We start from the raw sequence: 288,358 nt of genomic DNA on the forward strand, positions 1-288,358 counted from the left end.
TACCATCTAAAGAAAAGGTGTTATCACTTGTAAATGTGCTCCCAGAGTTGGAAAAATTACTTAGGTTATTGCTTACCCCTATTGAGGATAGAATTGCCAAGCTTGCAGATAGGCTAAATCACTTTGAGCAGGCAACACTAGATAATTTCTATTCCACAAAATCTCTGATCAAAGCGAATACTAGGGTGGATGCAAGCACAAAATCTCAGGATCTCACTAACCCTGTTACCCAGGATAAAGGGAGAAGGTCCCAAAATAACTCTCCTTTACCTTCCAAGCAAAGCAACCCTACCGCCAAAACAACTGTAAAAACTGCAGATAGATCTGACAGAGCGCACGTAAGTTCTGTTCTATCCCAGCCGACTACTACACACCCTTCACAGTCTACAATTCCCCAGATACAAAATCCATCAACTGTTATGAGTGCAGAGGCTCCAGCTTGCCCCCAAGTGGGCAAAGTAACAACAACTGCAAAAGGAACCAACAACAAGCAGATAGCCTCAAACACTCCTGTGGGGGGGAACAGGGCTAATGTATGCCCTCTGGTAGACAAAACTTTAGTATTGGCCCAACCAAATAATAAACAGCATATGTCGATACCCGCCCCCCAACCCGTCCCACAAGTTCTTAAAACAATCCCACCGCCCTTGACAAAGCTACCTCACCGAAAACCCCCGGTGAATCTCACTCCAGATTCCTTCCCCTATGTAGCAGTTCTTATAAATGTACCACCATTACCCTCAGGACAGAGAGAAACTTTCCAGATGCTTAAAAATAAGATCATGCACTGGTTAAGGGAAAATCGTCCTCTGCCTGGTGATATCGACGGGTTAATCATAGGGGTAAGGAGAATAGACTGGATGGGTTATACACCGAAAACCTTGGGTGGGGACTGTATCGTGGTTAATTTCCAAGATCCAAGGGTGGCAGGATGGATAACTAGGCAGGGATGGGGAACAAACAAGGGCGGTGTTGGAATTGTAGACCTTACCTTTTTTTACCCCCGACCAACCAGTGTTACAACTAGCTTGCTCAACGAACCCCTAATCACCCCTACTGTATCATGGCCAGCCAATTCCTTACCAGTTCCTCCAGTTGGACATAACCATACAACATACATAAATTATAACTCTCATGTAGGATGGCAGGGCCCGGGATGGGGATATTGACAAACCAACATAGATAGGAACAGCAGGACGGGAGGGAAAATTCACGAGTCAATAGGGGTTTGTGATGCTTATGTCGACACCATTGTTACATGTCCAACGGTTGGTACTATTGAGACGGGGAGTTTTGTTGAAGAAGGTGGTAATAGACCGGGAACTATAAATACTAATGCTGTGACATTACCCTCAACAATAGCTAACATGATTGTAGATCCCATTGATGATCAGGAAAAGCAGATTAATCCTACTGAAAACCCGATGATCGCCCAAGTATTTCCAAACTTTAACATTCACGATGGGACTGAGGCTAGCATTGGTATGCTTTTATCCTGGAATGTTGCTGGGTTGGGCAGTAAGTTGGATTCCCAATCCTGGGTGGATTTTATTAGTGGGTATGATATCTGTTGCTTCCAAGAGACCTGGGCTTGTGACCCCCTTTTTTGTTTTGGTTATTTAAACTATTGTATACCAGCATCAAAAGGTGGAAGGGGGCGGCCTAAGGGAGGCCTCACTGTTTGGGTAAAACAGGACTTGCACAAAAGTATTCTATTGATTCCTTCAAATTAACAAATGTTTGATTACAAATGTATATGTTTTTTGTGTTGTCTGTCCTGTTATAATATATTTGTGGTATCATGTGCAATCGTTTTTATGACCAGGTTTTAATCTGTTTTTAATTAGATGAACGTTATGAAATTGTGCATATTGATATTTATGGTTTGATATTAAAAATTGGCGATCAAGAATTGCCTTGTGGGTCCTTTTAGAGATGGGTTTAGAGGTACGTATGATATGGAGAAAGTGAAGTAAGCAAGTAGTGAATGTATTGAGTTCTCCAAGAGAACTTACTGGTGACAACCAGCTGTATTCAACATAGACCTCAATGCCCTAGGGAAGATGCTCTTCGATCCCACCCAGGATGTACCCAAGTTGGGGAATGGTCAAATTGCAATCCTTGTGTTTGCTGATGATGTGGTCATCCCAGCACTCACAGAACTGTCTGTGCACTGCCTACTGGAAGGTTTTGAACTTTTCTGTAAAGCTAGGAAACGAACAATTAATGTGCAGAAAACAAAGTTCATGGTAATGAAATCAAGGGCCAAATTGAAATCAACCAGCAGGATCAATGGTAACTAAATAGAGCAGTTTAAACATTTGACTACTTGGGTATCCGGATTGATGATAAGCTTCACTGGGGCAGCCAAGCAACCAAGTCTGAAGGGGTCCTCTCCCGACAATCCAGAACAGCACGGAGATTGGGAGCAAGAGTAATAACCGACAGATAAAGCCAACTTTGACTGGCTATAAAACGAAAGCAATAGGCACAAGCAACTATGGCACTGAAATTTGGGGACATGCAAAAGTGCAAGCCCTACAAAAAGTGGAAACCGCCTTCCTGAGGTGACTGCTACAGCTAGGCCCTGGGACACTAATGGTGGTGCTCACAGACGAATTGGGAATAACTTCTAATGACTTCTGGGGCAGATGACATCGCTTTCCACCCAGTAAATTACTGGATTTGTCTCTGGACTACACCGGCTCTTGCAGAGTAACAAAAAACCTTGATAGACATTCTGAGATGACAGAATTGCAAATACGTACTGTGGTTCAGAAAATATAAATAAAGATACTCTACCATTGGCGAATAGGAAATGCTGGGATTTCATATGGCAAAAGCATGAAGATACAAACAGTGCATTTCTAACCAGATAGCTGAACATAAAAGCCGAACCTGGCTGGGAACCTTACCTTGACTCATGTTTGCTACCCAAGAAAAGGACCCTTTTTCTCAAGTTCAGGCTAGGCATGCTATAGGTTAATTCCTATCCCCAATCCCGGCCAAAGGGTTACGGACGGAGAGATGGGACGTGTGACTATTCTCTTGGTGGCCAAGAAACTTTGAAGCATTTTATGTTACTCTGTGTCAAGTCTTTAGCCCCTCGAAGGTGCTACCTCAGCCCCTGTTATTAAAATACTGTATGAGGAGCTGTAAGGATACCCTTCCATTGTGGTATAGAACTGATCAGTCAGTGATCTATCAGGCGGTAGCTTCTTATATATATATATATATATATATACAAATTTTCTGGAAAGGAAGATGATTGGTTACACCACAGGAAAGGAGAGCAGCAATCCTTAGGATAGAGATCCTTGGAGCTCATTGTTACATGTTATTTATGTCCGGAGCACTAGTTTGATGTTTGGTGCTAAATTGCTGTTATCTGTCGCTATTGACCCAAACTGCTCTCTCATAAGTGAGCAGCAGGAGAGGTCTCATTGCGGCCCTATAAGGCGGCTTAAGGTGGTAAAGGTTTTTTCTGGTGTTGATAGACTTTCTTCTCTAAAAGGATCTGCCTTGTATTGATGCATCTTAGTTGTCCTGCATAAACACTTTTTACACTCTAGAATTGGCCATATCAGAAAATAACTACACCTAGTATAAACATTTGGGGCATGAACAGTATAATGATTACATAGGTCGGTTTTTTGTCCTGTGAATTTTATGGTTTTATAATTTTTATTTATTTATTTTGAAGGTTTTATATAGCGCGGACAAGACCCTTGTGGGTATCAGAGCGCTTTACAACAAATAAAGGAAAAGAGGGCCATTTGTCTCCCGCTCAACAAGCGCAGAGGGTATGTGACAGGGTTGGGAAGCGCCAGAATGGTTTACGCCGGGAACCCCGGGATCGTTGTATTGAAGAAAAACATTTCTCAAAGGGCGTAAGGGGGCACTCTGCAAAGGGTTATATAGACAGTTGCATCACCCAGTGTTGTATTTATAAGCACTGGATGCGGTCTTCCTCCACTAGCCCATAATCCATGAAATGGGATTATCCCCTGGGTGTCTAACAAACAACCTATGCGCTTACAGCCTCCCTCCCGCCATCGCCAAAACTTCTTCTAGTGCATCCCTGGCATAGAGTCGGGGTTAGCCAACATAGGAGTCATAGGAGAGTGAAAGGAGGTCAGCACAGCCCGGATCACCACAGTGTCTCAAACCCTGAAGGTGGAGCCGGTCACTGGAGATAACTAGAGACCCCACGCTCTGTCTGTGGAACCGGTCACGGCCTTTAGAAATATATTTTAAAAGGTGATTGCACGATCTACTAGAACCTTGTGTAAATTGCAGGATTATTCTGGAAGTTGATACAAATATTTTTCAGTGATCCGCCCACTGGGTACACTTTCTTCAAAGAACAGTGGATCATACAGTGATTCACACCCTACGGTAGCACGTGTTTTCCGGAACAGTACTTAATTCAAGCCACTTTTATTGATCCACACACTATCCTAATCGTTTCATTCCACCTTTCTGTGTCTTCATCTGATTACTGTGGAGCACACGGCAAGGAAGATAAGTCACACACTATAGATCTAGTGACTCAAGAGTGGACACCTTGATTAGGAACTGTAAAGTACTTACAAATGTGCTTATTGTCACCTGTAACAACCTGGGGGCATTTGTATCAAGCCCTTTTCCTGTTCGCAAACGGGCCGATTCTCAGAATTGGCCCGTTTGCGAACGGGAAAAGGCCTTTTGGGATGTATCATCCCAAAAGGCCATCGCAAATTAGTGAATCGCAAAATGTGCGATTCTCTATTTTGCAATTGCATTTAAGGAATCGCAAATTGCCATTCCTTAAATGAAATGTTTGAAGCACAGAAAAAGTGCAATAAGGCCTTAAGAAATCGCAAATTACCACCAACTTCTAGTTGGTGGTAATTTGCGATTTCTTTGAAAAATGCACTTTTTTGCATTTTTCAAAGTACCATGTGGCGCACATACATACCCTTAGGGCATGCATGTGCGCCACATGTGTACACATGCATATTTCATGGGTGCAAGAGGGTGTCCTTTTGACACAATGGCACCCTTGAAATTGCATTCTAAATTTGCGATTCTCTAATTGCAAACTGCAAATTGAGAATGTCTTCCTATTTATTCTTATGGGCCTCCTAGCCCATAGGAATGAATGGGAAGGTATTCCTTAATTGCGATTCTCAATTTGCTAATTGCAATTAAGGAATATTAAGGAATCGCAATTATTATTGCAATTCCTACATACATAGCATTTTGCGATTCCTTAATAGCAATTCGCTAAAAATGGCTATTAAGGAATCGCAAAAGGTCTGGTTCATACATAGGCCCCCTAATGTACGAACCCATACATTTCTTCCTGTGGCTCTTTACTTGTTTATCATTATTCACAATGCAAAACATCACACCACCTCCATTCTATATCAGCATTCCAGGCAAACCCCCAATATTATGGAGTAAATGGAAAACTGTGTTTGAACATTATCTCAGTGTATCTCATTATCTCAGTGAGTGGTCCAAATGTGAATATTGACAGGAATATAGCATTATTGGCACGCTGCCTTGGAGCGGAGGGGCAGGAGGTTCTAGGAATACCTATCAGATCTGCGCATGAGGCAGAAGTTTAATACTTTTTTGTTCAATTGTAACATAGCTAGTATACACCAAGAATTACGGCTCAAGGATGACCCCCCCCCCCCGCCTTTAATGGGGTGTTGTTTCAAAGCAAGTAGAATACATGTTGTCCAGTGTAAAAGCAAAAGTTGAGAACAGAAGCAGTTCACTTGAAAATAAGAGGGAGGTAACTGTTGTGAAAGAGAAGAAGGAAATAAATAAAACAAATGACCAGAGCCTCAAAGGGCAGTGCTTCAGGTGTGGTATAACAGGCCATTTGGCTAACTGGAGAGAATGCCCAGAATGGAAGGCTGTGACTAAGGGTTGTGGCAGGAAGGGGCATTTTGTTCCATGTTGAAGGTACCAGAAAAATGAGAAAAGGTATAAAAGCCCCAAAGTATCTGAAATATGTGATGAAATAGTCTTGCAAATGAATGAGTCAGGTGAAGGTAGTCCCAAGGATATTGTAGATTCAATGTTTGATTCTTGCTCCAGACTAACCATTATTTCTGACCAGTATGCAGATACAAGTCCAAAGATAGAGCCCAGTTGAATAACATGGACATACAACCTAGTGGGTGTGGGGGCCAACACATCATGAAAGGCTACTGTTTGGGGAATATTCAGGACTGTGGAAAGAAAACCCTAAGCAAAGTGTACTTGTCTGAGAAAGGTGACAACATTTTAGGATGGCCAGTCCAGAAAATCTTAGGTGTAGTTCTTGACCCTAATTCCTCACTACAAATCCAAGTACAAGCGATCAAGGAAAACTGTTTTGTACACATGTCCAGAAGTATTTAGCAGAAAATTAGGATGCCTCAAATATACATCCACAAAAGTAAGTTAAAACCTAATGCAACCCCTGTTGTATACAAGGTCTGTAGACTACCAGTGAACATAAAATGATGTGGTGAGACCCGAATTGGAGAGATTATGTGAACAGAATGTCATTGAGCCAGTCGAAGCCACAGAGTGGTTAGCTCCCATTGTGGGAGCACGAAAGCTGACAGCAAGGTGAGATTGTGTGTACATTTAAGAGCACTGAGCAAGGAAGTAGTGTTTGAAAGATTTCCCCTACCCACAATTTATGAAATGTTCACAGCCTTAATGGGAGCAAACATTTTTTCAACGCTCAATTTGTCATCCGCCTATTACCAAATAAGGTTGCACCCTGAGTCACAAGACCTTGTAGTGTAGTTCCTATTTTCCCAATAGGCCCTGCGCATTGGAATAACATAAACAGTAGTATCGACGTAGAAGTGCGGATCTTCCAGGTCTCTACTGACTATGCTAAACTTAATTGGGTTTGTTACCAACTAGCTCAGAGGTCACTGGAAACTTTTTTGACTGAATAGGAAGTGATCAGCTTCCCTGGTACCTGACCTAAGCCTAATACTTGGGAGGGAGTAAATAAGTAGCAGTTTTAGTAATGTTGGTTTTTCCAAGGTTTGCTTCAAGAATTCTCTCTAAGGGTTTAGTCAACACCATACCTCTGGAATAGAATGTTGGAGGTCTTGTATCTCCTTCCAGGACTCGATATCCCAGTCACTCGCAAGAGTAGGCTGGAAACGTCGGAGCTGGATTTTCTCGGCAGGAGAAAAGACAGCGTCTCTCTCAGCGCGTCGAGGAGGAGGAGGGGCAGCGTCCGTGGGCAGCTTGTATCTGCTGGGCTCTGTAAGGGACAGCTGTTCTGCTCCTGTGTTCACCACACCATCGCTATCATCAATGTCGTTGAGGCAGCGTTTGCTTAAGGCAACGTTGGTAATATTTATACCTGGAAGGTGCCTTGTTTGACGTACGTTTTTGGACATAAGACGTCAATAAAGATGTCACTAGGAAGTGATCGTCTCTCAGTGCTTATTGGAGTTCTATTACTAACCAAAACATAGCAAGCGGGGTTTTCCCAGGTTGCTGAGTTTTATCTTGTTGAAGAACTCGGAGTGTAATCTAGGAATCTTAGATAGTGGCTTCTGCTGTGTCATTTGCTCTAATGAGCTGCAGAGGAAGAGATTCTGAAATGTGGCTCTGATCGTGTTAGGCCAGAGACGAGTTTCTGAAATATCACTCTTGATCGTTTATGCCATTATAGGGGTATAAATGGATTATAGCCGTATAGGGGCATAAGGTCACAATATTGATCGGGGTCCTAGATTAGAACGCGACACCCACTCCACAAATTTATGTCCATCAAATTACTAAAAACTATAGCAATAAGATGCATGTGTAACATTACCCACCCCAAAATACATATTCGCATTTGAAATGACGTATTTGAAATACATGGTAATATTAGTACTGTACGTCTTTAAGCATAGAAATCATTCAAAAATATAGCATATGTAATCAGTGAACGATTTTGCGAAAAAATTACACAGGAAATATCTCTTAATACAGAAAAGAAGTGCGAGATAATTTCATCTCATATAAATGCATTTGCTGTAACATGTGTTAGAGGCTGATGTAGAGTTATTATGTCTCTAGAAGTACCTAAAAATAGAAGTTTCTGTTCTTTATGAATAGGTCTACTTTAAGCAAAGAATTTCGTGCCAGAAAAAGGTAAATATTTTGAAAAAGTGTTCAATTCAAAAAAAAAATTGGGTGAACGGGGCAATAGAGTTCCAACGTTTTTCAGCAGTTTTTGTTAATCAAAACTGAAGGCCGAATTCAGAGTTCATGGGAACGCTGTGTGTCGGAATGTTTTTCAAAAGTTATTGTTTCTGTTCAGGGAAGAACATCATATCAGACAGGCTCTCAAAAAATTGGTCTACAAAATCAGGTGACAGTTCGACCAAGTTCGATAACGCTGTAACTTGGCAGGTGTGAGAATGATTGCTATCATCAAAGTCTGGATCAGCAATGCTCACAGAAGGTCGTACCTGGGTGATGTTGCTTTTATTTCTCGCTTCACTGTTACCACCTAGTCGTAGCACAGGAGTCTCAACGAATGCCGTCATCAGGATTGGTAGCCGCTGGGGACAACACAATGCGTGAGCCGTTACAGGACTTAGCAAAGTATTGATATCCATTGGTACTGCTGATGGAAGTGCAAGACAGATGTTCAACACGCACTCATCTCCGCATAGCATACATCGAAGCACAGGTAAGATGCAGGTCTGCCATATAGGTCTGAATGAAAGAAACCAGGTCATGTTCAGATCTCTCAGCCTGGCCAATTCAAGGACTCTAGTTATTCGGTCCCGGTAGCGTATTGCTAGGATCGTTTCTTCCATCCCTGCCGGAGTCATGTCTGTATTTTGGCTTGCCATATCGGAGCAGGAGGGTCAAAAATAAAATGCCTGCTACAAGTCCCAAAAGTAGGGGTATGCCGCCAAAGACTGAATGGACAAAATTGGGAATGATTCCCAGAATTGCTTTGAATGGTGTTAACAGTCCCGAAAAAATGGTCTTAAATACGCCTGGGATGCCTATGGCACTTGACATATTCAGAATTTCGCTAAGCATTTCTGTGAAATGCACGGGCAATTTGTTGATAAAAGGTCATGTATCTCTGAAGCCGTCCTTGCAACTTGGAGATCATACGTCTCTTTTGATGACGTGATGGGCACTGTTGTCTGCAAAAGCACAGACTTCATTCTGCTTAAAGTATCAATTCGTATAGAAGAGAAATTCAAACAAGGCCATATGGGAGTCTCAGTGGCTCCAGGGCCGTTTGGAAACAATGCTTGCATACAGCATTTGACCATGGAAGTTACGCTTACGAGATATGATTTCCCTGGCAAAAGGCCACAACAGCTGTGATCCGTTATTAGAATGTAACTCCCATTCGAGAGCTGCTTGAAGAAGGGTTCTATCTGCGTTGCAGGTGTGACATGTTGGTGGCATGAAAGGTTGTTAGAATTTCCTTCACTGGCTCCGTGTAAATTAATACCTTGGCACAAAAGTATACCGCTTAGTGAATGTTTGCAGTTTTCACCACTAAGAAATACATTTTTGTTGCTGTCACTATAGCATGTGTGTGTGTATGGTAATTTCCATGCTGACTCAATGTATCCTTTACCCAATCGTTCACACTGGCCAGTAGGTATGTATTCAAGGCAATTTTTAAATCGGAAAGTTGTTATCGGAATTGTGATAATCCCGTGTATTATCCATTCAATGACAGGACTTTCTGACATTGTCAAAGGTAATCTCTCAAGTTTTTCGATGCTCAGGATTGTATAGTCTGCTCCTTTCTGTGCCAAGCTGATTTGTTTATCAGTAAGGTTAAAGATGGAAAACAATGACGTTGTGTTGATTAAACCCCAAGGCACATAGCCTGAATGAAGATTTTGCAGCGTCCAGCCTAACTGTACAATAGAACGCTATTGTGACTAGCCATGCTGTAACATTAGCAAGTCTTTGTCTATTATATCTATGGCAGATGATACAATATTGTCCAGCGAATATATTCTAGAGGACAGAGTCATTGACCCATTGTCCCCTACAGAAAGTGATTTTTCCAAATTAATACGATCAATTTCTCGTATTTTTTCAGCTGTTTCAATTTGTGTGACTTTCCAAGCCTCGTTGTAAGCCGCATATATACTGGTCGCTATGAAACGTTTTTGACGCTGTTTGCGTGGTCCCAGAATGAAATCGCGCAAATCAGCACCATCTTTAAGTAAAGGTAAGTGTTGCTTAATTTCAGCCAGTGTGGATGATTCTAGCCGTTCAAGGCACAGCTTCCCTACACTGTATGTTGTTACTATCCCTGGATGTTGTCTCTGGGAGTATCTAGGGTCTGGTCTGGTCATTGCTAACCCCTGTGTTTTATTCAGGAATCTATCTTGACAGTTGTTTGTGTCAGTAGGCCAGATTAACCACTTTTTCCAATCAGGATGTTTTCTGTTTAGATGTAAAATTTTTGATACGTCTATTTCAATATCTGTAGTTGTATTATCAGGTATTGGCTTTGGAATAGATGGTTTGTTAAGTTCTTTAATCTTAGCTAGGCCAAGACAGGCTGTTTGGTGAATTGTGTCATTTAAAAACAGCATATGTTCTGGGATCATGCAGGCTCGAAATAATGCTTCTAGGCCTTGTACCTGCCAATCTTTTTTACCCCAGATTGTTTTTGTTTCAATGTTATTTTTCCAATAATCAAAACCAAATGTCATCATTTTTTCATAAAATGCTTCTGAATATATCAATTTAGTATTTGTCAGCATTGTTTTCAACCCTGTTTTATCTAACAGTTTATAATAAAACGTTTCTGCATCACTGGTGTTAAACCCTGAGAAGTACTGAAATTTCTCATAGAATGTTTTAGAACTGCTTTTAGGTGGAGTAGCACAATGTTCCCATTGGTTATACTTTAAAACATTTCTAGGTTGTGCAGATTTATGTAAGTAATGATCACCATAATGTGAGAAGCAGTACATTTGTTCATAACTAGACGAACCTTGTAAATAATCATGATCTGTAAATCTTGCTGGCAACACTAAATCAGACATCATATTGTTAATACTTTCAAAATCCCAATCATCAGAGAATGTACTTTTTTGTCCCATACTACCCCGCCGGGTATTGGAATGGCTGTGACATTTACTGTTGACAGTTCTCTTTTCTTCACGTGGGATGATCTGTGTGGTTTGAGGACTAAGTTGATGTTCTGACTTGCTGTGTCCATTGTATTGTAATAAACTTTCCTAAAATTAAAACTAAAATTAGGCATAGTAGGAGTGTAAATACCCCTGAAATGATCCAATGCTCAATAAATGGTGCATCCAGATATACTTCTTTGATTTGATGAAAGAGTTCTGTTGCTTTTTCTTTGAAAGTCTTTTTTGTTTCTGGCATCACTTCGGGGTCGTTTTGATCTTCAGAAAAGTTATCGAAATTGATGAAGTAGCCAAAGGCAGTTCTGTCAATTGCTGGGATTGTTCTCTCAATTTGTCTTTCGGTAGCACATTCTGATGCCACATCATTGTAGACTGGTGTTTCTTGACGAACTGTTTCAATCTGTGTTTCAAGAGGCACGAGTTCCATGGCATTATTGCATAGTCCCTCTCTGTGCACTGCAGGTTTATCAAATGTGATTAGTCTTTCAGTTTGAACCTCTTGGATTGTTGCAAGTTTGGGTATTCTGTTGTTTCTCGGGAGTCCACTGGGCCTACTGTTGATTATAGGCCACATGCTTGTGGTTTTACCAGGTCGATTGATACAACTCTGTTCTCCTTTTTACCAGCAAGGGGCGGTAGTACTACTGATCTTGTTCCGTTGATTGCTAAGACAGGTACTGCTTTTCTGTAAGAAGTCCCAAATTCCTTCTTCACAGCTATTTTTTCTCTGACTAGATCCTCAATCTTTGGAATCCAGACAGGCCTTGCTGGGGCTGGTGGTGCCTCGTCAGTGGTAGCTGGCTGTTGTTTTAACTTTATGTTGCTTAAGGATTTTCTTGTTTCATTCAAGTCCTATAAAACAGCCAAACGGTCTTTGATGTCAAAGTCTGTATTCTTATCTTCTACCACTGATACCTGACTATCTAAGTCCTGAATGTGCATTCTAGTTCCGAACAGTAGTTCGTATGGGCTGAAACTTTTAGAGAATTTCTTGGCAAATTGTTAAGACTTAACTGGACACTTATTAAATGTTTGACCCCGCCATCACCCGAACCTAATACCTTCGCTGTTATAGATTGCTTTATGTCCCGGTTATTTCTTTCTACCACACTGTTCCCTTCGGGGTGTGACGGACAAGAATACCGCAAGCCAACGCCCATGCTGGCCATGGCCTCCTTATAAGCTCAAGAGCTGAAAGCAGGACCCTGGTCAGAATGGAACATGGCAATTGCGTATGTGCCGATAAAGACTCGCAGATCTTTTATAACCGTTCTGGCGTCAGCCGAGCGCTGGGGCCACATTTTTTAAGTGGATTTTGTCTTAATGATATACAATGGGACGCATTTCTCTTGTTTGATTGCGCGGATAGATCGCCTTATGCTTTCTGTTAGGGTTCCTGACACTACACTGGCCGGTTCTCCACTGCGATCTCTGTTGCAGTGTTCACAATTTTTTGCAAAATCATGAATACCTACACTCATTTCCGGCCACCAGTACTCTGATTGCAATTCTCTCAGAGAGTCCGTGATTGTTTGGTGTCTCTGACCCAACCTCATATGTGCTTTCTGTAATAGGAATCTTCTCCTGTTCATGTTTGGAATTACCCTATCCCCCACTCCAGGGATTCGAGCAAAAGGAACGGAGTTTGCATCGATTACGTATGCATAATTGAGTGGATAGTTCACGGGTAGTGCTGCACAGTCGCCTTTTACGGACGTTTTTACTGCCAGCATGGTTTCCCCGTCTATCTATTTTTCTGAACGCTTTTTTGTGGCTACGGAAGCCGGTTTAGTTGCTTCCGCTGTGGCTGTATTAGCCAATGAATTGCCTGCAACGTGAACGCCATCACGTTGATGACTCAGAGTGTGTATCACGTGAGTCTTTTGTAGTTCTTTCTGTAAAAGAGCTACCTGTTTCCAAAGCATTTTATGCTTTATTGTGGCACCTGTGTCTTCTTTGTAATCATTTTCAATCCAGCTCTGCAACTTATTATTGTAAGAGTTGACGCAAAAATGCGAATCGCACACGATTAGTGTCGGGAATTCACGTTCTGCATTTTCAAGCGCCATCTTTAAAGATCTGATTTCAGCTCTCTGAGCCGAACAGTTTCTTACTGATTCAGTTTTTGTTATTTTCGGTCTGAATTTACCGCACAGCCAGCGACCTTTAACAATCGCACAGTTTTGGACTCACAGTTAAAGCAGCCAAGTGCAAATTTGCATGTGAATAAATAACTCATGTGGGGCACAGGATCTCCAGGAAAGGCACTGAACCAAAGGATGATCTGGATGAACTCTAGTATAAACCTAGCCGGTCGAACCAACAAAGATAAACTACGGTCATTCCGTGGCATGGTAGAGTTTTACAATAAATTCCTAAGAAATTTCACAAACAGAACATTCCAAATGAGGTAGCTAATTAAATCAAATCACCTTGCCCAACAATTACCAAATCCGCCCTGTCTCTCATGTTTACAGTATTTATTATGGATTTCAGTGGCGTTTCTCATGGTTTTCCAAAACTATGTTTTTCCAGAATTTACAAAACATGTTTTTGTAGTGATTGCTATAAAGTACCTATTTCATTTAAAGGAGAAATAATGCAGGGTATGTAGAGTCTTTCCATTTTGCAGTGTATTCAATGGATCTATGTAAGACCCTTAAGGATAGAAAGTCTGTGTATTGCGCGGTTACTCACAGGCACATCTCATTACCTTCTCACATCTCATTACCTCTCACACTCACTCAGGGCCTAATTACGATCTTGGCAGATGGGTTACTCCGTCACAAATGTTAAGGATATCCGTGCACCAAGATACAATTCTATTATATCCCATGGAATTGTAATTTGGTGGACTGGATATTTGTCACGTTTGTGACGGAGTAACCTTGTCTGCCAAGATAGTAATAAGGCCCTCAGTCTGGTTTATAGGACTGGTTAAGGATTAAGAAAGAAAGAGTGCTATATTCAAATGTTTTGATAAACAACATCATGGACACAGTTAGGGGGACACTCATCTACTCCTTACTCATATGACACTTCAGAAGTGGAACAACGTTGGCACAGAACTGCACGGTACCACCCACAGGCACACAGGGGTACTGCTGAAGATTTTCCACATCTTCTCTGATGCTGGGGAATATTCAAAAGGTTAGAAACCTGCAGCTAAAAGTGCCAGAATTTCAACCTTTGAGGGTTCACTAATAGATTCTCAGAAATTACAACCTTCAGGAATTGCTCCCACAATGGCTCAATTAGGCCATGGATCCACAGCTTTTGAGGGTTCACCCATGTCTTCTCAAAACGAACAGCATTCTATTCAAGAAGGGAGCTATAGTTCATCAGTTTCTTATGTAGTTCATTCATTAATTCACCTAAATACCTTTTTGTTCCGAAATACAACTTGATTCATGAAGGTCCAATAATGAGTGCAGGTGAACATTAACTCAAAGACAAGAAAAGTTTTTGTTCAACGCACATCTTGATCTCATATTTCAAGATGCTCTCATATATTATATTAAAGGAAAAGAAGGCAAGGTGAAATAGAAGAATGGCGGAGGATCACACGATTTTGTCAAGTGGGGTAGCTGGTAATGAACCCAAGTTTTCTCGTTTGACATTGTGCTAATCAGCCACTAAATGGGTGTCTATTTCTCTCTTATTTTACGTCGAACATTTCTTTGTCTTTAATTTTTAGTGAACAAGGTGTGACTCTAGGTGGCAGGCAGAAGACATACAAAAGCTTGGCTTGTTTTGTGCTCAAGGATACAAGAAAATCTTATGCTGAGCCAGAGCCAGGCATGCAATTCAAGCCTTCTGTGGCTTGTCCACCTCTATCACATTTAGGCAATTAAATGGACAAAAACATAGAAAGCACATGGTTTGACCATGATCAAGCTATGTAGTGAAGTAGGAGTCCTAACTCCACAGCACAAGTCTCCTTGTTTCTCAGTCAATAATATTCTCAATACATCATCTTTCAGTGAGTGCACTCTGAGACGGGATGTCCCTTCCCCATGTGTAAAATTAATTGGAGTGTTGGGTTACAGTCCTGTGTTTCCATCACATACTTACTTAAAGTGTTTAGTTTGATTTGGTATTCCAAATACTGTTAAACAAAGACGAGATAGATCTTGAGAAAACAATTTGCCACAAGGGGAGGCTGGGAATTATGAAAAACAAGTCTCCTGGTTTAATATATTCCATCTTGTTTGTTTCATACCTTATCACATCTGGTAGAATGAACAGACTTCTCTTCTGGAAAAACCTGGTATGAGAAGGTTTTAAATAGGATTATCAACTTTCCATTATTTTTAATGCATTTTCTTAGTACATAGAGTATTTCCCTACATCACAATATTATCAGCAGTGTGCTGTGCTTAAACTACAATGATGGGGTAAGAGTTTAGGGGCCAGATGTTTGTGCCTAGAATCTTGCGATTCTAAAATAGCGATTTTTACAGAACCACTATTTTGGAATCGCATAATATTTAGCGATTCCTTATTATTACCTAATAGCGATTCGGTAAATAACAAATCGCTATTAGGTAGTATGACTTCATTCATTCGAATGTGCCTACAGGCCCATAGGAATTAATAGTATTACATTTTCTAATTTGCAATTACCAATTGCAAATTAGCGAATAAAAATCCAAGGGTGCCCGGTGGCCTAAGGCCCCCCTGAAGCAGCCCCAAAATGTAAATAGTGCACATCTAAAGGGGACACACAGTTGCATTTTGAAAAATGCATTTATTTTGCATTTTTCAACATTCGCACATGGTTCCATCAACTAGAAGTTGATGTAAATTAGCGTTTCTTAAATCCACAGTTCACATTTAGGAAAGGCTTCTTACATGTGCAACAGGGATTCGCAAATTTCGATTCCCGATTTGCATTCGCAATTTGGGTAATCACAAAAATAGTGATCCGTATTTTCCGGCGTATAAGACGACTTTTTAACCCCTTAAAATTTTCTGGAAAGTCGGGGGTCGTCTTATACGCCGGGTACAAAATTTTATGGTATGTTTTCATGCGCTTTTTCATAGCGAGGACCTCACTCGAAGGTGTCAGACCGCTTCACAATAGGAAATAACAAGAAACAACACACCTTATGTTAAAAAATACAGCCACCGGCCCTGGCAACGTCCACACCCAGGCCCCGCGCCATGAATTGTGCAAGTATCGAAAGCGAGCGTTTTTTTGTCATAGCGAGGACTTCACTCGAAGCTGTCAGACCGCTTCACAATAGGAAATAACAAGAGACAACACACCTTATGTTAAAAAATACAGCCACCGGCCCTGGCAACGTCCACACCCAGGCCCCGCGCCATGAATTGTGCAAGTATCGAAAGCGAGCGTTTTTTTGTCATAGCGAGGACTTCACTCGAAGGTGTCAGACCGCTTCACAATAGGAAATAACAAGAAACAACACACCTTATGGTAAAAAATACAGCCACCGGCCCTGGCAACGTCCACACCCAGGCCCCGCGCCATGAAGTATCGAAAGCGAGCGTTTTTTTCATAGCAAGGACTTCACTCGAAGGTGTCAAACCGCTTCACAAGCGAGAAAATGGCGCCATGAGTCTTACCTCGACTGCCGCTGCCGCTGTACACGCGCCTCCAACCGCTTGCACATCCCCAGGCAGACGAGGCAGCAGGACGTCCGAAACACGGTATATGGTAATGGGCAGCCAGCGCCGAAGATGGCAGCGCCCGGTGTGTTGACACGTTTGGCACGTTTGGCACGTTTTGGCACGCGCACCTCTCCTCTTGACATGGGCGTGGGCATAGAAAGGGGACTGTAGAATGTTCCCGAATGTTACCGAAGGCAGTAGAGCACTTGCCGTGATTGGCCGGTTGTTGCGAAGAGGAAAGGCAGTCTGGTGAGCAGATACCGTATTTGCCGTACCGTACGTGTGGTGTTGAAGACAGTCTCTGCACCTGTTCATACTGTACAGCACCAGTACATCCAGTGCAAATGGCTGACAGTCAAGAACCCGGCAAGGCTCCAGCAGCACATTCCGTGCAAATGGCAGACAGTGAAGAACCCAGCAAGGCTCCAGCAGCACATTCCGTGCAAATGGCAGACAGTGAAGAACCCGGCAAGGCTCCAGCAGCGCATCCAGTGCAAATGGCTGGCAGTCAAGAACTCAGCAAGGCTCCAGCAGTGGCAAGAAGAAGGAAATATGAAGCCAGTTACAAACTTAAAGTTGTGGATTTTGCCACGGGACATAATAACTGTGCTGCTGCTAGACAATATGGAGTGACAGAAAAGATGGTTCGGGCCTGGAGAGCAAATGAGAAAGCATTACGGAGTATGCCAAGGGGCAAGTGTGCACTAAGAAGAGGCACCCCACATTGGCCAGAACTCGAAAAGCATGTAGCAGACATGGTGGCCGAGCATCGGCAAAGCGGTTATGTCGTGACCCGAAATAAAATCCGATTGGTTGCACTTCAGTGGGCCAAATCTAATCCAGATCTCAGCCACAGATTTAATGCCACTGTATCCTGGTGTACCAGATTCTTGGGAAGGCATAATCTGGTATTGCGGCAAAAGACAAAAATTGCCCAGAAATTACCTGCGGATCTTGATGCCAAAATGCATAGCTTCCATCGCTACGTTATTAGGCTGCGCAATGAACATGGCTATGCGCTAAGTAGCATCGGAAATATGGATGAAACTCCAATGAATTTCGATATGATTGCCAACCAAACTGTCCATCAAAAAGGCGAAAAGACAATTTTAATAAAAACAACAGGACATGAGAAGTCCAGTTTCACAGTGGTACTTGCATGCACAGCTGATGGTGGCAAACTGAGACCAATGGTTATTTTTAAAAGAAAAACAATGCCGAAACTCAAGTTTCCTGTTGGTTGTTTTGTGCATGTGAATGAGAAAGGATGGATGGATGAAGAAGGGGTAAAGCTATGGCTTGATAATGTATGGAGCAGGCGACCAGGTGGACTTCTACAAAGACGTAGTCTACTGGTGTGGGATATGTTCAGGGCTCATTTAACTCCCAGCACCAAGCAAAGGCTGGCAAGACTAAAAACAGATGCTGCAGTTATACCTGGAGGATTGACATCATTGGTGCAGCCACTGGATCTGTGCCTAAACAAGCCATTTAAAGATCGCATCCGAGAACAGTGGAATGAGTGGATGGTTAGCGGTGAAAAAACATTCACAAAAGGAGGAAACATGCGTGCTCCACAGTTGGATGTTTTGTGCACCTTTGTTATAAAGGCCTGGAACGACATTGATGCAGAAACTGTAATAAAGTCTTTCAAGAAGTGTGGCATATCAAATTCATTAGATGGTATGGAGGACGACTATTTGTGGGAAGGTGAAGAGGATGCCGAAGAAGAGACCACATCATCTGATACGGAATTGGTACAAGATCCATACGATGACTGCCTTACAGATGTACCACAAGATCTCATTGACATACTTATGAGATCAGATGACGAAGAGGAGGATTTTGAAGGCTTTTAAAGGGAACGTTGTAAATCCTGTAGAAATCGCTTGGATTTATGGAAAGTTATGGAAAGTTTAATCCACTTGCACTGTTTCATGCACTAATTTATGTTTACCATACCGTACCGGTATATTCAGAAGTGACAGTTTTTGATATGGTTCTAAATAAAAATATTCCGAGTAAAGCAAGATTGTTTATACAACCAATTTGTTTGAGTTCAGTCTTTGAGTTTGTAAAATAAACGCTTAGGTACCCACTGTCCACTGATAAAGCCTTACTGCTCACCCACGGGGAGGAGGACTAGACTAATACGGTAAGTTCAAAATACCGGTACATTCTCGGAATGGCTATGCAGGACTGCGTTGGACTGCGCTGGAAGTGGGGGGTCGTCTTATACGGCGAGTATAGCACAAAACCTAAATTTTTTCAGACAAAGTAGGGGGTCGTCTTATACGCCGGGTCGTCTTATACGCCGGAAAATACGGTACCTAAATTGCGAATGCCTAAGCCTTTCATTCATAGGAAAAGGGCTTTTACTGTTCGCTAATAGGCTAATTCTGCAAATCGGCCTGTTGGCGAGTACAAAAAGGCTTCATACATCTGGCCCTATATCCTTAGCCACATGCCATTCACAGTTCAGCTGTACAGATGCCCGTTTAAATTGGTCGCTCAACATGCTAAGTGTCACCTGAAAGTGTCCATGTGATAACAAATGATTATGTATTGAGCTTACCTTAAATCTCGTACACAGTCAAATAAAAAGTAGCATAATCTCAAGAGTGTGAATTTTGCGACCACAAATAATGCTTTTCGAGGATTTCCATCTCACAAAAAGGTGTCAGTAATTCGTTGCACAGTGCAATTCGGAGGGTGACCGAAGGAGCACCGCCTGCTTAACTGCGAGCTGCGAAGACACATCAAAGATATTTGACCACAATGGCGATTGCAAACAATTTATCATTCCGAATACAAGAGCTGAGGTGGTATCTGTTCAGCAAATCTCTTGATCTGGGCAGTTTCCTCTTTGGGAACCATGGTTGATGTCCTTAGAGAAAGGAGAGGATAGACAGTTGGTTCGGTTGGCCAATGCAAAGTTTTGTGATGTCTTCCAAAACTGAAAACTTTTTTTCTGTCTTTTTAATGGATATGGGGTGCCTCTAAAATAAACAATATATTAATTTGGCAAAGTGAATGCAGAGATGCCGTAGTACTGTCCCTAGTATGCCACCAATACTCCTTCTCATGTATGGGAACACCGTGACAGAACCACAACCCCGTCCCTGAAGATACTCCAGCTGAATGTCAGATCCCTCCCCAAACACCACCTAGAGGTAAACACACTCTTACTAGATGAAAATCCTGACATCCTTTTCCTTTGCGAAACGTGGCTACGAGATGGAGCTAATACCATCCCTAACCTTGCGCTCCCAGATGAGTATCACCTAGCCACCATAAACCGCGAAACCCGAGGTGGCGGCATAGCAGTCATTTCTAAAAAACATCTTACATGCTCTTTTATTAAGGAAACCCTCCCTGACTGCAAATGCGCCCAATTTAAAATTAGTATTAACCCTCAGTTTACGATGTCGGGTTTATACATCTACCGCCCGCCAGGCCCTGCCTCCAGGTTCATCGACGCCCTTCTCGAAACGGCCACGGCGCTCATCACTAAAACCGCCAACTTCACGATCCTGGGTGATCTTAACCTGCACCTTGATCTTTCCAACGATCACACCATTACAAATCTCCTCACAGACCTCTCGGCTCTGCAGCTTAACTCCCTCATCCATGGTCCTACCCACATAGCTGGCCATACCCTAGACCCGGTTTTCTCTAACATTCAAGAGGCGGTAACTGAAACCCCAACCCCGATGGGTTGGACGGACCACTACCTCATCAAACTTAGGGTCCCAGCCCCAGGACGACAATGCACTACTGAAACTAACCTCCGCCTAAAAAGACCTTGGCACAAACTCTCCATCCCCACTCTTCACGAAACATTAGGAGGCCAATCAGGACATAGACACGGTCTACACCTCTTTCACCTCCTGGATTACAGACGGTCTGGACACTCTCATCCCAGCTAAACTAACTAAGGGACGTCGTACACCCTCCAACCCCTGGTATGATGAAACACTGAAAGCCATGCGGAAGGAATGTAAGAGAACTGAGCGTCAATGGAGAAAAAACTTTGACAATCAGGATAGGGCTAACTACCTCTCCAAGCTTAAAATGTATCACAAAGCCATCAACACTACCCGTGCAGCTTTCTATGCCGAGAAAATTGGCTCCAACCCAAATCCATCCAAAGTAGTCTTTAAACTCGTTAAAGAGTTACAAAGCTCTAGGTCACCCTCCCCCAAAATCTCATCCAACGAACAATGTGAGCAGCTGGCCACATACTTCGTGGAGAAAGTCCAAAAAATATATGCAACTTTTTTGCAGAACTCTCCACATTCTGAGGAATGCAATACCCCAGCCTCCACTCACGTCCCCCTCACGCAAATCCCTGCCATCACGTCGACGGAGCTTATTAAACTTTGTAAGAAGGTTAAATCCGGTTCTCCGGGAGACCCTATGAGCCCCTCTCACTTACTGGACTCAATTGAATTTTTTCTGCCCCCCATGCTGGACATTCTCAATCTCTCCTTCGCCTCCGCCTCTGTACCCATAGCCTGGAAACAAGCGTGGGTATCCCCCATAATCAAAAAACCCACTCTGGATCCATCCAAGCCAGAAAGCTTTCGGCCAATATCCCTCCTTCCCTGGATATCGAAGATAGCAGAGGCCCATGTTAACGGCATTCTCTCTAAACATATTGACCGAAACGGAATCTTAGATCCATCCCAAAATGGCTTTAGAGCGGGTCATAGCACCGAATCCACCCTACTGGCCACGACTGAGCATCTCCGGACGATTTTAGACTCCGGCCAAAGTGCTGCGCTGGTCCTTTTAGACCTCAGCGCAGCCTTTGACACGGTATCTCATGACATCCTTCTAAAACGTCTGGAGATGGCTGGAGTGTCTGGTCTCGCGCTTGCCTGGTTCCACTCCTTTCTTAAGGACAGATCCTTTATGGTATCAGCTCCCCCTTTCCTTTCAAACTCCCATCCGATAGCACAAGGAGTCCCCCAGGGTTCAGCGTTGAGCCCCTCCCTTTTCAACCTGTACGTCCAGCCGCTTGCGGAGGTGGCCAATAGGTGGGGGCTCACGCTGGTGTCGTACGCTGACGACACCCAGCTGATCGTCACCCTCACAGAAAGCCCGTCCATCGCGGCCTCCAAGTTCAGAGAGGGTATGGCAGCAGTGGCACAATGGATGACGGATAACCACCTCCAGCTCAACGCCGGAAAAACCGAGGTGCTCCTCCTTGGCAGAAACACCAGCCTATGGAACGAGCACTGGTGGCCATCATCCCTTGGCAATATCCCACTCCCCAAAGACTGTGTAAAAAACGTGGGAGTCTGGATGGATGCCGGCCTCAGCTTTCAATCACACACCAAAAAGGTGGCCGCCACCTGTATAGGTCTCCTAAGAAACGTTAGGCCTATACTTGGATTCTTTGATCCTAAGACCCGACAGTTAATTGTCCAGGCAACCATCCTTTCACGCCTCGATTATGCGAATGTCCTCCTTCTGGGAGCAAACAAAGCAGAAACGGCTAGGTTCCAGCGAATCCAGAACGCGGCCGCAAGAATGCTGGTAGGACTCCCACGGAGATGTTCAGCCAGAACCACCATCCGTAAACTCCACTGGCTGCCTGTGGAACATCGAATCAAATTTAAAGCTCTCATTACGATCTTTAAAATTACCAAACAGGGGAACCCCCCGCTGTTGCGTAATGTGGCATGCCCCTATGTCCCTGGCCGAGAACTTCGTTCCTCCAACCAACTTCTCTTGAAAGTACCGAGAACCAAGCGCTGCCGCACTGGAGGAAGGTCCTTCAGTGTTCTTGGTCCCAAACTTTGAAACGATCTCCCTCTCAGCGTACGTTCCATAGACTCTCTCTCGGTCTTCCGTAAAGCAATCAAGACCCTCCTCTTCCCTGCCCCATAGACTACCTCTCAGCCTGTCCAGGAAGAAGTGCTTCTGTCTCTCAGCGCCGAAACGCCCCTTTGCTGGGGTAGCTGTTGCGCTTCACCAAACCTAGAATAGAATAGAATAGAATATTCAGCAAATCTTAGATAGTCACAAAAAGCAACCTACCCACCCACCATTTAGCAGGTGGTTTTGCAACCTCCTGAAATATGAGCCCTCAGATTAGGTCTCACTGAAAAGTGCTAACCTGTATGCAATTCAGTCAGTGTGCAACTTGCACATGTTGGTTTGCAAATGATTATTAATACATTAGGCCCCTATTGGCTCTATGTTTATTGGTTTTATAAAGGGTATCTATCAGCCCACTAGGCATAATGGCATCAAAATAGAACATAAACCAATTTGTAAGGCTGCTATTCAATTTCCAAATTAAATACGAGGAAAGAGCCAGGTCAAAAGCCGCCCCCTGAACCTCATTAGATCAGATTAATTGTGAGTGGGTCTGGGAGCATATTCCAGTTTTGGGCAGCTATGACTGAGAATTATTACCAATTGTCTAGCATGCAAATTTAGGGAATACATGTTTCAAGCAAAAAGCTGATCTCAAAGTATGGGTAGGGTAAGACAACTTGAAAAAGAAGTCTGAGAGGGGAATGTTACCGAACCACTTTATGTACCAAGTACAATGATTTAAACAAAATTCTCTCCTTAAATGGCAGCCAGCGCAATATGGACAAAACTGGGGAAATGGGAAAACAACTTTGAATACCAGTTGCTCGCCTTACAGCAGGCGTTTGGACGCGCTGCAGTTTGTTGATAAGTAGCACTGGTAATCCTCAGTAAATGAAATTACAATAATCCAGATGTGAAGATATGAAGGTATTTAAGACTGTAACTTTTTCGAATGGTGTAATTAGATAGCATGCTCGCTGAAGGGAATGTAGTTGAAAGAGACATTGTAGATAGACCATCTGCCCAGACATGGTATTCAAGTCTTGTACTGAAGGATCTTGTCTTCTAACATAGGCACTGATGACTGCATACTGTTTAACGTGCTCATCTTTTCATAATTTTGAGATCTGTACTTTAAAATGACCTTCCATCAAACTTAATTTCCCTACTTGTCTGTGGTCAATGCTAAGAATTTCTTGGAGTTACTATGGACAACACTGCGACCAGACATGGGGCCACCGCCAGTGCTGGGCAGAACATGTTCTGCTAAGTGGGTTCTTGCATGTGGATTAAACTGTTTAAATCTAAATATGCTATGGAATTTAGAGTCCTGAATGCATAAAAACTCTATTAAACAAAGCCCAATGGGAATCAAAAGTCATCAAATGGAGGTGAGCAAAGACAGTTTGAAAATAGCATGGTCAGTTGCAAAGAAAGAAAACCCTGAACCCCTTTCAAGCAAAGATGCACACATGGAGTTTAAAAACATACAGGAAGGGCGAGGTCCTTTACAGTACGAGGGCACTCTTGTTTGGCCCCTCTAGGCAAGTTTGAGTTGTCCTGTGTGGGGGTGGTGCTGTCACTTGACTGGTGTGCACGTATATTTTCTGTTATTTGACATAGTCCAAAGAAGGGGAAAAAAGCTTTTTAATTGTTGCACAAAAACATTAGAAAATTTAGGGAAACTGCGATTTCAAAATGCACTAATGTTTGCTCTAAAGAACTTGCAATTAAAGAAAAAAAACATGAAAACTCTTTGAAACGAAATGCAATGGAAAATGAAAGTCCTCAAATGGAGTTGAGCAAACACGGTGTAAAAACAGCACGTTCAGTTGCACAAAAAAAAGAAAACTTTAAATGTTTCCATGTGGAGTTGCACACATGGAGTTAAAATACATTTTTTATTTGGTTTTATTTAGCACTTCAAAATACATGTCCAAACCAAACTCATACTATTTGTTCAACAGAGTTTCACAATTGCATACAGTTGTCTAGAAATATCTAGCAAAACTGTACTATCCTTTGTCCGTTAATATGTTTCTTTCTTTTATCACAAGGTCACAATACAGAATTCCTTCAATTTGAGCTTACCAAACTATTTTTCAAACAAAGATAAAAGTGCCAGATATCAATATTTTTGAAAAACAAAGCAAAACGCTAAAAGAAATTAAGTTGTTTCTTATTGGTGGCAAGTTGTTTATTATATAAACCCCAGTACGTTGACTTTAGAAAGTGACATTAATCGTTCATTTTTTATTTTAGCTGGCAAATGACTGAAACAGTTATACTACCTGAGGTGCACCTGAGCACACTGTGGCAACTAGACCACAAAATGAATAGCATCAATTCTCTGTCTCAGCTGAGTTATTAACTCAATTAAAAACTCAAATATGCTTACAATGGATGTAAACAGGTGTTATTGTGTATATTATGCATTATGGAAACTCATGAGATTTCTGGAAGCATCAGTAAAAACAGTGCACACAGCATATGAAAGGTACATAATGTTTAAAAAGCAGTGTAAAATGAGAACATTAAAAAAGCTGCAAGAACTTTTGCTTGAAATACAAATATTTGCTTGCACAGAGCGCAACTGCAGGCCGTGTCCATTTACGCTTGAACATGAGAAGTTGACGGAAGTACATTTTTATTTTTATTGCTGGGGTACAATCTCTTTTTACAACCTCTTACCGCACTCCAAGAGCTTCCCACGGAGATTACAACAGAGGACACCATGACATTCACACAATATGAGGGCCACCACAACAACCAGCAGCGCACTTCTTTCAAAATGCAAATTTGCTCGTCCCCTCCTGTAGTCAAAACCGTGTATATTAGGAAGACAAGTGTAATGAGCAACTACATTCTTAGTTATTTCTGTATCTCATTTCCCAAAAAAGTGCTGCTTTTTCTTAAAATAATATTTGCCATTGATTGGACGTTAATGATTTTTTTAACACTGCGGTGAAGCCAGAAATGACCATTTTCATTCTGTAAAACATGAGACACAAAACTTTCTCCCCCATGATGTATTATATCAAACTTAACATTTTTGTGATATAGCTGATGTACTAAAATAAAATTCCAAAGATGAACTGGTATAAGGTTTTACATTCCTTTATATTGCCCAGTAGCTGGCAGGCCCAGGAGCTGTTTTAAAAATCTATGCACCACCAATTTACACAATTTTTTCATAGCAGCCAGAAAATGAAGGTTAATTGTCGAGTTAAAATACATACAGGACGGCAGACTTCCACTGCAGTTAGATGCACACATGTTTTTTGATCCCTCAAAGCAAGTTTGAGTAGTCTGTGGGCGCAGAGGGGTAAGGGATGTATGAGGGTGTCACTGGACTATCTAGTAAATATATTCTTACTTCGCATACTCAAAGAAAGAATGCAATCAGAAAAAAACGACAACATAAAGAAATGTATGACAAAACCTATTTCAAAAAAAGCAACCAGGTCTGCTCTGAAATTAATGAAATCACAGTGGAAACTTTACATTTTTTCAAATGAATGTTGCATGAACGCTTAGAAAGGGAAAAAGGGCAAGATCAACCACCTACCAAGAAAGGGAAACCCACATCCTTTTGAAGCAAATTAGGACAAGCCAAGCTTAAATACATTAGCAAACAAGTCCGTTGATAGTCAGGGAAAAAAACTGAATTAGATCAGGTGACAATGCCTCAGGGGAAGATGAATTTCAAATACAAAGTCCGGTAACTCAACGTGATTAGAAAAATATCAGAGTAGAAGTGTCTAAAGAACTCTGACTTCATACCAAAATTATCCTCAACAAAAACAGGAAATAAATACTGAAACAAGCACTATGCAACTCTGGTGGCGCCAAAGAATGGAACACATAGAACAGTTTGCAACAGATCCACAAATGCAGGGTTAAAACAGCTCAATGGAGAAGGGAAACCTCGTCAATTCAGGTTCTTGAAAAAGGTTTTTAAAAACACCAAAAAAAAGGATACAGTTTAAACAGGAATGCCGTGTGTGCATAACAACTCAAGATGTAAAAAGGATGAAGCATGAATGCAAGGGCCCAAAATCACAATCAACACTCCCCCGCCTTCAAAAAACATTATTATTTGGAATGGCTTTTGGAATACTGTTATAAATTGTACTCACTTAAATATCCCCAAAATTAAATATTTGGAAACACAATAAAACACAGAACTCCAATGCAAATTGGCAAGTTTCTGCTGGGCTACTACTGGAAAGGAGACCCATTTTTATACTTTGAAGTATTTTTTAAGATAGATAGGACAGACATATGACTGCAGCCCACAAGGTTCTGAGTTTTACCATATGCACTATCTCCCCAGAAGTGTACAGAAGTGACCGGAGCCTTGCAGCAGCATGTGTGTATTGTAGTTACCAGACAGCCAAGGAGCTCCTGAACCACCAGATTCTACCCTCCAACACTCTACAAAAAGGGGTGTGCGGGAGCCACCAAAGGGCCTCATGCCAGTGACTCAACCTGGCTTTTTTGAGGGGTGGTGGGAGCACCGAAACTTTGGGTAGGCCCAACCTTCAGTAAAATTTCGCCCCTCTGGGCCAGCCTCGTTCCCCATGAGCAGTTGGCTCATTAAAAAAATTATTAGCCCCCTGTGCCTGCCGTGAGCTCGTCGGAGGTACGCCCTGCATTAATGTACTGCCCTATGGGCACAATTTTTTTTTTTTACCACCATAGGCCAGGTGGGCCCGATTTTTATCATATTTGCCCCCCTTGATTAGGCCCATGCTCCCTTCTATATGCTCCCTTCTATTTTCACACCCAGGTCACCTAAGGCCCCGGACGAGGAAATAGAAGCACAGACAACTTGGACAACTTGTCAGCATGCCTCCAGGACATCTTTCAATGGATGTGCGAATCGCGCCTGAAACTAAACGGGGAGAAATCCGAGATCCTTCTTCTAGGAAACACACGCAGACTCCCCCCATCCCTTTCCTGGCCACCCTGCATGGGATCACCCCCCACCCCCAAGTCCAAAGTTAAAAGCCTAGGTATCTGGTTGGACCAAGACCTCAATTTTAAAGTCCAGGCCAGAAAAACCGCCGGCACATGCTTCGGCCTTATTAAGACAGCGCGAAAAATCCTTCACTTGATCCCCTTTCAATCCAAGAAACTGCTCATGCAGGGGCTCGTTAATTCCAGACTGGACTACGGAAATGCTCTTTATCTAGGGGCACCCGCATCGGTCATCAACAGACTGCAATGCGCCCAAAACGCCGCCACGAGACTCCTGACCGGGACCAAATCTATATACTCTGCCAAACCAGCCCTCAGATCCCTACACTGGCTCCCGATTAGGGAAAGGATCACATTTAAGACCCTCTGCATCTCACACAAAATACTACAAGGCAGAGGCCCGCCTATTCTGAGATCTCTCGTCAAACCTCATCACTCGAACAGACAACTCAGATCAGACTCCCTCTCTCTGGCCAGCGTCCCCAGAATAAGAAAGGCCCGCTCTGGGGGGCGACTGTTTTCTTACAATGCTCCAAAGCTGTGGAACTCCCTCCCACTCTCCATCCGAAGTGAACACAACTTACTAGCCTTTCGCAGGCAACTAAAAACATGGCTCTTCCCATGGAGAAGTGTGGCTCAGGATGGAGAAGTGTGGCTCAGGGGTTGGAGGCAGCAGACCCGGACGCTGAGATCGGTCCTGGACCAGGGTTCAATTCCCCGCCTCGGCGGGTCTTGGGCTAAAAATTCCATGGACTCGATAATTCTCGCTCCGGTGCCTTCTCGACTCACGGGTTCACACTCTGCGACTCTGGGCAATAGCTTGCTTAATCTCCACAACGGCCCCTCGCGGCGGGATGCCTGACTTTCACCTTGTGGATACCCGCTGGGGCTATCACACAGGGGAATATCAGGACGGGTTCCCTAAGCAAGCGCCGGGAAACCTGTGGTAAATTTAAATTACCTATACTTAATTTATGCGGTAAAGTTCAATAAGAATAACTCAGAAAAAATAAGAGGCAGAATCCGTGGTATTTGAGGTTTTAAAAGGGGTTTTATTCCTTAAAAAGGAATTGGTTCGAACCAGGCAGATCGCAATCCGTCACCACGAAGGTTCGGGAAGGGATAGACAATACTTTATTGACAGGTTAACATATATATAGTCAATGAATTTTCGTGGTGATGGATTCAGAAGGCGTAACAGCTGAGAGGAGAGATAAGAACACACATACGTAATGAAAAAGGCATAACAGTAGGCGTGCACAAGGCGTATACTAGAAACGTCACATAATGGTGTCACAAGTAGGCGGATCCATAAGAGAATCCTGCAGTGTCAGCAGAAATATATGGCAGAGATGCGCGCGCAGCAGCATGACGTGTGATTGACGTGGAACTAGAGGGTGCAGGGGACTTGACATTTAGCCTCACATGAGGAGACAGAAGTCTGGGATGTCAGAACAACCTAATCCCAAATCGTATCTAATATCTTATGTTTGAGGAACTGTACTATCCGGAAGGAAAGGTCTCTCGGGCAGAGGCTATTCTATACTGACTGTTAGTGCGTGTATAAGCGTCTACGTGTCTACATGAGATGCGAGGGGGCATGGGCCTACCATGGTAACAGGAGCTATGAATTACTTGCACAGAGACAGTGAGGCCGGGCCCTTTGCTCTGCAGCTGGAAGGATGTTTACCTAAAATTACTAGACAAGAATGTATTTTCGAGGAGCGGAGCAGATAACTTGAAGGCTGAATACAGTTTTTGGCAGGCAAACAGGCCGAGCCAGGCACCGTTAGCCGCGCAGGGAGTAAGACAAAGTTCAGGGTTATGGATGCAGGTCCAGGCTGTAGCATCCAGAGGCAGAAGGCAGGAAAAGGCTCGATGGCAGAAATCAGGGCCTAGTATGCCAGGGCTGAAAAACGTGAAAAGTGCATCACATAAAGACGGTGGCAAGGCATACTTAGGAACGGAATATTCGACCCATTCATGGTGGATCTGAAAGAGGACATGTTAACGTTGGACGCAAATGTATTTGCGTCCTCATAGCTAGAAGTGGAGGGAACATACATGTACTTGTAGCACGTACATGGAGCCGTTGGGGTCTACGATAGGGGACACAATTGACTATAAAAATTCATATTTCCTCAAACCCACTGCGGGTAGCTGTGCGCTATATAAGCTCAACTACATTTACATTTACATTTACATAACTCCTCTCTATTACTTCCCCCTCTGAAAAGCTTCAGGTTGATTGTCAGCGCTGGGACGCCCCAGGGTAGCTATGCGCTTTACAAATCTGCATTCAAATTCAAAATTCAAGACAAGTTGCAGGATACAGATGCGCACTGCTGCATCAGGCTGGGAAAACCTAAGTAAACATCTTTTCGGTGCCCCGGTTTCAAACGTGCAGTGTTATCTCCCCTCCAGCTACAGAAGAGTCCAGGGTGCAGCCAGGAAGGTCCATCAGTCCAGCGGCAGGTGGTGGTGACTGCGGCCCTCCAAAAGAATACAAAACAGCAGGCAGGTGAGGAGTAAGTAAACACAGAACACCTCACCTGCCTGCTGCTGAGACCTCTCCTTTTTTAATTGGCCCAGTGTTGAGCGCTTGACCAATACAAGCAGGAGGTTGCATTCACAGGGATTTTTGTGGAAAGCGCAGGCTTGTTAAAAAACTGGTAATTTAGAGATTTTTTTAAGTACATCACCGTATCCTAGAGGGTCTGAATGACTATGCTTCCCAATATAATCATGCCCTGTGGCCTACATTGGCCCAAACTCTGCCAGTGACACTAATAAAAGCAATTCAAGATGGATGTGTTGCTGCAAAGTTTGTAATTCGTTGTGGCTTGGACATGGTTGACTGCTTGGGTAAGGCGATAGACACGAGTGTGGCACTTCAGTGCATTAACTGATATAGGTATATAGGATTCTCTGAAGACATCTAAGCATCTTTAATGGACCTGCCGTTCAATGGCTGTGTCTTTTAAACAAGAAAGAGGACTAAGCCCTAGACAGATATAAAGAAAGCAGAGCCACAGAACATTTCTTGGACCTGTTTGCCTCCACCAAGCAATTTCATCAAAAATGTTCTCCCCTCAGTGGATACAGTAGGGTTTGTCAACTCTGCTAATGCCAGACCCCACTGCAAACCCAACAGGTATGCTAGTTCTTTCATGGACATGGCGCACAAAGACAATGTCCACGACATTAGGGAAAACACTCCACTGAGTAACCTGCTGCTACAGCGGGCGCAGCCGCAAAACCTCTTTATTGTGTCCTTCCTGACACAGAGACACCCTGTTGTATTAAGAATCTAACATTTTGTCCAGCAACTGAGATTGTGCCAGCGACAGACTCCTCTCCTTACTCCACCCAGATTTAACAGTGGTGGCAGATGCATCACTTCTGGGTTGAGAAGGCCATACAGGAGAGGTGCAGATTAGAAGACCCTCGTCACAGGAAGAAGCCTGACTCCACATCAATCTGTTGGGAGTTGCAAACATTTCGCTTTGTGCTCATGGCATTCCTGCACACCATCAGAGGAGGACTGGTGCAGCTTCTCCCGGACAACATAGCCAATTACGAGGATCTCATCAGGACGGATCAGACTCAAACTAGTTTGAAAGCAAGCAGAAGATTCAATGGCTTCTGGTGTTTGGCCAAGCGAATGGGGCGCTGGAACTGCTTCGTTGAATTTGACATCATCCTGGGATGCTGGCCTGTGATACAGAAAATCCCGTACTGACGAGTATTGAATACTGTGTGAGCAGTATACGTGAGAGATGGCAAGCTAATGTACTGATGAGACCATGATAATTAACTGATTAACTAGAATGGTTGAAACATCGACTATACAGGGACTGTTTCACATGAACTATGTCTTCTAAGAATCAGCTATGCTTAACTTGTATTGTAAAAAGTAATGTTCAGCCCTGTTTCTGTGTATATGTGGATCAGATTGATCTATCATATCACTTTCACCTTGAACACCACACCTGCATCACTCACAAATGTATATATACACTACCTGCTGAGAATACAATTTGAGTTATTAGAAAGGAAAAGGCCTCGTCAACTCATGATACAAATGGTGAATTAACATCTGCCTAGGGCCTGCATATGTGATACTGGCCAGTGAGATAATGAAACCCTCGGACCCCAGGGCTTATTCTCATGGGTACTGCTTATATGCGGCTCCGATCGTCACTTCTGGAGCAGAATGATGTTGACACTGAACTGCACAAAGTCATCTACGAAGGTGCAGCAATACTGCTCTCAACTTTCAGGATTCAGTCTGGCTCCTGGGGAATATTCACCAGGTGAGGAATCTGCAGGTAAAGGAGTATCCACCAGAAAGAGGGTTATCAAACGTAATTTGTTTGTTACGTTTTACTGCTGTTGTATCTTATGATGAAAATTCTATCTATACTACTATAATAAAGGAGAAAGTTTCAGGCTTTGAGGCGGGTAAACTCCGGAACAACTGCGCCAATCTACACACCCGATACACCGTAGAAATCGTCAGGGTGTGTAGATGGTTATAGGCTATATAAAGTTTAAAAATAAACCTTATTTAAAAAATAATATTTAAAAAAAAGTAGTCCCCCCCAAAGTAGCACCGGCCGCGACGCGCGTGCTCACGTCGAGGAGCGGTGTCAGAGCGGCGTCAGAGAAGCTCCGGCCATGGCGCGAGGGAGGAGCGGTCACGTGAAGAGCAGCACGAAGAGGCGGACATGGTACGGGGGAGGAGCGGCGGCGGACAAGCGGTGAGGAGCAGAGCAGCGAGGAGCTGTGAATTCAGGAGCGCCGGAAAAGGTAAGCAGGCGGGTGTCGGGCCAGGCGGGGAACGGCCAAAAGGCAATGTCGGGGCAGGCGGGGGTCGGGGAAGGCGGGGGGACGGGAATTGACTCAGGCCACACGAGGGTCGGGGCAGGCGGAGGACGGGCCTGGCGGGGGCACGGGCTGCTGGGCAATGTCGGGGCAGGCGGGGGTAGGGGGAAGCCTGAAAGCTCCCGGACAAGGTCGGGACGGGCTGCTAGTATTTAATAATGTTAACAAGTGTACAAAACATATGTTAACAAACAATGGTGAGTGGAAACCTTTGGGGTTGAAAACATTTAATACATTCATATTGTGAATTGTGTGGCAATTTGTTGATTTTTTTCAAGCACTAACATTTCTGAGTCAAGTAGAGACCTTGAGAGTATTGTAACTTTCCGATACATAAATTACAGATTTTGTGGCAATAGTTGATTCTTTCAAACCCTGATATTTCTCCAGAGGTTGCATGTGGGCAGCATAAGTTATCTTGCAAGATTTTTTTGATTAAGCCTATTGCAACTACAATTTTCGCTCTTTATGTAAAGTGAGGTTGCATTCGTGTTATGTACCCTTATAGGACCCTAATGTAATTTTCCCAATTCATGCCCTTATATAGGTATAAATCACCATATCCTTATATAGGCATAGAAATCATAACCATATTAAGACATAGCCTGTGCAGTCCAAATACGGCATGGCTACTTCCACTAGTTCCGAATATCCACAACGATTTCTTTGAAAACTCAGCTTCAGCAGTTAGGGACTTCCCCTTGCTTGAATATTGATTTGTCCAAGAACTCATGGAGGTTTCAAAGAACTGAGACTCTTTGATGATGTTATTATGTCCAACCTTACGTCAAACTCAGCACCTTCAAGGTATAAATATGCCCACACTTGCCTTAGCAAACACACAGTGGTTTGGAGCAGTTAGACTATCTACTTGCCCGACGCAGCTCGCTACAGCAAGTGCCGAAGGAAGCTGACCCTCCAGCAGACGCACTGAGAGAGACGCTGTCTTTTCTCAAGCCGAGAAATCCAGATCCAGTGTTTTCAAGCTCTCCTTACGGGGTGTTGGGAAATCAAGTCCCGGGACAGAGAGATACCAGACCTCCTTCATTCTAAAACAAGGTACGGAGCTGATTAGACCGTAAGAGAAATCTTGGATAGATTCTTGGCAAAGAATACTAAACCTATGATACACCACACTTTCCTCGTACTTAACTTAGATTAGGTACATCGGGGTAGGCGTATTTTAGAAGCACCAGTTGAGTACTTTCAGTATTTATTTATTTATGTATGTATTTTTGGGCTTAGAAACCATACCATGCTTTTACAGTATTATTTTATAACTCTTCTTACTGTACGCATTGTACTTTGCAACCAGTATTACGATTGCAGCAGTTAATTTCTTCTGCATGAGAAAGAAGACTGTTCAATAAATAATTTTATTGAAAACGCCCGTTTCTCTATTTCTCTGCACCTCTGGTGAAACTAAGCATGCACGATTGACTAAGTGAAATATCTATCTATTGTTTCTGCGACTCTGGAGATACATTTCTTATTCTTGGAAAACAAAGTTGTTATGTTTATGCGGTTGTCAGAAACTAATACATTCTTGATTATTCGAGAAAGTTTCTAGTGACCTCTGAGCTAGCTGGCACTCACTATTAAGTTTAATATATTCGATAGAGACCTAGTCGACCTAAGTCCTATGTCACATCTATAGGATATATTATTCCAATACGCAGAGCCTAATAGGAATATAGGAACTACACTACATTAGAAGATGTTCTGCAACTCAGGATCCGGGTTCCTATTCACCGGGTGTGGATGCATTTTTAGTGAGACTGACTTTCTGACTGAAACTTTTCTGGCATTCAGAGCATGTATAAGACTTTAGTCAGGAGTAAATTCTCTCACGTGAAATGAGACTGTATTCGAGACTAAACCTTATGTAACATTCAGAACATCCATCAGGCTTTTTCCCTGTGTGAATTTGTTCATGTGAAGTGAGAAGAAATTTGTAACCACAAGTTTACTTGCATTTTGAGGACTTATAAGGATTATCTCCAGTGTGGATTCTCTCATGTTACATAAGAATGGCTTTCAGATAGAAGCTTTTCTGGCATTCGGAGCAATGAAAACGTTTTTCGCCACTGTGGAGTCTCTGATAAAGAATGAGATACCTTTTCTGAATGAATCTTTTCTGGCAGTCCCCAGTGTGGAGTCTCTCATGGTTAGAAAGGTATTTCTGTCATTCACTTTTCCCTGTGTCTGTTTGCTCATGTAGAGTGAGATTGTATTTAAAATTGAAGCTTTTCTGGCATTCAGAGCACTGATGATAATTTCGGATCGTGTGTGTTATGCTTATGGTGCTTGTAACAATTTCAACTCTCAATCTTGTCTGTCTTTCAGAGCAATGATAAGGTTTTTCCCCAGTGTAGAGTCTCACATGTTCAGTAAGAGATTTATGGCTGAAACATTTTTGGCATTAAGAGCACTGATAAGGTTTCTCCCCAGTGTGGGTTCTTGTATGTTTAGCGAGACCGCTTTGGTCATTGAAATATTTCTGGCATTCAGACCACTCATATGGTTTTTCCCCAGTGTTGGATCTTGTATGCTGAGTGAGACTGATTTTGTCATTGAAACATTTATGGCATTCAGAGCACTGATAAGGTTTTTTTCCCCAGTGTGGGGTCCTGTAGGCTGAGTGAGACTTCTTTGGACACGGAAACATTTCTGGCATTCAGAGCACTGATAGGGCTTTTTAACCAGTGTGGGTTATTGTATGTTGAGTGAAACTTTTTTTTCCATTGAAAAATTTCTGGCATTCAGAGCATTGATAAGGTTTTTTCCGAGCGTGGGTTCTTGTGTGCTGACCGAGACTGCTTTGGGGACTGAAATATTTTTGGCATTCAGAGCACTGATAAGGTTTTTCACCAGTGTGGGTTCTTATATGCTGAATAAGAGTGCCTTTTTCACTGAACATTTTTGGCATTCAGAGCACTGTTAAGGTTTCCCCCCGGTATGGATTCTTGTATGTTTAGTAAGTCTGGGTTTTTCCCCAGTGTTCACATGTTCAGTAAGAGATCTATGGCTGAAATGTTTTTGGCATTAAGAGCACTGATAAGGTTTCTCCCCAGTGTGGGTTCTTGTATGTTTAGTGAGACCGCTTTGGTCATTGAAATATTTCTGGCATTCAGACCACTCATATGGTTTTTTCCCAGTGTTGGATCTTTGAGGCTGAGTGAGACTTCTTTGGACACTGAAACATTTCTGGCATTCAGAGCACTGAGAGGGCTTTTTAGCCAGTGTGGGTTATTGTATGTTGAGCGAAACGTTTTTTTTCCACTGAAACATTTCTAGCCTTTAGAGCACTGAAAAGGTTTTTCCCTAGTGTGGGTACTTGTATGCTGAGTGAGGCCAATTTGGTCACGGAAAACCCTCTGGCATTCAGAGCAATGATAAGTTTTTTCCCCAGTGTGGGTTCTTGAATGCAGGGGGAGACTTCTTTTTTCACTAACACATTTCTGGCATTCAGAGCATTTATTTATGGATTTTGAGGGTTCACCCATGTATTCCTAAAACTAACAGTGTTCTATTCAAGAAGATGGATGTAGTTCATCAGTTTCTTATGTAGTTCATTCATTAATTCACCTAAATACCTTGTTTGTTCCGAAATACAACTTGATTCATGTAGGTCCAATAATGAGTGAAAGTGAACATTAACTCAAAGACAAGAACAGTTTTTGTTCAAAGCACATCTTGATCTCATATTTCAAGATGCTCTCATATATTATATTAAAGGAAAAGAAGGCAAGGTGAAATAGAAGAATGGCGGAGGATCACATGATTTTGTCAAGTGGGGTAGCTAGTAATGAACTCAAGTTGTCTCGTTTGACATTGTGCTAATCAGCCACTAAATGGGTATCTATTTCTCTCTTATTTTACATCAAACATTTCTTTGTCTTTAATTCTTAGTGACCGAGGTGTGACTCTAGGTGGCAGGCAGAAGACATACAAAAGCTTGGCTTGTTTTGTGCTCAAGGACACAAAAAACCTTATGCTGAGCCAGAGCCACGCATACAATTCAAGCCTTCTGTGGCTTGTCCACCTCTATCACATTTAGGCAATTCAATGGACAAAAACATAAAAAGCACATGGTTTGACCATGATCAAGCAATGTGGTGAAGTAGGAGTCCTAACTCCACAGCACAAGTCTCCTTGTTTCTCAGTCAATAATAATCTCACTACATCATATTTCAGTGAGTGCACTCTGAGACGTGTAAAATTAATTGGACTGTTGGGTTACAGTCCTGTTTTTCCATCATACACTTACTTAAAGTGTTTAGTTTTTTTTTTTAGTTTTTTTATGGCTCTTTTATCGCGCATGACTCACCCAGGGGCATCTCAGCGCTCACCAGAGAGGGGGGAAATCCAGAGATTAGAAAGTTCAGAACAACCAGGTTTTTAGTTGCTTCCTGAAGATCAGGTAGGTTGGGGATTTTCGCAGTGACACTGGAAGCGAGTTCCAGTACTTTGGTGCTATAAATGAAAAAGCTCTGCCGCCTGTGCGAGTGCGCCGGATTCGAGGTATATTCAGGAGAGCAAGGGTATTTGATCTTCGGTTGCACTCGCTTGTGTGCTTGACAAGTTTGTCCCTAAAATATGCTGGGCCTTCCCCTCTTAGGGCCTTAAAAGACAGACAACAGATCTTGAACATGGCGCGCTTTTGGTTTGGCAACCAGTGCAGTTGTTTGATCAATGGAAGGGAGGGGGTTCCGGGGGGGGGGCAGTTCAAGACCATTCTGGCCGCGGTGTTCTGTATTACTTGCAGCTTAGATAGAGTAGAAGTTCCTACCTCTGCTAGTAAGGCATTGCCATAATCCAGCCTACTTCCTATCATTGCCTGCACTACTGTTCTGCGGTGCTCCAGGGGAAGATAGGGGATAGTTCTGCGTAGTTGGCGTAGATTATAATAGCATGAGCCTGCAATGTTTTTCACATTTTCTTTCATGTCTAGTTTGGCATCCAATTGGATTCCCAGGTTTTTTACTGAGGTAGAGGGTGTTGGTGCTAGTCCCAGTTGGGGGGGGGAGGGGCACCAATCTGCTGTCCACAGGCCTGCAGAATTCCCCAACAGCATTAACTCAGTTTTCTCCGGGTTAAGTTGGAGACATTGCTCCCTCATCCAATTTGCTATCGCCAGCATACCACCCGTAAAACGTTGTTTCTCTTCAGTGATGTTTTTACCGATTGGGAATAGTAGCTGCGTGTCGTCGGCGTAAGAGACAATCTCAAAGCCGAACGACTGGATCACCTTGGCCAGGGGAGCTAAATAGACATTAAATAGGGTGGGGCTGAGACACAAGCCCTGTGGTACCCCCTTATCCTGTAGGAACTTTTGTTTGGAAACATAGGGGCCAAGCATGATGGTTTGCCATCTATCCTGTAGGAAGTTTCTCAGCCACTCTAGGGCAGAGCCTCCGATACCACACTCACTTAGTCTCTCTGCTAGCCTCCGATGAGATATCGTATCGAAGGCCGCAGAGAGATCTAAAAGGATCAAGATAGAAGAGCCCCCAGCATCAGGGTGCGTCTTAGTGAGTCGGTGATTGCCAGCGTAGCTGTTTCAGTACTGAAACCCCGTCGAAACCCTGATTGAGATGGGTCGAGTATGTTATTTGTTTCCAGATATTGACTGAGTTGAGTATTTATATTTGCTTCCAATAATTTCCCTAATAAGGGTAGCAAAGATATCGGCCTGTAATTACACAGTTCCAGAGGATCTGCAGATGGCTTTTTCAGGATTGGCCGTACGACAGCTTCTTTCCAAGTCTCCGGGATGAGACCAGTCTCAATTGAGGCATTGAAAATGCATTGAAATATTGGGGCACAAAGTGGGGAGATCAGGGCCATCGTACCAGCTGGACATAGATCCTGAGGGGACCCAGATTTGGCAGCTGATAATAGTTTACTTGTCTCTACCAGTGAGACCTGATTGAATTGATTGAGCATGGCACAATTTGTTAAGAGGGGGTTTCCGAATTATTGTTTAGTTGGATGTTGTTTATGTCTACAGCTGGGAAATTTGCGTAGATTTTAGCGATTTTTTCCTGAAAAAAGTCGGCGATGGAGTCACATAATTCCTGGGATTCTAATGGCAATTGCTTGCATGCATGTTTGATTTAAGTTATTCCAAATACTGTTAAAAAAAGAAGAGATAGATCTTGAGAAAACAATTTGTCACAAGGTGAGGCTGGGAATTATGAAAAACAACTCTCCTGGTTTAATATATTCCATCTTATTTGTTTCATGCCTTATCACATCTGGTGGAATGAACAGACTTCTCTTTTGGAAAAACCTGGTATGATAAGGTTTTAAATAGGATTATCAACTTTCCATTATTGTTAATGCATTTTCTTAGTACATAGAGTGTTTCCCTACATCACAATATTATAAGCAGTGTGCTGTGCTTAAACTACAATGATGGGGTAAGAATTTAGGGCCCAGATGTATGTGCCTAGAATCTTGCGATTCGGGGAGGAGCTACGCTAGCAACCAAGATGGCAGCTTAGGCTCCCGGTCCACCGACCTCCGTATCCTGCCAGATGATCCTGTCGATAATCCTGAGTTAACGCCCGACCTCTGTGTGGATGAACCGATGCTCACTCCGATGGTGCAATTCTGAAAACTTAATTTGCTTGGGTGACGGAGCTGCGTCGAGTTGAAGTTTGCGGCCTACTCCAGCAGGAGAGCCGAGGCCTCGAGTTTTTGATCTGGCCGTGTCGTAGTTGAACAACATCGGCCGTGAGATCCGTTCAGGGTCCGGTCTACCGCAGTGGAGGTTTTTTCTTTGCCCGATCTTGACGGCGCTCATCTTGCCTGATCAACACCGAGGGAGGAGTGACGTGGCACAACAGTGTCCGTGGGTGGAGGTCCCTGGTCCGCGGACCCGGTGGAGTCCGGCCGGGGTTCGGTGGGTCAGGGTCTTTGCTCACAGAAGCGAGATACATATGGTTGTCGCAGAAACCGATCAGTCGCCCTCCGACGCTGTCCGCTCCGCTCCTGCCTGTCCCCCCCCGGGGAAACCGGGCTCCCCGGGGGAAGTGAACGTGATCGTGTTGAGCGTTGGAGAAATGGACCGGATGGAGCGTGAGCCGTCGCTGAAGACGGTATTGGCAGCCATCGGGGCACTCCATTCACATGTGGATGCCTTGATTAACAAAATAATGACGGGCTTATTGGAGATGGAGGGCGTGGAACCGGACCCTGTTACAACTCAGGTATTGTCGCAAGCTATGATTTCAATGACAAATATCTTGATTCTGAATGAGGACCCTGTGCGACAAGCTGAGCTGCATCCCTAAGATGGTCTCCTGGAAAATCCTGAACCCAGCGTTTTGAACAAATTGACATATCTACCATTATCACTGACTTTGGGAGAATCGATTTGCGTACCCCTCCCGGAGAATCCTGTGGGTGATTATTCTTGGACTTCTGTCCCATCCTTTCCCTCCTCAGTGGCTGTACGATCTTGGAGGAAAATACGTTGGAACTATCCGTCCATGAATGAGTGTTCCTGTGCTGCTGAAGTCCTTGAGAACTTGCTGACTTTGAATTGTTTTGTACTGCATTTACTCAGACTCTTTTTTTCACTTTGCTTCTCCTATCGAAGTAATGGTCCCACCGGGAGGGGTTCACATAATGGTTCGGAAAGGCCAGGGCTGAGAGTGATTGACTGTACTTGGTATTACGGCCCTACTGGATGTAAAAGTAGTGGCTGTTGGTCCCACCGGAGGTTGGGCGGTGCATTACGGCTCCCCCTAATTTATTCTTTGTGATTTTAGATATTATTGAATTTTCATCTTAGGGGGTGCTAGTCTCTGGCGGGGAGGAAGGGGACCGGGAGCTCATATGGAAATGCCCTCCCCCACTTTTTCTCTTTTCCACTTTTGGAACCTAGTTAGTTGGGGCGACAGGCACACTGCTACTGGGGGTTAGGCGATAGCCGTTTGCAGGGGTGCAGGGTGGGGGGATGGGTTTATTGTTTTCTTTCTGTTATCGCTCATATGGTTTTTCTTTTTTTCAATTTCTTTTTAGTTTTTCCTTTACTATCAATATTGTTGAAATATCCTGATTTTGTTCCTTAAATTCTAGTGTCTGGTTGCCATGATTCTCCTGCTGTTTTGATTTTAAGGGTGGGAGGGTCTTGAGAGTCCGCATTTAAACGTTTATCGATCGTACTGTTGCAAATCTTATTCTGTACTCAATAGCGCGGGCCTCTCAGGGATTCTTCTGTTGCTCCACGTTTATCCTGCTATCGTACCAGTTCACCCTATTATCAATGTATGTATGTATGGCACCGGATATGTCTATTCCTTTTTCCATGTTTAAAATAATAAAAAGATTTATAAAAAAAAATAGAATCTTGCGATTCTAAAATAGCGATTTTTACCGAATCACTATTTTGGAATCGCATATTATATTGCGATTCTTATTATTACCTAATAGTGATTCGGTAAATAACAAATATCGATTAGGTAGTATGACTCCATTCATTCCAATGTGCCTACAGGCCCATAGGAATGAATGGTATTGCATTTTCTAACTTGCAATTACCAAATTGGTAACTGCAAATTAGCGAATGAAAATCCAAGGGTGCCCGGTGGTCTAATGCCCCCCTGAAGCAATGTAAATAGTGCACATCTAAAGGGGACACATGCCTTACGGGCATGTGTGCACAACATTGCACTTTGACAAAATGCATTTATTTCGTATTGTTCAACATTCGCACATGGTTCCATCAACTAGAAGTTGATGGTAATTAGCGTTTCCTAAATGCACAGTTCGCATTTAGGAAAGGCTTCTTACATGCGCAATAGGGATTCGCAAATTGCGATTCCCGGTTTGCATTCGCAATTTGGGTAATCACAAAAAATAATGATTACCTAAATTGTGAATGCCTAGGCATTTAATTCATAGGAAAAGTGCTTTTTCTGTTCGCAAACTGGCTGATTCTGCAAATCGGCCTGTTTGTGAGTACAAAAAGGCTTGATACATCTGGCCCCTATATCTTTAACCACATGCCATTCACAGTTCAGCTGTACAGATGCCCGTTTAAATTGGTAGCTCAACATGCGAAGTGCCACCTGAAAGTGTCCATGTGATAACAAATGATTATGTATTGAGCTTACCTTAAACCTTGTACAGTCAAATTAAAAGTAGCATAATCTCAAGAGTGTGAATTTTGCGACTACAAATAATGCTTTTCGAGGATTTCTAACTCACAAAAAGGTGCCAGTAATTTGTTGCACACATGCAATTAGGAGGGTGACCAAAGGAGCACCGCCTGCTTAACTGCGAAGACACATCAAAGGTATTTGGCCACAATGGCGATTGCAAACTATTGATCATATCCGGATACAAGATTTGAGGTGGTGACTGTTCAGTAAATCTCTTTATGTGGGCAGTTTACTCTTTGGGAACCATGCTTGATGGCCTTAGGGAAAGGAGAGGACAGACAGTTGGTTCGGTTGGCCAATGCAAAGTTCTGTGATGTCTTCCAAAATTGATAACTTTTTTTCTGTCTTTTTAATGAATATGGGGTGCCTCTAAAATAAAAAATATATTAATTTGGCAAAGTGAATACAGAGAAGCTGTAGTACTGTCGCTAGTAAGCCACCTTCTCTGTATTTTCAGCAAATCTTAGATAGTCACAAAACGCAACCTACCTACCCACCATTTAGCAGGTGGTTTTGCAACCTCCTGAAATATGAGCTCTTTGTATATAGTTCTCATTGAAAATTGCTAACCTGTATGCAATCCAGTCAGTATGCAAATTCCACATGCTGGTTTGCAAATGATTATTAATACATCAGACCCCTATTGGCTGCTGTTTCAATATTAATGTATGCTTATTTGTTTTATAAAGGGTATCTATCATGCCACTAGTCACTAAGGCACTAAAATATAACATAAACCAATTTGTAAGGCTGCTATTCAATTTCCAAATTAAATACAAGGAGAGGGCCAGGTCTAAAGTCACCCCCTGAACCTCATTAGATTAGATTAATTGTAAGTGGATCTGGGAGCATATTCCAGTTGTGGGCAGCTATGACTGAGAAGGCCCTATTACCAATTGTCTAGCATGCAAATTTAAGGATTACATGTTTTAGGCAAAAAGCTCTCCTCAAAGTATGGGTAGGGTAAGACAACTTGAAAAGAGGCCTGACAGGGGAATTTTAGTGAACCAATTTATGTACCAAGTACAATGATTTAAACAAAATTCTCTCCTTCAATGGCAGCCAGCGCAATCTGGACAAAACTGGGGAAATGGGAAAACTACATTGAATACCAGTTGCTAGCCTTGCAGCAGGAGTTTGGACGCGATGCAGTTTGTTGATAAGTAGCACTGGTAATCCAATGTAAATGAAAGTACAATAATCCAGATGTGAAGATATGAAGGCATTTAAGACTGTAATTTTTTCGAATGGTGTAATTAGATAGCATGCTCGCTGAAGGGAGTGTAGTTGAAAGAGACATTGTGGATAGACAATCTGCCCAGACATGGTATTAGTCTTGTACTGAAGGATCTTATCTTCTGATATAGGCACTGATGACTGCATACTGTTTTAACCGCTTGAACAAGTATGTGCTCGTCTTTTCATAATTTTGAGATGTGTACTTTAAAATGACCTTCCATCAAACTTAATTTCCCTACTTGTCTGTGGTCATTGCTAAGAATTTCTTGGAGTTACTATGGAGACCACTTCCACTGGACACGGGGCCACCGCCAGTGCTGGGAACAACTTGTTCTGTTAAGTGGGATCTCTCCCGTGGAGTCATCTCTGTTTAAATCTAAATCTTCTATGGAATTTAGAGTTCTGAACGCATAAGAACTCTATGAAACAAAGCCCCAATGGGAATCAAAAGTCTTCAAATAGAGTTGAGCAAAGACAGTTTGAAAACAGCATGGCCAGTTGCAAAGAAAGAAAAATCTGAAACCTTCTCAAGCAAAGTTACATGGAGTTTAAAAACATACAGGAAGGTAGAAGTCCTTTACAGTACGAGGGCACACTTGTTTGGCCCCTCTAGGCAAGTTTGAGTTGTCCTGTGTGGGGTGTGGTGCAGTCACTGGACTGGTATGCAAATATATTTTCTGTTATTTGACATGGTCCAAAGAAGGGAAAAAAGCATTGCAATTGTTGCACAAAAACATTAACGGAAATGGCGATTTCAAAATGCATTAATGTTTGCTCTAAAGAACTTGCAATTAAAGAAAATAACATGAAAATTCTTTGAAACAAAATGCAATGGAAACTGAAAGTCCTCAAATTGAGTTGAGCAAAGACGATGTAAAAACAGCACGTTAAGTTGCAAAAAGAAAACTTGAAATTTTTCCATGTGGAGTTGCACACATGGAGTTAAAATACATTTTTTATTTGGCTTTATTTAGCTCTTTAACATACATGTCCAAATCAAACTCATACTATTTGCTCAACAGAGTTTCACAATTGCATACAGTTGTCTAAAAATATCTAGCAAAACTGTACTATCCTTTGTCCGATAATATGTTTCTTTCTTTTATCACAACGTCACCATACAGAATTCTTTAAATTTGAGCTTACCAAACAATTTTTTAAACAAAGATAAAAGTGTCAGATATCAATATTTTTGAAAAACAAAACAAAAAGCTAAAAGAAATTAAGTTATTTCTTATTGGTGGCAAGTTGTTTATTATATAAACCCCAGTACGTTGAGTTTAGAAAGTGACATTAATCGTTCATTTTTTATTTTAGCTGGCAAATGACTGAAACAGTTATACTACCTGAGGTGCACCTGAGCACACTGTGGCAACTAGACCACAAAATGAATAGCATCAATTCTCTGTCTCAGCTGAGTTATTAACTCAATTAAAAACTCAAATTTGCTTACAATGGATGTAAACAGGTGTTATTGTGTAAATTATGTATTACGGAAACTCATGAGATTTCTGGAAGCATCAGTAAACACAGTGCACACAGTATATGCAAGGTACATAATGTTTAACAAGCAATGTAAAATGAGAACATTAAAAAAGCTGCAAGAACTTTTGCTTGAAATACAAATATTTGCTTGCACAGAGCACAACTGCAGGCCATGTCCATTTACGCTTGAACATGAGAAGTTGACGGAAGTACATTTTTATTTTTATTGCTGGGGTACAACCACTTTTTACAACCTCGTACCGCACTCCAAGAGCTTCCCACAGAGATTACAACAGAGGACACCATGACATTCACACAATATGAGGGCCACCACAACAACCAGCAGCGCACTGATTTGAAAAATGCAAATTTGCTCGTCCCCTCCTGTAGTCAAAAACGTGTATATTAGGAAGACAAGTGAAATGAGCAACTACATTCTTAGTTATTTCTGTATCTCATTTCCCAAAAAAGTGCAGCTTTTGCTTAAAATAATATTTGCCATTGATCGGACGTTAATGATATTTTTAACTCTGCGGTAAAGCCAGAAATGACCATTTTCATTCTGTAAAATATGGGACACAAAACTCTCTCCCCCATGATGTATTATATAAAACTTAACATTTTTGTGATATAGCTTATGTACTAAAATAAAATGTCAAAGATGAACTAATGTAGGGCTTTACATTCATTTATATTGCCCAGTAGCTGGCAGGCCCAAGAGCTGTTTTTAAAATCTAAGCACCGCCAATTTATACAAGTTTTTCACAGCAGCCAGAAAATGAAGGTTAATTGTCAAGTTAAAATACATACAGGACGGCAGACTTCCACTGCAGTTAGATGCACACACGTTTTTTGATCCCCGAAGGCAAGTTTGCATAGTCTGTGGACGCAGAGGGGTAAGGGATGTATGAGGGTGTCACTGGACTATCTAGTAAATATATTCTTACTTCGCATACTCAAAGAAAGAAAGAATGCAATCAGAAAAAAACAACAACATAAAGAAATGTATGACAAAACTTATTTCAAAAAAAGCAACCAGGTCTGCTCTAAATTATGTGCAACTAAAAAAAACGTAATAAGCAACAGAAATGAAATCACAATGGAAACTTTACATTTTTTCAAATGAATGTTGCATGAACGCTTAGAAAGGGAAAAAGGGCAAGATCAACCACCTACAAAGAAAGGGAAACCCAAAACCTTTTGAAGCAAATTAGGACAAGCCAAGCTTAAATACATTAGCATACAAGTCTGTTGATAGTCAGGGAAAAAAACTGAATCAGACCAGGTGACAATGCCCTAGGGGAAAATGAATTTCAAATACATACAAAGTCTGTTGTACGGTAACTCATGAGGTTCTGTGGTTTTCAACTTTGCTCCGTATCTAGCCGCCATTTTGTGATAGTCGCCATTTTGTGTTGTCTTTACTCAGGCTGCACGGCGAACATAGTGTTTTTGCATTTCCAGCTGCTATGCGTCTCCTCTGTTAAAAGGTAACCCTTTGTCCTTGTTTACGAAACCGATGTCAGGGTCTGGCCGAGTTCGTTAATCCATGTCTAGACTGATTGATCCTTGTCTTAGTCGACTGTTTGGGTCCCACCATTCTTTCTTACTTTATCTTATTTGACTGGCCTTCGCTATTCTCTTCGTGTATTCTCTTATTACACAACTATCCTTTGAAACACGTAAATATGTTCTGCCACCTGCAAATTGAATTACATGCGCTAGTATTGATTAACTTGAGGGGAGGGGAGAACACGGGGTCTAAAAGAAGGGCGTATTCAAGATACTTGATAGCTTGTTTTCAAACTCTTCCTATTTGTCAATTTTGTATGTTTTGGGAGTAGGCATTGTAAATATGTATACTATAAAAGATTGTGCGCCACGGAATTAAGTGGCAGTCTCCTGAGAACTTACCGTTGGTGTACTTCTAGGACCACTGTGCTTAGCTGCAGCTAATAAACCTGATTTTCTACACCTAACAGAGTGTCTCGTGTCTCTGTCTGACAAGGCAGGTGAACCCGGAGATTTTAGGCGTGCCCTGCGCCGCTCGGTCCATAAGGCCAAGTTCTCCAATTGGCGTCCCAACGTGTGGGCGGCTTCAGTGGTAGAGGTTCAGCCCAAGGATCGTGAGGAGCTTCGCAAGAAAATTCTGGAGGAATCGCAAACCACGTCAAGCGACCCCTGTATGTCGAAGTGGACCGAAGGTCTTTTTGCAGCGCGGCTACTCCTTTCCGACGGCTGCTGACGACTGCTGCCCTGACTGCCCTGCCTTGGCGCTCTGGTGATGATTGGTATCGCAAGACGTTAGGCGGACACCTGTTGGCGTGCGAAAACATTTAGTTTAGTATTCGTGGGTAGCGCCCACTCTTTTCTCTTGTTTTTGTTATTCGACAAATGCATTAGTCGAAGCCAAGGGGTAAGTACGTTTGTACTGTGACCATTGCTTTTAACCCCCTTGAAGTTTGAGAATAGTCCAGTTCGTTACGAAATCCCTGGGCTTAGTAAGTTTAGGAAATTCTGCTGTTTTGACTGTACTAGGGATTCCCAGCTAGAGGATTCTTGTCCGATTCCTCCGGTTGGAACTTCAACTTATGAGCTCTATTTGAAACATGGTCTTGGTCCCATTATTTTTAAAGCAACATGGATTCGATATACAAAGAAAGATGGTGTTCTGCAGTGGCCACAAAATGGTAGCTTTGAGCCTGATATCTTAGATAACTTAGAATCAATTTTGTTTAAGAGAAAAACCCGGCCGCAATGTTTGACTCTTTCCGCCTATGGCGTAAGGAAGCCAAACAGAAAGAAATTAAACAGGCAAAAAGAGATAAGAAAACCCAAGATATGACGATTTTACAGGCTGCTCAACAGTTTAAGAATAATGAGACTGATCAGATGATTGAAGTCTCAGAAAGACAGCATCGTATGGCAATAGATAGATGTTATCCTGTGTTGACTACTTCCCCACATGCTAAAGATCTGGATGAAGATCCCTTAATGTCGCATTTGTTGAGATTACCCCCACCTTATGTATTAGGTGCTAATGCACCCCCATTGCAACCTATTGTTCAGCTACCTGCTGCTCAGCCGGTTGCTCCGAATCTTCCACAATTGCCTTTTCCAGTAATTCCAGCTCCACCTCCTTTGCCGCCGACTTCTGTACCTCAGTCTCCTTTACCGTCAGTTTCTCTTCTAACTACTAGCCCTTCTCCTGCCGCGCCTAATATATTGTCTCCTGTTTTATTGTCAGATTCTCCTACAGCTCGTAAACGACTAGTCGATACTGTTTCTGGTCTTTTATCACCTTTCTTTGGGTCTCTCAATTTTACTCCTGCTTTGTCCCGAAGACAATCTCGTAGTCAAATTCCAGATTCCGACGAACGAGTTAGGTTAGACTCTCTCGCTCACAATTGGATCATGAGTGGTCCACAGTACAGTGTGCGCGATATCTTGGACACTTTTCTTCAGTGGAATACGACTACGCAGAGATATGCTTTTAATGTTATGTGTAATACGCTTCTTAAAGGATGGGAAGATATGGATTTGGATTCACCTCCTCAGGGTTTGTTTGACATACAGGATAAATTTGATAAAGGACTTATTGTGGGTCCCGATGTTGAGGATGCCGTACAGACACTTGCCAATCTTAGGTCTTCCTTTTTCTCTCAAGCTTCTCTTGAACCTGATCCTGCGGTTCGGCGTAAAATGAAACACTATCCTGTGCGAGAAGTTCCTCCGATATGGAGAGATGCGGTCCCACAGGCCGGTGCTATTCAGGGTGTGCCAGCTCATTTTCAGCGTATATGGGTACATGTCCCTTGGAAAAGATCGGAAGTTTTGGCGCTTAAACACTCTTTACCTGACCCTCGTAAGAATCCTGCTGGGTATTATAAACAGCTGTCCCAGACTGTTGATGCAGGTATCATGAATTTGGCAGATATTGATATGTTGATGGGAAATGTAGTCCCTCAAGCATTATGGGCTCGGATTCGCAGGGAAGATCACGATCAGGCTTTAGGTGGTAATTGGGCTGCTATTACTGCCGCGGATACAGCACAAGTAGGTGGTGCTAAACCTGATGCTTTGATTACAGAATTGTCTGGTAGAATCATCACTTTAATGAAAACGATGATGCCTGCCTTACGCGTTAATTGGGATAAGTTAGCTGCGTGTAAACAGAAGAAAGATGAGAGTGTCTCCGATTTCTTTACCCGTTTCAAGGAGACGTTCATCGACCACAGTGGTCAAGATATGAGTACTGAAGGTGGACAGCGATTATTTGTGGATACATTTGTGTTTAATTTACTTCCAGAATTATCGCATAAATTGAAAGATTCTGAGAGTGCGTGGGCCGTTTCTTCATCCGCCCAGATATTAGCTACTGCTCAGAACTACGAGAATAGGGATAAGGAAGAAAAGGATAGAGCGGAGAAAAAGACTAAAGAACTGAAAACGAAGGTTCTTTTGCAACAAGCTTATCCCCCTCGTTCTGCTCAGCGCCAATCGCAACAGCCTCCACAGTTTCAAAGATTGTTGCAGAAATCTACACCTTTTGTTCCGCGACCTTTGCTGGGTCCTAATCAATGTGCCTATTGTAAAGAGGAAGGTCATTTCAATAGTAGTTGTCCGATTTTATTGCAGCGTAATGGTGGACTCCCAGGGCCACGAGGCCGTGGTGGTTTTCAGTCAGCACCTAGGGATAGAGGGTGAGGTGCGTTGTCTCAGGATCAGCGTTCCTTTCCCCCCTCAAAATACTATGAATTATTTCGATCAGCAAAATTCTCAGTCTGCATAATATTATAACGACGATTATTATACAGAAAGTGAAAATCCTGATTTTGATACTAGCTAGGACAGCCATGGACAAAGCACAGGAGTGGTATCAGTTCCAGTTGATCAGAATGGGCCTTATGTTAACGTTGTTGCATTGGGTGTTTCAGAGCCATTTCTTTTGGATACTGGTGCAATGAGGAGTTCTATTATTCACTCCAAACTTCCTGGGGCACCTTTGTCTGGCTTAACAAATGTTTCTGTAGGATTCTCTGGCGCCCCAGTTCGCAACCCGGTTTCTTGCCCTCTGCCTCTTTCCATTGGTCCTTATGATTTGGAAGCCCCGCTCATTTTAACGACTGGTTGCGGTGAGAATTTGTTGGGTTTGGATTTATTGAAACGTCTACATGCCACATTGTATTGTTCCCCCTCTGGTGTACATCTTACTTTGGGTGCTAAATTGGTTTCTCCTATGTATTTGTCTAAGGATCAACTGCCGTTTGAATTGCGTTCACTTCCTGCTTCACTTTGGGCCACAGGTCCGAATGATGTTGGTTTGCTCAAAATTCCACCTTAGTAGCTTGGGACCATCCATGCCGTTACTGTGAGGCGATCGAGGAAACTTTTGCAGTTTCACAATTTTGGAACGAACAAACGACTGTGGGAGAAGGAAGCGACACGACTTCCCTTACCAGAATTTTAAAGCACCGGAGCGTGAGACGCCGCTAACAGGGGATTCCACACTACCCTTTTCGTGAGATTTGTTGAAGACCTTCGAACCATCCTAAATGAAAATCAAAACCACGGAACCAACAAGACAATTAGGAAACTTAACCTTCAGGAGTAAGAAATAAAAACTCTCTTTAAGAATTTGGAGGATCCGGGCGTGCGCCACCGGTGTAAACTTTAGTCGCCCTGAAGAAACTCCCTGGTAGGGAGTGAAACGCGTTGGCTGATTTTGTTGTAAATTGCACGGTGACTGCTTTTTAAAAGAATGAATAATAATAAATAAAGAACTTTTCTATATACACAGTGACAACGTTTCTGGACTTCTTTCTTGTGCGCCCCCATAGAAAACCAAACAAAATGCCACATTGTATTGTTCCCCCTCTGGTGTACATCTTACTTTGGGTGCTAAATTGGTTTCTCCTATGCATTTGTCTAAGGATCAACTGCCGCATGAATTGCGTTTACTTCCTGCTACACTTAGGGCCACAGGTCCGAATGATGTTGGTTTGCTCAAAATTCCACCTTACGTGATCACTGTCAAGCCTGATGTTAAATTGCCTCGCATTCCTCAATATAAGATTTCTAACGACGGCGAAAGAGCTTTATTGGCTATCGTTCATGATTTAGTCCAGAAGGGTGTGGTTGAAGAAACAAGAGGAAATGTTTGCAATAGTCCTGTTTTGCCCGTTCTTAATCGTACTGATCATTCTAAGCCTCCTGTATACCGTTTTGTGATTGATCTTCGCGAGGTCAACAAAATTGTTGTCCCTCAGTTTCCTGTTGTCCCAGATATTACTGCCTTGCTTACAATGATCCCTGCTTCGGCTGTTTGGTTCCCAGTTATTGATCTCAAAAATGCTTTCTTTAGCATTCCTATTGCTGAGGAGAGTAGAGATCTCTTTGGTTTCTCTCTCGGAGGCCGAAGTTTTCGAATCAAGCGTGCACCTCAAGGTTATTGTGAGAGCCCCTCCATTTATAGTCAGGATTTAAAATCCCAGCCTGACGCTTTCTCTTTGCCTCCTTGTGCTACTTTTATTCAGTATGTAGATGATCTGTTAGTGGCTGCCGATTCAGAGGATATTTGTATAAATGCGACTGTTTCGCTTTTGTACCATTTGTCTGATTTACATCATAAGGTGTCACCTTCTAAATTACAATATTGCCGCCAAAACGTTACCTATTTAGGTCCTCTCTTGCCGAAGGAGGGAAGGCGATTGACCCCAGAACGTATTCATGCAATTGCATGAATGTCTGTACCATCCACACAGAGGGAGGTACGTGCCTTTTTGGGCATTACCTCTTATTGTAGACAGTGGATTCCGAATTTTTCTTTGTTGGCTAAACCCTCGTTGGCACTTACTCTGAAAGACACACCCCAACCTCTTCCCTGGACTGATGAATGTCAGAAGAGTTTTTCAGATTTACGTACTGCTTTGTGTTCTGCTCCTGTGTTGGGTACTCCTGATTATAGTAAGCCTTTCACACTCTACGTTCATGAAAGAGAAGGTTGCTCGTTGTCAGTCTTGACACAGCAATTTGGAGACAAACAAAGGCCATGTGCCTATTTTTCAGCTACATTGGAACCTGTAGCCAAGGCATTGCCTAGTTGTCTCAGAGCAACAGCAGCAGCAGCGATCTCCATTCGCCAATCTGCTGGATTGGTATTGGATCACACTCTTGTTGTTATGGTACCACATTCAGGGGATACTCTCTTGAACAGAACGAAAACGCAACATCTCACGAGTGCTCGCTTGTCTATGTATGAGTTGACGCTTTTGGCTAGTCTCATACATATCAAGCGATGTCATGTTTTAAATCCAGCAACATTGTTACCTATTCCAGAAGAGAAAGATACACAAGAACAGCACGATTGTTTTCTTCGTACAGAGGAGGAAACTAAAGGCAGAATAGATTTGAAGATACACCACTCGTGGACCCGGATGGGATCCTATGGGTGGATGGGTCTTGTTTCAAACTTCCTAATGGTGAGACGACTGCAGCTTATGCTGTTACTACTTTGTATACAGTAGTAGAAACTGCACGCATTACACAGAATTCAGCACAAGCAGCTGAGTTGAGTGCACTGACGAGAGCGTGTGTGTTGGCTAAAGGAAAGAGAGTGACTGTTTACACCGATAGCCAGTGGCTCATAGTTTTGGTCGTTTGTGGAATAAAAGAGGATTCTTTACTTCCCATGTTACCCAAAATACAGCATGGTCAGTTGGTGACTGACCTTCTCGAAGCACTTGCCTTGCCTATTCAAATAGCGATTGTAAAGTGCAGTGCACATAAAAGGATCACTGATGATGTGGGTGGTGGGAATGCTTTTGCAGACGAGGTAGCGAAAGAAACAGCAAAAGATGTCAAGAGTTGTATGTATGTTGCAGGTCCTGCAAGATGGGTCAGAGAAGTAGGTATGTGTGAGGACACAATAGAAAGTGTGAAAATCCAAGAAGAAGCAACAGAGAAGGAATTGAGTAAGTGGAGAGAGAGAGTAGGGGAATGTTGGATGCGACGGGATGTTGGACGGAGTTGTCAGAACACCAACATTGGTTGTTACCAGATGCCTATGTACTACTTGTAGTTACTATGTCTCATGGCCCAGCTCATATCAGTGCGAAAGGGATATGTAAACTTTTGGCTCCAGTATTGCAGAATGAGGGTATCCCCAAATGTGCGGAGAACGTGGTAAAGCACTGCATTGTTTGTTTGATGCATAATCCAGGAAAGGAAACCCCAACTCCGGCAGGTCATTTTGCTCCCCATACGTATCATTTTGAGGTATTACAAATTGATTACATTCATATGGAACGTTCCAACAACCTCGAGTATGTCCTGGTGGTGGTTTGTGCCTTTTCCAGATGGATAGAGGTCTACCCCCTAAAGGATAATACTGCTTTGTCCACTGCCAAAGTCCTTTTGAAGGAATTCTTCCAGAGGTTTTGTTTGCCGCGCACTGTCTGGAGTGACAATGGAAGTGAATTTGTTGGTCAAATTATGCAGGTGTGTGCGGGTCTTGGTATTAGGCAGAAATTCCATGCGGCAAACCATCCTCAGTCAGCGGGTTTGGTAGAGTTTTATAATGGCACTCTCAAGCTCAAATTAGCAAAGATTCAGACCAGCACGGGCCTCGCTTGGCCCGATGCCTTACCTTTGGCACTTCTCTCTACAAGAACAACTGTACATTCTCGTTTAGGACTTAGCCCTTATGAGGTCGTCTTTGGGCGTCCAGCCAATGTCTGGGGAGTCCCTCGACCTAAAAAGTATTCCAATATTCCATACCCATTGTTGATTGAATATTAACATGACCTCACCACTAAATTACGTGTTATTCATCAACAGGTCCAAAACACTTTGCCGGAGGCTTCCTCAGATCCAGGTCATTCCATCCAACCTGGCGACTACGTCTGTTTAAGGAACTTCCAGAGGAAGAAGAATCGGGAACCTCGTTGGGGGCCGCTGCGACAAGTGCTTTTGGTTACGTGTACAGCAGTGAAGGTCGACAGGAAGAAAAACTGGGTCCACGGCGTGCACTGTAAGAGGGTACCTTTGCCTTTACCTTACGACCAGTGGGTCCAAGAAAGCATAGCTTACTGTGAAAGTGAAAAAGTACCCCGGTTTGTACCTTTCAGTAGTGCACGCCTGGACTGGACAAGTTCTGAGAAAGAAGACGACGACATGTTGCAAGAGGCTGTACCATCACATAAGGGACTGAACACAACGAATCCAGAAACTTTGTTTCGAGACCAAACGATACCTGGCAAGACACGGTACAACCTAAGACCTAGGTTGTTAAAGGACAACTGAACTTTTTGTGTTTTCCTTTTTCCTTTTGATTACTCTTGTTGAAAGACATTTCCTTTTCCACTATCCATCAAGTTGCAGGGTCACGGTATGAGTCTTAGGCTGTGACCTGAGTAGTGACCTAGGTCAGCAGGACTTGCAGTGTCATAGGACGGCTAATACCCACAACTTAGTGATCCAGGAAGATTACCGTGAGCAACGCCTTTAGAGAATGGATAATAAAGTGGAAGGGAATGATATCAAGATTGTAAAGAGAAATAAGTAGAAGAAATTATTGTTTAATCGATGTAACGTAGCATTGTGTATTCTAGTATGTTTATGTATTTTATTAGCCTGTGTGGGTTGGGTTGCCCACACTATGCAGCAAACACCTGCTCTAACTTCTGTTTCCTTGTCTTTTCCTACTACTACCTCCCCGCATAAGTTCTATACACTCCCAGATCATGAGCAAATTAGGGGAACAGAATCCTTCAACAATTCATTCATCCAGTTAATACATCAGCATCAACTGGTAGTCAACACTACTGACTGTTGGGTTTGTGGGCTCATGCCCCATAATGCTGAGAAAGGGATGCCATATTTAGTCCTTCCATTTTCCTATGAAGGTTCTGCTTGGGCTTATTTGGCTATGTTTTCCAATGCATACCAGAATCAACTTCGATATCCTCCTGATGGTCCATATAATGGTGGAGAGGATTTTAGTCATAGTCCTTTGATAAAGGGAATAGTGACTATGGCTAAAATTGCCGACATTGGTAAGATTCCCGTAGATGAGAAGCGAGCATATGATGGTTGGAATGTGACTCGTTACGTTACTAGCCTTACTGATAAGTCTAGACAAAGAAGATCTTTGCCAATTTGGACCGTACCTCATAAAGGTAACTTATGTCTGCAGATAAACGGTCAGAATAATAAGAACAAACAGGAAAGGAGTGTTTGTTCCCATAAATACATCTATTCACCCTTGGTTTCTTCACCGCTAGTACCATCTCAAGGTATATATTTTGTTTGTCATGATAGAGCCTATACATGGCTTCCCGCCTATTTTTCAGGAACATGTTACGTGGCTTTCCTCCTTCCTCCGACATATACTGCTCCTTCAAGTCATCACAGAAAGAGATATGGCAGAGGGGTTATTGATTCTGGAGACACAGCTGGACAAGAGGGAGGAGATTTTATTAAAGGGTTTCTTCCCTTTTGGGGCCCAATGGCCAATAGCAGGAACATTAGACAGCTAGTTCGTGTTGTTGAGGCTACGATAAATGTAACTTCCGGAACCTTGAGTAATTTGACAGCCGAACTTCAGGCGCCTTATGACTTTGCAAAACCGAATGGTTTTAGACATTGTCCTTGCAGATAGAGGAGGAGTCTGTAAATTGTTTGGCTCTAGTTGCTGCATTTACATTCCTGATAACGCCCCTACAGTATACCAAGCCATTTCTAAGTTACACGTGATTTCCGAGTCATCAGGACACAGGAGATTGGTCTGTGATGGGTTGGTTTTGGGGACTACTGTCCACATGGGGATGGAAAGTGTTCTGTGGTTTTCGGCTTCGCTCCGTATCTAGCCGCCATTTTGTGATAGTCGCCATTTTGTGTTGCCTTTATTCAGGCTGCATGGCGAACATAGTGTTTTTGCATTTCCAGCTGCTATGCGTCTCCTCTGTTAGAAGGTAACCCTTTGTCCTTGTTTACGAAACCGATGTCAGGGTCTGGCCGAGTTCGTTAATCCATGTCGAGACTGATTGATCCTTGTCTTAGTCGACTGTTTGGGTCCCACCATTCTTTCTTACTTTATCTTATTTGACTGGCCTTCGCTATTCTCTTCGTGTATTCTCTTATTACACAACTATCCTTTGAAACACGCAAATACGTCCTGCCACCTGCAAATTGAATTACATGCACTAGCATTGATTAACTTGAGGGGAGGGGAGAACATGGGGTCTAAAAGAAGGGCGTATTCAAGATACTTGATAGCTTGTTTTCAAACTCTTCCTATTTGTCAATTTTGTATGTTTTGGGAGTAGGCATTGTAAATATGTATACTATAAAAGATTGTGCGCCACAGAATTAAGTGGCAGTCTCCTGAGAACTTACCGTTGGTGTACTTCTAGGACCACTGTGCTTAGCTGCAGCTAATAAACCTGATTTTCTACGCCTAACAGAGAGTCTCGTGTCTCTGGCAAGGCAGGTGAACCCGGAGATTTTAGGCGTGTCCTGCGCCGCTCGGCCCATAAGGCCAAGTTCTCCACTCAACGTGATTAGACAAATGTCAGAGTAGAAGTGTCTAAAGAACTCTGACTTCGTACCAAAATTAACCTCAACAAAAACGGGAAATAAATACTGAAGCAAGCACTATGCAACTCTGGTGGCGCCAAAGAATGGAAAATATGGAACAGGTTGCAACAGGTCCACAAATGCAGGGTTAAAACAGCTCAATGGAGAAGGGAAACCTCGTCAATTCTGGTTCTTGAAAAAGGGTTTTAAAAACACCAAAAAAAGGATACAGTTTAAACAGGAATGCCATGTGTGCATTAGAACTCAAGATGTAAAAAGGATGAAGCATGAATGCAAGGGCTCAAAATCACAATCAACTCCCCCCCGCCTTCAAAAAAACATTATTATTTGGATAGCTTTTGCAAAACTGTTATAAATTGTACTCACTTAAATACCCACAAAATTATATATTTGGAAACACAATAAAATACAGAACTCCAATGCAAATTGGCAAGTTTCTGCTGGGCTACTACTGGAAAGGAGACCCATTTCTATACTTTGAAGAATTGTTTAAGATAGATAGGACAGACATGATACCAACTGTGGGGTGGGGGGAGGCAACCCACATTACTTCCTCCCTTCTCAAGTCGGACTTCAAAAATAGGACTGCAGCCCACAAGGTTCTGATTTTTAACATAAGCACTATCTCCCCAGAAGTGTACAGAAGTGACCGGAGCCTTGCAGCAGCATGTGTGTATTGTAGTTACCAGACAGCCAAGGAGCTCTTCAACCACCAGATTCTACCCTCCAACACTCTACAAAAAGGGGTGTGCGGGAGCCACCAAAGGGCCTCATGCCAGTGACTCAACCTGGCCTTTTGAGGGGTGGTGGGAGCACTGAAACTTTGGGTAGGCCCAACCTTCAGTAAAATATCGCCCCTAAGGGCCAGCCTCGTACCCCATGAGCAGTTGACTCATTAAAAAAATTATTAGCCCCCTGTGCCTGCTGTGTGCTCGTCGGAGGCAGGCCCCTGCATTAATTTACTGGCCCCGAGAGCTGCCCTCTGGGCACAATAGTTTTTTTTACCACCATAGGCCAGGTGGGCCCGATTTTGATTATATTTGCCCCCGCCCCCCTTGATTAGGCCCATGCTCCCTTCTATTTTCACACCCAGGTCACCTAAGGCCCCGGACGAGGAAATGGAAGCACAGACATGTTGCAGGATACAGATGCGCATTGCTGCATCAGGCCGGGAAAACCTAAGTGATCATCTTTTCGCTGCCCCGGTTTCAGACGTGCAGTCTTTTCTCCCCTCCAGCTACAGAAGAGTCCAGGGTGCAGCCAGGAAGGTCCACCAGTCCGGCGGCAGGTGGTGGTGTCTGCGGCCCTCCAAAAGAATACAAAACAGCAGCAGGCAGGTGAGGAGTAAGTAAACAAAGAACACCTCACCTACCTGCTGCTGAGACCCCTGCTTTTATTGGCCCAGTGTTGAGCGCTTGACCAATACAAGGAGGAGGTTGCATTCACAGGCAGTTTTGTAGAAAGTGCAGGCTTGCTAAAAAACTGGTAATTTAGAGATTTTTTAAGTACATCACCAAATCCTAGAGGGTCTGAATGACTATGCTTCCTAATATAATCATGCCCTGTGGGCCACATTGGCCCAAACTCTGCAGGTGATCCTAATAAAAGCTATTCGAGATGGACGTGTTGCTGCAAAGTTTGTAATTCGTTGTAGCTTGGACATGGTTGACTGCTTGGGTAAGGAGATAGGCACGAGTGTGGCACTTCAGTGCATCAACTGGATTAGGTATATAGGATTCTCTGAAGACATCTAAGCATCTTTAATGGACCTGCCGTTCAATGGCTGTGTCTTTTAAACAAGAAAGAGGACTAAGCCCTAGACAGATTTAAAGAAAGCAGAGCCACAGCACATTTCTTGGACCTGTTTGCCCCCACCAAGCAATTTCATCAAAAATGTTCTCCCCTCAGTGGATACAGTAGGGTTTGTCAACTCTGCTAATGCCAGACCCCACTGCAAACCCAACAGGTATGCTAGTTCTTTCATGGACATGGCGCACAAAGACAATGTCCACGACATGAGGGACAACACGCCACTGAGTCACTTGCTGCTACAGCGGGCGCAGCCGCAAAACCTCTTTATTGTGTCCTTCCTGACACAGAGTCACCCTGTTGGATTCAGAATCTAACATTTTGTCCAGCAACTGAGATTGTGCCAGCGACAGACTCCTCTCCCTACTCCACCCAGATTTAACAGTGGTGGCAAATGCATCACTTCTGGGTTGGGAAGGCTTGCAGGAGAGGCGCAGATTAGAAGACCCTCGTCACAGGCAGAAGCCTCACTCCACATCAATCTGTTGGGAGTTGCAAACATTTTGCTCGGTGCTCATGGCATTCCTGCCCACCATCAGAGGAGGGCTGGTGCAGCTTCTCCCGGACAACATAGTCAATTACAAGGATCTCATCAGGACGTATCAGACTCAAACTTGTTTGACAGCAAGCAGAAGATTCAATGGCTTCAGGTGTTTGGTCAAGCGAACGGGGCACTGGAACTGCTTCGTTGAATTTGACTTCCTCCTGGCAATGCTGGCCTGTGATACAGAAAATCCCATACTGAGGAGTAATGAATACAGTTTGAGAGGTATACGGGAGAGGTGGCAATCTACTGTACTGATGAGACCATGATAAATAACTGATTAACGAATGGTTGAAACATCAACTATACAGGGACTGTTTTACATGAACTAGGTCTTCTAAGAATAAGCTTTGCTTAACTTGTATTGTACAAAAGTAATGTTCGGCCCTGTTTCTGTGTATATGTGGATCAGATTGTTCTATCATATCACTTTCACCTTGAGCACCACACCGTCATCACTCACAAATGTGTATATATACACTTGCTGCTGAGAATACAATTTGAGTTATTAGAAAGGAAAAGGCCTCGTCTGAATTCTACTCATGATACAAATGGTGAATTAACATCTGCCCAGGGCCTGCATATGTGATATAGGCCAGTGATATAATCAAACCCTCGGACCCCAGTGTTTATTCTCATGTGTAGTGCTTAGATGCGGCTCCGATCGTCACTTCTGGAGCAGAAGGGCATAGACACTGAGCTGCACAAAGTCATCTACGAAGGTGCAGCAATTCTCCTTTCAGCTTTCAGGATTCAGTCTGGCTCCTGGGGAATATTCACCAGGTGAGGAATCTGCAGGTAAAGGAGTATCCACCAGAAAGAGCGTTATCAAGTGTAATTTGTTTGAATCGCCATCGTCTACAGAAGAACCCTCAGAGTCTCGACCTGCAGGACAGACAGCTCCAGCGCCTTTGAACACCTACACTTTCAGATCCACACCGACCCCAACACCACCCTCAGAGGAACACTCGTCTACAGACCCCCGGCCACAGTTCATCGACACCATCTCCGACATAGTCAGCACGCACGCCCTCGCGTCCGAAGACTACATCCTCTTCGGTGACCTGAACTTCCACCTCGAGAATGCCAATGACAGCAACTCCTCCGCTCTGCTTGAGAACCTCGCCAACCTTGGACTCAAACAGCTCGTCACGATCCCTACCCACACCGTCGGTCACACCCTCGACCCCATCCTCTCAGCCAGCAACCACACACCTTCAGCCACACCACCGAACTCCACTGGACTGACCGCCGCTGCATCCACTACACCTTCAAGAAACCCGCCTTGCACCACCACCAGCCAAGGATCCCCTACCGCAGCTGGAACAAGGTCACAGAAGACCAGCTCATCACCAACCTCGCTCGGGACCCATCGACAAACACCACGGACACAGATACAGTCGCCAGCAACCTCAGGAAATGGATCAACGACTGCGCCAACACTCTCACCCTGATCAAAAAACCCTCCAACAGATGCACAGCCAAAAGGCCAGCTGGTTCACCACCGACCTCCAGAAAACTAAGCGGACTTGCCGAAGACTCGAGAAAAGATGGGACCACGAAAAGACAGTGGAAAACCACACAGCCCTTAAGAACGCAATCCGCAAGCACCACCAACTCATCCGAGCCACCAAAAAGACCACCTTCAAGGAACGCATTGACAACAAGGCACACAACAGCAAAGAGCTCTTCAACATCGTGAAGGAGCTCTCCAACCCCAGCTCCAACTCCAACAACATCCCGCCATCGCAAGACCTCTGCGACTCCCTAGCCATTTTCTTTCACCGCAAGATCGCAGACATCCACGACAGCTTCAATAGTCAGACCTTCCCAACAGCCGCCAAAACTGCAGAATGAACGCCCCCCAGCCTCACCAACCACCTGCTCTCCTGGACCCACGTCAACGACAAGGATACCATCAAGATCATGAACACCATCCACTCCGGCTCACCTACCGACCCCTGCCCTCTCCACATCTTCAAAAAAGCAGGCCGCATCATCGCCCCCCAACTTCGGAATATCATCAACAGCTCCTTCGAGACCGCCACCTTCCCCAAAAGCGGGAAGCACGCCAAGATCAACGCCCTACTCAAGAAACCCACAGTGGACCCTTAGGACCTCAAGAACTTCCGGCTCATCTCCCTCCTCCCGTTCCCGGCGAAAGTCATCAAAAGATCGTCAACAAGCAACTGACCCATTTCTTCGAGGAAAAAAAACATCCTGGACCAGCCCCAATCCGGCTTCCGCAGCAACAACATCACCAAAACCGCCCTTATCGCTGCCACAGATGACATCAGGACCATACTGGACAACAGCGTAACCGCAGCCCTCATCCTCCTGGACCTCTCAGCCACCTTCGACACCGTCTGCCACCACACCCTTAGTGACGCCGGACTACGCAACAAAACCCTGGACTGGATGACCTTCCTCACCAACAGAACCCGAGGGTCCGCCTCCCGCCCTTCTGCTCCGAAGCAACCAATATCATCTGCGGCGTACCCCAAGGATCATCCCTCAGCCTCACCCTCTTCAACGTCTACATGGCTCCACTTGCCAACATCGTCCGCTCGCACCTCAACATTGTCTCCTACGCCGACGACACTCAACTGATCCTCTCTCTCACCAATAACCCTGCCACCGCCAAAACCAACCTCCACGAAGGAATGAAGGCAGTCGTCACCTAGAAGCAGGCCAACCGCCTGAAACTTAACTCGGACAAGACAGAAGTCCTCATTCTTGGATCCACCCCCTCTGCCTGGGACGACTCTTGGTGGCCAGCCGCACTGGGAACCGCACCCACACCCAAACCCACCGACCGCGCACGCAAGCTGGGAGTCAACCAAGACTTATCGCTCTCAATGTCCCTGCAAATCAACGCCGTCTCCTCCTCCTGCTTCAACACTTTTCGCATGCTCCGCAAGATCTACAGATGGATCCCCACCGAAACTAGGAGGGTGGTCCCCCAGGCCCTGGTCAGCAGCAGACTGGACTACGGCAATGCCCTCTACGCGGGAACCACAGCCAAACTCCAGAAGAGACTCCAACACATACAGAACACCTCCGCACAATTCATCCTCAACATACCCCGCCACAACCACATCACTGCCCACCTGAGAGACCTGGTGGGCTCCCCCGTCAACAAGAGGATCACCTTCAAGCTCCTCACTCAAGCTCACAAAGTACTCCACAACACCGGACCAGCATACCTCACCAGGCGTCTCAACTTCTACACACCGAATCGCCAGCTGTGCTCCGGCGACCTCGCCATGGCTGACGTTCCACGCATTCACAGGTCCTCCACTGGTGGCAGATCCTTCTCCTACCTCACGGCCAAGTCGTGGAAAACCCTCCCCATACAGGTGTGACAGACCCAGGACCTGCTGACCTTTAAGAGACTCCTCAAGACCTGGATGTTCGAGCAGTAGCTGCAAACCCCCCCCCACCCCTCAGTACCTTGAGACCCGCACTGGTGATTAGCACTCTCCACAAATATTTGATTGATTGATTGACTGCTGTTGTATTTTATGATGACAATTTTATATTCAATAATGTTAACAAGTGTACAAAACACTGCACCCAAAATATATATTTTAGTCATGTTAACAAACAAGGGTGAGTAGAAACCATTGGGGTTAAAAACATTTAATACATTCATATTTTGAATTTTGTGGCAATTTGTTGATTTTTTTCAAGCACTAACATTTCTGAGTCGAGTAGAGACCTTGAGAGTATTGTAACTTTCCGATACTTAAATTACGGATTTTGTGGCACTTAGTTGATTTTTTCAAACCCTGATATATCTCCAGAGGTTGCATGTGGACAGCCTAAGTTATCCTGCAAGATTTTTTGGATGAATCCTATTGCAATTACAATTTTCGCTCTTTATGTAAAGTGAGGTTGCGTTGAAAGCTGTTCTGCAACTCAGGATCCGGGTTCCTATTCACCTGGTGTGGATGCATTTGTAGTGAGACTGACTTTCTGACTGAAACTTTTCTGGCATTCAGAGTATGAATAAGGCTTTAGTCCAGAGTAAATTCTCTCACGTGGAATGAGACTGCATTCGAAACTAAACCTTATCTGACATTCAGAACATCCATCAGGCTTTTTCACTGTGTGAGTTTGTTCATGTCAAGTGGGAAGTAATTTGTAACTACAAGTTTACTTGTATTTCGAGGACTCATAAGGATTATCCCCAGTGTGGATTCTCTCATGTTACATAAAAATGGCTTTCAGATAGAAGCTTTTCTGGCATTCGGCGCAATGAAAACTTTTCCCCCCACTGTGGAGTCTCTGATGAAGAATGAGATACCTTTTCTGAATGAATCTTTTCTGGCAGTCCCCAAAATGGAGTCTCCCATGGTTAGAGAGGAATTTCTGTCGTTCACTTTTCCCTGTGTGCGTCTGCTCATGTAGAGTGAGATTGTGTTTAAAATTGAAGTTTTTCTGGCATTCAGAGCACTGATGATCATTTCGGATCGTGTGTGTTTGCTTATGGTGCTTGTAACAATCTCAACTCTCAATCTTGTCTGTCTTTCAGAGCAGTGATAAGGTTTTTTCACAGTGTGGATTCTCACATGTTCAGTTAGAGATTCATGGTAAAAAAAAGTTTTTGGCATTAAAAGCACTGATAAGGTTCCCCCAGTGTGGGTTCTTGTATGTTTAGTGAGACCGCTTTGGTCATTGAAATATTTCTGGCATTCAGACCACTCATATGGTTTTTCCTCAGGGTCAGATCTTGTATGCTGAGTGAGACTGCTTTTGTCACTGAAACATTTATGAGAGCACTGATAAGGTTTTTTACCCAGTGTGGGGTCCTGTAGGCTGAGTGAGACTTCTTTGGACTCTGAAACATTCCTGGCATTCAGAGCACTTATGGCTTTTTAGCCAGCGTGGGTTTTTGTATGTTGAGTGAAACTTTTTTTTCCACTGAAGCATTTCTGGGATTCAGAGCATTGATAAGGTTTTTTCCGAGCGTGGTTTCTTGTGTGCTCACCGAGACCGCTTTGGGTACTGAAATATTTTTGGCATTCAGAGCACTGATAAGGTTTTTCCCCAGTGTGGGTTCTTGTATGCTGAATAAGAGTGCCTTTTTCACTGAAACATTTCTGACATTCGGAGCACTGGTAAGGTTTTTCCCCGGTGTGGATTCTTGTATGTTTAGTGAGTCTGCTTTTGCCACTAAAACATTTCTGGCATTCAGAGCACTGAAAAGGTTTTTCCCCAGTGTGGGTCCTTGTATGCTGAGTGAGACCACTTTGGTCACGGAAATATTTCTGGCATTCAGAGCACTGAAAAGGTTTTTCCCCAGTGTGGGTTCTTGTATGCAGGATGAGACTTCTTTTTTCACTAAAACATTTCTGGCATTCAGAGCACTGATAAGGTTTTTCCCCAGTGTGGGATACTGCATGTCGAGAAAGACTCTGTTTAGTACGAAACCTTTGCTGGCATTCAGAGCACTGATAAGGTTTTTCCCCAGTATGGATTCTCAGATGTGCAGTTAGAAGAAAATTATGTTTGAAATTCTTTTGGCATTCAGAGCACTGATAAGGTTTTTCCCTAGAGTGGATTATTGCATGTCGGAAAAGACTCTGTTTGATATAAAACCTTTTCTGGCATTCAGAGCACTGATAAGGTTTTTCCCCAGTGTGGATTCTCAAATGCTCAGTGAGATAAGATTTACGGCTGAAACTTTTTGGGCATTCAGAGCACTGAGAGAGTTTTTCCCTAGTGTGCATTCTCACATGTTCAGTGAGGTGAGATTTTCATCTGAATATTTTTTGGCACTGATCTCTTTTTTCCCTAGTTTGGGTTACTGTGCGATGAGCGAAGCTGGTGTAAACACTGATTTAGTTCTTGCAGTCCATGTTTTTATAATATTAATTTGTAGAGTTAATGCTCCAAGTTTGGTTTTCTCTTGCTTTTATGCCATGGTAAGAGTGAACCAGATTCTAGAGCCAGGGCTTGTTTAAATAATGTTCAGCATTAATCTCTAAAAGAAATTGTATGTAATCTTCGTAACACTTGAATTGAGCAAAATATATCTGGAAGCAGACCTATAATGTTTTTCGCAGATATTGGGCTTTAGGTTATGGCCTGTCCGGCAGAAAATTATTTTGTAACTGAAGTTTTTCTCACATTCATTTGTTAGGTTCTTAGCAAAGCAGTGATAAGGTTTTAATCAGATATTTACTGATTACATGTTAAGTACCTTTTTGCACTCACATAATGGTGGTAACTAAGGACGTTAGAACATGCACAGTAGTATTGTGGATCATCAGTTGCAGAACATCATTCCTGTTAACCTTCCTATACATTGAGCAAAGTTTCTAGTTTAGATGATGGAGATCTATTTACATTAGATATGACACCACAGTGTTCACTTAATTTGTTTTTATATTTAACAGTTTTACACATCACTCCTGCACAACAGATAATGTTGAGGCAATTTACATAGAATTACAGAACAGTACACATTAAAAAGGAAATATATATTTGAGATGGTCAAGAAGAAAATAAAGTGGTGAATTTTTAAGGGTTTCGTTAAAGTGAGGAGTTTTAGTCCAGGTGTTATATCCAGAGGCAGAAAGTCTCAAAGTTGCGTCACTAGATAAAACTGGTTTTTGAGCAAGGGTGATTTTGAATCTCTGTGCTTTCAGCTTCAGAGTCTTCTTTCAGTGTCTTTTCTTTGATGGTCTGCAGAAGAAACCTTTTGTTATAACTTTCTTTTATCCAGCGTGTGCTTCCTCTCAGGAATTGGATGAGTCTTTAGATGAACATTATTGTGTCATGCTGAGGCAATTTGTCTTTCTGGTACTATTTCAGAGGAGGATGCTGAAGAGACTGGTCTTTCTACATTATTTCTGATGCTGTGTGCTCTGATATGGTTCTGCTCTGGGTTAATGAAACGCCAAGTTGGAAAACTCACTTACAGGAACAGTACTTTTATCAGCTAAAAGTTCCTTACCACACCTAGATTTTGGAAACTGTTTCAAACTCAGAACGCTGGATGTCCTTAATTTTATTTAAACAATCCTTCTTATGGTATTGACATTCAGTTGCCTGGTGCTAAATCTTGCTTTCTTCGTTTATAATTTCCATCACCTGTAGTATTAAAATAACATAGTTAATACATGTAGATTTGCAAAAATATAATTCACAAGCCAAATCAATGTAGAATTTTGAAAAATTTGAGCTAGTTTTCCAACACTATTTACAACAAGGAGTGGTGAGGGACAGAGTCTCTGAATTAAGCAGAAAGCTCTCACCCAGTCAAGAGATCAGGGCTAGATCCAACACCGTTTTTTAGCTCACTGCACCATCCCAGTTTCAGAACCTGGCTGTATGCAAATTAGTCTGTTCCTGTCCCAGTGCATGATGGGAACAGGGCAAACCAAACTACAAAAGCCAATTCTTACACTGGGAAGGAAACAAGCTCCAGGGGACCGGTTTCTGGCATTACAACCGTCTTCGGCCCGGTTTGCTTGAATCCTGATGGTGCAATGAGCAAGGGTCTCACATCTGAGAATACCCTTCCACGCTTAGGGTGGACAAAAATATTTACAACAAGGAGTGGTGAGGGACAGAGTCTCTGAATTAAGCAGAAAGCTCTCACCCAGTCAAGAGATCAGGGCTAGATCCAACACCGTTTTTTAGCTCACTGCACCATCCTAGTTTCAGAACCTGGCTGTATGCAAATTAGTCTGTTCCTGTCCCAGTGCATGATGGGAACAGGGCAAACCAAACTACAAAAGCCAATTCTTACACTGGGAAGGAAACAAGCTCCCGGGGACCGGTTTCTGGCATTACAGCCGTCTTCGGCCCGGTTTGCTTGAATCCTGATGGTGCAATGAGCAAGGGTCTCACATCTGAGAATACCCTTCCACGCTTAGGGTGGACAAAAATATTTACAACAAGGAGTGGTGAGGGACAGAGTCTCTGAATTAAGCAGAAAGCTCTCACCCAGTCAAGAGATCAGGGCTAGATCCAACACCGTTTTTTAGCTCACTGCACCATCCCAGTTTCAGAACCTGGCTGTATGCAAATTAGTCTGTTCCTGTCCCAGTGCATGATGGGAACAGGGCAAACCAAACTACAAAAGCCAAGTCTTACACTGGGAAGGAAACAAGCTCCCGGGGACCGGTTTCTGGCATTACAGCCGTCTTCGGCCCGGTTTGCTTGAATCCTGATGGTGCAATGAGCAAGGGTCTCACATCTGAGAATACCCTTCCACGCTTAGGGTGGACAAAAATATTTACAACAAGGAGTGGTGAGGGACAGAGTCTCTGAATTAAGCAGAAAGCTCTCACCCAGTCAAGAGATCAGGGCTAGATCCAACACCGTTTTTTAGCTCACTGCACCATCCCAGTTTCAGAACCTGGCTGTATGCAAATTAGTCTGTTCCTGTCCCAGTGCATGATGGGAACAGGGCAAACCAAACTACAAAAGCCAATTCTTACACTGGGAAGGAAACAAGCTCCCGGGGACCGGTTTCTGGCATTACAGCCGTCTTCGGCCCAGTTTGCTTGAATCCTGATGGTGCAATGAGCAAGGGTCTCACATCTGAGAATACCTTTCCACGCTTATGGTGGAAGGGTAGCTTGTCTCCTTTCTGGTGAAGAATTGGCTTGGTAGTTTAGTCTGCCCTGTTCCCATGATGCACTGGGCCAGGGACAGACTGATTTGCATATAACCAGATTCTGAGCTGGGATGGTGCAGTGAGATAAATAACGGTGATGGATCAAGCCCTGATCTTTGGACTGGGTAAGAGTGGTCTGTTTAACTCAGACACTCTGTTCATCACCACCCCCTTTTCTAAATTGTTTTTGGCCACTATAGGTGTGGCAGGGTATACTCAGACATGAGTCCCTTTCTCACTGCTCCATCAGGATTCAAGCAAGCCGGGCCGAAGAAGGCTGAAATGCCAGAAACCGGTCCCCGGTAGCTTGTCTCCTTTCTGGTGAAGAATTGGCTTGGTAGTTTAGTCTGCCCTGTTCCCATGATGCACTGGGACAGGGACAGACTGATTCGCATATAGCCAGGTTCTGAGCTGGGATGGGGCAGTGAGATAAATAACGGTGATGGATCAAGCCCTGATCTTTGGACTGGGTAAGAGTGGTCTGTTTAACTCAGACACTCTGTTCATCACCACCCCCTTTTCTAAATAGTTTTCCAACACAGCAAAGAGTAGAATGGTAACCGGAGAGGATTTTTAAAATTTTCACAATTTTAGTAAGTTTACAAAGGTTACATGTACCCTGTGAAGTTTTATGTTATAAATCTTGTATTAAGTTTTCAATAGGAACAAGATACAAGGACCGCGAACGGTCGTTCAGGCAATACAAAGTAGGCTTCAGTGCAATACAGGCAATCAGTTGGGAGCAGAATCTAGCCAACCATCCATAGGGGTTCCCTGTATCACCCCAAAACAGAACACACCCACCCTCCCCCCCTGTGAAGTTTTAAAGTCATATGGGCTGGCACAAAACAGATACATAGAAATACTATTAATTAATTTGTAATGTAGATTTCTGGGACGGGAATGTCCCCTCCATGGACAACAGTTGTTTTCCCCTGCCCTGAGTTACCCACTACTTGTCTCTGGTATCTGGGATTTCGATTGATAGCCCCAGCTTCACGCTGATCCAATGTGTGTTCCGAGGCCTATGCCTAGACTTATCCCTCAACCATGGCCCTGATTACAAATCAAGCGCAATGAAATTAAGGCTTACTTTCATGTGTTCATTTAATTCCACCTGATTATCAGTTGTGAGGTTATTCTGCACCTGGATTTACCGGTAGACTGAAAAGCTGTACAAGACTTTGGCTGCAGCAGAAGCAGCCAAGACTTATGCTGTTTTTTTTACTAACTGGGGGAAAACACAATGCTTCACCCTGTTAGAACTTCCCAAGTGTCGAAAACCCTGCCTGAGGTTACACCTGTGGTCCAGCCGGCCACAGGGTGGGCTCAATTGCTGCTGTGGGGAGGGTGCTGAGGGGCTGCTCTTACCGACAGGCCAGGTGTGACCGCGATACCTTGGGACTGCTGATCTTTAGGCAACTGCAATGAAAAGGATGAGTGGGTACCCTACTAAATGCAGCCATGCACCCAGGACGAAAGAGTTCAACAAAAGCTTGTCGGTAGGCCACTGCTCTCTCGAGTGTGCCGGCATGTCCGTTGAGTGCTGGGCAGATGGAAAGGGACCTTGACAGGGCTGACTCATCCTGTGAAGGGGATAAACACTTAGGACTGAGAGCACATACGCATTGGGGTGAATGAACCGCACCTGTACTGTATTCATGCCACTCCTAAAATCCACTATAGGAGAAGAGGGGATAAGAACAGGGAGAAGGAACCTGATAATAGGGGGAGATGGATATACATGAATAAGCGCAGCACCTGCCAACTTCACAGGCCAGAGACATTGACTTGTTTCTTATTAATTTAGTATTGGGTGCAACTGTGTGAGTAAAGTACATTTTCTTAGCAAGATAAGCAGTGTACTGGACATTCATTCTATTGAGCCTGTTGGTTTATTGTTCAGCTCTGAGTTCAAGCAGCTTACATTACCAAGCTGAGAATTCTGAGACTGCTCGCCCTCACTAACTTGAGAGTCAAGTGCAAAAAGGGCTTGCACAGTGTAGCAGGGAGGGGGGTGTTTGTCAGGACTCACTTTGTGGGCTTTGTGGGCTTTGTGGACTACGAAGCAGCGTCACTAGAGGACAAAAACGTGTACTGGCCCTTTAACTCGGAGCAGCACGATGAGTGGGCGGAGCCTGATCCCGACGGAGTGCCGTCAAATGCGGAAGTCACTCACAGTGGCGTGTGCTTGTTCACCCGGAGGGAGTTTGGCGTGGGAGTTGCGGAGTCAAGAGGAGAACAGAGTGTGGAGATCGAGGAGTCATCGGAGGAAGAAGAGCGGAGGACGTGGAGAGAGGAGCGGTCAGAGGAGCGGAGGTCGAGGAAGGAGGAGCGGTCAGAGGCGCGGAGGTCGTGGGGAGGAAGCGGAACAACGGAGGTGACTGGAGATACTGCCCAGCTGTTGCAGGAGAAGCCAGGAGGCCAACGTCCCCACGCGTCGCCCAGCCACTCACCCAGGGGAGGTGTGTGGCTAAGCCAGGTACGAGGGAGGATTGCGGGCTGGTGGGGGAGGAGGAGCTGTCCGACTACCTTCCCCGGGTCTCCCCTCCCATAATCGGTGTTCCCCTTTGTTTTGAATCCCTGTGCACTACCCCTCACATTCCGACTGAAGTGCTGCACCGGGTCTTTTGTTTCCCTCACACCCTTCCCTGAAGATATTACTAGGGATAGTGCCTCACCAGTTATTCTTTCCTTTTCGGGGCGGTGCTGCAGAGCGGTTACACCACGGAGGAAGAGGGAGTGGCCCGGACCAGACGAAGCCCGGAAGGTCTTCGCAGGAAGGAGAAACCCAAAGAGAAGAAGAAGAAACACAGTAGAAGCAGATCCCCCAGGCGCCTTCACATTACTTGCACTGATTATCTGTATTCCACCATCCAATCTGAAATAAAACCCCCAGTTAGAAGTGGAGAAGTGTGGCTCAATGGTTAGAGCGGCAGACCCTGATGCAGAGGTCTAGCCCGGGACCAGGGTTCAATTCTAATCATAGAGTCCCACTCTGCAACTCTGGGCAATAGCTTGCTTAATCTCCACAACGGCCCCCACAACGCTAAGGATGCCTGGCCTTCACCCTGGGGGTGCCCAGGAGTGGACGCCTCACAGGGAAAGCCAGGACGGGTTCCACAGCGGTATTTGTACAAGCGCCTTGAGACCCTTGCGGGTGAGTAGTGCGCTATACGAGTATCAATTTACAGTTACTCGCACCCGCTTGTTGCCAATTCTTCCCGCCCGTGTTACACACAGCCACTCTAGGACAGGTCTCGGGACATCAAAGGAAAATTATCTCAACCCAGTAGCTCCTGCCTACACTGTGGTCCCTGAACTGGAATGAACTGGATTGAACACAAACCCTAGCAAGGTACTTTTATTACAATCTGTCAGGCTAAGGCGTTTGGTCCTTGCATGTTTCTAGACAACAGGATGTTTATTTTAACCTCAATTTTTTGTCCTGTATGACATGAGTTAACATAACCAGTAACTTGTTTGGCTGAATTTGGAGAAACAAACAAATGCAGCATACATAGCAATTTTCCTATAAATAGTCAGTGTTAAGGTAAGGGGCACATCAGCTTCTTGTCATATACAATAAATCACATACAGGCAGCAATCTAATGACCTTTTTCTCTTTTCTCCACACCTCTACTTATCAATTATCCAGACTCTGGGTCTGATCTTAAGTCCAAAGGGCCGCCAGCCTTGTTTAAAGATTTCCGCTGGCTCTGCGGTGCTCTGTACCTTCAGCAGAGCCACAGCCCTTGTGCCTCCTCCTCTGAAGGCACCATAAGATTGGTTAGTGGCTGCCATGTTTAAGGCGGCAATTAACCAACTTTTGCTTTTTTTTCAAAAACAAGCTCCCAAAGCAGGAGATTGTTTTTATAAACAAATAACTAATCACCCTCACACCCTGGGAGTTTTAACCTGGATTCATTTTCTTCCAGGGAGAGGGGTTCATTTTTTCTGTTCAGCACTAACGGGGTGTCCCTGGTGGTCCCAAATGAGAGAAAAATCCATCAGATTGCCTGATCTAAAGAGGCTCAGCAGTCCGATGTATTTACACTTACGGCACCACAGTCAAGCTGGACGCACAACAATCCAGCTGACTTGCATTAGGTCAGGCAGACCATCAGTTTGTCGGACAGGGTACTCCACTACGTTTGCGAAGGAGTACCCAGTTCACCAAACACTAAATCAAGACCTATCTTGTCTGTGTTATGCATGTATCTCTAGGTCTGCTTCATTTTGTCCATCATTCTTTGTATGATCTACCTGTTACTGAGGATTGTGTGTTGAGTACAGGTTTAATCTCTGGGTGTTTGTGTAGGTGTATTCAAACCCTGCATTTGAATCTACACTTGTTGTTCATTCAGTGTGTTCACGCCCTTGTAATTATAAAAAGTGTGTTACGCACGGCCAGATGTCTCCTTGTCATGAGTAATGTTGCATAGTTAACAGCAGCATCATTGCAAAGTATTAAGAGCCTGATTTAGAGTTCGGTGGTTGGGTTTCTCCATCACAAAAGTGACAGATATCCTGGCCACCGTATTACAAGCGCCATTGAATATAATATACCGCAGCCATTTTACGATCGTTCGTCTATCTATTTCTCTTATTTAGTTATCTTTATTTTACTCTTTGCTCTTTTCTTATTGTTTTTTCTGTTTCTCTCTATTCCTTTCTTCTTACCTTTCTTTGATTCCTTACTTAAGAGTGCTCAGCCTCGTAAAGCATTTCATCCATTCATTTGTGTTTCATCTTTTCTGTCATCGGGATGACTGCAGCGATATCTTTCCTTTTAGAATGGTAAAAATTCTATGTCAGAAACAGAGACGAGGATTCAGTTCATCTTTTTTTCCACTTTAATTGATACAGCAGCCTTTAACACACAACTACCTTCCCTAGAAAACCATTAGGGAATGAGAAAACATTGTAACCAATCATTAAACACTCCATAAAATATAGTCCATCATCTCTGTTTATCAGTTAAGTGCGTTTCATTGTCTCCTCACTTAAATTCATAGTTAAATGCTTGGTGATTTTGCTGGTGTCTACATAGTGATTTTTAAGTTTTTGCTGTGCGCGCTCTAACGCTGCCTTTATTTTCATAGGCAGCTGCTGGAGCTGTAGTGTAGTTCCTAGTTTCCCACTAGGCCCTGCGCATTGGAATAACATAAACAGTAGTATCGACGTGGAACTGCTTATATTCCAGGCCTCCACTGACTATGCTAAACTTAATTGGGTTGTGTTACCAACTAGCTCAGAGGTCACTGGAAACTTTCTTCTCTGCATAGGAAGTGATCAGCTTCCTTGGCACAGACAAGAAGGGATTCAGCTTTCCAACAACCGTGCAACATGACAACTTTGCTCCTCAGATCAAGAGTCGATCTCTAGGGTCGTGTGAAACAATAGACATAGATTTCACTCAGTCAGTCTAGTGCAGTTTACTTTCACAGTATGTAGAGAATAGAGAGATGGGCGTTTATCAATAAAGGGTTAACATTTATTGAACAGTCTTTCTTCTCGTACAAGAGAAATGTATTGCCACAATTGCAATAACTGTTATTATAAAAAGTACGTACAGTAAGATAAGTATTGCGAAATAGAACTGTAAAAGCATTGATATGGTTTCTTAGCCATACAATGGTTTAAAAGTAATAAAACATATATACAGTCATATATACATTAGGCTAACATACTCAACTGGTGCTTCTAACTAAGCCTACCCCAGTGTGCCTGACCTAAGCCTAACACGTGAGAAGGGGGAGTAAGTAAGTAGCTTAAGTTAAGTTGGTTTTGCCAAGGTTTGTTTCAAGAATTCTCGTCTAAGGGTTTAGTCAACACCATACCTCTGAATAGAATGATGGAGGATTGGTATCTCCTTCAGGGGTCTCTCTCGATATCCCAGTCACCCGCGAGGGTAAACTGGAAGCGCCGGGACTGGATTTCTCTGCACGAGAAAGGCAGCGGCTTCTCTCAGCGCGTCGAGGAAGGAGGGGTGACAGCGTCCGCGGGCAGCTGGGCTGGATGTCTTCGCAGAGGACGGCTGCACGGCTCCTCAAGCGTACTGCACCATAGGTCGCGCTGTAGCGGCGATAATGGTAATCAGTAGCTTCACCACCACAGGATAGCAGGCTGCAGCGACAGAGTGCTAGTTTTTACCAACACAGGGTCATGCAGGCAGCCAGCATCAGCAACAGTAGCTTGCAGCTCACAGCTCTCTCATTGCTTAAGGCAACGTTGGTAATATTTATACCTGACAGGTGCCGGGTTTGACGCAAGTTTGCTGGACATAAGACGTCAATTAAAGATGTCACTAGGAAGTGACAGTTATCAGTTGCTCATTAGAGTTCCATTACTAATCAAAACATAGCAAGCGGGGATTTCCAGGTTTGCTGAGTTTTTATCTTGTTGAAGAACTCAGAGTGTTATCTAGGAATATCAGATAGTGACTACTGCTCTGTCATTGCACTAATTGGTCGCAAAGGAAGTAGCAGAGAGTCATGCTGGAATGTGGCTCTGTTCGTGTGAGGCCAGAGATGACTTTTCAGAAAATCGCACTTGAACGGTTATGCCAATATAGGGACTAAATGGATTTATAGCCGAATAGGGGCATAAGGTCACAGTATCGATCAGGAACCTAGATAAGCACGCAACAGAGCGCGAATCACCGTGACAGGGCTTCATGTGTGTGGTGCTGTGCACAGGCCACTAAAGGGCACTCATAGGGGACCGAGACACGTCTCAGTGCTCCTCACGCGGCTTTCAAACTTTGAAGGGGCTGCATGGGTGTGATGCTGCACACCGGTCACTAGAGGGTGGTCTTAGGGGCCCGAGGGTCATTTTAGCACTCCTTTCAAACCTTGACGGGGATGCATTGTGTGTGGTGCTGCACAGCGGCCACTAGAGGGCGATCATAGGGGACCGAGGCACGTCTCAGCACTCCTCACACATCTATCAAACTTTGAAGGGGCTGTATGTGTGCGGTACTGTGCTCCGGCCACGAGAGGACGCTCGTAGGGGACAGAGGCACGTCTCAGGCTCTGAGAGCGTCACATTGCTGTGCCCCTTATACAGCCTGGAAGTCTCTACACCCTATCTGGGGTCAGTAATACACAGTGCAGTGACCGAAATGGTTCGATACAGCACGCTGTATCCTTGGCACCCCTAGGAAGAAAGATTGTAAAGCTCGAAGAGAGACACCACAGTAAGCGCCCTGCAGACTGGGGGGGGGGGGGCAGGGGTTTGATATAGACGCTTTTGAACGCCTCAGAAAGGCCATCCTACTGGCCCCCTTTGTTCTGCCTCCCCCCCCCCCCCCCCCCCCCCCCCCCCCCCCAGCTCCTTAGGAGCCAACCATTACCAGGGGATTCCTGCGGGCGAAGTGTCCTCTTCCGTCCCTGGAGGGCAAAGTGGTCCTCACTGGAGTGCAAGGTGGTCCTCACTCCTGAGCTAGACAAGCACACAGTTACTTGCTTGACAAAATATATCTTAGGAACCCAAAGAAAAGCATAGCTTGCTTGTGGTGGTCATGTCAAGACAAGTTATTGGATCTTATGGGAACGATTACACACATCTTAGATACGGCTAAAGAAGCCAATCAGTCAGGGGACCTTATATCTCCAATGTCTCTGTCTGGATGGGCCCAGAGAGCTGTAATCCTGTTGGGCAACGTAAAGTGTGCACACTCAGTGGGTGAGACAGCGTTCTCTCTTAATTAAAGTGGATCCAAAGCTTGGGGTTTCAGAAGCAGGCTACTGCGCAAAGGGTGTTGGGACTCTTTTATAAAGGAACTTAGCAAATTTGCTGCCACATTCAACTCTTTGGATAAAGTGCAGCCATCTATTAACATACTTTTTACCTCAAGATTTTTGTCAAAGCCGGACGTGGCAGGGGGCGCTCGTTTGGCCGCTTTAGCTCCAATGTCTCCAAAAAAGCACAAGGCTCCTGGCAAGGGCAATACCAGGACTCTGCGAGGTTTGGTAATTTTCATCCCTTCTGATCGCTCCAGCGCTCCAGAGGGGGCAGAGGTGTTAGTCGGGGTAGTGGAGGTGGTTGACTCAGATGGAGGATTGGAATAGGAGAACCATCTTCAGTTCCTGTCTGGACATTGTAATTTAATCTGATGCCAGCAAAACCGGGTAGGGGGTCAGTTGTGGCAGTGTGTCCACAGGAGGAAAGTGATCGTCCAAAGAACAAATATAGAACATCAACTGCCTGGAATTATTGGCAGGCACCTTTGAGGTCCAGTGTTAGACGCAGGACAAACTGAGTTGCTCGGTGCTGCTGAAGATGGACAGCATCTCTGCAGTGAGGTACATCAACTGCTTGGGGTGCCCGTGATCCAAGATGCAAGAGGAGCTGCCAAAAGGATTGTGGCATTACTGCCTGAAACTAAACATCTTGCTGACTATGGAATAGCTTCCTGGAAAATCCAACAAAGTTGCCGACCGGAATTCCTGTCACCTTCAGGATCTCAGTACATGGCAATTACATCCGGAGGTGTGCCAGATGCTTCAGAGAATATGGAGGCTTTTCTTGGTGGAGCTCTTTTCCTTTCATCTCAACTAGTTAAGTCCTTCAGTTGGATGCCCGATCCGCAAGCGGAGGCGACGGAGGCCTTCCAACAGGGCTGCAGTGCGAAAGATGATACGCTCTTCCCCCATTCATGATGTTGATGGGAGTGGCCATGCAAAACCAGCGGCAGAAGTCCAACCAGGTGGTGATTTGGAGAGCGCAAGTCTGGTTTTCAGTGATGATGGAACTTTCTTGGGAATTTCTAATCCATCTGCCAGAGAGACAACACATTCTGAGGGACCCGTAGGTGGATCACCATCTAGTCCTGGAGGAGTAACACCTCCTCATGGCATAGAAGGTTACAGTTCTAGGGCAAAAGTCAGAGGAATTTCAAAATCTCGTCAAAGTATTTGGTCCGAGGTTTGGGCGGATGGCACCAACAAGAGATACAGATCCCCTTTCCAAATGTACGATCTCTACGTCTTGGTCCTTATCCTCCATCTCTCCCCCATGATTCGAGTTCTTACACAATTTCACAGATCATCAATCTGGGAACCATGAAACTCATCTTGCCCAACAATCACAAAATCCATCAGGTCATTCATGTGATTGGCTGTCCTGTTTACAGTGTTTATTTATGGTGGATGCCAGTGGTGTTTTACAAACCTTTTGAATTCAGTGCTTATCAGTGTTTCTCAGCTGCCTGTCCCCCATAATAGACAAAACCTATGTTTTTCCAGTGTTTACAAAACATGTTTTTTGTAGTGATTGTTATAAAGCACATATGTAATTTAAAGGAGAAGTAATGCAGGGTATGTAGCGTCTTTCCATTGGCAGTGCACTCAATGGGTCTATGTAAGACTCTTAAGGATAGAAAGTCTGTGTATTGAACGGTTACTCACAGGCACATCTCATTACCTTTTCACATCTTATTACCCCTCCCACTCACTCAGGGCCTGAATAGGATCTAGACAGACAGGATTACTCTGTGAAAAACTTGACGGATATCCAGTCTGCCAAATTACAGTCCCATTATATTCTATAGAATTGTAATTTGGCGAAAGGGATATCCCTCACGTTTGTGAGAGAGTAACCCTGCCTGCCACAATCTTTATCAGGCCCTCAGTCTGGTTTACCGGACTACAAATGCATTAAGAATTTAAGAGTAATATATTCAAATGTTTTATTAAATAAATTCCTGGACACAGTTACTCCTTACTATTATGACCCCTCGGGAGTGGAACAACATTGGTGCAGAGCTGCATGGTGCCACCTACAGGCACGCAGAGGTACTGCTGAAGATTTTCAAGATCAAGTCTGATGTTGAGGAATATTCTAAAGGTGAGAAATCTGCCGTTGGATGTATCTATCGGTATTGCAGCTTTTGAGGGTTCACCAACAGATTATCAGAATTTACAACCTTCAGGAAATGCTCCTAAAACAGCTAAATTAGGACTGGATCCTCAGCGTTTGAGGGTTCACCCATGCACTCTCAAAATGAACAATGTTCTATTCAAGAAGGTGGATGTAGTCCATCAGTTCTTGTGTAATTCATTCCTTAATTCACCAAACGTAGCACTAGCAGGCAGAGAAGGCTTACTTCAGGGTCCAGTACAGGGATAGCAACTGAGATGCAGCACAACAGAGCACTGTCAAACCTATGTTTCTTCTAAACAGTAGGGGATTACTTTAGAGGGCAGTATGGTATGCCCTCAAAACCTCCATTGGTCACAGTCCACACAATGTACATGCTTTGTTCCCCCTACTTCCAACCTTATGTATACTTCAAATGCCCTGCCCGACTCTCCCTGCTGATGCCAATGTGGCCCTCCGTCCCCCCGCAGACCATATTTTTGGCCCCTGGGAAAATGTTTGAGAACACCCATACAATACAAAAATGCTGCAGTTGTAAATAGATATCACTTTTCATTTTGTACGTTTCAATTTTTATTTAATAATAAAACCTAATAAACATAAGCTAATTAATAAATCATAACTAAACATGAGCTGCCATACATATTATAAACAAACGTGGTACATAAAATTCAACATATTGTAACATAGCATTCTGTAACACAGCATAGTTATGAAGAGCAAAATTCTTAATATCAGGCAACCTGAAAAGTTTAACAATGGAAATGTTTATGAAAAGAAAGAAGGTGGGATACAGGGATTTCATTTATGTAATGCTTCTTACATATAGAAAAACAAATGATAATAATTTATCTTACGTAATATAGCACAAAAATTAAAATACTAAGAAATATCGTAAGCAATAAACATTTTATGTTGTAATTAAAATTCAATTAGAATATTCAAGGAAGCTTTTTGACTTCATCAGCGTTATTTGACTTTTGATTACTGTCATTAAACTTTCTGGAGAGGAAATGCCTCATAGGGTTCAACATCATATCTTTTTCAAAACCAGTAATTAAGTTATAAACTTGGATTCAATTCACTTTGTGATTAGACACTTCCCTTTTCAACAAGCATCACAGGAACACTTATTGGTATTTTCCCAAACAGTGATAATGTTTCGGATGGCAACAACAAAAAATATGTTTAAAATGTTACCTCCGAAAGGGAAAACAAGCCATTTCTGAATCATACGGCACAATAAAACATAAGGACACAGAAGGGCATATTTAGGTGTTGCATTTATTAAGGTTTGACCAGACTTGAAACCAGAGTTTCTTATCTTTTGGGAATGTAAATATCCTATTGAAAATATTTCTAACAGACCCAGCACAAGAGTGAATTAGGAGATGAGTTAATTGAAATCAAAGAATATGTGCTGATAAATAATCTATTGATGTAAAATACAGTGGTCAGGCAATGCTTGTGGATCTAAGGTATTCAGACCGTAACTCCATATTTCGTTCCATAAACTGACTGAGCATAATACTTGAAGGTCCATCTATCAAATCAGTTCTATTACAGTTTTATTTCTGATAATAATAATTGAGATCAATGATAAATAGCTTTTAGAAGGCATGGGTGGAATTGATTCTTGGTGTAAATCTAGATTATTGTCTGCAATAGAAACCAGAACTGACAGATAAAATCTAAAAGGATTGAGTATGTTTATTATACTGGTTTCGAAAAATCAGATAATGTATCTAAAACATATGATTACATCCTATTTTATGCCTAAGGTCCAGAGACAGATTATCTACTTTTCTGTATAGAGAGACAACATTTGGAATTATATTTAACAAAACATTAAAGCTTGATGTAAGAAATCCTGTATTTAAAGAAGTATTGTGTCAGAGTTATGTGAGATGGTTTTCAATTGAACTGAAGCAAAATTAACATTAAATAGATAGGTGCACAGGTTACGCTCAACTTAGTAATTCACATGGTTTGTAAATGCTAAAACCCCTTTTGAAATATAGTTAGCCAATTTAACGATTCAGAATTTCGAAGGGGATATTAATTGTGCCACTTCTGAATACTTTTATACATACTGATGATATGTATTAAGTTTTGTGCCCCTTTTCAAACTATTAATAGGAGGCGGTAATCCATTTGCAAATGGGAAGGAGCCCCAAGGGGACCTTTGTGAATGTGAAAGAGAAATGGGTTGCATTTAAAAAAATGAAAGATTCCCTTATCTAAAAGCTATCACAGAAAGGGTAGTCTGCTGACCCCAAAATCAACCACTTTGACCAAATGGATTAATAGTGATGGAGGTTTAATATATTTTATATTTCTGAGATTTAGGGCCTGATTTAGGTCTGGGCGGATGGTTTACTCCATCACACTGGTGACGGATATCCCATCTGCAGGAATAATATTCTCATAGGACAAAAGGAATTTATATTTCGGCTGACGGGACACAGTTACCTGTCTGCGGAGATCCAAATCAGGCCCTTAGTCTCCAATAGTTTTGTCTTGTGATGTAAATATTTATTCCTGTTATTTTATTTCCCATTTTAATATTATCATGAAATATAACTATTCTTTTTGTCAAACATATTGAAATATCTTAATCACAATTTTTGGGGAATTCTACAAAAGTGTTTTCACTCTCTAGCTTGAAGCTCCCTAAGGAAAATACTGACACGCAGTTCCCGATTTCTCCTAGATCATTTAGCTTTCTCACTATAACAAGCACAATTTTGATATGAGAGAGGTGGTTATTGTAGAGAAATAAATTGGGGTTAATGTACAAAAAACTTATTATAGCGCTTCTATAATCTTTAAAAAAGTTCTAATTATATCGAACATTTTCATTTCTCTCATATAAGTAATACATGCAACATTTTATATCCAATAATTTCAGGTATTTTACTGACAAAGGTATCTGGTAAAGATACATACATGTCTTATTCCTTGTGGTATAGTACATTTGATAGAATTAACAGAGTTCTCTTCTGGAAAAAAACTGGTATGAGAAGGTATTAAAGAGGATCATCAACTTTCCGTTGTTTTTAAACATTTTCTTAGCACACAGTGTTTTCCCTTAAATTGATCCCGATATTTCAAGGACTGTTTTGTGCTTAAATGCTTAAATGTACAATGAAAGGGTAAGTATTTATATCCTAAGCCACTTTTCATTCACAGTTCTGCTGTACAGATGCCCGTTTGAACTTCTAGCTCATCATGCGAAGTGTCACCTGACAGGGCCCATGTGATTACAGATGACCATGTATTGAGCTTAGCTTAAACCTTGTACACAGTAAAATAAAAAGTAACATCAGCTCAAGAGAGGGAATTTTGCAACCACAAATAAGTGTTTTTCAAGGTTTTACAAACTCACAAAATGGTGTCAGGGATTCACTGCAAAGTGTAATCAGGATGATGAGTGAAAGGAGCCTCGCCTACCTAACTGCGAGTTGCAAAGACACAAAGGAATTTGACCACAAATGTGGTTGAAAACAATTGATCATATCCAGATAAACGAGTTGGGTGGGGTCTGTTTTGGGAGTCGCTACATTTTTTTTACCTGAGGATGAAAGGGATTTAACAGTGTTGAACAACTCCTTACTTGAGTTTTCAGCTGCTCTGCTTTTATCTGTAGTTTTAGTCAACAGAACTATAGTTTTATAATCTATTATTATAGTTTTGATTAATTTTTTTCCTCTAGGCTATAACTCTTCCTCCAAGGTTGTTTTTGGTGCCTACATTTCCTTTTATATTCTGAGCTCACAGGACTACCATCATAGCCGCGGCAGAGGAGACGCGTAGCGGCTGCACGCGGCGTTCTACAGATTAACTCTGAAGATAATCAAGAGCCAGGAAACATCCTGTTCCCGGTTTTAAATCATCGTCTCTGCATAACTGCCAAGCATTCGAAGACCTTGTTCGGATATCATCTCCGTTGCTGTGCTACAGGCGCAAACATCTGCCCTGCCTCATCTACTATTGCCAGCCCCTCCTGCTTTCCTTACACTGAGTACCCGGCTGGGTCCAGTTTGAGTATCCTTACCTTCATTCTTCTGCACTTGACCGGTGTTTTCACTCCATTCACATACAATTTATCTTTTGTTCCAGATGTCCCTATATGTTATTTGTTATGTTATATTATTTATATTTTTATAGCGCACAGATGCCCCAGCCAAGGGGCGTCCTGGCGCTAGACAGGTACTATAACATAACACACAAAGAGAAAAGAAGAAAATGGCGACTACTCGGAAGCGGGAAACAGAAAAGTTTTGATTGCACGTCTGAAGGTGGACAGATCATTCAGGGCTCGAATGTGTACCGGGAGCGAGTTCCACAAACCCGCCGCAAGCACGCGGTAAGAGCGGCCACCCATTCTGCTAAGTTTAAAACGGGGGCAGACTGCTAGGTGAAGAGCCTCAGATCTTAATGATCTCGGAGGGATGTAGGGAGTGAGCAGGTTGGACAGTGCCGGTGGTGAGGAAAATTTCATGATTTTAAAGGCCAGACAGAGCGCCTTAAACTTGATCCGCTGTCTGACCGGAAGCCAATGTAGGGCCGAGATGGTACCTGACACAGAACAATGTCTGGGAAGACCCACGATGGCTCGCGCCGCGGCATTTTGAACCCTTTGTAGCTTGGATGCCTCAGCCTGGTTTACCCCTATCAACAGGATCCAGCCAAATACCTAGGTTTTTCACTCCAGAAGCTGGGATAGGGATAATGCCCAGCTCTGGAGGCCACCACTGGTTTCCCCAAAGCTCGACATGTTTCCCTAGGACCAGCACCTCGGTTTTGGTGGCATTTAGCTGCAGACAATTGGTACGAAGCCAACTCGCTACTGCCACAAGTCCAGCTCGGAATTTGGGGGCCTCCACTTCAGGGTCTCCACTAAGTGTCACCGCCAGCTGCGTATCGTCTGCATATGAGGTCATCGTCAGACCCCACTGTTTGACGACTGCAGCTAGCGGTTTCACATAGAGATTGAACAATGTGGGGCTTAATGAAGAACCCTGTGGGACCCCCAGGTCCAAGGGATAGATGGTGGATTGGCAGGGTGGAATTGCCACTTTAAAGGTTCGATCTGAGAGAAAGGATCGAAACCACTGGAGGGGGTGCCTGCTACTCCAGCTTCCTCTAGGCGTTGAATCAGTATCTGGTGGGACACAGTATCGAAAGCAGCGCTCAGATCTAATAGCAGGAGCGCTGCTGTACGTCCGGAGTCAAGCACCAGGCGTAAATGCTCGATAATAAAGAGCAAAGCAGTCTCGGTACTGTGTTCTGGCCGGAAGCCATTCTGGCTGGAATCCAGTATCTGATTACAGGCCAGATGTTCGGACAAGATCGAGTTTACATGGGCTTCGGTAACTTTAGCCACCCAAGGCAATAAAGATATGGGGCGGTAGTTTTCTGGCAAAAGAGGATCAGAATTTGCCTTTTTTAGAATAGGAGTGACTACCGCCTGCTTCCATGAAGAAGGAACAGTTCCAGTTGACAATGACATGTTGATAAGATTAAGTATGGGAGCTTGGCACAGCGGAGAAAGAGTACTAATAAGAGCTGGCTTCAGCGGGTCCAGAGGAGAGCCTGATTTAACGCTGAGGCTAAGTTTGTCAAAAGCCTCAGTGGACAAATCCGGTAGAGAGGTCAGCGTCTCATACCCCAGAAGATTAGGGTCAAGTAGCTCTGGATCCGGCCGACAAGTATCGAAACCTCGGTATATTTTCTGCACTTTCTCCAAGAAGAAAGTTGCCAAATTCTCGCAATGGGAGTCAGTGCAGATCTCAGCCGAGGTAGCTCTTTTCTTCATGAGGTCTTTCAAAACCTTGAATATTAGTTTAGATGGATTGGTGCTGGCTAGAAATTCCTGCGCATAGAATGCGGCTCGTGTTTTGCAGATTACCCTATGATAGAGCTTAAGTTTGGCGAAATACAGGGTTTTCAGGGCAGGATCATAAGATCGTCTCCAATCCCTCTCTGCCTTCCGGCAAGTTTTTTTTAGCTCGGCAAGGGACTCATTATACCATGGGCTGGGTACCTTCAGATGACCTTTCGACCAGCGCATGGGTATAAGAGAGTCAAGAGCATCTGAAATCCATGAGCAAAACAGCTGGTAACCATGATCCACATCCAAAAAAGCGCCTAGGGGTTTCTGCTCCAGCAGCCTATAGAACTCTTCAAGTTTGAGTTTGTGCCAGTGCCTTATAAAAATAGGCCTATCCACAGGTTTAAATGGTTTATCGTGGATCGGGCAAAAGGCTTCCACCAGCAAATGGTCCGTCCATCCCATCAACAACGGTTCAGACACTTTCACCCTCACAAGAGTGGAAAAAAAGGGGTCAAGAATATGGCCTCCAGTGTGAGTGGGAAGGGTAACAAGCTGGACAAGTTGAAGAGCTTCCAGATCCGCGAGCAAGGTGTTAACGGCTGTGGACGATCTATTATCAAAATGGGTATTAAGATCACCCATGATGTTGAAATTCGCACAGCCGAGCGCTAAGGAGCTTACCATATCGGCAAGAGCGGACTTGAAGACAGAATCATTGCCAGGTGGGCGATAGATGAGCATACCGCTAAACGTAAAGTGGTGACTAAAAGCAATTTTGAAAAGGGCGCTTTCACATGCGGGCAGCCCGAGAGCTTTCCATTCCGCAGGAAAGCAGGATTTGACTGCCATGGCAATGCCACCTCCTCTCGTAGTCCGATTTAACGTGAACACCGTATAATTCGGAGGGAAAGCAAAATTTAGGATAGCGGCATCTGAGTCCTGAAGCCAGGTTTCAGTAAGTAAAAAGAGATCAGGATTGTCTTTTGCAATAAGGTCATGAATAAACTGGTGATGTTTGACCAGTGACCTCACATTCAAACTCCAGATCCGGAGGCCCTGGTCTGCATTGATATTATGTTGAATCTGGTTGACACCCTCCAGAGAATGGATCATGGACGGGCTTGCTAAAGACCAGGCCTTACAGGCACAGACATATGGGCCAGATAAGGGGCCCACAGGATGACATGAGCATACCCCAGCCCTGTCCCCAATAGATATCAACTCTGCCCGGGAGTAATGAGGCATTAATAAGGCGTGCCAGATGGAAGTGACAGCAAAGAAGAGCCGAGCCCTACCACGTCTCGCGCTTCCTCGTCGCTGACGGGCGCAGACGGGCAGGACTCTGGCACGACTCAGGCTAAGCGAGGGCGTCCCACCTGCGCGTCCCGCTGCGCGGAAGAGGAGAGCTTTAAATAGGCCAACCAATCCCAGCGCGAGCGCGAGGACGCTCCAAGATGGCGCCCGTAGCTGGAAAGCTGAGCCCAACTGAAAATGGCACCCACACAGGACCACCCTCGGAACCCGGACCCGCCAAAACGGCGGTGCAGCAACCTTTTAAATGCGGTAAGAGGGAGGGGGGGCCACAACCAGCCAAATCCCGCTAAAAGCAGGGGAAAAGTGACAAAATGAGCAATCAAATCAAATACAAAACGAGGGTATTTTAAAATAGAGAAGCGCCAGCAGCAGCGCGTGCGCAGCAGTGCTAGTACCTGTCAGGGAAGCTGGAAGGGTAGATCCGCCTTAAATAGGCCAACCAATCCCAGCGCGAGCGCGAGGACGCTCCAAGATGGCGCCCGTAGCTGGAAAGCTGAGCCCAACTCAAAATGGCACCCACACAGGACCACCCTCGGAACCCGTACCCGCCAAAACGGCGGTGCAGCAACCTTTTAAATGCGGTAAGAGGGAGGGGGCCACACCCAGCCAAATCCCGCTAAAAGCAGGGGAAAAGTGAAAAAATGAGCAATCAAATCAAATACAAAACGAGGGTATTTTAAAATAGAGAAGCGCCAGCAGCAGCGCGTGCGCAGCAGTGCTAGTACCGGTCAGGGAAGCTGGAAGGGTAGATCCGCCTTAAATAGGCCAACCAATCCCAGCGCGAGCGCGAGGACGCTCCAAGATGGCGCCCGTAGCTGGAAAGCTGAGCCCAACTCAAAATGGCACCCACACAGGACCACCCTCGGAACCCGGACCCGCCAAAACGGCGGTGCAGCAACCTTTTAAATGCGGTAAGAGGGAGGGGGAGCCACACCCAGACAAATCCCGCTAAAAGCAGGGGAAAAGTGACAAAATGAGCAATCAAATCAAATACAAAACGAGGGTATTTTAAAATAGAGAAGCGCCAGCAGCAGCGCGTGCGCAGCAGTGCTAGTACCTGTCAGGGAAGCTGGAAGGGTAGATCCGCCTTAAATAGGCCAACTAATCCCAGCGCGAGCTCGAGGACGCTCCAAGATGGCGCCCGTAGCTGGAAAGCTGAGCCCAACTCAAAATGGCACCCACACAGGACCACCCTCGGAACCCGGACACGCCAAAACGGCGGTTCATCAACCTTTTAAATGCGGTAAATCAAATCAAATCAAATATTTCTTTATTCGGCACTTAAAAAGATACCATAAAAGTGCATAAAACCTGTTAAAAACACCTTAAAAAGCCATTCATTTTGGGGCGTGGCTTCGAGGGCGAAGATGGCGGACGCGGCTCTGTAGAGCTCCTGCCAGCCCGTTCCTTATCCGCTGATTTATCCTGGCCCTACCTCCTCCTTCCCCGTCTCAGCTAGTGTGGGAGTTTGCTGGAGTCCAGAGGATCCCGGTGGTGTGCTTCTTGGAGCTCCAGGTGCCCTCTGGCGCGACCACCGAGGGCCGTCCATCCTGGGCCTACTTGCCGTGTGGCGAGCCGGGGCCTCGATTTTCCATTCGCCCGCTGGTGGCCGACGGGGCCTCAGCCATCTCAGCGTGGCCTATTGGGGCGGAGTCACCGGAGCCGGACTCAGGGGCTCGTGACCGTGCCCTGTAAGGAGAAGGTTCCAGCGCGCCTGTGGAGGGGACCCACGACGTATCCTGATTGCCCTGTCTAGCGGGGCCGAGGCTGCCCGGCACGAAGGTTCCGGTGTGGGGCCCGGGCTTGGTGGACCTGGCGCCGCGGAGGCGGGGAGAGACTTTCATCACTCCGGGGTCTGCATTCCTTCCCGGCGACGCGGGACGACCCACGTCCGAGTCCGTCCCTCCGGCTGCCTGCCTCGGCGAGGTGCCCCGCGGCGGAGCCCCTCCTCCGGCCCATCTCATCGGCGGCCATGACGCGGGGCCGCGGCGGCCCCACCGTGGCCACGAAGGGGCCCATCGACAAATTCACTGGCCCGGGGAACGGTGCTGGAGCGTCCGGGGGGAGCCAACCGGCAGGCCCGGACAATGCTACATTGCTCACGGCCATCACTCAATCCAGAGACATGTTGGACGCGAAGATCGGAGCGGTGGGCGCCGACGTAATGTTGCTGCGCCAGGATCTCCGCAACGCGGTGGCCCGCATCACGGAGACCGAAACCCGGGTCACGACGGTGGAGGGTGATGTCGATGCCCTAAAGAAGAGGGTCGCCGACTTGGAACAGACGCAACGGGGCCTGGCGCTCCGGGTGGAGGACGCAGAAGGACGGGCGCGGCGCAATAACCTCCGCTTTGTGGGCTTTCCGGAGGACTGCGAGAAGGGGCCCATGGACGTTTTCCTCTCCCGGTGGCTGGAGAGCTGGTTGCCTCCGGACGTTTTATCTAACTGTTTTGTGGTGGAACGTGCCCATCGGGCCCTGATTCAGAAGCCCCCGACTGGAGAGAGGCCTCGCCCGATCATAGCCCGGATCCTGAACTATCATGACAGAGATGTCATCCTTCGGGAGGCGAGGCTCAAGGACACTCTACTGTTCGACAACTGCAAAATCTTGATTTTCCCTGACTATACTAAGTTGGTCCAACAGCAGCGGCATTCCTTTCTAGCGGCCAAGGCCCGGCTCCGGGGTCTGAAGCTACAGTACTCCCTGTTGTATCCGGCCCGCCTTCGGGTCATCTTCAACTCGAAGACTCACTTCTTCGATACCCCGGAGGCCGTCTTTGCCTGGACCGATGAGGCGGTCCGGCTTCGCCCACATGTTCAGCCGGGGCTCCACTCCGGTGCCTCCCGTAGCTCTTCCCAGGAGCGGGACGACCAGCGTGCCAAAGGGAAGCGGCAACGTAAGTCCCGGGCGAGGCGGCGATCCTTGTCTCGAGACCCTCTCCTGGGTGATACTCAGCCTGAGACGGATCCATCCGGCGGGGGGTCGTGACTCCCCATGGCTGACCCTTGCCTTCTGTCTCTCGATTGGGACCACCTGCTGTGACGGCGGATTGCAGCTCAACGGCCCGGGCTGGGTCTGGTGCAGTATTGATTGACCTTTACGGGCCTCACTAGGACTCTGGTGGACTATTGCACTATATTTGTACTGCTATTGCTGATGCTCATTTTGGGGGTGGGGGGGGGGGTATGTTCCGTGGGCTGCCTCCTGCTGTTGGGGTTGGGGAGGCTCTTGTTTTGGGGTGTGTACTAGGTTAGTCCTTAAGGGTTGAGTGGGATCCATTGGCATACCTACCTTTTGGTGCTCCGTTTGGCGCCTAAACTACCGTATGCCGCGACAGGTACTTCATCGTTTTTTGAGGTATTGGGGTGGGGGTGGGGGGTCCGGGTTTGTTTCTTGGGGTGTTGGGGGGGTGGTTGGTGTGGGGGGCGTGGGTAGTGGGGAACTGTTTCTTGGGGTGCACGTGATCTGTCTACATACTGCTGCTACGTGGGTTGGGCCCAGGGCCCCGGGCTGAGGTGTGTGGGGCTCGTTGTGTCGTGATGATGGCTGACGCAATTCGTTTGGTGCCTCATAGCACCACTATGCATGTTCTTAGCTGGAATGTCCGGGGGCTCTTGGATAAGATCAAGCGGGGGGCGGTCCTGCGATGGGCCAAGAGGGATCTTGTGGATGTGCTCATGCTCCAGGAAACACACATGCTTGGCACGAAGGCCCTCAGTCTCCAGCGTTTTGGTTTTCACCAAGTATTCCATGCTGGGTTTGCCAGGGGCTCCAGAGGGGTGGCTATCCTTGTTCATAGGCGCCTGGCGTATACGCACGAGCGCCAGTGGCTTGACCCCCAGGGGCGCTTTGTATTCATCCAAGGGAGAGTGGGTGTGGAACCGGTGGTGTTTGGGTGTGTGTATGCCCCCCCCCCTGCAATGGGCATTGGCTGAACGTATACTCGCTCCATGGGCTGACCTCCCTGATTCCTTGGCGGTGATCGGCGGCGATTGGAATGATGTTGTGAATGTGGCTATGGACCGGCAGCGAAGGCAAGGGGTGGCGCCTGCCCCCCAGCCTACGCGGTTGGGCACTCTGTTGGATGCGCTGGGCTGGACTGATGTGTGGAGGCATTTGCATGCGGAGCGCCGCGAGTACACGTACGTCTCGGCAGTTCATGGCTCCCTTTCGCGCCTAGACTACATCTTCATCCCACGGGCCTATCTTGCCAGGGTGAGGGGGGCGGTTATACGGCCCCGTGGGCTCTCCGACCATTCCCCGGTCGCAGTCCGGTTAGACCTGCATCAACCGCGCCAACCCTTCCGCTGGCGGATGTCCACGTGGCATCTGCAGCGGCCTGACTACTCCCAGCATATTCGCGGCGCTATCGCCCAGTACTGGCAGGATAACTTGGGGGTGGGGGTGGATGCGGTGACGGTCTGGGAGGCCATGAAACCCACCATGCGAGGAGTCGATCTGGCCTGGTGCGCTTCGGCTCGGCGGGCACGGTTGGAAGGTATTGCCGCAGCGGCGGAGCGGGTGGAGGATTTGGAGGCCCGCCACAGAACTCTGGCGGATGACCTCACACTGAGGCAACTCCTGCAGGCGCAACAGACACACTCCTCGGTCCTCTTAAATGAGGCTCGACAAGCATGGCTGGCCACCCGTAGCCGGGTTTATCAGTGGGGCGACAAGTCTTGTACCATGCTTCACCGGCTATGTCAGCAGACCCTGCAGCCCCTTACGCTCCCAGGCCTGGTGGACGATGCGGGTGTTGCCATCACAGACCCGGCTACGCTGGCTGCCAGCTTTGCGCATTACTATAGGAGTCAATACGCCTCCCGGGAGGCGGTTGCTCCCGCTGCCATCGCCGAATATCTTGCCTCGGTCCCCCCGGCTACGGTGTCTGATGAGGTGCGTGATGCTCTTGACCTTCCCCTGACGGCAGAGGAGCTTGGAGACGCGCTGGGTCAATTAAATGTGGGCAAAGCCCCTGGGCCGAGCGGCTTCCCCAGTGAGTTCTATAGAAAGTTCCACCTGCAGCTCGGGCCGCATTACTTGCGTGCGTTGGAGATGGCGCGTGGGCAGGGCCGCCTCCCGCCGGACTGGCGACATGCCGAGATCGTTGTGTTCCAGAAGCCGGGGAGGCCTCCGGACCGGCACGACTCTTACCGCCCCATTTCTCTTATTAATTTTGAGGCCAAGCTCTTGGCCAAAGCACTTGCTAACCGCTTGCTTCCCCACATCACCGCCCTTGTCCACCCTGATCAGGCCGGCTTTATGCCGCACCGGGCGACACGGCACAACATACGGCGGGCGCAGGCGGCAATTGACGCTATTGGGGCGTCGGAGGACCAGGCTGCACTATTGCTGGCTGACATTGACAGTGCTTTCGACTCAGTCAGCTGGACCTTCCTGTTCACGCTTCTACCACTGCTGAACTTAGGCCCGGTCTTTGTCTCCTACGTCCGCCTGTTATACACGGAGGTTACTGCCTCGGTGCGGATCTCGGGGGCGATCTCGGCGCGCTTCCCGGTTACTCGGGGCACGCGGCAGGGATGTCCACTTTCTCCCTACTTGTTCGCGCTGGCCATGGAACCGCTGGCGGCCAGGGTCCGCGCGGATGCGCTGTATCAAGGCTTCATCTGGAGTGCGACCCACACTGACCGCATCGCTCTGTACGCGGATGACGTGCTGTTCTTTATGACCGACCTTCGGGTCACGGGCCCCCGGGTCCTGGAGCTAATGCAGGGCTTCGGCCGGGTGTCGGGCCTCTACCTTAACCCCCGCAAGTCGACTCTTTGGGTGTTGGGCGGTGGTGCAGTGGACCTTCCATGGGCAGCGTCCCTTCGGATGGCAGTAACAGGTGTGAAATACCTGGGAGTCTTCCTTTCCGCCTCACCTACCGAGGCGTGGAGCCGTAATATCCAGCCAGTCTGGGATTGGGTCCAGCTGGACATCAAAACATGGACTCGCATGCCCCTTAACATCCATGGCCGATCGGCCATTTTCAAAATGGTGGCTCTGCCCCGTCTTCTCTACCAGCTACAGAACCACCCCTATCCGATCGACCCGCAGTGGTTCCGCAGTGTCGATTCGGTGCTGGGAAGGTTCCTGTGGGCGGGAGGTGCCTCTCGGGTGGCGCTCCGGACGTGCTTCCTCTCTACCTACTGCGGTGGCCTGGCTACCGCGGACATGCTATCCTACTATCAGGCCTCCCATCTCCTGGTGCTTAATGAGTGGTGGTATGGGGACCGTGGTGATCCGGCCTACGCCCTGGAACACCTTTTGATGGGTGACGCCTCTGTCCACACTCTGCTCTACTCGGCCAGGAAGAGGCGGGCGCTCCCGCGTGTTACCCAGCTAGTGTTTGCCGTTTGGCGGAGGGCCCTTCACCGTACGGGGTGGTGGGGTAGACTGACGGCGGAGACACCGCTGTGGCGCAATGGCCTACTGCCGACGCTGGCGTCGCTACAGGGCTTTGATGGGTGGGATGCAATCGGGGTTTCGTCCTTAGGGCATGTCCTCTCCGGCACCACTCTTAAATCCTTTCAGGAGCTTAGCACCGAATTCAGCATGCCCAGGTCCCAGTTCTTCCGCTACCTCCAATTCCGCCATGCCCTTGCTCCTAGCCTGGTGGGGCTGGAGCAGCTCCCGGACTTTAGTCCCATAGAGGCGAAGTTGTTTATGGGCGACTTGGGTGCCAAAAAAGTCTCCCAGATCTACCGCTCCCTGGTCACGCACTGCTCCCCCTCGCTCTTGGCGCTGAAGGCCCAGTGGGAGGCCGATGTCGGCCCCTTGGACGAAGATGACTGGCGCGAAGCCCTGGAATCCCCTAGGGGGACTGCCATTGCCGTACGCCTCCGCTTTATTCAATTCAAATATCTGCATCGCGCGTACTTTACGAGGGAGCGACTGTGGCGGGCCTGATTGCAAACCCTGAATGCCTGCGGTGTGGTTCGGAGAGGGGCACCCTTTTCCATACTGTGTGGTCCTGTGGGCGGCTGACTCGGTTTTGGGCCGGGGTTTGGGATTGCTTGTCTGAGGTGCTGGGATGGGACCTGCCTCGTACACCCCGGTTGGGCCTTCTGCATGTGCTTGAAAATGTTGGGGGCAATGTCTACAAGCGCCACCTGCTGTTGCTGGGACTGGTAGTGGCAAAGAGGGACTTGGCGCAGGCCTGGAAAAGTGAGCGCGCCCCTCCTCTGGGGGCCTGGAAGGCGGGCCTGGATTTCGCTATGGGATTGGAGCAGCCTGTCTTCGAAGCTCGGGGATGCCCCCGTAAACATTTTAAAATTTGGAAAAGGTGGGCACACTATAGGGGCCTCCCCCTCGATCCCCCTATGGACATGGATGATGCATTACCCCACGACGTGGACTCTGCGCATTAGGCCGGTGGCCGGCCCTATCTATGTACATCTTTTGTCCTGGATGTTTAGTGATCACGTGCACAGGGTTAGGGAGGGATAAGGGGTGGGTTGTAGTTGGGAGTTGGGAGTCGTTTTGGGGGGTGGTGGGTGGCTGTGTGTTCTCTTCTTATTAGATACAAAATTCTTCATAGGAGAGGTTTGATGCTATGCTCTACTTTTGCTTTTGTCATGATTATTAATGACAGTCCCCTCCTGACTGTGGAGGGCTGTGCCTGCATTTGCTTGAACCTCTAATAAAACTGGTTTTGAAAAAAAAAAAAGCCATTCATTTCATAACATTTCATTTCATTTTGTCAAGAGTCTCTCTGTTAAAGAGCATTGCAATTAACTCATCTCTCTTGAATTCCTTATCCTCACCGCCATCTTAATAAAACTCGTGATACAGGACAGGGTATATGCGTCATTGGCCTTTTGCAAGAACAATAAAGCTACCTTCGCGTGTTTAAACTTAGCTCTTTTCAAGATTCCCACAAGGAACTTGCACCTAGGTAATGTATAAAATGAGCATAACAAAACAAAATGAAGGGTATCCTGCGGAGACCTATTGTTGCAGCCGCAGGTACCCTTCTGCTCAACCGTTAAGGCAAAACCAGGGGGACCGGACAATAAGTGATGCAAAAGGTTAAACCTAAAACGGGTCATATAAAATCTGTCCTGTGCATTATGGGTCAGTGAGAGATAGGGTTCCCTTCCACTCTCCATTGTCAGTAATCTGTAAGCAACAACTGTGGGTTTGCGCTCTTCAGTGGCCGCCCTGCTTACAGTTGTCCATTCCCGATACATTTTCTTGACTCTCGTTTTATCCTGAGGAGTAACGGCTTCAGGCTTAGTGATGAGGTTCTTACAGCCAATGTCCTCTAGAGTACACTTTACATATTTTAGCCAGGGGATAGAGCTCCCATTGTCTCTATTCAGACAATCTGTGATAATTTGTCTACTAAGGCCTGCCTCGGGGTTGGACCAGATCTTCACCCAGGCCAAAAGCGGCCTGACCTTGATTTGATCTTCGATGTAGGCTTCTCCCAGTTCTTCATGTGTAATATAGGCAGATGTACTATGTGGGACTTTCAGTATCCTTCTAAAGAATTTATTTTCCTCTGCCTGAACCTGATGTATGTTCACAAATCCCCAAACTTCAGCCCCGTAGGCTGCCTTGGCGCAACATATTGATCTATACAAATTCATCACTTTCTCGGGGGACCATCTTCCCAGCCTTCGCCCATAACTCATTATTGCACCAGTTGAGGCCACCAGTTTAGAGCAGTGTTTATCCACAAGGAGTCTAAACTTTAAAAGCCCGTCAAATAATACACCCAAATAGGAGAAGGACTGAACCAGACCAATTTTATAGGTACCTATCCTATAAGAAAATTTCTTATCTGGTCTGGCCCCCGCAAGCATGACATAGGATTTGTCCAGATTTGCTGATAAATCAAGTGTGGACATAAAGCTTACAAATCCGTCAATCAGCCTCTGTAACCCCCACGGTGTCCAGGCTAGCAACACCGCGTCGTCCGCGTAGAGCAGGACGGGGACTGGACGAGTGCCTACTTGAGGGGAGTCTACTCCAAGTTTGCTTAGTTCACTATCTAGGTTATTAATATAAAGTGAAAACAGAAAAGGAGCTAAAATGCAGCCCTGCCGCACGCCGCTGGTGCATGGGAATTATGAGGTCCTACTTCCGTCTTGGTTACAATGGACAGACGCAGTGGTATTCCAGTACAAGGCTTTAAGGATGTTAACTAAGTCCTGGTCCGCCCCTAGGCCTATCATCAGGGCCCATAGCTTCTCCCTGTTCACATGATAAAAAGCCGCAGAGAGATCCATGAACCCCAAGTAGACCGCCTCCTTGCTGGCTATGGTGTACTTGGTGACCAGCAGGTAAAGGTTCATGCATTGGTCCGTAGTTGACCTTCCCTCCCTGAACCCATATTGTGTGTCCGTTATTAGCTGGTGGGTATCTGCCCATTCAGTCAGGCGATTTAGGACAACACGGCCCAGTACCTTCGCCGTGACATCAATCAAGGATATCGGGCGATAGCATTGGGGGTTATCCCGGTTTCCTTTTTTAAATATCAAACTATTGTTGCAGATGACCAAGAGCGCGGCAGACCCGCCTCCACTGTCGCGTTCAGGACCCTCGTGAAAATGGGAGCCCACAGCTCCACTTTACTACGGTATAGGTCGGGAGGTATGCCATCAGGGCCAGGCGCCTTATTTTTAGTTAGTTCCAGGATGGCCCCTTCTACTTCTGCCAGGGTGATCTCTGGCCTTGCAATCAATTTTAGCTTCTGCCCTTCATCATTATTAATTTCACCCGTATGATTATATAGGTTTTTAAAGTGGGAATACCACTGCTCTGGCAAAATAGTATTTAAAACCTGTGGGGCATTTGAGTCCTGGAAACACGGTTTATTTATAATTTTCCAGAACTCACTCAAGTCTCTTCTGTCCGCCGCCTCCCTTAGGTCCTCCCAGGCTTGCGTTTGGAGGCTAGTTATAAGGGTTTTAAGTACCTTCGTATATCAGCCTGCATTGGGCGATATATAACTTATCACTAGGAAGCAATTTTTGGCTGGATTTAAGCTCTTTATGTGCCTTTGAACATTCTTTGTCAAACCATCTAGGGGTGGTAGTTACTATCCTAGTCTTAGTGGTCTTTAATAGTCCTTCAATGAGGTGCGCCATCTCTTCAAATGCAGTTACTACCGCAGCCCCCTCAATATTGGGGTCGAGGCATACATTAAGTGCGTCTGCCCCTGTGGTTATTAAGGTTTTATAGAAACTATCCCCATCTATTTTAGACCATCTAAGTCTCCTCCCCATGTCTGATATCTTCTCTACAGAATCTGCCCCTCATGATACATTTTTAATAATTGGGCCTTTTAGCTCTAACACCAGGGGGTTATGGTCGCTAAATATGCTCCATTCTATATCTGCCCTGTTGACCCAAGCTTTAAGTATAGACGAGACCATGATATAATCAATATAAGATCGACAACCTCTGCCCTTAAAGGTGGGATTAAGCTCCCCGCCGCTACCCAGTCCTACCAGGTCCATAGTGTGGACCAAATTGTGGCCTTTCAGCACCCTATCTAAGTCTGCCCCTTCAGGTGAATGCAAGAAGTGTGGCCCTTTCTCCACTGTGCAACGCGACCAATCCTTATTAAGTGGTCTTAGGTTTGCGCACAGGTGACAATTGAAATCACCTACAAGAACTACAGACGGTGCTGCTACCAACTTCGCATTTGCTCCCACCGCATTGTACCAGTTGATCAGGGTGATGTTCACACCTTTTGAGCGGAAGCCCAAAGCCTGCATATTGTGTGATGACCAGTTGAGGTTGGACCAAACCCCTTCTATGAGAAGATCCACGTATATGATCAACCCTCCTATGGCTCTCCCTGAAGCTGACTTTTGGGCAGGGACTGAGAAGCACTTAAACCCCTCCAGGGAGAAATGGTTACAATCAATCATCCAGGTTTCCTGAAGACATATTATGTGAAACCCGGTAATGTCTTGCCTCCATTCCTGCTCCTCATATTTGGCCGCGAGTCCTGCTACATTCCAGGATATTATTTTTAATCCGTCCAGCCTATCGGGTCTTCTTGCCCTGGCCATGAGGGGGAGAGTCGTTGCATTCCCTCAATTACCGGAGTTTCATTTGGGTCGGCTAAGTTATATGATTTTGTTAATTGTGTGCCTAGAGCACTGCTATCAGGCCCAGTTATCTCAATCTCAATTGCGGTACTTGATTGTGAGCTCTCTGCAATAGTTACCCACTTATCGTCCCCTCTCTTCAATAACTCGCGCCGCAGTGTTTGAGTCAGGGGTGCCTTATCCTGTTCAGGACTCTTATCCCTGTCTTGGTTATACCGGGGGTTTGTGTCTATCCCTAGTCAGTCCAATTCTTCTAGGGTCGACAAAGGGTCAAATCTATTCTGGAGGTCAATCCCTCCCTGGGTCCTCGTTGCTACATAGTGAGATCTACGACTATGCCCGACGAGGTTCCACTCCCTACATCTCTGACAATCCATGGCACGCCCCCAGTTGTATGCCCCCCTGGGATAGAAGAAGCTCAGGGGCATAGACCTGATATTACTCGAATCTGTGGTTGGGCCCCACCTTAGTATCTGGTCAACAACCTGCGTATTTCGAAAGTTCACCACCACACAATACCCGTTGTTATCCTTGCGCCTGGTTCCCACCCAATTCACCCGTCGTACCATTAGTATTTCCCCCTGTTCCTTGCCTACTAAGGGCCTACACTTATTTAACCAGAAAATGGTTTTATTTTTGAGCTCGCCATAGGGCTCCAACTGATCTGATCTCAGCACCGGAACTCCTGTGAGGCTAATTACGTAGGGGGCTGAGTCAGGAGGTTGGTTAAGGGTTACTGACGTGTTGGGATGCCCCTTAGTGGCGGAATTCTCTAATTGACACTGACTCACAGGGGGGGTGAAGCTTGTCTGTGGACCATAGCTCGGTGTATGCCTTTTGGCGCTCCCTGGGGAACTTCCCTACTGATAGCGGGCAAACTCGGGGGGGCCTGTGTCAAGCCTGCTGATTGTGTGTTCGAGGGGATCAAGGGGTGTATGATAGTGTTACTTTGTTCGTTTTGGGGCCTGTTTATAGATAGTATATCTGAGCTGATGCTGGTACCCTCCCCAAATGGGGTATTACCCAAGGGGGGGGGGGATTGCTGCCACCGACCGACCCCTTTGTTTTAACCAGGGTTGTTACTTTATCCAACCTACTGAGGATCAGTTTGGTTTGGTTGGTGACTAGTTGCTCTAGGTGGTTCTGTAGGTTAGATATTATTTGGGCTACCCACATTGGGGGCACTTGTGTGTTTAATTCAATACCTCCAGGAGGCCTTGCTTCTGTGGTGGAGGTGTCTATTGGGACCTTATTCAAAGTGACCCTCTTACGCCTGGTTATTTTCCTGTTAGTTTTCCTAGTCTTGCTTGTTTGTAGTGTTTCCCCCTTGATGATGTCTCCTGTACCAGTGAGGTCCCTTCTTGAGCACAAGGGATATCGAATATCCCGAGGTCAGGGGAAGCCAATGATGGAAATGATTGGGCTTCCTGATCCTGCTGCGGAGTTGGTAAAACAAGCTGGGGGGTTAATGAGAGGCGCCTCTCATGCGCTCAATCTCAGTTGCTACTTCCCCTAATGCTTTACGCAACATTCTATCGATAGCAGTTGGTTTATCCCGGATCGATGTCGGGATTCCTTTAAGTTTACTACTTTTTGGTGGATCCGGGGAGGTACATTTAGGGAGCTTTGAAGACCTGGTTTGAACCGCACTTGCCATGTTAGTGTGCTAATCAGATTTAGTGAGTCGGGCAACAGGAGGTTACCCAGGTTCCAAAACACTATACACAGCTAAATGTCCAGCAATTACAGCCGCCCACTACCACTCCCAAGCGTCTCTAGTCCCAGTGGTGACTCACAGAATCACCCGTTACTTCAATATACAAGATTGCTCCTTGTACTAACCAGATGTTTGTCCAGTGATGTTCACAGTTACTTCCAGATCCGCAGTTGTTAAGGACAGGGCCCGTCCCATCCTCCTCCTTCCCATGACGGCCACAGACGGCCCACCCTTAGCCCGGCGAAGTCCGCGTGCGTTCTGCAGGACGAGAGGCGTTCCGATGTTTAGTAGCGACTCCGGGCGCAACCAGTGACGTCCCAGGTGTGCCGTTCGACCCTGGGGCACCTGGGGAATGCAGTCCCTCACTGCTAGGGGGAGAGCTGTGCTGCAGTTCCTGCCATTGCCCTCACGGGGCTCTGGTGTCAGGTAGGTGGTTTGCTCTGCCGCTCTGCACCGGCGTTGCCCTCACGGCGTGTATGCCACCAAGCGATGTAGCCCCCTATATCATTAGGTCCTGAAGAGACCCAGGATTTATGAACGGGTCGAAACGCCGTCGACAGTAAAAGAAACAAATCACTATCCCAACATTGACTATTGTTTACAGTGTTGTATAAAAATTGTTGAGAGTTTAAAATCGTCGTTTCTTCAAAGTAATGGAAACCATATTATAATTGTCACTAGATGTCACTTATTATCCCTTTATTTCATTCCAATTTCTCACTGGGGACACAAAGCACCATTTGTTATGTATATCTGAAACTTGTCTTAATATTTATTATAAACTACAAATACGCAATTACGGTGTACTCAGCTACTTTTTGTCTGATATCCACTTGACCCTTGTACATTGCCATTGTGCATTTTTATTACATGTATCAAAGACTATTGTTTCCACAAGAATCACTGTTTCTTGCTATATAACACAGGAGTACCATGGCGTGGACCGATGGTTAGTCTTTAATATAAAAGGCGCTACTTGAGAGACAGCTGCAACAACCCAGGCCTCACTCCTGGCAGCAGCTCCACATCATTATTAATTGAGAGCTAAGAGCCACATAGAAGATGATTTAGTTTGTTATTATCAATTTTCTTCCATGCACAATATTTTAATACTGTTGGTGTCTTGGAGGAAACGGATTGCACAGCTGGACCACGCAATTTAAACAAAATTGCCCTGTAATCAGTCCTCACCAAAGACAGAACTTTTCCGACCGCTAAATTGATGTTATTGGTGAATATACCATTTATGGTGTGATGAGCACTGATCAGTCAGATTTATGACCCAGGCTGCGAACCCGAGGTGAACCACTGAAGCATTGAGGTATTTAACTCTTAAATAAAAAAACCTTGACAACTCAATATTGGAGCTGTGAACAAAATGATGTTTACTGCATGCTTTTAAATGGGAGAAAATTAAAATGAAGATACCTCAATGATTACGTTAACTCTTCATTTTAATTTTCTACCATTTAAAAGGTTCGCATGTACATACAGCAGGCCCCTTACTCCCAGTGGCCAGTAGACATTGTATAAGTATAACTGAAATATACAGCCATTTTTTAAAACGAGACAAATTTAAAGTGCAGAAAAATGTTCCATATTATTAAATTATTTGAAGAACATTTGTTTGCACTTTAAATTTCTCCCATTTAAAAAAAAGATTGTATGATAGAGTTCTACATGTAACAGTGTGAAATATGACGAAAGGTATGTCCTGTGCAGCAAGTACATACAACGCAGGCTCTCAGTCACCCTTATAAATACATCCCATTCATACATACACATGCTCATGCATCCCCAATGGCCGCACTCTAACTGACACACATGGTAGCCCTGCCATAGGGCCCTTAGTCAAAGTATTTGGCTCAAGCCACAGTATAGCTCTATGGACATTAGGCCTCAAGCAACAAAGCTGGGCTTGGGGGTGGTAACAATGTGTTTAGCCTCCAGCAGCTTACAATTTTCACTGATCAGAAGTAGCCCTCACTAAAGAAAAGAATGGAGACCACTGATGTAAACACTTAAATGTACACAAAATTAAATAATTTGAAAAACACAAAAAAATACAGAACTCAAACGCAGAACGAAATGTTTCCGTTGTGCTGCTCCTGTGAAAGGGGGTCCGTTCTTAGGTCGAGCCTAGCGCTGCTCTAGGAGATGACCTTTAGACATTGGTCAGCTCTTTTCCACACACTCGTGCACCTTGCGGGAGCGAGCAGCGGCGCGCAGGGGCCTTCTGTTTGTAATTAGCATGGCTTGTTTACATTTGCCTGCTCGCGGTCGTCTAGATATGCATTTAAATCATGAGTCATTGTAATAGTGAGGCCACATTCCCAGGAGATGCTGTGATTTTAATGAGACAAATATCTAAGCACTCTGTGAGTCCAGACTCTCCTGAGAAAGCGAATCTTGTGCTATATTCAGTACATTTAACATGAGCCCAGGTGATGAGGGTGAAATCTGAAATGGTGCCGACAGCTCGGGCCTCTTTTATCCTGCACCTTGGACGTCACTGGAAGAAGCGAACGCAGATGATGCTTAGATGGAGTGTCGGGGTGACCGATGGCTTCACGAGAGACTGAGACTTCCCAGCTCTCAGGGTCACATGAGACGCTGCACAGGGAGAAACCGATGGACTGGCCACAATCGATAATGAGCACACAAGAGCAGGTGACGGCGTATTTGTCATGTGAACAGGACACCGGTTCCCCGAACATGCCAGTGTCTGTTCCGAGCATCCGCGTGGCAGTATCGAGCCTAGGGCAGTCAGTGTTTGCTAGGGTTCCTGTGTTTACAATTAATAGCTCAGAGCCAATGGTACTTTGTACTCCAAGAGGGAAATTGAGTTAATTCCTTTAGGCACATGACTCTGTCTAGGTAGCAAGGACGAGCACTGAACTCTCACTCTGTGAAGCAGGAGATACCACATGACCTGGCAAAACCCTCACACTCAAAGTCCAGCCAGCGCTATACCTTCAAAGATGACGGGAAGCTTTAATCAAACATTAGAAGAGCTGTTATAAGTTACACACACACACACACACACACACAAACACACACACAAACCAGAAGGTCCTAGCACTCTCAGGTACCGAAATATGACCCCAAAAGCTTTTATGGCACCTGGACTCTAGGCGCTAGACTCTTTATGGCTGGCATTACCACTAATGTTATCTTGGGGACAAGAGCTCGGGTCACCTTGGGGAGTGCTCTCATTGGCTCATTAGCTACAGTGTTTACACGGGCCCTTTCATGGTCCTGTCAATGGATCAGACATGCCAATCAAAACTGATATAATGTGTCAATCCTGCTGTGGTGTGTCTGGCCTTCGGCTTCAGTGATTCTGGCTTTGGGTGCGAGCAACAAAGCAGGTTGAAGCCCCCATGCTGACTTTTTTTTGCACATAATTCGAAAATTTGTCGCTTTGACTTTCTTCAGCGCGGAATTCGCATAGAGCAGTAATTAGAAGGACGTTCCCTCATTTTGCAGCCCTTTCTCTCCTTCCTCCTTTTCTCTGCCACTGACCTCCCTCCCTCGTGATCGTTCCTTCCCCCATCGCCCCTCAGTAGCTCCCGGAGTCCAGATCCCAACTTACTGCCCTGCCCGGGGCTTCCCGAGAGCACTTAACACCTCCCCACTTTCATGGAGAAGACAAAAAGAGGAGTCGAAGAGCGAAAGGAGAAAGAGAGAGCCGATTGGGCCTTATACTCTACATGGAGCCCAGTCACGCTTCTTAAATTGATGGCACTTTGCATGGAACAACAGGTTTTTGTGCTATTCCATCTTCATTTGGCTCCTAGCCTTGAGGAATTTGCTGTTTGGCACCACGTGATGTAAAGACCATCAGGCTGCCCTCATATTACCCTGTGGTGGGTAGAGTGGCACTGGAGGAAGGTGAGTTAGTATTGTATGCCCAGACACCAGCTCTGCCTGCCAACGTTTCCTAGCACTATGTTTTGTAATTCCATAATCCTCGCACCAGATAAAGAGCTTAGTTAACCAAAGGGCCCTCTAAAGTGGGCCTAAATCTTTCCACCCGGCCATTAGAGTAATTTCCCAGCGAGTAACACCTTAGTATTTCGTGAACTTTGCAAATTCTTCACCATTGATTGGAGAGCTGTTATCTGTTTTGGGTAAATTAGGACTACCCTAGGCTACTGGGCTCTGGGCTTGGTAATAATGCGTCAGCAGTAGATGACACCTAACCCACCAGTGGGAGCCGGAAATACTCGTCAATGAACATTACCAGAGACACATGTATTTAAGTGGTGTCTCTGCACCTTTTTTCATAAAACGCAGAGAAATCTGGACCAGTATATCACAGGACTTTATTTAAACCCGATCTACTTCAGAATATATGCAAACATTTCACCTTTGATATCAAGTAAGTAGTGCGACAACTATAGATAAACAAAGAGTAAACAATGTAAAAACAGTAGAATATTACATTATGTTGATTACTTTCTTGTTCCGGCTAATAGTAATATTTAGCACTGATTAGGCTGCCATTGCGAGAGATGCAGTGCTTCTAGCCACAGCATGGCCAGTCACCAGTGACACGTGAAGTAACATGAGATGGTATAGCACCCAAGATAATATGCTGCATGGCTAAATACTTAAAAGGTCCCAAAGGCGAGACCTATTGGCTATGCCAATGCTTGTTACTCTTGCAAGGACTGCCTTAGATAGATAGGATAGGCATGATGCAAACTGGGAGGGGCACCATGTTACCTCCACTCTTTGCAAGTGGGACTTCAAATATATGGATCCAGCCCAAAAGGTTCTGAGTTTTATCATATGTACTATCTCCTCAGAAGTGTACTGAGCCCCAGACTGACCGGTGCCTTAAAGCATCAAGCATATACTGTAGTTACCAGACAGTTCAAGAGCTCTAGAACCAGCGGAATCTACCCTCCAAGACTCTACACAAGAACAAAAAGAAGTTAGAACAGACGAGCCCTTTTCCATGCCACCCTAACCTGGAGCACTGCCACCTACCCCACCCACCACACCAACCCTAAAAACCATAGCACCTTTCCCCAAAACACTGCTGTCCTAAGTTCCCACAAAACACTGGCCCTTTCCACTTGCCCTAAAACTACTCCCACATTGCTACCTACCCTCAAAACAATGCACAGCTACCCTGTCTGCTTCTGCCATAACACTGCCCTCTATCCTGCTACACACCCCCAACAAACTGACCCCCACGTTATCACTGTCCCTAGTGCCAAACACCAACCTCTACCCTCACTACTGTATCTTGACCCCCAAACCACTGGTGAGGAGCAGCTGCATGAAAAGGGGAGAGTGGGAGCCACCAAAGGGCCTGGTGCCAGCGGGCTCAACCTGTGTTTTTTAAGCAGTGGACGGGGCACTGGTGTTTTTTTGTGGGCCCGACCTAAAGTAAAATATTTTACAGACCTGAGGTAAAATATTGCCCCTCTGGGACCGCCACGTGCCCTGTGGCCCCCTTGGGCCTGCCCATGGACAGCGTGTGCCCGCATTAAAATCTTGCCTTGCTCCTGGTCCCTCTGTGGGAGGCGGACCCCTGCATTAATATACTGGCCCTCCAGGGGCCACCATATACCCTGTGGGCCCAATGTAACCATTTTATGCCACCCTAGGCGAGGTACTGGTAGCACAGGCAAGCTGTAGGACCGATGCACAATGCAGCAACAGGCCAGGATAACCGACCTGATCTTTCAGTGCCTTGGTTTTTGATGTGCAGTCGGTTCTCTCCTCTGGCTGTAGAAGAGTCTGTGCTGCAGCCAGGAAGGTGAGGAGTAAATATACAAAGAACCCCTCACCTGCCTGCTGCGCAGACCCCTCCTTTTAGTTGCGAGCGCTGAACCAATACAACAAGGAGATCACATTCACTGGCATTTTTGTAAAAAGCGCAGGCTTCTAACAAAACTGGTGATTTAATGATGTATTTTTCCATATCAGTAAACCCTAGAGGATCTGAATGGTATGCTCTCCAATATAATCATGCCCTGTGGGATACAGTGGCCTAAACTCTGCCGGTGTATGTAACAAAAGCTATTCAGGATGGATGTGTTGCTGCAAAGTTTGGGATTCGTTGTGGCTCGACACTGTAGACTGCTTGGGTCAGTCGATAGGCACAACTGTGGCACTTCGGTGCAGCGCCTGGATTAAGTCTATGGACTTCTCTACAGATATCCAAGCAGTGTTAATGGACATGCCATGGGATGGCTCTCCCCTCATTAGCAATCAAAAAAGACTCGACCCAGACAGAAAGCAGAGCCATAGCACATTCCTTCGGTCCGTCCGCTTCTACTAGACAACTTCATAACAAATGTTGTCCCCCTCTCTGGATAGGGAAGGATTTTTCAATACTGCCAACGCCAGACCCCGCTGCAAACCCAAGATGTCTTCCAGTTCTTTCATGGCCATGGCACACAAAGACACTGGGGACAACATGCCACTGAGTCACCTTCTGCTACAGCTGACGCAGCTGCAATGCATCTTTCTTGTGTACATTCTGACACCAAGTAACCCTGTTGTGGCCAGGATCCAACATTTCCTACAGCAACAGAGATTGTGTCAGTGGCAGACCCCTCTCCTTAATCTACCCAGACTTAACAGTGGAGACAAATGTATCCCTTCTGGGTTGGGGAGGCCATATGGGAGAGAAGGATATTATGGAACCCTCGTCACAGTCAGAGGCGAGACTCTATATCTATCTGTTGGAGTTACAAGCATTTTGACTGGTGCTGAAGGCCTTCTTGCCAACCAACAGAGGAGGGCTGGTGCAGCTTCTCACGGACAACACAGTCAATTATGAGGGCCTCATCAGGACTTGAACTTGTTTGACAGCGAGCAGAGCATTCACTGGCTGCAGGTGTTTGGTCAGGCGAACGGGCGCTGGAACTGCCTAGTTGAATTTGACTTCCTACTGAGTACGCTGGCCTGTGAAACAGAAGATTCCTTGCTAAGGTGCACAGGATACAGTGTGATAAGTATACGGGCGAGGCAGCGATGTACTGTCCTGATTAGACCATTTAATTAACTAAAACAGCCAAAACATCGACTATTCAGGGACTGTTTCACATGAACTATGTCTCCTGAGAATCAGCTTTGCTTAACTTGTATTGTACAAAATTAATTCACAGTCCTGTTTCTGTGTATAATATGTGGATCTGATTGGTTCATCATCCTAACACTTTCAGCTTGAGCACTGTGCTGACATCACTCAGAAATGTATATATACATTTGTTGGTGAGAATACAATTTGAATTTTTAGAAATGGAAAAGGACTCATCTGAATTTCTATTCATTTAAAAAAGGCAAATTAACCTCTATACAAGGCCTGCATATGTGATACATTCCTGAGAGATAATGAACCCACAAACCCCTGAGTTTGTTCACAATAAGAATGGTTAGAGCTCATATGCAGCTCTGCTCCTCACTCTGGAGCAGAAAGACGTTGACACTGATCTGCGCGATGTCTACTACCGGCGTGCAGCAATACTGCTTTAAAGTTTCAGGATCCAGTCTGGAGCCTGGGGAATATTCCCTAGGTGAGGAACCAGCAGATAAAGGAGTATCCACCAGAAACTGTGTTACCAAAGGTAAGTAACTTGTTTATTACGTTTTACTGCAGCTGTATCTTATCAAGAAAATTCTGTATTCAATAATGTTCACAAAGTGTACAAAACACTGCACCCAAAATATATATTTCAGTCACATGCTAACAAGGGTGAGAAGAAACCTTTCAGGTCTAGTACATTTTAGACATTCATATTGTGAATTTTGTGGCAATTAGTTGATTTTCACTGAGTCGAGTAGTGACCTTGAGAGTTTTGTAACTTTCAGATACTAAAACTGCTGATTTTTGCCAATTTGTTGACTATTTTCAATCCCACAAATTTCTTTGGAGGTCAGCAGCCTAAGTTATACTGCAAGATTTTATTGATAAATCCTATTGCAACTCCAATTTTTGCTCTTTCATGTAAAGTCAGGTTGCATTAGAAGGGTTTCTGCATCTCACGCCCTAAGGCTTTTCCCCCGTGTGAGTACACTCATGTCGAATGAAAAGCACTTTGTAACCAAAGATTTGCTTGCATTACAAGCACTCATAAAGTGTTTCCCCAGTATTGGATCTCTCATGACATGTAACATTGTCTTTCAGATAAAAGCTTTTCTGGCATAAGGAGTTTCTCCAGTGTGGAGTTTCTCATGTCGAGTGAGAAAGAGTTTTTCTCTGAAGGTTTTCTGGCATTCAGAGCACTCATATGGTTTTTTTCCCAGTGTGGAGTCTCTCATGGTTAGCGAGGCTATGCCTATCAAAGAGACATTTCTGGCATTCAGTGCACTGGTAAAGTTTTTTTCCTGTGTGTGTTTGCTCATGTAGTGTGAGACTCCGTTTGAAATTGAATCTTTTATGGCATTTAGAGCACTGAAAATTATTTTGGACGGTATGCGTTTGCTTATGGCGCATGTAACACTCTCTACCTCTGAAACGTTTCTGGCATACAGAGCACTGATAAGGTTTTACCCCAGTGTGGATTCTTAAATGTTCAGTGAGATAAGATTTACGGCTGAAACTTTTTGGGCATTCAGAGCACTGATAACGGTTTTCCCCAGTGTGGGTTCTTGTATGTATAGTAAGTCTTCTTTTGTCACTGAAACATTTCTGGCATTCAGAGCACAGATAAGGTTTTGCTACAGAGTGGATTGTTGCATGTCGAGAAAGACTCTGACTATTAGAAAATCTTTTTTGGCATTCAGGGCACTGATAAGGTTTTTCCCCAGTGTGTGCTCTTGTATGCTGAGCGAGAGTGCCTTTGTCTCTGAAATATTTCTGACATTCAGAGCACTGAAAAGGTTTTTCCACAGAGTGGATAATTGTATGATGGGAAAGATTATTTTGTTAGAAAACCTTTGCTGGCATTCAGAGCACTCAAAGGGTTTTTCCCCACTGTGGATTGTTAAATGCTGAGTGAGACTGCTTTTTTCACTGAAACATTTCTGGCATTCAGAGCACTGATAAGGTTTTTCCCCAGTGTGGATTCTTAAATGCAGAGTGAGACTGCTTTTAACATTGAAACATTTCTGGCATTCAGAGCACTGATTAGGTTTTTCCAAAAAGTGGGTTATTGCATGTAGAGAAAGACTTGGTTTGTTACGAAAAGTTTGCTGGCATTCAGAGCACTGATAAGGTTTTTCCCCAGTGTGGAATCTCACATGTTCAGGTAGAACTGCTTTACGGTTGAAACTTTTTGGGCATTCAGAGCACTGATAAGGTTTTTCCCCAGTGTGGGTTCTTGTATGTTCAGTGAGTCTGCTTTTGTAACCAAAACATTTCTGGCATTCAGAGCACTGAAAAGTTTTTCTCCAGTGTGGGTTCTTGTATGCCGAGTTAGACTGTTTTTGTCAATGAAACCTTTCTGGCATTCCGTGCACTGATAAGGTTTTTCCCCAGTGTGGGTTCTTGTATGCCTAGTGAGAGTGCTTTGGCCACTGAAATATTTCTGGCATTCAGAGCACTGATAACGTTTTTTCTTAGAGTGGGTTCTTGTATGCTGAGTGAGACTGCTTTTGTCTATGAAATATTTCTGGTATTCAGAGCACTCATAAGGTTTTTCCACAGAGTGGGTTATTGCATGTCGAGAAAGACTTGATTTGTTACAAAATCTTTGCTGGCATTCAGAACACTGATAAGGTTTTTCCCCGGTGTGGATTCTCACATGTTCAGTGAGATGTGATTTACGGCAGAAACTTTTTTGGCATTCAGAACACTGATAGAGTTTATCCCCAGTGTGCAATCTCACATGTTCAGTGACATGAGATTTATGGCTGAATCTTTTTTCCCCAGCTTGGGTTATTTTGCATTGAGTAAGGCTGGTTTGAACACTGAATTTGTTCTCATAGTCCGTGTTTTTATAAGATTTATTTCTAGAGCTAATGTCACCAAGTTTGTTTTTCTTTTGCTTATATGCCATATTAAGAGTGAAGACAATTCTACAGTCTGACTTGTTTAGATAATGGTCAGCATTAATCTCTAAAAGAAATCATGAGCAATCTTCTTAAAACTTGAATTGAGCAAAATATATCTGGAAGCTGCCCTCTAACACCTGTTGAAAGGTTTCTCGCAGATAATGGTCTTCACGTTATGGCCTCTCCGGCAGCAACTTATTTTGTTACTGAAATTTTTCTCATATTCATTTATATAGGTTCTTAGCAAAGCAGTGATAAGGTGTTAGTTGGATATTTAAATATTAAATGTTAAGTTCCGTTTTGCACTGACGTAATGGGAGTAACTAAAGACGTTAGTACGTGCACAGTACTATTGTGGATCACCAGTTGCAGAACATCAGTTCCTTTTAAACTTCTTATACATGGAGCAAAGTTTGTAGTTTTGATGACAGGGATTCACCTTAGATATAGTGCCCCGGTGTTCCATTAATCCGTTTTTATATTTAACAGTTTTACATATACAGCTGCTTAACAGATAATGTTGGGGTGAATTACGCAGAATGCATCAGAGAACAGTAAACAATAAAAAGGAAACATTTATTTGAGATGGCCATGGACATAACGAAGTGGTGTATCTTTAAGGGTATTGCAAAAGTGAAGCGAGTGGTTTGAGGTGTTGTACCCAGAGGCAGATAGTCTCGAAGTTGTCACTGGTTAAAAACGGTTGTTGAGCAAGAGTGATTTTTAATCTCGGGGACTTTGGCTGTCGGATGTGTCGGCTTCAAAGTCTTCTTTCAATGTCTTTTCTTTGATGGTATGGAGAAGAAACCTTTTGCAATAACTTTCTTTTATGCAGTGTGTGCTTCCTCTTTGGAATTAGATGAGGTTTTAGATTAACGTTTATTCTGTCATGCTGAGGCAATTTGTCTTTCAGATAATATTTCAGATGAGGATGATGAAGTGACTAGTCTTTATGACATTATTTCTGATGCTGTGTGCACAGATATGGCTTTGCTCTGGGTTAATGAAATGCAAAATTAGAGACTTAACTTACAGGTATAGTGCTTTCCTCAGCTCCCACGTCAACACCACGCCTAGATTTTGGAAATTGTTTAAACTTAGAATGCTGGATGTCCGTCAGTTTTTCAAAATAACACTCCTTTTGGCACTGACATTTGGTTGCGTATCGCTAAACCTTGCTCTCTTAGTTTCAATCACCTGTAGATTTAAAATTCAACAGTTAATAGATGTAAATTTCCAAAAATATGATTTACCAGTCAAATCAATGCAGAATTTTGAAAATGTTGAGATGTATTTCTGACTCAGCAGAATGAAAGAACTGTAACCTGAGAGCTCTCGGATGAAAGAGGGAGAATTTGTAGAATTTTCAAAATTTTAATAGGCTCACATAACTAACATGTACCCTATCGAGTTGTAATGAGAATCCCAGAGGCAGATATTTAAGTCATATCGGCTGGCACAAAACTGATCTATTTAAAAAAAATAACTATTCATTCATTTGTAATGTAGACTTCTGGGATGAAAATGTCCCCTCCATTGACAACAGGCATTTTCCCCTGCAGAGTTGCCAACTGCATTTATCTGGTATCCTACATTTTTGGCCTCTGCTTCATGCTAATCTCTTGTGTGTTGCGAGCCCGATGCCTTGACCTATCCCTCAACTAAGTCAAGTGCAAAGAAATGAAAGGGTACTTTCATGTATTAATTTCATTCCAGCTGATTATCAGTTGTTAGGTTTTTCTGCACCTGGATTTTACCAGGTGTAGAAAACCATGACACTATTTTTCCAGATGGAAATATTTGAAGGAAAAGCTGCATAAGACTTTGTCTGCAACAGTAGCTGCCAAGACTTATGCTGGTTTTTTACTAACTGGGAGAACACACAATGCTTTGCCCTGTTAGAAAATGTTTCCCCTTCCCTCCCCTACATCTGCTGCCACCGCCCTCCAACCAAACACATTTCTATATCTGCCACCTGATGAACCAGGTGGTTAATAATAGCAGGGGAAAACCCCATGAAATGGCGAATTGCATGTGGTTTGACGACCAGAAAAATCTGCTCCTCGCGGCAGTTCCCCATTCCATGCCATCAACCTTGCAACTGTACGTTACTGGGCAAATCTATCACGAAGTAACAGAAAATAATTACATGCGATTTTTCTGCCACCCCAGTACTGTGCAACTTGTAACAAGGGACTATCAATCAATCAATACTTGTAAAGCACGTTACTTACCCGTGAGGGTCTCAAGGCGCTGGGGGTGGGGGGGTGTCGCTACTGCTCGAAGAGCCAGGTCTTGAGGAGTTTTCTGAAGGAGAGTAGGTCTTGGGTCTGCCGTAGGTGGGTAGGGAGGGTGTTCCAGGTCTTGGCGGAGAGGTAGGAGAAGGATCTGCCACCGGAGGTCGTTCGTTGGATGCGGGGGACAGCGGCGAGGGCGAGGCTGGCGGAGCAGAGCTGACGGGTGGGGGTGTGCAAGCTGAGTCTGTTGTTCAGGTAGGCTGGTCCGGTGTTGTGGAGTGCTTTGTGTACGTGGGTGAGGAGCTTGAAGGTGATCCTCTTGTCGAGGGGGAGCCAGTGTAGGGCTGTTAGGTGGGGGTGATATGGTTGCGGCGGGGGGCGTTTTGGATGCGATCTAGTCATCGAAGGTGTTTGGCTGGGATTCCTGCGTAGAGTGCATTGCCGTAGTCCAGTCTGCTGCTGAGGAGGGCCTGTGTCACCGTTCTTCTTGTTTCATTCGGGATACACTTTTAGATCCTGCGAAGCATGCGGAGGGTGTTGTAGCAGGAGGAGGAGACGGCGTTGACCTGTTTAGACATGGAAAGGGAGGATTCGAGGATGAATCCTAGGTTGCGTGCATGGTGGGTGGGTGTTGGTGCTGTCCCCAGTGTGGTCAGCCACCAGGAGTCGTCACAGGCTGAGGGGGTGGGTCAGAGGACGAGTACCTCAATCTTGTCCGAGTTTAGCTTCAGACGGCTGTTCCTCATCCAGTCGGCGATGGCCTTCATTCCCTCGTGGAGGTTGGTTTTGGCGGTGTGCGGGTCCTTGGTGAGCGAGAGGATGAGCTGGGTGTCATCGGCATATGAGATGATGTTGAGGTCGTGTTGGCGGGCCACTTGTGCAAGGGGGGCCATGCAGACGTTGAACAGCGTCAGGCTGAGGGATGAGCCCTGGGGGATGCCGCAGATGATGTCGGTGGCTTCGGATCAGAAGGGCGGGAGGCGTACGCTCTGGGTTCTGCCGGAGAGGAAGGACGTGGTCCAGTCAAGGGCCTTCTCTTGGATTCCAGCTTCTAGGAGGCATGTCTTTAGAGTGCGATGGCAGACCATGTCGAAGGCGGCTGACAGGACCAGGAGGATGAGGGCTGATGTTTCGCCGTTGTCGAGTTGGCGCCTGATGTCGTCAGTGGCGGCGATGAGGGCTGTCTCGGTGCTGGGGTTTCGTCTGAACCCGGACTGGGACGGGTCCAAGATGTTGTTGTCTTCCAGGTGGCGGGCCAGTTGCATGTTGACGATTTTCTCGATGACCTTCGCCGGGAACGGGAGCAGGGAGATGGGCTGGAAGTTCTTGAGGTCCTTGGGGTCCGCCTTGGGCTTCTTGAGGAGGGCGTTGATTTCCGCGTGCTTCCAGCTTTCCGGGAATGTCGCTGTTTCCAAGGAGATGTTGATGATCTTCTGTAGTTGGGGTGCGTTGGTAGTATCTGCTTTGTTGAATACATGGTGTGGGCACGGGTCTGACGGAGATCCTGAGTGGATGGAGTTCATGATCTTGCGTGTCTCGTTGTCGTTGACATTGGACCAGGAGGTCAGGCGGTTGGCGCAGGTGGTGTTCACCTTTGAGGTGGGGTCTGGTGTAGTTGGGGCGGTCGTGGTGTTGAAGCTGTCATGGATGTCAGCGATCTTGCGGTGGAAGAAGATAGCTAGTGAGCCACACAGTTCTTGTGAGGGCGGTATGTCGTTGGCACTGGTGTTGGAGAGTTCCTTTACGATGCTGAAGAGCTCTTTGCTGTTGTGTGCGTTGTTATCCAGGCGGTCTTTGAAGGAGGATCTCTTTGCGTGCGGAGCGGGTGTTGAGGAGTATGCAGCGGAGGTGGTTGGGTCCAATCCTTGGAGGTTTGGTGGCTCTGTCGCAGGTGAAGCTGCAGGTGTGGCAGGAGAAAGGTCAGTGAGTCAGTTTCGGGGTGGCCTGGAAGCAGGTGTGGTTTTGGCCGGCGTTGAGTGCATGAAGGGTGCTGGCGTCGTAGTGGAGTCTGGTGTTGTGGCGTTCATGGGGTCCAGGGGTTCTGGCGCTGGGCGCGGTCCAGGCATGGACGGGCGCAGACGTGCTTGCCTTCGGCGTGTCAGCGGTGCGCCCGCTGCACACACCCGCTGCAGGACCCGCTGCGCGGCCTCCATAAAAGGGGGAGAGGGAGGGAGGAGCAGCTGGGAGGTAGGAGCGGGGTGGCCAATGGGGAGGCAGGGAGGCGGGGCCACAGGGACACAGCGGTGGGAGGAGGAACTGCGGGAAAACGGCGAGATAGGGCAGCAGAATCAGGGAAAACGTCGAGAGAAGGCAGGCAGCAGAATCAGGCAATGGAACAGCTGGCAGCCGTGTAGTGGCATGGGGAGCAACCTGCCTGCGAGCAGGGACAGAGGTCGCTCCTTCACCACCGCGTGGCCTCCATAAGAGGTCTTGGACAAGTTCTGTGACCTGGAGGGTCACACCAAGTGTGCCTGTATCTAAGACAGAGAACTGGCATGGGTTTAACAGATAGAGCGGTGGTGGCAATGCACCCTGTTGTAAGGATCAATAGTCTGATGAGATCATTTCATCAAGATAATTGGATGGTGTCATACTGACCCACTCATGTAAAGCTCTGTTTCTATGTCCCTGTCCAGGCTTTGCGCTAACATCTCAAGTGCGTGTTAAGCAGGTTGGTGTGTGTAGCCTGTGTGGTGCATACACAGAATGTGAGAGTGTGCCAGAGTAAACTACCTCTCCTGTCTGCCAGTTGTGTATACAAGTGGAACCATCGATCCCTCTTTTATGCCCCAGTTAAAAGTCCTCTGTTACCAAGGAATAAAGTGTTCTGCAAAGCACTCATGTGCTTGCTTGCCACCAGGGCTGGTGCCTGCTTGACAGTCTATCCATGTTGAAGTGACATCACCTGCAGGCTGAATTAATTGCCGGTACCGGCCCTGAAGAGCCTAGAAGCCTGCCTGCCTGCCTGCCTGTCAGGTAAGAGAAGAGATTTTGACTATCCAACAGGAGGTCGAGGCTGTCCTGGATGAAGCAAGGTCTTGCGCATGCATAGCAGCTGTAGGGGGCCAGAGGAAGCCAACTCCTGGAAATCTATCCAGCAGGACTGTCACGTGGCCGGTGGGGACATTATCAACATCACTAAGTTAGCATGAGCCCTTCAGCCATGATTCAGCTTTGCACACGTTACTAGATGCTTTTATTTTGCAACAACTCTGTCCGTGCCTTTCACTTTGGGAACTGTTCGCTGTTTTTGTTCTCAGACTGTTCCTGGAGTTTAGTTCGAACATTGTGAGCACGGTCGATAAACAATGCCCCTTTATGTTCTGTGTTGGTCAGGCCCTAGCACTTAGACACAGCATACCAATGCAGCTGGTGGGAGACTAGAATTTTGATATTACGGGAAGCACACATGGGAAACACAAACTTGGAGAGGGACCTTTCCAGGGAGAAGAGCAATGCTGTTCCTATGATGTAGATCTACCATCTAGGCACTAAGGTATGGGGTCTACTAACAAAGGCCAGAGATCTTCTGTTATATAATAATACCAATTCCTAGCAAGGGGAGGGAGGTTAGTCTGAACTGTCTTCTCTCTATTGTCTTTTCATTATGACATCTCCATTCATGATATATGGCCTTGATGCTATGCTGATAATATTTGTATTATGCATTTTTCTGCTTGTTGTGGTACATATACTGCATTATAGAGCACAATAGTTAAAATCAATATTCTAAATTATTTCGTGTCTCTGTCAGACTTTATTATGGACAAAAACAAGATTGCGAGGGAAAGGGTTTTGTCTCGTTACCACTATTCCTGAGAGTCAAGTGTGTTGTTTCCTGGGGTGTCTAATCATTTGCTTCTCTGTGACTGTGTAGGAGAGCAAGTGAGACACTATAGCTAGTCGGTCCTGGGCCCGTGGGCACTAAGGTGGTGAGAGGGCTTAACCCCCACACACAGAGGTCCCATAATCCTGCGCATAGTTCTGTGTATGTGCAGAATCCCATCAAAATGGCACCTCCAACGTTTGGTCTGGTTCTTATTCACAAGGCACCTGAATAGCGCTTGTGCTTGTCCATAAAACCCTCTCACCGTTTACGAAGACGTCCGTGGTGTGCGGGTTTCACCTCCTATAATAGGTTTTTCAAGCTTGAAGTTTAAAAGGTTTTGTCGTCCTCATCGGAACCCAGTTCTGCGCTACCGTTTATCTGGTTGCTTCTATACTGTTTTAGTAATGGCAGTAGCTATTGCAGAACATAACCAGGTGCCGGTCACAGCACATTTGACTCAGCATGGAGTCCCTACTCCAGGGGAGTCCCTACTGCAGGGGATTTTATATTTGTTGCTGAGGCGAATGCGGCATCCCGTTTTGAAGTTTTTTACTCTTGGGTGACATTCCGGCAGTAGAAGATGATAATTTATTTATTACATGAATATACGCGAGCTGCGATTCCGCAATAGTACCGCCCTTATCACTTACTTGTAGTTCCACTGTCAGCTTGGGAGCATACCATATGGTTTAATGGCACCCTTCCTCACCCTGTTACTGTGGTCGGTTTAGGCCCTTTATCGGTAGACAGGGCCGCTTTGCCCGTTTGGTGGGCTTTACACTACATCCAAATCACCTTGGTGTTACACATGCAGAGCTCAGGCAATTACACTTATCTCTGATTCATATACACAGATGTGTTATACAATATATGTCTCGTGATTTATAAGTGGCCCCGGCAGGAGCTGCTCCAGAACCACCAGGGCATGGTGGTATTATAGTCATTAGCCCGTCATGGTTAATTCTGTGATTGGCAAGTGTCCTCAGACTAGGGATGATTTACTGTTTTGGTTAGCGGAAACAATTTGAGCAACTTGAGGCTGTTTTTCCACACACTACCCCTGTTGAGAAACACAGGATCTTGACTATAAGTTTACTGAAAGGTATAGCTCCAGATTTAATGGATTGCACCACCTGGGGGACAATGTTTGCTGCAGTTTATTCGCTGTACTTTGGCACCCCCTCCACGACAGTTTTACCGACCGTTCTAAAGAAGGTTCAAGATGAGCATGGACTGGGTCAGCCCTGGAATTAGGGATGAGATTAGGGGGTATGTTCCCTGTAGTCTCTGATATGATTCTTGCCAAATTCAAAAGTGAGGCAGTTAGCTTACAAGTACGTCAACGCCTGTCGGCTATGGCTAACGTAAACAAGCAACAGAAGTTGGCGCCTATTATTGTGGATGTGTATAAATTATTGGCCCACAATAGTTTGGGAGTTCGACCTTATACACAGCCTCTTCAAAATAAGCCTCCTCTGAGAAGGAGGGCCGTCCGGTCTTTCTCAAAAAGGCTTGGAATAAAAATCAGTGGCAACATACAACAGAAGCAAGGATCACGTGTTGGTTCACGTCACGTGTGGGTTCCTAGCTGCCTACAACTTCTGAGCGCGGATATGATTTGCGTGACCGCTCTACTATTAAACCACCTGAGAGGTTTCAGGTTTCTGATCCTGGTTCTCCTCGTTCCTTTCAGGAAACATCGGATCCACAATTTGGTGGCGGAGAGCGACAAGATCACAGACAAGGCTACACCATGCCACAGCAACGTGATCCGCAGTGCCACTTTGACATACAAACCAAACAAGAGGGACAACTTCCGTATCGAGCCCCATTGTCTCAGACGGTGAGAATCCTGCTTCTCGATTGGGCATGGGTGGTAACACTCCTAGACAGAGCGGCGGAAGTTACCATGGTGGGGGAGGCACTCCACCAACGTCTGGAGGTGAAAGCAACTGGCACGTGAGTAACAGTGGAAACGGCAGACACACGAGTTTCACCCCCTGATAGGCTTTATGAGATAGGCCTTGTGGTACTGTAATTCCGGAACCTGCTACCCCCCCGGTACCGAGATCCCATACTCGTGTCATAAAATGTCCTCGTACCATGACGAATTTGGTATCGGCGAACCGGTAATGATTAGGACATCATTCCTATGCATTTGCGCCACGATCAAGTGATGCTGACACCCTTAAATTATGGTTTCCGTCCGAACCCTCGGACGCCATTTTGTGAGCGGCATCCATCTTAGGGCTTGCCCTCATATAAGTCAATTGATTAAAGACGTGCTTGATCCGAAAGGACACGTCCACCTTAGCTGACTTCCCCGTGACCTGGCCAAAGCTGACTCCACTGCCTCCAGCCAGACTTGTTGGGGCAGCTCCTCACCTAGTGGCCGAGTAAGATAGCATCAAGGCACAACATGTCATAAACCATTCACCACCTACAGAACATGTTTTCCGTACACATACACCTGTCCACGTTTCTTGTTTATAGCCAGTTTTATGACTAGGAGGTGCCCGACTTTATTGGTGTTTCATCGATATCTGATGGGAGTTCTGAGCCCGACTGGGTAATCCATCACAAACTGGACATCTAAAAATATGCGCTGACCAGCATGACTTCGCTCTTTGTATTGTTTAGAAAATATGTGTATGACCATACCATAAACTAAGGTATTCTTGCCTAAAGCTGTAAATTGTGTATATAAGGAGAAGGCTGGTTCTGTAAAAACGAACAGTCTCCTGAGAACTTACGGCCCGTGCTGTCGTACTTCTAGGACTCATGTTACTTGGTTGCAACCATTAAACCTTGATCTTTGACTTCAACTAGAAGACTCTGTGTTTCTGTAGTCCAGAACAGGGAGAACCTAGAGGTCTTCGGGTGTTGTACCCCCTGGCACCACCGGGTCCTAAAAACCCGGCACCTCAGTTGGCGCCCAACTCGAGGCGATATCAAGCGGCGACGGTCAAGCCAGATGTTCGTGAGGAGCTTCGTGTGAAAATTCCGGAGGACGGCCAGCCACTTCAGCGACCCCTGCATGTCGACGTGGTTCCGAAGGTCTTTGCTGCGAGGTTCCCCGCGTCCCGACGGCTACGAAGGACTGCTGCCCTGACTATCGCCCTGTTTTGGACCCAGTGATCCTTGGTAGAGCGAAACGATAGACGAGTCTTCTAGTGACGTCACCGATCTTCAATACTCAGTTAAGTATAAGTGGAGCGTCTCCCAGTCCTTAGTTTTGTTCTTAGTTTTTGGTATCCTTGAGATACGCCTTGATTTGGTACTTGCAAGCCCCAAAGCCGAAGGACTCGTGTATTCACGAGAAATATCGTATTCGATAATCCTTTGAAGCTAGACTAGTGAGCAAAAATGCCTGGTCTTAGCAGACTTGGAAACTTGTTTTGTCTTAGTTGTAGTAAGGACTCCCGATTAGAGGATTCGTGTCCGGTTCCTCCGATTGGAACTCCAACATATGAGTTATATATAAAGCACGGAGTAGGTCCTATCACGTATAATGAAGTATGGATAAAATACACCCGCAAGGATGGTGTTTTAAAATGGCCCCAATATGGTAGTTTTGACTCAGAAATATTAGACAACCTCGAGGTCAAATTGTTCAAGAAGAAAGCCCGGCCGGCGATGTTTGACTCTTTTTGCTTATGGCGCAAAGAAGCCAACAGAAAGAAATAAAATTAGCAAAGAAAAATAAAAAAGGTATATCAATGATACAAGCCGCAATTGCATACAGGGATAATGAGATAGAGCAAGAGAGTGAACAAATGTTTAGGAGCAAGAAACTAGCAGTAGATAAATGCTACCCGATGTTACCACATGAGGGACAAGGTCCAAAGGGAACATCCGATAAAGATCCATTAATGTCCCATTTATTGAACTCACCACCCCCCCCATATACATCAAGTATTGTTGGCCCGCCGAGGCCCTTTGTTATACCACGCCCTGGTGCACGCAATACAGCTCCCGCACAAACGCCAGCTCCTCTTCAGCTGGTTCCTACTTCTCCGGCGCAGCCTTCTCAAGGACCGCCGCCTTTGCTACATACTCCATCTACTTCTATGACTTTGCCTACTGCTCCAACTGTTCACTATGATACTACGTCTGCTACTGCATCAACTTCCTCTGCTATTGCCTCGACTTCTTCTTTACATTAGCCTGTCTTTTCTGGCGCATCTGCCTCTCCACAAGCTTCTCCTTCCGTTCGACAGAGAGTGACAAGTACTGTCACTGGTCTGTTTTCACCTTTCTTTGGGTCGCCTAAAACGACCCCTAAAACAGAACGTAGACAGTTGCGTAGTCAACTGCCCGATTACGAGGAAAGAGTAAGGCTGAATGAGTTAGCACGCAAATGGATTACTGACACTGTTAAATATGATACTCAGTCCGTTATGGACGTTTTCAGTCAATGGGATGCACCGACTCAAAGATATGTATTTGAAGAAATGTGTGTATACCTTTGCGAAGATTTAGAGACAAACGATCCCAAACGCAAAATGAATGAGTTGTTCCGAATGCGTAATAGGTTTTATAAGGGTATGATTGTAGGTTCCGATGTTGAAAAAGCCATAGATCTATTGTTATCCTATAGGAGTAAGGGAAACGTCTCTGGATCATTGTACGAAGAAGATGTGGCAGATAGGAAAAGGGTACGACAATACCCAATGAGAGAGGTTCCTCCGGTATGGAGGGAAGGTGATGCGAATGCACAACCACCCGTTCCGCCGCATTTCCAGCGTGTATGGGTACATGTCCCCTGGAAAAGATCTGAGGTGTTAGCACTAAAACAGACACTACCTGATCCACGTAAAAATCCACCCGGATATTACAAGGAATTATCACAGACTGCCAGCTCATGTATAATGAATTTGGCCGATATAGACATGTTATTTGGGAACGTTGTTCCGCATCCTTTATGGAGTAAAATTCGTCATGTAGATCACGACCAAGAACTAGGTGACTCTTGGGCTAATATTACTGCTACAGATGCTAGACAAGTTGGTGGTGCTAAACCCGAACCTATAATAGCAGAACTTTCCAGTAGGACGTACATGAAGACGTTAATGCCTGAATTGCGCGTAAATTGGGACAAACTGTCCGCATGCAAGCAGAAGAAAGACGAGAATGTGTCTGACTTCTTCTCAAGATTCGAGGAGACTTTCACCGACCATAGTGGTCAAGACATGGCTACCGAAGGTGGTCAAAGGTTGTTCGTAGATAAATTTGTACATAACTTGCTTCCTGAACTGTGCAATAAACTGAAAAATTCAGAGAGTGCTTGGGCTGTTTCCACGTCAGCACAGATTCTAGCCACAGCCCAGTACTTTGAAAATAGGCGCAAGGACGAGCTAGACAAAGCAGACAAAAAGACTAAAGACTTAAAGACTAAAGCCCTTCTCCAGCAAGCGTATCCGCCTCGCACTGCTAGTCAGCCCGATTATCAACAGCCACAGCAGTATTCGAGGAATTCGCAAGGGAATGAGTTTTCCCATCAGCGTTCTCCGTATGGCCCGAATCAATGTGCCTATTGCAAAGAGGAGGGTCATTTCAAAAGCACTTGTGCAGCTCTTGCGCGACGCTTAAATGGTGTTTCCGGCACGAGAGGTAGAGGTGTTCAACAGGCTCCTAGAGGTAGGGGCCGTGGAAATTTCTCCCAGAACACCACTTCTTTCCCGCCTCAAAACTCCATGAACAGCTTCGACCAACAGAATAACGCGTGTTCACGATCAGCCCAGTACTATGCAGATGACTATTACGCCGAAAACGAGAATGAGGGTAGTAATCGCTAGGACGGCCATGGACAGAGAGAGGGAGTTGTTTCAGTTCCAGTAGATCAGAATGGACCTTATGTCGAGGTGATCACATCAGGAGTGTCAGAGCCATTTCTGCTGGATACTGGTGCTACGAAAAGTTCGAATATGCACTCAAAACTTCCTGGCGCACCTCTGTCTGGCGAAATGAACGTCTCAGTAGGTTTCTCTGGCGCCCCTGTTAGAAACCCGATCTCCAATCCTATGCCCCTTTCTGTTGGCACATGCGAATTAGAAGCCCCCCTCATTCTTACAACAGGTTGTGGCGAAAATTTGTTAGGCTTAGATTTGCTGAAGAGACTATATGCAACTTTGTACTGTTCTCCTTCGGGAGTACAACTTACGCTTGGTAAGAGAGTGATTTCACGAATGTATTTATCCAAAGACAGAATGCCGACTGAGTTTTCATCCCTTCCTGATGAACTTTGGGCGAATGGTTCAAACGATGTGGGTCATTTAGAGATAGCACCATATGTCATAACATTGAAAGCTAATGTTAGGTTACCACGCATTCCCCAATATAAAATATCTAGCGAATGTGAAAAGGCTTTGTTAGCGATCATCCATGATCTGATTGCGAAAGATGTCATTGAAGAAACAACAGGCAACATTTGTAACAGTCCTGTTTTGCCTGTCTTAAAGCGTACTGATCCTTCACAGCCCCCTGTGTACCGATTTGTGATCGATCTAAGGGAAGTGAATAAGATCGTTGTACCGCAGTTTGCTGTCGTCCCCGACATTACTGCCTTATTGACAATGATTCCAGCTTCAGCCAATTGGTTTTCGGTGATTGATCTGAAGAACGCTTTCTTCAGCATCCCGATTGCCGAGGAGAGCAGGGATATCTTCGGCTTCAATTTAGGAGGACGAAGCTTCAGCTTTAAACGCGCTCCTCAGGGCTACTGCGAGAGTCCATCAATATTCAGGCAGGCTCTGAAAATACAACTCGATACGATTATTCTACCTGGTGGCGCGACCCTGATCCAGTATGTAGACGATCTACTGATCGCTGCAGATACTGAAGAGATTTGCAGGAAAGCCACATTGTCACTGTTACGTCATTTATGTGACATGAAGCACAAAGTCTCGCTTTCCAAATTACAATTCTGTCGACAAGAAGTAACCTACTTAGGTCACATCTTATCGAAGGAGGGAAGGAGACTGACCCCAGAAAGAATACAGGCAATTGCAGAACTGAGTGTCCCAAGGACACAAAGAGAAGTGCGTGCCTTCTTGGGCATCACATCGTACTGTAGACAATGGATACCGAACTTCTCACTGTTGGCCAAACCTCTGCTGGCATTAATGCGTAAAGACACACCCAATCCTTTGCCTTAATCTGAAGATTGTCAGACGAGTTTCCATGAGTTGCGTGAGGCATTATGTTCGGCTCCTGTGTTGGGCAATCCCGACTACAGCAAGCCTTTTACATTAAATGTCCACGAGAAAGAAGGTTGTGCATTATCAGTCCTGACACAATACTTTGGGGACAAACAACGCCCATGTGCGTATTTCTCTGCGACTCTAGATCCTGTAGCCAAGGCATTACCAAGTTGCTTGAGGGCCACCGCTGCAGCAGCCGTCTGTATTTGACAGTCTGCTGGGTTAGTTATGAACAATACCCTAACCGTTATGGTCCCACACGCAGTAGATATTTTACTAAACAGAACGAAAACACAACACCTAACTAGTGCTCGACTGTCCAGCTATGAATTGACACTGTTAGCGAGTCACATTCACATAAAGAGGTGTGATACACTCAACCCCGCTACATTATTACCCATTCCAGCAGAGACAAATGAGGTTGAAAAACATGATTGCTGCTTCAGGACAGAGGAAGAGACTAAAGGGAGAGTAGATTTGCAGGACACTCCCCTCCCTGAATGTAATGATAATCTATGGGTCGATGGTTCATGTTTCAAGTTGCCAAATGGTGATACGACTGCAGCATATGCCGTGACAACACTACACACGATTGTAGAGACAGCTCGCATCCCCCACAAGTCTGCGCAAGCAGCAGAGTTAGTTGCACTCACAAGAGCGTGCGTGTTGGCGAAAGGAAAATGAGTGAATGTGTACACTGATAGTCAGTACGCCTTTGGCGTAGCCCACAGTTTTGGAAGATTGTGGCGTGAACGTGGGTTCCTGACGTCACATGGTGCAAAGATCCAACATGGCCAACTAGTACACGACCTTCTCGAGTCACTGACCTTGCCCCTACAAGTTGCGATCGTGAAATGCAGTGCACACAGAAAGATTCAAGATGATGTTGGTCGAGGGAATGCATTTGCAGACGAGATCGCGAAAGAGACTGCAAGGAACACAATGAGTCGGATGTATGTTGTAGGTCCTGCTAGATGGACCCCCGATGTGGGTATGTGTGAGGACACTATCGAAAGTGTGAAATGTATACAAGCTGACGCGACCGAGAAAGAGGTGAATGAATGGAGAGAAAGCAAGGGTAGGTTGGATACGAATGGTTGTTGGGTCGAACTGTCAGAACATCAGCGATGGTTGTTACCTGACGCTTATGTGCTCGCAGTAGTGACGATGGCCCATGGAATGGCACACGTCAGTGTGAAAGGAATATGCAAGTTATTGGCCCCAGTATGGCAGAATAGTGGTATCCCAAAATGTGCCGAGAATTTGGTCAGAAATTGTATGGTGTGTTTGAAGCACAATCCCGGTAGGGGAACCCCAACTCCAGCTGGTCATTTTGCACCTCCAACGTACCCGTTCGAGGTCCTACAGCTTGACTTCATCCACATGGAGAGGTGCAATAACCTGAAGTATGTCCTTGTTGTTGTTTGCGCTTTCTCCCGATGGGTAGAAGCGTACCCCCTTAAGGACAACACTGCATTGTCAACTGCCAAAGTCCTTGTCAAAGAATTCTTCCCTAGATTTGGCATGCCTAGGATTGTCTGGAGTGATAACGGAAGTGAATTCCTGGGACATGTGATGAAGAGAGTGTGCGAGTGTCTAGGCATCCACCAGAAGTTCCACGCTGCAAACCACCCCCAATCGGCAGGCTTGGTAGAGTGCTATAATGGCACGTTAAAATTGAAACTCGCCAAAATCCAAGCTAGCACAGGTCTCAAGTGGCCAGACGCTCTGCCTTTAGCACTCCTGTCTACCAGGATGATTGTCCATTCTAGACTGGGACTCAGCCCACACGAGATCGTGTTCGGGCGCCCAGCAAATATATGGGGAGTACCGAGGCAGAGAAAACTCAGTGAGATCGAATACCCTGTATTGTTTGACTATTTGCACGAATTGACACCTAAACTGCATACTTTACATCAACAGGTCCACAGCTCCTCTCCACCGGCATCTGATGATCCAGGCCACCCCATCGAACCTGGCTCGTGGATCTTAATTCGTAACTTCCGGAGAACCAAGAATGAGGAGCCTCGCTGGACCGGACCTTTCCAGGTCTTACTATCGACCCGCTCTGCAGTACGTGTCCACGGAAAGAAGCACTGGGTGCACGGCGCCCATTGTAAACGGGTCCCGTTGCCCCTTCCATATGACCGGTGGGTCCAAAAAGGAATTGCTGACTCTGAAACTGAAATCATACCCCGCTTCATTCCCTTCAGCGATGCACGTTTGAAAGGAACTTGTACCGACAAAGAGAGCGATCGCCTTTTACAAGGATCTGTGCCACCGGCTATGCAGTTGGACACTGCTGAGCCTGAGACATTGTTCAAAGATCACACCGTGCCTGAGAAAGAACGTTATAACCTGAGGCCAAGACCAAGGAACTGGCATACCCGAATTAGTGTGATCTTCCCTTTTCCAATAAACTATTTTTAATTTCACAGCTCTCTCTCCCAGGGAACTAGCTCATTTTTGATTTTCGAACCGCCATCCGGTTCCGCTGCTAAGGCCGCGGTTGAAGTCTGAGTAGTGCAGCCGGGACGCCTAGGTCCACGGTTCTGGTCAGTCCGAGGGAGCTACCCCTGGCTGGACAGAGCGCACACCTTGGCAGAAGCAACCAACCACCGCGGGCAGCAACCAGAGGATGGAGTTTCCGAGGGTGGAGAGACCTGCTAGACCCATGAACTTTGAAAAGAAAATATGCACTGTAATGGCGAGGAGACGATTTCTAGTATTAAGCATCTCAATGTTGTGTAGTATAATAATGTTTTTAACTGGCTATGCTCTGTCCATTTTTCGAGTCCCATTCATGCCCAACACCCAGCTCACACCTCCTCCTACTGTTTCTTCACACTCCTTTCACCCTCTTCCTGAACACGAGTCTGCTAGAAGACTAGAATTTGTAAATAACTCTTTCATCCAGCTCCTACACCAGCACCAGTCTATAATAAACACTTCGAACTGTTGGATATGTGGACTCATGCCACACACAACAGATAAGGGCATTCCATACTTCATCCTGCCATTCAGTTATTATGGTTCTCTGTGGGCTTTCCAGACCATGTTCCTGTTCTCCCTTGAACCATACGTTCGAGGGGAAAACTCAAATAACAAGGCACTAGTGGCAGGAATCAAAAATATGAGTAGAGATATTAACACGATCAGAGCGACTCCCAAGGATGAGTTTACCCCATACAGTAGGTGGAACATCACCAAGTATGGGATTTCCTTAAGCGAGAGCCAGAAATCGAAGAAATCCTCCCCAGTCTGGATAGTACCCCATTGAGGTCACCTCTGTCTGCAAGGTATTGGTAGGGACCCCGAAGCACAGTTAGGGAAGAGCGTATGCACAGAAACATACCTGTTCGCTTCCCGAACTTCCCCTCCATTCTTGGCAGCAAAAGGCACCTATTTCGTCTGCCATGACAAAGCCTATACATGGTTGCCCCCTGATTTCTCAGGCACATGCTTCATCTCGTTTCTGCTGCCACCCACCTACACAGCCAGGGCAGACTACCATCGGACAAGGTCAGTTAGGGGTGTCGTGAGTCAAGACGACACCGCAGGTCAAGAGTTTGGAGACTTCGCGATGGGTTTTCTGCCCTTTTGGGGGCCTATGGTGAACAGCAGGAACATCCGACAATTAACGAGAATAGTTGAGTCAGCCGTGATTGAAACGGCCGGTGCCCTTGGCAACTTGACAGCTGAACTTCAGTCAGATCGACTTATGACACTTCAAAATAGGGTTGCCCTAGACGTCATACTTGCCGACCGTGGTGGCGTGTGTAGGGTGATCCAGTCTAGTTGCTGCATTTTCATCCCTGATAATGCACCGACAGTGTACCAGGCCATCTCTAAACTGCAAAAAATCTCTGATTCCCTTCACGTGGAGAAAGGGGATTGGTCTCTGCTAGGGTGGTTCTGGGAACTGATCTCTGCCTGGGGATGGAACACTCTGATCTTCATTGGGATGATCCTAGCCATTCTGTTTATGTTCTGCCTGTTTGTGCAGTGTGCTCCTGCAATATGTAGCCTTTGTGCTACTTCATGTGTAAGGAAGCCTGTATCAAGGGACGAACTGAGCAACAGGATGATGCTACAGCAACATCTCCATGAATTCATCAATACGGATCTGGACTCAGATTAGCACGAGTTATTGCCTAATATGAGGGCAAAAGGAGGGTCTGTGGTACTGTAATTCCGGAACCTGCTACCCCCCGTTACCGAGATCCCATACTCGTGTCATAAAATGTCCTCGTACCATGACGAATTTGGTATCGGCGAACCAGTAATGATTAGGACATCATTCCTATGCATTTGCGTCACGATCAAGTGATGCTGACACCCTTAAATTATGGTTTCCGTCCGAACCCTCGGACGCCATTTTGTGAGCGGCATCCATCTTAGGGTTTGCCCTCATATAAGTCAATTGATTAAAGACGTGTTTAATCTGGAAGGACACGTCCACCTTAGCTGACTTCCCCGTGACCTGGCCAAAGCTGACTCCACTGCCTCCAGCCAGACCTGTTGGGGCAGCTCCTCACCCAGTGGCCGAGTAAGATAGCATCAAGGCACAACATGTCATAAAGCATTCACCACCTACAGAACATGTTTTCCGTACACATACACCTGTCCACGTTTCTTGTTTATAGCCAGTTTTATGACTAGGAGGTGCCCGACTTTATTGGTGTTTCATCGATATCTGATGGGAGTTCTGAGCCCGACTGGGTAATCCATCACAAACTGGACATCTAAAAATATGCGCTGACCAGCATGACTTCGCTCTTTGTATTGTTTAGAAAATATGTGTATGACCATACCATAAACTAAGGTATTCTTGCCTAAAGCTGTAAATTGTGTATATAAGGAGAAGGCTGGTTCTGTAAAAACGAACAGTCTCCTGAGAACTTACGGCCCGTGCTGTCGTACTTCTAGGACTCATGTTACTTGGTTGCAACCAATAAACCTTGATCTTTGACTTCAACTAGAAGACTCTGTGTTTCTGTAGTCCAGAACAGGGAGAACCTAGAGGTCTTCGGGTGTTGTACCCCCTGGCACCACCGGGTCCTAAAAACCCGGCACCTCTGCCTCCAACTTGGAAGCGATATAAAATGCAAGATTAAGGCAATCTTTTGGGACAACCATACATCTTCTTATGATATTTTGGTGGTGGAGGCTGATTGGCCTCCACCATTTGTCTTAGCTTCTTCTCGAGGTGAGGATATAATACTCCCCAGTTTTTCATGTTATGTCTCGGACGGGGATAAACAAACTTATGCAGCGGAATAGGCGTTAGCCCTTGTGCCAGCTGTGTATCGTAATCAAGTGGGCTGGGATAAGGATTCACCAGAACATGAAATCCATTTACAATCTATGCCACAGCCCCAACAATACCGGATCAAGCGTGACACGAAAGCATCCGGAAGTGAAATATTTACCCAATTGGAATATCTGGGTGTCATTGAACCCTGTGTTTCATCCATGAATAATCCTTTTTTTCTGATTTCGAAACCGGATGGTTCATATCATACAGTTTTGGATTATTGACATTTAAACAGGAACACTCGTATGTTTGAAGGCCAGAACACACAAAGCTCTGCGTTAGTGAATAACATAGTTCGCAAACAATACAAAACAACACTGGATATTTTCAATGGATTTCATAGTCACAATTTGACTCCTGAAAGCTGTAACTGGACAGCATTCACTGCACTCGGCAATCAAAAAAGATTTACGCCGGGGCGTGGCCTGCAGCCAGGAAGATGGCCGCATACTAGGAAAGCTGCGCTGGTATATCGCAGCGAAACACCAGCAATCCGATATTATCCGACATAGAAAGGACAAATACCGGCTCGTGTGGCGGAGGAGAGTTGTCGGACACCAGTTGGAGACGTCAGGAGCCAAGCACAAGTGTTTTCCAACCGTGGTGGCCCAGGCTGAACATCCTGAAGTAAGAAAACAGCGCCCGCTGCCTCAGAGCGCCGCTGCTAAAGGACCGTGACTGGTGGCGGGCCTGGGGAGCTGCTGGCGGGAAGTTGTGGCGCGGAGGTACTGCTGCTGAGGAGTGCTGAGGACATCTACTAGCTTGCGTTGCTGATGAATATTGGCGGACAGCGGTTGGGGAAGACAGGAGCCGAGCGCAAGTGTTTTCCTGCCGTTGAGCGTGGCTCGGGTTGTACATCCTGAAGTGAGAAAATGGTGCCCGCTGCCGCAGAGTGCTGCTGCTAAAAGACCGCGACTGACATCAAGGCCTGGGGAGTTGATGGTGGGCGACTGTGGCGCGGAGCCACTGCCGCTGAGGAGTGCTGCGGGAGGGGAGGGGGGTGTTGGCTACCGCTGTCCCAGAGAAAAGCCCCGTATCCTGGGGGCTTAAGTCACCCTGTCAGTTACGGCTCACTGTGTAACTTGGGGCTCTGCAGCGGGCCTGCGGCGAAGTGAGACCGAGATGAGCCGGGCACAGCAGATGCATGAGCGCCGCGGCAGGCCTAGTGGGCGGAGCTGAGGTCCAACTGTAGGTGGTGTCAGTTGGCGCCGCAGAGAGACTGGGGGAAAAAACGGCAGCGGCTACATTGTAAGGCCTTCGGCCTCGGGTCCTAAAGTGACAGCATTAGCTGAGGTCGTTGCACACACGGACCCAGCGAGTTGAAGGCCTGGTGTTGGTGCCCCCCAGCCAGGAGTAAGTGGTGTACGGGCAGCGCTGCTGCAGAGGCTTGAGGACATCGCGATCGGCAGGGAAGTCTGGGAGGCCCGCAAGAGAGGGGATTCCTTGCTGGGGGACCAGTGGACGGATTAGACTACTGAGGCACAGCTTAAGTCATGGGACGCAACAGGCTGACAGCACAAGGCCAAATAAACCACATTGACAAATACACTGTCGCCATGGGCAAGGAGGAGGGCCTCCAAGGTGGGAGCCAGCAAAGCGGGGCAGAGGATGATGGGCCTGACCCCTCGCTCAGAGACATTATGATGGCCATAAAGGAGATGCGCAGCACTATGGAACCCAAGTTGGACTCGGTCACTGAGGAAGTCAACCTACTCCGCGCAGACTTTAGGAAAATGTTAGACAAGGTAGCGGAGGTGCAAAGCGGCATTAGGAGCCTACAGTCCAAAATGAAGAGACTCGAGGAGCAGGCCGCCAAACTTACCAAAAATCAAATGGACATTGTGGCTCGCCTGGTAGATCAAGAAGGTCGGCACGACATAACAATATCTGCATCATGGGGGTCCCGGAGGGAAGGGAGGACCCGTCCACAGACTGCTTCGTGGAGGACCTGATCCTTAAGCATCTTCAGCCGAAGTGCCTATCTAACTTCTTTTCGGTGAAGAGAGCTCACCGCGCGTTGGGGGGAGGCCCAAGCCTGGGCCCCTCCACGCACTATTATCGCCCGGATCCTGAACTATAGGGATCGGGATGCCATCCTGCAGGCATCGCGAGTGTCCGGAGATTTGCAGTTGGAAAATGCCAAAATTCGCTTCTTCCTGGACTTCACACTAAATGTCCAACGACTGCGCAGATCTTTCGAAGGGGTCAAGAGAGCCCTCAGAGACCAAGGAGTGAAGTATATGATGTTGTACCCGGCGCGACTTAAGATTCTAGACGGTGAAAAGGCATATTTCTTTGACTCACTGGCTGAGGCGAACAACTGGATGGAGGGCTGGCAGACCATGGGCCGCCAGAGTGGTCTGCAACGATCAACCCATAACCGCACTGGCCAGGAGGCTCAGACTAAACACACGCCACCACGAGAGACCCGAGAGAGCGAGCAGGCTTCAATTAAGTAACTATAGCAGCAAGGGTCGCAATGGGCGATTCATCCACGAGAGGATGGGGGCCGCATGTTTCCTGGGTCCTGGAATTTCCTTGGGAGCTGGGCAAGATGCTCCGGGACTGTGGTTCGCTCCAAGGTTGCAAGGTCGGGCCTCATAGTTACTAACTGTGAATATATAAGGTTTTCAGCACTAGTTATTGGGGCTGGGGGGGGGGTTGGCCTGGGGTGGGCAGATGGGGTCCTTTAATATGTTCCCTCCATGGTGTGTGCACTCCGGCAATCAGGTATGTCTCTTTCTGCAGATTGCAGGCTCGGTTTCCTCGTTCGGTTGACATGGGGATGATGGGGCGACAGGCACTCTGCAAGTTTAAAGGGTGGGTGGTTGGGGGTCCACTTAGCAGGGAGGCAGAGAGGGGGGTTTGGGCTGGTTTGAGGGGCAGTTTATGTTTGGCTCATGGGGATTTAAATTCAAATCACAGGCCCCTGTACAGGAATAGGTGAACAGGCACAAATAAAGATATGGACGTGGAACATCAATGGTTTGGGCAAGAAGGTTAAGAGGACACTAGTTCTGCAGCACATGAAGCGCCACTCCCCAGACGTAGTGCTCCTACAGGAGACACATCTTTTTGGGAACAGATGCAAGGCCGATGCTTAGACCGATTTAGCTATAAGATGGTGGCCCACTCGGGGTTCACATCTGGCTCCAGGGGAGTGGGATTCTAGTCCGCAATACCCTGCCTACGGTAATCACAGGCACATGGACGGAGGTCTCTGGGGGTTTGGCGTTCGTGGAAGCCGGATGGAAGGGGAGAACAATAGTTCTTAGCTCGTGTTACATCCCACTCGGCCTGCATGCCCCGACATTAAAAAAATTAGGAACCCACTTGACAAACCTTCCCTAGGGAACGCTTGTAATGGGGGAGACACCAATGCGGTTATGGATGCCGAATTAGATCGCTCGGGGGAGAGGCCGGGCAACAGGGGGGAAATGGGCCTACGGGACTTTGCTACAGCAATGGGTCTTAGTGACATATGGCGCACACACTACCCCTCCCAAAGGCACTACACTTTCTACTCCGCTAGACATGGGTCCTTCTCTAGATTAGATCACATTTTCACATGGGGAGCCCAACTGGGGGACTTTGCGGAACCCTGCATTATGGCCCAGGGAATATCTGACCACTCCCCAGTGGGCGTGGTCCTCAAAGGGGCGACAACTGCCAGGGCAGCCTTCCCTGGGATAGATCCATGGCGCCTTAGAGACGACTCCCTAACCAACAAGTTAGGAGACTGCTCCCAACAATACTTCGCTGAGAACCAGGGCTCGGTCGATTCCCAGCTAACCCTGTGGGAAGCTGATAGAACGGTGCTGAGAGGCCAGGCCCAAGCGCTGATTGGAGCCCAGAAAAAGGAGGAATCACTAAAGATTCGGCAGTTGGAAAGGGAAATTGAGTATTTGGAGCGACAGGCCAGCGAGACACCCTCGCTGGATCATTGTCACGATCTCGTCCTCAAGCAAAAGGAACTTCGGTCGCTGGCGGAGGGTGAGGCCCTTGCCTACTCCCTCGCCACGCAACATCGGAGATACGACGAGTGGGACACGTGCATGAAACTACTGGTGTGGCTCAAACGCCGGGATAGGGATCCTGGGTGAAGGAGGTGAGGGATGAGTCGGGGTCCTTGGTATCTACCGGCATTGACATAGCGGAGGCCTTTGCGTCGTACTATGAGAGAGTCTACTCACCGGTATGCACCAGGACGGAGCAGGATTGCGAGGAGTTCCTACGAGACTTCGCATTGCCTACACTGTCTCAGGAACAAACAGACCATCTAGAAGCTGACCTCACGGGGTTGGAACTAGGAGAAACCCTTAACTCCCTTCAGGCTGGGAAAGCGTAGGGACCCAATGGGCTCCCAGTGGAAATATATAGGAGACAGGCTAACGTTGTCGTTGATCCTCTACGACAGATGTTCATTGAAGCACGGGAAATGGGGAAGCACCCACCTGATCAGCGAGAAGCTACGATTGTTGTCATCCATAAGGCTGGGACATTGTCCTCTACATGGGCAGACCCTACCACTCGATGGCGCAGGCGCTCCATCTCCTCAAAGTGTTTGGTAGCTATTCTGGCTATATGATCAATTGGGCCAAATCCCTCATTCATCCCCTCTCGGGCCCTCCCCCGAGGATCCTGTGGAGCTGCTCAGCCTCGATAGCAGTAGATGGATTCAAATACCTGGGGGTGTATGTCACCAGGGACAGGCCGGAGTTTTTCACCAAAAAGCTTGAGCCCCACGTGGCGCGGCTGGCATCGGACGTGACCCACTGCAGGTCCTTGCCTCTCTCCCTAATGGGATGTGCCGCGCTATATAAGATGTTGGCATTGCCGCGAATCCTATATATCCTACAAAATGCGCCATATCCGGTTCCAGGTGGGGTGTTCCGGCATATATCACTGGCCGTGTGAACGCTGCTACGGGAGGGGGGAACCAGAAGATAGCGATGTGAAAGCTCACAAGAGGGGTGTACGATGGGAGGTTGCCCTCCCGGACGTCCAATTTTACTACTGGGCTTCCCAGCTGCAAGTGGTCAACGATTGGGTTTACGCGCCAGATTCTGACCCAGCTTACAGAATCAATAGATATGTTATGCCATGAGGAAACTGCGAGCCGCTTCTATACTCTCAAAGGTTGCGCGGGGTTCTACCCTCACACACGGGGTCGTGTTCCAATGCTGGCGGGAGGCCAATACATTTCTGGGGTGGGCAGGCATCTTAACAGGCAGGACCCCACTATGGCTCGGAGATCAGCTAACGGGAATGCCCCTTGATCCTTTGATTACCTCAAACAAGAATACCAACTACACGACTCCCAACATCTGCGCCTCACACACGCCCTGCGCTCTCATATACACTCGGACACTTCGATCCCAGAATACTCTCCCATGGAAGACAGGCTCCTCCTTGATCCCATTCTCGAAAACTATCCACTATCTACTGTAAGCTCATAAATAACATGCCTAACCCATTGGTGTCTCTGTGTGAGAGATGAGAGGGGGACACTTTAGACCTGGAGGAAGAGGATTGGCAGGATGCCTTGCAAAGCCCCCGTGAAATTGAAATCCGGACCAGGTTCCCCCTCGTACAATAACATTTTTTGCATCGGGTGTATTACCCGCGAACACACCTGTCCCCGCTGTGTGTGAGGGGATATCAGGGAGAGGGGACATTCTACCATATTCTCTGGGAATGCCCGAACATTGTGCCCTTCTGGACTAAGGTTGCACATACAATGGCAACAGTGGTGGGATCTCCGGTCCTGGGGGAGCCTGGGTGACTTTTACTTATGATTAAAGGACCCACAGACTGGTCCAGGTATAATGAGATTTGGTTGGCCATGGCAGCCGGGGTGGCGAAATTTAATATTGCCAGTTGCTGGGGGTCGCAGGCGCCCCCGCAATGGGACAAATGGCTACGAGATCTGGACTGGTGTCAGAGGGCAGAGGAAACGATATACAAGTGCAGGGCTGCGTAAAGAAATGGAAGAAGATATGGGGGCCTTGGTGGAGGTATCGAGCCACACAGGGTGGGAAGCGGGATGGAGTTTATAACTATTGTACTGTCAAGTTTGCCTGTGATTGTACAATGTAATGTTGTTATCCTTCATGCCTTTTGAACACAGCTGTATAATGAATGAGAACACGGGCAATGTTAACCTCTTCCATGCTCATGACAGCTCCCGGCCGTCATGAGCCACGGTGGGCGTGTGCTGATGACGGCCGGGAGCGTCATACCCACGCCCACGATAGGAATGTTCAGCACTGTGGCGGAATTCGCGCTGCAGTGATGAGGTTAATAAAAAGATTTCCCCCCCCAAAAAAAGATTAACACGTTTGCCTATGGGCTATAAGAATAGTCCTGGTGCTTTTGCAGCATGTGTCCCTTTTGCATGATATTGATCGTAATGCATTCGGTTACATCAATATTTGTAAATAGACATCTAGGAAATGAATGAAAGAGTGGACCTATACTATACAATAACAACATGTGACCAGAAGAATTTTTATTATTCCAAAATGTATTCTTTTATTGATCATATATATATATATATATATATATTCACTGAAAAAACCATAGGTTTCACACCAGTTATAGTTAGGAATTAGCATTTAAAAAAACCTATTAAATTCACAGAAAAAACCATAGGTTTCACACCAGTTATAGTTACCTGGGAATTTTACTGACATAAAACCATTGAAATTCCCACGTTATAGTTAGTTGGACTCACTATAACTTGCGCGTGTAATGCACTGCTGATGACATCACATATTACATCACTCATGACATGGTCAGTGACATCACTCATGACATCACTGATGACACCATCCAGTGAATGTGTGCGTTTCTGAAAAATAAATATGTTTTATATATGTATATGTAAAGGTCAATGGAAGAATAAATGTTTAAATAAGTGCCTAAATGGATGTTTTTTTTTAAAAAAATGATTGGTTAACTAGCTTATTAAGTGTATCTTAGTGAATACATATATTAGCGAGTAATGTTTAAATATTTAAATATATGTATCAGTGTTTCACTTTGTGTATAAGTGGCTGCACGGGTTGGTGAGTAGCTACATGTGTGTGTATATGGGTTATTGGATGTTTTTTTTAGTATCTTTATAATTGTCTGTTTGATTTGGTGGGGGTGTTACTTAGCACATAGATGCATCAATGACTGACTCAATGTTTGTAAGTGTTTTGAAGACAGCATGTGTGCCGGACTGTATGGGTGAATGAGTGTGTATATGTATGTGTTAGTAAGTGAATGACTGTCTCATTACTGTCTTTATCAGTAACTACATATGTTTTAATCTAGTATATGTGAGTATTGATGTAGATAAGTGAGTATATGTGAGAGTGAGAGATTGAAAGAGTTCTTGTTTTAATAAGTATGTGTTTCTATAAGTGATTGTTTAAGAGAGTAAGTATGTGTAAGTTTCCTTAGAAGTAAGGTGGTAGTGTGTGTATAGCTGTATATGCAAAAAAATGGATGTTCAATAGTTTATTTGCATGTGTGAGTAACTTTTGGAAGACTGTCGGTGTGTTAACGGATGTAAAGGTGTCTCACTACATATGATAAGTGAGTATATGTATGAATGACTATATAGAACTGTTGGTGAATGAGTGGATGTGTATATAAATGGTGGAATTACTGAATTGGTTGTTGTAACTGGTATAGGTATCTCCAATTTTTTGTAAATGTTAGTTTCTATTTTTGAATATGTGTTTCAAGGGTTACTTTACAGTAAAAGGAGGTCAGTTACTCTGTCACAGGATGGTGTCATCAGTGATGTCATGAGTGATGCCACTGACCATGTCATGAGTGATGTAATATGTGATGTCATCAGCAGTGCATTGCAGGCGCGCAAGTTATAGTGAGTCCAACTAACTATAATGTGGGAATTTCAATGGTTTTATGTCAGTAAAATTTCCAGGTAACTATAACTGGTGTGAAACCTATGGTTTTTTCAGTGAATTTAATAGGTTTTTTAAATGCTAATTCCTAACTCTAACTGGTGTGAAACCTATGGTTTTTTCAGTGAATTTCATAGGTTTGTTAAATGCTAATTCCTAACTATAACTGGTGTGAAACCTATGGTTTTTTCAGTGAATTTCATAGGTTTTTTTAAATGCTAATTCCTAACTATAAGTCTCACTTTATAAGTAAGACTGTTAACGCTCTAGTTGTTTTTTAGAACACTCTGGTACATTCTATCATTGGGCTATAGTTGGGCTATATATGGCTTTTAACATTTGGGCTACATTTGTTGTTTTTGTCTCGGGTGGCCATCTTTGGGCTACATTGGGCTACATTGGGCTACATTTGGGCTACATTTGGGCTCTAACATATATATAGCCCAATGTAGCACAATATATATTTTTTTCAAAGTAAATTTTCGTAAAAACCACTTGAGTATAGCAAAGGCACATCGGGTTACCAGTCCCTACAATTTTTCCCATTTTTATTTATTTATTTATTCATTTATTTTTTTGCCTCGGAGCGCTCCCGGTGCGCGCCCCGGTGAGCGCCCCGGAGAGCGTACTCGTTTGAAGCGCCTCGGTGCGCGAACCGGGAAGCGTCCCGTTAGCGCCAATGTCGCGAACCAAAACATGATCGTGACGTATCGCGTAGCCGCGTCCGCATGATACGCACGGCGTAAATGCACCCGGAAGCATTCGACGCGCTTACGCGACGCGCCCCGGGGCGCGTCGCGTAAGCACGTCGGGTCATGTGACCTGAAAATAACACTTTTGATTTGTTCACAACAGTTTTGTTTTCCAAATGATGAAAGACCCCACCTTTTTTCCTCATTTTCACTTTGTTGTTTGAGTGAAGAAGACCTGCATTCTGTGAGAAATGGCTTCAGTAGTAGCAGCTGCAGGTGCATCTACACCACCTCCACCTCCACCACCACCACAAGGACCACCACAAGACTACATTGGAGGTCATGAAGAAGAGGAGGACGAAGAGGAGCAGGAGGAGAGGCGATTTCTGCCTGAGGACAATCCCCCATACAGACCAAAGGAACATTTTATTTGGGAGTTTTTCAAGATGCCAAGGGGTGCCAAAAAAGTAAATGCAGCAAAGGTGACTTGCCTCATCTGTGACCAAGAACTGTCAAGAGGGAACCCAAACAAGAAATATTCATTTGGGAACCACACTATGATAAGGCATATGCAGAGGAAGCACCCAAACAATTATTCAAGAGCAGAAGTCAGGGAACTGACCAAGAACCCACCCCATCCTTCTACTTCAAGCACCTCCAACCAACCCCCTCCATCGGGTGCAGAGGCTAGGGAGATGGTCCCTAATGTCCAAACCAAGTTTTCAAAATTTAAATTTGTTTGCATATATTGCAACAAAACAATATCATATGGTGAGCAGAGCATCACTTTACTTAATCGAGCTGCAGACAACCATCACTGCAGCAAGCAACTTTAATTTTTTCTATTTTTTGCTCCAGTTGAGCTGTTTGCAATTCCCTGTCTTTTGTTTCACCCCAGAAAAACTACAAAAAAATATAAAATTGTTCTGAAAATCCAAAAAAAAAAGTTCCAAAAAACAAAAAAAAATATAAAACAACAAAAAGAACTACCTCCAATTTATATGAAAATGCTACATTTTTTAAAAACTGTCTTTCTTTTTTCCCCCATGGTACGCTCCCCAGTCCGCTCCCCGGTGCGCGTACCGGGAGCTCCCCCCGCGAAAATCGAAAAAAAATTAATAATTTTATGCCCCGTGGGGCCCGTTTATGACCCCCACATCAAACCTAGGGGGTCAGGGGGGTCTACCCCTGCCCCCTTATGGTAATTTCCCCCTTTGTTTTTGCCACCTCTTGTGTCTCGATCCTACCGAGACACAAGATGGCGGGCGCTTCGGACTATTTGGAATGTTTACAGACACCCGAGAGCCAATCAGCTTTCTGTGCGCAAGTCGCGTGGCGCGCCCGGAGCGCTCCCCGGAGCGTGTACCGGGGCGCTGCCATAGATATATATATTTTTTTGAACCTAAATTACTCAGAATCCACTGGAGCACATATCTTGAGACATAGCAAAGGCACATCGGGCTACCAGTCCCTACAATTTTGCCAAGTTTGGTGGAAATCCATTCAGCCGTTCGGGCTAAAAGTGAGGTTGACCGCCCTATGGAAATTAACATGGGGAAAACACGTTTTGGGACCCCCCTTTTATCTCGGCCCCCGCTTCACGAATCCCCCCCACCTTTTCAGGGAAGGAGCGGAGCGCCGCGAGGCCATTTTGAGGAAATTTTCAAGCAGATTCGTCAACCGGCACCAAAGTTATTCCAAATAACATTGATATATATATATATATATATATATATATATATATATATATATATATATATATATATATATATATATATATATATATATATATTACCTACTGGCGGTCGCCAGTAGGTAGTTATAGTTAGGATTTTTTTCAATGTTAAATCTCAAAATTCTATTTGGAATAACTTGGCGCCGGTTGACGAATCTGCCTGAAAATTTCCTCAAAATGGCCTCGCGGCGCCCCGGTCCAAAAAACGGAAAAAATTACTTTTTTTTGGGGCACTTGTGATTGTCACCTGCAAGGACGATGAGCTTTACGCTATTTTCACCATAGGCGATAAGCTTGCCACATTCAGTACTAGTGATTTTAAAATCAGCAAATCGTTGCTGAATACAAGGCATCATCTCTGATGTTTCTGGTCCTGATGAAGTGGGTTCGTTTCTTTGGGAGGTGGTCCTTGAAGACTGGGGGAGGTTACTGGCCAGTTCCCTGAGCTCTGCACGAGAATAGTTGTTAGGGTGCTTACGGATCATATGTCGAATCATGGTATTGTTACCAAAGGAATACTTTTTGTTTGGGTTGCCCCTTGAGAGTTGTTCGTTACAGATTAGGCAATTTACCTTGGCCGCATTCACTTTTTTCTTCCCCTCTGGGAGTGAAAAAAACTCCCATACAATGTGTGACTTGGGCTTGTATGGGGTATTTTGTTCAGGCAGCCATCTTCTCCCATCCTCCTCTTCCTCTTCCTCCTCCTCCTCTTCTTGACCATCAAGGTACTGTTGTGGTGGTCCTCTTGGTGGTTGTGGTGGTGGTGGTGGTGCAGATGCTCCAGCTGTTGCAGCTACAGTAGCCATTATAAAGTACAAAATAGTTCTCTCCCTATTAGTGAAACAGGTCTTCCTCAGTCAAAGGACAAAGTCAGAATAAGGAAAAAAGGTGGGGTCTTTCATCATTTGGAAAAACAAAACTGTCCTGAACCAATGAGAAGTGTTATTTTCAGGTCATATGACCCGGGCTTAACTCATTTGGAAACCAAAACTGTTCTGCACCAATAGAAAGTGTTAGTTTCAGGTCACATGACCCGACGTGCTTACGCTACGCGCCCCGGGGCGCGGCGTAAGCGCGTCGAGATGTTGCGCGATCGTATGCGCACACGTGCTTCCGGGTGCGCTTACGCTGTGCGTCATATGATGCATCACGCATCTACGCGAAACGTCACGATGTTGTTTTCGTTCGCGAGAATAGCGCTAACGGGACGCTCCCCGGTACGCGCCACAGGGCGCGGCGCAATATTGCGCTTATCCGTACGTTCACCGGTCTGCGCCCCGGGAGCGCCCCGGGGTTAAAAAAAATAATTAAAAATGACATAATTATAAAATATAAAATTCGCTTTAAAATGTATTATTTTTTATACCTAAAAAGATTTGCTATTAAAAAACCATTGAAATTCACTGAAAAAACCATAGGTTTCACACCAGTTATAGTTAGGAATTAGCATTTAAAAAACCGATTAAATTCACTGACAAAACCATAGGTTTCACACCAGTTATAGTTAGCTGGAAGTTTTACTCGCATAAAACCATTGAAATTCCCACATTATAGTTAGTTGGACTCACTATAACTTGCGCGTGCAATGCACTGCTGATGACGTCACATATTACATCACTCATGACATGGTCAGTGACATCATTCATGACATCACTGATGACACCATCCTTGTGACAGAGTGACAGACCTCCTTTCACTGTAATGTAACCCTTGAAACACATATTCAAAAATAGAAACTAAAATGTTCAAAAAAATGGAGATACCCATACCAGTTACAACAAACAATTCAATAATTCCACCATCTATATACACATCCACTCATTCACCAACAGTTCTATATAGTCACTTATACATATACTCACTCATCATATGTAGTGATACATCTATATATCCTGTTACACAACAAGTCATCCAAAAGTTACTCACACACATACACATACATGCAAATAAACTATTGAACCTCCATTTCTTTGCATATACAGCTATACACACCCTACCACCTTACTTCTAAGGAAACTTACACATATTTACTCTCTTAAACAATCACTTATAGAAACACATACTTATTTAAACAGGAACTCTTACAATCTCACATATACTCACTTATATACATCAATATTCACATATATTAGATTAAAACATATGTAGTTACTGATAAAGACTACTAGTGAGACAGTCATTCACTCACTAACACACACATATACACACTCATCCGCCCATATAGTCCTGCACATATGCTGTCTTAAAAACACATACAAACAGTGAGTCAGTCATTGATGCATCTATGTGCTAAGTAATACCCCCACCAAACCATACAGACACTCATACTTATACTAAAAAAACATCTAATAAGCCAATTAACCAATCAATTTTTTTTTAAACATTCATTAAAACATGTATTTAAACATTTATTCTTCCATCGACCTTTACCTATAAATATATAAAACGTATTTATTTTTCAGAAAGACACACATTCACTGGATGGTGTCATGAGTGATGTCACTGACCATGTCATGAGTGATGTAATATGTGACGTCATCAGCAGTGCATTGCACACGCAAGTTATAGTGAGTCCAACTAACTATAACGTGGGAATTTCAATGCTTTTATGCGAGTAAAACTTCCAGCTAACACTATAACTGGTGTGAAACCTATGGGTTTTTCAGTGAATATATATATTACCTACTGGCTATCGCCAGTAGGTATATATAGTTAGGATTTTTTCCCTATGGGATTTTTGAAAATTCTATGTCTAATAACTTTGGCGTTTGTGGACGGAATCGGCTGAAATGTTCAGGAAAATGGCACATTTTGTTTCTGAGCAGACCTTAAAAATTTGGGGGGGTTTCATCAAGGGGGGGCCGAGAAAAAAGGGGGGTCCCAAAACGCGTTTTCCCCATGTTAATTTCCATAGGGCGGTTGGACTCACTTTTAGCTCGAACGGCTGAATGGATTTGCACGAAACTTGGCAAAATTGTAGGGACTGTTAGCCCGATGTGCCTTTGCTAGGTCTCAATATATGTGCTCCAGTAGTTTTTGAGAAATTAACGTTCAAAACAAGATATATATCTGTAACAGCGCTCCGGGCAGCGATCCGGTCCGCTTACTTTTCGCGAAACGGAACTTTGCGCGCAGAAAGCTGATTGGCTCTCCGGTGTCTGTCAACATTCTAAACAGTCCGGAGCGGCCGCCATCTTATCTCTCGGTAGGATCGAGAGAGAAGAAGAGGTGAAAAACGAAGGGGGAATTTATTGAAAGGGGGCAAGGTATACCCCTCTTGACCCCCTAGGAATGTTGTTGGGGTTATTAAAGGGTCCCGTGGGGAAAATAAAAAAAAAAAGATTTTTCACGGTAGAAGCGCTTCACGGGCCGCGAACTGGGCCGCAAACTAGTAGCGAAACGGGAATTCGCCATTTTGTGCTTCGTTTTAATTGTTTAGAGACAAAAATTATCGCCGCACATCGGCCACAATGCATGAATATCGCTGAAAAGTCAGCGATATTCATGCATTATCCAGCAAATGCTCTTAGCCATGTTATCCACCTTCCATTGGATAACATGGCTAAAAACTGTTCTGTGCGTGAGCTTTTTTTTTTTTTTTTGCTGCGTGACGTTTGTTAACGTTCGATTCGATGGAAATCAGGAAGTGTTGACCACCATTTTGTCACTGCGAGTAAATATTTTGTTATAAATGAATCCTTATTGATAAACATTGTCTGCGCCATCTTGCGTTTTTGTCCAATGCCACAATTTTGTCGTGCACGGCAGCCATTTTAGATGCCTTGACCAGGGCCACTCTCTGCACGCCGCCGATCCTCAGCATGGCTCCCCACCCTCGCAAGCATCTCCCCCGCGCACTGGTCACCCCCGCTCTTTCTCTCATGCATGGGCCATATACTTCCCCCCATCTGCGCTGCTCTTCTCTAAGAATCACACCCTGTGCCCGCCCGACACCTCCCTTTCACCCTATTCACTACCGCACCCTCTGACACTCCTCTTCCTCTGTGTCCGATTGTCCAGGCCGGACCTAGGCTATCACCTAGCCCTGCGGATGTAGTTTATGGCCCCAGCTGTAGAGTATCCAGACATGCCAACCCTCCCGATTCAGGCGTGAGACTACTGATTTCAGTGCTAGTCTCCCGCCTCCCGATTCCTGCAAGCAAAAACCCGGGGGCATATTACCAACAACTAGCGATAATTTTTGTCTCTAACTTGTTTAGAGACAAAAATTATCGCCGCACATCGGCGAATTTTATCGCACATAAACCTTGCTATTAGCAAGGTTTATCGCAAATGCGATAAAAAACGGCCGCAATGCATGAATATCGGTGAAAAGTCAGCGATATTCATGCATTATCCAGCAAATGCTCTTAGCCATGTTATCCACTTCCCATTGGATAACATGGCTAAAACTGCTCAGGGCAGGTGTTAGGTTTTGGAGATATTCGCGCTTAGCGCGAATATCTCCAAAAGTTGGTAATAGGAGATAGCGATGGTTAGGGACTGTTTCCAGTCGCTAAAATCTTGGCACGCCCACTTTGCATGTCATTAGTGATAAATATCACTGATATGCAAAGCGGGGCCCAAGATGGTCGCTATCTCCTTTTAGCTGTCACTAACTGGTGTTAGCGACAGCTTGGTAATAGGGAGATAATTTTATCTCTTTTTTTTTGGCTTTTAAAGCCAAAAAAGCGGAAATAAACCCCCTTGATAATATGCCCCATGATTTCTCGGGGGTTTCAGCTGACAGGGCTTGGTATTGTGTTACGTGCTAATTCTTCCAGGAAACGTCAGAGGGTCGATGCAGGGGTTCTAGAAGGGGTGATAAACCATTTAAGCCTCATGAACAAGCGCATGGTCTTTTAAAGATCTGTGAAGTACTCGGGGCGGCGGTGTGTGTGTGCCCTCTTTCAGGAGCGGGCGGGGGGGGGGGCACTGCCAGCAACTTGCCAGGCCAGGCAGTGTTCAACACGTGCATCACCCTTTCTCTGCCTGCTATTGCGGTCCATGCTTCGGAAAGGTAAGAAAAAGAACGTGCATTTGAGTTTGAAATGTCCGATCTTGTAGCAGTACACTTGCAAAGCCCACACATGACAATAACCCGATTCAAGGCCCCATTCACCCGATTTTTTAAACATATATAGCACTCCAACAAAGTTAGATTTTAAAACTTTATTAACTTTTAACTATAATGAACGGAACAAAAACTGTAAAAACATTTAAACATTTTTCACCCAAAAAAGCAACAATGGTCAGAAGCTGTTTTTTGTGCGAATAGTCCCAAGGCAGCACAACGTGCAGAGTTCTGGACGGCACCCAGGTGATGTCGCCTGGGTGCCGCACTGGTTTTGGGATCCTACAATGCTGCTCCGAAAATTGGCGTGGGGCGTCCCGGGTGGGGCGGGGGGAGGCCTCGTCAGTAGCGGTCGGTTGTGCGAATAGTCCCAAGGCAGCAGAACGCGCTGAGATGTTGATGGCACCCAGGTGATGTCCAGTAAACTGCCGCACTGGTTTTGGTATCCTACAATGCTGCTCCGAAAATTTGCGTGCGGCGGCCCGGGGAGGGGGGGCGTGGGGGAGGCGGCGTGAACGGGCCTCCCCAGGTGGCGGCCATCCAGCTGAGTTGCGCCCGCTCTTGCGGCTACAGCGTCTCGCTCACCATGTTGTTGAGTTGCTCCCACTCTTGCAGTGCAGCGATAGGCGCCTGCCACATGACAGCATGAGAGCACTACCATCTCGTGGCTCCGTCGTGGTCATTCCGCGAGCAATCATGGCAGCCGCTCCCCACCGGAAGCCTGCGGGAGTCGGGGGCCCCCAAGACTTTTGTAGAATCTTCACGGCTGAGGGGACGCTTTTCGAGAATGGGACCCAAGCCCTATCAGGGAAGCGTCCGAGTTCCAAGGTGTCCCATGGCCATTTTAGTGGACCAGGCCCAAAACCGAAGAGCCGGCCGCCATTTTGAGAGTCCTGTGGCAGCCACCTATCGCTGCACCGCAAGAGCGGGAGCAACTCAACTACATGATGAGCGAGACGCTGTAGTCGCAAGAGCGGGCGGTAAACAGCTGAATGGCGGAAGAGGCACAGTGTAGCAAAAGCGGGCGGAATGGCAACTGAAACGGTAAAGGGGCGCCCCACTACAGCGTGTCTTCAGGTCAAACGGATTGTGGGACAAGGTCCAGAATTGAAGAGTCATCAAAAGGCAAAAAGTTCCGCCGGACCCCGGGAGCCGGCCGCCTATGTCGGGGGCGATCTCAGGCTACACCAGTGCTATAAGACTTGGGGAGGGTGTCGGAGCCAAGCGTCTTCTCCGAGTCCATGGCCATCACACCGCCCCTCAGGGGCCTCCGTCAAGCTGTTTAGGAAGGTAACATATCACATTGTTTTCTAATGCAGTCAGGTCCACAAACGACACTCACTTACTTTGAGAATAGTGAAGCTGCAGTAGGTGGAAATAAGCTTCAGACAGTGTTACAAGCACTGCTCAGAACTCTTAACTATGGCACCCAACATCCAGAACTTATGCCATTTGAGAATGGCAGTGACATTGAAGCAACTCAGGGACCAAAACCATTAACGTACTTTCACGTATGAAAATCTTACTTGGGGAGGGGGCAGGAGCGAAGCGCCCCCTCCCAGTCCGCGCCACCACACCGTATGTTGAAAATCTGAAGCCATCGTTCTACAAAGTCAACCAACCTTGGATTGAAAAATCTAGAAAAATGTACAAACTGAAAACCAGTTTTGGTCTGCATAGCATCAGTAGCAACGCTTGCTATCAGAGTGCATGAGTTTCATGCTCGATCGATTGAGCTAGCCGGATCGGGCAATAAAAAGTATAAAATAGTTATGTAAATAGTTATTTAATAAAATGTTTTACCCTGTTTCTTTGCTGGTGTGTTGTCTATATTTTTAATATTTGCATAGGGTTTGTCGTTATTTTGGGCGGGGTGGGTGACGGAGTCGAGCTGTCTTGCAGCCCTCATGGTGTGGAGCTCAGTTCATCTCACTATTTTCGTATTTCTCATGAAGGGTTGTTCCTAATATTTCTATTTTAGCGAGGTCAAAAAGAGATCCAATTAGTGGCCTACTGATTTTGCTCGATTACTTTTATTTTTTTACACGATTTTTCACTATCTGCAAAGACTAAACAGAGTATTGCGACTTTGTGCTTGTTTGTAAATAGAGAATGATCCAAAGAGAACCAATTCTAAAACAGTAAATGCTTGGATAACAATCAATCAAATGGAGAGACAAGCAGGCACGACGGATTACAACGGGGGCAAAGGCCTGCATTAACAGAGAGAGTACTACTAAGAGAAAAGAGGGGAGGGGGGGGGGTGCAGCGTTCAAAGCACATCAGCGTGCATAAATACGAAAATGTTTTTATCTATCACGTACTTGACATTTTAAAGCTTTTAATATTTGCTATTAAAAAACCAATGAAATTCACAGAAAAAACCATAGGTTATAGTGGATATATAGTTAGGAATTTGCATTTACAAAACCTTGAAAATTCAATGAAAAAACCATTGGTTTTAGGCCATATATAGTTAGGGATTTGCATTTACAAAACCTTTTTTTACATCAGTGATGTCATTTGAGATGTCATCAGTGATGTCATCAGTGATGTCACTAACCATGTCATGAATGATGTAATATGTGACATCATCAGCAGTGGATTGCGGGTGCGCGATATATAGTTAGCGCTTATAACTATATATGGAATTTCAATGGTTTTATGCGAGTAAAAAAAGGTTTTGTAAATGCAAATCCCTAACTATATATGGCCTAAAACCAATGGTTTTTTCATTGAATTTTCAAGGTTTTGTAAATGCAAATTCCTAACTATATATATATATATATATATATATATATATATATACATATATATATATATATATATATATATTGCTGCTCCAGATTTGCACCGAGTCCTTGCACTCTCGGGCGGGTGCTCCCCAGCGGATGGTGCTCTCCGCAATATTTTTGCTCCAAAGTTCCCGCGGTATCTCCCTCACGGTGTCCAGACGCGTTTCGGCATTCGCCTTCGTCGGTGGTCGGCGAAGGCGAATGCCGAAACGCGTCTGGACACCGTGAGCTCTGAAAATAAATCTTTGAGCTCGCCACCCTGAGTGCTTGTCTTCTTTGCGGGGGATACCGCGGGAACTTTGGAGCAAAAATATATATATATATATATATTCACTGAAAAAACCATAGGTTATAGACCATATATAGTTAGGAATTAGCATTTACAAAACCTTATTTTACTCACACAAAACCATTGAAATTCGCATATATAGTTAGTTGCACTAACTATATATCGCGCACCCGCAATCCACTGCTGATCATGTCACATATTACATCATTCATGACATGGTCAGTGACATCACTGATGACATCACTGATGACATCTCAAATGACATCACTGATGACATCACTGATGACATCTAAAATGACATCACTGATGACATCACTGATGACATCTCATTTGACATTACTGATCACATCACTGATGACATCATTCATGTGATAATACGATGAACATCTTCAGACTGTAATATAACCTTAGATACACTCAGTGTAAACAGACACTCACAGACTGTCACTCATCCATGAAGTTACTCACACACCTAGTCAGTCATGCAAAGAATCAATCACACCTCCATTTCCTCAACTATACAGTTATACACACCTTACTTATTCAAACATATACTAACACATATTTACTCTCTTATACAATCCCTGATACAAGTTCACAATGATCCATACAGCCACTCACACATTCACTGGCTCTTATGCACAGTTATTATATATGTCAACTCTCACATGTACTGTGTTTTACATATGTACTTACTTTGACATGTAGCACTGAGATATCCATTCACTCACCAATACACTCATGCACACAGTCAACCACCCATACAGCTGTTTCCACATGCACTTTTGAACCCATACATCTAGTGAATCAACTGCTCACACATCTATGCACAGAGTCGTACACCTCCCAGCCACCCACACACACACTCAGTCTCCCATACAAATACTTGGGCAACCAATCAATAACCCATATAGTTACTCATATAGCTACTGATCAACACATGCAGCAGTTTACAAAACAACAGACATAATGATGCACAAATTAAGACAGTTTAGTCACTAACCCATGCACTCAGTGAGACACATTTAATCACTCACTCATACAGTCAGTCATGCACCTACTAAATCCTTCATCCAGACACTTATACAACCACTCATTCTTCAATATGTAAGACATATTTTAACTTTACAGAAACATACAGTCACTGGATGTTGTCATCAGTGATGTCATCAGTGAGGTCATTTGAGATGTCATCAGTGATGTCATCAGTGATGTCACTGACCATGTCATGAATGATGTAATATGTGACATGATCAGCAGTGGATTGCGGGTGCGCGATATATAGTTAGTGCAACTAACTATATATGCGAATTTCAATGGTTTTGTGTGAGTAAAATAAGGTTTTGTAAATGCTAATTCCTAACTATATATGGTCTATAACCTATGGTTTTTTCAGTGAATTTTCAAGGTTTTGTAAATGCTAATTCCTAACTATATATGGTCTATAACCTATGGTTTTTTCAGTGAATTTCAATGGTTTTTTAATAGCAAATATCAAAAGCTGTAAAATGTATTCTTCTTTTAAAGGAAAAATATATTTTATATGTATTTAATATAATTTTTTTATGTATATAAATTTTGTAAGGGAACGAATTTATCAACTATCATGCTGAAGAAGAGTGTGGGGAAAAAAAACAAAGAGGAGGACTAAGAGGAAAGAACAATCAGTTCAAAAATACAATTGCTTTAAAGCATGAAGTGCTTTTCCACACATTTACATTTAAATAACCCATATTAGAACATACAAATATCTACAGAGGAGACGGTGTACATTGAATTTTAGACTCTTCATTGGTACCTACATGTTGGTACTTACATCACCCACACAACACAACAGCTCTATTCAGAGCTACCCTACCTCAAAGCACTCTAAAATATTATTTTACTATTTCCCTTGGTTTTCCCCCTGTTACGCTTTCCTGAACGCTACCCGGTGCGCGGACCGGGCGCTAACCGTGCGAAAATTTGAAAAAAAGGGTGTTTTTTTTTACATATATGGGCCTCTTCAGCCACCCTCAGAAAACCTAGGGGGTCAGGATATGTCTCCCGTGCCCCCTTATACCCATTCCCAACATTGTTTATCTTCCATCTTGTGACTAAATTCGTCCGAAACACAAGATGGCGGACTCCCGTTACGCTACCGGTGAGCTACCCGGTTCGCGTACCGGGTAGCGCTTCCACCGCGAAAAATCGAAAAAAAATGTATTTTATTTTTTTGCCCCGCGGGGCCCTTTAATAGCCCCCACATCAATCCTAGGGGGTCAGGAGGGGTCTACCTTGCCCCTTTCATTCATTTCCCCCTTCGTTTATTTCCACCTCTTGTCTCTCGATCCTACCGAGAGACAAGATGGCGGCCGCTCCGGACTGTTTAGAATGTTGAGAGTCACCGGAGAGCCAATCCGCTTCTCCTCGCGAAGTTCCGTTACGCGTCTGGTACGCGAACCGGGGCGCTAACCGGGACGCTGTCACAGATATATATATTTTTTTGAACGTCAATTTCTTTGCTGCATGGAAAACAACTTTTCAAAATAGAACAAAAAGGATGGCCTCTTGCGCTGCCGCCTTTTAAGCCACTGTGTTTGGGCTAATGCCTCCTGAGAAGAAAAAGTGAAAGCGTGCCGAGCCCGCAAAGCAAACATGAGGAGACAAAGAGGAGTCCAGGCGCGTGCACATGCCATGTCCGGGCGCTTGCAGGCACGGCAAAGAGGAGACGGCAAAGAGGAGTGCGTGAGCAGAATCTCCAGTCAGGGTGGGCAGGGCCTAAAGGAGACAGGGTGGACACAAACCCAGCTTCCAAAGAACACAGACAGAAAAACAACAACTATAGCTCTCGCCAAGGCGAGCAGCGCATGCACGACCTAAAGAGTAAGGTCATGCATCGAGGATTGACTTTTTCCTAATAGATAAAATCTTAAATAATAATGTTAAAAAGGTTGAACATATACCCTTACATTTATCTGACCACTCCCTGGTCTACATGGCAATAAAAACAGGGAAATCCCAGGTAACATCCAGATGGACCGTAGATGCACCCTTTTTCTAGATCAGCAGATCATAGTCAAGCTGAAATCAATAACCGAAGAATACTTTAAAATCAATATTAACAGCCACACCCCTAAACAAAAGTCTGGGATGCCTATAAAGCAGTGATTAGGGAGGCTTTAATTGGTTTGGCTGCTTTAAGGAATAAGATGGTTAGACACAAAATTTGCCAACTAAAAGCCAGAATTCTAGAACAACAAAGAAAACTTGAGGTAGCGCTGTCTATACAAGATCAGGAAAAAATAGAAGATTTACATGAGGAAAAAAAATGATTTGACTAATATACTAGATGAAACAATCAGCAAACAATGGTAAGCTATTGACCTACGAATATGCGGAAGGCCGTGGGAAACTCCTAGCATGGAAAATACAAAGAGATAATCTGGGTAAACAGGAAGTAGATGACTCAGGGATCGAGAAGGTGTGCACTGATTTTTTTCTATCTCTATATAATGAGATTCTGCAGGAGTCTAACAAACAAGTTGACTCCTACCTGAGCAAGTCGGGTGTCCCTACTTTAGAAGCAGAAGATAGGGAAACACTCAACTCAAAAATAACCACAGAAGAAGGGTTTGAGGTGTTGAAAAAACTAAAAAGATGGAAGGCAGCGGGCCCAGATCCACTACCAAACGAGTTACATATGGTCTAAACCCCTTCCCTGCTTATGATGGAACCACACCATCATGAGGCACGGGCGGCGTGTGCTCATGACGGCGTGGTTCTTCCATGCTGCGGCCGCTTCGCCCACGTGTCACTGAATCCCCACCTGTATGGGTGAATTAGTAAGGGGGTGGAGTCGTGATGGAACCACGCCGTCATGAGCACAGCTCGCCCGTGACTCATGGCGGCCTGGTTCCGTCACGAGCATGGCGTCGTGCTCTCACCCTCCAACCCTCCAGCACCGCCGTGGAATTAGCGCCGCGCGCCAAGGGGTTAAAAGAAATACTGGGCCCCATATTGGTTATTCTGATAAACAAGATCTTTCTCAAAGGGTTTACTCTTTCAAATTCCTGGAATGATGCCACTATTACTCTAATCCCAAAGCCAGGAAAAGACCCTTTGAAGACCCTTTGAAGTGTGAATCAAACAGACCTATATCCCTCATAAACAAGGATTATAAAATTTGCACGCAGATCTTGGCAACAATATTAGGTCATACTACAAGCAATTTGAGCCATGGAGACCAGAAAGGATTCATTAAGGGGAGACAGCTGCATGGCAATACACACAAATTGATTGACACTATTGACATTGCCACTCAAGAGAATATTCCTCTCACAATTCTTACTTTTGACGCCGTGAAGGCCTTTGCCCGAGTAAACTGGATGTTTCTTTGCAAAGTAATAACACAATTTGGCTTAGGAGAGAATTTTTTTAAAGCAGTAATAAACATATACACATCCCCAGTGGCAAAAATTCTGATAAATGGCAGCCTTACTAAAGAAATAAAAATCAGAAGAGGCACTAACCAAGGTTGTCCACTTTCGCCTTTTTTAATCAACCTATATATTGAGCCCTTGGCTAACGCCATAAGATCTTCACAAGGAATAACCCTGTTTAACTTTCAAGGATGGGAAAAGAAAGTGGCATTATGTGAAGATGACTTAATGGTGTTTACTTGTGACCTGAAGGTATCCTTACCTAATATTACAAAACTGCAAAATGAATTTGGAGAGGTTTCGGGGTACCAAGTCTACCACCAAAAAACGGAAATCATGGACTACCATCTCCCTTAGTAAAGAATAGAATTACGTATCTGGGAATAGAGATACTAAAAAACATTGACAAAATTGCGCAAGTAAACTTCGAGATTAAAGTGAAAGAGACAAGTAAGCTGCTAAGAACCTGGAGTGGTTTACCATTGTTTTTCATGGGTAGATCCAACGCAATTAAGATGGCTATCCTACCCAAATTCTCTTTTATTTTTAATACTATTCCTCTGGAATTTAAACTGCAGTGGATCAAAAAGATACAAGGTGAACTAAACGTTTCATATGAGCCTAGAAAAGAGTAAGAATCTCCTGAAAAAACTACGTAGGAGAGAAGATCAAGGAGGTATCGCTAGCCTGACCTTCTATATTACTACAGGGTTTTCCAGTTCAAGAATATCAGGGTACCACTCAAGGAACATTCTCTCTATGCCCCGTATTACAAAGTGATAGTGGAAGGGGACTTCTGTCTATACAAATTTGGCCACCCAAAGTACTTAAAAAATAATCAAGCTGGAAGTTTTAGGTGCAGCCTTTAACTCTGGTACCAGGTTAAGCAAGTACTAAAAATTCCATACTATAGTACCTTTGCACCTATCTGGGAATCCCCAGGTACCCCAGAATGTCTGAAAGACGTTCTGGCAGTCCCCATAAAGAACGCAGGTTTAGCAAAGTGGGGACAGCTAATACAAGCAGGAGCTTTGACAAGCTGGGAGTCTCTACTAACGAGTACGGGTGGGAACTTCAAAGATTCAAGTATTACCAACTGACAAGCTGGGCAAAAGGAATGGCGAAATATCAGGATGAGAATATGGAGCTCGAGGAAGAACTACAAAGTGATCCAGTGCGAAAGGAAGTATCAAAATGGTATCGACTTATGATCCAAGCAGGAGATCTTACTCTACCACTAGAGTTATGGACGAAAGACCTGCCATCACAGGACTTACAACATCTAGGCAAGTATCCTTTTCTACATTATGGCGTGTAATAAAATCTGCACCTCTTAGGAAAAAACATATTTTTACACTACAAAGGGCATACTGGTCGCCAGAAAGGCTGACAAACATGAACAAGTAAGTGGTGAAAAGATGTCCAAAGTGTGGAGAAATAAATGCAAAAGACATCCATATGCTTCGGCAGTGCCCTCCACTCCATCTATTCTGGTCCAACGTGGGTAATGTTATAAGTGAAGTCTTGGGACAAGACATTGAGGTAAGCACAGATATAACTATTTTTGGAACTATGAGTGAAATCGGGCTGTACCTTGTTTAAACGAAAAGCAAAATAAACTATTGTTTGTACTAATTCTTCTCGCCAGACGGGAGATATGTATAAAGTAGATACTTGCAACCCCCACCCCCCTCGACATTACAGGACTGGCTGACCTCAGTGTGTAAGATTAAGAAATAGTACTTTAGCAGAGAAGGAAGTAACCGAATGAAATTCTGGGAGATATGGGAACAAACTCCAAGACGGAGAGTAGAGGTAGGGTAGGAAGGGATGTCCAAGGATTACACATAATGCAATAAACAAATTTTGGGATTGATACCATGGTGGACTTTACCGGTGAATTTGTAGATTGTAAGACACAAACTTACCTCAAGATGAGAAGCTCTTCCATCTACCAGATGAGGCGAGAAAATTCCCTAGCTGGTAAAGTTCCGAAAAGAGGGATAGCTGTCTTCCTCCATCTCACCTTTTGCACCGAGGACAAAATAAAAAAGAAAAAAATGTGATCAGGATAATTTATGCAAATTTCTTGATGTGTTTGATTATAGCATTAACACTTTGTCTTCTTGGATTTATACACTGGATAAAATTGTTTCATCTGTGATTGACATCGTTCAAAATGATGTATCTGTGCTATACCATGGTCAAAATCAATTACAGTCTGTAATGCAGTTTGGTTGGGCATTGCAAATGTTGAAGAATGGGAAAGTTCCATGGGAATATTTGAATGATTCTGCCTTATTTTTTACCATTTAATCTGACAGATAAACAGAAACTTGTGTCTATTAAAAACGCAACATACACTATGCTACACATTGAAAAGTTGGATCAGTTACCTTTCACTATAGCTGAGACCGAATCTTCGGTCTGGTTAATACAAGGGGTTATATCATTACCTTACAGGGGAGGACTGTGATTCTACCGTAGGAAATTCCTAAGTATGTAAACAAGTTAAATTGCATGGCGCTTGCAACGTGTCAGCTCCTAATTTGGCATGTTTTTTAGAAGGGACTCCAGTCCCTACGATAATTCCCACGCTAACTTTACTTTCTAATGGTAGTTATCTTATCCTGAATAACCATAATTGTTGCGGCTTACGGGCAGCCATCCTATATATAGTAACCATTTCCCAATGTGTTACATGTTGCAGCAATGTTCTCTTTCCACCTACACAGGGAAGTTTTTGATACCTCGCTGTGGCCCTCAATTCCAACTTTGAAGACAGACTTCAACAAGTTAAGCAGACTCAAAGCACAATTGTTTCAACAAGAAGTCGCTAGAGACCTTCAAATTGCAGGTGGCTAGAAACTAGAACTTCAAGTGAGATTAAGTCACTGCTGAATACAAATCTCCTGCTCCATTTTGGGGAGTTAATACACCAAATATTTAATGCGTCTGACACCGAAGGACTGGCTCATTTTTTCAAACTTGTGGGAACCGGCCTGGTGTCATCATTTAAGACTACATTTGGTGTTATACCTGCTTTTATTCATTCTATTTTTTCCAGTGACTTTGGTGGGTTTTCCCATGTGCTCTTGCTCGTTGGTGGTACATTGCTTCTTTTCTGCCTGCTACTTAACCCCTTGGATGCTCATGACGGAATGGTTCCGTCATGAGCATCGGTGTCCCTGTGCTCATGACGGAACCATTTCGTCATGAGGCTAGGGGCACAAAATCCCTCTGCTGCAGACAGCAGAGGGATTTCTATTATTCCCCTGTGAGCTTGGGAGCTGGGGTAGAGCTTCCCCAGCTCCTGAGGCCCCCTCCCTGGTTTCTGTGCTATGACGATCAGCATGCATGTTGTGCTGTCGTTATTGCACAGAAACTGAAACTGAAATGAGCCTTTAGGCTCATTTCAGTTTCACTTTCTATTGGCTCAGGGGGCTATCTCAGCCCCCTGGGCACGTAGAAAGACGGGAAATGTATCATTGGAAAGGGATCCACCCACTAGACACCAGGGAGGGGCCCCTTGGGCAAGGGCTTTTGCTCCCCCCAAATTTTTCGGGTGTCATTTAGTCTTTTTACCCCCCCTGGGGGGGCAAAAAGCCCACAAGACGCCAGGGATTTTTTTAGGGCAAATTTGAATTAGGGTGAGGGCTTCCAAAACGGGCATGCCCATGCCCCCACTCCCTCCCCCGCAAAAAATACAGTCTTTCTGACCCCCCCAGGGGGGGCAGATGGTGCAGTAGCCCCCAATCTGCCCCCCCGGGGGCAAAAAGCCCAGTAGACGCCAGGGATTTTTTGGGCAAATTTTAATTAAGGTGGGGGCATTGGCAAACCCAGTAGGAAGGCTCTGAAGCGCATGGGTGCGACCAGCACACGGGCTGACCCAGGCTCAGCAACCTTAGGCTCACTATACAGGAAACCTTTCTCCCAGTAGATCCAATGTGATCCAGACTGATAACCTGCTGCCTGGTATGCAGCCTGTTGCTGCAAACCCGCAAGAGAAGGGCACTTTTTCTGCTCCTCACAGAACTCTTCCCTGGAGGGTCCCCCTTCCTGCTGCCAATGGGTCAGCTCAAGCAGCTCCCCTGACACCAGCCGACAACTGACAGCTGTCACACTGGCTCCGGTGTCTCCAAGAGCCTCCACTCTATGGCCATTGATGGTCACCCACTGCCTGAACATTTTAGTGTTATAAGGCAACTGGGTCCTGGGGAGCACCTCACAGTCTCCTAAAGAGACTGTGGACATCTCCACGGCACCCCACCCACCTTGGGCTCCCATCTCCTCACCCAGGGCTACACTAGCCATCTGCAGGGGCGGTGCACCAGTGGGCGCTGTCTTACATCTCTGTGGGCACTGGGGATCATAGAAACGGTGGCCCTCTTCAACACACAAAAAACATTTCAGGGGTCCCCTATGAACATGTTTACCTGTCATGGCCCCTGACTTCTTCTCAGGGGAGGCTGAGCACCCATCCCTTGGTTCTCTTGGGTATTACTTTGGGGCCCTTTCTGGAACTTCCTCTGTTTACCCTTGTCCCCCACACTCTTCTGACACCATCTGCCACTGCACACTACACGAACGCCTCCACGCCGCAGGGATCCGAGACAAGGCTCTGGATTGGACCACCTCCTTCCTCTCCGGCAGAACCCAGAGCGTCCGCCTCACCCCATTCTGTTCCAAAGCCTCTGAGATCATCTGCGGTGTACCCCAGGGATCCTCCCTCAGCCCGACGCTGTTCAACATTTACGTAGCCTGACCACAACATAATCTCCTACACCGATGACACTCAGCTGATCCTCTCCCTCACCAAGGACCCCGCCACCGCCAAAGACAACCTCCAAGAAGGAATGATGGCCATCGCCGAGTGGACAAGACGGAGGTCCTCTTCCTCGTCTCCAACCCTTCAGCGCGGGACGACTCCTGGTGGCCGACAGCACTGGGGGCTGCCCCGACACCCACGGACCACGCACGCAACCTGGGGATCACCCTCGACTCAAGCTCTCAATGACTAAGCAGGTCAATGCCATCTCCTCCTCCTGCTTCAACACCCTCAGCATGCTCCGCAAGATCAACTGACGGATCCCGACGGATGCAAGAAAGACACCCAGGCCCTCGTCAGCAGCAGACTTGACTACAGAAACGTCCTCTACGTGAAGCTCAGACCAAGCTCATCAAACGACTACAACGCATCCAAAATGCCTCGGCAGGACTGATCCTCGACGTACCATGCCACAGCCACATCACCCCCCCACCTGAGAAACCTGCACTGGCTCCCCGTCAACAAGAGGATATCCTTCAAGCTCCTTACCCACGCACATAAGGCACTCCACAAGACCGGCCCAGCCTACCTCAACAGACGGCTCTCCTTCTACATCCCCACCCGCCAGCTATGCTCCGCCGACCTCTCACTCGCCAATGTCCCGCGCATCCGAATAACAATCACCGGTGGGAGATCCGTGGGTTCAGATGAAGAAACCCACGAAACAGACGAACGGCTTAGGCTAGTACAGCGAAAACGCGTACACCCACTAAACTCGTCATTTGCGGTTCATAGATACCAGACTCGACCATATTCTTGCGAGTCGAAAACACCACTTACAATCGTCACGGAACCTCAAGGGTTAGTCAGCTTGCTATCAATAAGGTGCTGGCGTAGCTCTGGAAAACAATTATTGGACACGTGCTCCCATGCAATCAAATTATAGAGTGCTTCAAAATCATTCACTTTGCTACCCTTCACCAAACAATCCAATGCTCTGCCAAAGAAAGAAACATATTCTACCCAAGTGCTATACTCCAGTTTCTTACAATTCCTAAACCTTTGTCTATAAAGCTCTGGGGTCAACCCATACCTGGATATTAAGGCTTCTTTTATGTTCACATAGGAAGTCTGATCTTCAGAAGGCAAATCCAATAAGGTATCCCGCCCATCACTGAGAAACCGCCCCCACAACAACGCTCCCCAATCCTTCTCAGGATGTCATAGCTACCTCATAGGCCTTAAACCATTGCCCAATATATTCATTCTTATGAAACTCCTTAATGACGTCCTTGGGAATAAACACTCAATTCTACAGGCATGGACGGTGCGCTGCCACCAAAGGGAGAAATTTCTAAAGTCTTAGCTTTCAATTCCAATTCCCTCAACATTCTCGCATGCTGCAAATGAATTCTTTGTTCCTCCGCCAAGGCCAATTTCTTATTCTCCAACTCCATCTGCACGTCTATTTTGAGCTTGGCCACCTCCATCTTATGCACTCTATCTCTCTCCTTGTCCTCCAACTCTCTTGGGGACAGGTCCTTTGAAGAAACACTGCTGCCTGCTCGGGAAGGCACTTTCCTCCCATCCAGGCCCACTGGGCCCTCTAGCTGCCCATCTAAATTCTCTACCTCCTCCCTAGGCTCTTCAGGACGCTCAATGGCATTCCTACATTTTACCCAGGCCTTCAGCGCCTTCTGGTATACCTCTTTCTTGGTGAGGCTTTCATAGAGACTTTAAATTTCCAGCAAGCAGCTTTGAGGTAAGACACGTCATCAAAATCAATGTCAACAGATGCAATGGATGCTGCTTTGCTCATGGTGAAAAACAGTTGGTAGTTCTCAAAAAGAAGTTCCAAGGAAAATTCTACCAAAAGGTATGGGGTTGTGTTATGGTCTGCACTCACTAGTAGTGTACATCAATCACTGTGTATGAGTCACAAATGCAAGTCCAAACCCTCAGCGCTGACCACCAATGTTAGAAATGGGGATCTCTAGTTGGAAGAGGTAGGTACCTTTGACCAAATAGGGACCCTTGTTTCTAGTCAGGGTAAGGGGCTACACTTCTAAGATTACCTCTGCTCACCCCCTTGGTAGCTTGGCACGAGCAGACAGGTTTATCTCAGAGGCAGTGTGTAAAGCATGTGTAAACACATACAGGATATACAGTGAAAACACAACAAATGGACACCACACCAGTAAGGAAAAATAAGTAACCTTTAATAGACTGAATAGATTTAAAGACCAAACAACAAAAATCCACAATACTGTAATCAAAAATAGACTTTAAAATGGTAGAAATAGCTTAATTCCATGTAGATGGTAACTGCAACACTTTGCTCTCAAAGTACCTTAGATGCGTCACGCAAAACAAGCAAAAGGATCGCAGGGAAGATGATGCACCATTCCTTACACTCAGGAGGGAGGATGCGTTGGTTCCTTACTACTGAGCAGGGGAGTTCGCTTCCTTACTATGTGGGGAGTTGATGCGTCGTTTCTTACTGCAGCCCGGTGACGACGCGGCGCGACAATCCGGTGCAATAAAATTGCGTCCTTCATGTGATGCGACAACGTTGGATGCGATGCGTGCACGCCCGACGGCGAACTCAGTAACTTCTGACCAGCGACAGGCCCTGCAACACGCTTCTCCGGTGATTCGACGGTGACAAAACGCTTCTCCGGTGATGCGACAACCTTCATCTGTGATGTGACGGCGAACAGCTGCGGTGGCGGCATGCTTCTTCGGCGACTGCTGTGGGGGCGACACGATTCTCCTTGTTGCGTCGCGCTTCCAGCTCCAAGCGACACGCAGTCTTCTCAGAGGGCCCAAACAACAGTAGGTACCTCTCGGCAAGTAGAATTCCCAGCAAGAAAATTCAAGGGGAGCTGGTGGTGAAGTCTTTGTGTCCCTGAGACTTTAGAACAGGAGGCAAGCTCAGCTTCAAGCATCAAGCCCTTGGAGATCTTCTTCAAGATAGTAAAAGTACACACAAAGTTCCTTTTCTCCTCTCCTTGGCAATAAAGCAACCACTGCAGGCCAATCCCAACAACACTTCTCCTTCAGCTTCCTTGGTTCTTCTCCTTGGCAAAGGTTTGTCTTGATTCCCAGAAGTGATCCAAAGTTCTGGGGTCTGGGCCCTAATATTTATACTGCAAAATCCTGTGTCCTCTGAAGGCAGAGGGTGGCTGTGTCCAGCCCAAACCAGTTCTGGGTGCACTCGGCCAGTGCACAACTTCTTCCTTTGTCAGTGCGGGCCAGGGTCATCAGACACCACACAGGAGGTGGAGCCAGCATTGTGGAAGGCAGGCACAGCCCTATTCAGGCCCAGGTGCTACTCTTCCCACCACTCCAAATGCAGATAGGTCTATTCAGCCTAGTGCTGACTCACCCTGCCTCCTGGAGCCACCCCAGTCCCTGTCACTCACAAACCAGACATGGAATATGTAGGAGAGAAGGGTCTGCTTCCTATGGTTACCCCCACTTTTTGCTGTGCTTCACTGGTTTTTCGACTCTAGGCTGCCTGTGGCCCTGCTAATCAGGACCACAGCCTAGCTGCATTCTCTCTATATTGTTACCATGTACTTTAGGTACATACCAGATTGGGTATTGGGTCACTTTTGTGAGCCCCTGTATAGTGTACCATAGGTACCCAGGGCATAGGTGCATCCAAGGCCTACTAGGGGCTGCAGCATGTATTGTGCCACCCCTGGCCGGCCCTCCAAACTGACACCACAGGTCTGTTCACTCAGCCTGGGTAAGGTGGTGTAATCACCCCTTACTGGGATATTGTATACCTATACCCACCTTCACATATAGACACATATGCACCTATAAGTCACTCCTATGGCAGGCCTTGACAATCCTGGAGGCAGAGTGCTTGGTTTTATGTGAGAGGGTGCTCTAGCATGAGCTGAGCCCCTCTGCAGCTTTCGGAACCATCTCCTTATAGCTGTTCTATGATATAGCCATACCATATACTCTTAAGTGCATTATAATCCTCGCGGTTAATGCTAACTTTGGTTTGGCCACCAAAAAGTGACCTTATAGCACAGTGGAATCTGAAACCTATATGTGGGCACCACAAATGTGGCAATTGCGTATCGTGTTCAACAACACTGGAAGGCAATACATTCATCCATAATGGTGTTAAATGGAAACACAAAGCATTCACAAATTGCAAGACCAGAAATGTGGTCTATGCTGTGGTATGTCCGTGCAACAGAGTGTACATTGGCAAGACAAGCCAACCCATCAATGCAAGAATAACCCAACATCGCTCGCGAATAATGAAAAAAGTAATGTCCGCACCAATGGTTGAACATTTTGTTAATAACAACCACAGCGAAAATGAGTTCAAATGGACAACATTGGTTTGGATAGATTCTAAACATCAGTCTGATGTCGATACCATGCTATTGCGCAAAGAGGCATTCTTGATTCTAAAATTCGACAGTGTCAACAAGGGCTTGAACAGTCTAAGCGAAATTAATAGGGCTTGAGAACCATAGATTCACGCCTGAACATCAAATCCCAGAAGACATCATAATGCATCCGTGACCACACAGGTCCTGATTGGTCACAAGAAAATCCCATGGGATATGTATGTTTCAACCGGCACCGCCGCGGACACCTACAACCAGAGTGTGCCGTGTTGGAGTGAGATTGACGAGTGGTGCTAACCGCACAGTTGAACGGTAAGCCCTAGACCCAAAACACTGCGAACTTTTTCCATTCTGAAAAGTTAACAACCAGCTGAGTGATTCTTTTTTCCCCTTGTCCCTTCTGAATCACACAGAAAGAAATTCAGTTTTCAGTTTCAGTTTTTAACGTCTTTATTTCGATTTTTCATCATAAAAGACACACATATAAACAAAAATTACATAAAATACAATTAGTGTGACAAAGTCATAAAGTCATAAATATTTGTATGAGCATACTAAGCAAAATCAGAAAAAACAAGACAAGAATAGTTAAAAATCTCAATTAAACAAACATATAAAGACGTCAAGACAAATTTGTTGAAACATTTAAGCGTATATTAATATAAAAGGCAGATCATCAATACTGGTAAAGTCAAAGACCAAAAAATAGTAGACTAACATATTATATGAGTTATTCAGGTCAAGATGCTATGAACTGACTTAATCCTTATTAGCCAAGCCCACCCAAGGAATTTGGCCAATCCAGTGGATAGCCATTCAGAAGTGTTAGTTCTCAAAATGTACAATGCTTCACTGCTCACTCGGGTGTTTAGTCTAGTACATATAGGTTTTAGCCACTTATAACGTGGTTCACGATAAGCAGTACAAACAAATAAAAAATGACCTAGTGTTTCTTTACAATCGGTACAACAAGGGCAGAAGGTTGACTCAGTCTTCTGCCAGCCACTAGTAAAAACCCTAAGAGGCAGTGTACCTACACGAAACTGATGGTATAGTTTCCTATCTAATGTTTTAAGGATAACATCCCAATATACTTCTTTATGGGGAACTGCTTTATGGAGCAAAAACTGGCCTGTCAAGTTCGATTTCTCTGAGAGAGCGACATGTTCCGTTTTTACCATGGACCAAAAGAGAAGTTTAAATTCTTTCTTTGTAGGAAAGGTATGAGAACCCGGCTCAGACCAAAGCAAGGGAAGACCCATTTCGGTGAGAGTATTCTTAATTTGCTTTAGCCATGGTATATCACCCGCCCCTTGTTGCATTCTCACATCCTGTAATTCAAGGGCAAACATGGCCAGTTCCGGGGTAGACCATATGCGTCTCCATAACGCCACCATCCTATAGAGGGCCTGGTGTTTAATGGAATAAATGCCCATATCCATCAAGAGTGGTAGGACTGGTGTTGAGGGAGGGAGACTGACTAAATTTCGAAGGAATTTATTCTGTATCCTATCTAGGACAGCCAAGTCCACACAACCCCAAATATCGGCCCCATATAATATGGCTGAGCTAATTTTAGCACTATAAATTTTAAGTGCGGGCAGTACTCTTTTGGTCAGGGAACACCGCTGCTCCTTTACTAGACAACCGGACAGGCGAGCAAATTTCAGACTAAGTGCCGCTATTTGCTCTTTCCATCGCAGCCTATAATCCAAAGTAACACCAAGATAAGTCATTACATCAACCTGCTCCAGTCTAGACCCATTCATTAAAACATGGCCCCTCAATGGTTTTTTCTTTGTCAGGACCATGAACTTGGTTTTATTAATATTAATTTCAAGATCGTTCTCATTGCAAAAGTCCATAAATTTATTTATTGCTACCTGTAAACCCTTCTGTGTTTTGGCCAGTATGAGAGTATCGTCTGCAAAAATTAAAAGAGAGAGAGATTTAGTCCCACCCAGTGATGGAGCATCAGTAGGGGTTTCTGAGAGGAACTTAACCACCTGATTAATGAAGAGTATGAATAGGGTGGGGGCCAGGACACAGCCCTGCCTCACACCGCGGGTCACGGGGAAGGATTCGGTGACCTGGCCCTGGCGACCCCATCTGACTCTTGCAAAGTTTCCCTCATGCATCCTAATGGTGAGTTCTAGTAGTGCAATAGGGACCCCCATCCTTCTCAAAGCTGCCCACATCTTCCCTCTGGGGAAAAGATCAAACGCTGATTTGAGGTCCACAAATGCAGCGAAAATCTTCCCATCTCTCAGTAACACAGTTTTCCAATAGATCATGACAAATCTTAATATCTGATCAACTGTGCTAATGTGAGCCCTGAAACCCGCCTGCAGTGGAGACAGAATATCGACTTCTGACATCCACGTATGGATTTTCCCTAACAGCATTCTGGCTATTACCTTTTGTAGGGCATCGATGAGGCTGATGGGTCGGTAGTTTCCCGCATCAGATCTATCCCCTTTTTTGTGCACAGGCAAGATCTCAGCCCCTTTCCAGGAGTTTGGGATCCTAGTCCCTCTGGCTATCGCATTTGCTAAAATTGTTATGTACGGGACCCAGTGTGTTTGATCATACTTAAAGAGGTCCGCAGGGATGCAGTCCATGCCAGGGGCTTTGCCATTCTGCACTTGTTTAAGAGCAGAAATAGCTTCAGTTTCAGTAAAAACAATGTGATCAAGTGGGGGCACCTCAGACTGAACACTGGCATCTTCCCTAATAGTAAGGGAGATCCGTTCCGTGTTGCTGAACTGCGCCTCATAATGCTTGACCCATTGCTCTGCAGGGACATGGTTTACCGGAGTATGCAGTTCCCCCGACCCTCCCCATTTCACAACCTCCCAAAATTTTTGTCGGTTAGATGAAGTACTTGCCTGATATAAATCTAACCAACGCTGATCATCCCAATTGGTTTTTGCCACTTTAAGTGCTTTCCTATAATTAACCCTTGCTATCCTTATATCCGTAGGTGATTTGGATTTGATAGCAGTTAACAGAGAGCTATGGGCAATGCGACAAGTCTTGTCATACAATTTCATCCTAGTTTGTACTGGGCCATTATTTCTTCCTTTTACGGGTTCAATAAAAAAAGACTTAATTTTAGTAAAAAGAGACTCATGAATCGTCCGGATTTGATCAAGTGAGGTCCCAGCATCAAGTATGGGTACCATCAAATTTGTAGCCGCTAAGACCTCTGTAGCAACCCTATTGGTAGTAGCAGGGTTGTCTAGGAACCTAGCCCATCGTACCCTTCTGCAATCATTCGTAAGACCAGCATCTGCTGTAGCAATATTGGTTGCAGAATTCATGAGGAGACCCTCATACACTGATAATTTTATTACCAGGGGATTATGATCACTCTCTGGTCTTGTGACTACTTCCATGTCCTCCAATATTTTCCAAAACTCTATCCTTAACAAAAAATATTCAATGCGGCTCGATTTCTGGGAATTATCAAATGTAACCTTTCCCATCAAGTCTGATTTGGTCCTTCCATTCGCTGCACGCAAATCCCATTCAAGACAAAAACCCAACCACTGCATAACTGCCTCCGTAACTTTTTTAATTGGAGGAATAGACAAAGGGGGAATATTCCAAATCTGATCAATTTCCCCATATCCCCCACTGTCAAGGTTAGGAAACGGTTCGAAAGAACAGTTGAAATCTCCTGCCACCATGACACATTTGTCTCTACTAATATTATTCAATAGGGAATCTAGTTCAGCTACCACTCCCGCAGGCTTCCCACCTGGTTGCCCTCTTGCATATATATTAATCAGGAAAAGGTCCTGGTTATTTTTACCGGATAATTTCAAGGCTAGAATGTCATTGCTCGGAGTAGGAAGGTCTGTAATAGTAATGGCTAGGGATTGTCTTATCCAAATAACCAGACCTCCTGAAGGGCGTCCCTTAGGTCCTTTACAGGCTGGTTTATAATAATTAAGGTAGCCATCCCGATAAATAGCGTCAGTTGACCAACTTTCTTGTAAGATAATTACATCATGTAAATCCATAAAGGAGCCCCAGTCAGCCTCTGACATTTTCCCCTTTAAACCCGCTATATTCCATGACAAGACTGCGAGGGTGTGAGTTGGTTTCTCTGCCGTATTGGCAACTAAATTCACAACATCCTCAGAGATCGAAGGTCTAGGGATACTGGTTGAAAATGTTTCCCTTATTACCACCCTCTGTGTTATTGCACTTGACCCTGAGACAGTCTCTTCCCTAGGGGCACTCACGTTATTTGGGGAGCAGATTACTACAGCACTAGAAAGCCCAGTGACCAAAGGTTCTACGTCATGTCAATCCACACCTTCCAGACCGGAAAGGGGAGCAAACCGGTTCGCAAGGTGGGGATAGAACATTGGATAAAGCGGAGTGTCAAAATGAAATCTCCCTCTAGACCTGTCCCTTCTGGTGTGATGAAACGGAGTTTGGGATCTATTTGCATATAAAGCTGGATAAAAGTAATGCAACGATAACGTTTGCACATCCCCAACTCTTCCGAATCTTGGTTCCCTGCAGATGAATTCAGCAACCCAAGGCTCTCTAAAACTAATTACCACACAATTCCCCTCAAGGTCTTTCTTACCAAAACCTATCCAATCCACCCTCCTTACATTAAGTATTTCGGGATTTAGGTTAGGAGGGAGTGGCCGGTTTTTATTGAGCCAGAATGTAACCTTATTATAAAGATCCTTGTGTGTTTCCCTCTTACCATCTACAAGCGGAGCCACGCCAGTTAAGATGATAGTATAAGGCACTGACTCTGGTGGGAGGTTCACACACTGTTTCTTTGGGATGGGTTTGGCGATGGGCTGGTGGCTTGTGTTATGACCCCTAGTGGAAGTGGGGTTTTTCTGGACCTGAAGATTTTTTACAGGCTTAGGCCTTGAAGAGTTCTCTGTAGAAGTTGCTTTCTTGGGAGCGGGTACAGTTTTTTGTTGCGGGGCCTTTGGTATAGAGGGTCCCGTTTTAGAACTATTACCCCCTGCTTTATTATTCATGATGGTGGGCTTCGGGATGGTCGGGACAGGAGGGGTCAAACCAGCAGATGCTAGGCTGGCAAGGATTCTGTCAGAGGTCGCTATATTATCTTTCACTAGCATATCTAAGGAATCCATTTTGGTGTTTAATAACCTTGTCCTTTCAAATAGCGGTAAAAGTAGAGATTTAAATAGCAACTCAATTTTAGCCAAAAATATCCCTTCTGTAATGCTAATTATGGTCTCACCTTCCCCTGACTGGACAGCAGCGTTAGTGTTAGGAAGCTGTGGGGGGGGTAGAGTGACGTTTTCCAGCCCCTCAGTTTGTTCCTCTATGTCCGGTGAGTCTATCCTTATGAGTGGGTGTATGTTGTGATTGGGAAAGGGAATCCATTTGTTCAGTACTAATATTAAGTTTTGGTGAGTCCGAGAGACCAGAATTCTCCCTGGACTGATCTAGGTAAATGGTCCCACCGTTTGGTAAATTATCATGCGCAGTATTAAATGCACTTTCTTGGTTTGAACCCACTATCTCCACAGTGTGAGTCTCAGGAGCAGTTACCAACGCTGCTTCTGCATTGTCAAGAAGGCTATCTGTATTCAACGTGGAGAGTGGGACAGGGGAGACAGCCTCATTAATTTTACCTAGTGAAGAACGCTTGCCTGTAATGATATCAAGCGAAAGGCGTTTTTCAACTAAAGCGATCTCCTTCTCCAGTATAGCAGTTGAACGTTTAAAAAATTGATCAATTGTTCCAGTAAAAGTACCATTGGAGGTGGAGACCTGAACTTGCCTCTCTTTACCAGACCTTAAAGTCATTTTTTTTAAAATACAACGAGCAAGATTAACACCAACCTCAGTATTCAATCAACAAAGCCACAAGATTTTTCCTTCCAAATATGGGGACTCAAACATCACTTTAGTCTCAAACAATAACGAATAGTTAATACCAGTTAAAAAGACTTAAAATTAAGAAGAAAATGTTAGTAAGGTGGCCCAGCCCGGCCTCCTTAGGCCCCGGACGGCCACAGACGGTCCCGCCCTTGTCCCAGGCTTCTCCCGGGACGCTCCCGCGCGCTCCCGCGTCGCGGTATAGAGACCTCCCATATATACGTTGGTCAGTGTTGAGTGAGGGGGGCGTGTCAGGCAAGGAGAGCGGCCCGATGGCAGGGGGCGAGGGTAGCCGGGACTTCTGGGACACGAAGTCCGGCCCCTTGCGCTCGCAGCCTTGCCTGCTAAACTCTGTCCTCTCTCAGCCCCTCAGACCAAGTTGCTCCCAGTGGCGCTGCGGGACCCGCGAAGCGGGTTCCGCGAGGAGTGGGATGAAAGGCACTGGAATCCCTCTGCTTCACCTGCATCCAGCACGACGATAGCGAGGTGAGAAAAGCATCCCGCTGCCTCCAGGTGCTGCAAACAATTTAAGATGATGAGTGTGAGGGGGGCGTGTCAGGCAAGGAGAGCGGCCCGATGGCAGGGGCGAGGGTAGCCGGGACTTCTGGGACACGAAGTCCGGCCCCTTGCGCTCGCAGCCTTGCCTGCTAAACTCTGCCCTCTCTCAGCCCCTCAGACCAAGTTGCTCCCAGTGGCGCTGCGGGACCCGCGAAGCGGGTTCCGCGAGGAGTGGGATGAAAGGCACTGGAATCCCTCTGCTTCACCAGCATCCAGCACGACGATAGCGAGGTGAGAAAAGCGTCCCGCTGCCTCCAGGTGCTGCAAACAATTTAAGATGATGAGTGTGAGGGGGGCGTGTCAGGCAAGGAGAGCGGCCCGATGGCAGGGAGCGAGGGTAGCCGGGACTTCTGGGACACGAAGTCCGGCCCCTTGCGCTCGCAGCCTTGCCTGCTAAACTCTGTCCTCTCTCAGCCCCTCAGACCAAGTTGCTCCCAGTGGCGCAGCGGGACCCGCGAAGCGGGTTCCGCGAGGAGTGGGATGAAAGGCACTGGAATCCCTCTGCTTCACCAGCATCCAGCACGACGATAGCGAGGTGAGAAAAGCGAGTGATTCTTTTTTCCCCTTGTCCCTTCTGAATCACACAGAAAGAAATTATTCAAATACCAGAGCAACGATTTTTCCGCGCCGGCAGACCCATACACAAGTAAGTTTCCTTACCCCGTGCACACACTAGCCCCACGTGGTAGCGGACTCACACCAACCTCCATTTTTTGTAATTTTCTTGCAGAGATGTAACCAGGTCATCAAAGAAACAATTTATCCTGGCCAACGGCACACTTGCCGCCGGACCACGAAAAATATAGGTAATACTTTTTCCTTTCCCCGTACACCGTCTAAGGTGAGCAACTTTCGGCTCCCGCTACAACGGTGCACTGACCCAAATCTCACTCTGTTGCAGTTCATTTCCACGGCATAGACGAACCCAATAAGCAAGAGCATCCTTGGGCAAGAATCACACGAGGTATGCCGCATCTAGGCATGCGTACATTTCTATTAACATTTTGGCTTGAGGACCCTGGTTTCTAAAACAATTCTTTTCCTTTTCATAAATAGTTCTCATGGACCCGAATCACACCGCCCTGATGAGAATCCTGTAAACTACGTAACGGGATTCGAAACGCGTCGGCATTTCTTCCTCTTAGACATTTAATGACAATGTTACTGGTGCAGAAATGGGCATTTTCTCCTGAGTTGTACTGATTCATTCTATCTCAGGTTTTGGGGTTTGATTTTGAAAAGTCTCCTATTCCCCAAGTTGTTTATTGATTATTGTGATTTTCCTATTGTGTATTATCAATTTGTTCATAATGTTTATGATCAATTTGTCCATGTCACAATCACGTACACATTGTTGATGTATATTTCTTCACATGTTCACTGTTGTGTTTTTTCACAGTACATATTCACAATCTGTTTTTCAAACTGTATATGGCCATACATTAAGTTGAAGGCGATCTTCTGTTTGTGTGCGAAAAAAGAAAAAATATTTTGATAACTGAGTCAAAAGTAAAAGACATAAATCATTGTCAGGGTAAACTAATAAAGTTTTGTTTATCCGTCAACCAGCATTCATTGTTTCAACCAACATTTGAGGTTTAGGCAAAAATCCCCTAGTTTATACAATATTGTGGCCCTGCCTACCCTCTTTCCCACTGGGCCCAACCACCCCGGTTTTTTGAATGTACTTACTGCAGCAGGACTGGGCGCTCTAGGGCAGAAATTAAGTTGCTTGGCATTTATCTACCCTTAGCGAAGCCACATAATATAGGCAGTAGATTAGGATGATTCTCTTCGATCTGATTCTCTTCGATCAGAATTAGCTCTAACTATTGAAAAGGTGGAGACCCTGGTATAACACACATGCAGACATGCAGTTAGGCTCTACCAGGACAAGTAGTAAACTATTAATTATGTATATGAAGGCTTAGAGTGCATTGCAAGTTAATTCACATTGCAAGTTAATTCACTATTTCACTATTTCTTAGCTGTCAAGGTTTTAGATTGCAATGTGTGACATTTTCATAAGTTCATTGTAATTATGAGTGACATTTGAACATCTATGAGTGACACTTTACCATGAGCAAAATCATGCGATAAAGATGAGGGAAACGTATAAAAATCAGAAATGACAGTCATTTGAATAATAGGAACCTCTAAAAAGATCTTAAAACTACTACAAAGCACCAGAAATGGAAGGGCACTAACCAGAGACAGACTGCGTGACTGCAGCTCTCAGTAACATAAGGCAAGCAGGCACTGCAGCTGCTCAGAAGATCTAACTGATTTGATTATTCATGACAGCACGCTAGCCTAAAAAACAAAGTTCATAGCATAGCAAGTGCAATTTGGAGATTATACCATAAATCAGGCCTCTCCGAGACTGGCTAAACTGAATGACAAACTAACTTTGTTTTTCATTTCTGTTCGAGGACTGCCTAAAGAGCATGCTGAACATTTAACACAGCAGACACCATCCCAATGCATACATTTGACACAGCAGACACCATCCCACATGCATACATTTGACACAGCAGACACTAACCCACATGCATACATTTACACAGCAGACACCATCCCACATGCATACATTTGCTACGGTGGCACTTTCAGGGCTGGGACCCAAGGGGCCCATTCCACTTTGTTGGTAGGGAGGGTGCTGTTATACCCTTGCCAAATCCTAAATAGTCCCTGGTTATTTGTGCTCATTGTTACGGTCGCCTCTGTTACATTCTGTGGGTGGGAGGGTGCTGTAATAGTCCCTGGTTATTTGTGCTCATTCTTATGGTGGCCTCTCTTACACTCTGTGGGCGGGGAGGGTGCTGTAATAGTCCCTGGTTATTTGTGCTCATTCTTATGGTGGCCTCTCTTCCACTCTGTGGTCGGGGAGGTGCTGTTATAGTCCCTGGTAATTTGTGCTCATTCTTATGGTGGCCTCTCTTACTATTACTATTTGAAATAGTGCCATGCATGCTCATAGTGCTGCAGAGGCCAGGACTTCACAGCGCTTCAATCCATGCTCCTGGTCTCCAATGCATCCTCGAGGTCACACACAGACCCTGCAGGGATCCCCTTCAGCTTCCACCGCCCTCAGTGCAGCTCCCCCTGCTGGTGCAGCTGCATTGATGCTCTTCATTCAACGTCTGGACATTGGATGTGACATGCATCATGTATTTTTGGTTGCTCACAATTTTTACTACCTCATGTTTTGTTTGCTCACAATTGTCACTATTACCTTATGTAACGTAAGCTTTTGTAATCTGCTCTATTATAATGTTTCTCATTAGGTTTCATTTCTGTTCCTAATGTGAAGCGCTCTGACGCCCTCGGGTAAAGTCCGCGCTATATAAAAATGCATAAATAAATAAAAATAAATAAATAAAAATGCAGCGCGCGGGGTCAGAGGCCTCCCTCACCTCTGCTTGAGCACCGGCCGTGGGGGCTGCAGGGCCTGCGGGAGAGGGGGGCAGCCTGCCTGAGTCCGGCACCGGGGGCCGAATGCCTGTGAGGAGTGTGTGAGGCCCGGTGTGTTATTCCCCACGAGCCACCATCGCACGCGCGAAGTAAACATCCATCACACCAGGACCACGCGTCACAGCTGCGCATGTGCGAAGCGAAGACACTACTTCATGGCGCCGAGTTAGGTCCTTGGGCGGGGAACAGACTGTGAACAGCCCTGGACAGGGGATACTCAGTCTCACTGCGCCTGCGCAGAGCAAAGACACTACCCTCCACATAGAGGAGCCGAACCGAGGAGCTTTGCACTGAAATTCATCTCAGCGCGTGCTGTGGCGCGAGGCGCCTCGTGCTCCGTGACCGGAGGCAGCTGTTGTCTCTCATTTATCGTGTCCCCAGGCGGACCTGTGCTGGCGCTGAGCTGTTGCCCTTTACTGTGCTGTGAACGAAAGAAAGAATCGTTCTTACATGCTATCTGGTGTCGGCGCATGCGCAGTTATTTCAAGGTCTCTTTAATCTGCACTGTGGGAAGCAGTGTCTATCCCCAGCGCATGCGCAGTTATCCAAGGTCTCTTTAATCGGCACTGTGGGAAGCAGTGTCTATCCCCAGCGCATGCGCAGGTGTCTATGATCAGGCCCCCTTTGAACCCCGCGCACATGGTTCAGTCCTGGCCTCAGTCTCAACAGGGAGCACAACAGGCCCCACATTGAACCCCAGGTGAGGTCAAGACCCACAGCAGGGAGCACAACAGGCCCCACATTGAACCCCAGGTGAGGTCAAGACTCACAGCAGGCCCCACATTGAACCCCAGGTGAGGTCAAGACCCACAGCAGGGAGCACAACAGGCCCCACATTGAACCCCAGGTGAGGTCAAGACCCACAGCAGGCCCCACATTGAACCCCAGGTGAGGTCCAGAGATACAAAGATTGTCTGGGGCTGGGAGGGTCTCGAGCCTGCTGTCCGGGATTCATCTGTTGTTGTTGTCTGTATCAACAATGCTCATTGGCCCTCATTGCTGGAGTTGGGTCACTCTTTTGAAGGCCTCAGCAAACATTGACATTTTTTTCGCCTGAAAAGCCTGTGATGAGAAGCATAGCTGCCAAGGTTTCAGACTGCTATGTGTGACATTTTCATAATTTCAGGATAAATATGAGTGACATTTCAACAACTATGAGTGACTCTTTCTTGCGAGCAAAAAAATCGAGCAATGAGGACGATTGAAACGTATAAATATCAGAAATTAGACCTATTTGAGCAATGAGAAAGAAAGTCCTGCGTGGGTAACTCATAATTATATTGACATTATCAAAATGTCACACATAAGCTTGGCTGCTATGAAAGAGGGCAGGCATCACTTCACATGACATAGCATTGAAGACCGTGACCATTTTCCTGTTCTTGACACCGAGTCTTCTTTACTTACATATTTCATAAAAGTGATAGGAAGTATGTGTTTTATTGTAATGCCATTTGTATTGTATTGCTTCTCTTGTACAATGCTGATCATATAATAAACTTGTGAATTTTGGATGGCACATAAGGCGAATAAGGATAAAAAGGCGGAAAAAATGCCAAAATAAAAGATAAGGAGCATGGTGAAACAAGGAGTTTAAAACAAAACACTTTTATCGGGTGGTGTTTGTTGTACATGACAGGTCACTTGGAGTGGGGTGAGCAACAGAGTTAGTAAGGCTGCCACTGCAGGGGCAACCTTATTCATAGGCGAATGCTGTAAGCCGGATTAATGTAAGGCTTGTGAAGTAACTACTAATACCAGCCTCAGACATCACCACTAGAAAACAATAAAATGCGGACATCTAGAAAGCAGGACTCACATGGCTCCGCTAAGAATTACCAGCAAACAAGAGCAAGGACTTGTGTTTAGACGGCAGAATCACAGGACTATACAACAGGATGTGAGAGGCCTTAACACAGAGCTCAGCTGCGTCGGGCCTCTACCATAAATTAGTTAGTCAGCTGACTTTAGGACTCTGGCCGACGCAGTCAGTAGTGGCATGGAAGCCTGATTTCTGGGCAAGCCTCATGAGAGGCTGCGACACACACACAGCGATCACAGCACGGCAGGCAGTATTACTTTAAAATGTCACACCAGTAAAGTGAGCAGCCACAGTGTAATGGTCCGGCTCACCGAAGCTACACAGTTAACTTATTTGCGACCGCCAGTAGGAGATAGATATACACACAATCATACATACACACCTGTGGGTAAACTCTTAAAGCTAAATTCGTAATCATATATATTAGAGCAAGTGTTCGTCACAGATGAAAAACGTCTTAAACACTACTTTACAGTTAAGGTATTTGGGTGCAGTGTGGTTATTTTCTAAGCAGCCACGTTGAACAGCTGTGGTGGTTGACCAAAGCCAGAGCTTGAGTCAACAACTACCGCTGTGAATGTGGCAGCAAATGAGCCACAACTGCTCCCTCTCCCATCTAGAGCCCGGTGATGCTCATTAGTTCCGAGAAGTGGAAGAATGCAACGAAAAAAACGGGGATCTTTGAGGCTAACTGATAGACGTGTAAGTGCGATTAAATATGGTCAAAGCCTATTAGGTAAACGCAGCGAATCTGCTTTTATTAACTGCTCTCTGTGAGACACTACCAACAACGTGCAACCGATCACAACACCGTAACATACAAATATAAAAAGCAACAATACTTTCTACACCTGCAAAAAAACACACAATAACTGCCATGCTTAGTCCTAATGCAGTTTGCAAAAAACGTACGAGACCATGCACTGCGTTCACTTACAAGCTGTTAGAACAAGTCAACCTTATTTTGAACGTAATACAGCCACCGGCCCCAAAAAAACGGTACATTCCTCCTCAGGCTCTACGGTCACCTACCATTGCAAACAAATATGCGCAGACCCTGCAGGATTCACTCGCCTCAGATTCGAGTCCATTCCTCCTCAGGCTCTACGGTCCCCTACCATTGCAAACAAATATGTGCAGACGCTGCAGGATTCACTCGCCTCAGATTCGAGTCCATTCCTCCTCAGGCTCTACGGTCCCCTACCATTGCAAACAAATATGCGCAGACCCTGCAGGATTCACTCGCCTCAGATTCAAGTCCATTCCTCCTCAGGCTCTACGGTAACCTACCATTGCAAACAAATATGCTCAGACGCTGCAGGATTCACTCGACTCAGATTCGAGTCTATTCCTCCTCAGGCTCAACGGTCACCTACCATTGCAAACAAATATGTGCAGACCCTGCAGGATTCACTCGACTCAGATTCGAGTCCATTCCTCCTCAGTCTCTACGGTCACTTACCATTGCAAACAAATATGCGCAGACCCTGCAGGATTCACTCACCTCAGATTCGAGTCCATTCCTCCTCAGGCTCTACGGTCCCCTACCATTGCAAACAAATATGCACAGACACTGCAGGGTTCACTCGACTCAGATTCGAGTCCATTCCTCCTCAGGCTTTACGGTCACCTACCATTGCAAACAAATATGCACAGACACTGCAGGATTCACTCGCCTCAGATTCGAGTCCATTCCTCCTCAGGCTCTACGGTCCCCTACAATTGCAAACAAATATGCGCAGACCCTGCAGGATTCACTCGCCTCAGATTCGAGTCCATTCCTCATCAGGCTCTACGGTCCCCTACCATTGCAAACAAATATGCGCAGACACTGCAGGATTCACTCGACTCAGATTCGAGTCCATTCCTCGTCAGGCTCTACGGTCCCCTACCATTGCAAACAAATATGCGCAGACACTGCAGGATTCACTCGACTCAGATTGGAGTCCATTCCTCCTCAGGCTCTACGGTCACCTACCATTGCAAACAAATATGCGCAGACGCTGCAAGATTCACTCGACTCAGATTCGAGTCCATTCCTCCTCAGGCTCTACGGTCCCCTACCATTGCAAACAAATATGCGCAGACCCTGCAGGATTAACTCGCCTCAGATTCGAGTCCATTCCTCCTCAGGCTCTACGGTCACCTACCATTGCAAACAAATATGCGCAGACGCTGCAGGATTCACTCGACTCAGATTCAAGTCCATTCCTCCTCAGGCTCTACGGTCCCCTACCATTGCAAACAAATATGCGCAGACCCTACAGGATTCACTCAACTCAGATTCGAGTCCATTCTTCCTCAGGCTCTACGGTCACCTACCATTGCAATCAAATATGCGCAAATATGCGCAGACACTGCAGGATTCACTCGACTCAGATTCGAGTCCCCTGCCACTTCTGACCAACCTCACTTCCTTCCTCCTGTGTCCCAGGACGTGAGGGAGCCGAGGCAGAGAGCATGTCACATCTGGATATTCCACAGCAGGAGCAACCACTGGGACTACGGCGGTCACATCTGGATAATTATCCCGGCCACCCCCCACAGTGCCGCAGTGTGATTGACAGCCAGGAGCAACGACTGCTGAGGGTAGGCCCCGCCCCCGGTAATTGGCAGCGCACAGTGTGTCCGTTTAGCCGCAGGGCGTCGCAGGAGATAATTACAATGCAGCCTGCCTGGAGCCAGGCACGAGACTGCACAAGCTGCCTGGGCAGATACATTGTGGCGCTCGCAGCTGCCCCAGAGCTGAGAGCAGTCAGTGGATCTTCTTTAACTATTTATGAACTCTGACTCAGAGCCCAGCAAGCAGCTGCTGGCTGGCACCACCTCTCTCAGAGAAGCAGAGCCGGCGCACAGGTGCGTGCACAGGCGCCGCCGGTGGCACACAGCTGGCGAGCTGTAAATGCGTGACAATGATTTCAGTGCGGTGTTGCGGAACACCACTCTGAAATGCATGATTGTCACATGTGATGCGTGATACTTGACAGGACTGGAGAAGATCGACTTGAATTCCGTTTTTGGCTTTCACCAGAGTAAAGGGGGGCAGCCCCGTCAATTGAAAGTGAAAGAACACACTTCCAGGCAGCAGCGACTGCGCCTCATTGTACCTGGACCTGGGCCTGCACAGAATCATCTGATGTGGCTAAAACTCCCCCTAATATGCCTCAACCTCACTAGGGCCTCAGTAACCAGGTAGCGGTCAGCCAATGCCCATCAGGTAAACAAGCATTGGCATAGCCAGTAGGTCTTGCCTCTGGGACCTTATAAGTGTTTAGTTATCCAGCACAATATCCTTGGTGAAACAACATCAACTGTTGCATGGCTAAACAATTATAAGGTCCCAAAGGTGCAACCTATTGGCTATGACAATGCTTGTTTTCATTGGTTCCTGTTTGTGCCTTTTAGAGATGCATGCTTCTGTTTTGTCCTCCTGTCTAACTACTCCCGCCTTTTGATGATCTAGGTCACGGGTACTCACAAACATTTTCCCGGGGGCCTCAAAGTTTGGTCTATGGTGTGACCGAGGCCCGCACTGATGCCAGAATGAAGGTGTTCCTAAAGTTAAAGGCCTAGTTACCTCCTTTTCCTAACTGCAATTAACCTTTAAAGAAGTGTTTGCTGTATACATATGTTTTTTTTTTCCATGTTAGTGCTGAGTCGAGTAAACGGCAGCCCAGTGCTGGTGCTGCCCAGGCGTCCGCATGTAAAGACCTGGAGGGCCATATGCGGCCCCCGGGCCGTTCTTTGAGTATCACTGATCTAGATCCTCCCTGTCAACCACCCCAGCTACATGTGTATTTCAATATTCTTCAAAAAGGGGTCGGGGTTGAGCCGGGGCCACTGTATCTCCTTTGCTCTCGGTGGTCCCATGGGAGTAGAAGCTGCTCATTCTGCTAATCCTTCCCTAACTTTCGAGAAGCGTCAGAGCAGACAGGCTTGCTGAGTCATTCGAGTTACTGAGTGAGTCTGTTACATTTTTTCAACATTTATTCAGCAAGTCTGTTTATTCCTAATGTATGGTGACAAGAGGCTCAGATCAGATTCTTCCTGTTTCTCTTGCTAAGCCGTAGCGCGTTCATTGGGGGGATTGGAAGGGGTAGAGCTGGGGCTGCCCTTCAAGATGCCCACACCCTGCACAGCTCAAGAAGCTGCCATGGCTTAACAAGAGAAACAGGAAGAATCAGAGAAACTGACACAGGTCAGACCCACGGTACCAGAGAATACTAACTGAGAACTTGCTTGTTTGCACAGTCTTTTTAAGCCAGAGTATTTTGAACGATTGAATGTATCGCTTTTAAAATTACTCTGAATGCTTCTAAGACAATCGCATTTTAAATGTAAAGCTTTTTGAAACAAATGTTTTTTAGGTCTCGTCCTATTCCATTCCGCAAGGAATGAATAGGAAGAGACTATTGGGGCTAAACTAAGAGCTAAACTAAGCTCTAAAAAATGCGGCTTTCCAGAAGTGCATGTGTCCAGTGCACGCGCTTCTATCCGCCTGCCTGCCTGCCTGGCATCACCACATCAAAGCCAGCCATCTGTTGCTTCCCCAGCGTGGTGCCGCCAGCAGCTTCACTTCAAAGGGATCCGCTCTGCCCCCTGCTGCATCAAAGGCTTTCATTTTGCGTTTTTCTGCCCCTGTTAGTCAAGCTTTTTGTGCCTTTCTGCCCCTATTAGACTCGTTTTTTCCCGTTTTTCTGCCCTTCTGCCCTCTGTTAGACTCGCTTTTTTGTGCAGCTCTGGCCTTTCTTGTTTTTTCTTTCGGCGATGTTCTTGATCTGTTAAGGGAAACAGTGACGCATATCTCATTTGCATGCAGTAGCCAGCTGAGCACGCTGTATGAACACTGACACATGCTGCTTTTGTACATTTAATATTGTATGTGTTCAGATTGCGTTTACTACTTGTCCTCTCCGGGCCACTGTAGGCCATTGCAGGATGCGCCGCGCCAAGCACTTTTTTTTGTTGTATGAACACTGACACATGCTGCTTTTGTACATTTAATATTGTATGTGTTCAGATTGCGTGAACTACTTGTCCTCTCCGGGCCACTGCAGGCTGCGCCGCGCCAAGCACTTTTTTTTGTTGTTTAAGCACTCCACGAGTGTCCACCAGCAGCCCCCCACTTGTTTGTTTTATTTCTTTCTGCAGTCTGGCTCTCTTATATTCCACAAGGTCAGTAACTTCACTGTAGGGTAACGTAAAATTCACTTAAAACTTAACCCAAACACGTTCACAAATTTCTTCACTGTAAATGCATTTTCCAAGGAGCATGTTACGGTTTTTAAAGTTCTGCGAATACTTTCTTCCTCTTCGTGCAGCTGGTCAGTCTCAAGCACCTCGGTTGCTCCCTCACCCGTCGACTAACCATTGTTCCCCCCACCGTCTCCTTTGTTGCTCTCCAACACCTAGTGGCAATGCTTTTCCCCTTTCCTCCATGTGCTACTGCTCCCCTTCCTCCTCGCACTGCTGCTAGCCCTACTCAACGCTCTGCCCCCACTTCTCTTCTCCTTCGTCAACACACTACTGACCCTCCCTTGTTTATTCACATTTAATTTCTTTTCAAAAACTTCTCCAACCTCTCAGGACTCTGTTGGTTTCGTGGATGTTGTTAATCTCCTGAGTTTTATTTTTGACATTTTGCTACGATGGAGGTGCTCCAATTCACGATTTCTTTTCATGAATTCATCCTGTACCACAAGAGACAAAAATGTTAAGCGAAGCACTATGTAATGTGAAGAAGGGGACAACTTAATCACAAATGTCACTCTGGAAGCTTTGCTTTGCACGTGCCCCATTACCACCTCTGGGGACACTGCTTTACACATACCAGCTTTCCCACCTCAAGAAACCATCTCAGCGCATATTCAACTCATAAAGCACTGTCTGACAGGTACCCCTACCAACACCTCTGACTCTACCAATCTACTGCCCTCACTCTACCGCCCTCACTCTACCACTCTACTGCCCTCACTCTACCACTCTACCGCCCTCACTCTACCACTCTACCGCCCTCACACTACCTCTCTACTGCCTCACTATACCACTCTACTGCCCTCACTCTAGCACTATACCGCCCTCACTCTACCGCCCTACTGCCCTCACTCAACCGCCCTCACTCTACCACTCTACCGCCCTCACTCTACCACTCCACTGCCCTCACTCTACCGCCTTCACTCTACCACCCTCACTCTACCACTCTACCGCCCTCACTCAACCGCCCTCACTCTACCACTCTACCGCCCTCACTCTACCATTCTACTGCCCTCACTCTACCGCCTTCACTCTACCGCCCTCAGTCTACCACTCTACTGCCCTCACTCTACCGCCTTCACTCTACTGCCCTCACTCTACCACTCTACTGCCCTCACTCTACCACTCTACCGCCCTCACTCTACCGCCCTTACTCTACCACTCTACCGCCCTCACTCAACCGCGGTTACTCTACCACTCTACCGCCCTCACTCTACCACTCTACTACCCTCACTCTACCGCCTTCACTCTACCGCCCTCACTCTACCACTCTACCGCCCTCACACAACCACCCTCACTCTACCACTCTACCGCCCTCACTCTTCCACCCTCACTCTACTGCCCTCACTCTACCACTCTACTGACCTCACTCTACCCCTCTACCGCCCTCACTCTACCCCTCTACCGCCCTCACTCTACCACCCTCACTCTACCGCCCTCACTCTACCACTCTACCGCCCTCACTCTACCACCCTCTCTACCACTCTACGGCCTTCACTCTGCCCTCACTATACCGCCCTCGCTCTACCACTCTACCACCCTCACGCCCTCACTCTACCGCCCTCACTCTACCACTCTACCGCCCTCACTCTACCACTCTACCGCCCTCACGCCCTCTCTACCACTCTACCGCCCACACTCTTCCACCCTCACTCTACCAACCTCACTCTACCACTCTACCACTCTACCACCCTCATGCCCTCCGCTGCTCTCTTCCACCCTGCCTCCTTCTCTAACTCCCTGTTCTCTTCTCTTCGCCTGTGCTGATCTGCTGCTCTCTTCCACCCGCCTCCTTCTTTAACTCCCTGTTTTCTTCTCCTGCGCTAATCTGCTGTTCTCTTCCACTGCCTCTTTCTCTAACTCCCTGTTCTCTTCTCCTATGCTGATCTGCTGCTCTCTTCCACCCGCCTCCTTCTTTAACTACATGTTCTCTTCTGCTGTGCTGTTATGCTGCTCTCTTCCACCCACCTCCATCTCAAACTCCCTGTTCACTTCTCTTCTCCAGAGCTGATCTGCTGCTCTCTTCAACCCGCCTCCTTCTCTGCCTCCCTGTTCTCTTCTCCTGTGCTGTTCTGCTGCTCTCTTCCACCCCACCTCCTTCTTTAACCCCCTGTTCTCTTCTCCTGTGCTAATCTGCTGCTCTCTTCCACCCCACCTCCTTCTTTAATTACCTGTTCTCTTCTGCTGTGCTGATCTGCTGCTCTCTTCCACCCAACTCCTTCTCTAACTCCCTGTTCTCTTCTCCTGTGCTGATCTGCTGCTCTCATCCACTTGTCCTTGACTGCAAGCCAGAGAGCAGATGGTCTATTCAACATCGTCAAGGAATTTACCAATCCCTCGGCCAACTCCAACGACATCACCCCCTCTCAAGCCCTCTGCGACTCCCTAGCCTCATTCTTCCACAACAAAATTGCAGACATCCACAACAGCTTCGACAACCAACCCGAAGACCAACCCACCCATCCCCCTGCAGGACCCCCACCTCCCTTGAACACCCTCAATGACTGGAAGCCAATCTCCAACGAGGACACCATCCGTCTGATGAACTCTATCCACTCAGGATCCCCCACAGACCCATGCCCTCACCACATCTTTAACAAAGCAGACTCCATCATAGCACCGCACCTCCGAGACGTCATCAACTGCTCCCTCGACTCCGCAACCTTCCCGGAAAGCTGGAAACATGCCGAACTCAGCGCCCTCCTGAAGAAACCCACAGCTGACCCCACCGAACTCAAAAACTACCGCCCCATCTCGCTCCTTCCATTCCCGGCCAAAGTCATCGAGAAAGCGGTCAACAACCAGCTCGCCGCCTTCCTCGAAACAAACAAATCCCTCGACTCCTCACAATCCGGCTTCCGAGCCAAGCACAGCACTGAAACCGCCCTCATCGCAGCAACAGACGACATTCGAACTCTCCTGGACAATGGAGACAGTCGCCCTCATCCTCCTTGACCTCTCCGCAGCCTTCGACACAGTCTGCCATAGCACCCTTCTACAGTGCCTCAGAAACATCGGAATACAAGGAAAAGCACTGGAATGGATCACCTCGTTCCTCACCGGAAGAACCCAGAGAGTCCGCCTCCCACCATTCATCTCAGAGGCCACTGAAGTCATCTGCGGCGTACCCCAAGGGTCCTCACTCAGTCCCACCCTTTTCAACGTATACATAATATAGGCAGTAGATTAGGATGATTCTCTTCGATCTGATTCTCTTCGATCAGAATTAGCTCTAACTATTGAAAAGGTGGAGACCCTGGTATAACACACATGCAGACATGCAGTTAGGCTCTACCAGGACAAGTAGTAAACTATTAATTATGTATATGAAGGCTTAGAGTGCATTGCAAGTTAATTCACATTGCAAGTTAATTCACTATTTCACTATTTCTTAGCTGTCAAGGTTTTAGATTGCAATGTGTGACATTTTCATAAGTTCATTGTAATTATGAGTGACATTTGAACATCTATGAGTGACACTTTACCATGAGCAAAATCATGCGATAAAGATGAGGGAAACGTATAAAAATCAGAAATGACAGTCATTTGAATAATAGGAACCTCTAAAAAGATCTTAAAACTACTACAAAGCACCAGAAATGGAAGGGCACTAACCAGAGTCAGACTGCGTGACTGCAGCTCTCAGTAACATAAGGCAAGCAGGCACTGCAGCTGCTCAGAAGATCTAACTGATTTGATTATTCATGACAGCACGCTAGCCTAAAAAACAAAGTTCATAGCATAGCAAGTGCAATTTGGAGATTATACCATAAATCAGGCCTCTCCGAGACTGGCTAAACTGAATGACAAACTAACTTTGTTTTTCATTTCTGTTCGAGGACTGCCTAAAGAGCATGCTGAACATTTAACACAGCAGACACCATCCCAATGCATACATTTGACACAGCAGACACCATCCCACATGCATACATTTGACACAGCAGACACTAACCCACATGCATACATTTACACAGCAGACACCATCCCACATGCATACATTTGCTACGGTGGCACTTTCAGGGCTGGGACCCAAGGGGCCCATTCCACTTTGTTGGTAGGGAGGGTGCTGTTATACCCTTGCCAAATCCTAAATAGTCCCTGGTTATTTGTGCTCATTGTTACGGTCGCCTCTGTTACATTCTGTGGGTGGGAGGGTGCTGTAATAGTCCCTGGTTATTTGTGCTCATTCTTATGGTGGCCTCTCTTACACTCTGTGGGCGGGGAGGGTGCTGTAATAGTCCCTGGTTATTTGTGCTCATTCTTATGGTGGCCTCTCTTCCACTCTGTGGTCGGGGAGGTGCTGTTATAGTCCCTGGTAATTTGTGCTCATTCTTATGGTGGCCTCTCTTACTATTACTATTTGAAATAGTGCCATGCATGCTCATAGTGCTGCAGAGGCCAGGACTTCACAGCGCTTCAATCCATGCTCCTGGTCTCCAATGCATTCTCGAGGTCACACACAGACCCTGCAGGGATCCCCTTCAGCTTCCACCGCCCTCAGTGCAGCTCCCCCTGCTGGTGCAGCTGCATTGATGCTCTTCATTCAACGTCTGGACATTGGATGTGACATGCATCATGTATTTTTGGTTGCTCACAATTTTTACTACCTCATGTTTTGTTTGCTCACAATTGTCACTATTACCTTATGTAACGTAAGCTTTTGTAATCTGCTCTATTATAATGTTTCTCATTAGGTTTCATTTCTGTTCCTAATGTGAAGCGCTCTGACGCCCTCGGGTAAAGTCCGCGCTATATAAAAATGCATAAATAAATAAAAATAAATAAATAAAAATGCAGCGCGCGGGGTCAGAGGCCTCCCTCACCTCTGCTTGAGCACCGGCCGTGGGGGCTGCAGGGCCTGCGGGAGAGGGGGGCAGCCTGCCTGAGTCCGGCACCGGGGGCCGAATGCCTGTGAGGAGTGTGTGAGGCCCGGTGTGTTATTCCCCACGAGCCACCATCGCACGCGCGAAGTAAACATCCATCACACCAGGACCGCGCGTCACAGCTGCGCATGTGCGAAGCGAAGACACTACTTCATGGCGCCGAGTTAGGTCCTTGGGCGGGGAACAGACTGTGAACAGCCCTGGACAGGGGATACTCAGTCTCACTGCGCCTGCGCAGAGCAAAGACACTACCCCGCACATAGAGGAGCCGAACCGAGGAGCTTTGCACTGAAATTCATCTCAGCGCGTGCTGTGGCGCGAGGCGCCTCGTGCTCCGTGACCGGAGGCAGCTGTTGTCTCTCATTTATCGTGTCCCCAGGCGGACCTGTGCTGGCGCTGAGCTGTTGCCCTTTACTGTGCTGTGAACGAAAGAAAGAATCGTTCTTACATGCTATCTGGTGTCGGCGCATGCGCAGTTATTTCAAGGTCTCTTTAATCTGCACTGTGAGAAGCAGTGTCTATCCCCAGCGCATGCGCAGTTATCCAAGGTCTCTTTAATCGGCACTGTGGGAAGCAGTGTCTATCCCCAGCGCATGCGCAGGTGTCTATGATCAGGCCCCCTTTGAACCCCGCGCACATGGTTCAGTCCTGGCCTCAGTCTCAACAGGGAGCACAACAGGCCCCACATTGAACCCCAGGTGAGGTCAAGACCCACAGCAGGGAGCACAACAGGCCCCACATTGAACCCCAGGTGAGGTCAAGACTCACAGCAGGCCCCACATTGAACCCCAGGTGAGGTCAAGACCCACAGCAGGGAGCACAACAGGCCCCACATTGAACCCCAGGTGAGGTCAAGACCCACAGCAGGCCCCACATTGAACCCCAGGTGAGGTCCAGAGATACAAAGATTGTCTGGGGCTGGGAGGGTCTCGAGCCTGCTGTCCGGGATTCATCTGTTGTTGTTGTCTGTATCAACAATGCTCATTGGCCCTCATTGCTGGAGTTGGGTCACTCTTTTGAAGGCCTCAGCAAACATTGACATTTTTTTCGCCTGAAAAGCCTGTGATGAGAAGCATAGCTGCCAAGGTTTCAGACTGCTATGTGTGACATTTTCATAATTTCAGGATAAATATGAGTGACATTTCAACAACTATGAGTGACTCTTTCTTGCGAGCAAAAAAATCGAGCAATGAGGACGATTGAAACGTATAAATATCAGAAATTAGACCTATTTGAGCAATGAGAAAGAAAGTCCTGCGTGGGTAACTCATAATTATATTGACATTATCAAAATGTCACACATAAGCTTGGCTGCTATGAAAGAGGGCAGGCATCACTTCACATGACATAGCATTGAAGACCGTGACCATTTTCCTGTTCTTGACACCGAGTCTTCTTTACTTACATATTTCATAAAAGTGATAGGAAGTATGTGTTTTATTGTAATGCCATTTGTATTGTATTGCTTCTCTTGTACAATGCTGATCATATAATAAACTTGTGAATTTTGGATGGCACATAAGGCGAATAAGGATAAAAAGGCTGAAAAAATGCAAAATAAAAGATAAGGAGCATGGCGAAACAAGGAGTATAAAACAAAACACTTTTATCGGGTGGTGTTTGTTGTACATGACAGGTCACTTGGAGTGGGGTGAGCAACAGAGTTAGTAAGGCTGCCACTGCAGGGGCAACCTTATTCAAAGGCGAATGCTGTAAGAAGGATTAATGTAAGGCTTGTGAAGTAACTACTAATACCAGCCTCAGACATCACCACTAGAAAACAATAAAATGCGGACATCTAGAAAGCAGGACTCACATGGCTCCGCTAAGAATTACCAGCAAACAAGAGCAAGGACTTGTGTTTAGACGGCAGAATCACAGGACTATACAACAGGATGTGAGGGGCCTTAACACAGAGCTCAGTTGCGCCGGGCCTCTACCATAAATTAATTAGTCAGCTGACTTTAGGACTCTGGCCGACGCAGTCAGTAGTGGCATGGAAGCCTGATTTCTGGGCAAGCCTTATGAGAGGCTGCGACACACACAGCGACCACAGCACGGCAGGCAGTATTACTTTAAAATGTCACACCAGTAAAGTGAGCAGCCACAGTGTAATGGTCCGGCTCACCGAAGCTACACAGTTAACTTATTTGCGACCGCCAGTAGGAGATAGATATACACACAATCATACATACACACCTGTGGGTAAACTCTTAAAGCTAAATTCGTAATCATATATATTAGAGCAAGTGTTCGTCACAGATGAAAAACGTCTTAAACACTACTTTACAGTTAAGGTATTTGGGTGCAGTGTGGTTATTTTCTAAGCAGCCACGTTGAACAGCTGTGGTGGTTGACCAAAGCCAGAGCTTGAGTCAACAACTACCGCTGTGAATGTGGCAGCAAATGAGCCACAACTGCTCCCTCTCCCATCTAGAGCCCGGTGATGCTCATTAGTTCCGAGAAGTGGAAGAATGCAACGAAAAAAACGGGGATCTTTGAGGCTAACTGATAGACGTGTAAGTGCGATTAAATATGGTCAAAGCCTATTAGGTAAACGCAGCGAATCTGCTTTTATTAACTGCTCTCTGTGAGACACTACCAACAACGTGCAACCGATCACAACACCGTAACATACAAATATAAAAAGCAACAATACTTTCTACACCTGCAAAAAAACACACAATAACTGCCATGCTTAGTCCTAATGCAGTTTGCAAAAAACGTACGAGACCATGCACTGCGTTCACTTACAAGCTGTTAGAACAAGTCAACCTTATTTTGAACGTAATACAGCCACCGGCCCCAAAAAAACGGTACATTCCTCCTCAGGCTCTACGGTCACCTACCATTGCAAACAAATATGCGCAGACCCTGCAGGATTCACTCGCCTCAGATTCGAGTCCATTCCTCCTCAGGCTCTACGGTCCCCTACCATTGCAAACAAATATGTGCAGACGCTGCAGGATTCACTCGCCTCAGATTCGAGTCCATTCCTCCTCAGGCTCTACGGTCCCCTACCATTGCAAACAAATATGCGCAGACCCTGCAGGATTCACTCGCCTCAGATTCAAGTCCATTCCTCCTCAGGCTCTACGGTAACCTACCATTGCAAACAAATATGCTCAGACGCTGCAGGATTCTCTCGACTCAGATTCGAGTCTATTCCTCCTCAGGCTCAACGGTCACCTACCATTGCAAACAAATATGTGCAGACCCTGCAGGATTCACTCGACTCAGATTCAAGTCCATTCCTCCTCAGTCTCTACGGTCACTTACCATTGCAAACAAATATGCGCAGACCCTGCAGGATTCACTCACCTCAGATTCGAGTCCATTCCTCCTCAGGCTCTACGGTCCCCTACCATTGCAAACAAATATGCACAGACACTGCAGGGTTCACTCGACTCAGATTCGAGTCCATTCCTCCTCAGGCTTTACGGTCACCTACCATTGCAAACAAATATGCACAGACACTGCAGGATTCACTCGCCTCAGATTCGAGTCCATTCCTCCTCAGGCTCTACGGTCCCCTACCATTGCAAACAAATATGCGCAGACCCTGCAGGATTCACTCGCCTCAGATTCGAGTCCATTCCTCATCAGGCTCTACGGTCCCCTACCATTGCAAACAAATATGCGCAGACACTGCAGGATTCACTCGACTCAGATTCGAGTCCATTCCTCGTCAGGCTCTACGGTCCCCTACCATTGCAAACAAATATGCGCAGACACTGCAGGATTCACTCGACTCAGATTGGAGTCCATTCCTCCTCAGGCTCTACGGTCACCTACCATTGCAAACAAATATGCGCAGACGCTGCAAGATTCACTCGACTCAGATTCGAGTCCATTCCTCCTCAGGCTCTACGGTCCCCTACCATTGCAAACAAATATGCGCAGACCCTGCAGGATTAACTCGCCTCAGATTCGAGTCCATTCCTCCTCAGGCTCTACGGTCACCTACCATTGCAAACAAATATGCGCAGACGCTGCAGGATTCACTCGACTCAGATTCAAGTCCATTCCTCCTCAGGCTCTACGGTCCCCTACCATTGCAAACAAATATGCGCAGACCCTACAGGATTCACTCAACTCAGATTCGAGTCCATTCTTCCTCAGGCTCTACGGTCACCTACCATTGCAATCAAATATGCGCAAATATGCGCAGACACTGCAGGATTCACTCGACTCAGATTCGAGTCCCCTGCCACTTCTGACCAACCTCACTTCCTTCCTCCTGTGTTCCAGGACGTGAGGGAGCCGAGGCAGAGAGCATGTCACATCTGGATATTCCACAGCAGGAGCAACCACTGGGACTACGGCGGTCACATCTGGATAATTATCCCGGCCACCCCCCACAGTGCCGCAGTGTGATTGACAGCCAGGAGCAACGACTGCTGAGGGTAGGCCCCGCCCCCCGGTAATTGGCAGCGCACAGTGTGTCCGTTTAGCCGCAGGGCGTCGCAGGAGATAATTACAATGCAGCCTGCCTGGAGCCAGGCACGAGACTGCACAAGCTGCCTGGGCAGATACATTGTGGCGCTCGCAGCTGCCCCAGAGCTGAGAGCAGTCAGTGGATCTTCTTTAACTATTTATGAACTCTGACTCAGAGCCCAGCAAGCAGCTGCTGGCTGGCACCACCTCTCTCAGAGAAGCAGAGCCGGCGCACAGGTGCGTGCACAGGCGCCGCCGGTGGCACACAGCTGGCGAGCTGTAAATGCGTGACAATGATTTCAGTGCGGTGTTGCGGAACACCACTCTGAAATGCATGATTGTCACATGTGATGCGTGATACTTGACAGGACTGGAGAAGATCGACTTGAATTCCGTTTTTGGCTTTCACCAGAGTAAAGGGGGGCAGCCCCGTCAATTGAAAGTGAAAGAACACACTTCCAGGCAGCAGCGACTGCGCCTCATTGTACCTGGACCTGGGCCTGCACAGCATCATCTGATGTGGCTAAAACTCCCCCTAATATGCCTCAACCTCACTAGGGCCTCAGTAACCAGGTAGCGGTCAGCCAATGCCCATCAGGTAAACAAGCATTGGCATAGCCAGTAGGTCTCGCCTCTGGGACCTTATAAGTGTTTAGTTATCCAGCACAATATCCTTGGTGAAACAACATCAACTGTTGCATGGCTAAACAATTATAAGGTCCCAAAGGTGCAACCTATTGGCTATGACAATGCTTGTTTTCATTGGTTCCTGTTTGTGCCTTTTAGAGATGCATGCTTCTGTTTTGTCCTCCTGTCTAACTACTCCCGCCTTTTGATGATCTAGGTCACGGGTACTCACAAACATTTTCCCGGGGGCCTCAAAGTTTGGTCTATGGTGTGACCGAGGCCCGCACTGATGCCAGAATGAAGGTGTTCCTAAAGTTAAAGGCCTAGTTACCTCCTTTTCCTAACTGCAATTAACCTTTAAAGAAGTGTTTGCTGTATACATATGTTTTTTTTTTCCATGTTAGTGCTGAGTCGAGTAAACGGCAGCCCAGTGCTGGTGCTGCCCAGGCGTCCGCATGTAAAGACCTGGAGGGCCATATGCGGCCCCCGGGCCGTTCTTTGAGTATCACTGATCTAGATCCTCCCTGTCAACCACCCCAGCTACATGTGTATTTCAATATTCTTCAAAAAGGGGTCGGGGTTGAGCCGGGGCCACTGTATCTCCTTTGCTCTCGGTGGTCCCATGGGAGTAGAAACTGCTCATTCTGCTAATCCTTCCCTAACTTTCGAGAAGTGTCAGAGCAGACAGGCTCGCTGAGTCATTCGAGTTACTGAGTGAGTCTGTTACATTTTTTCAACATTTATTCAGCAAGTCTGTTTATTCCTAATGTATGGTGACAAGAGGCTCAGATCAGATTCTTCCTGTTTCTCTTGCTAAGCCGTAGCGCGTTCATTGGGGGGATTGGAAGGGGTAGAGCTGGGGCTGCCCTTCAAGATGCCCACACCCTGCACAGCTCAAGAAGCTGCCATGGCTTAACAAGAGAAACAGGAAGAATCAGAGAAACTGACACAGGTCAGACCCACGGTACCAGAGAATACTAACTGAGAACTTGCTTGTTTGCACAGTCTTTTTAAGCCAGAGTATTTTGAACGATTGAATGTATCGCTTTTAAAATTACTCTGAATGCTTCTAAGACAATCGCATTTTAAATGTAAAGCTTTTTGAAACAAATGTTTTTTAGGTCTCGTCCTATTCCATTCCGCAAGGAATGAATAGGAAGAGACTATTGGGGCTAAACTAAGAGCTAAACTAAGCTCTAAAAAATGCGGCTTTCCAGAAGTGCATGTGTCCAGTGCACGCGCTTCTATCCGCCTGCCTGCCTGCCTGGCATCACCACATCAAAGCCAGCCATCTGTTGCTTCCCCAGCGTGGTGCCGCCAGCAGCTTCACTTCAAAGGGATCCGCTCCGCCCCCTGCTGCATCAAAGGCTTTCATTTTGCGTTTTTCTGCCCCTGTTAGTCAAGCCTTTTGTGCCTTTCTGCCCCTATTAGACTCGTTTTTTCCCGTTTTTCTGCCCTTCTGCCCTCTGTTAGACTCGCTTTTTTGTGCAGCTCTGGCCTTTCTTGTTTTTTCTTTCGGCGATGTTCTTGATCTGTTAAGGGAAACAGTGACGCATATCTCATTTGCATGCAGTAGCCAGCTGAGCACGCTGTATGAACACTGACACATGCTGCTTTTGTACATTTAATATTGTATGTGTTCAGATTGCGTTTACTACTTGTCCTCTCCGGGCCACTGTAGGCCATTGCAGGATGCGCCGCGCCAAGCACTTTTTTTTGTTGTATGAACACTGACACATGCTGCTTTTGTACATTTAATATTGTATGTGTTCAGATTGCGTGAACTACTTGTCCTCTCCGGGCCACTGCAGGCTGCGCCGCGCCAAGCACTTTTTTTTGTTGTTTAAGCACTCCACGAGTGTCCACCAGCAGCCCCCCACTTGTTTGTTTTATTTCTTTCTGCAGTCTGGCTCTCTTATATTCCACAAGGTCAGTAACTTCACTGTAGGGTAACGTAAAATTCACTTAAAACTTAACCCAAACACGTTCACAAATTTCTTCACTGTAAATGCATTTTCCAAGGAGCATGTTACGGTTTTTAAAGTTCTGCGAATACTTTCTTCCTCTTCGTGCAGCTGGTCAGTCTCAAGCACCTCGGTTGCTCCCTCACCCGTCGACTAACCATTGTTCCCCCCACCGTCTCCTTTGTTGCTCTCCAACACCTAGTGGCAATGCTTTTCCCCTTTCCTCCATGTGCTACTGCTCCCCTTCCTCCTCGCACTGCTGCTAGCCCTACTCAACGCTCTGCCCCCACTTCTCTTCTCCTTCGTCAACACACTACTGACCCTCCCTTGTTTATTCACATTTAATTTCTTTTCAAAAACTTCTCCAACCTCTCAGGACTCTGTTGGTTTCGTGGATGTTGTTAATCTCCTGAGTTTTATTTTTGACATTTTGCTACGATGGAGGTGCTCCAATTCACGATTTCTTTTCATGAATTCATCCTGTACCACAAGAGACAAAAATGTTAAGCGAAGCACTATGTAATGTGAAGAAGGGGACAACTTAATCACAAATGTCACTCTGGAAGCTTTGCTTTGCACGTGCCCCATTACCACCTCTGGGGACACTGCTTTACACATACCAGCTTTCCCACCTCAAGAAACCATCTCAGCGCATATTCAACTCATAAAGCACTGTCTGACAGGTACCCCTACCAACACCTCTGACTCTACCAATCTACTGCCCTCACTCTACCGCCCTCACTCTACCACTCTACTGCCCTCACTCTACCACTCTACCGCCCTCACTCTACCACTCTACCGCCCTCACACTACCTCTCTACTGCCTCACTATACCACTCTACTGCCCTCACTCTAGCACTATACCGCCCTCACTCTACCGCCCTACTGCCCTCACTCAACCGCCCTCACTCTACCACTCTACCGCCCTCACTCTACCACTCCACTGCCCTCACTCTACCGCCTTCACTCTACCACCCTCACTCTACCACTCTACCGCCCTCACTCAACCGCCCTCACTCTACCACTCTACCGCCCTCACTCTACCATTCTACTGCCCTCACTCTACCGCCTTCACTCTACCGCCCTCAGTCTACCACTCTACTGCCCTCACTCTACCGCCTTCACTCTACTGCCCTCACTCTACCACTCTACTGCCCTCACTCTACCACTCTACCGCCCTCACTCTACCGCCCTTACTCTACCACTCTACCGCCCTCACTCAACCGCGGTTACTCTACCACTCTACCGCCCTCACTCTACCACTCTACTACCCTCACTCTACCGCCTTCACTCTACCGCCCTCACTCTACCACTCTACCGCCCTCACACAACCACCCTCACTCTACCACTCTACCGCCCTCACTCTTCCACCCTCACTCTACTGCCCTCACTCTACCACTCTACTGACCTCACTCTACCCCTCTACCGCCCTCACTCTACCCCTCTACCGCCCTCACTCTACCACCCTCACTCTACCGCCCTCACTCTACCACTCTACCGCCCTCACTCTACCACCCTCTCTACCACTCTACGGCCTTCACTCTGCCCTCACTATACCGCCCTCGCTCTACCACTCTACCACCCTCACGCCCTCACTCTACCGCCCTCACTCTACCACTCTACCGCCCTCACTCTACCACTCTACCGCCCTCACGCCCTCTCTACCACTCTACCGCCCACACTCTTCCACCCTCACTCTACCAACCTCACTCTACCACTCTACCACTCTACCACCCTCATGCCCTCCGCTGCTCTCTTCCACCCTGCCTCCTTCTCTAACTCCCTGTTCTCTTCTCTTCGCCTGTGCTGATCTGCTGCTCTCTTCCACCCGCCTCCTTCTTTAACTCCCTGTTTTCTTCTCCTGCGCTAATCTGCTGTTCTCTTCCACTGCCTCTTTCTCTAACTCCCTGTTCTCTTCTCCTATGCTGATCTGCTGCTCTCTTCCACCCGCCTCCTTCTTTAACTACATGTTCTCTTCTGCTGTGCTGTTATGCTGCTCTCTTCCACCCACCTCCATCTCAAACTCCCTGTTCACTTCTCTTCTCCAGAGCTGATCTGCTGCTCTCTTCAACCCGCCTCCTTCTCTGCCTCCCTGTTCTCTTCTCCTGTGCTGTTCTGCTGCTCTCTTCCACCCCACCTCCTTCTTTAACCCCCTGTTCTCTTCTCCTGTGCTAATCTGCTGCTCTCTTCCACCCCACCTCCTCCTTTAATTACCTGTTCTCTTCTGCTGTGCTGATCTGCTGCTCTCTTCCACCCAACTCCTTCTCTAACTCCCTGTTCTCTTCTCCTGTGCTGATCTGCTGCTCTCATCCACTTGTCCTTGACTGCAAGCCAGAGAGCAGATGGTCTATTCAACATCGTCAAGGAATTTACCAATCCCTCGGCCAACTCCAACGACATCACCCCCTCTCAAGCCCTCTGCGACTCCCTAGCCTCATTCTTCCACAACAAAATTGCAGACATCCACAACAGCTTCGACAACCAACCCGAAGACCAACCCACCCATCCCCCTGCAGGACCCCCACCTCCCTTGAACACCCTCAATGACTGGAAGCCAATCTCCAACGAGGACACCATCCGTCTGATGAACTCTATCCACTCAGGATCCCCCACAGACCCATGCCCTCACCACATCTTTAACAAAGCAGACTCCATCATAGCACCGCACCTCCGAGACGTCATCAACTGCTCCCTCGACTCCGCAACCTTCCCGGAAAGCTGGAAACATGCCGAACTCAGCGCCCTCCTGAAGAAACCCACAGCTGACCCCACCGAACTCAAAAACTACCGCCCCATCTCGCTCCTTCCATTCCCGGCCAAAGTCATCGAGAAAGCGGTCAACAACCAGCTCGCCGCCTTCCTCGAAACAAACAAATCCCTCGACTCCTCACAATCCGGCTTCCGAGCCAAGCACAGCACTGAAACCGCCCTCATCGCAGCAACAGACGACATTCGAACTCTCCTGGACAATGGAGACAGTCGCCCTCATCCTCCTTGACCTCTCCGCAGCCTTCGACACAGTCTGCCATAGCACCCTTCTACAGTGCCTCAGAAACATCGGAATACAAGGAAAAGCACTGGAATGGATCACCTCGTTCCTCACCGGAAGAACCCAGAGAGTCCGCCTCCCACCATTCATCTCAGAGGCCACTGAAGTCATCTGCGGCGTACCCCAAGGGTCCTCACTCAGTCCCACCCTTTTCAACGTATACATGAGCCCCCTCGCGGCCATCGCACGCCAACACAACCTCAACATCATCTCCTACGCGGATGACACTCAACTGATCCTATCACTCACCAATGACCCTAGCACTGCCAAAACTAACCTACACGAAGGAATGAAAGAAGTAGCCGAATGGATGAAACACAGCCGTCTGAAACTGAACTCAGATAAAACAGAAGTCCTTATCTTAGGTACCTCCCCCTCTGCCTGGGACAACTCTTGGTGGCCAGAAGCCCTTGGAAAAGCACCCATCCCGACGGACCACGCACGGAACCTGGGCGTCATCCTGGATTCCTCACTTTCGATGAACAGACAAGTCAACGCCGTCTCTTCATCCTGCTTCAACATTCTTCGCATGCTCAAAAAAACATTTCATTGGATCCCCACCGAAACTAGGAAAACGGTCACCCACGCTCTGGTCACGAGCCGACTGGACTACGGAAACACCCTCTACGCCGGTACTACAGCTAAACTCCAGAAAAAACTCCAACGAATCCAGAACGCTTCAGCCAGGCTCATATTAGACATCCCGCGTAAAGAACATATCTCTGGTCACCTGAAAAACCTCCACTGGCTCCCCGTCAATAAGAGGATCACTTTCCGACTCCTAACCCACGCACACAAAGCACTCTACGAAATCGGACCCGAATGCCTCAACACACGACTGTCCTTCTACACCCCCTCCCGCCAGCTACGATCATCCAACCAAGCCCTTGCCACTGTACCTCGCATCAACAAAACCACCATGGGAGGTAGATCCTTCTCCTACCTGGCAGCTAAAACCTGGAACTCACTTCCCACTTACCTTCGCCTTACTCAGAACCACCTAGCATTCAGAAAGCAACTTAAAACGTGGATATTTGACAAGTAATTCCCCACCCCTCTTCAAGCGCCTTGAGACCCTCTGGGTATGTAGCGCGCTATACAAATTTTTTGACTTGACTTGACTCTCTGTTTTACACAAGATAGTTCCTCTTTTTGACTCTTGTGGTTCAGCCAATTCCCAGAACCAGCAAGATAGTTCCTGTGCCAATCTTTGGAGAGGAGCTGTGTCTCCTGGAGGAGGCACACAACTGCCTCCATGTTATCCAGGTAGGAAAGGATGGACCTCCTTTTATTGGGATTGTTGAGACCTCTCGCATTGAGAGTGAGAATTTTCAATGTGGGCTGAGAAATAGCGTATCATAGTGAGTGCACTAGCTTTGGCCAGTATTTGGGTCCCTGTGATCCCTCTTCCCCCTGAGCTCCCAACGTCTGCCTGGCCTTCATTGCACTTTGATCCTCTCTTAAATGCCTTTAACCTGCATACCCGTTCTCCACCCTCCCCTCCCTAACCCCAACTTAGAAACCCATTAACCTCAAATTGTCCAGGGCCCGCCTTTCATGCGTGTGCGTCCTTGGAAGTCGGAATAGTTGGGAACGCGTGTGGCCAGTTCCCCGTGTCTCTACACTCCCCGTGTCTCTACGCTCCCCGCAGACTTCTTCGCCGCCCACCCAGCCTTACAAATGTCACTTATCTATCCCTCAGTCGTTCACAGTGTCATCATGAGAGAATGTCTCCTTCGACAATGTCTCCAGCACTACCAGTCTTTCTTGTGCCATGGTCTTGGGGTCCGGTCTTGTCGCTCGCTCTGTGCTACGCCTACTGTAGAGCTTATGCCATCTTTCTCGAGGAGTTTTGGTCTGTGGGCCCTCTGTCTCCTCCTGGATTGGATTCTCGATGCCCAGCACCTGGCAAGTGTCCTGCATGGATCTGAGCTAGAGGAGTTTGCCCTGCCATATGAAAATCAGCCGGAAAGGGTGACCCAAAGAATACGGTATTCCTTGATTTCGAAGACGCGTGGTTGCCACTCGGAACACCCAAATCTTTTGAAGGGGTATTAGAGCCAGGTCCTGGTACAAAGCTATGGAGTCGGCCTAATATCTTAGTGTTGCTTGTCCCTGGCAGCACGTAGTATTCACTCTTTTAGTTGAAAGTCTGGAATGTAAGCCAACATATCCGGTGGGGGCACCCAGTATGCTCCTGAAGAGACCCTGCAGGTATTGTGTGATGTCTGGCCCTTCTTCTTTAGGGGGAACTCCCTTAACGCGGATGTTGTTTCGCCAAGACAGATTCTTCAGGTCTTCTGTGTGTGCCTGGAGATCGCTATGTTGAGCCTTGAGCCCGAGTGTCTCTTGCTGTAGATGCTCCATCTCCTCTTCCCGGGCTTGCTCCTGATCCTCAATGGAGGCCACGCGGTCCGCAATGGCATCAACGTCCCGCCTTATCATAAGGCGGGACGTTGATGCCGTTTGGTAACGTGTGGCCTCCATCGGTTATCTCCTTCATCTCCCCCGCTATGTCCCTTTTCAGCATCTGCAAGTCGCCTCGTAATGCACCAAATAGCGACTCTAAAAAGGTGCGGGTAACTGGGGCTTCAGAGGTGTCTGCATCTTGGCTAATTTGTGTCATTGGGGAGATCCTCCCTTCTCCTCTGCCGGTCATCAGGAGCTTGGTCAGCATATTTTTTAGATTCTGATCCTTCTTGCTTCTCTCTGAGGACATGGCTGCTATACCTCTTACCACACCACCAGACTGGCCTGCCTTGTTGTGGGGGTCCCAGCCCCAGTGGGTGGCTGTCATCGGGTTTTGTCCTCCCGCTGAGCTCCAATACACTGTTGCATGATGGTGAGGGCCAGAGGTGCCACTCCCTTTCAGTCTCGCCTGGGCCTTGCTGCCATCGACCATCTGCTATTGCCCTGCTGTGCATCTGCTGCTTGTTCTCAATAGTCTAAGTACTTTGCGCCCGAATCTGTCGTAAATCTCCCTGTAGGCCAGCAGCCCTATCTGAGCCTGGAGCACTAGATGTCTTCTTGGACCACTAATTCTAATTCCTGCACTTTATGCTTGCAGGCCATGGCCTCCGGTTTCCTCTGACTTGGCAGTCAACTCCAGAGTGACTAATCCATGCCCGGGCCCCTCATCCATTGGCACCTTGTGATTCTTACAGCGTTACAGTTCATATCTCATTCCCCTTAATGGATTTTGTCATTTTAGTGTCATTTTGTTCAATACATTTTACTTAAATTTTTCTATTTCCGTTTGGGTTTTTTATTGTTTTGCATTTTGACTTTTACTTTGTTGGTTTCTGCATAAATATTTTACATATTACCTTAAGTTAAGCCTGCCTGTTCGGTGCTTAGGTACCAGGGGTTTGATCCTAGATTAATTGAACGGCTTTGAAAGTTCACTCTGACAATGGTTGTGATTGTTCCTCATCTACGACAAATAATAATTCAGTTTCTTACAGAAACTATCTGAAATTATCTGCAAAACAGGCAGTTGATAACCTACCAGGGTTGAAACACCCTGTGGACAAACTGGAATGTGGGACTAGTATTGTGTGGCAATAGAACCTCTACAAAATATTCAGCTTGCAGATGAACCAAGAATCACGCTTGGATGTCACACCCTTTTAAAACAAGGTAGTCAGGAAAGTGTGAAGAATATATTGCAGCTCTTTGTATTTTGACAGCCCCAAGCAAATTTGAGAACAGAGTGGATGTATATAGCAGAGACGAGTCTGTTCACCCAATGTGAGTGGTGATATCCGCTCTGCTGATCTGCCTGAAGTTATGATGCAGCTGACAGTAGCGTGTCTGCTAAAAGCGATGGCGTGACTGGTGGAACTATAAAGCCAAATAAGAGAAAGTTATCTTCCGACACCACAGTCTTCGTGACTGAGACCAGTAACACTGAAGACTCTGAGACTCACAGCAGTATTTTCTCCTTTCAGAGCGTTATCGCTGCAGATGGAGTGAAGCCAAGAAGTGAGCACATTACTAAGGTACCAACAAAGTTTAATATTGTTCATTTGTATTAACTCTTTGGCAGTATTTGGAAATGTATTTTCTAGTTTTGTTGCTTTTTGTTTAGTTTTTTCTTGTAGGCTGTTACCTGTGGTTTAAAGGGAACAATGTTGTTGTGTGTGACCTTAATGCTGCAGTTTCCATGTCATTACCATCATTTCACTTTCCATTTTTAGCTACGTTGATATAAAAATAGCCAAACCCCCACAAGGTCTGCCATAGTTACTTGTTCTCTTAGCTAATGAGTAATAACCCTATACCCTTCCAATCTAAAAGGAACTAAAGCCCAAGTCTCTTGTAAACAAATGTTTTGAAATCAGCACAAAGTAGCTAGTTGGTTATTCTGAATCTTTGCTTGAACCCCATTTATATTCCACGAACATAATCTGACCCTTTCATTCACAATTGTTGGCCCCCTTAAAGGAACTTCAGATTGTAGATGTCAATCCTGCCTGACATTACGGAGGGCTGCTGTTAGCCAACCTAATTTGACAGTGTCAAATAATAGGTCTCCTATTTGTTCTTCTGATGATTTTAAAAGACGACCGTTGGTCATACCTATGTTTTTTTTTATATTGAGTATTTCTTATTATTCTCGGTTCTCATTTGGTTATGATTTTGTAATTTTGTTGAAACAAAAGGACTTTGCAGGGGAGTTGTTATTTTTATTCCCCAGTCCTGAAAGCGATTATGTTTTTGCATAATAAGGGTGGCGGCAGTAGAAGATGTCCAAATTACTAATGTCGATTCACGATTATTCTTGATTGTGAGGAATTCAATTGATTCTGTGTCGGTACATTTAATTTCCTTTAATGAGGGTATTGCATTACACAATTTTAATATGTTTTCCACGAGTCAAGATATCATTATTACCCCTAGATTTATATTCCATCGCAAAAATTACCTGCACCACTCCTTCTTTTTGATCTGGGTTATTTAATTTAATTTGTTCCAGGCTATTTTCACCTTCAGCATGCTCAATTAACCTTCCATTATGATTACTAACAGTTTGAGACCATAATTGTCAATGTTTATGTAACTGCTTCGTTCCGATTCCCAGATCTTGTGGTAATTTAATATCTTTCCAGGTTTTTAACAAATCTCTATTCGTTTCATCCTCTCTGATACTCTCACTCTTTGCTCTATTTGTTTCCAATTGTGATGGCTTATTCTCCACCTGTTTATTACATTCCTCCACTTGCAGCTTTTCTAAGGACTGAATGTTCCCATTCTCTATAATTTTTATACTATCAGCTTGCTTGTTTAGGCATTTATTTTTCATAACTGCTTGAACCTCCGATAGATCCTTATTAAATAGAGGGTAAAAGGGTTTTGTTGGAGACATGTGTTTATCCTCACCTTCACAATATGATATTTAGTCAAGGTTGTTTCCAGTGTTCAATCTCACTATATCTGATGCATTTGTTTTTTAAAAAACTTTTAGAAGCTTTATTTCTTGCTTTCTGTTGTTTTTTCCTCTGTCTTTTTGATAGATGAACTTCCGGAGCTGCGTCTGTCATTGTTGATTGTGTCGAGCATAGGTTTATCACTTCTTGATCTTTTGTTTTATCATCTATTTTTTCTTTAACAACAACAGTATTGTCTTTACATTTTATTGTATCTTTAGAGGGGCAGTCGGTCTTGATGGGTTGAATTCCCACATTAGGAAAATTCACTTTTACATCGTCAATTATTGTTTTTTAAATATCCGGAATGGTAGCCAGTTTAATTAGTGGGGCACAATTACCCTCTGCATACGTAGATATTGGCTGAGATTGTGCCCTTACTATTAGATTATTTTGTGTTGTTATCTTCTGCTCAGTTCCAGCAACAGAGGATGCCGTAGCGCTCAAGAGATCTATTTGGACCTCCTTTTTGTTGGACTGATATGTTAAAGCTTCCAGAGTTAATTGCGAGGTTTTGAAGAATAAATACCAAATTGCTGCTGCGTTCCCACTTCCTGGTACCTGAGTACCTGGGTTATGGTGTTGCCCATTTATGAATGATAGGTCCTTATACTTCTCTTTTTGTGGTCCTTGAAAATCATGTCCCATGTCACAAGAATTAATGAATTGTGGAATACTATTCAAAACGTCTTTTTCATACGTAGTACTCCAACGCTGCAGAGTTTCTGGGTTGCTGGTGTATTCATCCTTATTAATTTGAGATCCGTTATTTTGATTACATTTCGGCTGGTCCTGTTTTTGAACTGAATTCATTTTAGACAGAGTAAGATCCGATTTCAGTGGGGTATTGGCTTCCCTTATGATTTTCACCCCACCATCTAGTTCATTTGGAGCTTCTTGGTCTCGTTGATTTATTTGGCCCAAATTAGATGGTTCCCCTATACCGTTAGCTTTTCTGATTTTTACTTGCACTTCTATTGGCATTGGCTGCCTAAGTTGGTAGTAATTGCTGAGTATCTCCCATTGTTAGATTTGTGCATTTTGGGTCCTTTTGTTGTGAACGACCAGTAAGTGGAATAGTTAACATCTCTAGGTCCGTTATTTGACCCCAATGGTTGACTTGGTCCTTAGTTTAATTTGACATTCGTTCGACTTCAGCTTTAGACTCAGGGTGGCCTAGTTCACTTACTCCTTGCTTAGGGGATATAATATTTGTTCTACTCAGTGGTTTAATTGGAGTTTGAAGATCACATGGGTTAGTTAGCATTGTTAGCATAGCATCAGTTGGATCTTTCATAAAATCAAACTTTGACAGCGACTTTCCCAGTTTCCCAAATGTATAGACCTTAGATGATTTAAAGGACTATATGTCAACTGCCTGTTTTATTTTAAACGTTTCTAATATCGGTGTTTGTTGTATTTTTCTTTTCCTTTTGATAGGAGGGAAAGGTGGCCGCTCCTTTCCTGAGCTCATAATACTCCCTCTAAGGAGAAGAATTCTTGCTCCTTTCAGAGAATCAAACAGGCCAGTGACAAGACCAAAGGGTGCTTTGATAGGACAAAAACACCACCAAACACCTCCAAGGGAAAACACCCACAAAGCACACCTCCGTACAGAATCTGCCGGTCTTCTGGTTACTTAATTAATTAATTAATTACCCGATTGATTAACATCCGGGCACCGGGTAGGGATGTAGTCTAGGTATGCAGAGTAATTCAGGGGCCGAGGGGTGCTTCAAGAGGGTCTAAGTCTATTGTCACTTTCCCCTTTCCATAATTTCTCAGATTTTGTATTACAGACTCCAATGGCTCAGCGACTTAGGGACCGATCAATCTTAGCTACTCGTCACACGCCACACACCTCTTACCACTTGTTACTCACCACTCACTGTTCATTGCTTGTTCGTTGCTATTCATCTATGACAAGAGTACAAGGGAGAATGCTGGCAATCGTTCAGGAGCAAGAGCGGAATCCAGAGCTAGTCCCACTACAGACGGCAGATGTGGGCACTTCCCTCCACTCCTCAGCTCAGCTCTGTCTGCTCTGCTCAATAAATCCGTAAAATCAGGCGGCAGGCCAAGGCTCCTCTGTGCTCCTCTATTCTCCTCTGTGCTCCTCTATTCTCCTCTGTGCCCTTCTGCAGCCACCGCACCAGCAGCACCGCAGGCCAAGGCTCCTTTGACCTCTGCAGCGGCCACCGCACCAGCAGCACTAGCAGCGCCTTAGCACCGCGTTGCCGGCAGCTGCCGTTCCTGCCCCCACAGCAGATCCATAGAACTTAAAGCGCCCGCATAACAGGACGCGAATGAAGCGGGAGAAACCTTCGGGAGCAGGAACCGGTCACAAAACAAATGCGGGCAGTCGTCCCAGGCTCCGCTCCACTTGCTCGTCAACTCCCCCTCGGCTCGGCCCCTCAGCAATACTCGGTACGCTTTGCACTCAATGCCGAATCACAGGCCGACAACGACTGTGAACACCAGCAGAGGGAAGAATTGTGTGTTTCTCCCAGTTAGTAAAAAAACACAGCATAAGTCTTGGCTGCTTCTGCTGCACCCAGAGTCTTATGCGTCTTTGCAGTCTAATTTTTCTGTCTGGAAAAAAATTGTGTCCTGGTTTTCTGCACCCAGTAAATCCAGGTGCAGAAAAACCTAACAACTGATAATCAGGTGGAATAAAATGAACACGTGAAAGTACGGCTTCATTTCATTGCTACTGATTCATACTCTGGACCATATTTGAGGGATTGGTCTAGGCATAGTCCTCGCAGCCCATAATAGGTTTGCTTGAGGCTGAGGCCAAAACTCAAAAGTCAGGATACCAGATACAAGTAGGTGGTAACTCAGGGCAGGGAAAATGCCTGTTGTCCGTGGGGGAGTAATTCCAGTCCCAGAAATCTGCATTACAAATTAATTAAAAGTATATATTTTTATATTAGCTGTTTGGTGCCAGTCCATATGACTTTAATATCTGCCTTTGGGGTTCTATGTTACAACTTCATAGGGTACATGTATCCTTTGTGAGCTTAATAAAATGTTGAAAATTCTACAAATCCTCCCTCCTACATCCAAGTACTCTCAGGCTGCCATTCTACACTCTGCTCTGTCTGGAAAAACAGCTCAACATTTTCCAAATTCTGCATTAATTTGGCTTGTAATTATATTTTTGGAAATGTACATGTATTAACTATTTCATTTTAATACTATAGGTGATTGAAATTACGGACGAAGAAAGCAAGATTTAGCAATAAGCAACTGAATGTCAGTGCCATAAGAAGGATTATTTTGAAAAATTGAAGGACATCCAGCATTCTATGTTTAAATAATTTCCAAAAACCTAGGTGTGGCGAGGAAAGTACTCTACCTGTAAGTGAAGTCTCTAATTTTGTATTTCATTAACCCAGAGCAAAACCATATCTGTGCACACAGCATCAGAAATAATGTAGAAAGACCACTTCAGCATCCTCATCTGAAATATTATCAGAAAGACAAATTGCCTCAGCATGGCAGAATAACGTTCATCTAAAGTATCTTGTAATTCTAGAGAGGAAGCACACACTGCATAAAAGAAAGTTATAACAAAAGGTATCTTCTGCATACCATCAAAGAAAAGACGCTGAAAGAAGACTCTAAAGCTGACACATTGACAAGCAAAAGATTGAAAAATCACCTTTGTTCAACAACCATTGTTAACCAGTTACACAAGTTTGAGACTATCTGCCTCTGGATAGAACACCACGGCCCACTCTGCTCACTCTTGCGAAAACCTTAAAAATTCACCACTTTATTGTGTTCATGACCATCTCAGATTGTTTCCTTTTTATTGTGTACTGTTCTGTAATTCTATTTAAATCGCCTCAACATTATCTGCTGTGCATGAGTGATATGTAAAACTGTTAATTATAAAAATGGATTAGATGAGCACCGTTGCGCTATAGGTAATGTAAATAAATCCTCGTCTTTGGAACTACAAACCTTAACCTTACACCAAACATAGAAAGGATAAAAGGAACTGATGTTCTGCTACTGGTGATCCACAATAGTACTGTGCATGTTGTAACACCCTCAGTTACTACCTTTACGTCAGTGCAAAAAGGTACTTATCAGTTTAATCATTAAATATCAGACCAACACCTCATTACTGCATTGCTAAGAACCTATACAAATAGATTGGAGAGAAACATCAGTCACAAAATAATTTACTGCCGGAGAGGCTATTACTTAAAGACTTTTATCTACTAGAACAATTTCAACAGGTGTTACAGGGCTGCTTCCAGACATATTTTGCTCAATTTAAGTGTTAAGAAGATTACACACAATTTCTTTTAGAGATAAATGCTGAACATTATCTAAACAAGCCCAACTCTAAAATCAGGTTCACTCTTACCGTGGCATAATAGTAAGAGAAAACTAAACATAGAGATATTAACCCTAGGAATACACCTTCTAAAAACACGGACTGTTAGAACAAATTCAGTGTTCAAACCCGCCTCAATCAAGGCAAAATAACTGAAATTGGGGAAAAAAGTTACTTGTACCAAAAAAAATACAGCTATAAATCTTATCTCTCAGAATTTGACAGAATGCACACTGGGGGAAACCACTTTCAGTGCAATGTATGCCAAAAAAGTTTCAGGCGTAAATCTTATCTCACTGAGCATATGAGAATCCACACTGGGGGAAATCACTCTCCGTGCAAAGTATGCCATAAAAGTTTCAGGCGTAAATCTTATCTCACTGAGCATATGAGAATCCACACAGGGGAAAAACCTTATCAGTGCTCTAAATGCCAGAAAAAGTTTAGTATCAAAGCGAGTCTATATCGACATGCATTAACCCACTCTGTGGAAAAACTTTACCAGTGCGCTGAATGCCAAAAAAGTTTCAGCCGTAAATCTTATCTCACTATTCATATGAGAATCCACACTGGGGAAAAACCTTATCAGTGCTCTGAATGCCAGAAAAGATTTTGGAACAAACCAAGTCTTTCTCGACATGTAATAACCCACTCTGGCCAAAAACCTTACCAGTGCTCTGAATGCCAGAAATGTTTCAGTCAAAAAAACATTCTCACTCAGCATAGAAGAGCCCACACTGGGGATAAACCTTACCAGTGCTCTGAATGCCAGAAATCTTTCATTTACAAACACAATCTCACTCTGCATAGAAGAATCCACTCTGGGGAAAACCCTTATCAGTGCTCTGAATGCCCAAAACATTTCAATTGTAAATCACTTCTAACTGAACATTTGAGATTCCACACTGGGGAAAAACCTTATCAGTGCTCTGAATGCCACAAATGTTTCAGTACAAAAAGGATTCTCACACATCATATAAAGATCCACACTGGGGAAAACCGTTATCAGTGCTCTGAATGCCACAAATGTTTCAGTGAAAAAAGTAGTCTCACACATCATATAAAGATTCACACTGGGGAAAACCGTTATCAATGCACTGAATGCCACAAATGTTTCAGTGAAAAAAGGAGTCTCACACATCATATAAAGATCCACACTGGGGAAAACCGTTATCAGTGCTCTGAATGCCAGAAATGTTTCCGAGACAAAAGAAGTCTTTTTCAACATACAATAACCCACACTGGGGAAAAACCTTATCAGTGCTCTGAATGCCCAAAAGAGTTCAAACTTAAATCACTTCTAACTGCACATGTCAGATTCCACACTAGGGTAAAACGTTATCAGTGCTCTGAATGCGACAATTGTTTCAGTCAAAAAAACAGTCTCATTCATCATATAAGAACCCACACTGGGGAAAAACCTTATCAGTGCTCTGAATGCCACAAATGTTTCAGTGTAAAATACAGTCTCATTCATCATATAAGAACCCACACTGGGGAAAAACCTTATCAGTGCTCTGAATGCCAGAAATGTTTCAGTGACAAAAGCCGTCTCATTCATCATATAAGAACCCACACTGGGGAAAAACCTTATCAGTGTTCTGAATGCCACAAATGTTACAGTAAAAGAAATAGACTCACTCAGCATATAAGAACCCACACTGGGGAAAATCCTTATCAGTGCTCTGAATGCCAGAAAAGTTTCAGAGGTAGAGATGGTTACAAGCGCCATAAGAAAATACACCATCAAAATTATTCAGTGCTGTCTCCGGATCGTATAGCTTAAAGTCCTCCACTGGATTTATGTGACTGGTCCTCGCCTGATTCGTATGGGATACTCTTTGGATGGGTTGTGTAAGCTTGGATGCGGCCTAACGGGCACTTTCCTCCATATACTCTGGGAGTGCCCGGCGGTTGTGCGGTTCTGGAGTCGAGTGCATGCTGTGATGAAAGAGGTCACGGGTGTTGCGTTGTTGCCTGAAGCTAGGCATTGTTTGTTGAATATTTGGGAGCCGACTGATTATGATGTTGCGCAGACTCAGTGGGTGACCCTCGGGAATATGATTGCCAAAAGAGATATTGCACAGTTGTGGGGATCTCAGAGACCGAACTGTCACGTACCATCAAGGACTTAGATGAGGACATTTTTAACCTCAAAAGAGATTTAACATCTGCAATTGATCCGACTATTTGGGATACCACCCTAGAAGAACTTAATGCAAAATTGAATCAATATAATCGTGAATTACAGGAAGGCAAGATCAGGAAGTATCGACGCGATACTATAGATTATAAATTAAACGAGGTCTACACGTGGGTAGAGATATATGCTAGGAGACGTGTTTTCCCACAAACAAAATGACTTCAAGTGAAGAAAGTATAACTACAGACCAAGACATCTCTGCATCGCGACAACCCATAGCAAAATCACCAGCAATTCCTACCACTTCCACTGTAAATGCCTCTAATGCACAATCAGAGAACACCACAACAACAGGTTCTAAGCATTTCTGTATGCCACAGGTACATATTCATCTCCCTTTACGTGTTTGGTAGTTAGACGTAGAGCAATATGCCTACATAAAATGTTCAGTTTTTCACTCTCCTACAGGTTTTTTATCGGGAGTTAAGTTAACCCAGTAGTAGCATACCATTTTCCACACTCATCCAGTCTACAGATGCATACATGAAATTGTGATCGTACACAAAGTATTACATTAATTAGTATATCACGATGCTTCCTGTGCATTTTAATGATGATATTCTTGATGCTGTATATTCTTTTAGGGTTTATATTAACATTTGCATCACATAAGCATGTTATAATTTGGTTTCCTCATGAGATTGAGTTTTCTCAGAGTTTGAATGATGAGAATTTTATGTGCACTGAACGCATTTAAACTGGGTCCGACATCATGTCCACGACATATTAGGCTTATATCTGTTTACTTGCATGATGTATTTGTAATATGAGCACAATACCCTTCAGAAGGTTCGATGTGATCAACATATGATGTGAAGTGTTTTATGATTTATACCTGGTTATGTAGATTAAGCTTGCTAGAATACATATTCAGTTTTCAACTTTATTTCCAATGTACAATGTTTAATACCACCATATATCATTGTTTCCCCTTTAGTGTCTTTCACGTCCTAAATATCTCTTATAAAGCTGTAAATATTTTTCCACTTTGTACTGACTAGTTCTTCTGCATGTTTTAGGATTTCGCCCCAGCGGAAGGGTACCTCCGGGTCCCGAAATGCATTGGGCTTTGATTTTCAAGATTATCAACTTATATCATTCCGTGTATCACCCATGATCAATGTATTTGAAATGCCCAGAGACATGTAAAGAGAATATACGTTGTATACAAAGTCTTATTTTCATGTAAACAGAGATTTATTGTTCTTCAGAACCAATAGATAAACATTAATATACATGAGTAGAATGTATTAATGTATACATGTTGCATAAAAGTTCTATGAATTAAATAATAGAACGAGAAGCTATATAGTATTCATTGAGTATTGATTAATCTGAACAGTAGTTTTTCTCAAATTGTTGGAAAAAGGATTTTTCCAGTAGGAACAGTGCGCACTACAAGTAGGTTTTCTCCTACTTAGTTGTCACTTAATTTCTTGTGCTAGCCAACACATTTCAGTAGTGCTGCACCCTTAGATTAGGTAGTTTATAGATGCTCTTATGATTATATTTTGAGTGCTCCTCTTACATTTACATTCTGATCTCAGAGACCGCCCACGATCTTGGCATGGAAGGTGAATATGGACTGGTGCATGTTTAGAGAGAAGACAGTATATGTGGCGCGCGGCAGACCCAAAAAATGGGGGAAAGTCTGGGGCCAGTGGAACTCCTATCGTGGTGAAATATGTACACCTCCCTTCACAGACGTCTCGGATACTCCACCTTCCCCCTGAACCGACATTCCTACTAATGTTTCAGCTATAATGTTTCCTGGCTTGCAATTCCCCTTGCTTCCCCCCCATCTAACAATAAGCGGCTCCATACTGATCAAAAATCTCATGAGTGTTCTGAATGCCAGAACAGCTGCAGAGAAAAACGCTATCTCACCATGAGAAACTCCACACTGGAGAAAATCCTTATGCCATAAAAGCTTGAATCTGAAAGACAGTGTTATGCTTCATGAGAGATCCCACTCTGGGGAAAAACCTTATGAGTGCTCAAAATGCAAGCAAAGTTTTGGTTACAAATTACTTCTCACATGACATGAGCGAACTCACACGGGGGGAAAAAGCCTTATGTGTGTTCTGAATGTCAGATAAGGTTTAGTCTTGAATACTATGTTACTTCACATGAGAGAATTTACACTGGACTAAAGCCTTATACAGTAGGGGAAAGCCAGAAACGTTTTACTCAGGAAGGAGATCTCACTAAAGGAGATCTCAGTGTAGCCATGTAGTGTTTTGAGGGTAGGTTGCAGTGTTGGGGGAGTAGCTTTAGGGCAAGCAGAAAGGGCCAGTGGTTTGTGGGAACAGGTGATGGCAGTGTTTTGGGGAAAGGGGCTGTGGTTTTCAAGGCTTTTGTGGTGGGGTTGGTGGCAGCGCTGTGGGGTGGGGTAGGGTGACATGGAAAAGGGCTAGGCTAGTCTAAGTCCTTTTTAGGTTTCGGCCTAGCGTACACTGCACAGCAGTGTCACGCAGCCAGAGTCCTTTTCTCGGATGGTTTTGAAAATGGACCTGGAAATTCAAATTAGCTCCTGTGTGTTATTTCCTAGGTTCATTTTCATTGGCCTTTGTGTGCGTGTATTTTTAAAACAGAACACGCAATAGGCCATGGGCGGTCACGTAGCTCCGCCCATGGCCTATTGGTGTCTGTTACGCGCACCAAAGGCCATATATCTTCAATTATCACTGCCAAACACAGCCGAGATAATTGAAGACATATGCTTCGCTTTTTTTTTTTACAATAGCGATCGGGAAAGCGATCGCTTTCACTGCTGCTTGTTTAAGATGTCTGTGATATTACATCACTCATGACATGGTCAGTGACATCACTCATGACATCACTGATGACACCATCCAGTGAATGTGTGTCTTTCTGAAAAATAAATATGTTTTATATATGTATTTGTAAAGGACGATGGAAGAATAAATGGTTAAATAAGTGTGTAAATGGATGGTTTTTTTTTAAAGAATTGATTGGTTAACTGCCTTATTAAGTGTATCTTAGTGAATACATATATTAGCGAGTAACTTTTAAATATTGTAATATATGTATCAGTGTTTCACTTTGTGTATAAGTGGCTGCATGGGTTGGTGACTGACTCACAGTTTGTATGTGTTTTGAAGACAGCATATGTGCAGGACTGTATGGGTGGATGAGTGTGTATATGTGTGTGTTAGTGAGTGAATGACTGTCTCACTAGTGTCTTTATCAGTAACAAGATATGTTTTAATCTAGTATATGTGAGTATTGATGTATATAAGTGAGTATATGAGAGAGTGAGAGATTGTAAGAGTTCCTGTTTAAATAAGTATGTGTTTCTATAAGTGATTGTTTAAGTGAGTAAGTATGTGTAAGTTTCCTTAGAAGTAAGGTGGTAGTGTGTGTATAGTTGTATATGCAAATAAATGGATGTTCAATAGTTTATTTGCATGTGTGAGTAACTTTTGGATGACTGTCGGTGTGTAACAGGATGTATAGGTGTATCACTACATATGAGGAGTGAGTATATGTATGAGTGACTATATAGAACTGTTGGTGAATGAGTGGATGTGTATATAGATGGTGGAATTACTGAATTGGTTGTTGTAACTGGTATGGGTATCTCCATTTTTTTGAAAATGTTAGTTTCTATTTTTGAATATGTGTTTCAAGGGTTACATTAAACTGAAAGGATATCTGTCACTTTCTCACAAGGATGGTGTCATCAGTAATGTCATGAGTGATGTCACTGACCATGTCATGAGTGATGTAATATGTGACGTCATCAGCAGTGCATTGCAGGCGCGCAAGTTATAGTGAGTCCAACTAACTATAACGTGGGAATTTCAATGGTTTTATGTCAGTAAAATTTCCAGGTAACTATAACTGGTGTGAAACCTATGGTTTTTTCAGTGAATTTAATAGGTTTTTCAAATGCTAATTCCTAACTATAACTGGTGTGAAACCTATGGTTTTTTCAGTGAATTTCAAAAGTTTTTTAAATGCTAATTCCTAACTATAACTGGTGTGAAACCTATGGTTTTTTCTGTAATGTAATGTAATGTAGTAATGTAGTTTCTTATATAGCGCACAAAGGGTATCTCGGCGCTTGCTTTGGGAACCCGTCCTGGTATTTCCCTGTGGGATAGCCCAGCTGGGCACCCCCAAGGTGAAAGCCAGGCATCCCGCCGCGGGGGCCGTAGTGGAGATTGAGCAAGCTATTGCCCAGAGTTGCAGAGAGTGAACCCCTGATTCAAGTAGGCACCGAAGCGAGAATTATCAGGTCCGTGGACATTTGGGCTCCAAACCCTGCCTCGTCGGGAATTGAACCCTGGTCCCGGGCCGACCTCTGCTTCTGGGTCTGCCTCCTCTAACCGGTGAGCCACACTTCTCCCCAGTGAATTTCAAAGGTTTTTTAAATGCTAATTCCTAACTATAAGTCTCACTTTATAAGTAAGAGTGTTAGCGCTCTAGTTGTTCTTTAGAACACTCTGGGACATTCTGTCATTGGGCTATAGTTGGGCTACATATGGCTGATATTTGGGCTACATTTGTTTTTTTTGTCTCTGGTGGCCATCTTTAGGCTACATTTGGGCTCTAACATATATATAGCCCAATGTAGCCCAATATATATTTTTTCAAAGTTAATTTTCGTAAAAACCACTGGAGCATATATCTTGAGACATAGCAAAGGCACATCGGGCTACCAGTCCCTACAATTTTGCCAAGTTTGGTGGAAATCCATTCAGCCGTTCGGGCTAAAAGTGAGTTCGACCGCCCTATGGAAATTAACATAGAGAAAACACGTTTTGGGACCCCCCTTTTATCTCGTCCCCCGCTTGATGAATCCCCCCCACATTTTCAGGGAAGGAGCAGAGCGGAGCGGGCCACCTACTGTGGGAAATTCGCGAAGATTCGTCCACCGGTGCCAAAGTTATTCCCAATAGAATGTTGCGGATTTCCTATGGAAAGTAGATCCTAACTATAACTACCTACTGGCAACTGCCAGTAGGTAAAATATATATATATATATATATATATATATATATATATATATATATATATATATATATATATATATATATATATATATATATATATATAAACGTAAAAATATATTCTCTGTTTAGTTATTCTTTGCTATTGGGTTTTAATTGTCTGTGGATCACAGCAGTTCACTTCTCGATACAGATTAGCCGTTGTTTCCCTAAATTGAAAATACCAGAATGTGTGCTGTATGAATCACTGTAACCTAACATTATACAGGGCAGAGCTTCAATGACTGATGCTAGCCAAGTGATGCAATGTTGTTTAAGCTGTTGGAGTCAGAGAGGGCAATGCAGTCAAATCATAGCTAGGAATAGCCTCCCTGTGCCTTATTATGTGACTTTCGCAGTGCCATCTTTTTGCTCTTCATTGTTTTGCACAACATGTTTCTGATCTTAGCATAACAGCATTTGAAACGTAACCCAACTAAAGATGGCGGTCTGGAGAGCATGGGAGAAACCAATATTCCGCTTTCATTTTTGTGTACACAGTGTAAGATAACAGCCCAGAGACGCTGTCTAGTGATGTATTGGTTTTGTCCAGACCCTCGGGCAGGAAAGAACAGGTGTCCTCCAAAGTGTCAGTGGTGCTGTACGCGGTAGGGATTGAGTAGTGCTGTAGGCATTGCCGGTTGAGTGGTGATGTAGGCGTTGCGGGTTGAGTGGTGCTGTACGTGGTGGGGATTGAGTAGTGCTGTAGGCATTGCCGGTTGAGTGGTGATGTAGGCATTGCCGGTTGAGTGGTGCTAAAGGCTTTGCGGGTTGAGTGGTGATGTAGGCAATGCGGGTTGAGAAGTGCTATACGCGGTGGGGATTGAGTGATGCTGTACCCGGTGGTAATTGAGTGGTGCTGTAGGCGTTGTGGGTTGAGTGGGGATGTAGGCGTTGCGGGTTGAGTGGTGATGTAGGCGTTGCGGGTTGAGTGGTGCTGTACGCGTTGGGGTGAAGCGTTTCTTTGTCTACTTTGTATCAAGTTTAAATTGACTCAAGCTCCGGCTGTGCCCCAGTTTCGATTTCTTACCGGGCGGCCATTTCAGTTTGTTTTTACTTTTAGCCGTGTCGCCTCCCAGACCCCGCCTCCCAGCTGACCCTCCCACGCTCCGCCCCCCTCCACTCTCCATTTATGTCAGATGCGGCCGCGCCGAAGGTGCGCCAAAGGTAAGCCCGTCTACGCCCGTCCGCACCTGGACCGCGCCCAGCGCCAGACCCCCTGGCCCCCGTACCACCCGCCCCACCCTCACTTCATATGACGCCTACACCCTCTTAGCCCTTAATCCCGGCCGCCTCCCCACCTGCGTTCAAGCCGCCCCAGAACACACCCATGGACCCTTCACATGTAACTCCTGCAAATTTGACGGCACCAAGACCAACTCCACATCCACGAACACCGAACAGAAATCTGACACCAACCACCTTAAATGCATCCTGCTCAACACCCGCTCGGTCCACAGACACGCCATCGACCTTTGGAATTTACTAGACACCATCTCTCCTTCCTAACAGAAACTTGGATGAACGCCTCCTCGGCCCCAGACATCACCATTGCCATCCCAGAAGGATACAAGATTATTTGTAAAGACCGCGCCAAGCAAACAGGAGGAGGCATCGCCGTCGTCCATAAGAATTCCATCCGCATCTCAACCAGCTCAGACGTCAACCTCACTAGCGCCGAACACCTTCACTTCCAGATCCACACTGACCCCAAGACCACTCTCAGAGGCACCCTCCTCTACAGGCCACCAGGACCCCGTGCACAATTCAGTGAAGACATCACTGACTTTATCACCCCTCACGCCCTCCCCTCCGAGGACTACATTCTACTGGGAGACCTCAACTTTCATCTAGAAAAGAGCAACAACAGCAACACCACCACCTTACTGGACAACCTTGCCAACCTTGGACTCAAAAAACTTGTTAACACCCCCACTCATCACGCAGGCCACACACTTGACCCCATTTTCACCTCCAGCAAACATATCTCCTTCAGTCACACCACAGCTCTCCAATGGACGGACCACAGCTGCGTTCACTTTGCTTACAAAAAGGCCACAACCCATAACTATCCTCAACCCACTCTACGAAGAAACTGGAACAAAATCACCATCGACCAGATCTCCTCCTCGCTTCTTCAAAACCCCCCTGCCCACTCTTCGAACCCCAACCAAGCAGCCATTAACTTCACTCAATGGCTAACCAACAGCGCCGACAACCTAGCACCTCTGAAAAAACGTCAAAACAAACCAGACCGCAAAAACGCTCCCTGGTTCAACGAGGATCTTAAGAAATCCAAGAAACTCTGTCGCTCCCTCGAGAAGGCCTGGAAAAAAGACCCGAGCACCAGCACCAAGGATGCCTTCAAAAACGCCACCCGCACACACCACCATCTGATCCGGACTGCCAAGAAAGCTGCACTTAAAGACCGACTAGACAACAACGCCCACAACAGCAAGGAACTTTTCAACATCGTCAAAGAGTTTACCAACCCCTCTGCCAACTCCAACGACATCACTCCCTCTCAAACCCTTTGCGACTCCCTAGCCTCGTTCTTCCACGACAAAATCGCAGACATCCACAACAGCTTCGACAACCTACCCAGAGACCAACCCTCACAACCTTCTGCCGTACCCTCACCCCCCTCGAACACCCTCAACGAGTGGATCCCTATCTCCACCGAGGACACCATCCGTCTGATGAACACCATTCACTCTGGCTCCCCTACAGACCCATGCCCTCACCACATCTTCAACAAAGTAGACTCCATCATAGCACCTCACCTCCGGAACGTCATCAACTGCTCCTTCAACTCCGCCACCTTCCCGGAAAGCTGGAAACACGCCGAACTCAGCGCCCTCCTGAAAAAACCCACAGCCGACCCCACCGAACTCAAAAACTACCGCCCCATCTCGCACCTACCGTTCTCGGCCAAAGTCATCGAGAAAGCTGTCAACACCCAGCTCGCCGCCTTCCTCGAAACTAACAAATCCCTCGACTCCTCACAGTCCGGCTTCCGAGCCAAACACAGCACTGAGACCGCCCTCATCGCAGCTACAGACGACATTCGTACTCTACTGGACAATGGAGACACAGTCGCCCTCATCCTCCTTGACCTCTCCGCAGCCTTCGACACAGTCTGTCATAGCACCCTCCTACAACGCCTCAGAAACATCAGAATCCAAGGAAAAGCACTGGAATGGATATCCTCGTTCCTCGCCGGAAGAACTCAAAGAGTCCGCCTCCCACCATTCAAGTCAGAGGCCACTGAAGTCACTTGCGGAGTCCCACAAGGATCCTCACTCAGCCCCACCCTCTTCAACGTATACATGAGCCCCCTCGCGACCATCGCACGCCAACACAACCTCAACATCATCTCCTGCGCTGATGACACTCAACTGATCCTCTCACTCACCAAAGACCCGTCCACCGCCAAAACCAACCTACATGAAGGAATGAAAGAAGTTGCCGATTGGATGAAGCACAGCCGTCTGAAAGTGAACTCAGACAAAACAGAAGTCCTTATCTTAGGTACCTCTCCCTCCGCCTGGGACGACTCTTGGTGGCCAGAGGCCCTTGGAAAAGCACCCATCCCGACGGACCACGCACGGAACCTAGGAGTCATCCTGGACTCCTCTCTCTCAATGAACAGACAAGTCAACGCCGTTTCATCATCCTGCTTCAACATTCTTCGCATGCTCAAAAAAACATTTCGCTGGATCCCCACCGAAACTAGAAAAATGGTCACCCACGCACTGGTCACGAGTCGCCTAGACTACGGGAACATTCCGCCTCTTAACCCACGCACACAAAGCACTCTACGAACTTGGACCCGGTTGCCTCAACACTCGACTTTCCTTCTACACCCCCCCCCCGCCAGCTTCGCTCCTCCAACCAAGCCCTTGCGACTGTACCTCGCATCAACAAGACCTATATGGGAGGAAGATCTTTCTCCTACCTGGCAGCTAAAACATGGAACTCACTTCCCACTCACCTTCGCCTCACTCAGAACCATCTAGCATTCAGAAAGCAACTGAAAACCTGGACATTCGACAAGTAATTCCCCACCCCATCAAGCGCCTTGAGACCCTCTGGGTATATAGTGCGCTATATAAATTATTTGACTTGACTTGACTTGACATTGAGTGGTGATGTAGGCGTGGCAGGTTGAGTGGTGATGTAGGCGTTGTTTGTTGAGTGGTGCTGTACGCAGTGGGGATTGAGTGGCGCTGTAGGCGTTGTGGGTTGAGTGGTGATGTAGGCGTTGCGTGTTGACTGGTGCTGTATGCGGTGGGGTTGAGCGGTGCTGTAGGTGTTGGAAGTTGAGCGGTGCTGAACGCGGTCGGGGTTGAGTGGTGATGTAGGCTTTGGGGGTTGAGTGGTGCTCTAGGCGGTGCACATTTTCAGCAGGCACAGTCCTCCAGCCGTCAGTGCACACTTTCACCAGACACACTCCACTATCCGTCACTGCATGCTTTCACCAGACATACACACCACCAGTTGTCAGTGCACGCTTTCATCGGGCACAAATACCACCAGCCGTCAGTGCACGCTTTCACCAGGCACAAACACCACCACACGTCAGTGCACAGTTCCACCAGGCACACACCACCAGCCGTCCATGCACGCTTTCACCTGGCACACACACCACCAGCCGTCAATGCTCGCTTTCACCAGGCACACACGCCACCAGCCATCAGTGCACGCTTCCACCAGGCACACACAGCACCAGCCGGCAGTGCACACTTCCACCAGGCACACACACCACCAGCCATCAGTGCACAATTTCTACAGGCACACCCACCACCAGCCATCCGTGCACACATCATTTGTTAACACATCCACAAGTAACTATTGTAGCAATCGCGGTATGGCGCACTTTACTTTTAGCGGAGACCATCACGCTCACAGTTTAACTAATATGGGTTCGTTTTAACTACGAACATAGAGCGCTTTAACATCGTGCAAATGGCGCATTTGCGGTCATTACACATAGAAAGGCGGTTATTAGCTAAACGAATCTCCTTTGTATCTTTTTTCAGATACATTCTACTAATTCGATCACAGGTATGTGAAGAATAAAAATATAACCCTGTTGCTACATAACATGGAGATTTACAAACATCCATGAGTCACTCCGCATATTCATTTTATTGTCCAGGTTAAAAAGAAACGACGCATAATCACAGGTATGTTTATACACCTTCATGGAACAATTCCTTGAATAAAAACATTGTAAACCCAGCGCAAGTTATCGCTATACGGCCTATATATGTTTTTTCGTTACAGCATATAAGCAGATTCTCCGAAATAATAACGGTAAGATTAGGACCAACTGGTGATTATTCCTCCACAGTGAAATCAAAAGGCACATATAATTCATACTTTTACATACATTTGTTACAGATAGCAGACGTTGACCCAACACAGTCAGGAGGTATGAGCACATAATATTATAATTCAAAAACTCTAGCATCCATGTGCAGACATGATAAACAATTGGTTTTCCTTTTTTATTTTTTCTTGTAGAGGCAGCCCCTGAGGAAGGCACTTAAGGTGCCGAAATGCATTTTGCGTGTGATTAGGATGTGTTAAGGATTGAAAATGTGCATGTGATTTATTCATAGTAAATGTGATTATCAGAGAGAATATAAGAAATGTATTGAATAACAAATGTTTTTTGGAAATATCATGTGATATATAACATGAATTTGGTCGCAAAAACAGAATGTTAAATAAATCAAAGAAAAGTATTTTATTAATTGGAGTTTATATTGACAAAAACACAAGGTGTGGTTAACACTATATGAACAGTGCGAGACTGGACCAACACTCCAGTTGGTCTAAAACTCATACAATTTCAAGGATTGACGCCCCTTATCAGTCTCAGCAACAATAGAATACAAGGATTAATCCAAGGATAATAGGAGTGCTCTCCGCGAACCCCGGTTTTTTTTTTTGCACTTTAATTTTAAACATATTCATCTAAAGCGAAGCATGCCACCATTGCTACAAAAATAAATACACATTTTTTTGGCCTACAATTTATAGACTTTTGTTGCAATTGGTGTTGCAATATTTTGCAATGCCAATAGCTCAAACTTAATGCGAGACCTATTGCATTGCACTGGGTGAACTCTCCCCTGCCTTTAGGAATGTAACTACTTGATAATCGGATATCCACACCTGGGTGGACTTTTTGACTAACCTGCTTATACAAATTGCACTTCATCAAAATTGTGGACACAGATGCCATACTGAAATAGTTTGTACGCAATGAACCAATTTCACGCCACACAATTCCGCAAGTAACAATTCCAATCCAACCCACATAATTCCACTACACACCACATGCATACACTCCATAACACATGGCTAAAAGACATTGCCATTTACAATGCCATTTGCTCTAACTCAAATAAATCCGAGACCTATTGCATTTTCAATGTTTGTTGTTCTTGTGTAGAGTCTTGGAGGGTAGATTCTGCTGGTTCTAGAGCTCTTGGGCTGTCTGGTATCTACAAAATGCTCTTGCTGCTTTAAGGTTCAGTACACTTCTGGGAAACTCATAACCTTGTGGGCTGGATCCATATTTTTGAACTCCCACTTGAAAAGGGTGTAAGTAACGTGTGCCCATCTCCCTTTCACAATTTGCATCATGCCTGTCCTATCTATCCTAGACAATTATTGCAAGTGTAAAAACAAGCCCCCTTTCACAGGACTGGCCCAACAGAAACTCTTTGTTTTGTAGCACATTTCTTTTTTTTTTTGCATTTTTCAAATTATTTGATTTTGGGGATATTAAGTGTTTGCAACAGGGATCTTCAACCTTTTCTGTAGTGAGAGCTACTTCTGATCAGTGAAAATCTTGAGCTACTCAAGGCTAATCTCAACTGCTCTGGGGTTTTTAAGATAATTCAGATATCAAGGGCGCACTGCCTCAATTTCTACGTTACTGTGTTTTTTTGAAAAAATTATTCGATGTGTAGTGCGTAAAGAGCAGACGGAAAAACACCCTTAACCGTCTGAAAAGTCAAAGACTATATAACAATTACAAAGCTGTGCTCTCGCAACTACAATAAGGTGTCACAAAATTTAGTACAATGACTCAAGGCTAATCATCTCGCGCATTGTTATCAGACAGTTTGTGAAGTAGGGCCTTTTAGATCGAAGACTAACCATATGTCTGCGCCTTCCGCGCCATGGTACTCCTATGATCTCAAGAAATGTAAAAGAAAATGTAGGCACCAATAACAATTTTGGAGGAAGAGTTACAGTCTGTTGTTCAACACAGTTAAATCACTTTCATCATTTGCTTATAAACATTTAGCAACTCCCAGCCAAAAAGCTGTGATGAACTAACCAAATTCTTTTTTCCAAAGTAAATAAAATATTCCTGAATTTTAAGATAACACCAGATAATCTTTAGGGACAGATACAGTCGAGTAACGTATGGTGAATAAACTAACTTACCATTTCCTGGTAATGAGTACATTCACCGCACTTTCTGAAGACAAAGTCTCTAATCTTATCAACACTATGAAATGTGGAGCCCTGCAGATTCTTGCCCTCCATTCAGTTTCAGCGACCATTTCTGCTCATCTCACTTTGTTATTACAATGGTGTTCAAGTCCGTCTTTTTTCCAGAAGCTTGGAAAAAGGCATCGATTTTGCCACTTCTAAAGACTCTTTCCCTCGATCCCTCAGATGTAAAGAACTACTGATCCAAATTGGTCTTTCCACTTCCTTATGAAATTAAAGAAAAGGCCATGAATCAGGAGATCACCACCTTTTTTGAAAATACTGACTGTCTGGATCCTACTCAACAGTAGAGTTTAGACCCTACTACTGTACAGAGTCAACCTTAGCGGCAGTAACTTAAGAGAACAGATCCATTGTGGATAGAGGAGATTAATACAGCCTTGATCCTATTGGATCTTTCGGACACATTTGATACGGTTACCATTTCTCTTTGGTAAGAAGTTTAGAAAGTGTAAGCATTAACAATACTGCTCTCAAACTGACCAGGTTCTTTTTGTCAAACAGAGAGCAATTGGTATCTTTGGAAGATTTGACCTCTGCTCCATTTTCACTTCATTGTGGGGTTTCGGGGATCTTCAATAAGGCTGACTTTGCCTAATGCATACATAACTCAATTTATTTAACTAGTTCGATCCTGTTGGTTCTCTACATTCTTTTATGCCAGTTCTACTCAAATAGTGGTATTGGTCACTGTAGAACCTGAAAAAGTGGCAAAAGATTTAAGAACGAGTATCACTAGCATCGCTAATTGGATGCTATTTGGTTAGGATTCCTCCTTCTGGATCACCTTTTAGTGGCCACGGATCTATGACAGAATATCGACTACAAAAATATCGACCTACAAGAATATCGAGTCAACAATATCGAGGGCAAAAATATCGACATCCTATCTACAACATGGTAAGTACAAAAATATCGAAAAAATAATATCGTTGTAAAAAATATCGATGTTAAAAATATCGATTTTTTTTAATATATATAAATGTAAAAGTAAGTATATAACACTAATAAATATAATATACATATTTAAAAGTATCTAATAATGTTTAAAATTAATAAATAAAAATATATACATTAAAGATATAATATATATGTACTGAACAATAAGTATTAATAATTAATTTACTAAAAATACCCCATTACCCAAGAACTGAAAACTGACCCTGAACCCTAAAAATACCCCTTTACCCAAGAACTGAAAACTGACCCTGAACCCTAAAAATACCCATTTACCCAAAAACTGAAAACTGACCCTGAACCCTAAAAATACCCCTTTACCCATGAACTGAAAACTGACCCTGAACCCTAAAAATACCCCTTTCCCCATGAACTGAAAACTGACCCTGAACCCTAAAAATACCCCTTTACCCATGAACTGAAAACTGACCCTGAACCCTAAAAATACCCCTTTCCCCATGAACTGAAAACTGACCCTGAACCCTAAAAAATACCCCTTTACCCATGAACTGAAAACTGACCCTGAACCCTAAAAATACCCCTTTACCCAAAAACTGAAAACTGACCCTGAACCCTAAAAATACCCCCTTACCCAAGAACTGAAAACTGACCCTGAACCCTAAAAATACCCCTTTACCCAAGAACTGAAAACTGACCCTGAACCCTAAAAAAACCCCTTTCCCCATGAACTGAAAACTGACCCTGAACCCTAAAAATACCCCTTTACCCATGAACTGAAAACTGACCCTGAACCCTAAAAATACCCCTTTACCCAAAAACTGAAAACTGACCCTGAACCCTAAAAATACCCCCTTACCCAAGAACTGAAAACTGACCCTGAACCCTAAAAATACCCCTTTACCCAAGAACTGAAAACTGACCCTGAACCCTAAAAAAACCCCTTTCCCCATGAACTGAAAACTGACCCTGAACCCTAAAAATACCCCTTTACCCATGAACTGAAAACTGACCCTGAACCCTAAAAATACCCCTTTACCCAAAAACCCAAAAATTACCCTGAACCCTAAAAATACTCCTTAACCCAAAGGTAAATAATATTATTTAATTAGCAATTAATAATTAATTAACAATAACAATAAAATAAATATATTAGCACATAAGCTGTAATTAATATAATTTAATAATTAATATCATTTTCCCCAATTAATTAATTAACAGTAACTAAAAATTATATATATAAATAAATTACTCTAATAATGTAATTAACTAACTAATATTATTTAATTACCAATTAATTACTAATTTAAAATATGTACCAAATTATATTAATTAATTAACTAATTAATATTAATTATTTGCCAATTAATTAGTTATAAATATTTAAAAACATATATTAATTAATTAATTATTATTAAATTACTCCCCACCCTATTCCCCTATAAACCCACATCCCGCTACAGAAAATATATATCAATTAATCAATTAATTATTTCCCAATTATCAATATTAATTAGCAATTAATTATAATTAATTAATTAATCCTACTAATTACTAATCAACTTACCATAATTAAATTACTTCCCACCCTATTCCCCTATAAACCCACAACCCGCTCCGGTACTAAAACATCAAATGTCCTTATAAATTTCTATATTATTATAGAAAATGTATACACATATAATAGTAATTATTTTAAATACTTAAATTAAACATATAACACATACATAATAAAAAACTATAAAATAATACAAATATCGATATTAGTGTCATCGAAATTATTAACATCGATATATATGCTATCGATATTACCAACTTCGATATTACTTACATCGATATTAAGTATTTCGATATTACTTACCTTGGGTCGATATTCTGTCCTACGATATTCTTGCCTTCGATATTATGCTCCTTCGATATTACAGACTCGATATTATGGTAAGTCGATATTTCCAACTCGATATTTTGACTGTCTACCAGTGGCCACACAGTCTCGAGCCCCTTCCACTCCCAGTCCAGAAGGCCTGAAATTTGGGTAGTCGTCTTTACTCAAACCTCACTTTTATTGACCACTACAATCAGGTAACCTCTTCCTGTTTCCTTATGTTAAAACACTCAATGAAAATCTTGGCCTTCCTTCCCATGGAGCTTAGGAAAAGTGTTATCCTGGCTCTTGTTGTATCTAAAATGGATTATTTTATTGATCTTTATATGGGCTCCCATTTGTCTTCTCAATAAGTTGCAAACAGTCCAAAATGTGGCAGCAAGAGTGCTGAAGAACCTCCCCAAATTCTACTCAGCCTTTGAAGCCATTTAAGACCTCCATTGGCTGCCCATTAGGACAGGAATTAAATTCAAAGCCTTATGCTGTGCCCATAAGGCACTGCATCAGGTTGGCCCTCGCTTCCTACAAGATGCTCAAATGACATGCCCCTTCTCGTACTCTATGGTCCAGCAATACTAGGCAGGTATGTTTACCCAGAATAAAAAGTGTCCATTGGGTAGGAAGATGTTTCTCCTACTCTACCTCCAAATGGTGAAACTCTATCCAATCATTTGAGGTCAGCCTCAACTATTGAAGTTCAGGAGGAACTTAAGACGTTTCTTTTCAGCCCATAGTTTAATGTTCTCATCTAACTGCTAGGCAAAGGTTTAGGTATTTTATATCCCGTACTGTCAGGTTTCAAATGACACGAGTGCCAAGATGCCTTTTTGGTAATCGTGCACTTGGTAAAAAAATTAACATTTACATTATCAGACTCTGCTAGATGCAGCCTGATGATAATAATATAAAATAAACACAGCCTTCCCTTAACTTTAACCCTTTCCATGCTCATGACGAGCTCAGCTCGTTATGAGGCACAGTGGAGCTGTGCTGATGACGAGCTGAGCTCGTCATGAACAATGGAGTTGACACTAAATCAGCACTGGAGGGGAAAATGCACAGCAGCGATGTGGTTAAAAGGAAAATATGACCTTGCTCTTATTTAAAAATGAACTCAAAGCTGTGAGTTAATCCAGTGGTGTCTGGTAGCCCGCGATCGACTGGTTGAAGACACCTGCTGCACATTTTATAAAATTCAACCAAAAGCCATTCCAAATATTTAAGACTTATTTTCTTACCATGCTCCACTTGATATAATTCTTTTACTGGGCAGAGAGTCACCATGAGCCGCCTGCCACAGTGATATGAGGCACATTTCCCCACGTCAGCGGATTAACACTTTCTACAGTATATTTTTATTGTAGTGAATCTTGTTGTCTGAAAATTATTTTATTTTTCACCTATACTAAGAATAAGAGACATTGACTATACGGTATATGGTTGTGTCCCGTTCGGACAGGTTTGTATGTCCTGGACTGAATAGCTTTGAAATGTAACGCTAGCACAGTTGTTCAAATGTCTGACCTAGATTTTTCGAACCATTCTTATATTTCCTATGTATGTATTCGTTTAGGTACCACCAGTGAATTCACCACTCTATGAAGATTAATATGATCACTGGATTGTTTTGTATATTAAAACCCTTCTTTATACTTATATTGGTTCGAACACCATTTTTAGGTCTCGCTTGAGCCAGCCCAGATGCGCTGCTCTGCGAGGCTTTTAGTAAGGGCTTTAAACTCTGAACACACGCTTGTGTCTGTGCTTGTGCTTGTTTATCCTTGCTGTCTCTCTTTATCACCTTCTCCTTTTCTGCCTTTCCCTCTCTTGATTTGAGACCTTTTCAATGGTTAACAAAAAGCTGTAAAACCTGCTGACCGATCTTTGTTCTTTTAATAAGGCGTTTTGTTTTATCACCATGTGCCTGGAAGCTATGGCAGATTGGAGTATGACAAACCCATGAAAAATGGACCTCGTCTGACGGCAGATCTGTGGAGACTCAAATTCACGAGCTCCTTCCTGCAAGGAGTTATGGGAACCAAATCATGCACACTCCGGAGCACGCCGTGCCCTCTGACCTTTTGCAGGCAACATATTTAATTTTAAATCCCTCCTTGCACAAAAAAAATTCAGAATGCCTAAGAATCCATTCTTTTGAAGTCCGGAGCGTGGGATCTGTTTTCTATATCTATGCGTTGTAATACCAAATAATGAAAGCGCCTAGATTTTTGCACCATATAAGTCAAGATAGTTTAAGAGAAAGCTGCGTGCCCCTTTCATCTGTTCCCTGCGGCGCGTGCACCATTCCAGGAGTCTGACCCAGAGCTGGAGGCTCCCGCCGCATTTCTGTGCTTTGGTACCTGTGGAGTGTGGGGGTGGGCGGGCCGGAATAACAGGCGTGGAGGCCGGATATAGTGTGCTATGATTAGCAAGGGTTTTATTTGTATACAGAAAAGTCAAGTCCTTGGGCACGGTGATTAGGTACAATCCTCGGTGTTCGGGTTGGGCTTCCTCGTGAGGGGTTCCGATGAGGGGAACACAGGTAGGTCTTCTACTGCAGGGCTGGTGTTCTCCTTCCTGGTTGCGGGAGTTGGGGTGTCCCTCGGAGATAAAGGAAAGAGACACAGGGCAGTTAGTTCCAATGGTCACGGAACTCAATAGTCTGACACCGGCACCAGAAGTGTAAGGATGGAAATAGACCGTGAGGGAGGACGGTAAGGTAGGGGAAGAGGGGAAAGAAAAGACGGGGTGTAGGTACAGAGTGCCAATAGTGAGGGGGGGTTGGGTGGAAGGTATTATACAGTGCAGGGGTGTTTATAATATACAGTGGGGTGCGCGTGACTTCTGTACAAGATTTACACTATTTATACTAATTACACAGGGAGGGGGAAACACGGAGAATGGTAACAGTTTACTCACGTGCCCCGCCGTAACTCTCATCCGAGTTACGGCCGCTTTCCAGCCACCTCCTGAGGATGCCACCAATCCTCGCACCAAACGTCTTCCTCTTCTTCCCTCTCTCGCCTCGTCGCTGCCGGTCCTTCGCGTCTCGCCAACTCCTGCCACGAGTCCACCGCTGGAAACCTCTCCACCTCTGTGTCGCCGGCTTTTCCATCATCCGCTCGGGTTCCTGAGGAAAGGTTTCCGGGGTCAGATGGGGTCACTTCCGGTCCTTTAGTGGCCGTTGTACTTCCGGGGTCAGTCCAGGCCGCTTCCGGTCCGCTGTGCTCCGGTGTTGCTGTCGGCGCCTGCAGGGAGACAGAAAGAGGTGTAGCCGGTTTTGGCTGTGGGTTAGTGTTATCGCCCGTATGGGCGGTCCTACGGGAGCGTTGCGCCCGGGAGGTAAGGTCCGCCCCTTCACAGTACCCTGGTTCCTCGAATTTGCCTTCTGAAACTTTTAACCACGGTTTGTCCAAAATGCCTTCAGTATTGATACAGTGCCTATTTATTCCTTTACATTTACTTTCCAGTTGCCCCAGTAACATTTTCTTTTTGGGGGGAGGTATGTTTTTGATAATTCAGATGTAACTCCTGTAGAGGCACACATTTCCACAAAGGATATCGCATTCACAGTGTATCCTTCCTGCTACATGGGAGATGGGTTTGACCCGGAGTGTAAAAATCATCCAATTTTCTTTGTATATTTAGAAAGCTTTTTTCCTATCATTGTGCTTGCGAACATGAATTGTATTAAAAATACAAGCCTTGACTGAGCCAATAGACTCTTCGATAGATATTGTATGCTGTGTTTTTCTCTGCCAGGTGCACAACATATAGACTGTTCACACACTTTCTGTTGTATGCTACTTTCTGGGCAGATCAACTCAAAGCCCCTCTCTACTTCTATCCTCATGTTAGTGCAGCCCGATGCAAACAGATATTGTAATGTATTGGCAATTATATAACGCTTACTACCCCTGACGAACATTGAGGTGCTTTTTCGGCAAGTAGCACGCTACTCCAGGATCCAAAAATGGTTAGTGATGAATTAGTGTAAGGAAATATAAAATTAATTTGAAAGCTGCACATGTTGGTCTGTTAGTTGGGTTCAAAAAGATAGTGGAGGGATAGAAGAGGAAAGGGTTTGCATTTATATAGTGCCTGCTACCTCTGATGAATTGTTGAAGCGCTTTTCGGCGAGTTGCATGCTACTCCAGAATCCAAAAAGATGAATAGATAGATCATTTATGGTGGGTAGGTTGTTTTATTATACACACATAACTGTACGAAAATTAATAAAATTCCATTGTAAAGTGGTATCCAAGAGGCAAGTATAGTCTCTGATAATAATGTATACGATACTGATAAGTTTTAAGTTGGCTTGCCAGCAAGACTGATGCCCTGTAATGTTGATGCAAAGTCAGTTGTGCTGAAGTATCTTAGACTCTTGTTGAATTGTACCATCCACCTTGTAGGTACTGCTATTTGTATCAGGTCCACGTTGTAGGCAGACACAAACACCTAAATTGTGCACTATTTATATTAAGCATAATGTAGGTGACCAGATGACCGTAACCACTGTACAAGCTGTATTAGGTGCTCAGAAATAGAGTGACATAGAGAGCAATAAACACTCCACTAACTCTGTCACTCGCTTAGTACAGACGAACACCAAAGGCCCTCGTACATAATGAGGCATCAGGGTGCACCCAGCCATCCGTATAATTATTACTAATTAGGAAAATTACAACAAGTGGTCCTGTGATGCTTGCTGGAATGGGAAGTGTTTGATTAGAAGGTGAATTGAATGAAAGTTTAGGTGACAATTTCACAAAAATTTATGGATTTTGTTTAGTTTTAAAATTGTTGATCTCCAAAAAGGCCTAAATCAATAACTTGAATTGAAATTCAAGTTTATCATTTGAATAATATATTGTGGCAAAATATATGATTTTGAGCCCCATGAGGTAGTTCCTTTCCAGAAAGCATTTAGGTTGTAATCATGAGTCAAATAATGCTGAGGAGGTTAAAATATTTAAATTGAATTCTAATTACATATGAAATGTTCGATGTTCAATATATTTCTCTTAGTATTTTAATGTGAGGATTTTATTGCTTAAGGAAAATAATTAGTATTTGTTTTTCTATATGTAGGAAGCATTACATTAATGAAATCACTGTATCCCACCTTCTTTCCTTTCCTGTTTTTTATGAACGTTTCTGTTGTTGAACTTTAAAGATTGCCCGAAATTAAGAATTGTGCTCTACATAACTTTGCTGTGTTACAGTATGTTGATTTTTATGTACAACTTTTGTCTCTTATGTGCATAGCAACTGATGTTTTGTTTTGCTTTAATAATCAGCTAATGTTTATTAGGTCTTAATATTCAATAAAATGTTTCAAACACAACAAATGGTTGTTGATATGCATTTACAACTGCAGCATTTTTATTGTATGGGCGCTTTCAAAGGGGCCAAAAATATGGTCTGCGGGATGACGGAGGACCACATTGGCATCAGCAGGGAGAGGTTTGGGCAGGTGATTGGGGTTATATTTTAGGTTGGAGTAGTAGGAACAAAGCATGTACATTGTGTGGACTGTGACTCCTGGAGTTATTGGGAGGGATATCATGCTACCCTGTAAATGAATCCCCTTGTGATAATTATGAACAAACTTTATTCGGTATTATAAAAGAAAACCATAAAAGTCATACATAAAATGATAAAACATCTTCCAAGTTACAGATTGACAAATATAATATGTCCAAGTTAATCAGAACACAAGATAAAAATTCATGAATTACAGTACAGAAGTACCTGAGCCTAACAGCGACCCGAAAAAAGTTAAACATATGCAAAACAGTGTCATTAGAGACGAGTTGTAAAAAGATAAGAGCTGGTCTCACCCGCCTAAAACCCACTTTTTTGAGAATGGGAATAATAAATAACTTTCTAGGGACAGCATTAAAACTGCAAAACATTATAAAGTGCATCATGTCCTGAGGAGACTCACTGTTGCAGCCACAGGGCATGAGGCACTGGCCTCTCTGGGAGCCACGAGGGTGTGCCATGAGGTAATGGAAGAGGTTGAGCTGAAACCGGGTCAATAGAAAACGATCATGGATGCTTTTAAGCCCTAGAAGATAAGGTTCGGTGGTTGGTACAGTTTTTAACACAATGTACTTACGCACAATAGGCTTACACAGCTCATTTCCCTCTCTATCACAGCAGCTCATTCTTTAAAAAACACTCTTTGACCAGAGAAAGGTCCCTCTTACATATGCGCTTAGGTTTAACGAATAGTTCCTACCTACCCTGGAGAGGCCAACTCTTATATACTGGAGCCATCGGATGCTTGAGACATGGTCAAGTGAAAGGCATTCCCATAGGACGTATTTACTATGTGTATTTTCTTGCTTAGCCCAAATATTAAGCCACAAATCCAGGGGGCGGAAAGCCAGTAAATCTGATAGGAAAGGCATCCCCAATTCTTCGTGCACGACATAAAATGGGGTGCTTTGTGGGACAGAAAGGGCCGTTGCAGGAAAGGGTTTTCAGCACTTTGTACTGCCCCTACCCCAATATGGCGCAATATCTCAGGCCCATAGCTAACCTTTGAGATATTTTTGGCTTCAGATATCTTCAAAAGAGCCCCTATTGGCTTCCCTCCTACTTTGCTGGCAAAGTTAAAAACAACTGCAAAAGCTTTCCCTAGATCCCCTTTCTTCCAAGTAAGCAAAGGGCACCAACTGAGGGAATCGTCAAACACAACTCCCAAATAGGAGAAAAGTTTGTCCTCGGCATTGACGAAAGTCTGAGTTTAAAAGTGAACTGCTTAGCTTTACGATGTCCTACCTGCTTAATGAACAACTTGGCATGATTAAACAAAAGGTCCAAGTCCTCCATAAAAAGGGCAAAATAATTCAGAAGAAGTTGTAGGCCCCTGGCTGCCCTCCTATAGGACTGGCAGGTTACGCTCGTCTACCTGGGGACAATCAGCATTTGTGGCCAAAAGGGCCTTCTCTAAGGAATTAATATATAGGTTAAAAAGAAAGGGTGCTAAAATTACCCCTGACGCACCCCTCTCTTGATGTCAAGCTGACTGGACACTTTCAGATCCTTTGAATAGTAGACAACCTCGGTTGAATCACAGTTAAGATCCCTCAGAAATAAAATGCTGTTACTGTCAATGCCAATGGAGGACATCAACTGCCACATCTTGGACCTATTGACACAGTCAAATGCTGAGAACTGGTCCATGAAGGCTAGGTATATGGGGCTGGAACGAGCCACAGTGCATTTGTTCAGAACCATGTACAGGTTTAAACGACCTGAGCGAAAGCTGTTTTGGAAATCGGATAAAAAGTTATTTTCATCAACCCAGGATACATGTGGCCCACCACCTTCACCATAGAGTCCAGAAGAGAAATAGGCCTATAACAATAGGTACTGTCCCGATCTCCCTTTTTAAACTGGGACTATAATCGATAAAGTCCAAGAATCTGGGCTGATGGGTTTCTTTTCCTGTTTAACACATGCTCAGCTACCATATATTCAGTTTTTGGTTGCATCTTACTTTGTTGTTAGACCAGTAGTATCCATTTTTGTTTTGGCATACTATGGATGGGGGATATAATACTACTTGGTCTCTAAACACTTTCCCCTTGGACCCTTTGTTAATTGTGTATTTAGTGTAGGAATGTCCATCACCAACCTGGCAGCGGCATTTTGCACAAGTTGTAAACAATCCAGTCTGGACAGTATTAACGCAACCACCACGTTTTTACGAGCTTTCAGTGAGAGGAACTGAGAGATCTTCCTTGTGATCCGGATGAGCCCAAAACAGGTGGCCACTGTCCCGGAGACCTGTAGATTCATGGAAAGGGAATCATCTACCACAACTCCAGTTTCTTCCCCTGGGAGACCGGGATATGGCAGGCACCCAGGGCATCAGGCCACCACTCCCTAGACCAAATGTTAAGGCGATCTCCAAAGACCAAGACCTCGGTCTTCTCACCGTTCAATTTGAGATAGTTTTGCACCATCCAGGACGAGACTGCTAACATGCAGTTCTTAAAATTCTGCGCGGAATCCCTGACATTACGCGTGATAGACACCATAACTTGGGTGTTGTCCGCATAGGACAAAACTTCCAACCAAAATGACTTTACCACCCCTGCCAGAGGGGCCACGTAGATATTAAATAAGGTGGGGCTCAGAGTGGAGCCCTGAGGAACCCCACAGACTAGAGGGGAGGACTCCGAGTGGAAGCTGCCCAATTTGACTATTTGGGACCGCTCCTCCTGGAAAGAAGTTAGAAGATCCAAGGCCGAGCCCCCGACCCCTATCTCCCTAAGACGCTCCACCAGTCTCTGGGGAGACAGGGTATCGAAAGCTGCTGTAAGGTCAAGTAAGACCTGGAGGGTGGTGTACCCTGCATCCACCTGTACTCGAATCTTATCCACAACTGCAGTGAGGGCTGTCTCCGTGCTATGGAACCTTCTAAAGCCATGTTGTGAGCTATCCAAAATCTGATGTTCCCTCAGATAGGCACTCAAATGAGAGTTCAGATGGACTTCGAGGAGTTTTGCTAGAACTGGCAGAAGGGAAATGGGGCAAAACAAATTCAAGTTAGACGGGTCTAACGAAGGCTTTTTCAAAAGAGGCCTGACCACAGCCGCCTTCCATCTTCAGGAATACTGGCCCTGTGAGATGGCTAGATTCAGGACCACGGTAAGAAAGGGGACAAGGGCAAGATGTGTCGAGCAGGTCCCAGAGCTCGACGGCGTGTTTGCATGCGGAGCGGGTGTTGAGTATGCATCGGAGGTGTTTGGGTCCAGTCCTTGGAGGTTTTTGTGGTTCTGTCACAGATGAAGCTGCAGGTGTGGCAGGTGAATGGTCCATGAGTCTGTTTCGGTGTGGCTTGGAAGCAGGTGTGGTTTCCACCGGTGTTGAGTGCGTAGAGGGTGCTGGCGTTGTAGCGGAGTCTGGTGTTGTGGCATTTATCCGGGTCCTGTGGTTCTGGCGCTGGGCATGGTCCAGTCGCGGATGGGCACAGATGAGCTTGCCTTTGGCGTGCCTTCAGTGCACCAGTGGCGTACCCGCTGCGTGCGCCGCTGGCGCACTGAAGGCACGCCAAAGGCAAGCTCGTCTGCGCCCATCCGCGACTGGACCATGCCCAGCGCCAGAACCCCTTAACCCCAGAATGGCCATAAGAGGGGGATAGGGAGGAAGGAGCAGCTGGGAGGCGAGAGTGGGGTGTTTAATGGGATACAGGGTGGCGGGGCTGCAGGGACTCAGTGGCGGGAATGAGGGAGCGGGAAAGAGCGGCGGCAGGCAGGCATGAGCAACGAGGCAGCTGGCGGCTGTATGGTGGCGTGGGGAGTGACCTGCCTGCGAGCAGGGTCAAAGGTCGCTCACGATCACAGAAGTGGCAGACAGCCGTATCGAACCCTACCAGAGTGGGGCTCGAGGAGCAGCAGTGCACAGCGGAGCTGTGGGGGAGAGAGCAGGCTTCAGACCGAGGGTCTGGGGTCTAGCTCGCGCTCCCCACTGCAGTCGCCATAAGTAGAGGAGGAGGGAGGAAACAAGCAGCTGGGGGCGAGAACAGCGGTAAAAACAGTGACAAGGGCACAGTGAGGGGGCGCTGAGAGGGGAGATAGGTACGGGCGGCGAAGAGTGAAAACAAACCACAATAATGTACAAAAATGAATGAAAAGCTCAATAAAACCACCTGAGGCAAGGTTACAATAAAATACAGAGCAAAAGGGCAGGGTGGAGAAACACGATCACAGAAGTGGCAGAGAGCAGTATCGAACCCTACCAGAGGGAGGCTCGAGGCACAGCAGTGTACAGCGAAGCTGTGGGGGAGAGAGCAGGCCTCGGACCGAGGGTCTGGGGTCTAGCTCGCGCTCCCCGCTGCAGTCACCATAAGTAGGGGAAGGGGAGGAAACGAGCAGCTGGGGGTGGGAACAGCGGTAAAAACAGTGACAAGAGCACAGTGAGGGGGCGCTGAGAGGGGAGATAGGCACGGGCGGCGAGGAGGGAAAACCACAATAAGGTACAAAAATAAACAAAAAGCACAATAAAACCACTTGGGGCAAGTTTACAATAAAATACAGAGCAGAAAGGCAGGGCAGAGAAACACGATCACAGAAGTGGCAGAGAGCAGTATCGAACCCTACCAGAGTGCGGCTCGAGGCGCACCAGTGTACAGCGGAGCTGTGGGGGAGAGAGCAGGCCTTGGACCGAGTTTACCTGAATACTGGAACTCAATGTTTCTGACTTTGCTTTTGCAGATTTACAGTATTATCTTCATTATTCTTAAGCATTTTGTACAATCAAGGATTGTTTTCTGTCGGATGTAAAGAGATTTAAATGACTTAAATGGAAAATACCAGAATGTGCATATTCAATTTTTAGTTGGTTGTAAAAGCATCTCATTTATTACTATTGTTGAAACTTATGAAGACATATTTAAGACACATTTAACAATACACAGATCTTTGCATAAAAGTTCCTTTGAATACGCCACATCTTATTTATTTCAGCAAAGGTGTTCAAAGAGTAACTTAACAAAAAAAAGGGCGCTTGCACAGCACATATATACTAGTTACAGGTGTAGGTAGATGCATATGGTCACGGTTTTGTTAAAACAAGAACAGCTCTTGGAGTAAGAGTTGGATCAGGAAGACTCAAGACAGCAAGATGGACATCCGGAGGTTGTGCCATACAACAAATCTTATTGTTCATGGAGGTGCCTGGTTTCAATCACTACTAACTCTTTTCAGGAGGATTACCTTTGCTCTAGTCTAAAAGCCTGATTACAGGGACCTTTTGTGCGCTGATTGTGTTTGGGGCCCTTGTGGCATTAAGGGGCTCTATCTGGGCCATGTAGGCCCTGCATCATGTATCAACCCTCTCCCCATATAAGGTCCCTGTCCAATCTAAAATGGCGGTGCTTTTAAGACTCTAGGAATCTAGATATTGACATAGGACTTGGCATGTCCTTCTTATAGACATGAACGAAGGACTATCATGTTCTATAGCTTCTATGTATTTCCAAGATGGCGCCATCTTAGAATGATGATGTTTACTAATTCTGCTTAGATTTCCAGACTGGCTCGGTCTATCAAATTTCCAAGTGCATCCTAGGCCACTGTTCATTCCTCTAATCCGGATTCTATCTTCCTAATTGCATAATCAAGTTTGACCTAATGTATTTCAACTTCCCATTTTTATATTTGCAGCTGGTCCCTCTCTTCAGGATTTGCTGATTTCGTCCTAGTAATCGCATGCATATTGGCCTCTTTGGCTTAACGCTACGCTCTCCACTTCTGAAATGCAGAGCTACAACGTGTTTACAAGATTACAGTGCAGCCCTGCATTTCTCCCTGTGCTGGGGCTAAATTTAGCTGCCTAGTGCCAATGCAGGCAGCCTTGTATCATAGTGCAAGGGTGCCTGCGTTGAGGGGAACAGGCCTGACAAGTACCATGCATCAGGAGTTAGACTAACACATTTCAACGTGGTGGTCCGCATCACCGTACTGAAATGCAAAGTCGCACACTTTTATGGCTTCCTGAGCTGTCAAGTACTGGAGCGCTGCTATAATAATTAGAAGTCAAACTGAGCAAAGCTGGCAGCGCACATTTAGGGGTTCTGGTTTAGCTACATTCAGGCAGGGCACTCCGATCTGTCACGTGGGACATCCTGTGATTCTGGGTAAATCATTCAATATCCCAGTGCCTAACAAAAATGAATGTGTTCATCTGTAATGCAACTGGTGCTCTTATAAACAACTATGATTCCCCGATACCTTCGGGTCGAGTGCAAGCTTAATAAAACTCTGAAAAAATTGCAGGGGACAATCCTATTCCAACTCGAATGCTAACCCTATGAAGCACCCTACACCTTTAGGGCTACTTACACAAAGACGGACTGTAATCCAAGTCAGAGAGTTTTAAACCCACTACTTCCTGAAGTAATCCTAAAGGAGGTTCTGGCGGTGCCCAACCAAAAGAACCAGTGGATGCCAAGTTGCGTGAAGTTTGGGTGGTTTCCTAGGGTCAGCTCAAACTGCAGCGGTTTAAGAAACCCGACTCTTCCCCTTTCAAGAGTTTGACATCAGCCGCTGTCCTAGTGGTGTAAGTACTGTCAGTAAATTATTTTAAGGGACTGAGCAACCCCTGGTCATAAGCACTGAATGCCCATGCTCTTCCAGAACAAGGGCTGCCTGTCCCCTGTCAACACTCAGCATTTCTGTCAGGAACCGGTGAAGTTTCAGCCCCACACAGGACCAAATTAGTCCTCGTGGATCTCTAGGACCAAACACTCTGGTCCTGTGATTGGGTCGATCAGCAGCCCTAGGTTTGTTGTTTTAGCCTGAAGTGCTCACCCCATGTCTGCTAAAGGTGGGTTTATGAGAGAGAGTTTACTGTTCACTGGCCAACCGCCTGCAGGTGCTGCTAGAGAGGGTCTAGAATAGGGTGGGTTTGCAGGTATGATGAGGGACGGCTGACCTTTTCCATGGAGGGGCGCTGTTAGCAGATAAATGTACACACCTTTGCAAGCAGTACTAACAGTTGCACACAGGGCTTGGCATCACCATCACCGTTCCTTTGTAAAGCGTACATGTTTCTATTACTTTCATGTTTTACATCTCAAACCTTGATTTCCAAACCTATGCTGAATATTCTCAGCCAGCAGCCCATCCTGACATGGTTGGAGGGGGCCTGATCCAGTCACTTATTGCAATTGTGAGGATAATTAAGAGGTGATAAACAGGTTTGATATTGAAATCCATCGGCTTTGAGTCTCTGTGCCCACTCCTTTAAGATTTCACTAACCAACAGTGTTACATCAGGCCCCTCACACCTCTCTGAGGAGGAACACCCTAGACCAGGGGTCTTAAAATGTCTTAATGCCATGCCCCCAACCCCACAGCGACCGTCGGGCTCCCCTCAGAATTTTTGACAATTATTCTCTTCAATTGGCAATGTTTAAATATATCTAGACTTATTTAAATATTGCAGTTAAGTACTCTTTTAAGAATGCAATCAAACACATGATTGACAAACATACTATTCTGGTAAGGCAGGCTTTAATATAGCCTTATGGCCCGCGGACGAAGGGTTGCGTCTCGGGACTATAATGGGTTCAGTTCATTTAACAACCGGTTTATCCGGTGGCAGAAGGGCTATAAGGCAATTAGAACATTCCACTCAATAAGGGTAGAATGTTCTAAATTAAAAAGAGAAAAATATGAAGACAAACATCTGAATGTTGGAGCTCCGTACTTATACCAGCCATTACAAGCCCGGAGCTGCTTCAATGGAGCTCCCGACATTCCAATGTTCTAATATCGGGTACAAGTGCCCAGAGTGTGTTCATTTGGAGTCCCGTCCCTTTTGACACATACTCCTAGCTAGTATATTAGTATTTAAACGTCAAAACATGTTAGTGATGGCCCACTGGAGAGCAGCTTACTCCCGCTCATTATTTTAAGCTTAAAACAAAGCACCATTATCAGCGTAATGCTTCATTTGACCAGAACCTAGCGCCCCACCTGGGATCATCTCAGGCCCCCCCCTGAGAGGGCCCGCCCCCAGCCTGAGGCCGCCAACCTGGGATCATCTCAGGCCCCCTGGGACGGCTGCCCCCAGTTTGGGGCCCCCCACCTGGGATCATCTCAGGCCCCCCTGGGAGGGCCCGCCCCCAGCCTGAGGCCCCCCCACCTGGGATCATCTCAGGCCCCCCTGGGAGGGCCCGCCCCCAGTCTGAGGCCCACACCTGGGATCATCTCAGGCCCCCCTAGGAGGGCCCGCCCCCAGTCTGAGGCCCACACCTGGGATCATCTCAGGCCCCCCTGGGAGGGCCCGCCCCTGTCTGAGGCCCCCCACCTGGGATCATCTCAGGCCCACCTAGGAGGGCCCGCCCCCAGTCTGAGGCCCCCTGCCCTAGACATACATTTCAAGTATTCACAGTTCCTAAAAAAAATATCACATAAGAGCTGACAGAATGAGAGTGAATGAATCAATCAAGATTTATTTAGGAACTAATTAACATCTCATGAAATTGATACAGCAATAGCACAGAAGAACAAGTAAACAACTGAAATGCATTTTAACATCAATTAATCTATTCATAAACACTGGTAGGAAACAAGGAACTGATGGATCAAAAGGATAAGATGCATCCTACATCTAAAACTGATTACACGTTTGATTAAACATTCAAAGAAACACAAACTGACTAAAAAGATTCCATGGTTAATCACGCCACCAAAAAAGTGTCGCCCAAGAATGCAAAATGGTGATTTTGCCTAACTATCACACAACATGCGGCTCAGTGGCATTTATAAATGATTCCTCACTCTCCTGAAGAGAAGCTGTGTGCTCACCCTGGCTATCACACAGCATGCGGGTTGTAGAGTTTCATTATTAATCCGTATCTGCTGAACAGACACCGTGTGCTCGGCTTGGCTATCACACAGCTGCAGCTCCGTGACCTTCATTATTGATCCTGCACTCCTCCGAAGTGTGCTCGGCCTGGCTATCACACAGCTGCAGCTCTGTGAGCTTCATTATTGATCCTGCACTCTTCTGAAGTGAAGTACTCGGCATGGCTATCACAAAGCTGCAGCTTTGCGACTATCATTATTGATCCTGCACTCTTCTGAAGAGAGGCTGACGTCTTTGTAGGTTTGAACGTTAACAAAAGATCTTCACACATTTACTGCAATGACATAGCCTTTTCCCTGTGTGTTTGTTCGCTGATCAATCCTTAATGTTGAAGATTCACTAAACCTATGTCTACATTCACTGCACTTGAATGATTCTTCGTGTGTGTTTTCTAATACCGTTTTAGACCTGATATATATATATATATATTCCAACAAAAGTGCCTGCTGCTTAAGGACGCCACTCCACGAAAAATAAGTTCACAGAACCCTTTATTTTCTGAAACCAGCTCAGCTTTCCAACTGTTCATTACCTTCCCTGACGCGTTTCAAAGCAACATGCTTCTTTTTCAAAGGGAAAACACAGTCTGTCAGCCACAGATCAGCACAGCACACCCTCCAGCCTTCAGTTCGTTTTTTTCTTTTTCAATTAACCTCTCCAGAGGCCTCACTCAAACAGGTGTGGAAATTCGTGTGCATTCTGGGGTTTGAAGTTTTTGTGCTGTGCCCAATTCTTCCCCTCCAGTGGGGTCTGTGTAATTTGCTTGCAGATGAAATATTTTAAAACAGTGTTCATTATCCGGATATTTTATTATATATATATATATATCCACTCGACAGTCGTTCTTCCACCTTCCAAACAAGAACGGGTTTACCGGCTTCTCCATTGTGATATATTCCAGTTCACTTTCGTTCTCTAGCCCTAGTGGGCGTGCATTTATCCTTGAACCAAACATTTCAGTCAATTAAAGTGCTCAACTCATACCACAGCCATGGTGCTTTCGTCATTGTGCTGATTTGTTTCTTTCGTTAGGCATAACCCTTGAGTCATTCGTTCATACAGTGATACTGTTATTCGGTGAGAGATCTCAGCCTTTCTACCTTTCATGTGTAGTCACACACTCTCCCAAATTAAGTTGACAGGTACCTGTAGTAAAAGTAAATCCTGGGGGAGCTACAGTCCTCGCTGCCACAGACCACTGAATTAAAGTCTCCACCCATAACCAAAATGCCCTCCGGGAAGCTCAAAACCACCCTTCCCAAATCAGAAAACGTGGAGGACTGTAAACCCGGTGGGACATACACTGAGAGTACGGAGATCGTTTTCCCCTCCCAGCGGCCCGTAATGGCCGCGTAACGGCCTCTATCATCCTGCACAATGTCATCTATCTCCAAGGGGAGGGAATTTCGAACCAGGATGCCCGCCCCCTTTAAACCAGTGGTAAATCCTGAATGTGCCGCAAGGTGATATCCCCTTCTGTTCAATGCTTGGCAAGTATTCCCTATCAGATGTGTCTCCTGGAGCAACACTATATCAAGTGAAAGACGCTTCAAATATTGTAAAACTATCCCCCGCTTGATCCTATCACCCAGACCATTCACATTCCAACTCAGCACCCTCAGCCCCCTACCCCCCATTCCTGAAACGTGAACTGTGCTCCCCCCACAAAGAAACAGACACAATAGGCATAATATGCAGCAAGATGAAGCCTCGGAATAAACAATAAAACAAAAGCCCTCCCCCCACCCCCAGAAGAGTCCCAAAAACACACACCCCCACCCTGCACCCCTGCGTCAAACTAAGAAACCACCCCAACTTGCAGTGTGCCTGTCACCCCATTAAACTAATCTACGAAAAGAGAGAAAGAACCCCTTGAAGGAGGAAGAATCCCGAGCCCTCCCACCCCCGGGTAATCAACGATTCATGAACATAAGAATAATCAAACCACTGCCGTAAGTCAATATGGCCGGTGCACTGGCAAGGACTCACTCCACCCGTTCCTCCAGGCCACCCTCCGCGCCTCCTGATTGTTCCGATCGATTACGGTATGTCGGCAGAGTATCAAGCCAGTCACTGACAACCTCCGGGCGATCAAAGAAGAGTGCACGCTCCTCATATTCGACCCTCAAGCGGGCCGGGAAAAGCATGGCGTATTTTAGTCCCATGTCTCTAAGGCGTCGTTTCACACCTGTGAAGCCCATGCGTTGTTTCTGCACCGCTTGCGTGAAGTCTGGATAAAAACTGATCAACGCGTTGTCAAATTATGTGGGTCCATTGGTACGCGATGCTTGGAGGATAGCGCCTCTGTCCCGGAAGTTAAAAATCCTGGCTACAATAGGCCTTGGTGCAGCGCCCGGTTTAGGCTTCCCGCCTGGAACTCTGTGGGCGCGCTCCACGGTAAAGAAGTTACTGAGGCCCTTGGGCGCTAGATGATGCAGCACGAGGTCCTCCACCAAAAGATCCGTGGACAAGTCCGTAGAGTTTTCCGGAACACCAATAATGCGAACATTGTTGCGCCTGGCCCGGCTCTCGTAGTCATCCAGCCGACGGGCAAACAAGTCATTAGATGTCTGGAGATGACGGACTTCAGCCTGAAGGTCCGAGACATCGGTAGTAAGACTCGAAGTCTTAATGTCAAGCGATTTGACCCGCTCATTGGTCTTTGCGAGATCCGTCCTAATGAGGTTGACTTCAATCTCCACAGTGTCTATCTTTGAAGCCAAACTCTCATACTGCTGACCCATAGAGGACTTTACACTGGCAATGGCACCCATGATGTCTAGCAGTGTCAAGTCTTCTGTCGCAGGAGAGCCATCGTCGGTCCCATCCGAGGTTTTACCCATCCCGCCAGGGGATCCCTTCGGGCGGGCAAAGCGATCAATAGTATTAGTTTGAGTGACACCCCCTCGGAGTGTACCCCTGGTGGCTCGTCTCTCACTCTCCGGCTTGCCCGCCATGGTGGGTATCGGGTCCTGTACGGCCTGTGTGAGATCTGGCAAGAATGGCTCTCCGTAGAATCGACGTGTGCAGCCAGGGATGAAAGCGAGAAACAAGAGATAAGCCTGGAGCCGGCAGCACGGCGCAAGCCAGCAGTGTCAACAGGCAGCAAGCCGCAGTAGATAGTGACCAAAAACGAAACCGAAAGTACCACAGGGGCTACAGTCAGACCTCTGTGACCGTTGTTGTTCAATTGCCACCTGGGTACTTCGAAGACCCGAGTCCGTGGATAATCGCCGATGTAGGCCACAAAGTTTCAAGATGCAGGGAGTCTGGTTCCCGGCGGCCAAATCGATTTTTGAAAGAAGATGTAGTGTCAGCAGGGCATCAGCTAGTAGAACCCGTCATCAAAAATCAGGATATTTGGGAGGCGGAAAGGGTCTCGGGAGCCCTGTGCCCACGTGTCCATCTTGGATACGCGCGAAGCTCCTCCCCCTGGCATGTTTTATTGTCCTCACTATCCTCCAAACCTTGTGATCATCCTTTACCTTAGCCCCTTCGCTGCCAGGCCTTTCGCCGCCCTGTGCCACTCCCTTCTTTGGTTATTTGGGATAGTTTGCGCTTAGGCACCCGTACCTGTTTGTCCACATAAGATATCTACGCCTTTTCTTCCAACATCCTGAGGATTCTAAAGGTACCCAAGGCTTGTGGATTCTCCTGGAGGGGAGAGAGAAATTAGGCAAAATACAGCAATTATTTTTACGGGAAAAAAGTGCGGCATTAGATTGCATCTGTTTCTTTCCCTGCAAATGGTATCAAAGAAGGGTCTGTGGTGATAAAATCACCATCTTCCCAGCTTTCAGGTACAGGCAGACTTTTGTCAGAAAGACAACATTTCCTACACTGTTTTGCCATTTTACTGGGAAATGGCCTATTTTTTCTATTTTTTGTGCTTTCAACCTCCTTCCCGTTAGTGGTAGAAATGGGTGTAAAACCAATATTGGATCCCGGAAAGCTAAGCAGTTATGAAAAAATACATCATTCTGAATTTAGCAAGGGGTCAATTGTGTAGACCCTTCAAGCTTTTCCTATAGAAAGTAACAGTTGAAATAAAAAATATTGAATTTGAGTTCAAAACAACATCCATTTGTGCCTACATTTTCCCTTTAACTTCTTCTAACTATGCTAAATTTTTTACAGCAATATACCATTATATTCGCAGGACTATTCTGGTAGCGGGGGTATATTGGGCTTGTAGGTTCACCAAGAACCCGAGATACCCAGAGCCAATAACTGAGCTGCACCTTGCAATGGTTATTCATTGTGTACCAGGGAGACAGCAATTCATTTGGTAAAATATAAAGAGTGAAAAATAGTTATCAAGGAAACCTACGTATTTCTCATATTGGGTACAAGATTTGGAGTTTAGAAGCAGCGGTTATTTGAATTCTCTGAATTTGTGGGTAGCAATACCAGCATGTGAATTAGGGGGCATTTTTCAAAATGTCTAATTTTTTACACACTGTCTTACATTTGGAAGCCAGAAATGCATAGAAAAACACTTGTTCTACTATTCTGGGTTCCCCTATGTCTAATAATAAAAACGGCACCTCACTTGTGTGAGTAGACTTAGTGCCCGTGAAATGGGTGAAAACGCAACATGGACATTTTTTGAAAACTAGACACACAGGGACATCCAGGATAGAGGCACTTGTGTGGCTCTTGCCAAGTTCTGTTACCTAGAATCCCTTGCAAACCTCAAACTTTGTAAAACAAAAAACATTTCCCTCACATTTCTGTCATGGAAAGTTCTGGAATCTGTGGGGAGCCACAAAATTCCAACCTCCCAGCATTCCACCAAGTGTTTCGATAAAATTTGTGACCGCGACCGTAAACGGCTCAAAAAGCAACGTGGTCACATCATTTTTTACAAGAAAACCTGACCTTTTTTTCGCAATGTGCCTACCTGTGGATTTTGAACCCTAGCTCAGCCAGCATGTAGGGAAACAAAGGAACAGGAAATTGCCCAAAATGTACTGTGGAGACTTCAAAATTATTGATCACAAAAAGACATGGTTTTGCGAGGGAGTCACCTGTGCTTTTGGTCACCGCCTTGGCAGCCATCTAGGGAAACCTACTAAAGCCAGACATTTCTAAAAAGTAGACACCTGGGAGAGTCCAGGGAGTTGTGGCTGGTGTGGATCTCCCAGTGTTTTCTTACCCAGAATCCCCTACAAACCTCAAATTTTGCTAATAAAAATGATCTTTTCCTCACATTTCTGTTTGGGACGACCATGCCGGCACAAATTTCCTACCACCCAACGTTCCCTTTAAAAATTAAAAATAATACCTATGTTGTTTGTGTCCAGTGCAGAATTGCCTAAAAATGTAAAAAACAAATATGGGACTTAGAGCTCACTGTGCTATTTCCTCAGTCTCTATGTTTTTGGCCTTTCCCAGTCACAGACCCTTGGCCACCCACACAAGTGAGGTATCATTTTTATCGGGAGACCGAGGGGAACACTGGGTGGTAGGAAATTTGTGCAGGCATGGTGAACCCACACAGAACTGTCAGGAAAATGTAATTTGTTAGCTAAATTTAATATTTGCAGGGGATTCTGGGTAAGAAAACATTGGGGAATCCATGCAAGCCACACATCCTCGGACTCCCCCTGTGTCTAGTTTTCAGAAATGTCCACGTTTGGTAGGTTTCTCTAGAAGGCCGCCGAGCCTGGGAGAAAAAACGCAGGCGCCCACCTTGCATAATCAGGTCATTTTGTGACAGATAATTTTGTTGTCTCCACAATATGTTTTGGGACCCTCCCTGTCGCAGGCCCTTGGCCCTCCCACACAAGTGAGGTAGCATTTTTATCAGGAGAGCTGGGAGAACTCTGAGTGGTAAGAAATGTGTGTGGGCTTGGTGATCCCACAACTTTCCCACATAGAAATGTGAGGAAAATGTGATAGATTGGTAGCACCTGCGTTTTTGGTCCTGGTCCGCAGGCCATCAAGGGAAATCTACTAAACATAGGCATTACTGAAAACAAGACACCCCGCGGAGTCCAGGGGTGAGAGGCTTGCATGGATCTCCCAAAGTTTTCTTATCCAGAATCAACTGCAAAGCTCAAATTTAGCTAAAATGTCACATTTTCCTCACATTTCTGTGTGCCAAGGTTGTGAGATCACTGCGCCGGCACAAATTTCTCACCACCCAACGTTCCCCTCAGTCTCCTGATAAAAATGTTGGGAAACAGCCGTAACAACGCATGCCTTACATTGCATGCCTTTACAACGCGGTTGTTACAATGCGAACCATTACATCGCAAGTCGTTTCAATGACTTGCTGCAGGGGGCGCACAGGTGTTGGATTTAGAATCCAACACCTTCCCCGCTGCTGCACAAACTGGAGTAGGAATAGTATTTTATACTATTTACTATTCCTAAGTCCAACGGGCCCCCTACAGCAAGTCGTTGAAAAGACTTGCAATGTAATAGTTTGTGTTGTAACAACGCGGTCGTTGTAACAACTCGTTGTAAAGGCATGCGATGTAACCCATGCGAAGTTAATGTATATATTCAAGAATAATGCCTCTCTTGTGTGGGTGCCCGAAGCAGAGTCAGCCTACTAACTTATATTAAAAAACAGCCCTTTTGGACCCTCTTTGTTTACCCCTCAGTTTTTCATTTTATACGTTTTTATATTGTCCGTTTGGGCACCCACACAAGTTAGGTATCATTTTTATCAGGAGGCCGAGGGAAAAGCTGGGTGGTGGGAAATTTGTGCCGGCACGGTGATCCTACAACTTTTCCACACAGAAAAAAAAATAGCTGGATTGAAGGGTTGCAGGATATTTTGGGTAGGAAAATGTTAGAGGATTCATGCAAGCCACACCGCCAGCCAAGCACCATCCATGTACACAGCCAGCAACACAACATCCACGCACATCGCCAGCCAAGCGACAGCCCACAGATACCGCCAGCAAAGGCGAAAGCCTCACACACACCGCAAGACATGGTCCGTTCATGCAGATCGATAGCCAAGCCACAGTCCAAGCACACTGCCAGCCACGCACTAGTCCATACACCCTGCCAGCTAAGCGCAAGACTACACATACTTATTTTTTATAATTGTGGGTGGGGGCATGGCCTTGCCCATTGTGGGTAGCCCCCATCCCTCTTTTATAATAAAAATGAAATTCCTGGTGTCTGGTTGGCTCACCCCACCCTGGGGGAGGGGGGACAGATCGGGGGTAATAACTCCTTTCTGCCCCTGGGAGGGACAGAAAGACTGTCAGTTTTGTTTTGGGGAGTGGGTACATTAGCAAGCTCATTCTGGGAAGACCCTGCTCCTCTTTTAGGACAGAATATAAATCCCTGGCGTCAAGTGAGCTTTCTGCCCCCTGGGGGTAATAAGCCCCATCTACCTCCCAAGGGGGCAGACATACTGTCCCTGTTGCATTCGGAGTGGGGGCATTGAGATGCCCATTGTGGGCAGCCTCCACCTCTCTATTATAAAAAAGAAATCCCTGGTGCTTAGTGGGTTTTCTGTTCCCGTGGGGAGATGGGGCAGAAAGGCTGTGCCACTTTTTGGACAGTTGGGGGCATTATAATGCCCATTTAGGGCAGCCCCCTCCGCTAAGTTTAAATAAAAAAGAATCTCTGGTGTCTTGTGTGCCTTTTAACACCCGCCGCCACCAGGAATGACTGAATATGGACTAAATATTATGGGGGAGCGGAGGCCCTTGCCCAAGGGGCCGTCTTCCCTCCCTGGTTTATAGTGGTGGATCCCTGCCTGTGGCGATCCCCAAGCAGAGAGAAACTAGATTGTCTCCTTTCCGATGATAGCTCTCCCGTCTGCCTACATGCTCGGGGCTGAGACAGCCCCAGGAGCTTGTAGGCAGTCAGCGCGCCATGCACGCCGCTCGTCAGTACATTGAAAAAAAGTGCCTCTGGCAGCTGGGGAAGCTCTACCCCACCTCCCAAGGCTGAAGAAAAAAAAGGGATTTCAAAATAATGGGCCTTGGACGCAACGGTTACATCCTTGGCACCGGAGCACCACAACTTTGGACGTAACCGTTACGTCCAAGGAATGAAAGGGGTTAGTAGATCTTTCTCTGACACTGCCCACATCCCTACTACATAAAAGTTCCCACGCATTTCAATGTTGGATTAACCATTGAGGATTTGTTGATACCTGGAAAACCTCAAATCCAGAGGGCGGCTCTGACTCTTATTACACAGCTATGCACAAGTTATCAATACACTTAAATACTTTCTTATGCTCGGCTAGTGTACATGCAAGAGCTAGAAGGGTTGAATCTCTGGTGAAAAATACTGCAACCACCACCCGTTATTACTGATTCTGGCCTGGGCGCTGTCCAGACCCCGCACTGCGACATGCAAGCTCAATACTGCAAAGCTGATGACCCAGGTGTCAGATCTACCCTAGGGAACACCATCAGTAATTACTTTATGGAAAATAGTGGTATGACTTCCTCCCCACTAGCGGAGTGGGAGGCATTCAAACTAGTGCTACGTGGTTGCAGAATATCAGCAGTAGTAGGGACTCGGGCCCAGCGTCATACTGAGATCAAACACTTGGAGCACCTGTTAATAAAACCGAGAGCATTTATACAACTATGGCACAGATAGAATGTTATAAAACCGGCAGATTTTTAATGTGGCTGGCCAATCCTGATAGACAGGGTCCCCAAATACTGCAGATGCACAACAAGGTGAGGGTTACCTGGTTTACAGGTAAGCCGAGATTAATAGGTAATAAAGGTACTAAACAAAAATGGCCTACTAGTAGGAGCTCTCTGTAGGAGCTCCAATCGATTGGGATCCCTTTTTTGGAATATCCCGATCAGCAGCAGTCACCGAACGGATTCTGACACCCAAGAGTAACAGGAGTATCCAGCGCTTCTTATGTGGAGCATTCTGAACAAGGACCTCGCAAAATAAGAGGGCTTACCTGGGCTTAGACCACTGAGGGGACGCCATCTGCGGGTCAACATGCTGCGGAGAGGACCGGGTCTTCCCGGACTCATCGCAGCCCATCGTTGGATTCTGACACCCAAGAGTAACAGGATTATTCAGCGCTTCTTATGTGGAGCATTCTGAACAAGGACTACATAGGCCTACGCTCGAATTGCCACCGAAGTTCGACGACCGCTGAATCTTCGCCTGTGTGGAACACCAAAGGGCGGGGAGCTCTGCCATGGATTAAGGAGAGGGAGGCTAGCTGGACAGGAATCTCCCCTAGCGGCCCCCGGCAACCGCTGGACGAGGCTCCATGATCTCGTTTTCACAGCAGCAACAAGCCCCGGAGTTCCAAGTACGAGGCTGCAGGATCTCGCTCTCACGACTGGATCTCCCCACTTCAGCATGGCCTGCATACGCTGGGCTGCTTTTCGATCAAAAACTGCGGGCCCATGCCGGGCTAATTATCGCTCTGTGTTTCTTTTGCCACAGCAATAGCAAGCGCCGTCGACCTGAAGTCGAGGCTGCTTGTCTTCTGTACCGCAGCAGCAGCAAGCATTGGAGACCCGGAGAAGAAGCTGCAGGATTGCGTGGAGGCAGCAGGGTCTCCCAGTTCCCCCACATCCGGATTCCTCACCACAGCAGGGCCATCACGCACTGGGCGCCTGCCGTTTGAAGTTCCAGAGGCTAGGTCGGGCCGATTAACCTCGCTTCGGCTCGGTGCAGGAAGTCACATCTCTACCCCGCCTCCACAACAACGCCGATAGTGCGTTTGTTTTGAATCCTTTTCAGGAAGTCTTGCCTCATTAGGAGATGCTTACAGCGTCCTTGGAACCGGGGCAACATGACCCCCAGTCACCAAAGGGGGGCCTGGAGGTAACCTGCAGCCCGACCAGTCTTTGACAGCAACGACGACAGCGACAAACTCGTGGCTGTTTTATTGGTACCTCTGCTCATCTCTATTCTGTTTTAATTGTTATTTTCAGTTTGACCCTTATTCTCTTGATGTACTTTGCGATTAGTAGGAGGGTAGTGGCTTTGGATTATATCCCCACAAATGGCCGTTTGCGTAAACCACAAAGACAAGGGGGCCACCTCCAGCCACTGGGCATTCCTTTGAGAGATAAACAGTAACCTTCTGACCCAAATCATAACAAATGAAACAGGACTACAACCCTCTACAGTCTTATGGTCATTGAAACAGGTCTACCCTGGGGCTCTCACAGCCTATGGAAACAGAAAGAAGACTGCATAGATGCCTATGAGGATCTTGCCTAAGGAGTTGGCCATATTAGACTGACACTACCACTGAAGTACAGCACATTGATCGTTGACCACCGTCCCCTCTCCATACGCATTTCAGGTCAGAATTTCGTTTCACTGCATCCTCCCCCATTTTATTTCATCTCATTGCATTCCCCCGCATTTTAATTTAGTCTATCAGGGCCGGCTCTAGGCTCATGGTGGCCCTGGGCAGGGAGCGTAGGTAGGGGGCCCGGAAGAGGGGGTCCGGGCGGGGCGGAGCGCGGAGTCCAGTAAAGAGGGGACGGGGTCAGGGAGTTTAGAAGTGGAACAGAGCCGGAGGCCGCCAAATCCCTGCCAGGGGCCACCACGCAAATATGTATCCATCCTCAGAGGATTAATATATTAAGGATATATATTGGCGTGGTGGCCCCTGGAGTTTGGTGGCCCTGTGCAGGTGCACAGCTTGCACATGCCTAGAGCCGGCCCTGAGTCTATTTTATTTAAGTATTTCATTTCATTGCATTCCTCCCTCATATCATTTCATTTCATTGCATTCCTCCCTCCTTTCATCTCATTTCTTTGCATTCCTCACTCATTTTATGTAATCTTTCTCTTTGCCCTTGGTCTCTTCTCTTAGCTAACCCACTCCGCATTTTAACTTAATCTATTTAATTTAAGTACTTCATTTCACTACATTCCTCCCTCATTTCATCTCATTTCCTTACATTCTCCCTCATTTTATGTCTTCTTTCTCTTTGCCCTTGGTCTCTTCTCTTAGCTAGTTCATTCCACACCATACTCTGCTCCTGGCACCTATGGTACTTTCAGTAGTATATTAGATCCAACCCCTGTTTTCCCCCTCAGCTCAATATCCAGCCACCTCCTTAGCTGCGGTTTCCCCCTCCCATACCCATCCACCTCCCCTAGCCCATCACGCAGCATTGCACTGACCCCTCACGAGCCCCATACACGCTCTGCGCCCCATAACATCTTTTCCATTATTAAAGAACAAGTGGCTAAGCCCAAACTGCCACCCAAACTTCTCCTACCACCAGTACTCAAAATATCACATCGCCAATCCCGTCTGACAGCCACGCCCCACCCCTCCATCTCAGAGCTAACCCTAACCTCACTGTGTTCCGCAAGCAACTAAAGACCTTTTTATTCGCATCCGCCTACTAACTGCCGGTCTCCCCTCCTCTGCTCATCAGTAGGTCCTGGTTATCCTAGCGCTTGGACGCCTCCGGGCAACAATTTGCGCTCTATAAATCTGCAAGTTTACAAGTTTACAAGTTTACTTCTCCGCCCATTACTGGCTTCGGCATCATAAGCCACCTCCTTCCACACCACTCCCCCAGCACACTGCATGCCACTTCCCCAAACCCTCCCCCCCATCTATGCTCCTCTATTACACCGACCACTTCTCACACTGGAGACTCATGCCACTCCCACGCCGACTAACTCACATATTGTACTTCCTCCGAGCACGACTGAGAAAGCATATGCACCCCCTATAGATATTGATTCCTCTCCATGCTCGATCATTGCTCACCCCACTAACATCATCCCTTCCATAACCAACTCTACTGCTACCTCGTCCTTGCTGCACAATGTTAATCTTAGCACGCACTCTCCCCATTCCAGTCCACCCCCTTCCCCCCGGTCAGTCGTTGGTACATAATAGGACACCACATTACCACTTAGATAACACGCCGCCCTCAGACCACTCATCGCACCGAGTACACTTCCCACACCCACACCCCAGCCTGCCAAAACCACAACTCAGCCATCTACATTCATAACCCACCCATCCACACCCTCACCCCAGCCTGCCAAAACCACAACTCAGCCATCTACATCCATAACTCACCCATTCACACCCTCACCCCTGCCAGCCACACCCAGAACTACACCCACTCCTACGACTATACTAATACTGGCACCTGAATATAGACGGGACCAGACCTCAATGCAGCCATACACACTCATAACACAGCCACCTACCACACTCATAACCGCTTCAGACCCCAGACTGGATGAAATCATGATCACACTTCACCAAATCAAAGAAGAACTCCAAGCTTTTAAAGAGGTGATATCGAGTCAATCATGGGGCGTTAGATCTACTAGACTCCCAGGCAAGCAAGCTAGCAAGCAAGCAAGGAAGCTCCCGAAACACCTAACATTCACCTCAAAACTCACTCTACCCAGCTGGAAATCAGTCCCCTCCCATAATAACTCAACTCGCCCCATCCGAAGCACCAATCCATTTTCGGAAAGCGATCTTCTTTCTCTTCTACACTCTTATGAACCCTCTCTTGCGATCCCCCTCACTACCACTGCACTGTCTATCCACACCATCCCCCTGAACCCTCACAGGACTACTAAACAAAACACCAGAGGAATCATCAACAACTTAAGAAGAGTCCCACTCATTCAGGACCCTACTTTATCTCCCTTCACACCCCATCTTAAATGCATACTCCTAAATTGTAGATCGGCCTCCAGACACGCAGCGGACATAGTTGACCTCATTATCTCACAATGCCTGGACTTAATAATGTAAACTGAAACCTAGCTTATGGAATCATCCACACCATTTATCGACATTCTAGTACCCCCAAACTATGACCTCATCAGACTGGATAGAATTGATAAGACAGGGGGAGGGATCGCCTGTATACATCGTAGCAACATCTCTGTAAACAGAGCTATAGCCCCGGTATTCCCTTCTTGCGAATACATGTGCCTCAACATCTCCAGCAACGGCAAACCACTATGCTCTTTACACACCATCTACCATCCCCCAGGTGACAACCTCACCTTCACCGAACACTTCATGGATATGGTCTCTACTAACAATGGGCGTCAAAATACCCAAATATTCCATGGCAACTTCAATCTCCACTGCAAGGACCATAGTGATGCAGTGGTCAATAGTCTCAAAAATGTCCTCGATGATCTATACCTCACCCAAATTTGCATCAGCCCTACACACAATAAAGGCCCTATCCTGGATATAAAAATCTCCAAAATAGACTCCTTTCAGCTTGAGTCGATCCAACCCTGTGACTGGTCAGACCTCGTATCATCACCCTCTTGATCAAGGAAACAATGAAACTTAACTCCGTTCAATCCACAAGACCAAAAGTATGAAAAAGAGACCTAAAAAAACTCAACCCTAACTTATTTCCATCTCCCAGCCACAACCTCCTTTTGCCCCCTGCAGGTTCTTCCGAAGTCCAGGATATCACCAACCACTACCTCAATGCCATGACCTCCTTAATAAACGAGGTAGCCCCCCCTTCAACTAAAGAGAGTCTCCACAAAAGACTTTAAGCCATGGTACAATGGTCGACTCAACGAGGATAGAAGGTCTCACAGAACTTCTGAACGCAATTGGAGATCAGTCCCATCTGCCAATCATCTCAAGATACTAAGGAAAAAGAGAAATGCATATTTCAGAAAGATCAAGCACACTAAAGCAGACTTCTTCAGCCACCAACTAGACCAAGCAAGAAATCGTCCCCAAAAACTTTGATCTAATCAAAACCCATGCTAAGGATGCACCTCAACGTCTACAAGACTTAGCTGGCCCACAACCCAACTGCGAACATTTCGCTGCTTTCTTTACTCAGAAGACTGACAACATCAAGAAGGACCTCCTCAATGATCTAACCTTACACTCAGGTCCTTATTTGAAAACCACCCTGCACTTCCAATGGCGCAACATCCAATCCCATCAAAGTTTGAACTAAAAAATGGTGCAGCTTGGTCATCCTTTCCTACTTACACTGAAGAAGATATATATAAGATTCTTAGTGCCCGGTAGCCTGCTAATCATTTCACTGCATTTCCCTGCAAACGCTGTTAAAGACTTTACGCCTCTGCTCCTGCCTCTCTGGACCAAGATCATTAACAGTTCTCTTAAACAAGGCTGCATCCCGGACACCCTCAAAGTTGGTCAGGTATCACCCATTCTAAAGAATCCCACGGCGGACCCTTCGGACTTAAACAACTATCGCCCTATTGCCAATATTCCTACCCTGGCCAAATTATTGGAAAGATGTGTACACCATCAACTGACAAGGCATATTGATCACTTTGACCTTCTTAACAAACACCAATCAGGCATCCGAGTAGGTCATCGTACCAAATCAGCCATGACACACATAATTGACGATGCACTACAAATCCTTGATCAGAACGGAACTTGCCTACTCATCCTACTAGACCTCTCATCTGCCTTTGATACCGTCAAACATGGGAACTTGGTAGATCTTCTAAAACACAGAATGGGTCTATATGGGTCAGTGATACACTGGTTTACCTCATTTCTCCAAAACCGGACACAAAAATTCAAGGACAACAACACCTTGTCCAAAACTGTCCCAGTAATGTTGGGAGTCCCTCAAGGGTCCTCACTTTCCGACACTGTTTAGTCTCTTCATGGAACCTCTCACCGAAATACTACACGTGTCTAATGTACAATATCACATGTACGCTGACGACACACAACTATACCTTAAGATCCACACCATAGAAGACATCAAACTCTTTTACTCAACGCTGGGTAATACCTAGACATGGCTGGCAGAAAACCATCTCAAATCGAATGCCCTAAAAACCGAATTCTTCCTAACAGCTCCCCCTGCCAAAGTCCCCATTATGCAAGAATGGATCAAACATCTTACGGCACTCAACGTTGAACCAACTATTGTGGAGTCTATGAAATCTCTGGGTATAACCCTTGACAGTAACCTAAATATGCAAAAACATATTAGCAATGCAACAAAGGGAGCAAACTTCCAGATAAACACACTGAGGAAGCTGAAACCCTTCCTTCCAGCCAATGACTTCAAGCAGGCAGTTCAAGCTCTAGTTATCCCCATGATAGAGTGTGAGAAGTTGGCCGGGCATATGATGTTCACTATTCTAGTGGGCACCTTGCACCAGTCCAAAGAACCCTTATTGATGGTAGGTTGTAAAGTAAACCTTATAGAAAGCCATCCTAGTGGTAGCTGTGGAGAGCAGCCTTCAGGCAAAGACTTAGAGGCGAGTTAAGCAAGTTTTTTTTACCAGTCTATAATCTCTTGAATGACCAAATGAAAGTACACCACACTAGGTACATATCAAATATATATGTATTTATTCTAAACACAACCCCTCTGGTCTCTTTATGAGGCTAGAGGTAAAAGTACAATACAAGGAACTGAATTAGCATACGATAAGTTGCACAGTATACGTTTGGCCCTAGGAGCCTCACAAACCATATACTAAAATAGTGGTATAAGAACCACATGAGAGTTAGAAAGCAGGCCTAGGGCCTGAAGAACCGCTGGGGCAACCAGGAACCACCAAAGGTAGGGACGCAGGAGGCCCACGGGGGACGCGTGCAGTGTGTAAACACAGCTGCGGATCACCATTGACTTTCTATGGAAAACAAACAAGTTACAATTTTAAAAATTAAGGACACTTAGGGGTGAACTACGATGGAGCCCCTTTAAACCTAGACACTTTAAGAGTCAAGACCCTTGGGAGCACCGGAGTATTTGAGTTACCTCACCCAGGGAAGCCGGGTACATAGGTGTCTTTTCGTGTCGGGTTTCATCGTCGATTCCTATGGAGAGCTGCAGAGTGCTGCAGGCGACCAGAGGAAAAGTGTCCAGGTGGATCCAAGGTGGATCGGAGATCTGAAGAACCTGAAAGCAGAGGAGACAGAGTCTGGGTCACTTACCAGTGATCAGGATGACGATGGGAAGAAGCCAACCGATGTCGGGTGATTTCAGGTGAAAGAGGTGAAGCTTGACTCTACAGCCACGAGGAGGCATCGACGATGATCACGGGCTGGATTCGAGCTGTCCCACGAAGGAAGTTGAGTGCTGAAGCGTCGGTATCTGGAGTGGGCCCAACAAGCCTTGGCAACAGCAACCCACGCAAGACGACAAGATTGGCTTCGGTGTAGACCAGCAAGGTCTGAGTGACTCCACCTTTGGAGGGGAGTCAGAGTATGTTGGGAGCAACCAGGAAAACTCAGTAAAGGAAAGATTTTCCTTCGTGGGGACCCACTAGCCAAAGGACTAGAGATCACGAATGAGCCTCGAGCAGAAATGCACAAAGTGGGCCCACGGAACACTCGTGGAGTGTAGGCCTCTGAGCTTCGGTGCAAAAGGTGCTTGGAGCAGGGTCTTGAAATGCCCCAATGCACAACTACGGGACACTTCAGGAAGTAGGAGCAGTTGCAAAAATACAGGATGTCCAGGCAGAGTGCCCCAGCAACCGGTTTGAACTGGGAAATGCATGGAGCAACTTGTGTGCCCCAGGCAGTGTCTGAAAAGCATTCACTGAATGCAAACCCCTGCCCCAATGCACTAAAGCCTGTCTGGGGAGTTGCTAGCACCTCCCTGGACAGGAAACCTATTGTCCAGGCCTCCCCTGCCGGAGTTGAGTCCAGTAGCAGGAGGTCAGATTCGTGTCTGTGGCAGCAGCATCCATTTTGTGATGCTGAGACTTTTCTAAACTTTAACTGGGTATACCAGTGTGTACGTGTCTTCTCCCTCTAGAAGGGTGGAATGCAACCCCCGCCGCCATAACTGGCGGGGGGGGGGAGGGGGTAGTATTCAGTTTCATAAGCTTTTATTCGATTACCACTTGTTTGCAATCATAAAAAGTACACATTTTAAAACAGTAGACTTGAACAAAACAATATTTAGATTAAAAGAAAAATACTATTTATAATAAAGAGACAAACTTAGAAGAAAATTAGGTTAATATATAAAAATTATAAAAAGAATTACTCAAGCTTTAAGGTAGAAATTTCTTATCAGTCATAAGCTTGCCGTATTTTGATGCTGGCTTTTAAAAAAATGGCTATGCACTTTGCAACATGTACCGAGTCCAAGAGCTGCAGGGAGAGGAATGCAGGGTGGCATAATCTATGGCCAGAGGATCGAAGAAGTGGGAGAATCCAGGATTTTCATGGTATTTTATAGTATTTACAAAAGAAAATAATATGAATTGTTGATTGAGTAGAAACTCCGTCACATGGGCAGTTCATGAGTATACGAGACCAGTTTTGAACTTTTGGAAAGGAAACTAGACGGAAAAAGGTGTTGAAACGAAATCTTGTCAGAAGATACTTTTCATGATTGGACAGATAGTACTTCAGATAAGGTTGGATGCCTTTAACGATTTGAGTTGCACAGATTTGGGAGTTCGAAGGTTTTGTAATCTCCATTTGATTGCGCAGTTCTCTCAAATGGTCCATGCACATCTTCTTTAGCTCTTTTCTGGAGATGTCCTTTACACTAGGTGGGTCATCAAAATAAGAGCTACGGCCAAGATCATTAAAAAAGTTCCGCACATAGACTAACCAGGGAATCCTGTGCCAGTTGGTTAAGGCTATACAGTCCGTGATCAAAGATCGTGTTAAGTGACACTCTGGTTTAGACCATATGCGTTGCCGTAAGAGAATTGGTTGGGAACGTATGGCGTCTGTAATATAATCCATGACAAGCTCATTATGTGAAGCATAGTTCGGAGCGCTTTGAGGAAGAGCCAGCAGATATTTAACAAAACCATTCTCTATTATCTGTATAGGGTCTATTGGACCATAACCCCAAACGCCTGCTCCATAGGTAGCCACACTATGGCCTTTTGCGTAGTAAATTTTCAGAAGTTCGGGGGGTGCGGGTTTGCCTAACTTTCTCGAAAAGGAGACCAGGGCATATGTTGCTCGCTGGAAGAGAAGTTTTCTGCTGGCCGTGGCCTGTCGCCAACTTAAGGAATCGTCCACGAGGATGCCCAGGTATGGATAAACAGAGGTTTTCTCCAGTCTTGTTTTGTCCACCAGAGTTGGTTTGGAATTCTTGACCCTAGGACCGATATGCATGGTAAATGTCTTTTTTATATTGATTTTAAGACCAAGAGAACCCGTAAAGCTGCAGTATTTGTTAAGTTGTTTTTGGAGTTGATTCAGCGTTCGAGCTATAATGACAGAGTCATCTGCATATAGCAGTGTTGGTATTGGACGATGATTTATTTGGGGTAGATCCTGGCTCTCTTCCAACATGGCCTGCTCTAGTCCATTGGTGTAAAGGTTGAACAGGAAGGGAGCCAGTACGCATCCCTGTCTTACTCCCTTTGCTATAGAAAAAGAGGGAGATAGCTCTCCGTTGACTCCAAATCTGACACACGCCGTGGCGTCAGAATAGAGTTCACGGAGAAAAGTTATAAGGGCTGGGTCCACTCCGAGATCACTAAGAATAGACCAAAGTTTGGAATGCCGAACACAGTCAAATGCCGCGCTGAGATCGACATGTACAAGAAAGATGTTACCTCCTTTTGCACCCACGTACTTTACAATCAAGAGGGCAAGGTTCAGGGCCTGCTCCACGGTCCCAAGACCCTTCTGGAAACCATATTGCAGGTCGGTCATGATATTATTTTCTTGGGCCCAAGATTGTAAGCGGTCCAAAAGCACCCGACCTGCAACTTTGCCCATGGAGTCCAGGAGGGAAATTGGCCTGTAGCAGGCCGGATCGTTCCGGTCGCCCTTTTTGAAGATGGGAGCAGGATTGACGTTGACCAAGACTCTAGCAGCCCTACTGATGTTACTGCTGCCAGAACCTGGGTAAGTATTGGTGACCAGAGTTCGATGTTATGGAGAAAAATATCCAGTGGAACTCCGTCTGGCCCGGAAGCTTTTCCGGGTTTCGACGCCTTGAGTGCTTTGGCAACTTCTGTATGATTGAAATGGATGTTAATCGGATAGGTGTTCTTCTCCAACTTGTGGCCTCCGCTGTGGTCTATTCCTGCTGAGTCCGTATGGGAATGACCAAAGATTTTGGAAAAATGCGAGACCCATTCATCTGCCGTAACTGCGATGTCTAGGTGCTGTCCCTTTGAAGTATCGGCCAAAAAGGGGGATCTGATGACTTGCCAGAAGAGGGCGCTATCCTTACTTTGGCAGCTGTCATGCAGTTGAGCCCAAAGATTCTTCTTGGTTTCTCTTCTGCGTTCCCATCTGGCTGTATTATAGTGTTTCCTTAAATTTAAAATTTCCACGGGATCCCTCGTAGGTCTGTGAAGGGCTTCCTTTAGATTCGAAAGGGCCTTGCGACAGTCTGCATTAAACCACCTCGGAGAGGTAGACTTATTATTCCTATGCTTACCAGAAAGCTCCTTTCCAATTATCTTCAGGATATTCTGGAAGCTTCCCACGATTGTCTGGGGAGTGGAGTCTGGTGATAGACAGTCAAGTACCCAAGGTTTAGTTTTTATGAGGACCCTCTCTGTTATTACAGCCGGGTCCACCTTGGCCCATTTGACTGTATAACCATTCAGTTTATTCATAGTTAATGAATTTTGTTTTAGATGGCTAGAAGTGATAGAGTGTGATTTGACCATTTTTGGCTTAACTCTTACACTAATCGGGAAGTGATCACTGCTAACATCTGTCCCAGTGGAAAAATTGGTCACTTGTCTCTTGAGGATCTGGGAAGTCAAAATATAGTCTATTGTGGTTGAGAACCCTCTACCATGGAACGTTGGAGAAAAATCTTTTTGTGGTTCCACTAGGTCGTTTACAAAGTCCAGTTCTAGGGAAAAAAGGGACTCATTTAATTTATTGCCACAAGTGGAATGGGCGAAGTGAAACAGAGGACTACCATGTTCATCCTGCAGGCCACAATTTCCATTTTTATAGTTAGCACATAATGAGAGGTTAAAATCACCACCCCAGATTATGTGTACTGGGGAAGACTGGGAATCATTTTGCAAAGATACTAAAAAAGTGGTAATTTCAGTTAACGTTTTTAAACAGTCCATTGTATCTGAGTTATTATAATAGTTAATCAGGATATAGGTGCTGTTTTTAGTAAAATTTATTTGCAGAATTTGGTGAGTCGGGAGCTCTTTTAGCTTGCGAATAGATATGGAAGGCAAAGTATTAGCGACATAGACCACAAGACCCCCCTTTGGTATACCCATAGCTCCCTGAATTGCTGGGGTGTGAAAGGTTCTATATCCCACTAAATGGCTTGGAATAATTGACCAGGTTTCCTGGAGACAAACCATCTGGTGTTCCCTCACTGTTTCAAGCCACGGTTGCAGTGACAACTTAGCACGCAGACCTGCAATGTTCCAGTATATTATTGAGAAGCTCAGGTCTGCTGTGTGAAAATGGTCGTTTAAGTGAGATGGTAACTGACGATCAGAAGATCGCAGTGGTAAACACTCTGGTGGGATCACGGTGGTTTCTTTAATAATGGTCAGATCACTAAACTGGTGTGGGTTTATGTCATTTGCGCCCATGGAGGTTTCCAGGAAACTGATCATCGTTTCATTTAAGATGGCATTGGGAGGTTCTGTAATAGGCCCAATCTGAATACTATTGGTAGGGGGAAAAATTAAGTCTGCTTGGACTTGAAGTTTAGGCTGATGTAATTGTGAACCGGGACTTAGAAGGGCGACCGTGGTTTTTAGGACCTGGGTCGTACTCGTTATTGTCCCTAACGGTCAATCTACCATTCCCAAACAGTCGTATCTATTTCTGGTTGGAAAACCCTGCCAGCCCTCCATTGGAAAGAGGGATCTGCCTTGATGCCAGGGCTGAGTCTGCCAGTCTCTACTCCTATTTCTATTCCCGTAACTGTAGCCCGCCTGGTTCCATTGCCCTTCCTGAGGATGTTGCCAGTTTAAAATGGGAAGGTATTGGTGTGTGTTCAGTGGGGGATAGAAAAAAGAAAGATGTTGGGCGTCAATTCCGCCCTTTTTCCCCAGAGTTGGCCAAGAGCAAATATAGTCCACAGTGTTGGACAGGCCTCGTGGCCGGCCCGTCCCCTCCCCGCATGGCGGGTCGCGGACCCCTGCTCCTCCTGTTCCCCGGACAAGAACCACCCCTGCAACCCGCCGGGGCAATCCACGGCCCTTCCCCGACGGAACCCTGGCTCCTGAACCCCACCGTATCGGCTGGCCCGGGTCCCTTCCAGAACCCCGGTCTCCGGCCCAGCCGCCATTTTGGACACTACACGACCAGGCCGCGTGACCTCGGGTCGACCTCGGCCTCGGGCCCAGCCAGGCCCCAACATCGAGGCACCACCATCCGCCCAGGGGGTGAAGAGACCACTTGGCAGGTCAATGGGAGAAGGAGTGTCGATGGCTTCCCTCCGCCAGGTGTCGATCGCCCCCAGCCTCCCTGGGCGCTGGCTCCACCCCCCTGCTGGGTGTCTGGACTCCCTCATCCCAGACCTCCCGACCTCTAAGTGCGAGGGTCCGGACATCAAAGGGCGCCAGACCTATAACTGGGGCAGCTCCGGAGCAGGAAGGCAGTTGTATCCTGGAGTCGAGAGACACCGAGACAAACTCATCCTTGGAGGCCTGCTGGCGCTGCCGCGGCTCCTCTTCGTGAACCACCTTTGAAGGCCTGCTGGCGCTGCCGCGGCTCATCCTCGTCGTGAATCATCTGCAAGGCCTGCTGGAGCTGCCGCGGCCCTCCTCGTCGTGAACCATCTTCAAGGCCTGCTAGCGCTTCCGCGGCCCTCCTCGTCGTGACCCATCTTCAAGGCCTGCTGGCGCTGCCGCGGCCCTCCTCGTCGTGAACCATCTTCAAGGCCTGCTGGCGCTGCCGCGGCCCTCCTCGTCGTGAACCATCCTCAAAGCCTGCTGGCGCTGCCGCGGCCCTCCTCATCGTGAACCATCTACAAGGCCTGCTGGCGCTGCCGCGGCCCCTCCTTGCGAACCCTCCAGCTCGAGGATTGTGAGCTCCACCTTTTGCTGCTTCTATACCGGACCGGTACTCAGACTGTCCCGCTACCCTTTTCCCCAAAGAGACTAGAATTGACGGGATCCTCGTATCCTGGTCCTGCTGTACCGCTCATCACCTTGCCTAAGAATACATATAAAAGTGTGCGGAACTTATCCTTGTGTGGTGTCCATCTGTGGGGGGGAAGTTACTTGTCTGTACGATTACCGGAGAGGGCCCTCGCCGGAGGCCTCTCCCCCTGTACTCGGCCGACCCTCCGGGTCCCCGTCTAACATTGGTGGCCAGCGGCGCGATCCGAGCCGACGCATAATCGTACAGAGAGTAACTCACCCCACGACACACAGCCACCATGACGACAAAGGAGAGTGGAACAACAGAAAAATTTCAGATGGAAAAGCTGGAAGAGTACAGCCACAAAGAACTAAAGCAATTCTGCATAGAGCTGGGCATTGCTACCACGGGACTGAGCACGAAAGATGACCTCAAGCACGCCTTAGAATCTTGGGTGGAGACGGAAACATCCCCACCCCAAAATCAAAGCCTCAAGACCACCGAAACAAGTACCATCCCTATGGACGAAAGAAGATCGGGCCTCTCGTCCGAAGAGGCCCGAGAACGGGAGAAAAGCCGGCTCCACGAATTGGAGCTGGCTCGACTCCGCTTAGATGGAGAACTCAAATTAGCAGAACAAAAAATAACCCTCGAACACTTACGGCTCAGGGAAGAACAAGAAGAGAAAAAGAGCCAGAGGGAGCTGGAAGAAAAAAGACTAGCCTATGAGCATGAGCGCAACTTGAAGGAGCTAGAAATTCGACGGCAGAACAAAGACCTCGGAGTCTCCGGGCACCAGAGCCCCACTGCCCCTACGGACCCTAAGGTCCACATCCCCAAAGACGTCGTCAGGGAATACTATCGGAACGATGATATCCAGCAATGGTTTAAAGCCTACGAGGTAGCAATGACCTCCCACCGAATCCCGTGGAGCGACTGGGGAGCCGGGTTATGGGGAAAATTCGTCAACGAAGGAAGAGACGCCCTGCTGCAACTCCCCGACCAGCAGATGACATCCTACGACCACATGAAGGCCGCCCTCCTCACTCGCTATGGGCTCACGCCCGAGATGTACCGGCAGAGGTTTCGAGACTGCAAACGAATCCCTGGTACAACCTGGGTGGAGTACGTGAACTTTTTTAGCCGAGCCTTCGAGGGATGGATCAAGGGCAGCCAGGTCACCACCTACGAGCAATTATTCGACCTTATTGTATGGGAGCACCTCTCCAATAATTGCTTTGTCGAACTAAGGCAGCACCTCCTTGATAGTAAGCTAACCGAACCTCGGAAACTCGCCATCGAAGCAGACCGATGGGAGAGCACCCAAGTCCCTCGGAGCTGGCCCAGCGAACAGAACAGAGCCTCCCAAGGTCCCCACCGCCCACGGGGGGGAGGAGGAGGCCAGGGTCGGGGCAGGGACACCGTCACGGTGCCCTCCACTAGCAACCCCCGCCCCCGGCCGGAAGAGGAAGCCCCCAAACGCGACCAGGGTTCCGCTCCAACGTTACCTGTCACAAATGCCAGCGACCCGGCCCCTACGCCAATGACCCCAACTGCCCGAAAAATAAGAGCCCCATGAACCGCCAGATCACCGCCGCCGCCCTGGGAGAAGAGCCGGGCCAAGAAGACGCCGAAGAGTACGAGCAGTACCAGCCCGAGTGGGAACCAGCCGCCATGTCCCTGGTCTGTCTAGGGGAGAGAGACATGGTCCCGCGGGCGCCCATCCCCGCCAACACGCAGAAATACAGCCAGTGGGTCACCATCAATGGACGCCGGGCTGAAGCCCTCCGTGACACAGGGGCCAGTGTGACCGCAGTCCGCTGCCATCTGGTGACCCCTGACCAGATCCTACCCAATGTACTTTGTCCAGTGCGGTCGGCAGACAACTCCGAAAGCCTGTGCCAGATGGCCCGCGTCCCCTTCGAGTGGGGAGGGGTGTCCGGCATGCTAAAAGTGACTGTCCGCGACGATGCCCCGGTGGACTGCCTTCTGGGGAACGACCTCGAGAGCTCCCCCTGGTCAGCCGTTGAGCGGAGGGAGCACCTGGGGATGCTTGGTCTCCCTGAATGGGTCTGTGTAACGACCTGATCCATGGCCGCCCGCGCCATCTCCAGCCCAGAGGAACAGGAGTGGCCCGAACCTCCTCCGCCGATCGTCACAGAAGAAACCACCCCTGAGCCTGGTCCTCCGGGGTCCGGCGACAGAGAACCTGATCAACTCCGAGACCTCCCGGAGCTGGCCCAGTGGCGCCAAGAAGGTGGCCCCACTCAGGAACAGTTCCGCCAGGAACAAAGAGCGTGTCCCTCCCTCGAGGGACTCCGACAACAAGCCATAGCCCAGAGCGCAGGGGATGCCTCGGGGGCCCACTGGATCTACTGGGACAACGAGCTGCTCTACAGTGAGCAAAAGATTGCCGAGCTGGGAGCCAGCCGGGTGCTGGTGGTCCCCCTCCGATTCAGAGACTTCCTATTGAACTTGGCACACGATGTGCCTCTTGCCGGGCACCTGGGGCAGGACAAGACGTACAGCCGCTTGGTGACCCACTTCTACTGGCCGAAGATGCGGAACGATGTAGCGAACCACTGCCGGGCCTGCCCCACCTGCCAGGCCAGCGGGAAGAGCGGCCGAAAACTGAAAGTTCCCCTGCAACCCTTTCCCATCGTCACCATCCCCCTTTGAGCGGGTGGGAATAGACATTGTGGGGCCCCTGGAGCCCCAGACAGCACAGGGACACCGGTTCATCCTTGTCCTGGTAGACCATGCCACCCGCTATCCCGAGGCCATACCGCTCCGGACCGTGACGGCGCCCGTGATGGGCCAAGCCCTGATGGGGATCTTCTCGCGGGTGGGCTTCCCCCGAGAAGTCGTCAGTGACAGGGGCACGAACTTTATCTCCAGGTACATGAAGTCCCTATGGCAACAGTGTGGGGTCACCTACAAATTCACGACCCCCTATCACCCGCAAGTAGTCTAGTAGAACGATTTAACCGCACTCTCAAGGGGATGATCATGGGCCTGGAAGAACCCCTACGTCGCCAATGGGACATGCTGCTCCCGTGCCTCCTGTTCGCTTACAGGGAGGTCCCCCAGAAATCCCTGGGCTTCAGTCCGTTTGAACTCTTGTATGGACACCCCGTCCGGGGCTCCCTCAGCCTGGTCAAAGAAGGGTGGGAGGTGGCCCCTCAGAAGACTCCCCCTGATGTATACAAGTACCTCTTGACCCTCCGTAACCAGACCCGGCGGTTCAGGGAACTTGCCAAGGCCAACCTAGAAGCCAGCCAAGAAGACATGAAGCGCTGGTATGATCAGCATGCCTCATCCATCGAGTTCGAGCCGGGACAACAGATCTGGGTGATGTCCCCGGTTGAACCTTGCGCCCTCCAGGACAAATGGACGGGACCCTTCAAAGTGGTGGAGCGCAAGGGCCCCGTCACCTACCTGGTAGACATGGAATCACCCCGAAACCCCCTACGTGTCCTTCACGCCAACAGACTCAAGCCCCACTTTGTGCGCTCTGAACTTAGCCTCCTGATGGCTACCGACAGTGGGGCTGAAGATGACTCTGAGCCCCTCCCCGATCTCCTGAAAACGCTCGAGAAAGACGGCTCCGTGGAGGGAGTCCACCTCTCCGATGCCCTGTCCCCAGCGCAACGCCAAGACTGCCAAGAACTGCTACTCCAATTTGCCGACCTGTTCTCCCTCATCCCTGGGGTCACCCCCTGGTGCCTCCACGACGTTGACACCGGGGATAGCCCCCCTATCCGACACAGGGTGCCTGATTGAGTACGCACCTGCATCCAGTCGGAAGTCTCCAAGATGCTAGCTCTGGGAGTGATCGAGCCGTCCGACAGCCCCTGGGCCAGCCCGCTCGTGCTGGTCCCGAAGGCCGCCGCCCCGGGCGACGCCCCCGAGCTCAGGTTCTGTGTAGACTATTGGGGTCTGAACGCCGTCACCAGGACCGACGCTCATCCCATTCCACGGGCAGATGAACTGATCCACCGCATGGGGGCGGCCCGCTACCTGAGCATCTTCGATTTGACAGCGGGCTATTGGCAGATCGGCCTCACCCCTAGTGCCCAGGAGCGATCCGCCTTCTCCACCCCGGATGGCCACTACCACTTCAAGGTGATGCCATTCGGAATGAAAAACGCACCGCCACCTTCCAGAGACTAGTGAACAAAGTCTTGGCGGGTCTGGAGGAATTCAGTGCCGCTTATCTGGACGATATTGCTGTGTACAGCCGCCACTGGACAGAACACCTCCAACACCTCCGGGAGGTCCTGAACGCCCTCCAGCAGGCCGGGCTAACCATCAAGGCCAGCAAGTGCCAGATCGGCCAAGGGTCCGTGACCTACCTGGGAGACCAGGTGGGAAGTGGCCTGGTGGCCCCCCTCCAGCTCAAGATTGCCGCCATCCAGGCCTGGGAGCCCCCGGTCACCCAGACAGAGGCCCGAGCCTTTCTGGGGCTCACCGGGTACTACTGGCGCTTCGTGAAAGACTATGGCAGCATTGTGGGGCCCCTCACAGAACTCACGTCCAAAAAGAACCCCCAGAAAGTCAACTGGACTACTGAATGTCAGGCGGCCTTTGAGAACCTGAAGTCCGCCATGTACACCGCCCCCGTGCTCCAGGCCCCCGACTACAGCCGGGAATTCATTGTACAGACGGACGCCTCAGCTCATGGCGTGGGGGCCGTCCTCTCCCAACTCAACACCGAGGGAGTCGATCAGCCAGTGGCCTTCATCAGCCGACGCCTGCTGGCCCGAGAACAGCGCTGGAGCACCATCGAGCGGGAGGCCTTCGCCGTAGTGTGGGCCCTCAAGAAGCTCTGGCCCTACCTCTTCGGTACCCACTTCCGGGTGCAAACAGATCATCGACCCCTGCAATGGCTGATGCAGATGCGGGGAGAAAACCCGAAGCTGTTGCGTTGGTCCATCTCCCTGCAGGGGATGGATTTCACTGTGGAGCATCGCCCCGGCCAAGACCACGCCAACAAAGACGGCCTGTCCCGCTTCTTCCGCCTCGGCGAGGAGAGTACCCAAGAGGATGGGTGACTCTCCCTGCCTTCAGCTGGGGGGGACGCATGTTGGACAGGCCTTGTGGCCGGCCCGTCCCCTCCCAGCATGGCGGGTCGCGGACCCCTGCTCCTCCTGTTCCCCGGACAAGAACCACCCCTGCAACCCACCGGGGCAATCCACGGCCCTTCCCCGACGGAACCCTGGCTCCTGAACCCCACCGTATTGGCTGGGCCGGGTCCCTTCCAGAACCCCGGTCTCCGGCCCAGCCGCCATTTTGGACACTACACGACCAAGCCGCGTGGCCTCGGGTCAAACTCGGCCTCGGCCTCGGGCCCAGCCAGGCCCCGACATCGAGGCACCACCATCCGCCCAGGGGGTGAAGAGACCACTTGGCAGGTCAATGGGAGAAGGAGTGTCGATGGCTCCCCTCCGCCAGGTGTCGATCGCCCCCAGCCTCCCTGGGCGCTGGCTCCACCCCCCTGCTGGGTGTCTGGACTCCCTCATCCCGGACCTCCCGACCTCCAAGTGCGAGGGTCCGGACATCAAAGGGTGCCAGACCTATAACTGGGGCAGCTCCAGAGCAGGAAGGCAGTTGTATCCTGGAGTCGAGAGACACAGAGACGAACTCATCCTTGGAGGCCTGCTGGCGCTGCCGCGGCTCCTCTTCGTGAACCACCTTTGAAGACCTGCTGGCGCTGCCGCGGCTCATCCTCGTCATGAATCATCTGCAAGGCCTGCTGGCGCTGCCACGGCCCTCCTCGTCGTGAACCATCTTCAAGGCCTGCTGGCGCTGCTGCGGCCCTCCTCGTAGTGAACCATCTTCAAGGCCTGCTGGCGTTGCCGCTGCCCTCCTCGTCGTGAACCATCTTCAAGGCCTGCTGGCGCTGCCGCGGCCCTCCTCGTCGTGAACCATCCTCAAAGCCTGCTGGCGCTGCCGCGGCCCTCCTCATCGTGAACCATCTACAAGGCCTGCTGGCGCTGCCGCGGCCCCTCCTTGCGAACCCTCCAGCTCAAGGATTGTGAGCTCCACCTTTTGCTGCTTCTGTACCGGACCGGTACTCAGACTGTCCCACTACCCTTTTCCCCAAAGAGACTAGAATTGACGGGATCCTCATATCCTGGTCCTGCTGTACCACTCATCACCTTGCCTAAGAATACATATAAAAGTGTGCAGAACTTATCCTTGTGTGGTGTCCATCTGTGGGGGGAAAGTTACTTGTCTGTACGATTACCGAAGAGGACCCTCGCCGGAGGCCTCTCCCCCTGTACTCGGCCGACCCTCCGGGTCCCCGTCTAACACACAGTATTTGGATTGTTACAATTTACTATGATACAGTCGCCCTGGATTGATTTGCGTTCATCCCCTATCCAGGTTACTCTACGAACTGTAGAAATCCCACCAGAGTGGTAGGGCTCTAGTGGTCTATTTAAGCTTTGCCACTGCAGGGCCTTATTCTTAAGTGACCAAGCAGATTCATCAATACCTTCAGTTAGTTCAGGTACACCTGTGAGAATAACCGTGTAGGGGGTTGCCTCCGGTGGGAGGTGCACTGGGCGCCTTGGTCGTATTCATTTTTTGGCTGCCATCGATGGTTTTGTTTCCATCATTTTGGAAGGTGAAAGTGTCGGTTTTTTATTAGTAACTTGATTTGTGTTTACATTTGCAGTTTTTGCAGGTCCTGATGGGATCTGGGGCGAGGCAGTGGATATTGTTGCCATTTGTACACCTAACACTGGATTTGGCTGTTGTTTAACTAATGGAGCAGTATGCTTAGATTTTGGAAGAGATGGAGTGGCCATTACAGACTGTTTAGTTCCCGCACCAGGTTGTGAAAGTTGGGGAACTTTTATTGAGTGAGTAGATTTCCCCTTCCCTTGTTTGGGTGGATGTGAACTAGGCACAGTAGGGGGAGTGTGTGATTAAATTGCTATCTGGGTTTCCACATGGCTCAAACTAGTTTCTATTGGTTTTAGGTATTGGGTGAAGAGCTCTTTGATGGTAGTTAATATTTGCGAGGTGGAATTACAGGCTCTACACAGACCCCGCGGCTGGGATATCTTAAGTGAGTTGTCTAAATCCTCTACAGTAATAGTAGGTACTATGGAATTATTAACGTTTGATATGTTTGTACTTGGTTGTGTGGGCTGTAGGATCCGATCCCCCCCGGACTCCAAAGGGGTGTCAGGCGCCGCTATATTACCGCGTGACTTGGTATTTCCCCGTTTAGAAATGGCTCCTTCCCTAGCTCCCCGGAGCTGCTTATCTATGGATGTTTCCATTGTGCCCAGTGATTGACATAACTCTAAGTCTGGGGTAATTTCTAGATCTATTGACAAAAGAGAGTCAGACTCAGATTCAGATTGAGTTGCAGACAAATCCACTGAGCACGGTACTGTATGGATATCTGCAGCCGTGACAGATGGTAACGAAATAGAAGTGGTGGGAGCTTGCTGGATGGGGGAGGCCGCAGTAGCCAGAAGGCCCATGGAGGAGCGTTTAGCATTGACGAGGTCCAAAGATACTCTACGTTCCAGGAGGGAGATACTCTGCTCGATGACCTCATTAGTCCGTGAGATGAATTGATCTATAGGCCCTGTAATCTGGGCTACAGCTAATGCGGATTTAGTCTTACTTCTGGTTCTTCCAGGCATAATGGGAGAGACAAAAAGCAAACTGCAACAACGTACCGGGATAGACTTGCGACGAAAATCAAGGGGGATGGCCCGGTCCGGTCCCTACCGAGCACTAATGGGCAACAACGGGCCCGCCCTTGGCCCGGGCTTCGCCCGGCGTCCCGAGAGGCGGGGTCTGATGCTGGTTTTCAGCGCCTCCTGGCGCTCCCCGGTGACGCAGGACACCGCAATGGCTTGTGGTTGTTGTGGTTTGCCCCTCGCCGGTCTCCGCTCGGCGGCCCCCGCTCTTGATGAAATAACGAGCGGCCGGGCAGCGGGAGACTGGCGGGCGGGTCCAGGCAGAAATGCGGGATCAGGAAGAGAGTTTTGGCCACAGTTTTTCCAGGCAGCAGCTAGGGCAAAAACGATTCAAAGGAAGTTCTAGTAGTATTACAAAGTGTTTGACACTTTACACAACATGTTTTGATAAAGCCAAACCAAAGTTAGCATTAACCGCAAGGCTTATAATGCACTTAAGAGTATATGGTATGGCTATATCATAGAACAGCTATAAGGAGATATTTCCTAAAGCTGCAGAGGGGCTCAGCTCATGCTAGGGCACCCTCTAACACAAAACCAAGCACTCTGCCTTCAGGATTGTTAAGGCCTGCCATAGGAGTGACTTACAGGTTACTATGTGTCTATATATATAGGTAGATATAGGTGTACTATATCTAAGTAAGGGGGGCTCATACCACCTTACCCAGGCTGACAGTGCAGACCTTTGGTGCCTTTTTGGAAGGCTGTCCAGGGGTGGCATAATACATGCTGCAGTCCCTGGTAGGCCTCTGGGGTACCTATGCCCTGGGTACCTAAGGTACTATATATAGGGACTCTCAGGGGTAACCCAGTAACCATTCTGGTATGCACCTAAAGTACATGGTATCAATTTAGAGAGCGAACAGCTAGGCTGTGGACCTGAATACCAGGGCCACAGCCAGACTAAAGTTGAAAAACCAGAGAAGCACAGCAAAAAGAGGGGGTAACCATAGGATGCAGACCCTACTCTCCTACATAGAGTACGGAAGGGTCTCTCCGTGTGGCCTTCCGAAAGTTACAACGGCACCTTTAAGAGCTTCAATAAATGCTGCTGCGAGACCCATCACTGGGTCTAAAAGAAGGGCCCACATCTCCCCAGACCTAAAATCCTTAAATTGGCTACCACTGGAAGCCAGAATTCATATGAAAATAGCGTGTATAACGCACAAAGCCCTGCATCACAAGGCCCCCAGCTATCTGACACAGAAACTGACGATTGCTGGTGGATAAGATCCTCAAGAAGTGCGGAAAGCCTATCACTGAAACCGCAAAGATTCAGCAAGAAGAAAACCTACAAACGATCCTTCTCAGGGATGGCGCCCAGGATTTGGAATGCCTTACCCTAGAAACCAGACTTAACTCTTCCACTGCAGCTTTCAAAAAGGAAGTAAAATCGATTCTCATGGTAAAATTCCCCCGAGCAAGATCTAAAATAATTTTGAGACCACACGTACTCGCGCTACTAATCCTTATTATGACAGTGGCCCATTTAGAGTTACTAATCATTCTATCTACCCTTCACCGGACTCAACTGGATTGCTTCTTTGTTTTCCCTTACTGCTTCACTGGTATATGATGTTATGTATACGCGTTTAACTTGCATTTAATTGATGTATAAAGAACGTTACTTAATGTAAAGCGCTCTAATACTCGCAAGGGTCTTGTTCACGCTCTATAAAACTTTCAAAGTAAAATAAATAAATAAACATACCTTCCACTGCTTGACAGGCCTCCTGCATGGCACGCCCAAGGTCTGTGCACACACGCATACACTCACACAATCCCTGCAGCAGGCACACAACCTCTGTAGCGGATAATGCCATAAGACAACCTATGGCACAGGAAACTATTGCAAAGACTGAAGCTTTTACCTAGTCACATAGATGGAAACAGGACAAAGGGAGAAAAGGGGCAGCAGGGTAGCCTTGACATCATCTGCCTCGGGAACATGCTTCGGAAATAGGGGTAGAGGTGGCCAAGTCAGCAAAAAAACAGCAAGAGCTGAGCAAAGAGTGAGTACAGATTCCTCACCGTGCTATAAGATGCAGTGCAGTCCACAGACTTCTCACAATATAGTAAGATACAGTGCAATGCACAGACTTATCATACTGCAGTAGAAAGAAATCCAGTGTGCACAGATTCATCATTGAGCAGTAAGATGCAGTGCAGTGGCAGAGATTGCTCATAGTACAGTAAGATGCAATGCACTAGAACCAATTCCTCATTGTGCAGTAAGATGAAGTGTCGAGTACACAGATCCCTCACAGTGCAGTAAGTTGCAGTGTACAGATCCCCTCTTTAACACACACAAACACCCCCAGGGTCGAAAGGAAAGCCCCCCAGTGGACCCCGAATAGAAGAGCCCAGCTCAGCCCCAGGGCCCCCAAATAGAAGAGCCCGCTCAGCCCCAGGGGCCCCGGATAGAAGAGCCCAGCTCAGCCCCAGGGGCCCCAGATAGAAGAGCCCAGCTCAGCCTGAGGGGCTCCCAGATAGAAGAGCCCAGCTCAGCCCCAGGGCCCCCGATTGAAGAGCCCAGCTCAGCCCCAGGGGCCCCTGGATAGAAGAGCCCAGCTCAGCCCCAGAGGCCCCCGGATAGAAGAGCCCAGCTCAGCTCCAGGGGCCCCGGATAGAAGAGCCCAGGTCAACCCCAGGGCCCCCGGATAGAAGAGTCCAGTTCAGCCCGAGGGCCCCGGATAGAAGAGCCCAGCTCAGCCCCAGGGGCCCCCGGATAGAAGAGCCCAGCTCAGCCCGAGGGGCTCCCAGATAGAAGAGCCCAGCTCAGCCCCAGGGACCCCGATTGAAGAGCCCAGCTCAGCCCCAGGGGCCCCTGGATAGAAGAGCCCAGCTCAGCCCCAGAGGCCCCCGGATAGAAGAGCCCAGCTCAGCTCCAGGGGGCCCGGATAGCAGAGCCCAGCTCAGCCCCAGGGGCCCCAGATAGAAGAGCCCAGCTCAGCCCCAGGGGCCCCCAGATAGAAGAGCCCAGCTCAGCCCCAGGGCCCCCCGGATAGAAGAGCCCAGCTCAGCCCCCCAGGGGCCCCCGGATAGAAGAGCCCAGCTCAGGCCCAGGGGCCCCCGGTTAGAAGAGCCCAGCTCAGCCCCAGGAGCCCCAGATAGAAGAGCCCAGCTCAGCCCCAGGGGCCCCAGGATAGAAGAGTCCAGTTCAGTCCCATGGGCCCCCGGATAGAAGAGTCCAGCTCAGCCCTAGGGGCCCCACGGACAGAAGAGCCCATCTCAGCCCCAGGGGCCCAGGATAGAAGAGCCCAGCTCAGCCTCAGGGCCCCCAAATATAAGAGCACAGTTCAGCCCCAGGGCCCCCGGATAGAAGAGCCCAGCTCAGCCCCCCAGGGGCCCCCGGATAGAAGAGCCCAGCTCAGGCCCAGGGGCCCCCGGATAGCAGAGCCCAGCTCAGCCCCAGGGGCCCCAGATAGAAGAGCCCAGCTCAGCCCCAGGGGCCCCCAGATAGAAGAGCCCAGCTCAGCCCCAGGGGCCCCCGGATAGAAGAGCCCAGCTCAGCCCCCCAGGGGCCCCCGGATAGAAGAGCCCAGCTCAGGCCCAGGGGCCCCCAGATAGAAGGGCCTAGCTCAGCCCCAGGAGCCCCAGATAGAAGAGCCCAGCTCAGCCCCAGGGGCCCCCGGATAGAAGAGTCCAGTTCAGCCCCATGGGCCCCCGGATAGAAGAGTCCAGCTCAGCCCTAGGGGCCCCACGGATAGAAGAGCCCAGCTCAGCCCCAGGGGCCCCGGATAGAAGAGCCCAGCTCAGCCCCAGGGCCCCCAAATATAAGAGCACAGCTCAGCCCCAGGGCCCCCGGATAGAAGAGCCCAGCTCAGCCCCAGGGACCCCAGATAGAAGAGCCCAGCTCAGCCCCAGGGGCCCCCGGATAGAAGAGCCCAGCTCAGCCCGAGGGGCTCCCAGATAGAAGAGCCCAGCTCAGCCCCAGGGACCCCGATTGAAGAGCCCAGCTCAGCCCCAGGGGCCCCTGGATAGAAGAGCCCAGCTCAGCCCCAGAGGCCCCCGGATAGAAGAGCCCAGCTCAGCTCCAGGGGCCCCGGATAGCAGAGCCCAGCTCAGCCCCAGGGGCCCCAGATAGAAGAGCCCAGCTCAGCCCCAGGGGCCCCCAGATAGAAGAGCCCAGCTCAGCCCCAGGGCCCCCCGGATAGAAGAGCCCAGCTCAGCCCCCCAGGGGCCCCCGGATAGAAGAGCCCAGCTCAGGCCCAGGGGCCCCCGGTTAGAAGAGCCCAGCTCAGCCCCAGGAGCCCCAGATAGAAGAGCCCAGCTCAGCCCCAGGGGCCCCCGGATAGAAGAGTCCAGTTCAGCCCCATGGGCCCCCGGATAGAAGAGTCCAGCTCAGCCCTAGGGGCCCCACGGACAGAAGAGCCCATCTCAGCCCCAGGGGCCCAGGATAGAAGAGCCCAGCTCAGCCTCAGGGCCCCCAAATATAAGAGCACAGTTCAGCCCCAGGGCCCCCGGATAGAAGAGCCCAGCTCAGCCCCCCAGGGGCCCCCGGATAGAAGAGCCCAGCTCAGGCCCAGGGGCCCCCGGATAGCAGAGCCCAGCTCAGCCCCAGGGGCCCCAGATAGAAGAGCCCAGCTCAGCCCCAGGGGCCCCCAGATAGAAGAGCCCAGCTCAGCCCCAGGGGCCCCCGGATAGAAGAGCCCAGCTCAGCCCCCCAGGGGCCCCCGGATAGAAGAGCCCAGCTCAGGCCCAGGGGCCCCCAGATAGAAGAGCCTAGCTCAGCCCCAGGAGCCCCAGATAGAAGAGCCCAGCTCAGCCCCAGGGGCCCCCGGATAGAAGAGTCCAGTTCAGCCCCATGGGCCCCCGGATAGAAGAGTCCAGCTCAGCCCTAGGGGCCCCACGGATAGAAGAGCCCAGCTCAGCCCCAGGGGCCCCGGATAGAAGAGCCCAGCTCAGCCCCAGGGCCCCCAAATATAAGAGCACAGCTCAGCCCCAGGGCCCCCGGATAGAAGAGCCCAGCTCAGCCCCAGGGACCCCAGATAGAAGAGCCCAGCTCAGCCCCAGGGTCCCCTGGATAGAAGAGCCCAGCTCAGCCCCATGGGCCCCCGGATAGAAGAGCCCAGCTCAGCCCCAGGGGCCCCCAGATAGAAGAGCCCAGCTCAGCCCCAGGGGCCCCCAGATAGAAGAGCCCAGCTCAGCCCCAGGGGCCCTCCGGATAGAAGAGCCCAGCTCAGCCCCCAGGGGCCCCAGATAGAAGAGCCCAGCTCAGCCCCAGGGGCCCCCAGACAGAAGAGCCAAGCTCAGCCCCAGGGGCCCCCGGATAGAAGAGCCCAGCTCAGCCCCAGGGGCCCCGGATAGAAGAGCCAAGCTCAGCCCCAGGGGCCCTGGATAGAAGAGCCCAGCTCAGCCCCAGTGGCCCCCGGATAGAAGAGCCCAGCTCAGCCCCTAGGGCCCCCGGATAGAAGAGCCCAGCTCAGCCCGGCTCCTGCAGAGATTCCCTCCAGGATTATTCAGTCTATTTCTACAAACACAGCAGAAGGTGCTGATAATCTCCTACCTGAGCAGAGACCTGTGCAGACATGTCCAGGCTCGCTCCTCCTCCTGGGGCTGGGCCAGATCTGGGGTCAGAGGGGGTGCAGGGGCAGATCTGGGGGCTGAGGGGGGCTGATCTAGGGTCTGAGGGGGGAGGGGCAGATCTGGGATCCGAGGGAGGCAGATCTGGGGTCTGAGGGGGGCAGATCTGGGGTCTGAGGGGGGGTCAGATCTGGGGTCGGAGGGGGGGTCAGATCTGGGGTCTGAAGGGGGGCAGATCTGGGGTCTGAAGGGGGGGGGAGATCTGGGGTCTGAGGGGTGGCAGGGGCTGATCTAGGGTCTGAGGGGGACAGGGGCAGATCTGGGGTCTGTGAGGGTCTGAAGATGAAGGTAACTGCCCACCAGACAGGGCTCCTTCCTCCTCTGCAGCAGGCTGGACACACCAGTAGAGGCCGGAAGTGATGTCACCACCGCTGCTGATGCTGTCTCTGCCGCCGCTGACCCAGAAGAGGAAAACCTTCTCCCTTTCATCCAATGTGTGCTCAGTGGGTTTCATCAGCAGGCGAGGAGCGCCCTCTGGTGGCCGCTGACGGAACCGCAGCCTCCAGGCTCCAGCAGTGAATACATTTCACATAAACAAGCACTTATACCCGTAAAGACCTGGGATTTCAGATGTCACAGATCTGAATGTTTTTAAGGGTGACAGTTCAAGTACAGGGCCACACACTTGGCTGCTGCTGTAAAAAAGTATTTATAGCTTCTCTTCAGATGAGCATCTTCCAAACACGGATGTAAAGGACTTAAGAGTATTTAAAGAATGGTGACAACTGGAAGTGGCAGTCTGTATTTCAATAAATATATCTGAATTTCAATGAACATATTACGGTCAGTTTTGCAATTAAAGTGGGCAGCTTATTTATTTTTTAAATAATTTATTTGCAGGTTTTTCAAATCCACAGTAAACAGAGGAAAATACCATGGAATTTTAAGCCAGATCAAATAAAATGTGGCACAGGTTCAGCCCTAGCAAGTGTCACACATCAGGCGTTAGACTAATGCATTTTAGTGCGGGGATCCGCATCACCTCACTAAAATGCAAATCACACATCATAGCGTTGCTGCTTCTTTCTCGTGATTGCCGGGCTATAGTACATTATGTTAAAGAAGCAGTCATTGGAGCAAGCAGCGGAAGCGCAGACCACGTGCTGGCCAGAGTGGCGCATCTGTGGCAGAGTCACTCAAATAAAGCACTGAACAGACATGGGCTAAACTGTAACACTCTACACACTGTGCAAAAGTCATTATGCGCTCTCGAGTGTTAGCAGGCTGTTGGATTCACTACTGCGGTGGCAGCGTTTACGTGACATGGTGTCAGAACTGCAACAGTGTGTCTATCTCTTGAGGGGAGACAGGAAGTTAAGTTACTCCTGAGGCGGGAGGGGCCGCGGTGCAAACGGGCGCAGTTACAAATTGTTTGTGTAGTTTAAGTGGCAGCCACTGCTCGCGCGGCTGCCTGTGCCGGATTGGTCACTGTGCCTCATCATGCCATCCTGCGACCGGACCTGTTCGGAAAAGAGAGGTCACAGACTGTCATCAAGGAGAGGCGGCTGCGTGGCTCACTGAAGTATTTAAAACTAACAGCCCGACAAATTCCGAGCCTGTAGCTCTGCTCACTGCTCTCCAGGCTCAGGGTGGTGCTCCATTCAGATGTCACTTGATTGATTTATTTACTGACTTAAAGCACTGACTATATTTTTTTATATTATTTTGAGTTCTTCTGACTGAGGGCCTCCACTCCATGCTCAACCTCTCAGTGCTGCTCTGCGGGAGTTTGCGCTCACACTGGCACCAGGCAGGAGTGTTTTGAAGTCCTGCTGTGCCCCCTGCTGTCTCATCAGCCCTGACCCCTAGGCAGAGATTCCGTCTGGGCGGGCCTTTGATGTAAATAAAATAAATCATTCTTCATGTGTGTTGCAGGAATGGGGGGGTCCTTGTGTCCGTCCAGACGAGCTTTGTGCTGTATTATTTTCAAAAGGGTCTTATGTTATCTGTTGGCACAAGATGAGAAACGCCACTCCAAATACGCTGAACCAACTTCTGTGGCATGAAATTCAGCACAGGGATATTTGCCAATCCAAGCAAGGAGATATCTTCAGACATCGCTGGAAAGTGCCAAGCTTACGGATCCCTGGAACACTCAACTTGGACATTCAGCTTTCAACAAGTTGGCATAGAAATGTGTAAAACAAAGTGCGTTGGTAGAGGACAAGTTAACTTTTGCAGGTAGATCCCATGCTTGGATGACCTTGAACTCTTACAAATTACTTGCACCACGAAAGAACTTTAATCAGGGCTACTCCAAAGAGATAAAAATGAAATTGTTAACGCACAGGCTGGGTATCCTCCCATGATCCAGCATCTTCCACCATGGCTGAGGGCCATAACCCAAAGCACGTGTAGGATGTGCAACTCCAATCAAGGAGACATCTTACACCTAATCTGCCCCTGTAAGGATCTACATCAAGAACGGTTACTGCTATTAAAAGATCGCCTTAAGCAGCTAGGTATCCGCGCCAGGAGACAAGCGGTGTTGGCTTGCTTTAATCCGGGAAATATGCAGCTGAACCGCAGACTAGTAAAATACTTAAAGCTGGCTGAACAAAAAACACTTATTATTGGAATAGCCATATACATAAGCCACACAGATAAGAAGCCCTAGTGGTGCAACTAACTAATAACCCAGGACTGGCTTCCCTCAAAGGATAGAGCATCAGCACTTTTCTTGAACAAGCATTTTTGAGCAAAAACTAACAACAAGAACAATACATTCTGTAGGGCACCTTAACACGCCTACACCCAGTACCAGCTAGGAACAGCAAATGCACTGCAATTTATCTTGCAAACAGATGAACCTTGCCATAGCCTGCATAGCCGACTTTCTTTGTATAGTAATTTTGGTCCCTGTTTTATGGTTTTTATCATTGTACAACAACAATTTTAATATTTTTTTTAAGCAAATGTTGCAATGGTTTTAAATAACTATGCAAAATAAAATAAACTTGAAGCTTGAAACTATTTTCAAAAGGCACAAACCAGAGCCTGTAACTTGTCAATTACCTGAGGTGGCAGCTGCGACTGAGGATTCTGCAGACCGTCAACTGTTCAATGCAGCACTGAACCTCCAAAGTCAAGAGAGGCCCAGCACCAGCTGCTATCAGCGGAACGCCAGCCCCAGTTCAGGCGATTGGCAATCGAGCAGAACCTTGTAGACCCAAGAGTTGGTAGGTGGCTTGTCCAGAAGAGGCGAGCAATCAGAGCTGATAGAGTGATGTATGCGGTTGGAGGGGTGACGCACACCTATGAAATGTTATAGGCAGTATTTTAAATGGAAACATAGTAAAAGTGCTGCTACTTGTTATCTATAGGACCGCTTCGCTCCTCCTAAGTGCTGCATCTTCCATTAAATGTATTACAGCAGTGCGGAGAAGTGCAGATGCTCTTTCTTTTAAATTAAAGTAGTGCAGGTACTCAGTACAAGACACCAGTCACCATCTGCTCAGTTAAAGCAATAGTTTACATGAAGTATGATCACTCTGGTAAAGTTTTGAATCATGGAATGGCAATTTTACACAGGAGAGAACGGTGTAAATTATCTGCAGTGCAAGCAGGCATAAAGCCAATCAGATGGCAGAATTCCCAAATTTTGCTATCTGGAAATTTTTATATTCCTCCAAAACTATTAAACAGATTTACACCAAATAAACAAAAGCATGCTTTCTAGACCAAGACCCTTCTCCCTGCCAAACCTGGGGTAATTCCGTTCACCAGTTCGACCTGTAGCCTTGTCTAAAGTTTCTTATGGAAATTGCATGGAGAAAACACATTTTGGACCCCCTTTTTTCTTGGCTTCCCCTTGATGAATCACCCCCACACTTTCAACATAGGAGCTGATATGAACAAAGAATTATTTTGGAAAATGTCATGAAGATTCATCAAACGACGCCAAAGTTATACACAAAAAACAAAAAATGCTCTTCCTATGGAAACTTGGTCCTAACTATAACTACCTACTGACGACCACCAGTAGGTACAAAATATATATACATATATATGCTACTTGAACTGTATTGTATGTAATGTATTGAATGTAATGAATTTTGTGGGACTACATTAACCTCCTGGTGTTAATAAAATCTCTGGTTGAATAAAGAAAAATAATTGAATAAAAAAATAAAAATGAGTGGCATTTGTGTCCCTTCCGCTTCTCATGTAAGAGGCCCCAATATCGGAAGGTGTCAACCTTATCGAGGCACACCCCTCCATGCACCATTGATTTTTGGCAATATGTTTCCCGACAAATACACACCCACTTTAACCTTGAACCGGAAAGTGTCATGTGAGGTAGTGAACCTATTCCAGTCTAATTTAAACCACGCCCAGATATCACTCCATAGACTCTGCAGAGTTTCCGTCAAGGTTCCTGGAGTCCCCTGTCTAGCGCCCCCTATTAATGGCACTGGACACTGCCCTCTCTAACAGCAAGCAGACAGATCACTTTAAGACAGTTCAGCGAGCATCGTCAGGGCGAGGTTGCGACTAGATGTATCTCTGTTTGGTCTGGAGCTGGTGTCTATGGAGGTGACCAGCTGTCTTTCATTCTCCTCACTCCTGCTTCTTTTATCAGAACTTTTGCAAAGTTCTAGCCTTTGCATCTAGCAATGTGATAAGTTGATTGTTCACGGTAGGGGCCAGATTACGATTTTTCAGTATGAGGTGGGGGAAATCAACCCCTTTCCAAAACTCAGGAAGAATATTTGTCTCTTAAGAGGCCACAATCTGTCCGCCCAAAAAACAGGGCCTGCATCATAAACAGGGGTCCCGCTGCTCCTGGCCCATCATCCAGCCACTAAACAATACTTCCTTTTCCATTTGAGCTGTAGAAAGTTTCACATCATGTCATGTTATTGTTTAGGAATAAACTCCTCCTTTGAATTGCCTATGGAAAGAGCGGAAATAAGTCGAAGGCACCCCTTAATTGTAAACTTATGTCCATAGGGTTCCCTCGGTCAGCATCAAAGTCATTTTCAAACATCTACAACTGTTTACAGTCTGTCTTTGCACAAATGTCATGAGATTGGACCCACTGCCCCTCCTGTGCTCTCACACTGACCTTTTAATATGATGTAAGAGGGACACTGTCTCAACTTGCCTCCGACACAGGGTTCTTCTATGCAGTTATATGAAGCCTTGACTTTAATCCCCACTTTTCCGGCTCAAGGTCCCTCCTGTGCCACAATTGTCTCAGGTGACTTTTGCCTTCATCTGCAGCATTTAATCAGTACTTAAGATGCACTACTTTACCTTAGAGCTACAAATCAGACTAGCGTCAAGAGCCCTTTGTAGGCAGTGTGAACTATATTCATGATTCATTCTTTTGTTCTAATGCAGAATATAAGGAATACCTTGCCACCGAGAGCAGAAGTCCAGTCGAGCTGTTCTTTCACAGATCCATCTCTTTCCATCTCTTAAACTGTGATATAAAATCGAGGTCAGATTTGATATTTTTTAACAACTTAACCCCAATGAAGAATTCTCGTTCCTAGAGAGTGGGTGCTTTAGATGTTACATTTCTGTCTAAATATTGGTGCAGTGGGATCAAGGTTTCCTGTACAGCAGGGGTGGGGAGTGGGCGATACACGGCATATTACACTTTGTAGGTTTCTGAATACCCACAAGCCTGTACGTTTGTGAGCATTTATCAATCTAGAGCTGTCCCACCCTACAACAGATCCCCCAGATTCGATGAGCATAGGGAAGGGCTTTCTCCATGGGGAAAATTGGAAAATAAGCATTAGAAATAACTCGTGCAGCGCAGCACAGAGGAGCACGTCACCCTTGGCGTGCTGCGGGAGAGGGAAAGGGCGGGAATGTGCGTATTTGCCACTATGCAGCAAATCCCTGTCTTTTCACTTTGCGGGTGCACAATGTGCTGCCTAGCGCCAATGCGAGCACCCCTGCACCATGCGTTGTAAGCACTTTCCTGCACAAAAACAATCCTCGGAGACATTTTCCTTTCTGTGTGTGCCGCACCGACAGGAAGAGGGGGTAACGAGGAGAAACAAAGCTTTGTTCCCCATCTCACCTCACCCGGGAGGGATAGGCTTCTGAAGCATTCCCAGGTTTACCAGTAATTCACCAAACTCCAAGGGTGGATGCGTGGAAGCAGCCCCGCTCCACCCATGGAACGCCTCTCTGGGGCAGAGCAATGCAACAAACTCCAAGGGTGGATGCGTGGAGCCACCCCCGCTCCACCCATGGAACGCCTCTCTGGGGCAGAGCAATGCACCAAACTCCAAGGGTGGATGCGTGGAAGCACCCCCGCTCCACCCATGGAACGCCTCTCTGGGGCAGAGCAATGCACCAAACTCCAAGGGTGGATGCGTGGAGCCACCCCCGCTCCACCCATGGAACGCCTCTCTGGGGCAGAGCAATGCACCAAACTCCAAGGGTGGATGAGCGGAGACACCCCTGCTCCACCCATGGAACCCCTCTCTGGGGCGGAGCAATGCACCAAACTCCAAGGGTGGATGAGCGGAGACACCCCTGCTCCACCCATGGAACCCCTCTCTGGGGCGGAGCAATGCACCAAACTCCAAGGGTGGATGCGTGGAAGCACCCCCGCTCCACCCATGGAACGCCTCTCTGGGGCAGAGCAATGCACCAAACTCCAAGGGTGGATGCGTGGAAGCACCCCCGCTCCACCCATGGAACGCCTCTCTGGGGCAGAGCAATGCACCAAACTCCAAGGGTGGATGCGTGGAGCCACCCCGCTCTACCCATGGAACCCCTCTCTGGGGCAGAGCAATGCACCAAACTCCAAGGGTGGATGCGTGGAAGCACCCCCTCTCCACCCATGGAACGCCTCTCTGGGGCAGAGCAATGCACCAAACTCCAAGGGTGGATGCGTGTAAGCACCCCCGCTCCACCCATGGAACCCCTCTCTGGGGCAGAGCAATGCACCAAACGCCAAGGGTGGATGCGTGGAAGCACCCCCGCTCCACCCATGGAACCCCTCTCTGGGGCAGAGCAATGCACCAAACTCCAAGGGTGGATGCGTTGAAGCACCCCCGCTCCACCCATGGAACGCCTCTCTGGGGCAGAGCAATGCACCAAACTCCAAGGGTGGATGCGTGGAAGCACCCCCGCTCCACCCCTGGAACGCCTCTCTGGGGCAGAGCAATGCACCAAACTCCAAGGGTGGATGCGTGGAGCCACCCCGCTCCACCCATGGAACCCCTCTCTGGGGCAGAGCAATGCACCAAACGCCAAGGGTGGATGCGTGGAAGCACCCCCGCTCCACCCATGGAACCCCTCTCTGTGGCAGAGCAATGCACCAAACTCCAAGGGTGGATGCGTGGAAGCACCCCCGCTCCACCCATGGAACCCCTCTCTGGGGCAGAGCAATGCACCAAACGCCAAGGGTGGATGCGTGGAAGCACCCCCGCTCCACCCATGGAACCCCTCTCTGGGGCAGCGCAATGCACCAAACGCCAAGGGTGGATGCGTGGAAGCACCCCCGCTCCACCCATGGAACCCCTCTCTGGGGCAGAGCAATGCACCAAACGCCAAGGGTGGATGCGTGGAGACACCCCCGCTCCACCCATGGAACGCCTCTCTGGGGCAGAGCAATGCACCAAACTCCAAGGGTGGATGCGTGGAGCCACCCCCTCTCCACCCATGGAACCCCTCTCTGGGGCAGAGCAATGCATCAAACGCCAAGGGTGGATGCGTGGAGCCACCCCCGCACCACCCATGGAACCCCTCTCTGGGGCAGAGCAATGCACCAAACGCCAAGGGTGGATGCGTGGAAGCACCCCCCCTCCACCCATGGAACCCCTCTCTGGGGCAGAGCAATGCACCAAACTCCAAGGGTGGATGCGTGGAGCCACCCCCGCTCCACCCATGGAACCCCTCCTTGGGGCAGAGCAATGCACCAAACGCCAAGGGTGGATGCGTGGAAGCACCCCCGCTCCACCCATGGTACCCCTCTCTGGGGCAGAGCAATGCACCAAACTCCAAGGGTGGATGCGTGGAAGCACCCCCGCTCCACCCATGGAACCCCTCTCGGGGGCAGAGTAATGCACCAAACTCCAAGGGTGGATGCGTGGAGCCACCCCCGCTCCACCCATGGAACCCCTCTCTGGGGCAGAGCAATGCACCAAACACCAACGGTGGATGCGTGGAAGCACCCCCGCTCCACCCATGGAACCCCTCTCTGGGGCAGAGCAATGCACCAAACGCCAAGGGTGGATGCGTGGAGACACCCCCGCTCCACCCATGGAACGCCTCTCTGGGGCAGAGCAATGCACCAAACTCCAAGGGTGGATGCGTGGAGCCACCCCCTCTCCACCCATGGAACCCCTCTCTGGGGCAGAGCAATGCACCAAACGCCAAGGGTGGATGCGTGGAAGCACCCCGCTCCACCCATGGAACCCCTCTCGGGGCAGAGCAATGCACCAAACTCCAAGGGTGGATGCGTGGAGCCACCCCCGCTCCACCCATGGAACCCCTCTCTGGGGCAGAGCAATGCACCAAACGCCAAGGGTGGATGCGTGGAAGCACCCCCGCTCCACCCATGGAACCCCTCTCTGGGGCAGAGCAATGCACCAAACTCCAAGGGTGGATGCGTGGAGCCACCCCCGCTCCACCCATGGAACCCCTCTCTGGGGCAGAGCAATGCACCAAACGCCAAGGGTGGATGCGTGGAAGCACCCCCGCTCCACCCATGGAACCCCTCTCTGGGGCAGAGCAATGCACCAAACTCCAAGAGTGGATGCGTGGAAGCACCCCCGCTCCACCCATGGAACCCCTCTCTGGGGCAGAGCAATGCACCAAACTCCAATGGGTGGATGCGTGGAGCCACCCCCTCTCCACCCATGGAACCCCTCTCTGGGGCAGAGCAATGCACCAAACTCCAAGGGTGGATGCGTGGAAGCACCTCCGCTCCACCCATGGAGAGCCTCTCTGGGGCAGAGCAATGCACCAAACGCCAAGGGTGGATGCGTGGAAACACCCCCTCTCCACCCATGGAACGTCTCTCTGGGGCAGAGCAATGCACCAAACGCCAAGGGTGGATGCGTGGAAACACCCCCTCTCCACCCATGGAACCTCTCTCTGGGGCAGAGCAATGCACCAAACTCCAAGGGTGGATGCGTGGAAACACCCCCTCTCCACCCATGGAATGCCTCTCTGGGGCAGAGCAATGCACCAAACTCCAAGGGTGGATGCGTGGAAGCACCCCCTCTTCACCCATGGAACCCCTCTCTGGGGCAGAGCAATGCACCAAACTCCAAGGGTGGATGCGTGGAAGCACCCCCGCTCCACCCATGGAACCCCACTCTGGGGCAGAGCAATGCACCAAACTCCAAGGCTGGATGAGTGGAGACACCCCCGCACCACCCATGGAACCCCTCTCTGGGGCAGAGCAATGCACCAAACTCCAAAGGGTGGATGCGTGGAAGCACCCCCGCTCCACCCATGGAACCCCTCTCTGGGGCAGAGCAATGCACCAAACTCCAATGGGTGGATGCGTGGAGCCACCCCCTCTCTACGATTCTGTATTATCACTCCCATGTATATAGTAGTCTGGCTAAGGAATATCATTCAAAGCTATCATTTCTTTTTTGAGCATATGCTCAATATGTGTTTATTGTAAATATTTTTTAAGAAAACTATCTGCAGACTGTTACAAAATGTTATGAAATGTTATGAATTGTTGGCCAAGTTTGGTCAGTCAGAAACAAAAGTTGCTACATATAACTTAGAAAGTGTTAACTTTACATCTATGTAAAATCTGTTCTGTTTTATTTAGAAAAAAAAAAGTGGCTGCATATTTTAAAGTCCTGATGAAGACAAAAGATTGTCGAAACGCGTTGACACAGCCCAAGTCTAACAAAATCTGAAGGAATAATCTGGGAATTACTTTTTTGTATTTTTCTATATATTTTTTTGCCTTTTTAAAAATGTATCAGATTTGTCATCTCAAAATCAATGTTTTATATTCATCATATTTACATAGCAACATTTTCTGAATTGTTTTACTATGTTATTTTTAAAAAAAATATATCGAGATTAAAAATATATTTTTTATATCTTAACAGTCTGTTGTATTAATTGTTCTTTACCAATCTTGTGTTTATCATATGTTGTGACCATAATGTGTTAAGAAATAGCCAGTTCCTTGTAGCATAAGTCTGCCTGGGTATATACTTTTTCAAAAATTGCTGTTTCCCTGACCCAGGAGCTAGATCCTAACAGGGGGTCCCTGATACTTACCCTACGCCACCCCCTCTCCACCCATGGTGAGGAAATATAAATTTTATGGTCAAGATTGTGTTCCCTAGCGTGTACCCCACCGACTCCATGTACCAGCTTAAAGTGCATGTAACTTCCCTCCTGTGCCAGCTACGAAGACGCAAATACATTTGCGTCCAACGTTAACATGTCCTCTTTCAGACCCACCCTGAATGGGTTGAATAGTCCGTTCCTAAGTATGCTATGCCAACGTCTTTTTGTAGTGTACTTTTACACGTTTTTCAGCTCTGGCAAAGTAGGCCCTGAATTTCTGCCATCGAGCCATTTTTCTGGCTTCTGACTCTGAAAACCTCAGCCCAGGCTGCCTCTGTACCCGTGAACTCTGACTTACTTCTAGCGCGGCCCACCGTGCTCAGCTCAGCCTGCTGCCTGCCAAGACTGACTATAACCTTCGAGTTATCTGTTCCGCTCCTCGACAATACATTCCTGCCTACTAGCTTCAGTAAACATCTCCCTCATCTGCAGAGCAAAGGGCCAACCTGTCTCTGTGCAAGTAATTCATAGCCTCTGTTACCATGCTCCCATGGAAGGCCCATGCCCCCACGCTTCTCATGCAGACACTCAGACGCTCATACACGCACTCACAGTCAGTATAGAATAGCTTCTGCCCCAGAGACCTTTCCCTCCAGATAGTATGGTTCCCAAACATCAGATATCAGATATGATAGAAGTACAAGTCGATCTGACATGCCAGACTTCTGTCTCTTTCCATCAGTGTAAATGTCAAGTCCCCTGCACCCTCCAGTTTTACGTCAATTACACGTCATGCAGCTGCGCGCGCATCCAAGCTTCCGATTTCTGCTGACACTGCAACATTTCTGTTAGTGCCACCCCTTCTGTGACACCTACCTGGTGACGTTTCTAGCACACACCTCTAGTTCACGCCTTCTGATTACGTATTGCTAACACGTGAATGCTGTTATCTTGTCTTCTCTCAGCTGTTACGCCTACCATACGTTTTTCTATGACAATGAATTAAGTATATAAGCTATGTACTGTCAATAAAATGTGGTGCGCACTCTTCTATCCCTTCCTGAACCCTGTGTGGTTGCGGGAACATGATAGCCAAGTCATGACCATTCCTTTTTAAGGAATAAAACCCCTAAGAACTCTAACACCACGGACTCTGCCTCCTTCTTTCCGATTGAGTTATTATTGATTAAGTACTTACCTGCATAGAAATTATGATAGTAAATTAAATATTTACAACATTTTGGCGCCCGAACAGGGACCCCTCCCCCACCTCACGCGCCGGTTGGTGCATTGCAAGCTCTGTACCCTGCCATCAGCTAGACGGAAACTACGCGTACCGGCAGGATTTCCTGCATCTCCCTCTGGCCCACGGAGGTGACGAAGACTGCGATCAGTACCCAGACGAGGCGGTGAGGAGTGCGGAGGATCCCGACCAGAGCCTAGCCGAAAGAAGCAAGGTCCGAGGTGTCAAGAGGCCCACCAGTTTTCCGAAGTTTTCCGAAGTTTTCCGAAGTTTTCCGAAGTTTTTCCGAAGTTGAGCCGAGTCCAGTCCAGTCGAGTTTTCCGAGGCCTTCCGATTTCCGTGCTTCCCGGTGAGTACCATTGCTGGGTCGTATCAAGACGGGTTTGGGTACACAAGTCCGGTCTGCACTGTTTTTAGACAGTGTATCTGTGCTGTTTAGCAGTACTTCCGTTACTTCAAGGTCTGCACTGTTTTAGACAGTGTATCTGTACTGTTTAGCAGTACATCCGTTAATCAGTCATCTCAAGTCTGCACTGTTTTTAGACAGTGTATCTGTGCTGTTTAGCAGTACATCCGCATAAGGGGGTAGGCATATATGTTTTAAATGTTTTTTCATGTGATTAATGTCGTGGTATGAGTGTGACTGTTTTTAATGTGCATTATTGTGTGTTCTTGTATAAATAGCTGTATTCAGTATTAAGCAGGTAAGGTCGAGTTTTCAGTACTAAGTAGAAACAAGATGCCGTTCTTCAACAAGTTAAAGCAGATAGGAACTAGAAAAGGGATACTGGAGGAAGAAATTCCTATTCCCCCTAGGGACACTCCAGGAAACTTCATGTATCACAAGCATGGCTTAGATGCCATATTATATCTAGATTTATGGGCCGATTATACAAAACATCTAGACGAGAGACACAGATGGCCAGTTACTGGAACATGGGATGCCGAGTGCATCATGAAGGTAGAGGAAGCACTATGGAAAAAGAAAGCCAGACAATCTCAGAAAGACGCCATAGAGTTTTGGCGTAAGGAATCACATAAGCGTGCTGAAAAAGCACTACGTAGAGAAGACAGACTTAGAGAATCAGATAAAGCCCAAGAAAACGAATTAGTTACTGAAGGGATCCGAGTAAAAACAGAGCAAGTAGACCGTGCACGAAATAACCTCGTAAACGGTATGTATCTCGCGGCCGAGGGTTCGCCTGAGGCCATTTCAGAAATACCGAAAAATCTACCGCCACCATTAGTGCCAACTAAGGTAAATCACAGGACCACTAAAGACATATTCCTGAATTCCTATCTAGAGGATGTAGCACCCGCTTACACCAATCTGCCTGTCCGCACCCTGCCTAACGACAGGGATGGGGGTGGTAACCCGCCCCAAGATCATATTCCGCCAGTACCACAACAGATTCCTCCACCTCCACCACTTCCCGCAGTTAAAATAGATCTACCGAAACCACGTCTACCTGACGCTACCAAAGGACAAATTCAAGTTCAGATACAGACTCCGCAGAGAGATAATGCCCAAGCTTCCGCTTCAGGAGGTGCGACGGGGGGTCTTCACACCCCACCATTGACACACAGAGTAAACCTTAGGGATATGCAGAGTCCTTTCACGTTCAAATCACCCCGCCTTGACATACTTAAAGAAAAACTTTCAGTTTGCAGATATGATCCAGTACCCGGCAAGAACGACAGAATGATGATGGCCTCACTACGGTTAAGATCTGCTACTGATTTCCTGCTGTTATTTGCAGGGATGAAGGAGCGCCTAGATAGAATATATAAGTTCATTCAGACTGGTAAAGACCCTGACAGTGTTAAGGATGCCATGGAGCATCAGAAAGTTGACATTCAAGCACAGATACTACGTTTTTTCATAAATTGCCTAATAAGAGAACGAGACAGGCCTGGGACAGATCAGAGCGAGTTAGATGCACTAAACAAGTGGGGTCAAAATATATCTGAAGGAAAACATGATAAGGGGGCTTGCATAGCCAGTATGTACAAGAAAATAAGAAAAGCAGTGATAGAAATGCACGAAAAAGAGAAAGAAAGGGCCTCCTCCGAGGAAGAGGAAGAACTTGAAGAATCAGAAAAGACTACCGATACTATAGCGTATGTAGGTAAGGGAACTTACCTTAGGAAAGGTACCCGTCCGGAAAGCAAGAAAGTTTTTCTTTCTGCCTTAACCAACCCGAATTCTTCTGAACACCAGTTTCAGGAGACTGATAAAAGACTCCGAGACCGAGTGGGGTACCACATACTAAATTCAATGGATGAACAGGAATTAGCCCGGTCAGCCATATTATGGGCTGAAAATCCGGATATGTATAATGATGACACCGTAGCACAGACATTCCTGAACCTCTCCCCAGACGAGCAGAAATTAGCAGGTGTATACATGATGCAACACCTCCTCACGAAATACAGAAATAAACATTCCGATCCAGGTCCCTTACACGAAACTCTAGAAGCACTACTCATGGATAGATGGAGAGGTCTAAGTACCAAGTTAATACAGATAATTCTAGAACAACGACATAGATATGACACTTTTGTAAGCTCCGAATATGTTCCCGCTCCACCCCCAGAAAGTAAAATGTATCGTATGGAATGCCTGAGTGGCATTGAAAGTCAGAACCCCTTACGAGAAGTACACCCAGTTATGGGTGAGGATCATGTCTTGAAACGCGTGTATGTACACACGCCACTGACTAAGTTAGAACTGTTAGAAATGAAGAAACTAGTACCGAGCCATGATAAAGACCCTGCAGGTTTCCACAGAGAGCTTAAAGACATGTTACTGATGGGGGATTACACATATGAAGATATCATGAAAATGTTAAAGGTACTGCTGCCTACGGGCATATACGAGAAACTCAAGGAAAAGGAATGGGAGGTGGGAGACAAAAAGATTGTATGGGCAGAAATAGAAGACGAAGAAAGCAAGCGTGTCCCAGGGGTAGGCCTCGGGGACAAAACCAAAGCATTACCAGGTTTAATAGTACAGGTTCTGCCAAGATTACTAGCAACTAGAAAAGAAGACTGGGATGCAATCTCAGCATGTAAGCAGAAACCCGACGAAGATACTAGTGACTTTTATTCAAGATTCGAGAAATGTTTTATTATTAATAGTGGTCTTAAACCAAGTAGCGAATCGTACCCGCATCTTTTTGTATCAAAACTAGTCGAGAATTCCCTGTTAGCAGTTAAAAACCGTGTATACAAGGTCGAGAGTACATGGCAAGCAAATACGCCATCACAGATGTTACAAATGTTACAATACCATCAGAATAGAATTAGAGAGGAACAGGATCAGGAACAGAAACGTATGAAAGACACAAAAATGAAAATGTTAGTAGCCCAGTCGGTACATACCGACGGAAATAGGAAGGGTACGAATCAGACAAATCATTCCGCAGGTCCTGTTAAAGGGACGTGCAATTATTGCAAGCAGCCAGGTCACTACGTACATGAATGCCCAGTTCTGAAACACAATATAGCAACAGGTAAAACTAAAGAGAGACCGCATCCACCAAGACAAGATCAGGTCCAGCAACAGACTCCACAGAGTGCACAGACCTCACAGAACACACAGCCTATGCATGCTTCATCCCATACAGCACAGACAGTAGCGGTATCTCAGCCACAGCCTCTTGCCGCGACTCAGCAAGTTTCCCAACAAATGTACCAGTATGCCCAATCTGCTTACCCCGATTACCAGCGATACACATGAAACAGCCTAGAGAGGGAATTTGGCTTGCCTCTTATTGAAATTCCTGTAGATCAAGAAGGTCCTTATGTACACAGTCAAGTATTGGGAAAAGATAGAAAGTTTTTAATTGACACAGGGGCAAGCCGCACCACAATCAGTCATGACGAAGTCCCAGGGGCACCCCTCTCAGGCTCACAGAATGTTTCCCTTGGTTTTTCAGGACAGCCCATTATAAATGAAGTATCAGAACCAGTTCCCCTGGCTGTGGGTCCATTATCACGTGTTACAGACTTGTTACTTACGAAATCATGTCCAGAAAATCTGTTAGGAATTAAAACATTGAAAGCTCTAGGAGCTATAATATGCTGTTCCCCGGAGGGAGTTAGACTCTTTCTGCGGGATTTCAAGGGTCATTATGTTTTACGAGAATTCGACGTCAGGTTGAATAATGTACCAGATCACTTGTGGGCAACAGGCCCAACTGATGTAGGTTGTATGCATATCACACCATACCGTGTTACACTCAAGACAGGAGTTGTTCTACCACGAATCAGACAATACAAGTTACCACCCGATGCTGTAGTGGCTTTACTGAAAATCATTGAAGAGCTCATTGCCCAAGGAGTGGTCGTAGAGACCGACTCCAATATCTGTAATTCACCCATCATTCCAATTCTTAAACGTACTGATCCCAATGAACCGCCAGTATATCGGCTGGTGATTGATCTGAGAGAACTGAATAAATGTATTGTCCCACAGTACCCTGTGGTCCCCGATATCTTTTCTCTATTGACTGCTATTGATTCAGAGGCAACGTTCTTTACTGTAATTGACCTCAAGAACGCCTTCTTTAGTGTACCGATTGATCCAGAGAGCCAATATCTCTTCGGATTCAGTTTAAATGGACGAAGTTTCAAATTTTCCCGCGCACCTCAAGGATTCACAGAAAGCCCCAGCATCTATAGCCAAGCACTGAAAAGACAACTAGATTGTATTCAAATGCCAGTTAACACCGCTTTACTGCAATACGTCGATGATCTGCAGATCACCGCACGAAGTGAGCCCGAATGTGAACAAGCATCACTGACAGTTTTACATTTTCTGGCCGACAAGGGACACAAGGTGTCTCCTTCGAAGCTGCAATTCTGTGTTCAGCAAGTTGTGTACTTGGGTCACTTGCTGTCCAAAGTGGGGAGACAGCTCACTCCCTATCGCATTCAGTTAATTGTAAATATGCCACGACCCCAGACACAAAAGGAAGTGCGGGCCTTCATAGGCCTCACCTCGTACTGCAGACAATGGATTCCTCAATATGCATTTCTAGCTAAACCACTCATCCAGTTAACAACACAGGAGGCAGCGACTTCGATTGTCCTCCCTTGGACTCAGGAACATACACAAGCCTTTGAGGAATTAAAGAAAGCATTATGTCAAGCACCAGTTTTAGCAACACCATGTTACAGCAAGCCGTTTACACTTTTTGTTACAGAACGTGAGGGTACAGCATTGTCTGTCCTCACCCAAGATCAAGCAGGTTCATATAAGCCTTGCGCTTATTTTTCAAGTACATTGGATTCAGTAGCCCAGGCACTCCCTGCGTGCTTAAAGTCTGTAGCAGCAACAGCATTAGCAATCAGACAGAGTGATTCAATTGTCCTAGGGCATCAGTTAACAGTACAAGTTCCACATTCTGTAGAAGTTCTTTTAAACAGAACCCAGACTCAACACTTGACTATAGCACGACTGACAGGTTATGAATTGACGCTATTCCAGCCTCACATAGAAATCCGACGTTGCAGCATTCTGAACCCCGCAACACTGTTACCTACAATTATGACAGATCCAGCCCCGCATGATTGTATAGAAATCATTAATGCAGTCACAAAACCCAGACGAGACTTAACAGATGTTCCACTGACAAATCCAGACCTGACACTTTATGTGGATGGTTCATGTATGAGAACAAGTACAGGAGAATTAGTGGCCGCGTATGCAGTGACCACTGAAACCGAAGTAAAAGAAACACATCGTATTGACACACTGTCTGCTCAAGCAGCAGAGCTTATTGCTCTGACCCGAGCCTGTATTCTAGCCAAGAACAGAAATGTTAACATATACACTGATCCCCGTTATGCGTTCGGAGTTGTACACGACTTCGGCATGTTATGGCAAGAACGAGGTTTTCTGACCTCTCATGGTGCCAAGATCCAACATGGTCCCCTCATTCAAGCACTGTTAGAAGCAATACATTTGCCTTCAGGCATATCCGTCATGAAGTGTAAAGCACATACTAAAGTTACAGATTCTGTTTCCCAGGGTAACGACCTGGCAGACCAGACAGCAAAACATACAGCATTGACTCACACTCAGACAACTGACATGACAAAAACAATAGGACCGACAAATTGTATGACAGTCAGGGATCCCACACTAGATGTAATCGATATTCAGGCACATGCCACTCCAGATGAAATAAAGAAATGGATTGAACTAGGAGGGATCCAGACAGATCAAGGTTGGATGACGAAGGGAAAATCTACATGGTTTCTCCCTGACTCTATGGTTCAAGTCATGATTAATACAGCACATAGTCCAGCACATCTAGGAGAGAAAGCGATGTTAGACAGTTTACAAAATCTTTGGAGCAATAAACACTTACGAGCAGCAGCAAAACAGAAAGTGCGTACTTGCATGATCTGTTGTCAGTTCAATCCAGGTAAAAGCGTCCCTGTAGAGCAAGGTGGATTTCATCCTCCCGATCACCCTTTTGAAGTCCTCCAGATGGATTATATCCAGATGGACCGTTGTCGAGGATTCAAATATGTCCTCGTAATTGTTTGTGCACTGTCCCGTTGGACCGAAGCATACCCAGTCCCAGATTATACTGCTCCGACCACTGCCAGGCAGCTGGTTCGTGAATTCTTCCCACGATACGGCTTGCCTCGTGTCGTGTACTCAGATAACGGTCAGCCATTCTCATCCGAGTTAATGAAGCAGGTTTCCCTATTGCTAGGATACCAGTGGAGATTTCATTGTGTCCGACATCCCGAAGCCGCAGGCCTTGTAGAAAGGCATAACCAGACATTAAAGACACGTCTTGCAAAGATATGTAAAGAGAAAGGGGTCGACTGGATAGTCGCCCTGCCCGTGGCACTGTTCTACATGAGGATGGTTGCCCACTCGAGATCAGGACTATCCCCGTACGAAGTGGTCTTTGGTAGACCACCGAATATGTGGGGGACGCCCATTCCGAAGAAGATCACTGATGTTGATTGTAATATGTTGACAGATTACCTTGCCTCCTTGATGTCTGCACTCCAATCATGTCGTTCACAGGTTGCCGCAGCTTTCCCCGACAACACTGATGTAAAGCCGCATGATGTCCGTCCTGGGGACACAGTTTTAGTACGGAACTTCGACAGGAAGAGTCCGCTGGAGCCCCGCTGGAAGGAGCCAAAGATCGTCCTTCTTACAACGAGGACCGCAGTGAAACTGGAAGGCAGAAAGGGGTGGGTCCACACGAGCCATATCAAAAAATATAATGAACTGAAACCAGATCCAGGCTCGTCCACCCCCACCAAAGACTGTATCAAAACTAGTGACTTTAATACATCCGAACGAGAGAAAACTCCCCAAGAGGAGTACAGACTTAAGCTCCGATCTAGCAAGTCAGAGAGTTTAATTGTTTAAGTCCTCCCCTAGGTGAATCGGTTAAATAGTTTCTGACATGTATCCCCTAGATCGAGATAGAGAGAGAGAAAGACAATTAAAGAAACGTACATATTGTAAATCACTACGTAGTCACTGTATGGTGACATTATTAATTATGTTTTTTCTAAGTGTTCTGATAATTATTGCGAGCATACTGCTCCCCATCTATTACCCTATTTTCAAGCATGAACAATCTGCTTACAATGTCTCTGCTGAACATTCTTTTAGTAAGCTACCTCCACATGAACTTTCTTACAGACTTGCGCTGCGCAACAACACATTCATTAGTATGTTACATCACTCCCATCAGACTAACAATGCTACAAACTGCTGGATATGTGGCCGACTCCCTCCCTACCAGAAATACAAGGGAGTTCTGCCCCTCTTTCCGTACCCGTTCACTCACAACGGTTCCTGTGGTGCCTGGTTTAGAATAATAAATTCCGTAGATCCTGATATTGCTGTTTTCAAAGGGAGCTGGGTTTGGGGAAACTTGAACCTAGTTCTGCTTAATGCCTGTTATCCTGACAAGAAGGGACTCCCCATTAGAATAGGAACTGATCTAGAAAACGAAGTTTATGGATTAGGTAATTACACAATTAACCTTATGATCCTTACTGTTGAATCCGAACCTGCTCCAGTTCTGCCCGCTATGTCAGTACTACCAGTCACTGGTGAATTATGTGTCAGCAAGAAAGGTTCAGTACACTTAGGCCATAGTAAATGTACTACTGTGGTCGAATTCAGTGATCAAGGCAAGTCTTCTTTTAGAGCTACCCGTCATTCCTATTTTGTTTGTGGTCATACCGCATACATACGCTTACCTCCAGATTGGGATGGTACCTGTTACATTGCATTCCTTCTGCCACCTGTTTTTCTAGCCCCTCCTGATTATCACAGAAATACAAATCTAGCAAAGAATAGACTCAGAAGAGATATCTCACTTGTCGACTATACAGAAACAGCATGGGAACAATACACCGATTTTAATAAAGGATTCTTTTTCTTTTTAGGTCCCGTCCAAAATAGTAAACTAACCCGCAGATTAACTAGAACCCTTGAAGCAGTAGTGAATGAAACTGCCTCCGCCTTAGGTAACTTAACAGAAGAGCAGTCCGCCATGCGGGTTGTTGTTCTTCAGAATCGTCTTGTGATTGACGTCATCTTGGCAGATAGAGGTGGAGCCTGTAAGGTCATCGGGTCAAGTTGCTGTATTTTCATCCCACAAAACGCACCATCTGTATATCAAGCTATTACACGTCTTCATAAAATTGCAAATCTGATACATCAGAATCCAGGCACCTGGACTTGGTCCGGTTGGTTCTGGACAACGTTAACCGCTTGGGGATGGAAGATCCTATCCTTCCTAGGCATTGGCCTAGTCCTAGTATTCAGTTGCTGCCTGTGCCTACAGTGTGGGCCAGCGATTTGTGGACTGTGTGCCACATCGTGCATTGAACATTCCAGTTTCCTCTCAAAACGTGAAAGAAAGAAAGAAGAGCAAATGATGTTACAAGAACAAACTGATCGATTCATGAGGATCGATATATCATGAAGGGTCCGTAGGGAACAAGGAGGGAATGAGGAAATATAAATTTTATGGTCAAGATTGTGTTCCCTAGCGTGTACCCCACCGACTCCATGTACCAGCTTAAAGTGCATGTAACTTCCCTCCTGTGCCAGCTACGAAGACGCAAATACATTTGCGTCCAACGTTAACATGTCCTCTTTCAGACCCACCCTGAATGGGTTGAATAGTCCGTTCCTAAGTATGCTATGCCAACGTCTTTTTGTAGTGTACTTTTACACGTTTTTCAGCTCTGGCAAAGTAGGCCCTGAATTTCTGCCATCGAGCCATTTTTCTGGCTTCTGACTCTGAAAACCTCAGCCCAGGCTGCCTCTGTACCCGTGAACTCTGACTTACTTCTAGCGCGGCCCACCGTGCTCAGCTCAGCCTGCTGCCTGCCAAGACTGACTATAACCTTCGAGTTATCTGTTCCGCTCCTCGACAATACATTCCTGCCTACTAGCTTCAGTAAACATCTCCCTCATCTGCAGAGCAAAGGGCCAACCTGTCTCTGTGCAAGTAATTCATAGCCTCTGTTACCATGCTCCCATGGAAGGCCCATGCCCCCACGCTTCTCATGCAGACACTCAGACGCTCATACACGCACTCACAGTCAGTATAGAATAGCTTCTGCCCCAGAGACCTTTCCCTCCAGATAGTATGGTTCCCAAACATCAGATATCAGATATGATAGAAGTACAAGTCGATCTGACATGCCAGACTTCTGTCTCTTTCCGTCAATGTAAATGTCAAGTCCCCTGCACCCTCCAGTTTTACGTCAATTACACGTCATGCAGCTTCGCGCGCATCCAAGCTTCCGATTTCTGCTGACACTGCCTCATTTCTGTTAGTGCCACCCCTTCTGTGACACCTACCTGGTGACGTTTCTAGCACACACCTCTAGTTCACGCCTTCTGATTACGTATTGCTAACACGTGAATGCTGTTATCTTGTCTTCTCTCAGCTGTTACGCCTACCATACGTTTTTCTATGACAATGAATTAAGTATATAAGCTATGTACTGTCAATAAAATGTGGTGCGCATTCTTCTATCCCTTCCTGAACCCTGTGTGGTTGCGGGAACATGATAGCCAAGTCATGACCATTCCTTTTTAAGGAATAAAACCCCTAAGAACTCTAACACCACGGACTCTGCCTCCTTCTTTCCGATTGAGTTATTATTGATTAAGTACTTACCTGCATAGAAATTATGATAGTAAATTAAATATTTACAACAATGGAACCCCTCTCTGGGGCAGAGCAATGCACCAAACTCCAAGGGTGGATGCGTGGAAGCACCCCGCTCCACCCATGGAGAGCCTCTCTGGGGCAGAGCAATGCACCAAACGCCAAGGGTGGATGCGTGGAAACACCCCCTCTCCACCCATGGAACGTCTCTCTGGGGCAGAGCAATGCACCAAACGCCAAGGGTGGAT

General features: G+C 46.3%; 2 protein-coding genes and 2 pseudogenes across 5 annotated transcripts; 1 reads left to right on the top strand and 3 right to left on the bottom strand.

Moving 5' to 3' along the window:
- Window positions 1–31,086: 31,086 nt before the first annotated feature.
- Window positions 31,087–43,277, bottom strand: LOC147737385 (uncharacterized; annotated as a pseudogene).
- An 18,698-nt stretch (window positions 43,278–61,975) lies between these two features.
- On the bottom strand, window positions 61,976–179,447 carry LOC147737386 (uncharacterized). Of its 4 annotated transcripts, none has more exons than XM_086928210.1 (5): window positions 179,258–179,447; window positions 150,214–150,311; window positions 107,806–107,969; window positions 71,668–71,773; window positions 61,976–65,450 (listed from the first exon to the last, which is right to left on the bottom strand). In XM_086928210.1, the coding sequence occupies exon 5, from the start codon at window positions 64,082–64,084 to the stop codon at window positions 63,230–63,232; it is 855 nt and encodes a 284-aa protein (XP_086784336.1). In that variant the 5' UTR covers window positions 64,085–65,450; window positions 71,668–71,773; window positions 107,806–107,969; window positions 150,214–150,311; window positions 179,258–179,447; the 3' UTR covers window positions 61,976–63,229. The 4 variants fall into 4 exon arrangements, with proteins under 4 accessions (XP_086784336.1, XP_086784407.1, XP_086784267.1 ...); XM_086928281.1 differs by having other exon boundaries at window positions 71,668–71,793; window positions 179,258–179,443; XM_086928141.1 differs by lacking the exon at window positions 71,668–71,773 and having other exon boundaries at window positions 179,258–179,445.
- On the bottom strand, window positions 104,961–106,777 carry LOC147737387 (uncharacterized; annotated as a pseudogene).
- A 13,894-nt stretch (window positions 179,448–193,341) lies between the features above and the next one.
- LOC147737388 (uncharacterized) lies at window positions 193,342–200,963 on the top strand. The gene is made up of 2 exons (XM_086923818.1): window positions 193,342–193,395; window positions 198,030–200,963. The coding sequence occupies exon 2, from the start codon at window positions 199,404–199,406 to the stop codon at window positions 200,961–200,963; it is 1,560 nt and encodes a 519-aa protein (XP_086779944.1). The 5' UTR covers window positions 193,342–193,395; window positions 198,030–199,403.
- Window positions 200,964–288,358: the final 87,395 nt, after the last annotated feature.

The sequence above is a fragment of the Lissotriton vulgaris genome, chromosome 1_1 (assembly GCF_964263255.1).
Source record: "Lissotriton vulgaris chromosome 1_1, aLisVul1.2, whole genome shotgun sequence".
In the NCBI taxonomy this organism is placed as follows: Eukaryota; Metazoa; Chordata; class Amphibia; order Caudata; family Salamandridae; genus Lissotriton; species Lissotriton vulgaris.

What these genes read in the sequence shown, in the direction of transcription:
- LOC147737386 (XM_086928210.1), bottom strand. Translation starts at nt 64,084, where the DNA reads ATGCACACTAGGGAAAAACTCTCTCAGTGCTCTGAATGCCCAAAAAGT.
- LOC147737388 (XM_086923818.1), top strand. Translation starts at nt 199,404, where the DNA reads ATGCACACTGGGGGAAACCACTTTCAGTGCAATGTATGCCAAAAAAGT.